This window comes from Stegostoma tigrinum, chromosome 26 (genome assembly GCF_030684315.1).
Source record: "Stegostoma tigrinum isolate sSteTig4 chromosome 26, sSteTig4.hap1, whole genome shotgun sequence".
Taxonomy (NCBI): Eukaryota; Metazoa; Chordata; class Chondrichthyes; order Orectolobiformes; family Stegostomatidae; genus Stegostoma; species Stegostoma tigrinum.
In genome coordinates, this window is record NC_081379.1 from 43,284,172 (window position 1) to 43,572,529 (window position 288,358).

The window sequence follows — 288,358 nt, forward strand, 5'->3', positions numbered from 1 at the left end:
GACAGGTCGGCACAACATCGAGGGCCGAAGGGCCTGTACTGTGCTGTAATGTTCTATGTATATGTGGTTTCTTCCCACAGTCCAAAGATGTGCAGGGGAACTGGATGGCCATGCTAAATTGACCGCAGTGTGCAGGTGAGATGTTATTGGGATAACATCCCATTGATTTCTATACTTCTATAAATTAATGTCCTTTATCTGCCTACACATAGGTATGCAGGCACTGCCTTAAAACTTCCTGCCCAGCTAGGAATTAGGTGTAAGACTTTGTAACTCCTTATCTTCCTACACATCAGTATACAGACACTGCCTTAAGCTTCCTGACTGAATAGAATTAGAGTTAAACTGTCTCAAATAAGGTTAAGTGAGGAACATTTGTAAAGCTGTGAGATTTCTGAAGTATGTAACTTCTGTCTCTGACAAAGGGGCCAGGGCACTAACTTTGTTCAAGCCAGACACATCGGCAACTTGAAATTACATTCTGTCACATTAACAACTTGAAATCGCCTCCTGCCGTTAGCAGTCACTTCACGAATGATCGATACTATATCCTGGTCTTTTATGTTCTTGATGTAATAATTGTTTGGTATCCTGTCTTTGTCTGTTGTAATAATTGTTTCATGTATCATGTCATTGTGAGATGTGAGATTGTTTTATGTATTATGCACTTAGTAAAGTATAAAAAGCGGGGACTGTCCGCTGCTCGGGGAGAATTACTTACAAGACTCTGCACTCTGTGCCAGGTTAAGTACAGTGATTCTCCACAGCTTGTACTTGCTCTGTAATAAAGGATTTGTGTTTTTTCTAAATTGGTCAGTGTCTCGTTATTGCATCAAGTCTGTGAGGGTCTCCGAAAACGAACCTGACACAGGGATGTGCAGGTTTGATGGTTTCAGGTTCCTCCGAGTTCTGAGAAGGGTCACTGGACCTGAAATGTTAACTCTGTTTTTCCTTTCACAGATGCTGCCAGACCTGCTGAGCTTTTCCAGCAACTTTGTTTTTGTGCAGGTTTGTTGTGGTAGCCATGGGAAATACAGGGTTACAGGGATTTGGGGAAGAGGATGCTCTTTGGAGGGTTGGTGTGGACTCAATAGGCCAAATAGCTTGCTTCCACAATGTAGGGAATCTATTCTTATGTGATGTCCTGTTGCACTACATATTTATTTCCTACTAATATACTAAATTATAACATACACTACAGTGTATTAAGTAGGACTATAAAACATGTTACATTTAAAAAAAGACTATTCTCTAGAAGTTATTCCAAAATAATACACGTTCACGCTGTATGAGAACTACTGTATTAAAAAACCTTTACTTGCTATCACACTAACCACAGCCTAAGGAACTTCCCAAAATGTAATCGTTAATTGTCTCTTCCAAGGTGATATAAAGCCCCAAATATTTACAGACTAAAAACATGTAAATTCGGTTCTGCTATAACACATATTCTGGCAACATGAATTGACTATAATGCCACTGACAAATATGGGAATGCTATTTCTAAACGTAAACTTGTGTTAGCTATAACATGATTCCATTGAGATGTTGTGGAGTACGCATCAACATCACTTGATCATTCTGTGGCTTCGTCCTGACCACGAGCAACATTAATGCTGAAGGAGTTTCACGCCAGCATCACATGATCAACAGAACAAACTCAAAACCTCCACACCCATCAAGTCATGTTGATATAGCTTCAAGGTAAGGCATCAAATTTACTTTTATTTCATTGTTAAATATGAATTATACATTTATGCTATCCTTTGGTTAGCCTTTTGCGTGATTTTTGAGTGGTATTTTTTGATGGCCTGCCCCTTACCTTGCTTTTCCCATAGGCCCCATTACTTCTATAGAATTGCACCTATTGCGTTATAGCAGCACTAACTGTACAGTAGCTAGGCTTCCTGATCATATTCCATAGAACTTGCATACCTGTTCTTTGTGCTCAAGGAATGCAGTCTCCAAGTCCTGCCATCCAGCTACTGGAACCAATGTGTACTGTACATGGTCGCACTGAAAAAGGGCCTGGACAGAATAATATAAATACATTGTCAGATACCTTTATTCCAATATCAAGTCTTTCCTCAACATGAGGTCATGGTCATAGACTCCAACTAAAGTTTGAGTTCCTCTGTTGGCTCTCCCCATTATATCTGGGAGAAAACCGGGGGCTCTTATGGCACAATGGTAGTGTTCCTACCTCTAGATCAAGAGGCCAGGTTCAAGTCCTCCCAGAGATTTGTAATAGCATTTCTGAACAGCTCGAGTAGAAAATACAGCAAACTGTATTTTAACCAGCAACTATGAGCCTTCAGCCTTGATAAATGAGTAAAAAATTATATACCTCAAATTCCAAAGCTACCTACATTATTTTGTCCAATTATTGTGGTTTATTTTTATATTTATATACCTCAGTATAAATGTACATGCTGTTCAAATTATACACCCACATAAGATATCAACAATTCATTCAATTTCGAGTCAAAGTCTCCTCAAATACCGTGGCATCCAAATACTCAGTTCAGGTTGTGGGTGAGAAGGCTCTCTACCAATAAATTTTGTTTACAGCAAAGTCGCATTAAAGTGATTTATGTTGTAAATAAAATACGACAGTGATGTGCATAATGTTTCTATTAGTTAGTATGTTTATACATTGCATATGTGGACCTCTTGATCAACCAAAATATTTGAGCCATCAGCACACTCCTGGTCCCATTGGTGTTGAATACTAAAATAGCTTACTGTGTCTATAATAGGGAGAATAGGACAGATTCATGCATGGAAGGAACTGTAAGACATTTTTCACAGCAGGTTCAAAGGACTGAATGGCCTACTCTTGATCCTATTTTCCATGTTCTGTGCCTTTTTTAATCGCCTTTTGGATTTACAGACTGGTTGATATTCTAGCAATTTGGATGGGACCTGTCAAAGTTCATCATGTTCCCCACCTCACTAGACTGAAGTGAATCAAAGGGATTCCACACAAAACAAATTGCCCCTGTATGAAACAGATCAGTCATCAAATCCAGAGGCACCAAGGCAGGTCAATCCAACAGCCACAAGTTCTTCTCAGGAAAAATCATACAGAAAATACTACTTTTGAATAATCCTTTTATATCTACATTATAATCACACTGAATTTCCCACAAGAACGGAAAGTGAAAAAGCTATTCCCTTTACAATTTTAACTACACGATACCAAAAAAATTAAACTGCTTTAATATCGTAATTGCCATGAAAAATTAGTGTATCACAGCCTGAAATTGCACCCAGCACATCATAACATGTTTAGTGATCACTCTCTATCATACAATGTCACTGTGAAGCAGCAAAATTCTTTGGAATTCATGGGAAGCTATCAAAATTAGGCTAATTACTCCGTGAATGACCAAATCAGTGGCTAATTCAAACATCCAATGAAGTTTTACCCTCAGATTCAAACAGAGTACATAGGCCTTTTGTGCTCAATTATTGGAGAATTCAAGAGTTCAAAACCTTTAGTGAAGAGAATAGTGAGCAATTGTTCTCAGGTCACCTTGCTCCAATTTTAATGTCCCAATTCAGGAGTTCTGCCAAATCAGACACAGATAGTAAAGAAATGTAACATTGTAATTATTGTAACAAGGTCAGCTAGCTAGACATCATAAGATATTTGCTTCCTAGTTGGGGCTGTTAATCTGGTCCAATCAAGGAGCCCTGGCTGACAGATAAAAATAAGAGTGTCACAGATTCTGGAAATGCTGGGTGCTGACTCTGATGAGGCTGTGCCAGAGTCAAGGACTTTCCATGTGTAAATAAAGGGTGGCTTGATGAGGCGAAACCGGTCTCTGTGGAGTTATTTCAGACAAAACTATTTCCAATTTTCCTTCAGAATAACAAAGAACGGTACAGCAACAAACATATCATTCTCTGGATAGGTACCAAACAAATGGTCCATGGAAAATTTTTGGCTTGAGATTACTGTGTAAATTCAACCTAGAGATTAGTGATTTTGATAACCAACACCACTCACCTGAAGGATTTTGCAGGCACACAGGGCATCAACATCTGAGGCAACAAGTAATAATACCCTCTGGAAAACAAAACAAAGGCTTGAAGTGATCCTTTCCAAAGGCTGTAGGAATGCCATTTAAACATGACCCAGACTGAATACCAAGAGCTTGCACTTTGTAAACTCACGTTTTGCATCTATATATCTAATAACATCACACAGCGGAACAAAGATGAAGGAAGCAAATGTGAACTTGTTTCTGGTTTTAAACTTAGATTTCCTCCATGCAGTTAATGGAAATTGTTAACATTTAACCTGCAGAGTGACTTTGTTTACACAATAATTGAAAGCATTCTTCAAAATCCATTCATGGGATTTGGGCATTGCTAGCCAGATCAGCATTTATTGCACATCACTGTGCCTATGAGGTCTTTTTTGAACGGCTTCAGTCCATGTGGTACAGGTACACCCACAATGAGTTAGGGAGGGAGTTCCTGAATTTTCACCCAGCAATACAGATGAAGTGGAGATATATTTCCAAATTAGGATGGTGAGTGGCTTGGATTACACCTTACAAGTGGTATCCCCATGTATCTGTTGCTCTGATCCCTCTAGACAGCAGCGGTCAGGGGTTTGGAAGGTGCTATCCAAGAAGTCTAGGTAAATTTGTTCAGAGCATCTTGTAAATGGTATTCATAGCTGTTAGTAGCATTGTGGTGGAGGGTCTGAATATTCTTGGTGGTGTGCCAATCAAACAGGCTGCTTTATCCTTAGTTGTTGTTGCAGCTACACTCAATGAGACAAGTTGGGAGTATTTCATCAAACATCTGACTTGAGTCTTGTAGATGGTTTACAGGCTTTGTGGAGTCGGGAGAAGCGTTGTTCACGGCAAGATGCCTAAACTCTGCCCTGCTTTTGTAGTCACAGTCCAGTTCAGTTGCTGGTCAATGATAACCCTCCAGTTGTTGATGGTTGGGAATTCAGCGACAGTAATATTTTTGACTGTAATGGAGTGATGGTTAGAATCTCTCTTCTTAGAAAACGTCATTGCCTTGCACTTGTATGGCAACACTATTTGTCATTTGTCAGTCCAAACCTGGATATCATCCAGGTATTGCTGCGTTTAGACATGGACTGTTTCAGTACCTGAGGAATCATGGATGCACAATGATCAGTACCAATCATCAACTAACATTGCAGCATGACTGTTACTTGATCAGCTCATGCCCAAGTTCTATCCCTTTCATGCTACGTGCTCTATTTGAACTCACTGACAAACTTTCACCCTCTACTCCACATAACAGTCAGTACAAATTGGTGGTTGACCAACTGAACAGGAGAAAAGTAACACTTGTGACATTAATGGAATGTACAGATCTTTATACAGCTGATGAACCAAGGGAAAAAGTACACCAATAACTGAATATGAAGGACAGCAAAATGTTGCATGGTGACGAAATGTCTGAAAACCAACCTTCCAGCTCAGTGAGCAAACTCACATCCAGAAACGCAACCCGAGCTACAAATCTTCTCAAAACTCACTATGTTGCATTTCACTTATCCAGTATTTCTTCTGCAGAGTCTTTATTACATTTTGTTTATTCTATGTTACTAATACCATTATAGTCATCTAGAATAAGTGTCTACAAGGTTCCAAACAGAAGGCCAAAGAAGTCAAATCCCATGTGGTGATCCTTCCAACAAGTTATTCATTAAAACAGGCACTCAGCCCCTGAAACTTTTTCTGTCATTCAATCAGCTCAAGCAGACTGCGCTGCAAACCCATTTTGGTTTCCTTGTTTATATTATTTCTTCCTATGTTTCATCATTTCCTTCTAGATATTGAATGATGCTGAAGCATCAAGGCACCTTCCATGATACTGCAATCATACAAATGAGGTGGCAATTAAGACAAAGATAATGGTAACTGCAGATGCTGGAGAATCCAAGATAACAAAGTGTGAAGCTGGATGAACACAGCAGGCCAAGCAGCATCTTAGGAGCACAAAAGCTGACGTTTCAGGCCTAGGCCCTTCTCTGATGAAGGGTCTAGGCCCGAAACATCAGCTTTTGTGCTCCTAAGATGCTGCTTGGCCAACTGCCAGTTAAGACAGAGTCCAGTTATTTATTCTCTCTCACACACACACACACACACACACACACACACACAAAGTTGCTGGAAAAGCTCAGCAGGTCTGGCAGCAGCTGTGAAGGAAGGAAAAGAAAAAGTTAACATTTCGGGTCAGTTGACCGTTCCTCAGAATGGCTGAGGGCAGTTAAGAGACAACATTACTGTGGGCCTGGAGTCACATATAGGCCAGACCAGGTAAGGATGGCAATTTCCTTCCCGAAAGGACATTAGTGAAGCAAATGGGATTTTCTGATAATTGACAACAGTTTCACGGACATCGTTAGATTCTTAACTCACAATATTTATTGAATTCAAAATCCACCATCTGCTATGGCAGGATTTGAACCCAGGTCCCCAGAATTCATTCGTAGAATCCCTACAGTGTAGGGACAGGCCAAACGGCCCAGGAAGTCCACACTGACCCATCCCCACTAATCAAGGCATCCCTGGACAGGATGGACAATTCAGCATAGCCAATCCACCTTGCCTGCACTTTGTACTGTCGGAGGTAATTGGAGGAAACCAACGCAGACACGGGGAGAATGTGCAAACTCCACACAGACAGTTGGAATCGAACCTGGGCCCCTGGTGCTGTGAGGCAGCAGTGCTAACCACTGTGATGCCCCTTTTATGTTGTCTAGATCTTTGGGTTAGCAGTCTAGCGATAATACCACTGGGCCATCACTTCCCCTTCAATGCAGAGAAGATTTAAGAGGATATTACTACAAATGGAAAATTTTATCTGTGTAAAGATTGGATAGTCTGTGGTTTATTTCTTTGGAACAGAGGGTTGAGGGGAGATTTAAGTGAGATACGCAAAATTATGAAATACGTTAACGCGATTGATAAGAGCAGTACATTTTCCATACAACAGGAAAATAACCAGGTGCCAAAGATTTGAAGTAATTGACAGGAATAGCGGACATAGAGGGCTCTGGAAATCACATTCATTTCTACCACTACAGTGTGAAAAATTCATAACACACTGCAATAAAATGGTCAAGTCCCTTTCAACAGCAGCTAAACCCACAACTCCTACCACCTAGAATAACAAGGGCAACAAAGATTGCAACACCACCACTTGCAATGTCCTCTCCAATGCACACACATCCTGACCTCAAAATATATTGCTGTTTCTTCACTGTCACTGGGACTTTCCGTAAGTGTAGGAAATGTAGGCCCCTTTAATGATAAGCCAGAACAGCTTCAGAATCGGTTCAGAGTAGATGACGATCATTGGACTTTGCATTTCAAAGCTGGTTTCTTTCGTGTTGGAAAGCTTAGAAGAGCATAAAATATAAAACAAAATTGGGCTTTTGTGCTGCTGCGCTAGCACACTAATTCTGGGCCAGGATGTTCATTTTCAAGTTGCATCTGCTCCAGAGCTGTGGAGTAACATGTCCGTAGAGGATTCTAGATCCCACCACTGGGAGGTGCAGTTGTTTAGTGCGAACAAGCGTAGGTGTTCCACAAAGCGGTCCCCAAGCCACTAAACAACTGCACACCCCAGTCGCGAACCATTTCAACTCCCTCTCCCATTCCTCATATGATATGTCCATCCTGGGCCTCCTGCTGTGCCACAACGATACTACCCGAAGGTTGCAGGAAGAGCACCTCATTTTCCCGCTTGCGAACCCTGCAGACCAATGGAATCAATGTGGACTTCAAAATCTCCCCTCCTCCAACCGCATCCCAAAACCAGCCCAGCTTGTCCCTGCCTCCCTAATCTGTCCAGAGATAATGGGAACTGCAGATGCTGGAGAATTCAAGATAACAAAGTGTGAAGCTGGATGAACACAGAAGGCCAAGCAGCATCTTAGGAGCACAAAAGCTGACATTTCGGGCCGAGACCCTTCATCAGAGAGGGGGATGGGGAGAGGCTTCCGAAATAAACAGGGAGACAGGGGGAGGCGGACCGAAGATAGATAGAGGAGAAGATAGGTGGAGAGGAGAATATAGGTGGGGAGGGGATAGGTCAGTCCAGGGAGGACGGACAGGTCAGGGAGGCGGGATGAGGTTAGTAGGTGGGAAATGGAGGTGCGGCTTGAGGTGGGAGGAGGGGATAGGTGAGAGCGAGTTTTGAGAAGATTTGTTGAGGTTCTGGATGTGAGTTTGCACGCTGAGCTGGAAGGTTAGTTTTCAGACGTTTCATCACCATTCTAGGTAACATCATCAGTGAGCCTCCAACGAAGCGCTGGTGTTATGTCCCACTTTCTATTTATGTGTTTTGGTTTCCTTGGGTTGGTGATGTCATTTCCTGCGTTGGTGATATCATTTCCTGTTCTTTTTCTCAGGGGATGGTAGATTGGCTCCAAATCAATGTGTATGTTAATGGAGTTCCGATTCGAATGCCATGCTTCTAGGAATTCTCGTGCGTGTAAGGATACTAGTGACAGTTTTGTGGCTAGTTGATGTTCATGTATCCTGGTGGCTAGCTTTCTGCCAGTTTGTCCAATGTAGTGTTTGTCACAGTTTGTCATCTGCAAAATACCTTGCAAGAACTGTATCCTTACATACAGATGAGGAAGGACACCACTTTGATTGGGACAACACATCCATCCTTGGACAAGCCAAACAGAGACACGCACGAGAATTCCTAGAAGCATGGCATTCCAACCGGAACTCCATCAACAAACACATTGATTTGGAGCCGATCTACCATCCCCTGAGAAAAAGAACAGGAAATGACATCACCAACCCAAAGAAACCTAAACAGATAAATAGAAAGCGGGACATAACACCAGTGCTTCGTTGGAGGCTCACTGTTGATGTTACCTAGAATGGTGGCGCAACATCTGGGAACAAAGCTTCAAGTCAGTGAACCAGCTTACATCTGGAACAAAATAAAGACCCACTCTCTTGTGGACCGAGAGGAGGAGAGTCCTGTGTTGGAGGTGGAAGGAAGACGTCGGGTTGGCTGTGCACCCTTGCAACTGGTGGATCTCAATGCTGGCTTCGGCCTAATGCTGGTTCAGGGGAGCAGCCAACCTGCAACGATGGCTGCGGCAAGTGCTCGTGCCCCAGGTCAGGGGGTCCGGAACACCATCCGTGTTTCTGTAAAGAAGGTGGATGAAGGTGCACCTGTGGACTGCACCTTCTTCATGAAGAGGGTCCTGTTGGACTGTTTTGGGTTCGCTGCTGCGGACGTTTACTGCCTGCACGATTTCCCCGAGGAGGATTTTACGATGCGACCTTCAGGAGTGCCAAGCTTTGCAAGCGCTTCCTGGAGGTTTTCAAGGAGAAAGGAGGTGAGGGCCCCCTCTCCATATTGACCGCTGTCCTGCTGTTTGTGATGCCAGAGCAGAGGAGCCGTATGGTGACTGTACACATGTACAACCCGCATGTGTCAGCAGTTGATGTCCTGACCTTCCTGGGAAGGAACGTGAAGGTGGAAGGGGACCTAACTGACATCATGGACCCCTTTGGCATCTGGACCAGTAAGAGGCAGGTCAAGGTGACGCTGAGGATGGGCACGGATGGGAATGTCGTACACCCATCGTCCAGCTTCGCGATCGGAGGGAGCAAGGGCTACCTGACCTACGCAGGGCAACCTAAAGTCTGCCATGCCTGTGGTAGGTCAGGTCATGTGGCGGCCGACTGCAAAGCCACCATCTGCAGGAACTGCAGGGAGGAGGGACACCTTGCAAAGGATTGCCCACAAGAGAAAAGCTGCAACCTTTGAGGGGAAGCGGGCCACCTCTATAGGGCATGCCCGCAGCGGGGGACCACCTACGCCCAGGTCGCCGGCAGGGGCAATGCGGGGCCAGCCCCCCTCCGGAGGAGAGGAGGGCACCAGGGCCCTGCAAGGACCCCAAAAATGTGCAGGAGGGCCAGGTCGTGCAGGAGGGCCCAGTCCCACAGGATGGGCCCGAGGCCAGCAACGCGCCCCTGCAGGCTCTGCTCCCCCCCACTCCGACAACACGGAGTCGATGGAGGCGGCGACAGGCGACCCAAGGGAGTGGACGACAGTCCGGAAAGCGAGAACGAAGGTGCGTCGGCGGGCCCAGGAACCGCAACCATCAGGCGGGAAGACGCAGCTATGGGGGGGGCTATAAGAGCTCCTCTGACAAGGGGGATTTGGAGAGGGCTCACCCGAAGCAGAAGTTAAAGATCTCAAGGGAGAAGGAAAGCAGCACCACGCTTCCAGGTGACAGGAGGTGTCCTGAGGCTCCCTCCGACACCCAGTCACGTGCCGCTGGGGCACTGGAGGGCCCCCCGGAACTTCCAGGCGGGAAGGAGGAAACAGCGTGTCCCCAGCCTGACCCAGAGCCGGACTCTCCTGCCTCCGTACCCCCGACGGGGGGATGCCACCCGGAAGGCAGCACGAATGGTTTCCTCAGCCCGGAAAGCATCCAGCAGTTAGCCCGAGCAATGGGCGTGAAGGGACAGATGGAGGGGCTGGACCTTGGACTTGGGGAGCGTACTACGGTCACTGCCCACAATGGGGGTACGAGTTGCGAGCATTAATGTGCGCAGCGTCAAGTCCACCGGAAGACGTGTGTCCACGTTGGCCTACCTGACCACCGTCAGGGCGGACCTCCTGTTTCTGCAGGAGTGCAGGATACCGCACCTCAGCAGGTACAGGAAATGGTCCGGCGCCTGGACCTGTGGGCCTACGAACTGGTCGGGGGGGGGGTAACGACTGTTGCTCCTCGGGCCTGGCTATTCTGCTGCGGGGGCGCGACTTCACCATCTCTCAAGTTCAGGAGGTGGTGGTGGGGGCGCCTCCTAGTGGCTGACGTCACCTACAGGAACGCTCCCCTGAGGCTGATCAACGTGCACGCCCCAGCGGTACGGAGTGAGCCGTTGGCTGTCTGGCAGCGGCTTTGACTCCTGCTGGCCATGTCCAGGCCAGTCATCCTAGGCAGAGACTTCAACTGCATCATCGATGCAGATGGAAGATCCGGCGTGGGGACAGCGGGTGGGGAGAGTCAACTGGACGTCACGTCCAGATTCCTGATGGGCACGGTGAAGGACGCCAAGCTGCTCGACATCTTCAGCGCCCCTGCAGACGGAGTGCAGCGAAGGTACACCTGGTCGCGGCCAGACGGGTCTATTCGCTCAAGGATAGACTTCCTGTTTGAGTCATGGGCGTTCTCGGTCAGGTCCACCGGCGTCGAGCCGGTGTTCTTCTCTGACCACTGCCTCCTGCTGGCCGACTGTCACTTACAGGACGACCGGCCGGCCGCCAAGGGTACGTGGAAGCTCAACACGACTCTGTTGACCCCAGAGAACGTCGAGGACCTTAAGAGGGAGTACGCCGGTTGGAGAACCGTGAAACCCCTCTTTGAGTCTCCGGGCGACTGGTGGGAGACGGTGAAGGAGAACATCAAGAGGTTCTTTGTCCTCAAGGGTATTCAGAAGGCAAGACAGAGGCGGGGAAAGCTGTTATGACTCCAGAAAAGGGTGCAGAACCTGCTCCTTCTGCAGTTGATGGGGGTCGATATCACAGAGGATCTCCGCGAGGTGAGGGGCCAGCAAGCCTCGCTCTTCGCCGCGGAGGCCTCCAGGATAATCTTCCGGTCCAGGGTCCGCTCCATGGACCAGGACGAGACGTGCTCACGTTTCTTCTTTCAGAAGGTGCACAAAGAGAGCTCTGTGCTTAGCTGGCTGAAGGAGGACAACGGCTCGGTAACGTCATCTCGGCCCGACATTTTTAGGACCAGCAGATCCTTCTATGCGGGACTGTACGACACGAAGCCCACGGACAGCACGGCCTCAGAGTCGCTCCTGTCGTCTATCACGGAGGTCTTAGACGATGGCACGAGGGAGTGGCTGGACTGGCCGATATCCGTAGATGAGCTGACCAGAGCCCTCAAGTCCTTGGAGAGGAATAGGACTCCCGGGAGCGATGGCTTACCAGTTGAGCTGTATTCCGATCTGTGGGGCCTGGTAGGCCAGGACCTGCTGGAAGTGTACGATAGTGCGCTTCGGGCAGGGGAAATGTGCAAGTCCATGAGGAAGGGCTTCATCACCCTCATTTACAAGAGGAAGGGGGAGAGGGAAGAAATTAAGAATTGGCGTCCCATTTCACTATTGAACGTGGACTACAAAATCCTGGCCAAGGTCATAGCCAACCGGGTCAGGTCTGTCCTGCAGTCGGTGATTCACCCTGACTAAACCTGTGCTGTGCCGGGCAGGAAGATTGCTGAAAGCCTCGCACTCATCAGGGATACGATCGCCTACATACAGGACAGGAGAGTGGACACCTGCCTCGTCAGCCTGGACCAGGAGAAGGCCTTCGACAGGGACTCTCATGCTTCCATGAGGGACATCCTCTCCAAATTGGGGTTCGGGGAGGGCATCCGCAATTGGATCCGGCTGCTCTACACCAACATCGTTAGCGCAGTCTCAAACAACGGGGGATATCGGACAGTTTGCCTATCAGATCTGGAGTCAGGCAGGGCTGCCCGCTCTCTCCTGCCTTGTTCGTGTGCTGTGTGGAGCCCTTTGCTGCATCCATCAGGAAGGACGTGAGCCTGAAGGGCGTGACTATCCCAGGCAGCGGAGGCCTTCAGGTCAAGACCTCCGTGTACATGGATGATGTCGCCGTCTTCTGCACCGATCATCGGTCGGTGAGTAAACTTTTGGACATCTGCGGCCAGTTTGAACTGGCCTCGGGTGCCAAAGTCAATAGGGGTAAGAGCGAGGTCATGTTCTTCGGGAACTGGGACGACTGCTCCTTCATCCCCTTCACCGTCAGGACAGACTACCTGAAGGTGCTGGGTGTTTGGTTTGGTGGAGCTGAGGCGTGCATTCAGACTTGGGAGGAGCGTATCACCAAAGTGAAGCAGAAGCTAGGCAGGTGGATGCTCCGGTCCCTCTCCATCGTGGGTAAGAACCACGTTGTCAGGTGCGAGGGGCTTTCGGTACCGTTGTATGTGGTGCAGGCCTGGCCTATTCCCTGGACCTGCGCCGCTGCGGTCACCCGGGCCATCTTCCACTTCATTTGGGGGTCGAGGATGGACCGGGTCCGCAGGGACACCATGTACAAAGACCTGGAAAATGGGGGAAAGGACGCTCCGAGTAGTTGGACTGTTCCGTACCACCTGTCCTTCATGGAGAAATTTTTGAAAGGAAACACCTTTGACCACAAGGCCATCAGGCACTGGTCAGCACGTAGTATCCTCGAGACCTTTCGGGAAAAGGAGAGGGTGAATCCCGTCGTGTGGTACCCCACGCAGACTGCCAAAGTCATTTGCCAGAATGCCTCAATCGCCAGAACTTTCAAACAAGCGCAAGGACATTGCTTGGCTGGCGGTGAGAGGGGCTCTGCCAGTGAGATCCTTTATGCATGCCCGCAATCTCTGCGCTACTACACGCTGCCCTCGAGGTGGCTGCGGGGGGGACGAGACTGTCGATCACCTCCTTCTGGAGTGTGCCTATGCGCAGGAGGTCTGGAGGGGGATGCAGTGGTATTTGTCGAGGTTCGTCCCAAGCAGCTCCGTGATGCGGGACTCCGTGCTCTATGGGCTGTTTCCCGGGATGCACACCGAGACCAACATCACCTGCGCCTGGAGGACCATCAATGCGGTGAAAGACGCTCTTTGGTCTGCCCGCAACTTGCTGGTCTGCCAGCTGAAAGAACTGACCCCGACCAAATGTTGCAGACTGGCGCACTCCAAGGTCCAGGACTACGTGCTGAGGGACGCGCTAAAGCTTGAGGCAGCTGCCGCCAAGGCGCGGTGGGGAAAGACCACGGTATGAAACCCCTCATCCAGAATAGAACAAAGGGCCCTATCTGGTAACTGGGCCCAGCTGCTTAATATGGAAAGTCATCTTGGGGCCTGGGATGAGGGTGAGGGAGGAGGTGTGGGGGCAAGTGTAGCACTTCCTACGGTTGCAGGGGAAGGTGCCGGGTGTGGTGGGGTTGGAGGGGAGTGTGGAGCGGACAAGGGAGTCATGGAGAGAGTGGTCTCTCCGGAAGGCAGACAAGGGTGGGGATGGACAAATGTCTTGGGTGGTGGGGGTCGGATTGTGGATGGCGGAAGTGTTGGAAGTTGATGCGTTGTATCCGGAGGTTGGTGGGGTGGTATGTGAGGATGCGGGGGATTCTCTTAGAGCGGTTATTGCGGGGGTGGGATGTGAGGGATGTGTTGCGGGAATGCGGGAGACACGGTCAAGGGCGTTTTGACTTTCCATATTAAGCAGATCTTCAGCCTGCATATCTGCCAATGTAGCACACTGTATCCACTGTACCCGGTGGGCTTCCCCTACATTGGGGAAACCAAGCGGAAGCGGAACACCTACGCTTGGTTCGCAATAAACAACTGCACCTCCCAGTCACAACTGTTTAACTCCCCCTCCCATTACTTAGATGACATGTCCATCATGGGCCTCATGCAGAGCCACAATGATGCCACCCGAAGGTTGCAGGAACAGCAACTTATATTCCGCTTGGGAATCCTGCAGCCCAATCGTATCAATGTGGACTTCACTAGCTTCAAAATCTCCCCCTCCTCCACTGCATGCCAAAACAAGCCCAGTTCGTCCCCGCCTCCCTAACCTGTTCTTCCTCTCACCTATCCCCTCCTCCCACCTCCATTTCCCACCTCCTAACCTCATCCCGCCTTCTTGACTTGTCCATCCTCCCCAGACTGACCTGTCCCCTCCCCACCTATCCTCTCCTCTATCCATCTTCAGTCCGCCTCCCCTTCTCCCCATCCTCCTCTCTGATGAAGGGTCTAGGCCCGAAACGTCAGCTTTTGTGCCCCTGAGATGCTGCTTGGCCTGCTGTGTTCATCCAGCCTCACACTTTGTCAGAGATAATGGGAACTGCAGATGCTGGAGAATTCCAAGAAGGTTACGTGGAACAGTCCCTCTTCCGCACCTACACAGGCCCCAAACCCCACCTCTTCCTCCGGTACATTGATGACTGTATCGGCGCCGCCTCTTGCTCCCCAGAGGAGCTCGAACAGTTCATCCACTTCACCTACACCTTCCACCCCAACCTTCAGTTCACCTGGGCCATCTCCAGCACATCCCTCACCTTCCTGGACCTCTCAGCCTCCATCTCAGGCAACCAGCTTGTAACTGATGTCCATTTCAAGCCCACCGACTCCCACAGCTACCTGGAATACACCTCCTCCCACCCACCCTCCTGCAAAAATTCCATCCCCTATTCCCAATTCCTCCGCCGCATCTGCTCCCACGATAAGACATTCCACTCCCGCACATCCCAGATGTCCAAGTTCTTCAAGGACCGCAACTTTCCCCCCACAGTGATCGAGAACGCCCTTGACCGCGTCTCCCGTATTTCCCGCAACACATCCCTCACACCCCGCCCCCGCCACAACCGCCCCAAGAGGATCCCCCTCGTTCTCACACACCACCCTACCAACCTCCGGATACAACGCATTATCCTCCGACACTTCCGCCATTTACAATCCGACCCCACCACCCAAGACATTTTTCCATCCCCTCCCCTGTCAGCTTTCCGGACAGACCACTCTCTCCGTGACTCCCTTGTTCGCTCCACACTGCCCTCCAACCCCACCACACCCGGCACCTTCCCCTGCAACCGCAGGAAATGCTACACTTGTCCCCACACCTCCTCCCTCACCCCCATCCCAGGCCCCAAGATGACATTCCACATTAAGCAGAGGTTCACCTGCACATCAGTCCACAACAAACAACTGCACCTCCCAGTCGCAAACCATTTCCACTCCCCCTCCCATTCTCTAGATGACATGTCCATCATGGGCCTCTTGCAGTGCCACAATGATGCCACCCGAAGGTTGCAGGAACAGCAACTCATATTCCGCCTGGGAACCCTGCAGCCATATGGTATCAATGTGGACTTCACCAGTTTCAAAATCTCCCCTTCTCCTACTGCATCCCTAAACCAGCCCAGTTCGTCCCCTCCCCCCACTGCACCACACAACCAGCCCAGCTCTTCCCCCCCACCCACTGCATCCCAAAACCAGTCCAACCTGTCTCTGCCTCCCTAACCAGTTCTTCCTCTCACCCATCCCTTCCTCCCACCCCAAGCCGCACCCCCAGCTACCCACTAACCTCATCCCACCTCCTTGACCTGTCCGTCTTCCCTGGACTGACCTATCCCCTCCCTACCTCCCCACCTACACTCTCTCCACCTATCTTCTTTACTCTCCATCTTCGGTCCGCCTCCCCCTCTCTCCCTATTTATTCCAGTTCCCTCTCCCCATCCCCCTCTCTGAAGGGTCTAGGCCCGAAACGTCAGCTTTTGTGCTCCTGAGATGCTGCTTGGCCTGCTGTGTTCATCCAGCCTCACATTTCACACTTTGTCCTTCCTCTTACCTCAAGCCCCACCCTCATCTCCTACTTACCAAGGCCCGAAACGTCAACTTTCCTGCTCCTCTGCTGCTTGGCCTGCTGCGTTCATTCAGCTCTAGCCCTTGTTATCTCAGGGACTATAGCAGATTTTTTTTCACAGGATCGGGTGATAAATGGGGGCCTTACTTCTCAGATCATATAAACAGTCAAAAAAAATCACAAATGAACAAAGGCCTAACAGCAACTATTAACGATAAACGTTTCTTTCTGTCTGCTTACAAAGTGATCTACTTTGAATGTTGCCATTCCTATAATTTAAAAGAAAGAGTTCATGAATTTAAAACGTCCTGGCTCTCTTTTTTCTGGCCCTATTTTTAAGAGTGACAGCTCATCACGATTCATACATATTAAATTTCAAATGCCGCCAGAGCGCTTTATTCAGAAGGACGATGGCCAGAGAAAGAGGTTAATTCCCGGAGGCAGTAATTGCAGGTTCAGGGCATTTTGTTTTTATTCATTCATGATGAGGGCATTGCTGGTTAGGGCAGCATTTATTTCTCATCCAAAGGCTGGTTGAGAGTCAAGCACGTTACTGTGGGTCTGGAGTCCCATGTAGTCACCACACCAGGTAAGAATGGCAGAGACAGTTAAGAACTGCAGACGCTGGAGTCAAATAGAACACATTGTGTGTTCCTCAGCTCCACCCTGTGTTAGAGATAATGGGGACTCCAGATGCTGGAGAATCCAAGATACAAAGTATGAAACTTCACACTTTGTTATCCACACTGTGTTATCTCAGGGAAAAACGGCAGTGTCCTTCCCGAAGAGAATTATAGGGAACCAGATGTTCCCCCACCCCCGCCGATCGGCAGTGGTTTCACGGTCATCTTTAGACTGTTGATTCCAGCTTTCTATTGAATTCAAATTCCGCCATCTGCCGTGGCGGGATTCAAACCCGGAACATTACGCCCGACCCTGGATCGACAGTCCGGCGACAATACCGTAGGCCGTCGCTTCACCAGCCCGAGAATTGAAGCCTCGGCTTGTGTAGCGTCCAGGGGCTGTGCGCCTGCCGCCTCACCTGATTCACAATCACGTCGTAAAATTCCTTCCGGAAATCCGACAGGAACATGGTGCGCTAATACACCCCGGTACCCGTTCTACCTCAGCCTGTAACCGCCGACACCGAACGACAACAACAACCCTCTCCCGGCGTCTGCAAACTCCAAACTTGGCGCCAAACGGCCTGTCGGCCACAACAACTGATTGGTGATTGGATGGAGGCTCAGAATCTCCTCGCTGATTGGATTGTAGCTCAACTTGCCTCACTGATTGGATGGCGGCTGTCTGCAACCGATTGGGCAATGGCGTTTACCCGCCAAACGGAAGCACACCGGTCCCTGATTGGCCAGACGGAACACATGCTGCATGTGGATTGGATGCGAAGCGGGTGTCCACCTTTGATTGGTCGAACCGGTCCGGCCACATCCTACTACTTGATTGAATGGAAAGCGCAAAATTGCAACGGCTTGGACATATTGGAGGGCGCTGTGAGAAAGTTTGGCAGCTTCCATTGGGAAAGAGCTCACAGTTAAGAATCATTCAGAAAACTAATGGAATGTTGGTCTTTATATATGGAGTATAAGGATGCAGAGGTTATGCTGCAATTACAGTAAATCCTAGTTACACCCTACTTTGAGGACTGTCAGTGATCTCAGCACCTTGGGAAAGATATATTAGCCTTGACAAGAATGATACCCGGACTTCAGTGGTTAAGTTATGATTAGAGATTATATAAATTAGGCCTTTTTTCTCTAAAACTATGAAGGGTTATCAATTGGACATCTTCAAGATATTAACAGCAAAAGACAGGCTAGATAAAGATAACACTGTGAAACTGAGGGGTAGGAAAGTTGATGTTTCAGGTCGGGACCTTTCATCAGAAATGGGGGAAGGTAGCTGCGAAATAAATAGAGAGCAAGGGTGGGGCTAGGGAGGGGAGGTGGGATGGTGATAGGTGAGTGCAGGTAGGTAGTGTTGGGGATTGGTCAGTGAGGTGGGAGGAGCACCTACAATCCGACCCCACAAACAAAGATATATTTCCCTCCCCATCCCTACCTGCCTTTTGTCCAGACCGCTCTCTCCATGACTCCCTCATCTGCTCCACACTCCCCATTAGTCCCACCACCCCGGCACCTTTCCCTGCAACTGCAGTAAGTGCTACACCTCCGCCCCCCCCGCCAACTTTCATTCAAGGCACCAAACAAACCTTTCACATCTGACAGAGGTTCACATGCACATCCGTTAATGTGGTCTATTGTATCCACTGCTCCTGATGTGGCCTCTTCTACATTAGTGAGACCAAGCAGAGGCTCAGAGACTGCTTTGTAGATCATCTGCGCTCTGTTCGTAACAAACAACAACACCTTCTGGTCGTGAACCATTTCAATTCCCCCTCCCACTCCCTGGGTCACATGTCCATCCTGGGCCTCCTCCAGTATCACAATGACGCCACCTGGATATGAGCAACACCTCATATTCCACCTTGGGAACCTACAGCCCAATGACCTAAATGTGGACTTTACCAGTTTCAAAATCTCCCAACCCTGGCCTCATCCATTACCAACCCTCCCTCTCATCCCCACCTCCTTGACCAGACACAACCTGTCCATCTTCCCTCTCACCGATCCACTCCTCCCACCACTCCCTATCTGCACTCACCTGTCACCATCCCACCTACCTTTCCCAGCCCCACCCCATCTCTTTATTTATTTCTGAGCTTCCTTCCCCCTCCCCCATTTCTGAAGAAAGATCCTGAACCAAAATGTCAACTTTCCTGCTCCTCTGATGCTGCCTGGCTTGCTGTGTTCCTCCGGCTCCACACTGTGTAATCTCTAGTTAAATTTTTGTTAAGGCACAGGATTAAGGGATATGGACCATAGGCACGTTTGTGGAGGTAGGCCATACAGATTAGCCATTGAATTGTGGAACAGGCTTGAGGGATTGAATGGCCTACTCTTGTACCTATGTTCAAAGTCATAGATGATCTCTCATTAGACTGGTAGTGCAGTATTAGAGTTGTATTAGTTTTGTAAATAAGACAGAAAAAAGGAGAAGAAATAAACACAAAGGTACATGACATAATGGAAGACAAGAGAGAGTAAAGTGACAAAAGATATGGTATTAGGACAAGCAGTACTGCAGCTGTGATAAAATAAAGGACCGTGGACACGAGAAATCTGAGACAAATGCAGTAATTGCTGAAGAAACTCAACAGGTCTGGCAGCATCTTTGAAGTTCCCTGAAGGACCACTGGACTCAATGTTGTCTGTTTTCTCTCCACCCGCAGCAATTTATGCTTTTCTTAAAACTAATTTGTGTCTGGGTGAAGGAGTTAGTATGTCTTGCGTTCTTTTTTCCCTCTTTTTCAGCCTCCAGTACTAGCAAGAATGTGAAAAGAGAACCAAAATGTGTCTCCCCATATTAGTACACAGCCTTTCCATTGGCTTGCCTTCAGCTGTACTTCCTATCCAGACAAAGATTCATGGGAATTTCATCCTCTTATCAATGCCAGCTATACTGCCTACCCAGATAACAACCAACAGGATCACATCTCAAATAAACAGGCCCTTTTACACGGGGTCAAATTGGACTTGAAGCATTAAATCTGTTTGCCCTTTCCTGGATGTTGCCAGATTAGCTGAGATTCTCCAGCACTTCTGTTTTCATTTCAGATTTCTGGCATCTTCAGTATTTTATTTTTATTTAAATTGTTAAATATTCATATTTTGTACTCTGCTGAGCATGGTTCGTCAAGGACAGGAGAAAAATAATGTAAATTGGAGACTGAATACTCAAGATCAAGGTGCACAGGAATCCCAGACAGTCTGCTTCTAGTTAATTACCAAATTTATGACCAAGGTTCTTGAGCAGCTGAATATAACATCAACAAGTTGGGTGCTTTTCTTTATCATTTTGGTTTGATTTATCCAAATTTGACTCTTAATTTGTTTTTTAATGTGTTTAAAATAACTTTGAATAAAACAACACCCTCCTCCCCCTTGTCCTTTGTTGGTGTAATTTCAAAGGAGACATTTACTTGAAACGGGATAAGTCTTACCTAACTAATCAACTATTTAGAAGTTGCTTCAATTGATTAAGTAATTCAGGCAGATTTCATGGCTTGAATCACAGAACCTTAGGATTCTTATTTTAGAAAAATAATATTTAAGGCCTCTTGTGGCACACTGGTATTGCCTCTATTTCTAGACTGACAGCCCCTCGTTTCAAGTCCTGCCTGCTTTTGGAATTACATAATAACATATCTGACCAGATGATCTGAAAAGAAAATCTTACTTTTTACAGCAAACTCTACAATATGATACACTTACGTAAAATGTTTAACAATTGTTGTAGTTGAGGGGAGTGCAGCAGTTAATTGGCACAAGCCATGGCTTCACAATCAACAGTGAGAAAAACAGATAATCTGTTAACAAATAGATATTATCCAGTAGTTGAACTTCCCATTCATCTTCAAACATTGTCTTAGGATCTCTTATATCCACTTGAGATGGAAAAGGAGCCTTGATGTCTTAGGTGAAAGACAGTACATCCAACAACACCATATTCCCTCAGTAGTGCACCAAACTATCTGCCTTGATCACGTGCTCAAGTCTCTTGAGCAGGACTTTAAAAAAGACTTCTGACTGAACCATGGCTGAAAAGTCAATTGTTCAAAAACAATTAAAGCCATCCAAGCCTTCAGTGTTGGAATTTTTTGTCCTAGTCATCAACTGCCTTCAGAGTCTCATACAGATGTACTGTATCAAAAATCCAGCATGGTGACATCTCAAAGATATTTAATATCCTGCCAAGACAACTGGAGTGTTTCTAATAAGTGATTTTTATTGAGGTATTTAAGATTGTGTAGGTTTGTTTTCATTGCTCAGTGACATGGTAAAAGAGAGTACAAAACTTAAAAGGCATTGGCCAGTTAGAAAAACTCCTTTCGCAGCACTTGAAATTCTCTGCCACAGATTTGGGCTGAAGCTGAGTCCATATGTTCTTATAAAAATTTAATTTACAGTTGTTTACAAAAATAATTATTAAGGAGTTCAAAATCTGTAAATTGGCTGGAGAGTAAATTGACACAATCACTGGTGTTCCATGTTACATTCCATATCTTTATTCTAAGTTGGAAGAGTTCAGTTGCAGTATCAGAGAATAATTGTGCAGTCATACAGAAAACAATTGCTGTTGGAAATCTGTTGCCAAGTCATTTTGTGTGTATTGTACCACAATGGGCCTACGATTGGAAACTGAACTCATCCTTATTTGTGTGGCAGGAAGGATTATAAAATCATGCCTTTCTTCATGAGCAATCAGGTTAATGATATACTAGCTAGCATGCAATAAAAATTGGCAGCGTTGTATTTAACACATAGGTATAGATTGTATTAATATATTATCAATTTGCCTTGATTTTAACTTGTTTGATATTCAATCATGAGATGTAAGTGTTACTATTGCCTTAGTTACCCTTGAGGAGATGGTGGTGATCTTCCTTCTTGAACTGCTGTAGTCCATGTTTTGCAAGTAGACTCACAATGTTACAAGGGAGAGAATCCCTGGATTTTTACCCAGTGCCCCCGAAAGAATGGCCATATGTTTCTGAGTCAGAATGGAAGGCTTGGAGTGAATTTGCAGAAATTTGGTGTTCCCATGTGTCTGTTACCCTTGCCCTTCTAGATGGAAATGGTTGTGGGTTTGGAAGGATCATTGGAGAATTTCTTGTGGATCGAACGCTCTGCTGCTATTGAGTTTTGGTGGTGGAGGGAGCGATCTGTTTTGTCCTGGAAACTGTCAAGTTTCTTGGGTGTTGTTGGAGCTGCATCCATTCAGGCAAGTTTGGAGTATTCCATCACATTCTTGACTTGTGCTTTGCAGATGATGTACCAGCTTGGTGAAATTGGGCAGTGAGTTACTCACCATAGTATTTCAAGCGCCTGACCTGTACTCGTACCCACTGAATTTAAGTGGTGAGTCCAATTGAGTTGTGGGTCAATGGTAACTCCCAAAATGTTCATAATGGAGGATTTACTGATGGTAAAAGCATTGAATGTCAAAGGATGTTGGGCAAATTGTCTCTTATTGAAAATAATCCTATCCAGCATTTGTGTGGCATGAACATCACTTGCTACTTTTCAGCCTGGGCCTGGATATTGTCCAGATCTTGTTGAATTATGTTATTTTCTCAACATTAATAAGTTTTAAACATCATTAACATATGACATTTTTCAAAACGTTCCACTTTTCACCATTAAGCGAAAGATTGGCATTTATATAATTGCAAACAAAATGACTTTTGCATTCAATCCCAATTTCCCTGCTTTAGGAAGCATGTTAAAATTGAAAGGTTGCAGAAAAGATTTACATGGATGAGCCTGGGTTGGTGTGTTTGAGTTATAGTGAGAGCCTGAACAGGCTAGGCCTGTTTTCCCTGGGGCGTGGAGGTTGAGGGTTTATAAAATCATGAGGGGTAGGGGAGTCCAAAACAAGAGGGCATAGGTTTAAGGTGAGAGGGAAAATATATAAAATGGACCTGAGGGAAAACTTTTCATGCAGAGGGTGATGCGTGCATGGGATGAGCTGCCAGAGGAAGTGGTGGAGGCTGGTACAATCGCAACATTTAAAAGGCCTCTGGATGGATATAAGAATGGAAAAGGTTTGCAGGGATATGAGCCAATTGCTGGCAAGTGGTACTTGATTAATTGAGGAAAGCTGATCAGCATGGATGAGTTGGGCTGAAGAGTCTGCTTCCTTGCTGTATGACTCTATAAGCTGCTCTGTGCTCTGCAAGCTCCTGATCCAGGTGTAAAAACTAACTGCGAATGCTGTAAATCAGGAATAAAAGCTAGTTGTTGCTAGAAAAACTCAGCAGGTCTGGCAGCATCTGTGAAGGGAAAAAAACAGAGTTAACGTTTCGGGTCCGATAACCCTGTGCAAGGGTTAACTCTGCTTTTACCTTCACAGATGCTGCCAGACCTGCTGAGCTTTTCCAGCAGCCTTGTTCCGGATCCAGGTATCAGAGATAATGGGAACTGCAGATGCTGGAGATTCCAAGATAATAAAATGTGAGGCTGGATGAACACAGCAGGCCAAGCAGCATCTCAGGAGCACAAAAGCTGACGTTTCGGGCCTAGACCCTTCATCAGAGAGGGGGATGGAGGGAGGGAACTGGAATAAATAGGGAGAGAGGGGGAGGCGTACCGAAGATGGAGAGTAAAGAAGATAGGTGGAGAGGGTGTAGGTGGGGAGGTAGGGAGGGGATAGGTTAGTCCAGGGAAGACGGACAGGTCAAGGAGGTGGGATGAGGTTAGTAGGTGGACTGACCTATCCCCCTCCCTACCTCCCCACCTACACCCTCTCCACCTATCTTCTTTACTCTCCATCTTCGGTACGCCTCCCCCTCTCTCCCTATTTATTCCAGTTCCCTCCCTCCATCCCCCTCTCTGATGAAGGGTCTAGGCCCGAAACGTCAGCTTTTGTGCTCCTGAGATGCTGCTTGGCCTGCTGTGTTCATCCAGCCTCACATTTTATTATCTCCGGATCCAGGTATGTTGAGCCTGGTTGCTAAGGCCTATTCTCCCACCCCTTCACCAGTTGCACCAATACGGTGTGTAAATGGACAGAGCTGTCCCGAAACACCCAACCATAGGCAAATAACTAGGCGGAGCTTTGTTCATGCCCGCATTGATTGGTCCGTTAGCTCAAGAATGCTGCCAAGTCCGGGCGCTGATTGGTCCGATACTGGACAGCGCTATTGGCTGCTTCGATGAGGTTGGCGTATTGTTGATTCTGACCAATAGGAGCCCTGTCCTTTGCCCCATTGCTGGTCGGCGGAGCGGCTTCCGGCGGATATGGCGATGTGCGGTCAGTGAGTCTGCAGTCTGCGCTGATCAGCAAGTTGTTAATTTGATAAAGAGCGAACCCGATTGACAACTCAATACAGCGTCGCACCCAGAATAAAGTCAAAGATGGTAAGTTATTTGGAGTGTGCATGGGAGGTACTGTCAGTTCGGGATGTGGAGACGAGACACAATCACGGGCATGGATTCTGGCCTCAGTCATACCCCACAGCCCCTCTCCTGTGTATTTAGTGTTTGGGGTTGAGATGGGGGTAACCGGGAGCTAGCGCAGGTTCTGTGCTCAACCAACATAAATAATTGTCAATAGTTACGGATAGGAAATATGATGTTATAACACATTTCCTAATTTTGATGTTTAATAACCCGAATCCTGAAAGATGGTCGCTGCTTTTAATGGACTGTTTTGTTTTATTATTTGATAGAGCTTGACAATTCCAGCCGAAGCTGTGTAAAATTCAGCTCGAAAGCCCTTCTTCACCAGCCACATACTGGGATAGTCTTGGCTAAGATGTTGACTTGGGGAAATTGAGTAATAAGTGATGAGTCCATCATTGAATACCTTTTCAAAATAGTATAAGATCACTGTAATGCTGAACCACAGTTGTGATAATCTTGCAGGGAAATTGTTTCGCTGGAAAGTAACATCTAACAGATTGTAGTAATTTTAAGTTTACAAATAGTGTTTGGGTACTGTTAATTTGTTTAGATTTTTTGTGAATCTGTCAACAAATTTTAGTTTTTTTTGCTAATATTTTTTGTTGGTTTATACTGAAGGCAGTCTTTTCACCATTAGATGCCAATGCCATGTTTTGAAAATTAGAGCAGTTGTGTTTTTTAAATAGAAATGTAAAATGTGTGAAAAGCTCATTTGATTCGAGCAACACACTTCAATGCATACCATGCATATAAGGCAATGGCTCTAATTGCATTTATCCACTGTAATCCCATATATCTTTACAGGTGATTGTGAGAGCCACTATATAAATGAAATTTAGTAGTTTTGCTGAATTAATTTTTATTTCCAATGATTAGTCAGTCTAATATCTAGAATTCCTCTGTGACACATTAGGGCCCTGATGAAGAACCTGGAGTATTCAGACAAGAAAGGAGGGCAAGGGTAAATGAAACCTTCCAGCTTATTCTTTGACCTCCTTCAGTAAACCCTAGGAGAGATATTAAATATATTCTTTCTGCATTTTGATGTGATACATTTTGATGTTTTTCTTTGTGACATTTCCTCATTTTCTCTCTCTCTCTCTTTTGTTGCAGTTTGCCTTCAATATGTTTGATCAGGCAATTCCACATGCCTTTCGGAATCGTTTCTCAACACAGTACCGATGCTACTCAGTCTCTATGTTTGCAGGCAGCGATCGATCGGATGTAGAGAAAGGAGGCAAAAGTAAGTGGATGGGAAAGTGGTGCGATGGGTGTGATCGAACATGTTTGTTGGTAATCTACTGGAAAATGAATTTGCTTCATGAATGAGCAGGCTGAATAGTGAGTTATAGAGGTGAAAGAGGTTTGATATTCTATTGTCCTGTTGATGAATCTTACTTATGATGCAAGTGCTAGGTATTGATATGAAATATATTTCTAAATGTCTATTTGAAAAGAGATTCAAGAGAACCACAAATTGAGATGATATGGAGTGGTACCAGAATTAAAGGGAAGTTTCTGCGGAAGACTGGTTTGTGAGATAAGTGCAGTGTCGTTCAGTGGGAGCGCTATACCTCTGAGTGGCGTGAACCCAGATCTTCAAAGACCTGAACGTGTAATTTATTCTGATATTTCAGTGCACTTTTGAGAGGCAGCTACACTGTTGAGATGAAATATTAATTTTATGCCCCATTAGCATTTTCTGGGAACTACAAGGAGACAACTACTTTAGGTACATTTAAGTCATCATTGGATAAGCATATGGACGTACATGGAATAGTGTAGGTTAGAGGGGCTTCAGATAGGTATGACAGGTTGGCATAACATCGAGGGCCGAAGGGCCTGTACTGTGCTGTAATGTTCTATGTGCTATGTACAAAGAATCCCAGATTACTGGTTTAAGAATAATTGAGAATTTTCTCCTATATCTCTTCAATCAGTACCCAAGATTACAGTGGATAGTTGTAGTCTGTATGTTAGAAATGCAGAGGTGCTGGAAAAGGTGCATTAAAGATTTAAAAAGATAAAACCAGAACTGAGGTTACAAGAAAGACTGAACAGATTGGAAACGAGTGAAGCCAAAGATGACCCAATAATGGCATATCAAATTATGAATTCTGATAGGATACATAAGAGATAATGTTCTGGTGGAAGCTCAAAACTAGGAGCTTTAAGATAGTCACTAATATATCCAAAATGGAATTCAGAAGAAACTTATTTCCAACTAAATTTTTTCACTGCTGTCTTACAGGCATCTTGATTCAGAGCTTAGGAAAAAAACCCCAGGAATTTCTGGAAAAGCTCAGCAAGTCTGGCAGCATCTGTGGAGGGAAATCAGAGTTGACGTTTCAGGTCAAGTGACTCTTCCTCAGAACTCGGGTCACTGGACCCAAAATGTTAACTCTGCTTTCTCTCCACAAATGCTGCCAGACTTGCTGAGCCTTTCCAGCAATTTCTGTTTTCGTTTCTGTGGAAAGCATGTGCAGTTTATTTTTTTTTTTAAAATCAGATCTTAGGCGTTGGTTTCAGGAGGGAATCGTTTTCTAATGTAAAGCTAATCCCCAGCTGCTTTTTTGACTCCAAACTGTAGTCTCAAACCACACTCTCCTGTTGTCTTCATTCTTGTGTCCAACAAGCTTGTGTGAAGAGCTAATATTCTTTGTTCCTACAGTCAAGTCCCATCTATTTCTGATCTGCTGCCTCAGCTACATGCCTTTGTTCCATTGGCCCAAAGCCACAAATCCAGGAATATTCCCCCCACTCTAGCCCTGAACACTGTCTTATGCTAATTTCTGTCCAAACAGCCTTTGTTTCTTCTCCAAACTCATCCTGTCAAAGCAGGCTACTTCTTGCTCTCTCAACACTGTTCCCACTAAACCATTGACCACCCAACCTTCCATCTGGATCACCACGAAACCAGCATTATTAACGCACCCTCTCTCTCCCTTCACTCTTTCATGTTCTCTCCCTTAAATCTGTCACCAACTCTCCTCCAAAAAAAACTTGCTTATGTCTAGACTTACTGTCCATCTCAGACCTTTCTTTGCTTTTCACAGCCATTGAACTTGTACGTTCCCAAATCTGTCCCCATTTTTCTCAGTTATTTTTAAAATCTCTTCAATTACATTTCTGCCCTTTTCACAGTTCTAAAATCTTGTGCCAAAGTCTCATATGCCTGTGTCTCTCTCAACCTGACAAGGATAAACAACTCCTCCTCCTCCTCCTCTAAGGACTCTTCACTGACATCTAGATGTCTGGGATTGTTCTATGATTCACTTTCTGCTGCAAGCCGTAACCTCTGGTGTCTCCTAAAAAATCTATCCTTCTCCCCTCTTATTTATTAATTAAGGCTTAGCATTAGTTTTCACATGTAAGCTGATGACACCCATCTTTACCTTACTACTACACCTGTCGGCTCCTCTACTATTGCTAAATGTCAGACTGTGTATTCAACATCCAGTGTAGGATGAGCAGGAATGTCTTCAGATGAAATAGTGGAAAAACTTAAGCCATTGCTTTGATCGCTGTTTCAAAATTCATCCCCTAGCTTTCAACTCTATTTTTTTGCTCTTTCTCTCTGGCAGTGCTCTGATACTGATCACAAACGGAAATGATTGTCAAAATATTTGATTTTTGAGGTGGGCTTTCAACATATTTACCCCATCACAAAGACTAATCTGTTCGCTGGTTCCCTTGTTATCTGTCTTCCATAATCCACTCCTGTCTGGTCAAGTTTATCCAAAATGCTGCTGCCTGAATCTTTATTCAAACCAAACCTGTCCACCTATCACCACTGTGCTTGATGGGCCCTGATAATGCATCATCTTCATTTTAAGTTTTTGGTCTTGTTTTCAAACCCCACATTTAGCTCACTGCTTTCTACCTTTGTAATCTTCACAGTACCTTCTGACGTAACTTCACTCATCTACTTCTGGCCTCTTGTGCATTTTTCAGTTCATATCGCTGTTATTAGTGACTGAGCCTTCACTTGCCAAGTCCCTAAGTTCTGGAATTCCCGTCTACCTTTCTTTCCTCCTTTTAAGATGTGCTTTTAAAGCCTGGCTCTTTGCCTGACCATTTAAAAGAAGGCCTTGGGTAGTAGTAGAACAGAGACACCTAGGGGTTCATGTACCTAATTCTTTGAAGTTTGAATCCCATGTAAACAGGGTAGTTAAGAAAGTGTTTAGCATGTGTGCCTTCATTGCTCAGACCTTTGAGTATAGGAGTTGGGACGGCATGTTGAGGTTGTACAGGACAAGGCCCCTTCTGGAGTACTGCATTCATTTCTGGTCGCCCTCTTGTAGGAAGGATATCATTTAAGCTAGAAAGTTAGGAAGAGATTTATCAGACTTGTTGCTGGGAATGGAGGGCCTGAGTTATCATGAGAGGCTGGAAAGGCTGGGATTTTTTTCACTGGAGCATAGAAGATTGAGGGGTGACCTTATAGAGACCTATAAAATCATGAGATGTATAGACAGGGTGAATGGCATGTGTCTTTACCCTAGGGTTGGGGATTTCAAGACTGGGGTATATTTTTTAAGGTGAGAGGGCAAAGATTTTAAAAAATACAAAAGGGGCAATTTTTTAAAAAAATGGAGTGGTTTGGATGTGGAATGAACTTCCAGAGGAAGTGTTAAGTGCAAGTGCAGTTACAGCATTGAAAACACATTTGGACAAGTATATGAAAAAGAAATGTTTGGAGGGATATGGGCCAAGCACAAGCAGGTGGAATTAGTTCAGTTTGGGATTATGGTAGGCATGGACTGGTTGGACTGAAGGGTCTATTTCCGTGCTGTATGACTGACTTTATTTGATCATTTAACCTTCGATCTCTTAATGTTGCTTAATGTCATATCTGTTTTGTAGTATTCTTATTAGGCATGTAGGGATGGTTTATTTTGTTGAAGAGTACTATAACCAGAACTTTGTTTCAAAATTGGATACTGGAATAGTTTGCTTTTTATTATACTTATCTGCATTGCATTCAAATTTTTTTTCTCTCTGCAGTAATAATGCCACCATCTGCTCTGGATCAACTGAGTAAGTACCTGAATCCCTGAGAGCAGTTTTTAACCACTGTTGAACAGCAAATTAATGCAAGCAACAATTTGTAAAAACAATTAGTTCCTTGACATGTGTGTCTTGACAAAGGTCCTGTCAGATTTTTTTGAACAAATCTCTCTCTTGCCCTCAATTCTAAAGCATTCACCACTATCCAAGTTCTTTTTTTTTAAAAGAAATGTATTGCATTCTGATTATGAGCTTCCCTTTGGAAATAAGATTTTTACCTAAGTACTTGACTAGGGTAACAAGTTGAAAATGAAGAATCCAGGAACAAGAATGGAAGTGTGTGGATCTTTCTACACCAAAGCATGTTTGACCTGTGGAGTATGTTGCATGCGAGGTTGTTGTTGACAGTAGAAGTTGGATTGAAGAATAATTGGTATTGGGGTAGTGGGATTTAATGTTTTAGAAAGGGATGGGCCTGCTGAAGTTTTTCTTTGCCAAAAATATTCATGTTCTTAGTCTGCTGTGTTTTATGACTGTACTGGAACTATTTACTGTTTTATTTTCTGTCAGGTCGTCTGAATATTACATACCCAATGCTTTTTAAACTTACAAATAGAAAAACTGACCGAATGACGCATTGTGGTGTCCTGGAATTTGTGGCAGAAGAAGGTATCTGTTACCTGCCTCACTGGGTGAGTGATGGTTGGTGGGGAATGTGACCACAGCACTGTATTTCAAGAAGCAGTGCTGCTTTTTAGAAAAAAAGCCCTGTGAATGCTTTACCAAGCTCATTGATTTTTGGAACTTGAGCTGACGGTAGGAAGCTATATGTTTCACTACCTAGAGACAGGATTCCCTGAAGATAACAGCCGTAATCATGAGGCCAACTAATTGGATTTTCTTTCCTTATTTTTGCAGAGATGTCTTTCAATACTTTTAGAATTTTTTTGGCTTTATTTTCAAGCGTAGATTTCATAATTCCCTATAATGATAAACTGTCTTGAATTTAGTAGAAGTGAATTATCCGATAAAAGCACTGTACATTATTCAGCATAGTCTGAAATTAATGTGACAAATTTTGAATGAAGCAACTTCCAATTAAGTAAACTTCCTTAAACTGAACTGTGTTCAAGACTTTTGCTGAAAGCATAGTTTTTAAACTTGAAGGCCCAGAATGTCAAAAGAAACTTTAGTGCTCTAACCCGCCATTGACTTGCCCTAGAGAACTGACGGAACCAACTGTGTTTACATTTCACTTCTGAATTCCCAACATATCTGTGTAGTTCATCCACAAATTCATCAGTTATACTTGGGTTTAAAATGTTAAACTATGAGGAAAAGTTCCATGATCATGGCTTTTATTTCCTTGCGTAGAGAGAATCTTTTTTAACTGCATCGATAATGATAGATGCTGAAAAAAGCATAACTTAATGACTGAAGGGGCTGAATAGCCTATGCTTGTTCATGTGAACTGAGCTGAGTCTAGCTCTGATACATTTTCTGAGGAAGGGTCACAGAATCTGAAACGTTAACTCTGATTTCTCAGATGCTGCCAGACCTGCTGAACTTTTTCAGCAAATTTCTGTTTTTGTTCCGATACACTTTGTTCTTTCTTTGATAATCAGCACCAACCACACATACATCACCCTCCTCCACCCCGGTAATGATTTAGATGATGGACAAAATGTAAAATTTCTATGTTTGCAGATTATACAAAGCTGGGTGGGAGGGTGAACCGTGAAAGAGATGCAGAAATGCTTAAGTGTGACTTAGACAAGTTGACTGAGTGGGCAAATGCATGGCAGATGAAGTGCAATGTGGATAAATGAGATTATCCACTTTAACTGAAAGGCAGATTATTATCTGAATGGTGATAGATTGGTAAATGGAGAAGTACAACAAGACCTGAGTGTTTTTGTACACCAGTCGCTGAAAATAAGCACGCATGTGCAGAAGGTAAATGCCTTCATAGCGAAATCACTCAAGTACCAGAGAACAATGTCTTGCTACAATTGTGCAGGACCTTGGTGAGACCAGATGGTGTGCAGTTTAGGTCTCCATAATCTGAGAAAATGTGGTCTGGCTATTGAGAGAGTGCAACAAAGGTTACCAGGCGGATGCATGAAGAGAGATTGAATCTGTTGGAACTATATTCACTGTGAGATTATAAGAATGGGCATGGGGAATCTGCATGTGCTGACCCCAGCATAGAGGTCGTCTTCATCTTTGGTGTCCGGGTATTCCAGTAGGCGGTCTTGTTGGGCATAACAGTCTTGGCCTGGCGTGGCTGCCTTTGGCAGAGGCTTCTGGCCTACTGTCGCGCGACCTGGTGTGGTGGTCTTGTCCGGCTGCGCCTTCAAGGGGCATGGAATGCATTGCCGGAGAGGTAGTATAGTCGGCCTCATTAGGGTCATTTAAGCTGCTATTAGATAGGCATGATAGTTCAGGTAGTGGTGGAGGTTAGATAGACCTTAGGTTTAGGGTAAAAGTTCGGCACAACATCATGGGCTGAAGGGCCTGTACTGTGCTGTACGGTTCTATGTTCAGGGTATTCTATCATTCCTAAATCACTTTTCCCGAGCCCAGGATCCATTAACTGAAGTGATGAACTTTGTCTTTATTTTACCTTTTTCATTATTATATGTGACCTCAGTCACTAAAGTAGGTGCTATGGTAGGGTGATCTATTAAACTTTGCACACCTGACATTAATTTTCTATTCTGTTCATTTAAAAAAAAAAATTCTAATGGCTACTCAGGATAAATGCAGGAAGGATGTTCCCAGTCACGGGTGTGTCTGGAACCAGGGGTCACATTCTAAGAATACAGGGCAGTCCGTTTAGGACAGAGATGAGAATAAATTTCTTCATGGTGAGCCTGTGGAATTCACTGTTACTGAAAGCGGTCGAGACCAAATTGTGGCATGTTTTCAAGATAAAATCGTTAGGGCTAAAGGGATCAGAGTATGGGGAGAAAGCCGGAACAGTGTACTGAATTACATGAATTGCTGTGGTCATGTTGAATGGGATAGCAGGCTTGAAGGGCCAAATGGTTTCTTCCTGATCTTATTTTCTTTAATTCTATGTTCTTAATTCCATATCGAGAAGTAAGTACCCGTACTCTGCTTGACATTCCTATTTAGTGATATAGCTAAGATTAACTGAACCAGTTTAGGAGAGTTCACTTGTGCAAATTTTTGTCAGTCTACTTGTAGAGGTCCTCCAAATGTTTTGTCTAATGTTGCAACTTGAATGGATGTACAGTATATGTAAGGATATGGTTGATATATTCCAGTTCAAGACGCAGTATACATTTGTTCATTTATTTGCTTTCATTCTGGTTTATCCTTTTTTTTTATGTATGCCCTAAATAACAAATCTGTCTCTAGATGATGCAGAACCTACTGCTGGAGGAAGGGGGCCTCGTTCAGGTCGAGAGCGTGAACCTCATGGTGGCCACTTACTCCAAATTTCAGCCACAAGCTCCAGATTTCCTGGATATCACAAACCCAAAAGCTGTGTATCCTTCAGTTGCTCAACTGTGATGTGATTACATAGCTCTAATTTAATTGGCTATAGTTTTAAACTGGATTTTGCCTCTCTCAGATCAGTGTGTATTATGACGCACAAAACGGCACAATTATGTTACAAGTTGGATAGGGCTATAGTTCACTTTTGAAGTCTGTCACTTTTTACATGTAGCTGTCTACCTCAATTCTGCTAAATCAGTGTAGTTCAAAGGAAGTATTAATTCTTTACCTTAGAATGGCAGCAAATTATTTCAACATCACAGTACTGGCTGAAGACATGTAACAGAACATGTGATATAACAAGGTGTAGAGCTGGATGAAGAGAGCAGACCAGGCAGCATCAGAGGAGCAGGAAAGCTGACGCTTCGGGTCTGGACCCTTCTTCAGTGTGGTGGGAGGAAAGATACAGGTCAAGGAGGCGGGGATGAGAGGGGGGCTGGTCTCGGGATGAAATCAGGGTAGGGAAGATTTTGAAGCTCATAAGGTGCACATTGAGACCAACGCCTTTCCCACTTCCTACCTACACTCACCTCTGCTAGGTTCATCCCCACCTCCTGCTGAGGAAACTTATTCCCTGAACTGCCCTGAGACATCTTTCAAGGAGAGAAACTAAACCAGCATCTAAAATCAACGCTGGCATCTTTTGAACAGAGATGCTTAATTCTGAACTTAATTTTAAAACAAAACTTGTTTGTCTTGGATCCTTCTGAAATGAAAACCAAACTAATGACCTTGTATGTTTACTCTATCTTAAACCTCACATTATTTAAACCTCTTCCCATTAACAGGCATTTGCAGTCATCAACTCTGTAATGCAAACCGGATAAGGTCACTTCTGGAAGGACTCTCTGATCTTTGTATATTTTTAAAACAAAATCCCTCAGAAATAACCAACACTTATGGTCAACTATTTTGAAATTCAAACTCCAAGCCCTCTTTTGTTGTGCATCTGTTATTTGATTCAGGTGCTTATGTGGTTGTTGTATGCTGGTTTAAAGACTCTTATTCCCCATGTAATAAATCACTTTCTTTTCCCTAGTTCTTATACAAGGTCCCCAAAATAATATCTGTAAATCAAAATGTATGAAAAATACGCCTTTGAGAAATTCTCTCCATATATGTCTAAGTGTTTGGAACCATTTGCTGCACTAAAAGCACATGTAAGCTAGATTCATTTTCTTTTACGAATATTCAGAAGTAAAATAAACACAATAGCAACATTTGTTCCGCTGTGAAATAGCCACTAAATTCCGTGCCAGATTGAATTTTTTTTTTAAAGGGACGAATTCTTCAGCTCAGTATTCACGTTGTTGGCTCACTTGATTTGCCAAAGGGACCATGTAGTTTACTACTTGCAGTAGATAACATTACATTAATTACTTTATTATCCTTAAGTTTACATTTCCAACTATCTCTGATACATGGCATTGCAGATGCTGGAGAATCTGAGATAACGAGGTCTAGAGCTGGATGAACACAGCAGGCCAAGCAGCATCAGCAGAGCAGGAAAGCTGACGTTTCGGGCATGGACCTTTTCTTCAGAATATCAAATTTTCTGAAGAAGGATCTAGGTCTGAAACGTCAGCCTTCCTGCTCCTCTGATCCTGCTTGGCCTGCCGTGTTCATCCAGCTCTACACCTCGTTATCTCATTGCCTGTATCAACTGAGTACAGCATCTGGCTTCTTTGGAGAAATTGGTCATTGGTTTTCCTGGAACTTAATTATGTATTTGTCTAATGCCTATGTTCTGAATGGTTTCTTAACGTTCTCCTGTCAGATTGGAAAATGCCTTAAGGAACTTTGCCTGCTTAACAACTGGTGATGTAATTGCTATCAACTATAATGAGAAGGTGAGTAGTCAGTGTTGTATGGGGAGCACTTGACTGTTTCTGAGCTATGAACATTGCACAGGGGATACATGGGTATAAGTCAAATTTATAACTTGCTTGTACCTTTTTTTTTGTTTTGTTACAACTGTGTGTATATGATGTTTTCCTGGAGATTCACATGGATGTATCTCCTCCTGCTCATGCTTGAAGGTTTTGGCACTTGAAATATAAAGAGTGAATAAAAGCTGTGGAGTGGAATCATAGCATGCTTAATCAGTTTGGAGTGTTAAAAGCTCAATCTTCCTCCTTCCCACTCCCACACCCTTGCCCTCCCTTCTCCCTTCCGACTCTCTCGCCCCTTTCACATCCTCTTTTTCTCTTCCCCGCCCCCGCCCCCGCCAAGCCAGTGACACCTGAAGATTTTCTCCTTTTGCTGCTGTCTGTGTATTGGGATATGTCGTGCATCAATTTCTACAAGCTCAATGTAATATTCTACATGTAGTAAGTCGATGTTACTGCATTGTGTCAATCTGATCTTTATGGGAGAGACTTTTGAAGAATTTGTGTATTTCAGATCTATGAGCTTCGAGTCATGGAAACAAAACCAGATAAAGCGGTTTCCATCATTGAGTGTGATATGAATGTAAGTTTAATAACTTAGCTCCAAGTTTGATTCCTGGTACAAGTAATTGTGAAATTCTAAAATGTGCTCATGAGATGGTGCCTGCCTTATCTGTTAATGTGTTTGCCACTCCACCAAGTGATCTATAAGGTGATTAAATTTGTTGTGAAGAGTTGGAGTGCTCTTGCCCTACTGAAGCACTCAGGTGCAGAATGTCAACTGGTACTGTATTTGACTATTATTGAAGAGATGCTGTACTATTGAAGATGCCAACTTTTAGTTGAGGTTTCATACACTGTCTTGGGTATACAAAAGGTCCTATGGCAAATGTAAGAGCAAGGAAGTTCTCCTTCCAAAATGTCATCTTCAGACATTACCAGTGAAATTGTTCAATTGGTGATTTATCTCTTTGCTATTTGTAGGGCCTCTCAATGTGTTAATTTGGCTGCCAAGTTGGCCTACATCACAACAGTGACCATAACCAATCAGTTACTTTTGATATAAAGTGCCTTGGGATATCCAAGTTGCTACAGAAATACAAGTATTTGCACATTTTTTGCTGTTGAGAGGATAGAATAAACCAAAATTTTGTGAGCCAACATCTGCCGTCAGAGTTAATGTTGTGTTTAGAAGCAATTAAACACACTCAGAATCGTTATGCCACAGAGAAGACCAATTGGCCTAGCATGACTGCACCAACTGTCCTGCAAGCAGTATGATTTGAGACCATTTCCCTGTCTTCGTACTATGTCCATGCATACTGTTTCTATTTCAGTAATCATTTTCTGCCCTCTTGAAGACCTCAATTGTCTCCGCCTCCAACTTTCCACCCACTGCATTCCAGGCCCATACTATTCATATTTTTCCACCTATGTGTTTGTGTCAGACTGTCAGCTTTTGTTTATGAATGAATGTGTGCTTGTGGTTTTAAGAGTACAGTTTAAAGTTGCAAAGCAGTAAATTAGTGATGCATTTTTTTAACCATTCTATAAAGAATAGTTTGTTTCCAATAAATGAAGTATTTTCCTATCAATGTCAAAATCTGGTGTGAATTACTTTTGTCCTGAGTAGAAATCTGTTTGGCAAATGTGAATATTTTGGTAGTTTAATTGGATAGTTATGCATTTGTGACCGCTTATGGAATAGTGGGGCTTGATTATTGGTACACGTTGCCCAACTGAGTTGTAACACATTTAACATATCCATCCCCTTTTGTCTAGTATCTGAGAAGTTATCACTCTTCATCTTTTTTGTTTAATGCATAGGTAGATTTTGATGCTCCATTGGGGTATAAAGAGCCCGAGCGACATTATCAGCCTGAAGACACCTCGGTATGAAATTACTGTAACCAAACATTTGCCATTCTTCACTTTTAGCTGATTGTTCAGAGGATTGCTACAGAAATTGAACACATTGCTATCTGCAGAAACTATTTGTTCATTTTCATTTTCTACACCTCTGATATAATCAGAAAGGCCATAGTGTGTGTTTGTGCATTTTGAGTCCCATTCCAATTTTAAAACAAAATATTCAGACAATATGCAGAGAGCTACTTAATTTGAAAATTGGCACTGGCACACTTCTGGTCACTAGTTACTCCATTGCTGGTTCTCTTACTGAAAGTTAGAAGAATGAATTTCTGGATATCTTAATGGTATCCAAATATGACTTGGAGCTTTTTGCAATTCAGCACCCATGAAGGAAGATCAGTATTTATTAGCTACAGGTTATGTAAACCTGCTTATCCTCGCTCTGTTATTCTGGTTTTCCCAAGGTTCATTTCCAAGCGTATTGTTGACTTGCCTAGTTTGAATTTAACAAAAGCCTGTTAGTTAACTGTTCAATGATGTGTTCACCATTGCAATACTTCTATCAATCAGTGTCTGCTTGCCAATCAATCAGCATCATCTTCTTGTGCATAATGATTATTTGTCCCCTTTATCCTGAGGGGTACAAGACAAAAAGCTTCCACAACATTTTTCAGGGATACTCGAGTGCTATACTACCAAGTTAATTTTATATTAAACAATAACGTTCTAGATTACTTTGCATAAACAGTCACTTTGTGTTTAACTGTACTTACATATGGTGCTAAAGATTGTAATTGCTTTATGACAATATCCAAATTGCTGGTAGGTATGGTCATTTAGCCAATTTTACACTTCTATGGAGCAGGGAGAAATTAAGTCTTTGAGGAAGGACAGATTGGACCATTGTGCAGAATTTCAATCCATGTTTAACCCCATTCCAATCAATTTTAATGTCATTTCATAACCACTGGTCTATATGATTATCTTTGTGTTGCTTCTAGGATATAGAGACTGACCACACTGCCTTTGTTCCAATTGATTTAGGTTTCAGGGTAAGTAGAAAACAAAATATATCCATGTTTTATATTAAAATACCTAGGATTTAATTGTTGTTATAGCTCATTTGTTAAACTGGCTAACTTACCATTTTACAGTCCCTATTCTGTCTGACTCCAGTTTATTCGGTATGTTCTGTTGTAACTTCTTTAACCTGGGTTATGTTGGATATTTGGTATTAGATTGGGGAGGTGGGACCCTTTTAAAACCAAACTTGAAGATTTGTTTCTCAATTCTTGCCTTGAGATTTAGCAAGTATTTTTAACCTTGCCAGGCCCCAAAATGGCAAACACTGTTTAGGAAATAGCTACGAAATATGACAGCTCTTCTCTGCCCCCCCCCCCCCCCATTTAGTGTCTTTTTACAGTGTTTGAAAGTGATAGTACGCCCATGAATCCTTGTTCGAAGCTGATCTGAAACAAATTGTTTTGTGTCTATTTTTAAAGTCAGCATAGTTGAATTTTTGGCTGTAGAATGTGTTTCTCTGTCTGAAATCAATTAAATTATGTTCTAAATATTGCACTTCATAACTAATCTACTCTGTCAGAATTGACTTTCAGATGCACTTAGTATTTCCGCACTTGTTGCAATATCAACTTCAGTAGTTCTTTTATAACCGTTTCTTGCATACTATTAAGATTTGCACCCTGCCTACTTAGATTGTCCGATTTGTCCAGAATCAAACAAAGGCTGTGTCTTGTATATGCCAGAGAAAACTAACCAGGGCATTCTATATTGTTAATAAGTGACCATTTTCGCTTTAAAAAGAAGTACTGCAAAAAAGCTGGATGAATTTAAACTGACCACATACTCCATCATATTTCGCCCAGTATGATGGTTTGACCCCAGTATGAGGTCAGTGCATCACATTGAGTGATGGGTTATTTTTCCTTTCTGGTCCTAAACCCATCACGTGTTTGAAATCAGCTGTGGTGCATGAGTTGAATGCTGCCAGAAAAGTGAATGTAGCTATCCCTGTCTCTCTTTGGCGAAGTATGGCACCATGGAATTCTAGTGAAAATTGGGTCTAAGAGAAATCTTGCGTTCAGTTGTTTATCAACACACCATAAAGGAAAATGGTTGTACTTGTCAGACGATAGTCACCACAGCCCAGGAATGTTGCTGCTGGGTATCTTGGAGTGGATGCTTAGTGCAATCATCTTTACTAATTACCATCCCTACATTAGCAAAGCAGCAAGCTATTGCACCGACAATTCGTGTTCTGCTGAGTACATAACCCTTGTGACTGAAGTAGTGCGTATGACCTTACAACAGAATTGGATAACAATCTCGAAAGAGAGAAAGCCCATTGCTGTCACCCATTCTCCCACCATTGACATTTATAGTTGTGTGGATGCTGAACTACATTAGCTGCATTGATTACAGTGGCTGCTAGAATAGAGTTTTTAGTATGTTTGTAAAACCTAAGTCAGGTGTTAGATGGAATATTTGCCTCTCTAGGATTGATGATATTCCTCTTTAATCATGGGGGTCAATACCCCTACCTAGCATCAACACTATTTTCTTAGGGACTCCTAGGGAATTGCAGGAAATGTTACATTCCCAATGTTTTCCGTATATTTAGAACAAAGTGTAATTTCAACCACACTCAGTATCTAACCATGTTAAAGGACCTTTGGTGGCTCGGTGGTTAGCACTGCTGCTTCACAGCGCCCAGTGACCCGGGTTCAATTCCACCCTTGGGTGACTGTCTGAAGGAAGTTTGCATATTTTCCCTGTATCTATGTGAGGTTCCTCTCATAGTCCAAACATGTCCAGGTGAGGTAGATTCCTATGCTCAATTACCCCCAGCTTCTAGGGATGTAAAGGCTCAGTGAATTAGTCATGGGAAATGCAGGGTTACAGGATGGAGGTGGGGTCTGGGTGGGCTGCCTTTTGGCGGGTTGGTATGACCTCGATGGGCTGAATAGCCTGATTTTGCACTGTAGTAATTCTCTGGTTCCATGAAATGAGTGAGAGTAAAACCACAAATTTTGCAACACTGCATTAGAATAAGCTATAGCTGCCTGTTAAAACAATTCTGCATGTTGCATTCTTTTGTGACAGCTACTGGCCAACAGATTAAACGACATAAATGTCATCTCACCCACATAGAAACAGTAAGCCTGTCTTCAACTTTCTTTTATCCAAGTATTGTACTTTGAATCAACAGTGCACATAGATCAAATTTCATCAGTATTCTCAAAGCTGGTGCATCGTATTGGGATTGAGATCCTATAATTTAGATAATTACGTGTTAAAACAATTTGTTGTATCCTCAAGGCATTTACAGGTGCTGGGAATCGGCTAGATGGGAAGAAGAAAGGAGTCGACCCCAGTCCAGCACAAATCAACCCAGAAGACATTAAAAGGTTAGTGTCAGCTTGTGAATCAAGTTTTCAAAAAGTGTACCTCCTGTGATCATTCACTGTGTGTTGAGCAACATTAGCTGTTCTTGATGACTGTTCTAGAGATTTTGTGCTCTCAGGCTTTGAGTTTTTGTTAATTGTTCATGGGATGTAGATGTCACTGTCAGTGCCAACGTTTATTGCCCAACCCCAACTGCCCTGGAGTTACCAGTGGTTCTAAAGGAATCTAATGATCAGAACCTTATGTATCACTCTCTTGTGTTCAGTCTATCTTTCTATTAACTTAATGGATGGTATCATAGCGGTAATCTATAATCAGAGACCTGGTAAAATGTTGCAGAAGCAAAAGTTCAGATCCTACTATGGCAGCTCTTGGAGAAATTAATTAATAAATCAGTAATAAAATGCTAGTCAAGAATTGGCTTGTAATTTGAGGAAGGGATGTGCTTTAATGACTCATGCTGAGTGGTGGATTGTTATTAAAATTGGTTAACTGATGTTTTGGAGAGGATGTCTGCCATTTATATATGAGCAGGCCTAAAAAAATGTTTGACTCATAACTACCCTCTGAAATGGCGAAACAAGCACCACTATTATTGGTATATGTGCACTATATTGTCTGCAGCAGTTCCAGAAGGCAGCTGACCACCATCATCTCAAAGGTAGTTAGGAATGGGCAGTTATTGCTGTTAATACTCCGATTAATCCTGTTCCAAGAACAAAAATAAAACACTTTTTCTCTTTGAATAGATACTGTGTTGCAGACTACGAGCTTGCAGAAAGACAGTGTTTCTTCTGAGAAAAGGCAGTTAACATGAATGGAATTGTCCTATTCATGCATAGGACCTCTATCACACTCACTGGACTAAAAACATATTTGATATCTTGACCAAATTTGACTGCTCTTATCAAAACATTTCTCTGAAAACTGACACTATAAATGATTTTACAATGACATTATAAATAATTGCCTTGAATGTTATGTAGATATTCAAAAGCCTCACATTGACTTCAAGCAAGACTTCTTATAATGTATCTCTGTGACATTGTTCACTTTTTTAGATCAGATTAAAATAATTCTGACCGACAGTTTAAATCACATTTGGAACAATGTGTATAATTTGTGCATACACCTTCAAAAGAATATTAACAAAACTGAAGGCATGCAGAGTGAGCAGTAAGGATGATTGAAAAGTGTGAACTATTTTTAGGGTGATCTGGAACATGTCAATCTAATTTCATCTCAGGATAAGGAAAATAGAGATGTGATGTAGATCCCCTCCTCTATTACCTCTTGTGTATCACCTAGAGATGAGATTTCAGGTGATTTATTCCCAATATCTGCGTACTGCTAAAGTTTGTAAATTGCAAGTAAAATAATCTATCTGGCTGCTTAATTTTTGCTCTATTTTGTTTCAATATGATCCAAATTTGGAAATGCTTAAAGTTGTGGATAATGATTAGAAAACTAAATCTTACATTTGTGTAACACCTTTCAAACCTCAAAGATCTCCAGCCAATGTGTTACCTTTTAAAGCGTGGTTGCTATTTGTAGTGAATGGCAGTATCCAATATGTGCATGGCAAGGTACCATAACAGAAGTAAATTACCAACTAAACTGCTTTAGTAATACTATTAATTTTATTAATTGTATTTAATTATGTATAGATGGAGGGCATTATTTGGGGATTCGCTCAAGCAGATAGAGAGACATTCAGAGTCTTGTGGTGTACTGGTCGTGTCCCTACCATCTGGATCAGCAAGTATGGTTCAAGTCTCGCCTCCGGATGTGATGGTCACAGAAGTGTCATAATATGCCCAAACAAGTTGATTTTGGATGTTAAACTTGAAAAAGTGCAGAAAAGATTTAGAAGATGTTCCCAGGACTGGAGGGTTTGCGTTAAGAGAGGCTGAATAGCCTGGGGCATTTTTTCCTGGAACATCAGAGTCTGAGGGGTGATCTTAAAAAGGTTCATAAAATCACACAGGGCATGGATAGGATGAGTAGACATGGTCTTTTTCTAAGGGTGGGAAGGCATGGGTTTAAGATGAGAGGAGAAGAGATTTAAAAAGGACCTGAGGGGTAACTTTTTCCACCCAGAGGATGGTGCATGTAATGGAATGAGCTGCCAGAGGAAGTGGTGCAGGTGGGTACAATTACAACATTAAGAGGCATCTGGGTGGGTATGTGAATAGGAAGGATTTAGAGAGATATGGACCAAATGCTGGCAAATAGGAGTAGGTCAGATTGGAATGCCTGATCAGCGTGGACAGGATGGGCTGAAGGATCTGTTTCAATGCTGTTTGACTATATAAAGAGATACTAACTGAGTTATAGTTGGGTTAAGCATTTGCTAGTTTCGTAGCTGATCAGGACACCAGGGAAGCTCTGTTCTTTGTCTACAGCTGTGGATACTTACGTCCACCTGAGAGAAGATAGGACTTTGCTTTAACACCTCACTCCAGAAAGGGGCAACTCCTGGTAGTGCAGCATTTTCTCGATATGGCATTAAGGTATCAATCAAAGTTTCACTCTAGTCTCTGGAATGGGGTTGACCTGTGCCTTGCTGTTAAGTGGAGAGACAGGTGGATGGCCGCTGTTGGGCCAAGGCTGAATTTAGGATCTTGGTCCTTTGAGTTATGGTTTAAACAACGTAAATTTTATCAATCATCTGAAAGTGCTTAAGACCAATACATGTTCAGAGTTTCTGGACTGTGTTAGTTAATGGTAACTGCAGACCAACATTTTATTTTAACCGTTTCATCACAGAGGAATCCCAAACTACGAGTTCAAAATAGGAAAAATCACCTTTATCAGGAACTCACGACCACAGCCTAAGCGAATAGAGGAGGTGAGTGAGTAACACCGGGAGTAAATATATTTTAAATGTTAAATTGAAAGAGGCAGCTAAGGACATATTCACGTGTGGTAAATAATTATAAAATGGGGTTGATTTTAATAGCACATTGGGTGCCAAACTTGCTGCTGTCTGCTAATCTGACGTGACTTCTAATTGATAGTCAAACCAAGCATAGTTTGCAAGGTTTCACTGTTACTGAACAGCTTTGATGTATTAGATATGAAGCTGCACTTCTCCGTTAGGTTTCAGCTCAGTCAATCACGATCAGTTTGTTCTTTCATAAATTTTGTGCTTGAGCTGAGAAATGAGCTTGGGCATTCAGTATTCTAGGGTCCAAAATTATTAAGTCATCACGTCTGGATCAGATGCATTTTGGGATACAAGAGTGGGAAATTGCAAATCCCATGAATCATTGCTTTATCAAATGAAGTTGAACAATCATTTCATAACTAACTACTAGAGTCTATAAAGGCAGAACAGTACATTAGGTTAATTTATAAATGCATTTCCATTGTTATTGTACTCAATGAAAAATCAATCTCCCTACAGAATGGAAAGTGTTGCAGATAAAATTAATTTCATCTTAATATGTTTTAGTACGAAGAACAAGCAACAGCGCAAAATTAAAAATGACATTATAAAGGAGATGCAAGAATAGACTGACCTGGCAGTGTATGTGCGCAAGATGATAGGACAGGTTGAGAAAGCAGTTAATAAGGCATGTAGGATCCGAGACCACATAGAGAACTGTAGAGAACACAAGCAAGGTTATTTTTTGGTTAACCCTCAACTAGAATAGCATCCAATTCTGGCCACAACACATCAGGAACGATCCAAACTTATTGGAGAGGATGAAGTAATGACTTACAGAATGATTCCAGTGATTGAGGGTAAATTAGAGAAGTTGGGACATGTATTGGAGAAGTTTGAAAAAAAGATTTGATAAAGGTTTTCAGAATTTTGGCAAACCAGAGGACACCAATTTAAAGTAGATTGCTAAAATTAGCATTGATGGCATTAAACAAAAAATATTTTGATGTAACAAATGGTTATGGTCTTGAATGTACAGCTTGAAACTATGGTGAAAGTTGATGCCATTGCTTTTGAAAGAATACTGGATAATTACCCTGAAGTGAGAATTTTCCCAGACTCTAGAGAAAAAGGGGAGGAGTAGTACAAGTTGTATTGCTCTTAAAGAGAGCCAACATGGACAAAGTGGACAGAGCAGCCTACTTCTGTGCTGTAACCGTTCTAAAATTTTGCAACATGGTAAGATATGGAAAAAAAGGTTTCTTTCTTTGTGGCTTGCCTGATCTCTTTGACAATTTGTCTTATCAAATTGGTTGGACAACCAGCCATTTCACTTACTTGATATTTTGATCTGTGATCTTTGGTATACTACAATGGGAGTCTGTTGTGATCGGTCATGAATCCAACTCAGTGAATGATATCTGGTTGTAACAAGGAAAAGAGTCTCTGGGAACAAGAGTAGGAACCTCTTCACAATCTTGGTGCTGATTAAGACAGGACCTGAGTTTGGATTCTGCCTTGCTGTACCTTTATTTGATAGTCCTTGGTGTTTACAGTTGTTGCCTGAAATGTACTGTCCTACTAGTCAACATTGCAGTTCCACGCTTTGAACATGGTACTTGAACAAAAACAAATTTGGTGGTTGTATATAGCGGCATTGGCTTGAATGAAAACAGTAGAGAGGAAGGGATAGTGGTGGTTTCATGGTGCAAAAGTTGGAAGTGTAAATATCCAAACATCCCATCGAGTTTAACAACAGGTCTTTTATTTTAAAGAAAAATCTGTTTCCCAGCTGCAAGTGGCTGGTTCATTATTGGACAGGTAGGGCTGTAGCTACAGGCTGTAGCTGGGAATTCACAGAAGTTCTAGGGAGGTATTGATCTGATTATGGGATGATAGGGCATCAGACAAATTCCAGACGTTTGCAAGCTTCTCTTGGCCCAAGAGTCCTGCTATAAAAGGGACAGTAAGTGTAGGTATGGTATTTCATGCCTGCCTTTAGACACTAGGTTTCCCAAGTTTGGGAAAACACTGTCTGCAGGTGCTACAAATAAAAGCAATCTTAAAACAGAAGCAAACTCCTTCAAATATTTTATGGTCCAGCACCCTCTGAGAACACTGGCCACCTGCTCCACTGCCCACTTATTTAAACTGGAAATGGGAAGTTAAAAACAGGCCTTCCTATTTTTTTAAAAATGTAACTAGGGGTTGAGTTTAGAATTAGCCGTGTTTAATGTCTAATGCACCTATCTTGAACTTTAAAAGCACTAAGCTACACACAAAAATGACAGGTTGGTTAAAAACCCCTGCTAACCCCATCAAACCTCTTTCAACATTAACTGTTGTCTTTTGTTAGTCAAGGGAAACTATATTTGCTATTTTATTAAACTGTAAATGACTACCAGATCAAATTAGTATAAAATCTAGTGAACAAAATGACTTCAAATTGTGATAATAAAATGTGAGGCTGGATGAACACAGCAGGCCAAGCAGCATTATCTCTTCAAATTGTGATGTTTCTTTGTATTTGAGCTATTTCATGGAAACAAAATTTAGGTTCTAATGACTGCTTTGAATTTGTTTCCAGTTTCTTCACATTCTGTGAAGAATGTATTTTGTAATTGTTCCATATTTCAGGCAGGTTGACATGGTTATCTTCTCTGTCTTCAACTGATTTGCCATCTGTTTTGGTACAGAATAAAACTCCAGGAGGCTGGAATCCAAGGTAGCCACCAGGAGGCTGGAAGAACACAAGAAGCCAGGCTGCACCTGGAGGAAAGGAGAAGGGTAATACCTGAAACATTGACATCTCCTTTCCTCCAGATGTCGCCTGGCTTGCTGTGTTCTTCCAGCCTACTGTTTGTCTGCCATGTGTTTTGGTTGGAATGTTCACAGATCACACTCCAACATGGCAATATTTCCAGTGCAATGTCTGTTTCATTAGGTTTATAAAATTCTCAGCTCTAACATTGTGTTGGGGAAACACCACTTTGTATGCTCATGGTCTTTTCTCTTGGTACAGGATTCTGGGACCAGCAGGTTTATTGCATTCTCTGGAGAAGGACAGTCTTTACGCAAGAAAGGAAGGAAGCCTTAGAACAACCTGGTGGGAGAATAGTCTTTTCCGTTTGTGGGAGGAACAAAACTTGAGCTGGATAGGACTGGCTGACCTATCTCTTTAAGGAACCCTTTTACATGTCTCAAATGGAATTCTTTACATTGTCTCTTCCACAAAGTGGAGTGAACCTGGTGGTTTTACATGGAAAAAGTGAATTCAACTGAAGTGACGACTGGTTTGAGAATGTTGTTCAACACAGCAGGTCAACTGAAAAACATGCTTAAAAACTATTGGGTGTTTACAATTGTGACTTTTGATCTGTATACACCTCTTTCAGTAAACCACTTTTCTGACAATTTGGGCTTTAATTTGCTTTTATTTCAAGAATGATTCACAGCAAGAAGTTATATTACAAAGCCAAGAGTTCCATGAATCATATGATGTGATTAGTTACTATTTTATTATGGGAATGTGTGATGTAAATCTAAGTCATTGTTCTGTTGATTAGAATTGATTTGCAATCCAATAACTATAGGTTACAGAAGGAACATCTCAGTCTAGTCACAGCATGAAACCCTGAAGAGGAATGGGTAATAAAGATCTGCAAAGATCAGGTAACTCCCAAGAAGAGATGACACACTGAGCTGGCTGATGTGCTAGTTATTGTCTCATTTGATTGAGCTATCGTATTGAAAGGTTTTGAGCATTGATCCAAAGAACAGTTGATAATAGGGAATTTCGAGTTCAAAATGTTGCAATTCTCCTTATTTTTTTAGACCAAACTTCAAAAAATATTCTAATACACCTTTTTGACAAGCTTTTCCTGAAAACTGCCCTGTTGAATGGCACACTGCTAGTGTGGTCCTTCCGAAACAAGTTTAGGACAGGCAAGGGCCCTTACGCTATGCAACCAACCTCACCTCCTGGGGCATCAATACAAAAGCCCCTAGCAATTGTGGTGAGGCACAAACAATACTGCACTTGTACAGTAATATCAGATTCATACAGCACAAAAACAGACCCATAATTCCAAACTCAATTAGTGCCACCTGCTTGTGTTTGGCCCATGTCTCTCCAAATATTTCTTATTCATGTACTCATCTAGATGTCCTTTTAAATACTGTAACTGTTCCTGCATCTACCGCTTCCTCTGCAAGTTCAGTCTACACACAAACGATTGCCACTCATGTCCTTTTTTAAATCTTTCTCCTCTCATAAAAATATACCCCCCCAGTCTTGAAACCACCCAACCTAGGGCAAAGACACCTGCTATTGCCCTTGAGGCTCACTGATGATGTTACCTAGAATGGTGACGAAACATCTGAAAACTAACCTTCCAGCTCAGTGAGCAAACTTACATCCAGAACCTCAACCTGAGCTACAAATCTTCTCAAAACTCGCTAACCCCTTGTGATTTTATAAACCTCTATAAAAATAATCGCTCAACCACCTACACTCCAGTGAGAAACATCCCAGCCTATCCAGCCTCTCCTTTATCACTCAAGCCCCCCATTATGGGCAAAATCCTGGTAAATCTCTTGTGAAACCTCTCCAACTTAATAACCTTCCTATAACAAGGAGACCAGAAGTGGACACAGCACTTAAGAGGCCTCACCAATGTTCTGTATAACCTTAACATAACACAACATAACCTTAACCTAAGTGAGGAGGTGTATACTCTACAGACTGTGACAGTCTTAATCACCTTAAACTTGGCACATGAGGTTGTCACTTAGTTTCGGTGATTTATATTAGTTAAATACATGACATGTCTTTCCTGTCATAATCTTCAATTCCCCATTTGAATTTAATATATACTTGTTTTACAGGTTAATATTTTAATGCAGGAGATGGCAGTCTGTCCACAACTCTATATCATTAAATTGTGAAATGTTAAATATGAAGAAATGATTTCTGAAATTGTTTCTATTTGTGACAACCTTAAGACTATTTGATTTGCTTTCTGGTTTTCTACAAAATATCCCTCTATTGATCTGCTGAATACTCTAATTCATAAAATTGGATGTTTTAAGCAAGTAGAACGTAAGCACCACTGTATGAACTTACCCTGTGTGTCTCTTTCCAGCATTCCTGCTGTAGTTACAACAGGGGAACCTTCAAGCAATTTCCTGCCTCTGGGTTGGTTCCTCAGCTTTTTTTCAAATCTCAATTGTCTGAAATATTGAGCAACCTTAATTTCCATTCTGAACATGCCTTTATTGACTTTTGTATAAAATAAAAACTGGCACACTTAACACAGCTTGACATAATACTCTTGAAGTTTGAATCCAAGACATCTCCCAACAATGAATTTTTCTTTGCGATTGTCACTTAATGTGCAGTGGTGTTACTGTACCAACTATACCATGGAGGGAAACTAAATTGCACCAGTGCGAATATATGAAATACTGCCATTTGTGATAACCCTTCGATGTGCTCCCACTGCCAGGACCAGCATCAACAAACTAGTATTCTATTTGAATATTCGGATATACCCTCCACCTGACAGCGAATGTATAACTGCACAAATTCCAAGACATTGCTATGTTTTTCAATAGCTTTAAATGGACCTATTGAAAATTATATATTTACACACATAAACACCATTTATGCTTTACAGATATCCATATGGCAAAATGCTATGATGTTTTTCAATGTTTAATCAACAAGTAGAGGCATTTTCCTGACGCTTTATTCCATTTCTATGGAAATGCATTTTATTTTATTCATATATCCTATTTTAATAAGACTACAGCTTTCAATTAGTAGTAATCTGAATATTGAGTGTGTATTTTTATTTTTTAAGACTTTTCTTCTTGAATCTTAAAATTTATAGATAAAATAAATTTTATTGCTTTTTAAGATCTTATCAAAATTAGATTAAGTTATAATTGAATTACTAAATTATACCAATAGATCCATTATTGCTGAAGTTTGAGACACCCCCGATAATGCTTATTTAAGATATCTAGCATTGTTCCATTTTAGCGAAGTAATTTAGCAGAATTACTAAGTCTTTTATCTCAAACTTTTGCTTTAGCACAAGTGTCCCAGCAAGCATCTCACTGTCTTCTATAATTAGCTGGTCTCCTTTTTTTTTTTTGCACATGTTTATGTATTGAAGGTCTTGGACAATGTGTTGAGATTAGTCTGGATATTAGTGCCAAAAATGAAGGACGTCAGTTATGTAAAGAAACCAGAGAAGCTCGGATTGTTCTCTTTTGATCTTAAAAGAAAGTTCAGGTGACATTTGATAAAGGTGTTCAAAATGATGAGCTGTTTTTATAGAGCAGATAAGTTGTCTACATTTGCAGGAGGCCCAAAAACCAAAGATAATAGATTTAAGATAATTGGTAAAAGACTCAAAGTGGAAAGGAGTCTTTATGAAGTGAATTATAATGATCAAGCATAGACTACTTGGAAGTAAGAGCAGATACAATACAAACTTTTAAAAGGGAAATTTGTTGTGTATGAAACAAGAAAAAAGTTACACTGCTATGGAGAAGAAGCAGGATAACTAATTGAGTAACTATTGCTGGCACAGGTACAGTAAGCTAAATAGGCTCCTATGCCATGTGATACTGCTAAACTATAAACTTAAGTAGTTTCTTTCTCCAACATCAAAAGCTGTTGTTTCCAAGTACATCTAACTGAGTCAAATTTAATTTTTAAAGTGCCATTTTTTAAATTACTCCCACAAAGAACAGTTTAGTCAAACATGACTTTACTTCCACCAAAATCATGTTGATCCTAATTGTTTTCAGATTTAAGTGGCCAGTTATAATTTTTAATCATTGATTTATAGCATTTTCCATTTAAATATTAGATTGACAAATATGTAGTTACCTGTTTTCTGTTTCCTTCCTCCCATGAATAAAGGTTTTAGATTTGCTCTTTAATTGCACTATTTATGATCCCGTTCATCACTTAACTGATGATTTGAGATAATGCTACTGGTGTGGAAATCGGCCAAGTTGGATTTGTCCTGCATTTTGTGAACAAGGCAAACTGGGCAATTTGCTACATTGTTGGGCAGATCCCAGTGTTGTAGCTGTACTGGAATAGCTTGGCTACGGTCACGGTAAGAGCACAAGTTTTCAATACTACTGCTGAAATGTTGTCAGGATTTGCAGCCTTTGCAGTATCCAGTCCATTTAACTATTGCTTCATTTCATATAATGGAGTGAATATAAATAGCTGAAGACTGCGATCAATTATATTGGCGATCTCTGGTGGAAGGTTGGATGGATCACCTGTGGCTGAAGACTCTCAAACTTTTCCACCTTATTTTTTGCAATGATATCTTGGCTTCCCACATCCATTGAGCATAAGGATATTTGTGGAATCAACACCTCCAGTGATCTGTTTAATTGTCCACCACTATTCATGACTGGATATGGTAGGCCTACAGAGCTTAGATCTGATCTGTTGCTAGTAGAATTATTTAAACCTGTCTATCATTTGCTGCTAATGCTGTTTGGCTTGCACTTAGTCCTGTTTTAGCTTCACCAGGTTTACATCTCACTTTTGAGTATGCCTTTTGCTGCTCCTGGCACACCCTCCTGCACTCTTGATTGAACCAGGGCTGAGGGCAGAGTGGGATATCAATCAGGCTGAGTTTCCAAATATTGTTGGAATACACTTCTGCTTCTGATCGACCACAGTACCTCGTTTTCCCAGACTCTAGTTGCTAGATCTGTTCAAAATCTATCTGTTTAGCTTAGTGAATGTGCTGTGTGGCACAATGTGAGGTATTATCATTGTGAAGGTTGCACTTCATCTCCACAAAGAGATGCGGTGGACACTCCTGATTTTGTCATGAATAGATGCATCTGTAGCTGACAGATTGGTGAGAATGAGGCCACATATGTGTTCCCTCACCTCCCAGCCTAAGAGTTATGTCCTTCAGAAGTTGGTCAGTTGTGTGGATGCCAAGCCACTCTTGGTGATGGATATTGAAGTCCACACAGTTTGTTCTGCGCCATTGCCACTCTGCGCCATTGCCACTCTCACTGCTCTCTCTGCATGGGGTTCAACATGAAATCATTAGCTGACAGGGGGACATTAGATGTAATTACCAGGTTGTTTCCTATCCGTTTGTGACCAGATGCCATGAGGATTCATGGAATCCATAGTCAATGCCATGAGGATTCATGGAACCTATAGTCAATGAGGTCTCTCAGAACCACTCCATCCTGATTGTAAACCTCTGTGCTTCCACCTGTGCTGTTGTTTGGACAAGACATACCCAAGAATGGTGTCATTGGTGTCCGGGACATTGGAAGATGTGATTCAGGGAGTATGGTATGTTGACTGCTGTGGGCTAGTCTGTCAGACAGCGCTCTGTTTTTTTTCACTAGCCCCAAAATGTTGGTAAGGAAAACTTAGCAGGGTTGACAGGCCTGTGTTTGCCAGGCAGAGTCATTTGTGGTGCCTTGGGTGATGTGATATGTGGTATGTTAAGCTTAATTTCTTTTCAGGATTTGTAGCTGTTTGATAAGTGATTAGCTGGTTAGGCCATTTCAGAGGGTAGTTGAGAGCCAACCACACTGCTGTCAGTTTAAAGTCGCATGTTGGCCAGACAGGGTAAAGATCGCAGAGTGCCCCCCCCCCCCCCCCCCCCCCCAGGACATTAGTGAACTGGGTGGGTTTTGTGACAGTGGACACTAAATACCAAGTTATTTGTTTTTCCTTTTGGAATTCAAATTCTGCCATCTGCCATAGTGGGATTCATACCTGCATTACTTGGGAATTTGATTATTTGTCCAAAGACTACCATACATTATCTGATCATAAGTGGAGTGTCCCCTGTCAGCTGATGATTCAGTATTTCATGTTGAACCCCACCTAGAGGGAACACTGAGAGTAGATGGGCTTCAGTGTCCATCACCAAGAGTATCACTACAGCAGCATCACTACAGACTATGTAGGCCAAGTGCTAAAGGACGTAACTCTTATGTTGGCAAAGAAAGCGTGGATTGGTAGTACAGGAAAAGTTACAAAGCAATAGGAGTTAAGACCCAGTCCTTTTTCCACCCCGTTCTTTATTTCCAAACAATCAAGAGTGAAGCTGTTGCACTATAAATATGTCTGCAAATCTTGAGAGGATAGCTGATTTTCCATTGTGTCCTGATGAGAGCTGTTCTGTTCCATCTCAGCTAATCTTGTGAGATTATGATGTGGTTAGCTGCTCTGTGCACGTTTCTTGAAGCTGAATTAGATCATGACTGTTGTGGATCTGCCTCCTGTGAAGCCATACTGTCTGAGTATTTCCTCGGCTCGTTGATGGAACCTTGTTAGAATGACTGAGAAACGCTTTCCCAATGGTACTGAGGGATAAGATGACAACTTCCTACTCCCTGCTGCTAGTTGGATGTCTGTGACGGTCAAAGCTGGAAGGCTAATAGCAGGCTGTCCAGCACTAAAGGAGCTGCAGTTTTCCAGGCAAGGGAATGTGAGGCCACTTCTATCTCGAGCACTCTTGAAAAAAGACCACACGTGCCAGAATGCTGTTGTGGAGAGAAGCCCCTCCACAAAGCTGATTCCAGTGTAGCTGTGGCTTAGAGATGGTGCATTGTGGTATTGGGATTCTCCAAGTGATTCTGGAGAGCTGCCCTATCCCTGGACTGCAGCTGGGTGGTCACTTCCAGGTATTTGTCATGCTCCTAATGCCACGGGTGGCCCAAAGTTCCATTTGGGAAATTCTAGCCTGCTACCAAGCAACGGTTTTGATTATCCATTTTTGAAGTGAAATAACGAGGTACCAGAAGCTGTACCATGTCTGAGCCATCATCCAGGAAAATGGCCAGGGAGTTGGAATGTGGCACGAACCAACCAGCATTGAGTAATTCCACATCTGCCTGTTCTATTCCTGTCCTCTTCAAATCAGTACCAGAGACCTGTCCTGTCTTCTAACATTCTGGTAAATGACTGGTATTGTTGACAGTGAAGTGGGATTGAACCTATGGCCTTTACTCATAGAGATACGGTAGTTTAAACTTGGTTGCAAACTAATTAGGAACTGGAGCTGAACGGTATTCAAATTATTGATGCATAGTCATACAGCATGGAAACAGACCCTTCAATCTAACTCGTCCATGCTGATCAGGTTTCCCAAACTAAACTAGTCCCACTTGCCTGAATTTGGCCCATATCCCTATAAACCTTTCCTATTCATGTACCTGTCTAAATGACTTTTTAAATGTTGCATTTGTACCTGCATCTGCACATTTTGCTCAACATCAGTGTCAGTTATGAAGATGTCATGTCTGACTCAAAATGTCACATCTATTACCCACTGCAAAAGTTTCTCAGACATACTGAATTTCTCGCAGCATTTTCTATTTATATTTCAGATTTCCAGCATCTATTGTATTCTGAACATAGGAACAAAGAACAAGTGTAGGCCACTTGGCACTTTGAGCCTGCTTTGGCATTCAATAAGATCATAACTGATCTAATTTTAACCTCAACTGTATATGCCTGATAATTTTTCACAGCATTGGTAATCAAGAATCTATCTACCTCTGCTTAAATATCTTTAAAGATTCTGCATCCACTCCCTTTTAAGGAAGGGAACTCCAAAGACATTCAACTCCCAGAAAATATGTTTTAAATGGCCATCCCGACCCCCTTATTTTTAAACTATCACCACCTGTTCTAGTTTCTCACACACAAGAAACAACACGCTTTTAACATTCACCCAGTCAAGTCCCTTCAGGATCTTATGTTTTAATTAACTCGCCTGTGACTTTGCAGTATTCTAGAGGATATAGGGCTAAACTGCCTAGCCTTACTTCATAAGGCAATCTGCTTATTTCGGGTATTATTTTTATAAAACTTCCCTGAAGGGTTTACAATGCATTAACATCCTTCTGCAAGTACAGTCACCAGTACTGTACAAAGTACTTCAGAAGCAACTTCACAAATGCCCTGTATAACTGAAGCATAATTTCCCTTGTACGAGGTCACCCAGATCTCTCTGCATGTCAGACCTCTGCAACCTCCCAACATTTAAACAATCTGCTTTTTCATTACTGCTGCCAAAATGAACAATTTCACACTTTTCCCATGGTCATACTCCATTTGCCAGATCTTTGTCCACCTACTTAACCTATCTACGTCCCTTTTTTGTAGGCTTCTTATCTCCTCTTCACAACTCACTTTCCTACCTATCTTTTTGTCATAATCAAATTTAGCTTATGTACCTTTTGATCCCTTCTTCCAAATCATTTCCATAAATTATAAAGAATTGAGGCTCCAGCACAGACTCTTGTGGCATACCATTTGTGACAACATGCCAAACTGCAAAAAAAACCCACTTACTCCCCACACTTTTGCCTGTTAGCCAGCCAATCTTCTCCCCCATTTATTGACTCCCACAGTATTTGCTTTTACTTTCTACAAGAACCTTTGCGGTATCTAATGCAATGTCTTCTGAAGATCCAGATACAATACATCACACTGGTTCCCCTTTTATCCACAGCACAAGTTACTACTCAAAGAACTTTGCTTTTATATCAGTAGCTCATGGTTAACTGTATTGACGTCACTTCCTGTTATTGTTGTTCCAGACTGCAGGACGACTACCCCGTCTTGGATTATGAAGTTCTTAATTCTTAAAGTTGAGTTCTAAATGGCTTCTAACTGATTACTTTGTATCGAATATGTATCCATAGTAACAGGAAAACATTCTATGATGCAACAATCTGTGTTTAAAAAGTGTTCTAAACAGTAATTTGATATTAAGACATTTAAGTCTTGAAATGCTTTTGTAATCAAGTGCTGATGCATTGTAAGCAAAAGAGTACCTGTTTATTTATAAATTATGTCCTGATTGTGACAGACCATTCACATTATGATGGCTTTTTCGTGATAATATCTGTCTACCTTGTGATTCGATATTTATGAATACGAAAATCTGACAACTTAATAATATTTGAATGCACATCTGTGTTGCTGTTGGAGTTTTGAATGAGTACCCTGTGGAATATGGACACAACACAAGATGCTACTGGTGATGTAGCATATAATTCAAAAGACTGGACTGATGTGCTAGGTATGTGCAATTAATGATGCAGTTACTAATAACATAACAGATGTAGAGATTTTGCTTGAGATAAACTGATACAAATAATTCACTGCAGGCAATGGGCTGTTGAAGAAGAAAATTCTAAAATATGGCAATGTTAAACTTGAAAGACCTGGAAAGGGACAGAATGTGAAAATCTGGGTGAAGATAATGCATGAAAATGGAGATGTCATACTGGGCCGCCAAAGGCTGTCATTCACCATAAATGGAACAGATGTCATTAAGGTGGGTGAATGTATATCAATGGTATTCCATCAGCATGCCATTACAAACAGTACGGTATTAGAACTTGCAGCTGTGTACGTTACACACGTGCATGGTAAAACAAACGCTCTGATCAGTGAATACCCAACTATATCTGGTTAGGGTTTATACCACGAGGTAACTTGTATCTGTATAGCTTTAATACTTGGTTGTAAATAGTAGGTTAATTGATTAAACTCAATTGGGCGCCATGGTGGCTCAGTGGTTAGCACTTCTGCCTCCCAGCTCTAGAGACCTGGGTCAATTCTAACCTCTGGCAACTGTATGGAGTTTGCACGTTCTCTCCGTCTGCATGGGTTTCCTCCAAAGTCCAAAGATAAGCAGGTTAGGTGGACTGCACATGGGAAATGCAGGGTTACAGGGATAGGGTAGGGGGGTGTTGGTATAGGTGAGATGCTTTTGGGAGGGGTGGTGTGGACTCAATGGGCTAAATGGCCTGCTTCCACACTGTAGGGATTCTATGAAATTCTTCTTCTGTGGAATGTTTATAAAACTTACAGCATTTTGGCCCATCATTCACATCTCTATAGTTTTAATTTGTATGGAATTTGCAGCCATTTTTCATTATTATGTGAAGGTATGAATTATAGAATAAAGAAACATATGCAATTTAGAGCTATGCGTCTTCCAGCAACTTTTAATTCACATCTGCCCTTAACTCTTCCCCTATGTGACCTTTACAATGCTATAAATATGTACTGCTTTCATAAGGTAGACAGATTATCACCTGAATATTACACTTTGTTATAATTTATTTACCTGTCCATAATTTACATACATGGTTGCAAATTACAATGATAATTCACAGCTGTCTACAACTAATACCTGTGTTAATTCAGACCCATAATAATACAAGATCTGTATTAGATTACTTAGATTGGTATAGAAATTGCACTGTAGCCTAACAGCACTAGGGCCCCGGGTTTGATTCTGCCCTTGGGCGATTGTTTGCATGTATGGACTTTGCATATTCTCCCTGTGTCTGTGTGGGTTTCCTCCCATAGTCACAAGATGTGCAGGTTAGGTGGATTGGCCATGCTAAATTGTCCATGGTGTCCAGGGATGTGTGGGTTAGGTGGATTAGTCATAGGAGATGGAGGGTTACAAGATAGGGGTGTGGGTCTGGATGGGATCCTGTTCAAAAGGTGGTTGATGGCTTGATGGGCCAAATAACCACCGTCTACACTGTAGCGATTCTATCAAGTACACTTGCTTTATCATGTTACTGATGCAAGTTAATAAGCGCAGTGGGAGACTTAATGCCCGGTTATCAAAGCAAGTGCCACCCATTCTTTTTGGGAACCCTAAGGGACTGAAATCTCTAATTAACAGCATGAACGCTGTTGTTGGGGCTCCCAGTTATATAGGGTACTTCTAGTTGCAAGATTGGGCAGAAATCCTGTTCCTTAGGGGGGTGCCAGAAAATCAGATGCAACAGTTCGCCATTCCTATCTGTGGCTGGCAGTTGAAGTTAATTTTTAATCAACTGGTGCATACATATTTTGTAGCCTCCATGGCAGATGGGAAATTATTCCCAAAGCCAGAGGCAATGTCACTGCTACAGAAGGGCCATGACAAAAACAAACTTCTTCAGACGTGGTACGACACACCTCCATGGCAGGTTGGAATTCAACCCGGACCTTTCTGCTGTAGAGGTAGGAGCACTACCACTGCCGATGAACCTCCAAAGGAGTTGTAGCTTGTGCCATGTTGCTGAACCCTTGGGCAGATACACGGCTGCAGCCAGGTTTCTTCATTAATGTGTGAGATGTGGTAAGGGTGGTGTTTTGCTCATTTCTAATTACATATTGATCAGCCCAGGGGCTTGGGCAAGGTCAGTCAGCTGCTCTGGGTATTCAGGGAGGTGGGGGAGGCAGGGTGGGGTCAGAACCTCCTGGGTGCGGTCTATGATCAGCCTAGGGGTCCAGTGTGAAAGTGCAAGGAATCATGGAAATTCAGTTGGGGGCATGGTTCAGTTAAGGGTCTGGTCAGTCAACATGGTAAGGTTATGCCAGAGGGCATGGTGAAGGTATGCGAAGGCTTGGGGTCCCTTGGGTCCCAACATCCACAAAAAAATCCATTATATACCACAGAGTCCTCTTTGTCGCTGAACGATGTGGACATTGGTGAGAAAGATGGACGGTGTGAACCTTCATGGGGTGGAAAACAAAAAGTTCCTTTTTCCAAACCACAGAGATTCTTGCTAGTGAGTTAAAACTAGCCGGTTTGAATGCATTATGATTTTATTATTAATTATCCCTCAGCTGGGCATCTCTGTTATGGGGCTGGGAGGCAACATCTCAGGTTGTAGAGGGGATACCTATTATTGAAGAGGGCAACTCAATATAGAGGAGAGCAGGATAATAGAGCATGGAAGAGATGGAATTCACGAGAAGGGTTTATCAAGTCATATCACCCTGACTTTTATTGGAGGGGTGCATGGGGACAGAACAAGACCATAAATATTTTGGCTTGCTATGCTTGGGGAAGAGGTGACAAAAGAATGGTTAAGGAGACAGGCCATGGGAAAGTAGGGAAGATCAAAGTGGATGGGATTGACATGGAAGGTTTATCGAAAAGGGAAGGTGTCCATTTATAGCTTCACAGTCTGAGCCTGACACATTCGAGTATGACCCTGGTTTCCATCCATCATGCTGAAAATGTGCAATGGAGCTGAAAATAGCTGCCACTTCTCCCATGGTGGGTGGGGTAAGCATCTCGTTCTGTGAGGAAGAGGTCTGCACTTTGATATCCACAAGGTCCTGAAGCCCACAGCTGGGACAGAGGGAGCCTGTTCTCCAGTACCGTCTGTCCCTTGGGGTTTTGGTCAGGTAATCTCGGGGACAATTGTGTCCAGACAGCCCAGACATGCTGAGTGTGTCGTACCCAGAGGCAAGGTGTACCCTCCCCAGCTTGAACTCCCTGAGAGTGGAAGACTGCAGGAAGGGTGAAGGTGGAGGGTCCAGCCAACTCTGGAGCATCCTTAGAGGAGATTTCCAGGCTTGTCAGTGGTTCCTCTTTCTGCTGGGTGCCTCCTGGCACTGCCCTGCCTCCTCATGAGGAAGGGGCATGTAGAGTGAGGTCACTCATCTCCCTGTTGAAACGGCTAGGAGCTCAACTGGACCTGAAACTCTATGGCAGCGCTAACTAGTCCATGGAGACAGACACTCATGTGCCAGAAGCAGCATCGTGCAATCGGCATTGCTTTACCCAGCACTTGTAAACAAAGCTGTTCATATCCACTTGTTTATTTGAATGAAATTGTTCATTGTTGGCATCTTCTGCCTGGAGCTGTGCATGGTCTCCATTTGTCCTCCGAGTGCCAGTGACCAGCTTGTGGAGACATGGCAGAGGTGTGCCCACCAGGAGGTGCTTCAAATTCTGATCAAGCTGAAGCACCCACTGAGGTACCAGTATCTGAGAGCACTGGAGATGCCATTAATACCTGCAGGAGACCAGAAAGAACATGTTGTGAACAAGACATCGATTTTTGGGTACATTGAGAGTACATTCATAGTAATGGGAGAGTAGCACATCAAAGGACAATGATTCTTATTTGGTTGCTGGTATAGGTATGTTTCAGAATCAGTGTGTGTGCAGTCTTTGCCCTCAACCACAATCATGTCTTCACTGGGTGAGAAGGCTAAGGTCTGGCACCCTTCCGCCCATAACTGCCCTGGGCTCTCTTCTAATGGAATGGAACAAAAAGGGGGAACTGATGAGATAAAAGTGGATGGAACAGCTATTCGCACTGGTGCAGATGAGGCAAAGATGCTGAGGTATCCCAAATAAGTGAGTAGGTGGTGCAAAGGCCGTGCAGGGTCATGGTTAGAGTTAGTCTGGGAGAATTATCTGGCTGATACCATGAGGGAAAATGTTGCATGAAATAATGAGCATGATAGACCACAGTGAGAGATAAGTGCAGAGCAAAGTCAGTGGGAGTGAGGCAGCAGCAGAGAGAAGATGGTGGTATTTGCCTTTTTGGAGCAGTGGAGATCATTGACCTTCTTTCTGAATTGTTGCCCATTTCTTCACACTGTTGATACTGCATTGACCTGAGAGGCAACCTCGGACTGGGCTGGCAGAGTCTGGTATCATTGTCTCCTCAGTCAGCTCTAAGGTAACAGGATGGCCCTCCTCTGTACTTCCCCCATCCAGCAGGACATCCAGGATCTTGTCCACAAAGCAAGGCACCATAATACCTCTGTCTGATGTGTGGGAAATGATACTAATTGTGCAAGGCATTTCCAGCCTGGTGCATAACTGCCTATTAAATATGGTGCTGGTTTTGAGAATCCCTGTATGTCCCAGCAATAGCGAATACATATGCCTGCACAGTGTGGGAGAAAACATGGAGCATACGTTGTGAGGCAAATGTGAGGAGGACAGCATGATTTTAAAAAATACTCCTCACGCCTCATGGAGAGAACCCCTCCATGAAATTTATCAAAACTGATGCTTGGCTTGTTCATGATAAAAATCCACAATGTTTTATTCTGAAGGAAATCTATATGGTTTGCATATAATTTAATCATTACCAAATGCTTTCATTGTTGTCTACAGGAACCTGCTCCATCAATTAATCATTCCTCCATGTATTGTTTTTGTAATTTATCACGGGGAAAAAAATGACATTTTAACACTATTGCCCTTTCCTTTCCAAGGCCCTGGAGCTCTGTATACCCCTTATGTACATACATGAAACAGCACTGATTCTCACTGATTCCAAATTCTGTTCTGGACGAGCTTCCAGGTAAGAATTCACATTACTTTTTTTTTTCATTGGATAACAGTTACATACGGCTTCGAGTCTGTATGATGCTGTAGATTCTGGTCAAATCACAAGCAAGAAGGTGAAACAACTTTTCTGGATGTAGCTTGATCCCTGAGATTTAATTTCTTTGTATTTTGTATTACTTTCCACACTTAATTTGAAACAATAGTAGATTTCCTGTAGCATTCTTTGGGTTATACAGCATATTTTCAATGTTAGGTTCCTAAAAATGACGGGTTATTTTCAGATCACCACTTTTGATCGGCAAATCTCAGTATCAGAGCTGCTTTAAACAGCAGAGATCAAAGGATAGTTGTAACCGCTTGTATGTTTCAGGGTCTGCACTGACTTGCTTTGTCTTTTTAATTTGTACCACAATTGAGCACCTAGGTGATACAACCGATCGCAAATGGCATTCCGTTAAGGACCAAAAAGGAGTGTGTTGGTGTGTCTCCCTTTCGTTAATGTGTGTCTCTCTTTTCGTTAACTTTATCTTCAACAGCCTCATGCTCTAAATCCTGTGCTTTCTTTCAGGGTCTTTCTCGTCGAATATGGAGAAGAGCAATCTAAATTATACCCATTTCTTATGTTATTAGGATGAGCTCAAAGCTTTGAATCTGTTTTTGGTCATAGATTCATAGAATGATACAGCAGGGAAACAGACCCTTCAGTCTAACTCATCGGTGCTGACCAAGTTTCCCAAACTAAACTAGTCCCACTTGTCTGCGTTGGCCCATATTCCTCTAAACCTTTCCTTTATGTACCTGTCCAAATGTCTTTTAAATGTAACTGTACCTGCATCTCCTACTTCCTCTGACAGTTTATTCCATGTACAAATCACCCTCTGTGTGGAAAAAGTTGCCCCTCAGGTTCCTTTTCTAAAATCTTTCTCCTCTCAACGTAAAAATATGCACGCTAGTTTTGAACTCCAGGGGAAAGACCTTCGCTATTCACCTTATCTATGCCCCTCCATTTTATAAATCTGTATTGGGTTGTACCTCGATGTATGTTTTTTTAAAAGTGACATGGGCATTGCTGGCTGGACAAACATTTATTGACCATCCCTAGTTTCCCTTGAGAAGGTGTTGATGATCTGCCTTCTCGAACTCCTGCAGTCATGTGCTGTAGGTAGACCCACAATGCAGTTAGGGAATTCCTGGATTTTTAACCCAACAACAGTGAAGGAATGGTGATATATTTCTAAGTCCGGATCATGAGCAGCTTGGAGGGGAACTTGCTAAAGGTGGTGTTCCAGTGGAACTTCTGCTTTTCTTCTAGACGGGGCACATAGAGCTGCACAATAAATTCAGGCGGTGTGAATGATCCTCAGATTACAAGAATAAATTTTGGTAGGGATTTTTCTCCTTCCCAGAAGCAGCAGGGCAAGAAGGGCAAATAATTGGGTTTGGTAGCACTGGACAGAGAACTTACCCCTTCTCACTATCTCTACCTTTGGACTGCAGCACATGGACTGTAGTGGTTCAGGATGGCGGCTCCCCACCACCCTATCAATGGCAGTAGGGACAGGCAATAAATACTGGCTTGGACAGCGACTCCCATGTCCCACGACTGAATGCATTTCAAAAAAATGATCTACGGGCAACATTTCTGAATTCTACCAAGTCCTCAATTAATGACCAGTTAAGAGCCCAAATCTGTGATCAAAGATAATGGGAACTACAGATGCTGGAGAATCCAAGATAACACAAGATAACAAAAAGCTTTTGTGCTCCTAAGATGCTGCTTGGTCTGCTGTGTTCATCCAGCTTCACACTTTGTTATCGAAGGGCCCAAATCTGCCTTCCCAGCAGGTGGGAAAATAGCTGCCTTTCTGACCGGACAAACTGTTGTGGGAAGGCAGTTTGGAGCACCTCCTTCGTTTGCCCTGTTTTGGGGGAGCCACTGAAAACCAGCCCCTGCCCTTGCTTTGACCCCACATACCCCTTTCCCTGCCATTCCAACTCAATTTTGTGAAGCTTCTAGCCAGGCATGTGACAATTCAAAGTGTCTCCCTCAATGGGCAGGCTTTCTTGCTGGTGGGGGAGAGGGGCTCATCTTTTTAAAAACCCTCATCTCTACACTTAGAGTAAAAGGTGGAAGATTCCAGTCATAATGTTTTTTAACATAAAAACATCATTAAGTCTGACAACGGCCATTCAAAATGGAAAGACGATACATAACTGAAATTTGTTTGTGTAACGTCTCAAACTGTGCTATTGCTTATCTCTATTTCCTCTCAATAGTTAGGTGAGAAACTTAACCAGTGTTTTATGCACAGTCTTTTTATAATACAGGTGTTTGGTAGCATACATACATCACTTAGCCTCTCAAACTTGTTGTGGCATTTAATGTGACCACAGCTAATCTGTCATTTCACTTCCCATATACTCACCACATGCTCCACTGCTTCCCCCAACCAGGCCTGTTGTTATCCAAGTCTTAATATACCCCAGAATCAGCTAGTTACTTCAAGTTGAATTCAGGCAATTCTATATTCTTGAATGCAACATTTTAGTATTCTGTTTCATGTGTATCTCCCACATGTTTTGTAGATCTCTAACATTGAAGAATTTAGAAAGATCTGAATGTCATTTGGTCCATTCAGCTCTTTACCAACTGGGTAATATAGAGATCCATGTATGGTTGTGGATGAAAGGAAGAATTTTGTTATGTAGCACCGTTCACGACCTCAGGGTACCACAAAATGTTCTGGCCCTAACCCTGGCCTTTTGTTTTCTCTCAATGGTTTTGCAACTGTCCTGTCTTTTGGATATTTTCCATTATTTTGTTCTGTGCTATAAATCTGAAGGCTTTGTTGAAAACTCTTCTGTGTTTTTGCTCCTGTATGATTTGAGTGGTGGCAGTATTGGCATTTCAATAGCCTAAAGTACAAACACAGTATATGATTCAGCAGCCAAACTAGCAGGTTATTGTCATATCAGGGAAGTCATTTGCAGTTATGTCTTTAATTGTCTTGCAGTGAGGCATCAGAAGTGAAACCAGGATCCAGACTCCTCCTCGAGGTTCACCTCCTGTCAGCCAGTGGAACTCGGCTGGAGGTGAAGCCCATGGCTGAGCAGCTAAGTATGATCAGGCATGAGCGAGAGAAAGGCAATCGCTATTTTCAGACCAAGAATTATAAGCTGGCAATTATTTGCTACACTTGTGCTTTGTCAATTATAGATGCAAATGCTAAAGGTAATGAACCATTTTTCTTAGGATAATTGTTTCCACCTAAAACTCTATTCATCTATATGGTTAGCTGAAACTTTAGAAATTATGTACATTAATGGCATTAGCATTATGGTCTAAGCTGTGAATGCACACAACATAAACACCATCCTCATTGCTTATGTCCTCAGTTCCCACACACCAGAAAATTATTGATTCAGGTCTCCTGCAGAATCCTGAGCGCAGAAATCTAGGTAGAAATCTCTTTGCAGTATGTTGTAAGTGTCTTTAGGATATAAGACAGTCTATGGCACCATATTGAAGCATGAAAATTCTTCCTGGTGACTTGACCAATATTTATACCTCAATCAAAATCAACAAATAAATAAACTGGTCAATATTTATGGAACCTTGTGGCATGCAAACCTAGATGACACAACTTAAATATTACAATAGTGATGTCGTTTGAAAAATGGGTATAAAGCATTTTGTGGTACCCTGAGGTCGTGAATGGTGCAACATAACTGAAAATTCTTCCTTTCATCCACAACCATACATGGATTTCTACATTCAGTCCCCAGTTACTCATATGCACAAATGAGTTGATGTACTGTAGCATCACCAAGGTATGATTATACAATAGGTTACTGTTAACAATAGCCCTATTTCTATATCTGACTTGCTTTTGGGTTCCCCAGACTCAGTGACTCTAATGCTCTTCTTACCTCCTATGCTCAGCCACGCTAAATTCCAATTTGGCCAATGTTTTGCTGCATGTACAACAACTCTACAAGTAGTATCAGCGGTGTCATAGTAATGTCTCTGTCCCTGGAACAGAAGGTTCAGATTCAAATCCCACCTTCCCTGAGTGTGTAATTACTTGTCCACACATTTGATTTGCAATGTTTCTGAAACATCTCAAGGACTATTAACACCATCCTTCCATTATTGGTGTGCCAAGTTCAAAATCCTGAAAATATCCATACCCTTGTTAACCTGTGCGTTCCAATATCTCTCTCCTACCCACAATTGATGTCATAGCATTCAGCCATGTTGATGTTGCTCCTTTGAATTCATTCCCTAAATCTCTTTTCCCATGTATCCCTCTCCCTAAACTCTAGAAATCTCTTTCAATGCAATTTCTTCAAAATAACTTGTCACCCTTCCTTCTCTCTCTCTCTCTTCCTTGCTTTAAATATGTCTTCCAGTGCGTCTGTCTGTCTGTCTGTCTGTCTGTCTTATTATCACAGAGGTGCTTTATAATTGTAAATCATTGTTATTATTGATCTACATTGCCACTTAGAGAGCGATGAAATCCTTCCAAGTTTCTGTAACACAAATCTTGCTTTTAATCTAACAGTACCACAAAGAGTACTGAGAAATTTTTGGAAGGAATATAATGTTTCTGCAATGATGTGATGTAGCACCTTTCTGTGCTACATTGGAAAGTGGGTTGCATTACTTTTCGTAGCCGGCTGACATTTGAAACTTCCAAAGCTTAAGGAAGGAGATGAATAATATGCTTTTAATACCTACACAAAATGAGCTTGTGTTCTCCTTTCTGAAGAAACATCAACTTTCGTGCTCCTCTGATGCTACCCGGCCTGCTGTGCTCCTCCAGATCTACACTGCTTCAGCGGCTCAGTGGATCTTAGCCATGAAGCTGAGGATACCAGTGATGTTAGACTCAGAATTACTGCTCAATAGCAATATCATGTCAAGGTTCTCTTGACATTATTCCTTTTTGGGATTTCAAATGGCATAAAACAATATTCATGATCTCTGTGTCTGTGGCTGCGCTATGGATTCTTCTACATACAATGCATCTTTAAAATAAAGCATATTCAGTTCACAAGAAACTTATCTGAATACGGGGCAATGCAGCTCCCAACGTAGATCAGGTAAATTGAGGGAAATGAAGTACTTCTGGGCAGTTTTGGCCATGTTGTCCATATTGTTTGGAGACAGAAAATTTGTGAAGCCTTTCCTGACCATCCCTGCCCACCTTTCCACAATTGCGTGCAATCGATATTCAGCCTGTCCGTCCCTTCCTATGCAAAAGCTGTTAGAATTGCCACTGGAATCAAAAGAATGGAAATTGCAAAACAACCACATCAAAAAGTTGACAAATAAGATTTCACCATATTTTTATATTTTAATTTAGCAGTCTCTTTTGTAATATACCATCCATGGATTGGTATTTAATTTTATATGAAGCTGTAAAGTTTGTTGAACTTTCAGTAAAATTCTTGCCTTAACAAATGGTCTTCTGCCTGCATAAATGGCATTCAAGTGTTCAGAAAAAGTGGAGCTTAACTCTAGTCCCTTCCCAAACTGGGAAAATGATCACTCATTTCCAAAGGAATTCTCTACTTTTCTCAAAAAAAATTGCTACGGATTGTTGTGTCAACATTTGCTGAGAGATCTTTACGTGAGGGGTGGTGCCAGGGCACACATTAGTTTACAACTAGATTGGTTCACAAAGACTTTATGGAAGATTTTAATGTTTTGTGCATGATTTCTTTCAGAAACACCATTACTAAAGACACTGTACATTGTTGTATCCACCCATTTTTCATTACTTTCACACATCACTTTAAATTCAGCAATGACAACTTCCCTCCCTCACCCCAACCCAAAATTGTCAGAGAGATGAAAACAAAAACAAATTGCTGAGGAACGCTCAGCAGTCTGGCAGCATCTGTGGAGAGAAATCAGAGTTAATATTTCCGGTCCAATGACCCTTCCTCAGAACTATGCCACTTGTACTACTTTAATATTTTAGTTAGAGAAGTTAGGTCTTGTTAGAGAGATATAATGATATCCAAATTATGTAAACTAAATCCACTGACTTCCCAGAAACAGCAGACAAGTTGCATTCCATACCACTTTTATTTAAGCCTTTTACATTTACAGCCTGCTCAACAATAAGGGTATTTCATTTTATACAATATCTGTGTAAGTAAAGTTGTTTATCCCAGCTATTTTACATGGAGTTATAACTGTTAGTGATATCAGTATTTGGTGATTCCCAAACCTGAAGCAAGTAAAACTCTCAAACTCATTGACCTTCCTTCAATCTTGATTTTTAAAGAATCAAAATAATGTTTTGCCTGATCTATTGCACACACTGTTGACTTACATGTCCAACACAGCACAACTAAAATGACTCTGTGACTATAACTACTTTTGTTACTGGACTAAAGTTTTTATAACTGGAACAGTTCCTACTGCCTTGCAGTCTTTTCAATCTTGTCATGCAGCATTTCAAAAACTTTGTTACCCTGTTTAGGGCAATTCATTGCATATTAATATTTAGAATCCCATTTGAAGTATATATTGACCAAACCCCAGGGATTCATGGAATTTATTCTTCTGTTATAGCTCCCAATTTCTGTCCATCATAGCTGTAACAGTGACACTAAACTTGATCTTACATGTTATAATTCTTCTTTCATTTTGATGCTTAGAAGCCATGAGTGGACAATCTGGAATGTGTTTAACTTTTAATTCCTTTTCTTACCCTAATGCTGAATGACTTTGAGTTGTGAAGGCTCCTAGGAATGAATGACTTCCAAGGATTTGTTTTAAGGTTTCTGACATCTGTTTTGAATGCACATTTCTTTCTGAAAATTTAGTTTCAGTTTATGCCATGTGTCCGTCCATGATTGACATCTGAGCGCAATCCAATATAAAGACAGACACTGAATTAGGTGTCTCCAAGTAAATCTTTTTGCAAACTTGCATATTGTCTTTTAAATTCCATAAATCATAAAGTTTAGCTTCACAGAACATCAGTTGGAAATCGTATCCTGCCTGTTCACAATTGGTTTCAGCCATTTATCACCAAAATAACATGAATTATGGTCTTATGTCTGAATGAAATCTTAATTTCCAATATCCACCTTTTTAAGCAACTGGTCTCTGCAACTATTGTTAACAGTTTCCAACTAAAAGACATAGACTGTCCTTGTGTAGAGAGTTTACTAATTCAATACCAATCCAACTCTCTCCCAAAGGCACATGTTCCACATTTTAACTGTATTGGATGAAGTTGTTCAGATATGCTACAACATATCTCCAGGGCAAGGAGGACTTGAATCTGAACCCTTGGCCCACAGGCAGGGACAATACCACTCCATATTATCGCTTGATTTGCCCCCCCTCCACCTTTTACATATTTAGATATAAATTAATTAAGTCATTACCAGTCCTTCCTTAATGACTTGCTATATTAACATCTTGTGCATCAATTCACAATCATTGACACAACTGCAAGCTTTCTTTATCTCTCAAACTTTGTGCCCTTCCAGTGGGATTTCACTTCTAAAGGGGCATTATTTTAGAATTCTTTTTAAGTTTTGTTCAAACTTTGTCAATGTATACCACTATTCCAGGATCATTTCCTTCACTAGCAAATTTCACAGAGGTTTGGTCCTTTTTTTTTCAAATTTCTGTCTGTACCGAGGGTTTCAAACCATTCACATTTAGAAGGGTCTGGGCCCGAAACGTCAGCTTTCCTGCTCCTCTGATGCTGCTTGGCCTGCTGTGTTCATCCAGCTCCACACCTTGTTCTCTCACATTTTGAATAGCTGCTTTTACTGTAGCATAGTCTACAGTGGTGTGATAGCGCTTCTAGGAAGTCACTTGGTAAGAGCATAGTCCAAAACTTTTCAGGGCAATTCAAACTCTCAGCATTTGCTTAAATGACCGAAAGCATGTTCTACCCCCGCTTCAGCAGGTGTTCTTCACTAAATACAAACCCAGAGGAATTTTCACTGTTGGTATCTCTTTTCATCGTCAGTTCAAATTTGCATAAATTTGCTCCATTTCAAGAAATTGCATTGCAATTCTTATTAGATCTACTTGAACTATTTCTTTTGGTTGTTCAAGAGAGACAGAATATTATTGAAAAATTTCTGTTTTTATTTTAGATCCTGGATTTGCGCTAGTCATGCTCTGCTAAAACAATCAAATCAACTTTTCCTCTACTGTTGCTGTGTCCTAAGAGAGTCGAATCATTCTTAACAAATGTTTGATCTTCAGCAATACGCATTGATTTACACAATCAATACAGCAAAATTAAATATGAACATTTGTTTAATTTGAATTCTGGAATGTTACAGTGAACTTGTTTCAAAACTTAATTTGTGACCCAGACAATTCTTAAAGTTTGCTACGATCAAACAGCAAAAGTATGGTCATCATTTAACGACCACAATTGAAAAATCAATAGGCAAGGTTTATATTTTACTTGTGGATTTTGATGGTCAAGTCGGAAGGAATGTGAATTACATTTTGCACAGTGTCCGCAGGCTATAGCCAGCTTTATGCTAAGGCGGTTAATGCACTACTGCAATGATGTCGATATTTGCTACAATGACACACACACACACACACACACAGTAATCGGCTCCTCTCCGGAATAGTTCTCTCCCGTGTACACGCGCGCGCACGAAGATACAACATAAACACACTCACTCTTCTATTACTCTCCATCTTCGGTCCGCCTCCCCCTCTCTCCCTATTTATTCCAGTTCCCTCTCCCCATCCCCCTCTCTGATGAAGGGTCTAGGCCCGAAACGTCAGCTTTTGTGCTCCTGAGATGCTGCTTGGCCTGCTGTGTTCATCCAGCCTCACATTTTATTATCACTCTTCTACTTACTTTTTCTCACGCGCTCTACCACGCGCGCGCACTGTTTCGCGCGCGAGCGCTCGGTGTGGTCCGGAGATTCGCAAAGACGATGGGACATGGACGTCCTGTTCAAGTTAATGTAATTAGTTTTTCAACGTCGGCTTCTGTAATAGGATTTAGTCCTGATAATGATTGCTGACTATGGCCCAACACGCTGCGCTGACAGTCACATTACTGTTTCAGATGTCCTCGACTATGAAGATGAGAAAAGTTTTCTTGATGAGAAAGTGAAATGTTACAGCAATATTGCAGCTTGCCACCTGAACGTTGGAAACTTAGAGGATGCTTTTTCCTACTGCGACATGGTTTTGCAGCATCAGCCTCAGCATTGCAAAGCTTTATTCAGGAAGGGCAAGGTAGGCCTGTTCTTGATATTAAATTAGTTCAACAGATCTGATTAGTTATTGATTAAATATTTCCGTATTGAATTTCTTTTGAAACACTGCTGGCAAAATAATTGTATAAATTATTATTCCAATTGTTTCAGGTGCTTGAACTGCAAGAGAAATATTTCCTCTCTATCAAATTTCTCAGAAAAGCTTCACAAGTGGAGCCTGGAAATCAGGTGCCTGATCTCAGAGATGCTCAAATACTGCATAAAAGTATATGTTTTTTAAGGATTCAGCATCCAGATATTAATTACTGTTCATAGATTTGCTGCTAGTGCTTGTGTTGTCTCTAATCATACTCCGTGCTTCCTTAGCTTGTTCCTGCTTAGTGTACTTTGTGTTGTTGAATATTCTTTTTTATTATGCTTCTTATGAGAGTATTCTCCATAATTTTCTATGTTGTAATGTATATAATGATATTGTGTGGCACTGCTCTCAATTATTTATGAATGTAGTTTGATTTTGTGCCTGATGAAAGCACCTTCAGTCACTGACTCCGGTGAATTCACTATCAACAGCTACTTTAAAACTGGTCTTAGTTCAAATTCTGACTTGCTGACAAGTTTCATTTGGTTTCCAACATTTGCGCTACTAGATATATTTATTTTCTTCCGGTGGTAAAAGGTAGGTTCAATATTTTGTGCATTTAGAACAGCGTCTCATGAATAATCAAGGAACGAGTGAACTATTAACTGGAAACTCTGGTGTAAATGCACAGAATTGGTAACAAAAACAGAAATTATTGTAACCTGGAGCAGCCTAGAAACAGGAATGGGACCTGGGACTAAATACAACACACCTGCTGGGTCTGCTTTTGACACTGGCATGAAAAATACTAAGTGTGCCAAACCACTACATTCCCACCCATTCCATAGTACAGAGGATGGGCAGTGCTGAAATCAGCAACCTGCCTACCAGATATCAGTAAATAAACAACAGTTAGTTGAGCCTGTTAAAGTCCAATTCACTCCAATATTCCCTATTCATCCCATCATGGTTGACATGGCCAGGATTAGGCAGCCTGGTTTATTTTAACAAGATTTTAAATAAGTAGGCAGGAATGGGGTGTTGACTGTCTTTGGTAAGTGCCCTTTGTGCACCAGAGGGAGCCTTCCCAGAAGAGATTACACTTAGCTCTCCAGTTTCTTCTCAAAACCTCCCTGTCCTACTTACTCAAGTTTGGAGATCCATTGGGCTTTTTCCAGCCAGGGCAGCACCCATCATGAAGACTACTGGAGCCACCGGTGAATCAAATTGTCTGATGGTTCCAGAGGGTGGTATTCCTTCCCACTGAGGGACACAAGTCCTGTTACTAACTAACTAACTTAGCCTGTGGTCATAGTGGAATTGATTTTTCCTATGGTGTTTCAGAATGCATCTTGTGGCATGTGACATTGTTTTCGCATAAACTGCATAAGCCAGTTTGCCACTGTGCTCCTTTTCTTCAATGTTAATAAAGAGCTCCACATCTTTCAACAGGAAGCTTTGATCATGATTCCTGTAGAAATATGCTGTGCAGCTTAAATATAACTGTACTCTGGTTGTGCAGGAGTCAGCAGAAGGCAAATCATGCCTCCTTTCTCATGGCAGTAGTTGCCAAATTTTGCAATTTTTAAAAAAAATGCCTAGTGGCAGAATTAGCTACTTTGACAGCCCCTGGTCAAGAGGAAGCATGTTAGGTAAGTATGAGGTAACAGAAGGTGGAATTTGCACCAGGGTGTGTTTGAGGCAGTTTGAGATAGGGGGAATTGGGCCCAACTGTGTTTGGTAGTGGGGTGTGGGTGAGGGGCTGCAAGTGTGTCTTGCAAAAGAGGAGGAAGGGTGTTAACTGTGCTGAGAGAAGGGGGTGTCAAGTTTGGTGGGAAGATAGTGTTAGGTTCCAGAGAGAGAGGTGGGGGGGAGGGCACGGTGGGGATGGTATAAAGTCTGAGGATTTGCTGGGTTCTGTGGGTTGGAGGAGTGGGTGTTGGTCACTAGGATGACAACAGGTGTCAGATTCAGTAGAGAAGGTTGGTGCTTTGGCAATATGGATTGGGTCCAGCAATGTTGGGGCACTGATGCAAGTGTTTGGTAGTTGAGAGGGGTTGTTAATTGTTATCTAGACAGTTAATGACTTCCTTTTTCCAGTTGTGATTACTTCTTGGATCCTGCACTTCAGAGTCCCCATATTTGCTTGTGTTGGTGTTTGAGACATATGGTAGCATCTCTGAAGAAAAAAATCAGAGTTAACTGTTATGAGAAAGGGTCACCAGACCCGAAACGTTAACTGATTTTTTTTCTTCACAGATGCTGCCAGAGCTGACCTTTTCCAGCAGTTTTTGTTCCTGATTTACAGCATCTGCAGTTCTTTCAGTTTTTGATTGAGATGTGTTTGCTTTGTATTCATCTACCATCACTGATCATCGAGGCTGCCAATGGCATTACTTCAGGCCCAAATTAAAACTGTACTGCAGAATCATGGACAATATGCCAGCTCAGGACAGAATTTTAAACAGCACACAATTAGAGAACATATTCACCAAAGCCAGAATCAGAGGACTCAGCCACTACAGGCAAAATCACAGAGAGAACAACATAGCCAGCATGGCAGAGATGTCAGGAATAGAGTCATGGCATACACACTAATCATGAGTAACTTTATAGACACTGCACTCTCACCGAAGGTTAAAGGGAACTTATTTGTTCAACTATTTAGGAATGGTATTAATACGTGTGGGCTTGCCCTTCAGCTTAATGACGGCAATGAGACATTGTATGCTTCCATAATTAGTGGCTGGTTCACTATGCCAGTTTTACACATCAGCAGCTCATGAATAATTAGCCCCTTTTTTTAAACTGAAGCGATCTGAAGAGTAATTAATTGTGCTGGCACCAACTTGCCCAATCTGACCAAGTACTGATCTGTAAAAAACAGAATTCTGTCTCCAGTAAATTCATTGAATTTGATCTTGCATCAGTTATACTTTTATAATTTTCAAATCCTTGTACTAGGAAAATTGCTCCATATCAGCACATTACAATGATAGGAAGCATTGCTAAGCTATATATCACAAAGGGCAGTCTAACACTTTTGATTGCTGTTTGTTCCTGCAGGAAATTGAAAGGGAAATGAAGCTTGTTTTTGACAAATGGGCAGAAAAATCTGAAGGTACCAGCAATGCTAAAACAATGAATACGTGTCCACTGTTCTTGGTAGGTTTAAAGTTACTTTGCTAAATGATGTAAACAATATGGGCTAGTCACATATGTTACTTCTGCCTGTTAATTTTAATATTCTATTCATAACAGGTCAACCTGCCAGCAGAAAACAGCAAAACATAATCTTGGGCAATTTATTTAATAATGTGCTCCTTACATCAACTAAATTTTGCAGCATCCTTGAAGCACCTTTTGTCTGTGTCTGTTTATGTTGTCACTTGCCGGGGAAATTTTCAGGCTGTGGTGGGTGCCAAAATAAATGGACATTATTCCTTGTATATATGAAGAGATTTTCAAAACTATCGGTCAACTTGGCCAATTTATAGTTTATTAAATATTTTTGAAGTATAATCACTGCTATTGTTTAGGACATGCATGCAGCAGAACATTTTTACACAGCAAGGACCAAAACCAGTAACATGATGATAACAAGATCATCCGACCTTGTGATGTTGACAGAGCAACAAAAATATTGTTTGAAGTTGTGCCATGGGATTGTTTAAATCCCCATGGCAAAGTGGACAGAGCCTCAGTTTAATATCCTATGTGAAGGTCAAAGTCTCCAAAAATGCAGTACCCTTTCAGTACTGCACCAGAATACCAGACTGTTTTTTTTTTTGTCTTGAGTCTGGGACTTAAATTCATTACCTTCTGATTTCGAGGTGAAATTTCTAACAACTAAACCACAGCTCATTCCTGTGGCAAATTGTCCAATGTCCCAAATTTAATGTTCTTCTTTTTGCTCAGCACAACAGAATTGAATATTCCAGAGGGTGAAGGGAATTTATTTTCTGACAGTCACTCTCCTTGACTTTCCCTACCCCATCTTCTGAATTTTTGCTTATTTTCTGCCAAAGTTGTAATGAACAATGCAGAGCTTTGCTACAGAAATTCAATCGATAGAAATCACTAGAAAAGGCCTACGTAGAAATGCACGTCTTGAATTATTTATCTAATGTTCTAATTTTCTTGTTAATCAAGAATGATGGAATGTTACAAACTATTTGGCTCTTGTTGCTGTACCATTGTGACCACAGTGATTTTATTCCCCCCACATCAACCTCATTTAATTTCTGCTTGGTCTTCATACCTTTATATTCCTTTTGCAGTAACTATTTAATTTTTCTTGTAGGTCTATGGTATCAACATCAGTCTCCTCTGTGAAAAATAAGGACAAGGCATAGGCCTAAATTTTACTGTATTAATAACAGCAACACTATTAGCACTCTCCAATGTTGTTGGGTACATTGGCAGCACCTTCTGGACTTCAGGGAGAAAGCTAGCTAGAAATGTCAGGATGGGTAGTAAGAGCTGAGAGAGTGAGTATTGGTTTTATAGAAAGAGAGACTGGACAGTGAGTAATGAAAAATAAGGAAACTATAGATAAATGATATTTTCCATTTTACTTCACGTGTTCACTACAGAGGATGTGAGTAACATCCCAGAGGCAGAAATACATCAGGAAATGGAAGGGATGGAGGAACTCAGGAAAATCAAAATCACTAGAGAAGTGTATGTAATAAATTGAAGGACCTGCGCGTTGACACGTGCTTGACATTTGCTCATCTCAGCATCCTAAAAGATGTGAATAGTGAGATAGTAAGACTCCCTTGATTTGGGAAAGAGTGGAGGCAGAAAATGCAACTCCTGCATTCCAAAAGGAAAGAACGCAGGTAGACAGGGTGGTGAAGGAAGAGTTTAGCACACCTGCCTTCTTTGGTCAGTGCACTGCATATAGGAGTTGGGACGTCATGTTGTGGCTGTGCAGGACACTTCTACAATCTATATTCAATTCTGGTCTCCCTGCTAGAGGACAGATGTTGCTAAACTTGAAAGTATGCAGAAAAGATTTACAAGAATGCGACTGTGATTGGAAGATTTGAGCTATAGTGAGATGCTGAATAGGTTGGGTCTTTTTTTCCTGGAGCATTGGAAGCTGAGGGGTGACCTTTTTATAGAGGTTTATGAAATCATGAGAGGTACGGATAGGGTGAGTAGCCAAGGTCTTTTTCCCCAGGGTAGGGGAGTCTAGAAGTAAAGGTTGTAGGATTAAAATGAGAGGGGAAAGATTTAAAAGGGACCTGAGGATAACTTTTTCATGCAGAGGTTAGTGTGTGTATGGAACGAGCTGCCAGAGGAGATGGTGAAGGCAGGTATAGTTGCAATATTTAGAAGTCATCTGGATAGGTACATGAATAGGAAGGGTTTAGAGGAATATGGGCTAAATACTGGCAAATGAGAACTTATTGGTTCAGGATATCTGGATAAGTTGGACCAAAGAGTCTGTTTCCATGTTGTATAACTCTGAATCTATGATTCAATAACTACAAGCCAGTTAGCGTCACATATATCATAAGAAAAATGTTATTATTAAAGAAGGGCAGTTGAATAAGTTCAACATAATCAGGCAGCACCCAATTTTGAGGTTTTGTGACAGAGAAATCGTGAATTACCAACATATTGGAGTTCTTAAGAAAGTAACATGAATAAAGGGGAAATTTGGATTGTACTGTCATAGATTTCCAGCAAGTGCCACATCAAATATTATTGCAGTAAATAAGAGCTGGTGGTGTAGGAGGTGACATATTAGCACAGATAGATTAGTGACTGGCTAACAGGAGGTGGAAAGTAGGAATAAGTGGGTTTTTTTAGTCTGTCAGCATATCATGAGTTATGTACCACAGGGGTCAGTGCTCAGTCCTCAACTCTTTACAATTTATACAAAATAATTTAAACAAAGGGACGGAAGTATGGTTAGCAAATTTACTAATGATACAGAGAAAGTAGGAAAATAAGTTGGGAAGCAGGTACAAGGTTGCAACAGAGGGCTATTGATAGGTTAGATGAGTGAGCATAGATCTGCTAAATGGAGCATAATGTGGGAAAAATGTGAAGTTATCAATTTTGGCAGGAATAACAAAGTATATTATCCAAATCGTGAGAGATTGTAGAAAGATCCTGGGTGTCCTGTTGCATCTATCACAAAAGATTAGTATACAGATACTGCAAGTAATTAGAAAAACTAATAAAATGTTATTCTTTGTTGAGGGGATTTCAATACAAAAGTAGGAAGATTGTGCTTCAGTTTACAGGACACATCTCTCTGGACCATATGGAAATATTGTATTGTATAGTCCATAGTATCGGCCACTTTATTTAGGGAAGAATGTAAATGCATTGGCAGCAGGTCAGAGAAGTTTTACTGGATTAATACCTATTATGTTTTATGGAAAAAGGTCGGATGTGCCAAGCTTGTATTCACTAGAGTTTAGAGCAGTAAAAAGCAGGTCAATTGAAACTTAAGTCTTTGTAGGGTAGATGGAGAGAGACTATTACCTGTTTTAGGAGAACTGGGCACTAAAGATCAAGGTTGCCTTTAAATCCAAGATGAGGTGAAATTGTTTCTCTGAGGGTCATAACTCTTTAGAACTCTCCTCCGAAAAGGAGGTTGAAGCAAAATCCTTGAATATTTTTAATACAGGTGGATCGAGCCTTCTTAAGCAGGTAGGTGAAAAACTATTAGGGATAGGCGGTAATGAAGATTTGAGTTTACAATCAGATCTGCCGTGGTCTTATTGAATGGCAAAGAAGACTCAGTGGCCGAATTGTCTACTCCCGATCCTCATTCATGTGTTCAAATGTACTGCTCATCCACAGAAAACTCTCTTGCAATCTTTGCCAGTTCATTCAGCACTGAAAGCACTGTAATGGTATGATCATAGGCCACTTACCTATTATTTCAATGCAAATATGGACTGAAAAAGTTAGGGCTACTATTCAGGAATTCATGAGTTTCCAATGCATAATAAGTGTAATTTACCATTTTTTTTGCCTTGAACTTTTTTTCTTTAGTAACGTTGAATCTCATCCCCTCAAATTATTTTTGCAAATTTAAAAAACGAAAATCAAATATCTTCTTTGCTTATTCTGTCTACTGATTTTAACTCTGTCCCTTCACCCTATCTGTATGTCTTGGTGTACATAATTTAAATATAATTTACTTTTTCAGCTTTTTATTTATTGATTTGTTCTGCATGTCTGTGAAGATTCTTCTGTCTAACTGTTTGAATAGTGTTGCTGTTGGTTTTCCTTGAAATGGATGGTAGCAGATTAGGGTAAATATTGACAATAGCTGAGCAGCTGTACGCAAGGGGAAAGTTGAAAGCTGTTTCTTCACTGCTGAGAGAAAAGTTTTGGTCATTATTTAATATCTCCCCCATTGTTGCCCTACTATACACTATACACGCGTGCCAGAGTGTCGACGGGAAGGTAAGGTTGTTTTTTATTCTCCAGTACAAAAACCTACCTTGTGCAGCAGAGGCCATTGCTCCATTTTTGCAGCAGCAGTGGGAGCAGTGAGAGCAAGGACCAGGGCACTGTCGGGAAGGTAAGTTAATCCTTTTAAAAACTTACCTCGTGAATAGGCAGAGCGCACATTGAGCAGGAGAGGACACGGGACGGCTGAGTAAGTGAGGTAGTATATTTGGGCTAGAGATAATAGGAACTGCAGATGCTGGAGAATCCGAGATAACAAGGCGTAGAGCTGGACGAACACATCAGGCCAAGCAGCATCATAGGAGAAGGAAGGCTGCTTGGCCTGCTGTGTTCATCCAGCTCTGCACCTTATTATCTCTAATATATTTGGGCAGTTGCTTTATCCGAAACACTACTTAGGTCGTGTCTCCCAACCAGGTGGAGGTCCTGCTCCAACCCAAAAAAAAAGATTCTCAGTGCCAATTTGGTAAGGTTACTAGTTTTTTTTTTCAATAGTCTGTCTGGGAATTCAGAACAGTGGGAATGGATGTTAGGGCCGTTGCATGCTCCTCTTATAGAATGTGGGAGGTAAGGGTCACCACTAGAGTCCCCACTGACTTCATCTGCGGGAAGTGTACCCAACTCCAGCTCCTCGGAAACAGTGTTAGGGAACTGGAGCTGGACGAACTTCGGATCATTTGGAAGGCTGAGGGGGTAATTGAAAGGAGTTACAAGGATGTAGTCACACCTCAGATACAGGAAAAAGGTAGATGGGTTACAGTCAGGAGATGGAAAGAGAACAGCAGACAGTGCAGGGATCCCTGTGGCCATTCCCCACAATAACAAGTATACCATTTTGGATATAGTGGGGGGGGGGAGAATGGCATACCAGGGTAAGCCATGGGGTACAGGGCTCTGCTCATTAGGGAAGGGGGGGAGCATTATTCATTGGGGATTACATAGTTAGGGGGACAGGAGATTCTGTGGGAACGAGAGAGACTTGTTGTTGGTGTGTTGCCTCCAAGGTGCCAGGGTCCATGATGTCTCGGATCGCGTTTTTGGGATCCTTAAGAGGGAAAGGGAGCAACTGCAAATCGTGGTCCACATAGGCATGAATGACATAGGTAGGAAAAGGAATGGGGACGTAAGGCAGAAATTCAAGGAGCTAGGGTAGAAGCTTAGAGCTAGAACAAACAGAGTTGTTATCTCTGGTTTGTTACCCGTGCCATGTGCTAGCGAGGCAAGGAATTGGGAGTGAGAGCAGGCGAACATGTGGCTATAGGGATGGTGCAGGAGGGAGGGATTCAGATACCTGGATAATTGGGGCTCATTCTGGGGTAGGTGGGACCTTCACAAACAGGATGGTCTACACCTGAACCAGAGAGGTACCAATATCCTTGGTTGGGTTGGGGGTGGGGGGGGGGGGGGGGGGGGGGCGCGCGGGCGCGGGCGGTGGTGGTGATGGTGGAAGAATTTGCTAATGTTGTTCGGAAGGATTTAAACTAATTCAGCAGCGGGATGGGAACCTGAATTGTAGCTCCAGTGTACAGGAGGTTGAGCGTAGTGAGGTCATGAATAAGGTTTCAAGGTCACGGGAGTGTACCGGCAGGGAGGAAGGTGGTTTGAAGTGTGTCTACTTCAACGCCAGGAGCATCCGGAATAAGGTGGATGAACTTGCAGCATGGGTTGGTACCTGGGACTTCGATGTTGTGGCCATTTCAGAGACATGGATAGAGCAGGGACAAGAATGGTTGTTGCAGGTTCCAGGGTTTTGATGTTTCAGTAAGATCAGGGAAGGTGGTAAAAGAGGGGGAGGTGTGGCATTGTTAGTCAAGGACAGTATTATAGTGGCAGAAAGGACGTTTGATGAGGACTCGTCTACTGAGGTAGTATGGGCTGAGGTTAGAAACAAAAACGGAGGTCAGCCTGTTGGGAGTTTTCTCTCGGCCTCCAAAAAGTTCCAGAGATGTAGAGGAAAGGATTGCAAGGATGATTCTGGATAGGAGCGAAAGTAACAGGGTAATTGTTATGGGGGCTTTAACTTTCCAACATTGACTGGAAACGCTATAGTTCGAGTACTTTAGATGGGTCAGTTTTTGTCCAATGCGTGCAGGAGGGTTTCCTGACACAGTATGTAGATAGGCCAACAAGAGGTAAGTCCACATTGGATTTGGTACCGGGTAATGAACCAGGCCAGGTGTTAGATTTGGAGGTAGGTGTGCAATTTGGTGATTGTGACCACAATTCGGTTACGTTTACTTCAGCGATGGCAAGGGATAGGTCTATGCCGCAGGGCAACAGTTATAACTGGGGAAAAGGCAATTATGAGGCAATTAGGCAAGATTTAGGATGCACAGGATGGGGAACGAAATTGCAGAGGCTGGGCACAATTGAAATGTAGAGCTTGTTCAAGGAACTGCTAATGCGTGTCCTTGATAAGTATGTGCCTGTCAGGTAGGGAGGAAGTGGTCGAGCGAGGGAACTGTGGTTTACTAAAGAAGTTGAATCTCTTGTCAAGAAGAAGGAGGCTTATGTAAAGATGAGATGTGAAGGCTCAGTTAGGGTGCTTGAGAGTTACAAGTTAGTTACAATGAATATTTTTTGGCAGTATTCACACAGAAAAAAGACAATACTGTCGAGGAGAATACTGTAATACAGGCTATTAGACTAGATGGAATTGAGGTTCACCAGGAGGAGGTGTTAGCAATTATGGAAAGTGTGAAAATAGATAAGTCCCCTGGGCTGGATGGGATTTATCCTAGGATTCTCTGGGAAGCTAGGGAGGAGATTGCAGAGCCTTTGGCTTTGATAGTTATGTTGTCATTGTCCACAGGAATAGTGCCAGAAGACTGGAGGATAGCAAATGTTGTCCCCTTGTTCAAGAAGGGGAGGAGGGACAACCCTGGTAATAATAGACCAGTGAGCTTTACTTCAGTTGTGGGTAATGTGTTGGAGAGTATTACAAGAGATAGGATTTATAATAATCTAGAAAGGAATAATTTGATTAGGGATAGTCAACACGGTTTTGTGAAGGGTAGGTCATGCCTCACAAACATTCTTGAGTTCTTTGAGAAGGTGACCAAACAGGTGGATGAGGGTAAAGCAGTTGATGTGGTGTACTTGGATTTTAGTAAGCGTTTGGTAAGGTTCCCCATGGTAGGCTATTGCAGAAAATACGGAGTCATGGGATTGAGAGTGATTTAGCAGTTTGTTTCAGAAATTGGCTAGCTGTAAGAAGACAGAGGGTGGTGGTTGATAGGAAATGTTCATCCTGGAGTTCAGTTACTAGTGGTGTACCGCAAGGATCTGTTTTGGGGCCACTGCTGTTTGTCATTTTTATAAATGACCTGGATGAGGGCGTAGAAGGATGGGTTAGTAAATTTGCGGATGACACTAAAGTCGGTGGACTTGTGGATAATGCGAAGGATGTTGCAGGTTACAGAGGGACATGGATAAGCTGCAGAGGTGGCAAATGGAGTTTAATGTGTAAGAGCGTGAGATGATTCACTTTGGAAGGAATAACAGGAATACAGAGTACTGGGCTAATGGTAAGATTCTTGGTAGTGTGGATGAGCAGAGAGATCTCGGTGTCCATGTGCATAGATCCCTGGAAGTTGCCACCCAGGTTGATAGGGTTGTTAAGAAGATGTACAGTGTGTTAGGTTTTATTGGTAGAGGGATTGAGTTTTGGATCCATGAGGTCATGGTGCAGCCGTGCTTGGAGTATTGCGTACAGTTCTGTTCACCGTATTATAGGAAGGATGTAGAAGCATTGGAAAGGGTGCAGAGGAGATTTACCAGGATATTGCCTGGTATGGAGGGAAGGTCTTATGAGGAAAGGCTGAGGGTCTTGAGGCTGTTTTGTTAGAGAGAAGAAGGTTAAGAGGCGACTTAATAGAGACATACAAGATGATCAGAGGATTAGATAGGGTGTACAGTGAGAGAGCCTTTTTCTTCAGATGGTGATGGCTAGCACGAGCGGACATAGCTTTAAATTGAGGGGTGATAGATACAGGACAGATGTCAGGGCTAGGTTCTTTACTCAAAGTAGTAAGGGCATGGAATGCTCTGCCTGCAACAGTAGTAGACTCACCAAGTTTAAGGGCATTTAAATGGTCATTGGATAAACATATGGACGTACATGGAATAGTGTCGGTTAGATGGGCTTCAGATTGGTTTCACAGGTCGGAGCAACATTGAGGGCCGAAGGGCCTGTACTGCACTGTAATGTTCTATGTTCTGTGATTCCCTCATCTCATATCTGCTCTAACCCGCAGAGTTATACTATTCTCTTTTTACTGAAATATTTATGGAGCCTTTTGATTGCAATATTTTCATGCTTCCTTCTTACACTACTCTTAGCATTTCTGATCTCCAATTTTGCAGCTTTCTGACAGTCTCCTTATTGGCCTGGGTTTCATTTTCTATTCGCTGTATAGATGCCTCCTTTAGACATCATGTCAGTAGAAGATACAAGTATAGAAAAAAATAAAGTATTTCTACACTAGGGGAGTTTTAATGTAGGTGTTCAAAATTATGAAGTGCCCTGACAGAAGTAAATAAGGAGAAATTGTTTTGTTGCAGGGTGGGACACTGATGAGGGGGACACAGATTTAAGATAATGGACAAAGCAGCCAAAGGGAACTATTATGACCAGATAAGGAGGGAGAAATCAATTATCCTCTTTTTAATATATTTAATCATTGAGACAAATGTTTTTATTTCTTTTTAGTATGCAGGTATTGCACTTAACATCCACGCAGTTTTCTAGAAAATGAAGGAGCTGATTACCAAGATTTTCTTGAGAGGAATTTTAGTATCCACTAATCCTGAATTTTAAAAGAAATGACATCAAATACATATTGACATAAAATAAGTTTTAAAACTGTGTATCTGATTCAGATAGGGAAAATGAAGGTTATGTAGTTAAACAGTTCTTGAGATTTTAAATATTTAACCAGAGACAACAATTGTTTATGGTTAACTTGTATCCTCAGCAGTTGTAGAATCTGTAGATATTCTGGAATTCTTGATGAATGGTTGTTTTCCAAATATTCCTTATCACCAGTCCTGTATTATGAAATGATGGGAGGAAGAGGCAGAGTTCCAAGTCTGTCATAAAATTATCTTGCTATAAATAAAACAAAGAACTGTGGATGCTGAAGATCTGAAGCAGAAACAGAAATTTCTGGTGGAACTCAGCAGGTCTAGCAGCATCAATGGAGAGAAAGCAGAATTAATGTTTACAGTCTAGTAACCAAAAGCGAGGTCCCTGAACTCAAAATGCTAACTTTGCTTTTTCTCCATAGATACTGCCAGATTTGCTGAGTTTCTCCGGCAATTTCTGTTCATCTTCCTTTCTACTCTGCTCGATATTTTAGCAATCATTTTTGAGCAACAGTATGTATTCCAAGTTTAGATTCGTAGTGTTTCTAAGCTATGCAACTGAGAGGGGAGTCTTTTGACTCCTCATTTGTGAAATTAGTATACATGTATGAATTAAATAAGAGAAGCGAATTTCTTCATGCCCTAGTTTCAGGTTTTTTTCTTAATAAAATGATAACGTTGGTGGAGACTGATTTGTTTAGCCAGTGTCTGCTGATACCCAGCATTTCTTACAACTGTGCATGCATGCTAATCTGAAAATGCTGCACCATTACATGAAATTCCAATGATGTAATACACAAAGGAACTGCATATGTGCAAAAAAGAAGCACGCTCTTGAAACGGAGTTTAGCAGGGGAGAGAAGGAAAGTTGGCTGTGAGGACAATGGAGTGGAGGGTGAGTGAGGATGACAAAGTGAGGACAGGAATCCCTCTCTCCCCAACTACTCCTTCCATTCCCCTTTTGTCCTGCCTCGTGCACCTCCCACTCTCAATTGCAATAGGAATTAGGGTAGCGTTAATGCTTAACAGAAGCTACACTAAGACATTTATTTCTTAATGCCATAGGCTGAAGATAGTAAGGTTGATAAAACAAAGAATCATTCAGAAACACAAGAAACACCAGAAGATTACCAAGAGATTTAAAGAGCTGCTGATCCTTTCAGAGGCTGATTTCGGTACGTTGGACTGATTGATTGAACTTTATAAAGCAAATATTGAGCTGATTGTTAGACTGCTCAGAAAGGACAAGTACAATTTAATTAAAAATTTGATCTTGCAGGAGTGTGTGATCTGCAGCTTGAGCTCCAGGTGAGATATTGAGTTATAGTGAGGGGAATGTAACATTCATAAGATGATTTGGTGTCAAATTCTCAAGTCATAATATCCAAAGTTAAAGACCAAAATGAATTGTAATTTCTTTAGGTATGTCCAGAGTTTAATTTTAGGATTCTAGATAACAGTAACATGAATTGATAAGATATTCTGCCAGCAGTGAAAAAAATAGCATTGATTAAAAATCATTTGACCTCTGCTCACCAGAACTCAAGACAATGTTGTACTCTGAAGAGTAATTGCACAAGCTCATCCGTCCAGTTGGTGATTTGTCGAAGGATTTGGGGATATGCCTATGTTGGTTACATTTCAAAAGCACTTCCAATGTTTTGGCTTCAACTGCTTTGTGGCAGAGACTTCCAGAGTTCTCTGGGTGAAGAAATTTCCCCTTATGTCAGCCCTAAATGGCCTACTCTGTATCCTTAAATATGGTCCCAGTTCCAAACTCCCAGCTCATTGAGAATACCATTTTTTGCAATTACCCTCTCTACTCCTGTTAGAATTTCATAGAACTCTCTTCATAGTCAGAACATCTTTCCTCAGATAAGGTGTCCAAAACTGCACCAAACCATCATCTCCAACACCATTCATGACCTCATCACCTCAGGGGACCTCCCACCCACAGCCTCCAACCTCATTGTTCCCCAACCCCGCACGGCCCGTTTCTATCTCCTTCCCAAAATCCACAAACCTGCCTGCCCTGGTCGACCCAAGGTCTCAGCCTGCTCCTGCCCCACCGAACTCATCTCCACCTATCTGGACTCCATTTTCTCCCCTTTGGTCCAGGAACTCCCCACCTATGTCCGTGACACCACCCACGCCCTCCACCTCCTCCAGGACTTCCAATTCCCTGGCCCCCAACACCTCATATTCACCATGGACATCCAGTCCCTGTACACCTGCATTCCGCATGGAGATGGCCTCAAGGCCCTCCGCTTCTTCCTGTCCCGCAGGCCCGACCAGGCCCCCTCCACCGACACTCTCATCCGCCTAGCTGAACTCGTCCTCACACTCAACAACTTCTCTTTTGACTCCTCCCACTTCCTACAGACTAAGGGGGTGGCCATGGGCACCCGCATGGGCCCCAGCTATGCCTGCCTCTTTGTAGGTTACGTGGAACAGTCCCTCTTCCGCACCTACACAGGCCCCAAACCCCACCTCTTCCTCCGGTACATTGATGACTGTATCGGCGCTGCCTCTTGCTCCCCAGAGGAGCTCGAACAGTTCATCCACTTCACCAACACCTTCCACCCCAACCTTCAGTTCACCTGGGCCATCTCCAGCACATCCCTCACCTTCCTGGACCTCTCAGTCTCCATCTCAGGCAACCAGCTTGTAACTGATGTCCATTTCAAGCCCACCGACTCCCACAGCTACCTAGAATACACCTCCTCCCACCCACCCTCCTGCAAAAATTCCATCCCCAATTCCCAATTCCTCCGCCTCCGCCGCATCTGCTCCCACGATAAGACATTCCACTCCCGCACATCCCAGATGTCCAAGTTCTTTAAGGACCGCAACTTTCCCCCCACGGTGATTGAGAACGCCCTTGACCGCGTCTCCCGCATTTCCCGCGACACATCCCTCACATCCCGCCCCCGCCACAACCGCCCCAAGAGGATCCCCCTCGTTCTCACACACCACCCTACCAACCTCCGGATACAACGCATTATCCTCCGACACTTCCGCCATTTACAATCCGACCCCACCACCCAAGACATTTTTCCATCCCCTCCCCTGTCTGCTTTCCGGAGAGACCACTCTCTCCGTGACTCCCTTGTTCGCTCCACACTGCCCTCCAACCCCACCACACCCGGCACCTTCCCCTGCAACCGCAGGAAATGCTACACTTGTCCCCACACCTCCTCGCTCACCCCCATCCCAGGCCCCAAGATGACATTCCACATTAAGCAGAGGTTCACCTGCACATCTGCCAATGTGGTATACTGCATCCACTGTACCCGGTGCGGCCTCCTCTACATTGGGGAAACCAAGCGGAGGCTTGGGGACCGCTTTGCAGAACACCTCCTCTCAGTTCGCAACAAACAACTGCACCTCCCAGTCGCAAACCATTTCCACTCCCCCTCCCATTCTCTTGATGACATATCCATCATGGGCCTCCTGCACTGCCACAATGATGCCACCCGAAGGTTGCAGGAACAGCAACTCATATTCCGCCTGGGAACCCTGCAGCCATATGGTATCAATGTGGACTTCACCAGTTTCAAAATCTCCCCTTCCCCTACTGCATCCCTAAACCAGCCCAGTTCATCCCCTCCCCCCACTGCACCACACAACCAGCCCAGCTCTTCCCCCCCCACCCACTGCATCCCAAAACCAGTCCAACCTGTCTCTGCCTCCCGAACCGGTTCTTCCTCCCACCCATCCCTTCCTCCCACCCCAAGCCGCACCCCCAGCTACCGACTAACCTCATCCCACCTCCTTGACCTGTCCGTCTTCCCTGGACTGACCTATCCCCTCCCTACCTCCCCACCTACACCCTCTCCACCTATCTTCTTTACTCTCCATCTTCGGTCCGCCTCCCCCTCTCTCCCTATTTATTCCAGTTCCCTCCCCCCATCCCCCTCTCTGATGAAGGGTCTAGGCCCGAAACGTCAGCTTTTGTGCTCCTGAGATGCTGCTGGGCCTGCTGTGTTCATCCAGCCTCACATTTTGTTATCATGTAACTATTTCATGCAGTCTCTGATTTATACTGCCTTCCTCCAGACGATTTAGTAACTGTTGCAAATATATGTTCAGCACAAATAAGCTCATATTGTAAGTGCCCAGACAGTAATAGAAATTGTAAAACTGATTAGACATATCGGATTCAAGTCAAGTTTAACTGCTAAATTTAATACTATTTATCTTCTGAGTGTTAAACATGTCTTAAAATTCTCCTGTCTGTACAGCACTGCTAAGCTATATTTAACCTGCCCTGTCTAACCTCTACAAAGGAGTATATAAAACAAATTGATGAAATTTAGTAATATGTTTAATAGTTACTATTTAAAATGAGCACTAGATGGACTATGGCTTATCATGTTGAAGTGTAACTTTGTACCTCTAATACAGGTCATGAACTGTTTTTTTTTTCTTGATTTAAGCATTCTGTAATTTTTTTCTCTCAGATTCCCAGATGTATTCTGATTATACGTTAGGAGATTCATCTACATCCCTTAAAGGTATTATCGTGCCCAGACTGAAAAAAAACTAGAAATTCCTATTAACACCGTGCTTAAAATATTTGTGTGATATGCCTGTCCTCTTCTGTTATTTAATTTTGACTTGTCCAATGCTCCAATTAAAACAATGGACAATGGAACATCTTGCAAAATGTCCAATCTGTCCATTGATATGGCCATTAGCAATATCTAGCCCACAATCCATGAAGAAGTCAACTATTAAGCTGTTATTTAAATCCAGAATCTACAACTGACGTTAGTTGCTAGATGAAACAACATTGTTTCATTGACTTGAATTGAACACCTGCTCATGTGGCTCACACATCTTGCTTCTGCACTCAATATCTCATCAAGACGAAAAAGGAAGAGAGAGGGAGACAAAGAGAGAAGGGGCACAGGCCTGAACAATAAATGTTGTATGCACTAGATTTTTATTTAATGAAGTAGAAATGTACCTGTTCCTGGTTGGAATTTATCTATAGCTGTATGGTTGGTTCAGATAGGTAGAATTCTGAATGTAATTTCTTCACATCTATTAATTGCCATATAATGACATGTCATTTATTCAGTCATTCACAAGTAACTCAGTGCCAGTTGCTTAATCATCTCTTCTGTTTCCTGCAATTTATTAAGTCATCTCTGAACTGTGTCAGGTACCCAGTATTCTCTGTGCAGAATTTAGGCGTACCCACTTAATGGGCTGATGTTTTAAAAAGTATTTTCTTTCAATCCATGCTCATACCAAATTCCTAAGGGTCATTTGGTGTTTGTATGTCCAACCACATTTCTAAACAAAGCTGTGATTTATTTTATACATTAATTAGGTTCACTGATCCTGAAGACAGTGTATGCATTTTTTAGGTTCACTGATCCTGAAGACAGTGTATGCATTTTACATCAAAATAATGCAGTTCCTTTCTGTAAAGAGCATGTTCATGACTGGTGTAAATATTTAAATATACCACTATGTTGAATTTAGTAAACTATATTTGGAATTCTTCTGACAGTGACTTAATGACTGGGAGTTCTCTTCAAAATAAATATCAATGCATTTCAAGGTAACTCTAAACAAGGACAATGTTACTTCTGACCTGCATGCATATGGAAATGCTTCCTCATGTCTCCATGATACATTGCAGCAACTCTCACAGTTCACTTAGATAGTAACCTGTGGCCTCCACAACCAATAAAGCAAGAGCAGAAATGTCATGGAAATGCAGGGTTGAATTTTGCTAGGACTTTGAGAATTCAACAAAGAGTGTTTCTAGAACCTAGCCCTGCTAGCTTAGCTTTGTGGGAGATGCCCAATGAGTAGATTGTCTGTGTTCAGAGTGTCATGAGGGGTTGCAGACAAGCTGCAATGAATGTGTGAGGGTAGCACAAAACCAAGACAGATCTTCTGGTAGCTACAGCAGCAGATACATCTTTGTTGACCAATTAGGTGTTAGTTTAGGGATGGGATAGGAGGGAGGAGAGAGGCAGTGATGGATAGCAATCACAATGTCCTAAGCAAAAAGCAGTTGGCAGTCTCACTGTGAAAGCAATGTGCCACTAATCTAAATGGGGAGAAAAAGAGGGCAACATAAGATAGTGACGGGTCATTAATCCCTCCTGCCTAGCACTATCTTGTGAATCTGTCTATAATTGAGGTGTAGCTAATTTGCAAGCCTTTGCAGGCAGAAAGCATGAGGGTTCAGGTTCAAACTTAAATCATCACATTTGCCTTATTTTAAACTCCAAGGTTCCACAATGCTCTGACTTTCTAAGCAGCAAACAAATTGGAGGTCCAGTATGCCTTTGAGTCTATATAAAAAAATTTCCAATAATATTGATAATTGCCTTAACTAATTGTTTGCCAGGATCACGTGTGTTATAGTCACCTGACTGCCCCTTTCTCCAAGTAATGGAGAAGGAGGTGGCAATACATCAGGGAGATGGCTTGAGCTCTAACAATCACTCCTGGGTTTTATTATTAATAGCAAACAAAAATAAAAATGAAAGGTATTGATGAGTTTGTTGAAAATGATGGTTGGGTTGTTTAAATGCTGTATATTGTATTAAAGTAATTAACACCACAAAATGTGCAGAATAGATTTAAGAGGAACTATGCATCACAGCACACAATCTTGAGTTAACTCTATGCAGGGACTGGATTTTTATGGTAGGTATAGCACAAAATTGCCACACCATTCCCCATCAGCAGCCCAAATTTGGCTAGAGGACAGAGAGGATAGGGAAAGGCTACTCAATGATGTGTGATTATTTCTTTGTTAACTAATAGGCCAACTATTAGCCCACCTCCTGCATGGCTTCCTAAGCCTGAGACATCTCTTGTGTTATGAAGCAGATCATGACCCCCCCCCCCTCTAATAACTAAAACCAAACCACCCAGAGAAGCTCATCTCATAATTTGTTAAAGTGTGAAAAGTGGTATAACCTGCCTTTCATCTCCCAATCTGTTATAAATGGTTGGAACAACTTATTTATCTAACTCTAACAGTGAACAAATTAGCAGAGCTACTCACAAACCAGATAATTCGCCTCTTAACTACTGATTTCCCGAATGTAACAAAATTCTTGTGGTATGCTTTTACAATTGATAGAAGTCCCACTTATATGAACTATATTAATAAAAGAAAACTTAAAATTTCATCTCTCAAAATTACAACTTGGATATGTCTTCCTGAATGTTCAGTGCCTTCTCTGTTGTTCTTCAGTCAGGAATGCCTTTCTCCTTCAAATTCTTGTGTCAGGAATATTAGCTAAGAGTGCCACTGTACCTTTAGTCAGATGATGGTTTTGTGAGAGCCAGTGATTTTCTCTTTAGGGCTGCTGATTGTCAACAGATGGCAGTTGCTATCACACCAATTTTTAAATACTGTCTTTTATACCCTTGATGACCTACCAGTTTAGTTTCTTAGATAGGAATGGTCCTAGGTTGTCAAAACCATCAAATTTTAAATTTAATTTTTTTTAAAAGTCTCTAATTGCCTGGTTTAAATTAATTGGTTGATATTCAAACCAGTTGCCTTAATCACAAAACAAGACTACTGCCTGGGTTGCTAACCAAACAGCCTTTGTTCACAAATGTTTCAATTTCAGAAACTCTGTACTTGCTGCTGCTTGCAGACAGTTTAAAAAAATTTCGAAGCCTAGAAAAAGCACACTGTGCACTCTTCATCCCCTTCATTTTACAAATAAATTCTAATGTCCTGCCTTCCAGTCCACAAGTACTGTACCCAAATTTGCAACACTTGAGATGGTCTTCTAGTGGCAGATCACCTGGACTAGAGCACCACAATTGCTGTTAAGTCTCCCCCTGCACCAGCCACACCCTTGCAGTCACCACAGCCACCTAGCCACACCTGTAATGGTGACTAGACAGCTGTGTTTTTCTTTTATTTCAGTAAATGCTGACATGGCTCCTCAACACAAGTGCCCTTTCTCTCTCTCCATCGCCAACAATGGCCCAGCTGAGACTCCTTTCTCTCTGGAGGGTTTCCTTAGTTGGAAAACAAGTGTACCTGCTAATTGGTCAATCCTGTGCAATTCAACTCCAGGTGAGTTCCTAATTATATGAAGTTCTGATATTCATTGTAGCAAGGATCTTAGGAACATGGGCAGTGCAGAAAGGAAGATAAATAATGCTCAAAAATTCATTATCGAAAGATTAAAAGAGAACAAAAGATGTGCTTATACTAAAGGTAACTAAGACAATTAAGAATTGAGACACCAAGTACTGCATCCTGAAGAACTGTCACTGGGCTTAGTGTTAACTTTGCTTTCTCCCCACAGACCTAGCAATGTTCTGTTTTTGTTTTTGATTTCCAGCATGCACAGTAATTTATTTTGTTATTAAGTACGGGGGGGGGGGGGGGGGACAAGAAATCGGTCTGTTGTTGTTCTAGAAAATCGCTTCAACTTCACACAGCACCAGAGCTTGCAACTGAAATGAGTTATGTGAACTGAGTTAGTGATGTGCATGGTGATCACCAGTGATATCAGCATTATTAGCACATATCCTGTGCAAGAATCTGAGAGCTGGAAGAGTTATTTGCCTGTAAGTGCCAAATGTACTAAAGTGTAAATAAAGGATTTTTAAAGAAATCTACTGGAGTCAGAGACGTTAGTCAATCAGAGGTAGAAGAAAAATTTCCCAATCCAGAATAGGCCACAGATAGCTGAAGAGTTATCCAAATATCATTCCAAATGGAACGAAACTATCTATCAGGACATTCTTTGCAAAAAAAGACTGGGAGGGTTGTTCATTTTGTTTCACGTACAGGACGAAGATCAGGCAATTCTAAGGAGAATGTGATTGATCCTTTCCTGGTCTTGGGGTGGGGAGAAGGTGGAACTGTCATCCATGTGACAAGATCCTTTGGATCGTCACGCAATGTTGTTCCGATTGCGTGGATCTATTTCAAATCCCTCCTGATTTTAGAAGTTACGCAATGCTAGTGACTGACGGACACAGAGGTGCAAAAGCAATAAGTTCCAAACCATTAACTTAAAATGTATGCACTAAAGACGTGCTTAGTCGTTTACCTTTTTTCTGGTACTACTGTATGGAGAAAGACGTCACCAGTAGCGGTCACGAATGATTTTTTAAAAAAAAATCCATGGAGTAGCTGGCACAGCATCATTCCACTAGGCTGCCAAAAGAAAGTTTAATAAGTGTGCTAAGTAACTAGGTATTTGAAGGGCAGTGTACTCCCTTGGAGCCCAATGACGCTTTCTGTGTCAGAGTATCTTGGAAAGTTTCATTGTAACTGCGGCCATTATGCAGATTTGTGCTCGTTTTTTACCCTCAAGCAAATTTATGACGCATGAATTTATAGCAATTCTCAATAATATTGCTACATTATACATTAATCCATCGTTCGTCACGTTTCTAAGTTGCGTTCAGCAAAACATCACTTACTCAATTTAAATCTCTCAATTGCACCACAAAAGCGACAAGAAGATGCAATTTTCCAGCGTCGAAGCCCCCTCTGAGGGGCTATTACACTAACTGTGCAGCCCAATCTGAACCCACTCATCCCAATGTTTCATTTCACCCCCTTGCACTGTATGTTCTGTATGTTTGATTTTTAATCGAATTATTCGCTACGACAAAAAGAACTTCTATATTTGCATTTTGTTGGAAATGTTGAAAGACAATGATAGTTCATTGGTTTCAAAGTTTAATTTTCATCCGTAAGAGTGAGAATATAGAACCTATTTTATGCCTTCCTGGTCTCCACTTATTTGCAACGATTCCAGCTTCTTTCACCCCATTTAATTAAGAGGAGTCGTAGGAACCTTTCAACATAAACCGTCATTCCGAAGACAACAAAATGTGAGGCTGGACGAACACAGCAGGCCAAGCAGCATCCCAGGAGCACAAAAGCTGACGTTTCGGGCCTCGACCCTTCATCAGAGAGGTTCAGAGATAATGGGAACTGCAGATGCTGGAGATTCCAAGACAACAAAATGTGAGGCTGGACGAACACAGCAGGCCAAGCAGCATCCCAGGAGCACAAAAGCTGACGTTTCGGGCCTAGACCCTTCATCAGAGAGCTTTCGTCCAATTCACGACATTTTGTAAACCTCACAAACACCTCAGTGCGCTACCCGCCGAAAAAACGATACAGCGCATGCGTACTTCTCCCGGCCGACACGCGGGCGATGATGTCACGGGGCCGCGAGCTCTGTGACATCAAGCCGGTCTCCGCGGTAACCGGGCCTCATCGGGGCGGCGGGCCGCGGTTTGTGGGTGGATGACCAGGAGCTGGTGAGTAGCCGAGCCTCAGGAGACCGCAACCCTGCACGTAGACAGATGGCATTGGCTGCACTCGGGGTCGGAATATTGACACTCCCCGCGGTGCAGCTTATGGCCACTTTCGATGAATCGGCTGCTTGGACCATGACACATTCCATCAGCTCTCTGCTCATATTCTTGGACGCAGCACTTTGTATCCCCATCGTATAAACAACACCGCCTTCACACATCAGTACTCATGGTTGCTATATGCCATTCGATGATAGCTGCGCTGTGTAGTCGCGCACCATTTACCTGCAAAATGTACATGCCCTTATTTCAGTGATTGTGCATCTTATTCATTCACAAGATGTGGGTGCCACTCGTAACACTATCTTCATTGTCCATCCCTCGTTGCCCTTAAGGTGATGGTGAGTTATTCACACAATGTTCTTGGGTGGGGAGTTTCTTGAATAGATATAGGATTTGGTCCCATCGGGGAATGGCGATATAAGAACATAAGAACTAAGAGCTGGAGTAGGCCATTTGGCCCTTCTATATTTCTAATTTGATATGATATATGATTTTAAGCAAAGCTTGTTTGCTTTCCTTGTTTCCGTGGTACAGGTCACAACTTTGGGATGTGCTGTCAAAACACTTGAAGACAGTATACACTACAGAAAAGGTGGAAGAAGTGAGCATTTAAATTGGAGGAAAGGGTGTCAATAAAGCAGAATCCCTGATGGACTTATTGATTGCTGACCCAGAGCTGCTGTTCAAACTCCATATTTTAATACTGGAATTATCCATTCCTGTCCTATCAACTTTCTGTTATACATAGTGTGCCAGAAATTTTTATCCAAGTTATCACCTCCAGATTAGACTAATCCAATATTTTACAACTTTTCTAGTTCAGAATTTGAAACATTTCCCAAACCCAGCTACTTATGTTTTACCCAACTTTAAGTGTGTCTTCCCTATCACCAACAATCTTTAATACCTCTTCTTTAACTGCCATCACAATAATTTCAAAGATGTGTCCATTTTCTATGTATCATTCTTGCCCTCTCTTCTCCCTGTTACTGCATCCTCCAGGTTTATGTTAAGTTGCCATTGATTCTTGTGACTCTGGCCTTTGAGTTTGCTCTTTCTCCTTCAGCTATACCCACTCAACGCTGTGGTAGTCCTATGTAAATCTTTCCACCTTGCTACTTCTATCAGCTCTTTCAAAAACTTATGCCTGAAAACTCACTATGATCAAATGTTTGTCAAATCAACTGTTTCCTTCAAACACCACCTCTGAATCTTTTCACATATCAAATGTGTCCAATCGTTGCAATCTAAGTGCCTTGTTACATTTTATTTTCTATTAAAGATACAATATAAGTTGTTATTTTTCTACATGTAGCTGCCTTCTCATTAAAATTTTGGAGCAATGCCTTTGGGTAATAAGCTTTATCATTGTTGCAATTACACAATATAACAGGACCACAATTTTTTTTAGATTTGAAGGTAGAGTTATTTGTTCTGAATAGCCTTCTTCAAATATGCTTACCTTTTCTTTATTACTGTGCCTCCAAAATGGCCAAAAAAGATTGAAGCGTAATAATCAGAAATGAATTTTACAATATTCATCAACATTACTACCAATTTAATCCGTGTAATGAAAGACTATATAAAAACTGAAAGAACTGAGGATGCTGGGAATCAGAAACAAAAACAGAAATTGCTGGAATAGCTCAGCAGGTGTGGCAACATCTCTGGAAGGAAATCAGAGTTAACATTTCGGGTTGGCTGTCCAACTGTTCCTTTCTCTCTTTGGTCTCTATCTCTGCCTATTGTTTACATCTTACCTCTCTTCCTACCCTGTTTAATGCATAAAAACCAACATCTTCCTCGTTATCATCAGTTCTGCAGAAGGGACGCTGGACCTGAAACATTAAATCTGATTTCTCTCCACAGATGCCGTCAGACATGCTGAGCTTTTCCAGCAATTTTTGAGGTTTTTTTTGCTATGAAAGACTATATACATTAATTGAGTTTGGATTACTCAAGTAGTCTTTTGTTTCTTACTTCCAGGGTTTGAAGTATAAAGTGAAAGTGCATTTACCAAAAACTAATGACATTGTGTCCAGCAAAGAAAGTGACCATTGTTTGTACCTGACCTACCTGCAGGTGACTGGAATCAGAATTCCTCTTGATCTGACTCCTCCTAGGAAGCTATATTCAACTGGGAAGCTCATAACCACCAACCCTACCATCTATCAATGACTCCTGTGTTTTCAAACCATGATGCAACGCTACTGACTGTAATGTATTCAATTTATGTGTTTTTTTAACTGATGCAAAGGGAATATATATAGTAACATGCTAATTTTCTTTTGGGCTAGCACAGGGGACTGTATGCTCTCCAAAACTTGTGTTTTACAAAGGGAATCTCTCTGATAAGCTGTTTTACTCATCACTATTGTGGAATTGTATAACCTTTGTTTAGTGTTGTGTCCTTTGTGGTAATGAAATTGTGCTACATACTAATAAAATCATATGATAAATTGACTTGGAAACTTTCCCAAAACACTTGCGAGGGTAGGGTTCCTCCGGGTACAGGGGTTTTGAAATCATATTCTCTTCCTTCGTTGGGGTGTTTAAAAATTTTCTACACCAAACATGGAGAAGAAATCCTGCCTAATGCTGCAAAGAACCTGTATAAACCTACAATGTTGAAATGACAGATGCTGAAACACCCCAAAGGATCATCATTATTGTTATTTCAGTTCTTGTTTATTCTTATTGCTTCAATATTTGAAAAATAAACTTTGTATCTCAGTGAATGGCACAATGCATAACTCTTCAGTTATGATCTGACGAGAACAGTATATAGATTGATCATGACCTTCTTTGACTTGTATCTTCTGTTTAGTTGTTAAAGAACAAATTATTCTGCTTTGATCGGACACATTGAGTCTCACATGTACTAAGGCAGACTTCTTTCAAGTTCACCTTTGTCTATTTCAGTACCATTCATGTGTCATCCATTTATCATTTGCAATTGCTGTATTTCATAGTTAACTGCATTAAACTTAATATGCTACAGTTCTGTCCACTTAGGTTATTATCCAAATTATCTTTTATTTTCTGAGATACATTACTTATTCCACTGCCCGTCCTAGTGTATTATTATTTCCAAATTTGCTGAATTTATGAATTTCAGAATTCAAGTCAGTGATATGAATTAGAGGTAGCAGTGGTTTTAACTTGAATTGGGATGCCCGCAATATATATTTTTGCCTGCCATTCTGCCAATTTTTTATACATTTCCAAGATTTACCCTAAAATCTTGTAGCTGTTGATTCACATGCTTTCACATGAAACCTTGTTAAATGTCTTTGCAAATGTTCTTCTGCTTTCACCATGTTGATTTCCTCATTTCTTTAAAATTGACCTGCTTAAAGTTATACATTTGGCACCTAATCTTTGATAATTCTGATCATTGATGATTGCACGGACACTGTTTACTAAGGTTATCGTGATATCCGTTCTTCGCCTGGATGACATATGAGTACAATACAGATGAGCTCTAATCTCATTACTTTCCACTTACTCTGGTCCATGCAATACTATTCTGAAAAGCACTGCTTGAGTTTTCCAATTCATAGTCACACTTTGACAATTTCTGCTTAAATTTTAAGATTATTTTTGAGAATGATTTATAGTGCAACATTAATGAAAGTTCTCATTGAACAAAATTATCATTTTCATCCCAACATTGTCCAAACTGGGATTTTAATGCTGCTGTCAGAAATGTGTGATGTTTGAATTTATTGTTGACCCTTTTGCCCCAAGATATTGATGGGTCTTCTTGAACTACTTTGAGTTTATCATATTGGGAAATATGTTAACTAAGACATCAGGAAATTAGTTAATTCTGCCAGTTTATATCTTACATAGAATAAAGGTATAAGTTATTAAGATTTTAAATAAATTTCCATTATTGATAAAGCAAATACCTAAATTCAAGAGATGGTTCCATTCTGTTCTATATCTCATCCATTTTGATTATGATTAAAAAAAAGGCTACCCACCTAGTCATTATTCCAGGACTTCAATGTAGCCTGATTTCACAAACTTTTATTGTGTAAGAATATCTGTGAGGATCCTCCAGCATCCTACATGCCTATTAGACCATTAAGCCTCGTATTGAACTCTGTTGCAGTATGTACTATAAAGATACAACATACCACTTCTTTTTGTGATGAACACGTGTTTGCAACATATAAGATTTTTTTTCACCTAATTTCTGACACAGGTTTGTCCTTTCTGTGCGCAATAGAACTGCAACAATTAGAGCATTCTGTGACATGGAGCACGAACATATAGCTTGCAATTCAGTGCAATATCTTGAAGGCTGGATTGATGTGCTTGGTATGTACTGTGCATTCAGTTGTGAAGAAGATAATTCAGGTAGATATATCAAAGTATAACAATGAAGTTGTTTCCTTAGGGAATGGCCTGCTGAAGAAAACAACTCTCAAATCCAGCAGTAATCAACCTGACAACCCACAAGCTGGCCAAAATGTCAGTATCTGGATAAGGACAATGCTTGAAAATAGGAAAGATATTGAAGCCCCCAAATATCTTAACTTCATAATAGGTAGTGGTGATGTTTGTCAGGTACGTAAAAGTTAATAAACAAATTAAAATAAACAATGTTCGCTTAAATTCAATTTGTCTTTAATGTGAAGCAGTGCTTATGTGGTTTGAATAAAGTTGCCACATTATATCAAAGAAGTGCCATTAAAAAACAATTTAGTCAATCCTATACAGAGTAGTAGGATGAACAATTTGGCTTTTATTCACTTTGAAGACCAAAGCATTTGCACTGCCAAGGATTAGATTCATACTTATTGCAAGATTGACAAAATGGCCCACAATGATCATGGACATGCTGATTTTTTAAATGTATAAACAAAGTGGTGGTGAAAGTAGCCAGTCTGGTAGCATTTTATAGAAAGAAACAATGTTTTGAATCCAAAGAAGGGTCATATTGGACTTGAAACAAGAACACTATTTTTCTCTTCACAGATTCAGAATCTGGCGCTTTGTTTTTTATTTCCGATCTCCAGCACCCACAGTGCTTTGCTCATACTGAGTTTTTTTTTAATGCTGCTCTCAGATATGTTTGATGTTTACATTTATTGTTGACCCTGTTGCCCCAAGATATTGATAGGCCTTCTTGAACTACTGCAGGTTGATTTTATCATATTACGAAGGTGGTGTTCTGTAGGGAATTTCAAGACTTTTACACCAGTCAGAGCGAGCTTGGGGCTGATCATGCCATGGGCTTGTTGCTTTTGTTCTTCTTTGTTTTTGGCTTGGGACCTTCTGCTGTCACTGTAAGTTGCTGTAGTGCATTCTTTATGTAACACAATGCACTGTGTTGGAAAGTATTGAGTCTTATGGCAAAGCCCCAAACAAGTGACAGCTCTTTCCTGAATAACTTCTGATTTCTGTTGTGTTGTAGCAGCTACATCTATCGATGTGAGTAGTGAATATTACATCAGATTTTTAATTTGAACCTAGTGGATGGAGGAGAGGGTTTGAAAAATCATTAAAGAACACCCAAATTCTCTCCAGCCTTTTTAGTATATTGTAGCAATTACATGTGTAGTAGAGCTTTAGAACAGTGTGATCTCAGAATGATGACTTTGGGAGATTCACTAATGTTGGTGCTGTTGAAGATCAGTGACAGGTAACTAGATTGTTCCTTATGGAAATTATTATTAGCTGAGAATTCAGCTCAAAATATCATTGCTTAGAGTCTGCTAATGGTTGGCTGTCTGGTTTATTATAGGAGGAATTGTAAATGGTGCTGAAAAGTGTAGCATCTTTAGAATATAACCTTATTTCTGGCATATCAGAAAAAGGTCATTTTTCTCTAATGAGCTCCCCTACAATTGCTTGTTTTGAATGTAATGATTTGCTTTTGGCAACCATGACTTGCATCAAGTGGTGCTCAACTAATGGAGAGTTTTCTTCTTGATCCATGTTGACATCAGGTTTTCTATGGTACTTTAATGCCATATTCAGCCAAGTGCTGCTTTGATATTAAGAGCAGCCCCTCTCACTTTTCTGGAATTCAGATCTTCTTTCCATGCCTGGATTAAGACTCTGATGAGGTTTAAAGCCTGTAACTCTGTGAGTAAAGCTTTGTTGAGCAAGTTACTTGTGAGCATGTATTTTTTGGCATTACTGAGAGTTCTATTTCTTCACTAAAGATAGGGATGAAGTAATTGGTCAAATTTAATGCTATGTTTTGTCAATAGAATAAACCTCAGCAGTTTTCCATATTGTGTCTAGTTATCACTGTCATAGCTATATTGAAAAAGCTTGGCATGTGGTCTTCAGCTCTAATACTAGGAAATTGTTGCCCTTTTCAATGTGCTCCATTTCGCCTCAGTGTCATGATAAATTAACTAAATTGGCTGTACACTGACATCTAAGATGGTGAAGGGGCTCAAGTAGATTCATGTACTTGGCACATTTATCATTTTCCACTACAGATTCTGACATCAGATGCAGAGACTTTCTGTGAACATTAATTCCAATTATTTCTAATTAATGATTGCCTCCAATTCACTTGACGTAATACACAGGACAGTGAACGAATTGTAAATCTTCAATAATACTGAGTTCAAAATCATATGTTGATGTACTTATAATATAATGAAGTATTACTTTGTGGCACAAAACGTAGTAGTGCCTCAATGCACAGGACTCAGAATTCCTCAGGATAGAGTCCTAGTTCCAACCATCTTCAGCTTCTTTATCAATGGCCTTCACTCCATCATCAGGTCTGAAGTGAGGATGTTCATTGATGATTGCACAGTGTTTGGCACCATTCGTGACTGCTCAAATACTGAAGCAGTCCATTTTCAAATGCAACAAGATCTGGATCCAACAATATCCAGGCTTGGGCTGACAAATGGCAAGTATCATTCGTGCTGCACAAATGTTAGGCAATGACCTTCTCTAATAAGAAACAATCTAATCACCAGCCCTTGATATTCAGTGATGTTATCATCACTGAATCCCACACTATCAACATCCTGGGATTTACTGTTGACCAGAAACTTAACTGGACTCGCCGAATACTCAGTGTAGACACAAGAGCAAGTTAGAAGCTAGGAGTATTTCACTTCCTGACTCCCCAAAATTCTGTCCAGAATCCGTAAGTTGCAAGTCAGGAGTGTGATAAAAGACTCCCCTGTTGCCAGCTTGAGTGCAACTCCAATAACACTCAAGAAGTTTGATACCATCCAGGGCTAAGCGGCTTGCTTGATTGGCACCACATCCATAAACATCCATTCCCTCAACCCCTGGCTCTCTGGCAGCAATGCATGTTACCTACAAGATGCATTGCAGAAATTCACCAAATATCCTTAGACAGCACCTTCCAAACCCATGACCAAGGACAAGGGCAGCAGATCCATGCAAGCGCCTGTGCCTACAAGTTTCTTTCCAAATCACTCAACATCCCAACTTGGAAATATATCACCATTCCTTCACTGTTGCTGGGTCAGAATCCTGGAATTCTCTCCCTAATGGCATTGTGGGTCAACCTACAGCATGTGGACTGCAGTGAGTCAAGAAATCACCTCACCACTACCTTCTCAAGAGCAACGAGAAATGCCCATGTTCCATGTATGAATTAAAAAAATACTCGAATCTCTGCCTTAGGGGCATCATTTTGCAGCTGTACAAGACATTGATGAGGCCGCTTTTGAAATACTGTGTACAATTCTGATCACCTTGCTGTAGGAAGGATTTTGATAAACTAGAAGGGGTACAGAAAAGATAATAAGGATGTTGTCGTCTTTAGAGGATTTGAGTTGTAAGAAGAGGCTGGATAGGCTGGGATTTTTGCCACTGGAGCATTGGAGACTGAGGGGTGACATTTATAGAGGATTATAATATAAATCACGAAGGGTATAGAAAAAGTGAATACCCAAGATCTTCTAACAAGGGTAAGGGAGTCCAAAATTAGAGGGCATATGTTTATGGTGAGGGGGAAAGATTTAAAAGGGACTTAAGGGGAAATGTTTTTACACACAGGGTGGTGTGTGTATGGAATGAACTGCCAGAGGAAGTGGCAGAGGTGGGTAAAATTGAGCATTTAAAAGGCATCTGGATGGGTATCTGAATAGGAAGTGTTTCGAGGGATATGGGCCAAAAATGGGCAAATTGAGATAGCAACATCTAGAAAAATATCTATATTACAGAGGAGGTGGGCTGGATGTCTTAAAATGTATAAATGTGGATAAATCCCTGGGACCTGATCAGGTGTACCCTAGAACTCTGGGAAGCTAGGGAAGTGATTGCTGGGCCCCTTGCTGAGATATTTGTATCATTGATAGCCACAGGTGACATGCCGGAACACTGGAGGTTGGCTAATGTGATGTCACTATGTAAGAGAAGTGGTAAGGAAAAGCCAGGGAACTACAGACTGGTGAGCCTGACATCAATGGTGGACAAATTGTTGGAGGGAATCCTGAGGGACAGGATTTACATGTATTTGGAAAAGCAAGGTATGGTCAGGGATAGTCAACATGGCTTTGTGCATGGTAAAGTGTGTTTCACTAACATGATTGAGTTTTTTGAAGAAGTAATGAGGATTGATGAGGGCAGAGCAGTGAACGTGATCTATATGGATTTGAGTAAGGCGTTCGACAAGGTTCCTCATAATAGACTGGTTCGCAAGTTTAGGTCACATGGAATGCAGGGAAAACTAGCCATTTAGATACAAAACTGGCTCAAAGGTAGAAGTCAGAGGGTCATGGTGGAGGGTTGCTTTTCAGTCTGAAGGTCTGTGACCAATGGTGTGCCACAAGGGTCAGTGGTGGGTCCACTGCTTTTTGTCATTTATATAAATGATTTGGATATGAACATAGGAGGGATGGTTAGTAAGTTTGCAGATGATACCAAAATTGGAGGCGCAGTGGAAGCGAAGTAGGTTACCTCAGAGTACAATGGGATATTGACCCAATGGGCCAATGGACCGAGGAATGGCAGATGGTGTTTAATTAGATAAATGAGAGGTGCTGCGTTTTGCAAAGGCAAATCAGGACAGGACTTATACTTTTAATGGGAAGGTCCTGTGGAGTGTTGCTGAAAAAGAACCTTTGGAGTGCAGGTTCTAGGATAGTGAAGGAGGCATTTGGTTTGCTTGCCTTTATTTGCCAGTGCATTGCGTATAAGACATTGGTTAGGCCACTTTTGGAATACGGTGTGCAATTCCAGTCACCCTCCTATAGAAAGGATGTTGTGAAACTTGAAAGAGTTCAGAAAAGATTTATAAGGATGTTGTCAGGTTTGGAGGGTTTAAGCTATAGGGAGAAGCTGAACAGGCTGGGGCTATTTTCCCTGGAGTGTCAAAGGCTGAGGGGTGACCTTATAGAGGTTTATATAATTAAGAGGGCATGGATAGGGTAAATAGACAGCGTCTTTTCCCTGGGCAGGGGAGTCAAAATCTAGAGGGCAAAAGTTTAAGGTGAGAGGGGAAAGATTTAAAAGGGATCTAAGGAGCAACCTTTTCACAGAGGGTGGTGTGTGTAAGAAATGAGCTGCCAGAGGCAGTGGTGGAGGCAGGTAGAATTACAACATTTAAAAGGCATCCAGATGGGTATATGAATAGGAAATGTTTAGAGGGATATGGGCCAAATGCTGGCAGATGGGCTTAGATTAATTTAAGACATCTGTTCTACATGGATGAGTTGGACCTAAGGGTCTGTTTCTGTGCTGTACATCTCTATGATTCTAAAAGGACTATTTCAATTTAGATACCTAGTTGGCACGGGTGGGTCGGACCTAAGGGTCCGTTTCTGTGTGTATGACTCTATGACTCTTTCAAAAAGAAGGTCAGTATGATGACATTAGATTATTATCTGGATAAAAATAGCACGCAATGGAATGGAGAAAATATAGGAGGTACTAGGCACTAGGTAATAATGCTCGTTTGAAGAGACTGTGTAGGTAGGCTGGGCCAAATGATCCGCTGTGCTGTCACAGTTTTGTGATTCTGTGAATGATCAATTTCACTTCATGCTGTTCAGTAGGATTTGAGATTGAACCACACTTAATTTCTTTGTAAAACCTTTCTCTCTCCAAGGCACTTGAGATCTGCGTTCCTTTGATGAAGCTAGAAGAAACTATTTTAATCCTTGTTGATGTGAGATTTTGTTCCCCAAATGAAGAATGGTAAGGTTGGATGCATCATTGTTTAACAGTGAACAGTATTCATGCCGTAGTTGTAGTCGAACATAAACTTGCCATCAGTTGATATTAATATGATCATGATATGAGTATAAATAATGTGATTGACAGAGTAAACTTCCTAGAAACCTGCCCCAGCTCTGATGAAACAACGACAATTTTCGAGCCTCCTCGGTCTCATTTGTATCAAACCAGAGAGCTATACGGGACCAAACAGCTCCTAAACTGCTTATCAGATAGTCAGTGTCTGTTGTTAGAGAAAGAATGACAGGCAGTGAGTTAGTGTAGTAGGGCAGTTCTTCATTCTGGACAACTGTTTTGCTTGTTGTTGGTGAGGGTTCGTACATTGTGAGATTGAGTTTGAAACTGTTCGGCCTTCATCAATTTAACCAAGGCTTTTGACTCAGTCATTGAGGATGTTCTACGGAAGACCCTGTCAAAAACCAGCTGTCCAGTGAAATTCCTCAACATCCTCTGTCTCCTCCACAACAAGACGTCGGCGAACATCTTCACCTATGGTAACATGACCACCTCCTTTGAGGTCAAGGTAGGGATCAAGCAGGAATGTGTCATTGCCCCCATCTTTTTCTCATCTCCATCACTATTAATCTACATCTTGTCAAGAACAAGCTTCCCAGTGATGTGGTCACTGTCTATAGAATGGACAGAAAACTTTTCAACCTCCAATCAGTTGAAACCGACAAAGAAAATAACATGGTCGCTGCTTTGGGAACTTCATTATGCAGATGGCATGCCTGCTCTGCTCTGGTGGTAGAGAAGCTTCAAACCTCGCTTAATGCCTTTGTGGAAACATACCACTTCAACGTCAAGCAGACCCAAATCCTTTACAAACCCAGCCCTGGACAAGTTCCAGACTACCCCTCCATTAGGATCAATGGAGAAATCCTGCATGGACAGGGAACATTTCCATTAGCTGCGAATATATCTCTTTTCCAAGACTGATATCAGTATGGAGATCCAATATGTGAGTGCTGCCTTCATGTTCCTAAAAATGAGAGTCTTTGACAGCCGTGATATCCATGCTGATATCAAGATCCATCTGTATTAAGCAGTCATCCCGCTGGCTCTTCTAAATGACACCAAAACCTGGGACTGCATATTGACGCCATGTCAAGACCCTTGAGAAGTACCATTCATGTTGTTCGAAATGGATCCTTCGCAGCAGCTGGGATAACAAGCATACTAACAACAACTCTTTGAAGTGGCTAATAATACCAGCATTGAGGCCGTGATCATCTGAAATCAACTCCACCAGGTTGGCCATGTGCTTAGGATGCCAGAGTTCTGAGTGCCAAAGCAAATCTGGAGGACAAAGGAAGCATCTTAAAGACTCTCTGAAGGCTGCCATCAAGAAATGCAACATAGATGTCACTGCATGTCTTCTTTAGAAGGATCCGACTTGAAGGGACAAAATTCTTCAGGAACACTTACCAGCAAGAGCAAGATAGAAAAATAACTGGAGGAAGAAATACCAATGATCTCAAGGCCAATGACCACTTCCAGTTGTCGAGAACATCTGCCAATTGTGTGGTTAGAGATCTGGCTCTAGGATTGGACTCATCAGCTGTGCAGACACATTGAACTCAACTCCATATACATTCCACTATGGAGGAAACCCGGAAGTGAGGCAGTCCATCGCAACAGATCCCAGAGTTTAAAAACCAGGCGGGAAATCACACTGCTTCATCAGAAGCTGCACTGAGGATGTTACTAAGCATGGTAACAAAATGTCTGCAGAACAACAAACCAGCTTGGCCAGCCAACCAACCTCAACACCCACAACCCGAGCTACAGATCTACTCCAAAACCTTTTTAAACTTTGTATTTCATTTAGACAGGCATGCTTGTTTTCACAGCTCAGATCTTTGCGTATATGAGTTGTACAAGGTGTTGTTGAGTCTTCTTCTGGAATATTGTGTCCAGTTCTGATCGTCCTGTTATAAGAAGGATATTATTAAGTCAGAGAGGGTTCAGAGATTGACCAGGTTGTTGCTGAGAATGGAGGGTTTGAGTTATAAGGAGAGGCAGGATAGGTTGGGACTTCTTTCACTAGAGCTTAGGGGGTGGCGGGTGACCATGTAGAGGTTTATAAAATCATGTTTGGTATAGATAAGGTGAATGGCAGGTGTTTCTTCCCTAGGATGGGGAATTTCAAGACGAGGCAACATATTTTAAGGGGAGACGGGAAAGATTTGAAAGGTTTTTTTTTACACAGGGTGGTTTGTAAATGGAATGAACTTCCAGAGGAAGTGGTGGATGTGTGGGTACAGTTACAATGTTTAAAGACATTTGGTTAAGTACATGAATAAGGAATGTTTGCACGGATATGGGCCAGGAGCAGGCAGGACTAGTTTATTTTGGATTATGGTCAGCATGAACTGGTTGGATTAAAGGGTCTGTTATCATGCTGTATGACTCTATGATTATAACTTCTACTGCAGGAGGAGGAATTAATTAACTGCGTAGGGAAATGAACGCTGACATCTGTTCAATTATGTACTGCATGAGAAACAGCGAATGAATGTTCTTATGTAATAAAGTGAAGACCTTTAAAGTGTACTAATTTCAAATAATGTAGGATTGATCAGTTATGTGATAAAATGTAAGCTATATAACCTGTTATCTCTATACAACAAAGATCATTTATATTAATAGTATTCAATAAATGACTATCTCTGGCTATTGTTAAGTCTTATCAGAGCTGGGAGTTTGGCAACTCTTCCATTTTCTACTGGGAGAAAATAAATTAGGAACTAAATCTCTCCTGCATCTATAGAGCTAGTGAACAGGCTGCAATTTTGAATGAATCAGGCATTTCTACCTGTGTCTCTCTCATAAGCCAATGCATATTTAACTTTATTCACTACATTTATCCATGGAAATTGCTTAGACACATTTTCATTGCCCAGAGTGTAGTCATTTTTATTTTGCAAATATTTGACTACTGTACTACAAATTGAATGTCATCACCATTGTCTGATAAACCACAGTCTTTGTACGTTGGTTATTAAACTTAATTTAGCTATAACTTCTACTGCAGGATCAGCAATTGTATGGTGATCGCTGCACGTCAACATTTTCAATCATAATGATCTATAAGGTTAATTTACTGTCTAGGTAATTCTTTGTTGTTCTGTGAAATTTGTGAGAATGTTTCCTATTGCAGCCCACATAATTTGTTGGATTATACCTAGGTCGCTGTCCAAACAGTAACACAGGGCAATGATAATATTCTCAGTGACATCAAAATTTATGATTTGAAAATGACCAACAAGAACAACAGTATTCGTTCATGTTACCTGATTTATTTCTGCTTTGTTAATGTATTGATTATTGAATGCAATGAATTATTTTAAATTGTGTTAGTTTTTTTGATTTATTTGATATCGTCATAGAGTCATACAGCATAGAAACAGACCCTTCAGTCCAACTCATTCACACTAACCAGACATGCTAATTTGATCTAGGCTCATTTGCCAATATTTGGCCCATATCCCTCTAAAATTCTTCCTGTTTGTATACCCATCCAGATGCCTTTTAAATGTCGTAATTGTGCCTGCCTCCAGCCTTTTCTCCGGCATCTTTTTCCATACGTACACCCTTCTGCATGAAAAAGTTATCTAGGTACAGTGAAAAGTGTATGTTGCCACAATCCTTGTTACACTCTACTGTGCCTTTGCCACAGGAATGTTGCAAATTGCATGCTGATAAGAGAAAAAGTCAAATTTGTTTTTAATAGCTGTAAGGATAAATTGTTGGTGACTTGTTGCTCTAATAAATGCAGAGAACTTCACCCATATTCAGCAAATAAGGGAAGGAAAAATTACTTGACTTTTTCATTTGAGAAGCTTGATGTCATATTCCATCTTTTTAGTACTAACGTCCAATAGCCTCCATGTCATTGGAAGAGCTTGTGCCTTCCTTTCAGAACACAAGCTGACACAGACAGGGAACGAGTGCAGTTTACTGGTAAAAAGATGGTTACCATATCAGACAGTAAATCAAAGGACATTTTGGCAGAGATTGTCAGAAAAACTTTAATGATGACTGATGACTCAGAACTTCAGTACTGTTCTAGGGTGGAAGGGAGGCATCAAGAAGTAGTAATGATAATTGGGGCAAGTATTTCTTTTGAATACTGGATAAAGTTGTTGGAAACACAAAAATGTTACAACAATTACATCTCTGGACAGAAAGTTAGATGCTGTAATGGCAATATTTCACTTGAGACTGAAAATGTATTTAAGTAACCACCTGGTAAACTTATTTTCAGCATTTTTTTGTTTTTTGATTGAGAATTTTTCAAACCATGTGTTCAGAGTTTGGTCTAGTTGCCCTGTTCATTCATTGGGTTTGCTTAGTATATGAAATTTTGGGTGGGGAGCATTTCAATGTGTGAAAAGCCAGAAGTATAGGTTTCCTGTCCAATTTTTAAGGTTGGGGGAATAAATGTCTTTAAACTCTTTCTGAACACGCCACCTTCCCTGAACCTGCTGATTTATAGGCTAGAGGGTGAAAATTGTAAAGCAGAAATCCTTCACTCGAGCTGTCCTAAGAACAGGGGATCCCAGTGGTGGGCACAGAGGAGAAATCATGGGGTAATTGTGGGATTTTATGAGGGAAGGGTAAAATCAGATGGCAATAGGCAAGGGAGTTCAGATGTTGTCCAGACAATCCATTCATGGTTTGGGAGTGGACAGATAGTTCTAGAAGGTAAGAATATCTCCGTGGGTTACCTCTTGCAGCAGAAGAAAATACCTTTGTTCTTCCTGACCACGTAACAGTGCTGTAAAGACAATTAGTTTGTTGATTCAAGCTTTCTTGACCTGGAGGGCAACTTTTTCACAAAGTGGGTGGTATGTATGTGGAATGAGCTGCCAGACGAAGTGATAGGTGCAGGTACAGTTACAACATTTAAATGACATTTAGACAATACACGAATATAAAAGGCTTAGAGGGATGTGGGCCAAACACAGGCAAATGGGTCTAGTTCGGTTTAGAAAACCCAGTAAGCTTGGACAATTTGGGCCAAAGCGTCTGTATGACTCTGAATTTTTGACCTGCTGGGTTTCCTGAAGCTTGGGAAACCTAGAAAGCATGAGTTAAAAATAGGATCACTATTAACATAAGACATGAAACCTTATAACATTTAAATGAAACACCTCCTGAGAGCAGATTAATCATTACCTGTCCCTCCCCGACCTCTGTATAAAACCAGAAGTAGATATGATTGGGGATGTTGAATTGCTGATTCAGATTTTTTTTAAAATTGGGATTGAATCAGAGGTTACAATTATCAATTTTTGGGATTAAAATTTGGCCCAGTAGGGATTTCCTGTGGCATATACCAATGCATAAATCTCTGTGCTGGATCAGAACACTGCTTGGTCTTGTATGAATTCTGCTTGATTTTGTAATTGTAGAGATGGCTTTTAAGAATAGAAAATTTGTGGCAGAACAAGGCCATTTAATCCACTATGCTGGGCTACATTCTTTACGAAGACTCTTAGATTCATATGATCAGCATTTTACTCTGTATGATTGATATAGTCCTAGTCCCACAGATTGACTCTTCAGAATTTGCGTGGTTCGTGGGACAAACGAAAGAGAAAATCAGCCCAAGGAATGGTAGATCCACTATACTGGTGTAACTTAGCATCTTCATCTTAAATAGACTGTGGAGGGACCTCCTGGAACTGAATGTTAAGAAAACCTTGAATAGAATAGAAATTTATTGTCACATGTACTTTTACATGAAAAATACAGTGAAAAGTTTTATAAGTCGCCCCAACACGGCACCTACATCAATGAGAGAAGTCATACATCATAATAAATTGAGTTGTAGGACTACATTTGATGGTTCTTTCAATGAAACGTCGCGTTTCTTTTTGACTGAGGGTTACAAGTCTTTTAAATTTCCTTTCTCAAAAGGCAGCAGATGCAGAATCTTTAAATATTTTTAAGACTGATAGATTCTTGATTATGAAGGGGGGTGAAAAATTTTTGGGGGTATGCAAGAATGTACAGTTAAAGTTAAAATCAGCCATGATCTTATTAAGTGACAGAGCAGACTTTGGGGCCCAAGTGGCCTGCACTTGTTCCTTGATAGTATGCCACAACGCGATGGGCTGAATGGCTGTCTCCTGTGAGCAAAGATTGTATGTTTCTATTCTAGAGATGCTTGCATTGAGTGTCTACATTGCAACCCATGTCATTACTGCAGAAGTATGTCAGATTTTATATAGAGGGAGATTATCAGAAAATCAAGTCCTGCCAATGCAGAAAATCCAAAATTGATTTAAATCAAAAATAATATTGCTTATCATCTTTTTTGTTCTCATCTCAGTGTTAGTTATCTTGGTATCCTGATTCCTGCTTTTCATTTTGATGCTGGTCTCCTGGCTACAACAAATGTTGGTGACATAATTGGGACAACAATATATTTAGTATGGCAGAGTGTAAGAGGCTGACAAAACTTTCAATAAAATGACTTCATATGCAAATTATAGGTCATACATTTTTAAAATGTTGGAAGAGAAATTTGTTTGTCTGTGCAGACTTAATGCCAGTTCCCCAGGGCAAGGCTTCTACCTACTTGATCAGCACATCTTTTTATTGTGGAAGCTGGTGACCTGTACGCACGCAGTCTTCATCCATGCAAAAATTAAAGTTAGCATGTGCAAACAAATTTCTTCTCTAGCTCCACAAATCAATTAAACTTAATTTATAAAGAACTGCTCCCAATTAAAAACATTGCACTTTTGCATACTCTCAGCCAGCCACCAGGATCTCGACTTCTTCTTGAAGTGCAACTCCTGTCAATCAGTGGCACTCGTATAAAGGATCGAACAGAGGAAGAGCAGTTGGAATTAATCAATAGAGAGAGGGAAAAGGGCAATGACCATTTCCAAAAGAAGGACTATCAACTGGCACTCTTCACCTATACTTGTGCGTTGAAGATTATAGAGTCAAGTTCCGAAGGTAGTGAGGCACAGTCAACATCATTTCAATTCATACGTGAGATTGAAACCCCAAAACATTTTCTGTTATCATCTGTTATTGTTAGAGCTGATAACTCAGTAATTTCAATGGTTAACTTTTGCTTTTTGAATGACTTTTTACTCATGACAGTTTGGGGGAGAGCAGGTGTGTACCATAGTGGGGAGGCAAGCTGGTCACATTATCCATTGACAGTTTAAGTTAAGTGTATAGGCCATTGGACATATCCTGTGTGGATTAGATTCTTGGTTGTGACATAGATTCATTACAATTGAGAGGAGGGTCCTTGTGGGTTGGTGTGGAGGCAATTAAGTCAAACTGGAAAATCCTTCTTAGGCCAAGATATTGTCCGGTGGGAGGTTTCCCTGTTGGTTGGGCTGGGTAAGTTTGTTATAATAAGAGATGGTTACCTGTTGGGTTGCTACAAAGTATGCATCAAATCCCATTTGTGTGAACCTTACCCCTCCCTTTCTGTTCTTCTAGTTCAGTATCAGATAAAAAGCTTATTGTCCAACTGCCCCATTTTCCTCCGTTGGAGTTACCAATTTGGCGTTCCTATACTTTCCCCAAGTGGTTTCAATGCTGCCCGTTTGGTTCTTGACATAGAGGGAATGCAATTGAAGCAGAGTGTCAAGAGGATTGTAAAAAATTGGAAATGAATCTACTGGGTATATTGATACTCCATTTTGAAGAGTACAGAACAAGTTGTTGGACCAGTTATACTAAGATAACAAAGTGTTGGGCTGGATGAACACAGCAGGCCAAGCAGCATCTCAGGAGCTTTTGTGCTCCTGAGATGCTGCTTGGCCTGCTGTATTTATCCAGCCCAACATTTTGTTATCTTGGATTCTCCAGCATCTGCAGTTCCCGTTATCACTGAACCAGTTATACTGTTTTTTTTTCCTTCTGTGATAAAGAAGCTTATTTTAACCATAGATGGCTATTATAAATAGATGAATATTGGCCAGAAAATGGATTTAAAAAGCTTACCACAGTTTTTTGATGCTAGTACTCTAGCCACCACCAATTTGACAGGAGCTTTACTTTGGACAGTTGGATTATTTGTGGGAGTGGCAGAACTGCTTCTCCTCTTCCAGGGAGGGATGTGAATCAGAGTTAAATGAAGAATGAGCATAAACCAGGGTTTGTGGACATATACCAACATGGAATTTCTAAGAATGGTACTCATTATAATTTTTTTTAAGGTGAGATAAGACGTGAACAAAAGGATATGCTACTTGATGAGAAAGTGAAATGTTATAGCAATATGGCAGCTTGTCATTTAAAGACAGGAAACTTAAAGGAGACAATCTCTTGCTGTGATATTGTCCTGCAGCATCGGCCTCATCACTGCAAGGCATTATTCAGGAAGGGGAAGGTATGTCCGTTATTCAGTAGCTGCTAATTTATTTGCAATGCTCCATGAATTTAGAATGCCAAGGGTGTGATCTGGGATTGAGTGTGTTGCATTATCAGTCCCAAGCCATAAATATTTGAATAGATTCACTCAGTGCCTGGCCTTATGTTGTTTTTGGAGGAAATAACTTTTCATGTTTACTTTGAATGTTCTCATTTGCTTAAGGGAGCTACTTTTAAATTTTTGGTTGCACCACGGAACTATGCTCTTGATTTATAGCTTCCACCACCCCCCCCAACCCGTGCAGAGGATGGCGGGAAAATTCACACACCTTCTCTGGACAATGTAGCCATCCAGGTGTCGGAAGTGGTTCATGAAGGTGGACATTGCACCCTATTGTGTGCCCTATTCTATGGTCATACTTGGGTGTCCATTAATAGACAGCATGCAAATTCACTGGCATAACAGAAGCCTTCAGGGATTAGTGGGCTCCTCAGGGGTGAGGTGCATTATCACCCTAGTACAATAATTATGCTTTGATTTAGTTTTGCTAAGTTTCTGTTGACCTTGTTTTATTTTGTAATGATGATCCACTAAGTACTGTCTAAACTGTTACTGTTCATTCAAGAAGAGTAAATGCAGTGAACTGCAATTAACAGTTTGCTTGCAACTGTTTCAGGTGTTAGCAATGCAGCAAATATATCCCCTTTCTATTGTCTTCCTAAAGAAAGCCTTAGCTGTTCAGCCAGAGCACCCGGTGAGTGATCTTTATATTCTTTGCAATGCTGTCTCTAATTTCATTTCTGGTACCAAGGCCTGTATGTGGCAGCAAGTGCTGAAGCCAGAAATCAATGCATCGGTATTCCAATTGTCATGTGCAGAACCTCAGAGCAGTTGCATGAAAAACTGTTTACAGATAGTGCATTGGATAAGGAAACAGGAGACAATTTGACAATCTCCCTTTATCACATACTGGCGCTAGTCATTGAATATTTCACCATAAGAATCCTGTGATTGACTTTGACCAAAAGCTTAGCTCGACAGTTTGTAAATAATGTGGCTGCAAGAGAATGTCAGCGGTTGGGTATACTGTGGCAAGTTATCTCCCGATTCTGATTTCCTCAATACTTAAGATACAGGTTTGGCTTCTGGTGCAGTACTCTCCATTTAGTTGGATGAGTGTATCTCCAGCAACACGCAAGAAGCTCAACACCATCAAGGTCAAAACAGCCTGTTTCGCAGCCAGTCAGCACCTTTAAACTTGCACTGGATTTTCTGAGTCCCTTGGGGATGGCCTGGGAAAGGGGAGGCATTTTAAAGTGGTGGAGGAAGATGTCATAAGGATAGCTTGAAATCTTTCTGCCACTGTGCGAATGTTGTTGGATCGGCCAAGTGATAGTAGTTAATTGAACCACTTAATTGGCTAGGTAAGGGTCATTGCACTTCTCGGTAAGGAGGTCCACCCAGCTGACATTTGGTTAGACCACCAGTAACCCTAGCAGCCTTCTGGTGGGAGTCCTCCATTGTGAATATTCTGTGGCCCATGAAGAAGCCTCCAGTGGCAATGGCTGACTCCATTCCTAAATCTCAGCATCTTTCAACAGGGCCTCCGTGCCAAACCTGAGCTCCCACCAATGTTGCCTCGCCCTTCGCAAGGGTGCGGCAGCATTGAGGCCCCCTCCTTCTCGATCTGTGGCCTGAGGGATGGTGATGTTGAAGCTGTAGAACTGCCAGTCCTGTAACTGGGCCAGCAGTGCTTGGAGACAGGCCTCTGTCCTTAAATATCACTCAAGGTCTGGAACTGGGGATGCATCTCAATTTACTTCCAATGGCAAGAAGTAAGGCCTGTCTGCAAAATATGCTTGCAAATATGTATCAGCTATAAGATGCATTGCAGCAACTCATGGTGTTATTGATGGCACCTTCAAAAACTATGACTTCTCCAGGTTGAAGAGAAGGGCAGTAGGTATCTAGGAACTCTGCCACCTTCAAGTTCTTTGGCAAGTCACAATCAATTTTGATGTGGAACTATTTTGCTGTTCTTTCATTGTTGCTGGTTCAGAATCGTAGAACTCCTACTTCAGAGCGCTTTGTGGTGGGGGGAGGGGGAATAGTGTGGAAAATACTGTATATATAATGGTTCAAGAAGATGGCTCACCACCACCACCTTCTCAAGGGCAGTTAGATCTATGCAATAAATGCTGGCCTGGCTAGACAATCCCACATATCACGTAATTTTAAAAACAACACTTTGAACTTGTTGTTATGTACTATTGTGTGCAATTAAACCCCAGGACATGGAATAAGGTTGGATTAATTTCAAGTGAGGATAGTTTTTTTAATTCATTTGTGGGATGTGGGCATCGCTAGCTGGCTAGCAATTCTTGCCCATCCCTGGTTGTGTGAAAAGGTGGTATGGAGCTGTCTTCTTGACATACAGTTGTGCATAGCTTGTGCCAATGATGGTTTAGGAAATGTGAACAGCATTTTCTTATCCCATGCTCTGTCTTGTTCTTAAATGACCAAAACTACGTCACAGGAATTCACTGTGACATGTCTGAGAGTGTATTTTTAGGATGTAAAATACTTGAAACATATAGAACAATGCTACAAGGCAGACTTGCTTGCTGAGCCAGTGTGTTTGATTGCAGACGTTTTGTCACCGCGCTAGGTAACATCATCAGTGCGCCTCCGATGAAGCATTGGTGTTCCATCCCACTTGTTATTTATATGCTTTGGCTTGCGGGGTGGTAGGGATGGAACACCAATGCTTCAACGGAGGCGCATTGACTATGTTACCTAGGAGGGTGACAAAACATCAGCAACCAAACACAATTGGCTTGGCAAGCAGGTCTGCAACCTTATCCACAACTCAAGGCACAAATCTTCTCAAAAACTTTAAATGCCACTCCTTGTTCTTATAAGCATTGTGTCACTGTTTACATTTCTAGGAAATTAAAGATGAAATTAAAACTATTATTAGCACATGGAAAAAGCAGAGAATATCTGGTATTACTGAGAAATTTGCACGTAGCAGCTCAAAACGACCAGTCAACAGGCAGATATCATTTCAGGTAAGCTTGAAATTACACACTGACTGGATCAGATGGGAACCAGTTGGATGGACATATTTCCCAATCGACATCAGTCTTTTCCTATCAGTGCCTCACATGCTACTTGCAATTTAGATTTTTAGTGCCTGAATTCTCTGACTTCAAATCCAATGACATTGAGGGAAACAATAATTGTACTAGTAGCCACAGGAGCATATGATTTAACAGAATACAACATTTCACTAGAAGACCGTTCAAATTTCTAGGACTTGTGTTTAAATGTAGTGTCACATGAATAAAGTTCCCTCAGTTGAGCGGATGGTGTTTGAGACCAAATGAATTTTGAAAGTGTTAGCTGAATAAGGTAAGTCAATCATTCTTCCCTGTCATTTTTTTGTGATCATACAAGAGTATGCTGATGAATTTCAGGAAAGACTTGACCAGTACAATACATCATAGGGATTAGAAAGATATATGCTGATAAGGTGAGATGAAATCGAGTGGGAAGAGATTTAGAATCATGGAAATGACAGTACATTTACGACACAGAAAGAGGTCACTTGGTTCATCGTTACTGTGCCAGCCAAGAAACAAGCCACTCAGTGTAATTCCGCTTTACAGCATTTTGTCTGTAACTCTACAGGTTTTGCCACTTGAGTCATTTATCCAGACACCTTATGAGGGGAGAGGATTTCTGTCTCTATGACTCATTCAAACAATGAATTTCAGACCCAAACCATCATCCGAGTGAAAATTAAGTTCCTCATTTCTCTTATAATCTTTGTATCAATCCCTTTAAATCTAGGCAACATGGTGCCTTAGTGATTAGCACTGCTGCGTCACAGTGCTAGGGACCTGGGTCCATTTCAGCCTCGGGTGACTGTGTGGAGTTTGCATGTTCTGTCTGTGTCTGCATGGGTTTCCTCCGGATACTCGGGTGCCTTCCCACTGTCCAAAGATGTGCAGGTTAGGTGGATTGGCCAGGATGTATAGGCTAGATAGATTACCCATGGGAAACTGCAGGGCTACAGGGATTGGGCAGGGGTTCAGGTCTGGGTGAGTTATTCTTTGGAGAGTTGGTATGGGTTACATGGGCCAAAAAGCCTGCTTCCACACTAGAAGGATTGTATGATTCTATGTCACGAGTCAGTGACCAGTATGCTAATGCATTTCTCATTCACTCCTTCAGGCCCTTTTCAATTTTGTACATTTCAATCAAATCTCTCCTCAGCCTCCTTTATCCAAGAACAGCCCCAGCCCATCCAGTTTTTCCTGAATGATGCATTTTTCCTGTCCAAGACTTATTGATGTAAACATCCTCTGTATCCTGTCGAGTCCGTTTACATCCTTTCTGTAAAGAAATGACTGGAACTGAACACAATGCTCAAGTTATGGCACAATTAATGATTTATATAATTGCATCACAATCTTCCTCATCTTATATTTTAAACTTTCAGCTAACAAAGGAATCCATATGCCATTTTAGCCACCTTGTTGACCTGTCCTGTTGCATTTGGAGATCTGTGGACATCTGCTCTTGCTTGCTATATACCTCTCCGTATTCTCTAATTAATGGTATTCCTTTGTCTTAGTGACTTCCCTAAATGCATCATCCTTTGCACTTCTCTGAATTGAATTCCATTCACCAGTTGTCTTCCATTCGACTAGTCCATTGATATTGTTCTGTAGACTACAGCTACCTTCCTCTCTATCAATCAAGAGAGGTTTGCAAATTTCTTCTTCATTTCTCCTACATTTATCATTAATACATTTGACACAAAGCAGGGAATTAGTACTGCAGTTTGAAAGCAGGTTTTGCAGAGCCTGGCAGGAAAAGCAGTCGCTAAAGGTTGCTTTCATAGAGGGTTAGGCATAATCAAGGATGTGTCCCCTCAAAAGGGAGACGTGGTTAATCAAATCCAGTGTTCCCTGGATAACAAAGGAGATAGAAAATAAGTTTAAAAAATGAAGAGAGAGTGCCCCTGAACACCCCACTGGAAACTGCCTTTCAGTTCTAAGCACACCCGTCAAAAATTACCCTTTGTTTTCTGCCACTGAACCAATTCTGTGTCCACTCTTTGTTGCACTCCCCTGGTCCCATGGGCTTTTATTTTTAACGCGTCTGCAATGCAGAACTTGTCAAAAGCCTTGTTAAAATCCATAAAGACTACATCAATCGTCCTGTGTTCGTTAATCCTCCTAGTGTTTCCTCAAAAAACACAATCAAGTTACATGCTAGAGCATTGTAATGAGTGGCTTTGATTACACTTGATAGTTGGGGTGGTGGTAGAGGAAGGGGCAGTAAAGATCAAGCATTTCTAGGTTATGTTCAGGAGACTTTCCTTTCGTAGTGTGTCCAGTCCAACAAGAAAGTAGTCCTGGATCTTGTTTGATCAAGTGACAGAAGGGGAACTTACAGGGGACTGTGCATCATAATTTTAGGATGAGAGTTAAAATAACATTGGTTAGTCTAGAGTAAGAATAATCTTTTGATGGTATGCAGACTTCAGTGGGGCAAGAATAGTTCTGGGCCACAGACTGGAATCAAAGTTTGACAGGAAAAACAGTATCTGAACAATGGGTTCCTTAAAAGAGGAGCTAGTTTACGCACAGTGAAAAATGCATTCCTTCAAAAAGCAGAGGTAGGGCAATCAAATCTAGAGCTCCCTGGATGACATAGGAGATAGAAATTAAGTCAAGAAGAAAAAAAGAGTATTTATGACAGGAATCACATTGTAATTTATTGAGAACTTAACCAAATATGGGAAATCCAGAACTGAGGTGAAGAAGCAAAAAGGGATTATAAAAAAAGGCAGCTAACATAAAAGGAAATCCCAAAGTATTCTGTAAGCATATCAGTTGTAAAAGGAGGTAAATCTGATTATGAATGGGACTTGGACATATAGGCAAGAGGCATGACAAAGATTTTAAATTAATACTTTACATCTGTCTTTACCTATGAATCAAATGCTGCCAGACCATGGTGACAGAGAAGGAGACTCAGGCATGAAAAGTGTTCAAAATTAATGAGGTGGTATTGGATAAACTGTCTGTAATTAAAGTTGATAAGGCATAGAAACTGTATGAGATGCATCCAAGAATATTGAAGGAAGTGAGAGTGGAAATTGCAGAAGCACTGGCAATTATCTTTCAATCTTGCATTGATTTAGGGTCGGTGCCAGAGGATTGAAGAATTACAAACATTATGCACTTACTCAAAAAATGGTGTAAAGATCAGACTAGTCAGTTTAACTTCAATGGTGGTAAAAATGTTACTGCCACTTGTGGATCAGTGGTTAGCACTGCTGCATCGCAGGACCAGGGATCTGGGTTCGATTCCAGCCTCAGGCAACTGTTTGTGTGGAGTTTGCACATTCTCCCAGTGTCTGCGTGACTTTGCTCCCAAAGTCCAAGGATGTGCAGGTTAGGTGGATTGAGCATGATTAATTGCCTATAGTTTTCAGGGATGTGCAGGCTGGATGGATTAACTGTGGGGAAATGTGAGTTTAGGGAGATAGGGTAGGGGTTGGAACGTCTGGGTGGAATATTCTTCACAGGGTTGGTGTGGACTTGATGGGCCAAATGGCCTGTTTGCACACTGTAGTGGTTCTGTGATGATCCTCTTGCTTCCAACTCTCTCTGTGCTGTTTCTACATCCAGCATATTTGCCTAAATGAATCACTCCAAACTCGGCTATATTTACTAAACTGGTGATATGTGAATGGAGTCATTGTATCTTCTGAGCTCATTATTATTGTTGCACAGTTATTAATATTCATGTTCTAATTCTATTGATTTTTCTTTTCACAGAATATAAATTGGAAGTGGACAATAGGAATTTCTGCTGTTGCACTGGGTAGCATAATTCTATATAAATGGAGATGAATCGTACTGAGAATGCAGACCACGTTTCAGATTAAAATAAGAATTTGCTTCAGATATTGCTGGAGTTGAGATACCTATAAACAGTTGATGAAAGATAATTTTCAAATCTGTGTCAAAATGATTTTGGCTCTGCTAATCAAACTGAACTGATATGCTTAAACATATGTATTTACTAATATATTAAACTGTTTGGTATCATTTTTTCTTGAGTATGTAAAGAGAAAAGATTGGTGAAAATGAATGTCATTCTCTTACAGTTGGAAATGGGGAATTTACAATGGGGAACAATAAAATGGCAAATGAACTAAATTCATACTTTGCTTCTGGCTTCACAAAGGAGTATATGAATACCATACCAGAAATGAGGGGGAATGTAGGGAGATGGAGAAACTAAAGCAAATCTATTTTAGTAGAGAAATTATTCTAGGGAAATTGATAGAGTTGAAGACCAATAAATTCTCAGGGTCTAATAATCTATATCCTAGATTACTTGAGGAAATGGCCCTAGAAATAGTTTATGCATTGCTGGTTATCTTTCAGGATTCTTCAGACTCTGGAATAGTTCCTACAGACTGGAGGGTAACTAACGTAACCCCACTACTTAAAAAGGAAGGCAGGCAGAGAGAAAATTGAGTTATTGACCAGTGAGTCTGACATAAGTAGAGAAGATTAAGCAGGATAGAAACCAAAAGAACTGCAGATGCTGTAAATCAGGAAAAAAAACAAAGTTGCTGGAAAAGCTCAGCAGGTCTGGCAGCATCCGTGAAGGAGAAAATAGACTTAACGTTTTGGGTCCGGTGACACTTCTTCAGATCTTGTTCTGAGAGTGTTCTGAGGAAGGGTCACCAGACCCGAAATGTTAACTCTGTTTTCTCCTTCACAGATGCTACCAGACCTGCTGAGCTTTTCCAGCAACTTTACTTTTGTTCAAGATTAAGCTAAGTCCATTGTCAAGCATTTTAAAACACTTAGAAAACAGTAGTAGAATTTGAAACAGCATGGATTTATGAAAGAGAAATCATGCTTGACAAATCTACTGGAATTCTTTGAGGATGTAATGGATAGAGTTGATCAGGGGAGCCAGTAAATGTGGCATATTTGGACTTTCAAAAGGCTTTTGACAAAGTCCCATGAAATTCACTGTATTTGTTTAATTATTTAGGCGAGAGAATTGAGTGTAATTTCTCAAAATTTGCAGATGATACAAAGCTGTGTGGAAGGGTGAGCTGTGAGGAGGATGCAGCAATGTTGCAGTGTGATCTGGGTAGGCTGAGTGAGTGGGCAAATGCATGGCAGATGTAGTTTAATGTTGGTAAGTGTGAGATTATCCACTTTGGTTGCATGAATAGGAAAGCAGCTTATTATTTGGCTGTAAATTGAGAGAGAGAAAATTTCAACAAGGATAAATTTATTCTTTCAAAGGGTCGTTAGCCTTGGAATTCTTATATCTGTGAGTGTTGGAGTCTGGATCATTGTTATTTGCAAGACTGAGTGAGAAAGATTTTTGATCTAATACGAAGTTTTGGATCATGGACGGAAGGCAGGAAATTGGAGTTTATGCTAAAGTTAGCTTAATGAAGCTCTTATTAAATACTGGAGCAAGCTTGAGGTGGCTGAATGGCCTCAGCTTTTGATATTTCAACGCAGCCAGACAGTACATTTCACTTTTTGAAGATATGCACCCCAATGTTCATAGGTCTCTCACCCAACTCAGCATCAGATCATCAGTTTATTACTATTTTCAATCAACCCAAATCAACTTTATTAAATCTCTGACTTTATATCTAGTTTTATATTCCTCCTTGTGATGTCTCCAGTCAGGTTGCTGCGCCTTCAAAGCATTAGCTTGTCCCAACATAACCAATAGTAACCAAACATAGTATTCCACCTGTACATTAATTTTTATATTTTGGCTGCTACTCCCAGACCCAAGATCATTACTCCTATTTGTTCTTACTCTCCTTTTGTTCTTTACCTCTCCTGTCATCATGCCTCCCTCTTCTTCATCTTCAATTCCCTGCAATCTCAAACATCAATTCTTCAGTAACTACTCTCCTACATTCCTGCTTCAAACTTGGTATCAAATACTCTTAAATAAGCTTACTCTTGTTGTTTATGCACCAAACTCTGAGTGATTATTATGACTTTGTGCCATTCTTCTGCCTCTTCCCTGTAACCCTGCACTTTTAAATAAGCCTCTTTAATGCTTCAAACACTTCCAGGCATTTTCTGTCATGTCTGTGTTTGTCTTGAGCTATTATGGATGTGTTCTCTCAGTCAAATTCATGTCCTTCTTTGTACTGAGACCAGTGAGAATTAGTCATGTCTCTTGGTGGCTAGTTGGTGTCCATGTATCCTTATTGCCAGTTTTCTTCTGGTTTGGCTTATTTAATGTTTCTCTCAGTCCTTATTTTATATACTATGTTGGATTTGTTGGTTTTGGGTATAGGATCCTTTACATCTGTCAGTAGCTGTCATAGGGTGGCTGTTGGTTTGTGGGCTACTCTGACACCTAGGAGTCTGAGTAGTCTTATGGTCATCTCTGATATGTCCCTGATGTGTGGTAGGGTGACTAGTGTGTCTGGCCGTGTTGTGTCTTCTTCTTGTGGTCTGTTGCAGATGTAACAGCAGTTTGTGCTTTTGGGTATCCATTCCTTTTAAAAACTCTGTATAAGTGTTCTTGTTCAGCTTTGCATAGTTCCAGGTTGCTGCAGTGTGTTGTGGCCCATTTGAATAATGTCCTGATGCAGCTCCATTTATGGGTGTTGGGTGGCTGCTGGTGTTATTGAGTTTAAGGTTCTTGTGAAGATTTGTAGCTTGGGTTGTGGATGAGTTTGTTGGCTTACTCGCTGAGCTGGATGGTTATCATACAGACCTTTTGTCACCATGCTAGGTACCCATCATCAGTGCAGACTCTGATGAAGTGAAATTGTTCTACTCTGCTTAGTATTTGTGTAATCTGGTCTGTTAAGTTGGGTTGTGTCATTTCCAGTTCTGCTCTGCATGGGTTTGTACATGAGGTCTAATTCAACATGTTTGTTGATTGCACTACAGGTTGAAAACTAGGCCTGTACAAATTCCACACTTGTCTGTGGTTGGCTTGAGCTGGTATGGTCACATTGTCCCAGTTAAATTAATGGCCTCCATTGTCTGAGTGCACTTTGGTGGGGAAAGTTCATCGTGTTGTTTTGCTGCAACTGGTGTTCGTGTATCCTGATGGCTGGTTTCCTTCTGGTCTGGCTGATGTAATGTTTGTTGCAGTCATTGCGAGGTATTTTGTAAACTACCTTGGTCCTGCATGTCATGGGTACAGTGTCTTTAGTCCTTGAGTGTTTGTCGTAGTGTGGCAATGAGTTTGTGTGCTCCCATGATTCCTAGTGGTCGTAGGAGTCTTGTCGTCAGTTCTGATATGTTCTTGAAGTAAGATAGCATGGCCAGTGTCTTGGGGAAGACTCTGTCCTCTTGGCATTGTCTATCCAGTAGGCACCTGCACATGAAGTTGTTGGGATATCTGTTGTTCGCAAAAACCTTGTATAGTTGCTAATTCTGGCATGAGTTGTGGTCCTTTTGAATAGTGTCCTAATACAGCTTTGTTTGTGGACATTGAGGTGATTGCTGTGGAAATTGTGAATTGGTCAATGTGAGTTGCCTTCCTCTCTTTTTTATGTGGTTTGGAACTCCCCATTGGTCATTTGTTCTACCCCTCTTCTCTCGTAAATTTGATCCCAGTGACAACATTGTTGATGAGATGGTGTGTCTCTTCTAATTTGGTGCATTTAATGATGACAAACATGTATCGGATCCACAGTTTTGGCTGTATGAGGAGGAGGGTAGTGTGTTCCAGTCTTTGCATGACTGCCTCTGCGGTAAGTCCTGAGGTGGGTGACCCCATCGGTCTGCCATTGATTTGTTTGTATATTTGGCAGTTAAAGATGAAGTATGTGGGGAGGCATAGGTTCAGTGGTCTGAGTTTGTTGTCCTTGCTGATGGAGCTGTTTGGAGTTGGTGTAATTAAGTATCTGGTCCGTATGGTCCTCTATGTACACCGGTCTGGAGTTCCCCATTGTTCTTGCGTTCCACCATTATATCTAGGAAGGGTAGTTAGTTATTGTTCTCTTCTTTTGTGAAATTTAATCCAGTGAGGATGTTGTTTGTATGTTGGTGGGCTGCTTCTTGTGCATTTGATAATCCCAAACGTGTCATCTACATAATTGGACCTAGAGTTTGGGTTGCATAGTGGGAAAGCGCTGTCATTTCTAATCTTTGCATTACTGTTTCTGCTATCAGTCCTGATATCAGAGATCCCTTTGTTGTTCTGCTGATTTGTTTGAATATACAATCGTTGAAGTTGCAGTGGTTATGAGGCACAGATCCAGCGATTTTAGGGTACTGTCGTGGTTGATGCGGTTGGTGTCACAGGGCACCTGCCTTCCTGAATTCGACTTGCAGTGTGGCAATTGTCTCTTTGGCTAGATCAATTGTTTATAAAGCTTCTCAAAAAAAACTTTGAAAAACTGGTTACGTCCTGGCTAGATAACTTCCAGTCAAGTTTCTACCACATTACCAAATTGTTACATCAACCTGGCTCTGAGTCAAAGTGTACAGCTGGATGAACATAGCAGGCCAAGCAACATCTGAGGAGCACGAAAGCTGATGTTTCAGGCCTGGACCCTTCATTAGAAAAGGGGGAGGGGGACAGGGTTCTGAAATAAATAGGGAGAGAGGGGGAGGAGGATCGAAGATGGATAGAGGAGGAGAGGTGGAGAGGAGACAGACAAGTTAAAGAGGCGGGGATGGAGCCAGTCGAGGTGAGTGTAGGTGGGGAGGTATGGTGGAGTTAGGTCAGTCCGGGGAGGACGGACAGGACAAGGAGGCGGGATGAGGTTAGTAGGAAGGAAATGGAGGTGCAGCTTGAGGTGGGGAAAGATAAGAGGAAGAACAGGTTAGGGAGGCGGGGACGAGCTGCGCTGGTTTTGGGATGCAGCAGGGGGAGGGGAGATTATTGTGGCACTAATCAGTTCCTCCCGCATCCCTAACCTGTTCTTCCTCTCACCTATCTGCTCCTCCCACCTCAAGCCACACCTCCATTTCCTTCCTACTCACCTCATCCCGCCCCCTTGACCTGTCCGTCCTCCCCGCACTGACCTATCCCCTCCCTACCTATATTCCTCTCCACCTAGCTTCTCCACTATCCATCGTCGGTCCGCATCCCCCTTTCTCCCTATGTATTTCAGAATCCTCTCCCCCTCCCGCTTTTCTGATGAAGGGTCTAGGCCCGAAACGTCAGTTTTTATGCTCCTGAGATGCTGCTTGGCCTGCTGTGTTCATCCAGCTCCACACTTTATTATCCCGGATTCTCCAGCATCTGCAGTTCCCATTATCACTGAGCTTTTCTATCAACTTGTGTTTTTGCTCCCGATTCACAGCATCCGTAGTTCTTTAGTTTTCGAAACATCTCATCTTCCAAAACTATCCGCAATCTTAGAAATAGTTGACCTCAATATGTTTCTTTAATGTCTAATTGCACTTTCTAACGTTTCGCCGCATCGACTTGAATGGACTAGTTGACGGCTCTCGCTGGAACGGTGACGTCTCCAAAGAGAAAGCCCCGGCCCGCTAGTACACTGATTGGCTGGCTCGTCTTGTGAATATTAATATACGACGGTACGCCTGAGTCTGAATGCTCCATCTGGGGGTGGGGTTGTGTTTCACGCCTGATCGTTTATTGGTCAAACATCCATGCATGGGGTCGTTCTGGGAACGATTATTGGTCGGTCGCTGTCAGCTTGAAAGCGGAAGGATGGCGGATGGGGAGCTGTGGAGAGTGAGTAAGGGCCTTGACTGGGATAAGGTTCCTGGGAGCACTTTTCGCCATAGTTTTACATACTGTTATTATGGGAAAGTAGGTGGACATCCAGTGCAAAGATTAAAATGACTTGGTTTCTCTAATGGATCTGTGTAAACGCTCATTGCTCTCTGAAGTCAGGACTCCGCTCATTCAGACACAGTACTGCTCAGCTATATTTTACTGTGGGGAGTTTAATTCGGGTTCTTGGCGCAGCAATGACCTTTACTTAATAGTTTATGGGGTGGTCTGTAAAAGTGCCCCGGCCATCTAAACTGCCTACCTTGTCCTTGCAGCCTCCTCGAGTGTGCGACGATTATCGGAGTGAGTGGAAACACTGCCGGAGTCTGAGAAATCTCTTTCATCACTATTACACATTCGGAAAGTTCCCCTCGTGTAAACAGTGGAAGAAAGATTACAACAGTTGCATGGAATGGGAACGTTTTAAGTCTATCGAAGCTAAGGTAAAATTTGTGAAAATATTATACAAGCAATATAACTGGATTTGGCCAAATACCATCCTGGTAACGTTCAGAACCACGCACACTTACGAACATACCTATTTTGCTTATTCTGTCACATTGCTGTATTCTTCTGAAGGCAGAATTCTGCTCGGTGTACAAGCAGCTACCAGCCATCCAACTGAAGTAATAATTTTAAATGCATAAACTCTCATCAATGAGTGTTTCTCTGGAGGGCCTCACACCATTTTTTCAACCTTGACCTGTGACGCTTAAATGCCAATCGCTAGTATGAGGATTAAAACTGGTATTGGGCACCTTGGTCCCAACTTTAGAAAGACAGTTCCAGCTACCCAAACTTTAGTTACACAATAACTATTTAATGCTGATTAATAAAATATTCAACAAATGAAGAGTCATACTGGACTCGCATGTTATTCTTTGTCTCTTCACAGATGCTGCCAGACATGTGCTGAGTTTCCACTACTCTTTTAAAACTTCAGATTTCCAAAAGTATTTTGCTTTTATTTGAATTAACAAGTAATCTATATAACATCCTCACTATAATAAAACGTACCAAGGTGTTTCACAGCGTTGTACGACAGAGCCATATGGTAATATTACGTGTTGACCAAAAGCCTGGTTAAAGAGGCATGTTCAAGGAGTGCCTTAAATGAGGACAACATGTTAAAGACAATGCCATGGGGTTATTAAAATTGGAAATGTGCATTTTGAATTAGATGATCAATATGAATGTTGTGAAACAAGAGGAGACTTAGAGGGGCCACGGGAGGATTTGTAAACCATGAGAATTTTGAAATTTAAGATATTTCAGTGGGAATCGGTTATAGGTCAGTAAGCATTGGAAGGTAAATTAAATTTATGAGTTTAATGCAGGCTTAGCAGCATTTTGGATGATCAAGCTTACAGAAGGTAGTATGTGGGATGCGATCCCGAGAGTTCATTGAAAAATACTAGACCGAAAAGTGTAAATATGGGTTTCAGCAACAGGCAAGCTGTTGTGGAAGTGGAAATAGGTGATCTTGGTTAATGCTGGCAGAGGAAGGTGATGGCCTAGTACTAATATTGCTAGACTGTTCATCCACAGACCCAGACCTGGGTTCAAATCCTGCCATGGCAGTTGGTGGAATTTGAAATCAATAAAATATCTGGAATTAACAATCTAATGATGACTATGAATCCATTGTTGATTGTTGGAAAAACCCATCTGGTTCACTAATGTCATTTAGGGAAGGAAACTGCCATCCTTACCTGGTCTGGCCTACACATGACTTCAGATCCACAGCAATGTGGTTGACTGTGAATGCCTTCTGGGCAATTAGGGATGGGCAATAAATGCGTAACCAGTGACACCATCACTGTCAATGAATAAATCTTTTTTACTTAAAGCTAAAACTTGTGTCGAAAGTAGCTACTAATGTGGATCTAACTGCAAGTTTATTTTAAATTTACAGATAGCTTTATGTGAGAGTGAGAAGAAGAGGTTAGCAGAACAAAAGATACACTTTCCAATCTGGGTGATGAGGAAAAATCCACCAGCTGAATGGCATCTACCCCTAAGTGACAAAAAAGAGGAATAGCTGGAGTTGATCACATCTGGAGTCACAAATCGCCAGTCATGCAATACAGCTTTTGTGAGCATGTCAGCTCCATTCTGCAGTGCAACCTATATAACTGGTTTTAGGGGAACCCAGATGGAAGCAGGTTTGAGTCTTGAGAACACTAAATAACCTGGATTCACTTTGATAGGAACTAGATGAGGGTGGCAATCAGAATGTTATACAACTCTCTCAATGATTATGCTGCAGTAAAGATGTTTTCAATAAATAAACTGCCAGCATGTAAATTTCATTAACTTCAGGCTCTTGTGAATGCTTATTTTATCTCTGTGAGATGCTTAGAGAGGGTGTTCTAGAGTGACTTATGTAAGAAATTAAGATCTAATTTGAGTTGGGCACCAGTCCAGATTTCACTTTTTTAAAAAAAAAAGTGGTGGAGATAACCTGAACTAACATGAGGTAGTGTTATTGCATCAACAGGGAGCAATTTAAACAGAGGAAGCTTTTTAAGCTCATGCACAAATTGTAAACTATCGTAGGTATGAGGGAAGAAATTATCATTACCATACTTTCCTTATTGTGTTCATTCTGATACGAACATTATTTTTTTCATTCACGGAATTATGGGAGGCACTGTTAGGCCAGCAGTTATTGTCCAGACAGTCAATCCCTCACTGTGGAAGTGGAATCAAAGTAGGCCCTAAGTGGGTATTAGTGAATCCGGTCTTTTTAATGACAATTGACAGTAGTTACATAGTTCAAACTCACAAAGCTAGACCATTAGACTGAGGCCTGGATTATTACTCCAATAACATTACAACATCACTGCCTTCCCAGATTTACCAGACACCTACTTTACTTTATAAATAAAGTAGATAAAGGAAAAAAAAAATCAAAATATAAATATACAAATAAAGTTATGAATATTTGTTTAGAAAACACAGCTCTGGTGGTCTGTCCAAATATTATTTTGCAATTGTTTGATTTTTGACTGTCTGACAAAGATCTGAATAGAATTCTGATTAAGGTAAATACGTTGGCCAACATCATCCCTTAATATAGTTCATTCTTTTCCATAACTATTCAAACAATATTTCCAACATCTCACTCTAAAGTCACACTTTCATCATTGTTTAAAAAATTGATACTTTAATCTGCAGAAGATTCTCTCTAACAGTCCTACCTTAAAATCATTTTATTTTCCAATATGACTTCAACAGCATAATTATAGGAACTGCGACTTTTCATTTAATAGGGTGTCCAGTCTATCATACCATTTTTAGATCCTGATGACTTTGCAGAAGGGAGAAATACTGGGTGCACCAGAAAATTTGTATTGTGACTAGTATCAACATAACACAGGCAATGAAAAACATCACATTTCTACAAGTGAACCTTACACCATTTGTACAATTAATTTCACTCTGAAGGACTTAATCTTTTTACTTTACTGACTACTGTCACTTAGCTACATTGGTAATGCTATAACCACAATTTGTAACCTGCACATAGTTACAGGCAGCAGAAATATTTCCATGTAATAGCAAGGACTACTGTCACATTAAAAGTTACAAACCTAATCTTACAACCCTAATCTTAAATCCTTTCTAGAAACTTGTAACCTGTTTAAAAATTAACACAGCAGCAGTGAGTTTGACATTCGCATGGCACTATTCACTTTATTTATGAGAAAATCAGTTTGAAATGACAAACCATAAGCAAGCATCTAATGTGTGTCATTGTGTGTAGACTTTTGTGATATCTCTGTATTTTCCATCAGGCGCTTGGTAGTTAGCAATAGGAGGAGTAAAACTGCATCCTTGCAACTCCAATGGAAACAGTCCTCGGTCCCGTTTAATGGCAGCCTGGTACAACTCTTCTGATTCAAGCTGCAGTTCCTGCAGGGCCTGCTGTTGTGCCTTAATCATGCACTGAATCATTTCAGCTTCTTTTTCATATTCTTTCTGCTTATAACGTGACCACTCTTTCATCAGAAGTGCTCGCCTCTCGCTCTCTTCCATTGGCAGCTTGGGAGGATCGCGGACTCTGTAGGCAGCACATTAAAAACAAAACTTTATTTGGGCTCTACGTATGCTAAATTCTTATGAACATAGTATTTACATTGCATTGATTTAGGTCAAACTGCAATCTCAACATCTGCACTAATGAAGATATTTATGAGAAATAACATTCAAAGTACTGCAGATATTTAATTAGTTGAAAGTGAAATGATTATTGTGACCAAAATTGCAAACATTTCGTGCACAGCAAGGTTCCTGAAACAGTGTGATGAATGACCTGCCTGTGTACTGTTGATATTGATTAAGGATGGACACCAGAACTCACTAATCAATTTCTTCATTCAAGGAAGATATCAAGCTTTGCATTGATAAAGTATTTTTCACAAACCTCAATGTCCTAAAACTATTTACAACTCATTAAATACTTTTTAAAGGCAATCACCATTTTTGTGTATGAATACAACAAGTCAACTTCCACAGAAAGATAATCTGTTTAAATAATATTAATCAAGAATAAATAGTAACCAGTATTTCAGAATGAATTCCATTGTTTTTCAACAAATAGAAGTGTGTAGTTGTGCCTTCCTTAAAATACATGTCCAAAAACAGACTGGTCATTGGTCTAACTAGAATCTTGTGTATAATATGGTCATTGTATTTGGTTACAATGGATACTGCATTTTCACCTAATGAATGGGCTGGCTGATTGAGAGTTTCAAGTTTTCTTCTTGTTGTGCCTTGGGATATTTTACACGCGAGCAGACCAGAGTTTTAGTTTTAACAGATTATCTGAAGGACAGTATATGAATGGAATGCAGCTCTACCGCTGTCTCTCTGAGCTCAAAGTTAGGAATAAAGACATACACAAACCCTGAGTATTTACAGATTGAGGGACTGGATAAACTTATCAGTTACCTGTGCCAAACACTATAGTCATCTGATCCCTGAATTCACTTTTCTGTCTTTCACCTGCACTTACTGCCTCTAACCATCTCATCACAATACAATAACCTCTCTTGATTTGATTTTCCCTTTTTACATTTTGACCTTGGACCCATTATTCCTCTCTCCTTAGTTCAGGTGTTGGAGTCACTGGCCTCTTCTAGCTGGAGGAAGACAGGCAATGCTGATGCCACAAACAAATACACTTTCAAGTGGTGGTGGTTCAGGTCTGAGAATGAACTCCTTCAGCCACATAGCAAAACCAATTCAAATACTGAAACAATTGTTCAGAATGAGTATTTGCAACTAATTAAAAGAATCAAAAAAATCTCCAACCAGCACTAAAACAATTTAACCTAGTGTTGCGATTATCCATGAAATGTGTGCTATGTGTAGCAACAAGACTTCATATATAATTATGGATGAAAAGTGAAATTGTATCAAGTATAAATGTCAGGTATTTATATTGATTTTGCAGGATATTCATTAGTACAGTGATTGGTTTTGTGTGTCAGATACTTCATAGTGAAAAAGCCCCTTCTAGAACCTGCAGTGTGAAGCCAAATGGCTGGAATAAATAGATGCTTAAGTTCTGGATGTGAGTTTGCTCGCTGAGCTGGAAGGTTAGTTTTCAGACGTTTCGTCACCATTCTAGGTAACATCATCAGTGAGCCTCCGATGACGCGCTGGTGTTATGTCCCGCTTTCTATTTATCTGTTTAGGTTTCCTTGGGTTGGTTCCCTAGAAGCATGGCATTCCAACCGGAACTCCATCAACAAACACATTGGCTCCAAATCAATCTACCATCCCCTGAGAAAAAGAACAGGAAATGACATCACCAACACACAGAAACCTAAACAGATAAATAGAAGGCGGGACATAACACCAGCGCTTCGTGGGAGGCTCACTGATGATGTTACCTAGAATGGTGACGAAACGTCTGAAAACTAACCTTCCAGCACAGCGAGCAAACTCACATCCAGAACCTCAACCTGAGCTATAAATCTCCTCAAAACTCGCTAGATGCTTAAGTGTTAAGCATTTGTGAAGACTTCAACAAGGTGGCTCACTATTACCTTTGATGGCAATTACGGATGAACAATAAATGTTGCCATAGCAAGTAATGCCCATATCTCAGGAGGGAATTTAAAAATGTGGTCTTTCCTCGAGACAAGCTTCATGTCTTAGCGTAGGCATATGTGCTATTTCAAATGTTTAGCAGTTAAACTCTTTATAATTCTGAACCCATGACACAAACAGAAGAAAGACACAACCACAAAGGCATCTAATTTCCTGCCAAAACCAGACTATTCAGAGAAGGTCATTTTGCTTTTGGGAACCATGAAATCTTTTAGATTTCTGTCAGACAACACAAACCTTGATTCATCGAGTAACTTAGTTGGAGTGATGAAATCTTCAATTGGGATCAGCTCTGGAGGAACACGTTCTAATTTTTTTAGTCTTTTGCGCAGACGGTCTCTCGCTGCCTGTTCTCTCTTGGGATCTATTTTCTTCTTTTTCCTGGGTTCAGCTCTGCAAAACAAGTTCTTACAACATTGAGGCAATAACATTGGCTACAGCTTTCCCTCCTGAGCATCGCTCCATGACACAACACCCTTTGATGAAATGATTTCAGGATGAGCTTCAATGGAAGAAATAATTTTCTTTCCATATCAATGTTTTGTTTTTCTGACACCCCTTCTGTTCCCAAGCCAAATGCATTGGTTTATTTCAGATAGCCTATATGTTCTGCTTTCTGACGTCTGCAAATGAATGAAATTGCCACAAAGTCATTGGCAGCAGCCTGGTTTATATTTGCTAACTTATTTCTAAAGATGAATAGTCTCCACTTTTCTCTTTCAACATGGGCCATGAGGCTTACATAAATTGATGTGCATCATTTTATATTTCCAGTGACCTCAGTATTTTGTTTTATCACACAGCAATATTATAAGTTAATAAGATCATCAGAAAGAAGGGCAGAATTAGACCGTTTGACCCGTCGAGTCTGCTCCACCATTCAATCATGGCTGATATGCTCCTTGCCTCCGTTTTCATGCCTTCTCCCCATTACCAATTAAAAATCTCTCTAATTCCTCCTAATATTAATTATTTCAGTTAGTCTCTATAATCTATGTGCAAAGTATACTTTTTTATACAAGTTTATCCTTTCAAACACTAACATGATATACTGAAGGTGGTGATTTCAAACTTAGCAAATTGAAACTCATGTTCTGATACTTTTTCACTGAACGTTTTGTTTTCACAACTTCAAACTGGGACTCATGAGGTGATGGAGGTCTTTAGCAACAGGTTAATTTTGTTGAATCCCATTCTGGAACCTCACTGACCTGGCAGTCCCCACCCACAACAATACCATTGCCTACAAACCTGGGATCAACCCTTGGTTGACTGAAGAGTGCACAAGGGTATGCCAGGAATGCTATCAAACATGTCTGAAAATAAGGAAATAACCTGGTGAAGCTACAACTCAGGACTACTCATATGCCAAACAGCAAAAATCAAACAACAGACAAAGATAAGTGATGCCACAAGAACCAGTTCAGATCTAAATTCTGCAATCCTGCTACATCCAGCTATAAATGATAGTGGACAATTAAAATAACTCACTGGAGGAGGAGGAGGCGTAGAGTCACAAATATACCCATCCTCCATAATGGGAAGCCTTAGCACATATGTGCAAAAGACAAGACCCCAATATTCGCAACAATCTTCAGCCAGAAGTGCCAAGCAGATGATTCATCTCAGCCTCCTTCAGAGGTCACCAGCAACACAGATACCAGTTGTCAGGCATTTCAATTAATTCCATGAAGTATCAAGAAATTGTTGAAGGTACTGAATACTGCAAAGGCTATGGGGCCTGACAACATTCCAGCAAATAGTATTGGAAACACATGCTTTGGAATTAAATGTAACTCAGGTCATGTTGTTCCAGTACAGATATGACACAGATACTGAAACTACATGGTGGAAAATTGTCTAACTCTGCCCTGTTGTCAATAAGCAAGATGAACCAACCTGAATAGCTACTGCTCCATCAGTCTACAGTCAATCATCAGCAAAGTGATGGAAGGGATGTTTGGCAGTGCAAACAAGTTGCATTTGCTCAGCAGTGATCTGCTCACTGACATTTAATTTGGATTCTGCCAGGACCACTGAGCTCCAGACCATATTACAGTCCAGGTCCAAATGTAGACTGAAGATTAAAACTCCAGAGGTGAGGTGAAAGTGTCTGTCCTTGATTTCAAAGCAGCATTTAACCCAATGTTGTACCAAAGAGCACTAGCAAAACCACAGTCAATGGGAATCTGGGAAAACCGTTCACTACTTAAGAGTCATACTCAGCCCAAAGGAAGATGATTATGTTTGTGGAGGTCAATCATTTCAAGCCCAGGACATCACTACAGGAGTTCCTCAGGCTCTAGACAGTTTCTAAACAACGTGTTCAGAGATGTTGACTCAGTATGGAGCTGATGAAACACAGCAGGTCAGGCATCATCAGAGGAAGAGGAAAGTTGATGTTTCAGGTCAGGACCCCGACTCGAAATGTCAACTTTCCTGCTCCTCCGATGCTGCCTGACCTGCTGTGTTCCTCCAGCTCCACACTGTGTTGATTCTGACTCCAGCATCCGCAGTTCTTGCTATCTCTGATGTTCAGCGATGTTACTATTTACCTCTGGAGCAGTTGGTATTTGAACCCTGGTCTCCTGGCTCTGAGGTACCACTATCACTGCATCACAAGGGCCGCTACCTACGTCAGGGCCTTAAGTTCTAGACTCATCCATCTTAAGCTGCTTTATCAATTGTCCCTCCATCACAGAGGTCAGAAGGTGGGATGTTCTGTGTCGACTGCACAATGTTCAGCGCCAACTGCATTTTTCAAGCCAACCCAGGCAGAAAGGCTGCAGCTTGTCTTAAGATTTACTGTACCTCATTGGTAAGGATGCTCTGAGTCCCAAGAGGGAAATCTGCCAGTGACTGTCTCGAACAGAAGCATGCCACACTGCACGAGGACTGGAAAACAATGAAAGATAATGTTCTAGATTTCAGTTATGATATCCACACATATGACTGTTGTTGCTTCAAGTAGTTATTATCTCCTCCTAGCAGCTAGATCTAACTGAGACAATACGAATGGAGGAAACGAAAAACTGACTCAGAGGAACCCCGGAGTAAAATGCGACTGCCTCAAGGAACTGTATCTCAACAACACAGTTCTGTCAGTCAACATACAAATACAGATGACACCGGGCTGTCCCCATTTTCTGCCAACAATGTCAACTCCACATTCATCAATGTACTGTTAGATTACTTACCTGAATAAGGTAGAACATTTCTCTAAAAGCAGCAAAGGTTTTTCAGCCTTAGTCAAAAACCCAGCTTCCTGGTCCCAGTATCATCTCTCTCTAGCTGAACCTTGCAGACTCCTGGTTTATAAGGAGCGAAGATTCAAACTTTATTCTTTGCCAAAAATTATATATCCTCCTCTGCATCATTTGTCCAGCTCAGCTTTTGTTTAACTTCTTGGAGATGAAACATTCCCTCTTACTTTAGTTGCTTTAAGGCTCAGCTCCCATGTTTTGCTCCAAATCCATCTCTTTTGTTCCACTTTATACATTCATCTCCTTCTCATTCACTGACTTTAATATTTCTGTTCTCCTTTCAACAGTGTCCAGTTGAAAGATGAGGTGCTTTTCTTGAAGAGTAAGCCTCATTGGAACAGTGCATTATGTCAAGGACAGAAATGAGAGCAAAGTTGTGTAATTAAAATGACAAGCCACCAGAAATTCTAGGTCAGACAAAATGGTCACTCAGCTTGTTAACTAAGTGAAGCTGGATGAACACAGCAGGCCCAGCAGCATCTCAGGAGCACAAAAGCTGATGTAATGAAGGGTCCAGGTCTGAAACGTCAGCTTTTGTGCTCCTGAGATGCTGCTTGGCCTGCTGTGTTCATCCAGCTTCACACTTTTGTTATCTTGGATTCTCCAGCATCTGCAGTTCCCATTATCTCTGGTCACTCAGCTTGTATTTGCTCTCACAAATTCACATAACCCTTGCTCAGGATCTTGTTTATTGTTGTTGTATGGGATGTAGGAGCCACTGGCAAGGTCTGTATTTGTAACTTATGCCTTGTTGCCCTTGATCTAATTGATTCTCAAGGTCATTTCAGAGGGCAGTTAAGAGTCACATTGCTGTGGGTCTGGAATCACATGCAAGCCAGAGCAGGTAAGAATGGAAGACTTCTTTTCCTGAACAACCATGAACATTTGTTTGGTCACCATAAGATCGGATTTATATCAAATTCAAATTTCACCATCTACCATGGCAGAATTGAACCCTTGTTCCCAGAACATTAACCTGGAGTTAGGGCTTACTAGCCGATGGACAATATTAGCAGACTATGGCAGTGAAAAACAAAGAAGTGACGGCCTAGTGGCATTATCACTGGACTATTAATTCATTGACCTAGATAACGTTCTGGGGATCTGGGTTCAAATCCTACTATGGCTGATGGTGAAGTTTGCAAGATCTGGTATTAAGACAGTAACGATGACCAAGGAAACCACTGAAGATTGTCAGGGTGAAAAATTTGGTTCACTAATGTCCTTTAGAGAAGGAAACTGCTATCCTTACCTGGTCTGGCCTACATGTGACTCCAGACCCATCCCTCTGGAACGGGCAATAATTGCCAGTCCAGCCAGAGAAGTCCACATCCCATGAACAAATGAAAAAAAAATTACACTTACATAATAACTATAACACTGCCCTCAAGACCGTTTTCTCCGTCTGATGAAAGGTCACAGAACTGTAAGGTTAACTGTTACTCTCTCCACAGATGCTGCCTAAACTGCTGTACATTTCCAGTATATTTCTGCTTTGATTTCAGATTCCCAGCAGTGACAGTGTCCAATTTCCTGGTTATCTGGTTGCTGTTGTGAGGTCAACGTGGACCACAGACACTAAATTTCTTCAGTTGATACTTTTCAATTATAGCATCGCTGAGGACTCCGAGATTGTGGTGGGTGCTGTATAAATGTAACTTCTTTCATTTACTTTGAGGCCCTTTGCCTACACATGGACTTTGACACTGGAGGCTGGTAAAACGGCCTCACAATCCTCCCAGGGAGAGATCACTTCATTGACCCATGGTCTCTCCCATCCCAAACCCAGTACGTACTTACATCAGGCCGAGAACCGACCGCATTCCCCACGACATATTTTCCGTGCGGCGCCAGCACCTCCTCCAGTCACTCCCTCCACCTTTCACCAATCCTCTCTCTCCCCAACTCCCTGCCTCCGTCTTCCACTCACACCCGATCCGCTTTCAGCGTCGCACCAACACCAGCGTCTCATGCCCACGGATATATATTCCGACTGGAGCGCAACATGCACTCTGAATGTTCCGAGTACACCCAAGGACCTAAGCAAACACTGGGTTTTTTGTAAAATTGAACCTCTGTCCTAAGTTCTTAATGCCAAGTAAATTAAGGTTGCACACAATGCTTTTCTGTTTGGCGAAGCGATGGTGCAGCGGTGAAGTTATTGGACAAGTAATTCAAAACCCCAGGCCAATATCTGGATATGGAAATAGGAACTGCTGGAGAAACTCAGCAAATCTGGCAGCATCTGGGGAGAGAAAGCACGAGGTAACATTTGGGACCCAAGCTACAGTTGCACTATTTTGTTTGTACTGTAATGTTATGAGGACATGGGTTTGAATGCCACCATGGCGAATGACGAAATTTGAACTCAATAACAGTATAAAATGAAAAGGTAGTCTAAAAATCCCACTGGATTTACTACTGTCATTTAGGGAATCTGTCATCTTTATACCATGAAGTCTCACGTTGAATTTGGGTAAGGAAACATCCTGATTTCCCTATCTGTTGAATCATTATTTCTTCAGGTTGAACAACACTTGTATTATGGGTTAGGGAACTTCAACATTGATCACAAAGAGTTGCACCACCACAAACTGAGCTGGCGTAGTCCTAAAGGACATAAGTGCTAGACAGGGTCTGCTTGAGGTAGTGATGGAAATGACCACACAGTTCTGTCAGTATACTGAGTGTACCTTCTATTGTGGCAGTTACTACAGCACTCATTGGGGCAGATTTTGAATAGAGCGAAATTGGGTAACCATGAGATGCTGTAGGGCATCAACAGCAGAAGTATATCCAATCCGCAATCTGTATAACCTCATGGCCCAGCATGTTCTACGAAGACCATCAAACTGGGACAGCAGTCCTGGTTTAATAAAGACTGCAGGAAGCCATGCCAGGAACAACATCAGGTATGCCTAAAAATGAAATGTCAACCTGATAAACCCACATCGTAGGACTACTTGTCTGCCAAGTAGTGGAAGCAGCATGCAACAGACTGGACAACCCCACTGGAGTTTTGCCAGATCCGGTTGTGACTGGCGTTGAATAATTAAACAACTAATAGGAACTGCAAAAGTTCTACAAATATCCTGATCCAAAATGATGGGGGAGCCCGGCACAGCCAGAAGTCCTGAGTGAATGATGCATCTTGGTCCTCTTCCGAGGTCAACAGAATCACAGGGACCAGTCTTCAACCAATTTCATTCATTAATGTGATATTGAGAAATGGCAGAGACACTGGATGCTGCAAAAGCTTTTGCCCCGACAGTATTCCAACAGTAACAAATTGAATAGTAGTGAAGAACTCTGCTCCGGAACAAGTTGTGCCTCTACCTATAATTACCCAGCTTCTAATAGTTACAATATTGGCACTTACCTAATGATGTTGTAAATTGGCCAGGTATGTGCTGTGCACAAAAAGCAGGACAAATCCAACTCAGCCAATTAATGCCTTGTAGCCTACTCTTAGACATCAACAAAGTGATGACAGTGATTGTTAACAGTGGTATCAAGCAACGCTTGCAAAGGAAAAGCCTGCTCAGTGAAGCTAAGGTTGGGTTCTAGCAGGGCTACTTGGCTCTTGACCTCATGGTGGCCCTGTCGAAACTTGGAAAAAAATTGCTGAACTCCAGAGGCTGGGCAAAATTTATTGCACTTAACATCAGGGCAACATTTGATTGAATTTGGTATCAAAGAGCACAAGCAAAGCTGCAGTCAGTGGGAATTGGGGAAAATTTTCTGCTGATTTGAGTCGTAGCTGGCATAAAGATTGTGACTGTTGGAGGTCAATTATCTCAGCTCCAGGATGTGTACTTATTAAGCTTGATGTCCGATAGGGTGGAGTAAAAGTGTTGGTTGATGGCGTGGATCCTGTGCAGAATGAAAAACAGAGGAGGTCTTTTGCAGTTCTGGGAGAGAGAGGCTCTGAGCTGGGGTAAGGTTGACTGTAGTGAGAGAAGATGCCGGCAAAAGGCTGCGAGCATGGAGCTGAGGACAGCAAAGAGACACCACCTCCTGATCCCCTGATGTCCATCCTGGGCCACCTCCAGAGCCACAATGACATCACATGCAAACTGAAAGGGAAAGACCTCATTTTCCACCTCAGGAGCCCACAGCCCAATGGCCTGAACATGGAATTCACCAGTTTTAAAATATTCCACCCCGGCCTCACCCCATGTCCAAAGCTCCCTGTCATCCCCACCTCCTTGACCTGACACAACCTGTCCATCTTCTTCCCAACCTATCCGCCCCACCCTGCCCACCGACCAATCCCCACTACACCCACCTGCATCCACCTATCACCACCTCAGTAACCATCCACAAGACTCAGCCCCTTCCGTCTATTATTTACCAGCTGTTTTCTCTCTCCCGATTTCTGAAGAAATGTCCCAACCCGAATGTCATCTTTCCTACTCCTCTGCTGCTGCCTGACCTGCTGTGTTCCTCCAGCTCCAAACGGTGTTTATCCCTGCTGTTTGTTGCCTGTCTGCTAACTCGTTTTCTATCTAGCTCAGTACGCTTCCTCCATTCCTATGCGCTTTAATTTTATACACTAAAGTCTTATGTGGGACTTCTGTTGAAAGCCTTCTGAAGGTCTGAATAAACCATGCTCACCTCTTCATGGTTGCCCTCTACTAGTTACATCCTCAAATAAATCTAGTAGATTTGTCAAGCACAGTCTCCCTTTTCGAAGTCCATGCTGACGCTGTCCAATTCTGCCAATGTTTTTCAAATGCTCGGCTATGAATTAATTTTGTAATGGACTCTAGCATTTTCTCTACTATCAATGTCAGGCTGACTGATGTATAATTCCTGGTTTCCTCTCTACCTCCCTTTTTAAATATGGAGTGGGGGAGGGTGGGATACATTGTCTATCCTCCAATCTGTAGGAACTATTCCAGAGTCCGTAGAATCTTGTAAGATGACCACCAGTACGTCCACTATTTCAAGGACCACTTCCTTAAATATGCAGCGGTATGGGCCGTCTGGGGGGCTTGTTTTTGAAACTTCTTACTTATGAAATTTTATAAATGATCATTGTTTTGTATTCAGAGATAGTAGGAACTGCTGTGCTGGAGAATCTGAATGACAAAGTGTAGAGCTGGATGAACACAGCAGGCCAAGCAGCATCAGAGGAGCAGGAAAGCTGACAAGGGTCAAGACCCGAAATGTCAGCTTTCCTGCTCCTCTAATGCTGAGATAACGAGGCGTAGAGCTGGATGAACACAGCACAATGACTGCACAATGTTCAGCACCATTTGCGACACCACAGGTACTGAAGTTGTTCATATCCATATACAGCAAGACCTGGGCAACATCCAGTCTTCGGTTCATAAGATTCATCCACTTATATTTATAGCACACAAATGCAGTGCAATGACCATTTCCAACATGATAGAATCTAACCATGAAACAAAAAAAAATCAAAAGAACTGTGGGTGCTGGAAATCAGAAACAAAAATAGAAATTGCTGGAAAATTTCAGCAGTTCTGGCAATATCTGTGGAGAGAAAGCAGACTTAATGTTTCAGATCCAGTGACTCTTCTCCATAACTGATTATAGCTCTGAAAATGTTGGTATCTATGCTGAAAATGGAATGGGGTGGCCGGGGGGGGGGGGGGGGGGGGGGGGGGGGGTCAGGGAGAAGTAAACAATAGGTGGAGACGGAGCCCAGAGAAAGAGAACAACAGCTGGGCAGACAAATGAATGGATAAAGGTCAGCCTTGAGGAATGAGTAGCTGCTAATGGGGACCATTAGTAGCTGACAATGGGATGGTTGTGGTAGCAGTCCACTTCAGGACAAGTCATTGTACATGGGGGTTGGGCAAAAGTGATGGCAGAAGATGCTCAGGCCCTAAAACTTTTAAACTCGATATTGAGTCCTGAAGACTGCAGGGTCCTCAAGGGGAAAATGAGGTGCTGTTCTTCCACATCATGGGTTATTTTAGTGGTCATCCATATTTCAGTTGAAATCTACTCTTCCTAGTGAACATAAAAGATCTCAATAGGACATTATTTTCAAGAACAGCAGGGAAACTATTCCTGCTGCTTCAGCCAATATTTAACTCTCAAACACAACCATTAAAAAAATTATATTGCTGTCTGTGATAATGGAAACTGCAGATGCTGGAGAATCCAACCTGCCCTCTCTGTTGAAGGGTCTAGGCCCGAAACATCAGCTTTTGTGCTCCTGAGATGCTGCTTGGCCTGCTGTGTTCATCCAGCTTCACACTTTGTTATATTGCTGTCTGTAGCAGTTTACTGTCTGTACAGTTTCTACATTATTCCTGTATTGCAATAGTGACCACCATTGTTGATTCCTCAGATACTGAAGCAGTGTAACAAGATTTGGACAATATCCAGCTTAGGCTGACAGGTGGCAAGTAACATTCTCTACTGTCAACATCCTGGGGGTTGCCATTGACCAGAAGCTTAACTGGACTCGCCCATATAAACACAGAAGCTGCAACAGAGGCAAGTAGCTCAACTCCTGGATTGCCAAAGCCTGTCCACCATCTAGAAGGCACAGGTCACGAGTGTGATGGAATATTAGGTTAGATTCCCTACAGTGCGGAAACAGGCCCTTCAGCCCAACAAGTCCACACAGCCCCTTGCAGCATCCCACCCAGACCCACTCCCCCTATAATCCACACACCCCTGAACACTACGGGCAATTTAGCATGGCCAATCCACCTAGCCCGCACATCTTTGGACTGAATATGCCCCACTTGTATGGATGGGTGCAGCCCCAACAACACCCAAGAGGCTTGACATCATCCAGATGAAAGCAACCCACTCGACTGGTGCCTCATTCACAAACATTCAGTATCTAACAATGACAAGTCGAAATACAGAAGGGACACAGAGGGCTTGGTGACATGTTGCAACAAAAACAATCTCTCAACATCGGTTAAACTAAACAACTGATCATCGACTTCATAAAGAAAGGACCGTACGCCCCCATCTACATCAACGGAACTGACGTTGAGAAAATGAAGAGCATCAAGTTCCTCAGAGTAACGTTAACTGATGACCTGACCTGGATTTCCCATATAAAAGCGACAGTCACAAAGGCACAACAGCGCCTCTTCTTCCTCAGGCGGCTCAGGAAATTTGGCATGTCCATAAGTTCCCTCACCAACCTCTACAGTGGCATGTCCATAAGTTCCCTCACCAACCTCTACAGTGGCATGTCCATAAGTTCCCTCACCAACCTCTACAGTAGCATGTCCATAAGTTCCCTCACCAACCTCTACAGTGGCATGTCCATAAGTTCCCTCACCAACCTCTACAGATGCACTATTGAAAGCACACTGTCAGGGTTCATAAAGGCCTGGTATGGTAACTGCTCTGCCTAGAACTGTATAAAACTGCAGAAGGAGGTGTGCTCAGCCCAGACCATCACGGAAGCCAACCTGCCATCTACGGACTGTGTTTACACGGCTCGCTGCCGTGGAGAGGTGGCCCACATCACCCTGGTAATGACCTCCTACAATCGCTTCTGTCAAGCAGAAGTTACAGAAGCCTCAACACACGCTTAAGCAGGTTCAAGAAAGCTTGTTTTCAGCTGTTATCTGATTATTAAATGGACTGTCACTTCAAATAATGTAAGCTGCATGCTTCCAAGTCTTTTTGATCTGTACATCCTTTGCTTACTGTGATCTGCCTGTACTGCTCGTAAACAAAACTTTTCACTGTATTTTGGTACATATGACAATCAGTTAATCTACTGCTGACATTTAGTAACAGAACTGTGTACTATCTACAAGATGGATTGCAGAAATTCACCAGAGATCTTTAGACAACACCTTCCAAACCCATGGCCACATCCATCCAGAAGGACAAGGGCAGCAGACAGATAAGAACACCGCTACCTCTCAGACACCCACCAACCTGACTTAGAAGAATTGCTGTTCGTTCACTGTCACTGGGGCAAAATCCTGCAATTTCCTCCCTGATGACCTTGTGTATGTACCTACAGTATTTGGACCGCAGTTTTTCAAGAAGGCAGCTTGCCAATAGCTTCTCAAGTGCAACTAGGCATTGGCAACAAATGCTGGTCCATGTCCTATGAATAAAAAAATGTATATAGTTAGCTGGAATGTTCTTTGGAAGATCTGGTGGGTCATGAAAGACACGATATAAATGTAGGTCTTTTAATAAATTAATTAAACCTGCAAACAAATACAATAATTTGGTGTAGAAGATGAGAGTGCTACGTCATTTGTTCTGGAATATTGTGTGCATATTGTTTTTCTACCGATTTGTTGTATATTTTTGCTTTTGTGTGACAATTAAAACACAATCATGGAAAAGATCTTAAGTACCGGAAATGACAATAAATTCATCCTTTGTTTTCATGCTACCCTTCCCGTTATCACACCTCTAAATTGCTTTTCTCTCCAGAAATGGAATTGTAATTTGCTTCTTAATCCCATCATCTAATAAATTGAATTTTTTTATCATAGCGAATAATTGACCCAGGCTAATTTGTCAGTTCTGTATACAATAATCTAGAAAACTAAGTGACCTCAAAGTTTAACTTCCCTCCAAACAAATCAAGTACAATTTCATTAGAATTTTAACTGATTTGAGCATAAATCAAGGGTGATACTTGAATGCAGTAGTGAGGGTGTGTTGCACTGTAGCAGGAGGTTTTTCTTTAAATGATGGGATGTTTGTTTAAACTATGCCCATCTTATAAATTGAGCATAAAGCATCTTAGGCCACAAAGAGAAAATCAAACCCTGGTTCCTCCCTGACAAATTATCTTATTTTGTTACGACTTGAGAGATTTTGCTGCACTTTAATTGGTTGATACATGTCCTATTAATTCCAGTAATTATATTTAAAATACTTGATTGGCTGTAAGTACTTTGGGACTCTTGAGCTGTTGAAAAAGTCATAAAATCGTCGGATGAATGCAATGTAGTAAACCATTTTGGTTGCTCCACACTGCAAATGTGTAGTTGGTCATTTTGGAAGAGAGAGCAAAAGAGCAGAGTATTAGTTCAATGGAGAAAAACTGCAGAAAATGACTGGGGTGTACTTGTGCATGAAACTCAGAAAGCTAGCACACAGGTGGAGCAGGTAATCAGGAAGGCTACTGGAAAGTTGGCCCTATTTCAAGGGGTTTGGAAAATAAGATTAAGGAAGTCTTATTGCAACTGTACAAGCTGCTGGAGTACTGTGAGCAGCCTTAGTTCCCTTATTTAAAAGATATATATTATTTTACAGACGGTTCACTAAGAAGATCCTTCTATCGAGGGATTGTCTAAAGAACAAAGGTTAGACAGGTTGGGACTCTATTCATTGGATTTTAGACAAATAAGTGGTGATCTTATTAAAAGACATAGAATTCTTAAAGGACTTGACAGGCTAAATGCTGGGAGAATGTTTCTCCTCAAGGGACAGTCTAGGATCAGAGGTCAAAGTCTCAGAATTAAGTGATGCCAATTTAAGATTGAAATGAAGAAGAACTTCTCTGAGTGTTCTACGTCTTTGGAATTCATTGTTACAGGCAGCTGTGAGGCGTATAAATTTCTTGATGAGTAGGGGAGTCGAGGGTTATGGGGAAAGTGCAGGCAAATGAACATGAGGAATGGTGGATCAGTCATGATCCTATTGAATCGTGGACCACACTATAGGTGCTGAATGTCCTACTCCTGTTGTTGTTTCTTATGGTCTTCTGCAAAAGTAACTTAGTTTGTCTCCAAACACTTTTCCTGCAATATCTTTCCTTCATACGTTATTACAATCTATCATTTGCAAGGCACGATCGAATCTACTTTCAGATAGTGAGTTCTGGACCATAGCCACTTGTATTGTGGAGCATTGCTCCAAATGTAGACTAGTTGGTTCTTTTGCCAGTGACGTTTAATTTGCGATTGCTGGCTGTCAGCCTTTCTGCTAGTAGAACAGTTTCTCCTGAATTAGTCTCAAGGTTTTGAGCTCATCTGCCAAATCTTCTTTCTCATTCCTCTTCTGGGGATGTAGAGAACAACATGTCCAATCTATCCACTTGACTGAATTCCTTCATTCCCTGAAATCATACAAGTGCCTCTTTCCATAAATGGAAACCTTAGGGAGTAACTGGATTTCACTTCCGTGTAGTGACTGGGACAGCATTCTCTCCACCAGGGAGCTGAAGGATTTGCCAGTTGCTGAACATACAAGTCACAGGCAAAAGGAATGGGGATTTAGGTTTGTTGGGTCATCAAACACCCTTCATTTATCCCACATCTACAACATACATAAATAAATGAATCAGTTAGATTGCTCAGCGTCCAGGTGCAGGGCTGCAGATGTTTCTGAAAGTCAGAATTCCTGGTCTAAGAGCACTGACCGAATGGATCACCTTCTGGAGGGAGCAGTGGGGTCTTCATCTCGCACAGGAACGTTTATTCTGACCTTGACTTTTCCTCGGAGCGTTGCGGCCGCGGTTCGCGGCTTTCCGGGGAGCGCTGAGCGCGTTGCTCCCTTCCGGCGGGAGCGGAGTGAGAGACCGGGGCCGCCCCGGGACGGTGACACCAGGACTGAGTGAGGTGCAGCTCGAGTCCCAGGCGTCAGGGCCCAGCATGAAGCTGCTGAAACCCGCTTGGGTCCATCACAATGGTGAGCGGGGAAGATCTCGCCTTGCAATGGGAGGCAGGAAGCTGGGGAGGGCTAAGGTGACTGCATCTGTCAGACACATACAAACAGAATGGGGGTTAATGGCAGGGACTAAAGCCTGCTCTGACTCTCAGATGAGTGGGATCGAAGCTGGGTCCTTGCATGGAGAGCTGGAGATCCAGGAGACCCAACAGCCTTGAATGAGTGATAGAAATCCAAGAGAGAATGGAGTAGGATTACCAAGTTACAGAGTTCTGCCTAAACATCTAAGTAGACATCTGTACCTAACCCTGTGCCCGCCGCGGTTGGGGTCAAGGTTCAGTCATGCACCGTGTGTGTATTGGAGGACCAAATGTGAAGTTGGATACCGGAACTGAACCAGTCACCATGGAGACTTGTGCTTGGGATAATTAACTACAACAATCTTAAAATAAGAAATAGGATTAGAAATAGGTCGTGCAGTTCCTGGAACCCGCATTTCCATTCAAAACTTATAACTGATCAGCAAACCCACTTTTCTACCCACTGTTCATTACCTTAGCATTCAAAATCCGTTGATCTTGACCTTGAATATGCTCAACCATTAAGCAGCTATAGCATTTTGAAAGAGACTTGCAGTCCATTGAATGAACAACTTCTGATCTCAGCCTGACAGTCTCCTTGATCTGATATTTTCTCCTAGTTCTAGACTCTCCAACTCTGACAAATAGTTTCTCAACATCTATCCTGTGGCTTTCAAAGGATCTTTTCTCTTTCAGTGAGATGACCTTTGATTCTTCAGAGATTAGAAACTCATTCTATTCATTCTCTTATTAGAACAGCCCTCTTGCCTCAAGAGTTATCTCTTGAGCTTCTGTTTTATCCCTTCTAAGGCAAGTGTCGTTACCCTCAAAATTGGTAGTCAAAACTGCACAGTACCATAAGACCTGGGAACAGAAGTAGGCCATTTGGTCCATTGAGTTTGCTTTGCCCTGAGATCATGACTGATTGACTGCACTTCCCTGCCTCTTCCCCCATAACTCCCTATAACCTTTGATTCCCTTTTTCTGGTTGAAAATCTATCTAGTCCTTGAATAACATATGTAATGACCCAGCCTCTACATCTCTCTGTGATAAGGAATTACACAGATTCACTACTGTAGGGGTTGTATCACTAAAGCTTTGTACAGCTGCAGTTGGACATGACTGTCATATTTACCCCTTTTCAGTCATGACCTACGAACTACTTGTCTTTTCAGTTGCTTGCTGAAACTACCCACAGCACATATTAACCTTCTCTGTTTCTTGTACAATGACTTCCAAATTCCTCTGAACACCTACCTTTAGTACATTCGCAGCATTTAAAAGATATTGCTTTTCTTCGCAACAAAACAAGGTGCATGTCTCATTTTCCTCATATTTACATTCTATATAAATTCCTTTGTGTAATCTTTGTGTCTTTATCCTATGTTTTTGTCTAGCTTTCTTCAGTTTTTCATGTGTGGAATATGAACATTTGTGTCAAAGACAGCAACCATATTCCACCCCAAATTGCCCTTTGAACCACAAGCTTGAAACACTTTAGTCCATATTGTTTAGGTACACCCAAAGCATTGTTAGGAAGGGAGTTCCAGGTTTTGACCCTCTGACTGTGAAGGAATTATGATATATCTCAAAGTTAGGATAGAATTTCGTTTGGTGGGACCCTTGGTGTTCCCATGAGCCTGCAGCTCTTGTCCTTCTATATCGCGGATGTAGCAGGTTTGTAAGTGTTGTGGAAAGTGGCTTGGCAAGTTGCTTTTGTGCACCTTCTAGGTGGTACACACTGCTGCCATTGTTCTCTCCTTCCGTAAATGACACACATTTTGTCTGTTGGTTGGAGTCTCTGTCAAGCGGGCTACTTTGCCCTGGAAGATTTTGAGCTACTTGCATGTTGTTGGAGCCACACTCATCCAAGCAGGTGTAGAGTATTTTCTATCTCTGAGCCTTTTAGTTCGAGCACAGGCTTTGGGAAGTCAGGAGTTGAATTGCCCACAATTTGACAATGCCACCTTGAATGTTAGGTTTTGCTGCATGTGATCATGTATCTGCAGCGTAATGAATGATACCAAATGCGATGTGGTCATCAGTAAACACCCTCACATCTGAATTGTGGTGAAGGAAGGTCATTATTGAAGGAACTTAAGATAGCTGGGTGTAGGACACTGCCGGAGAAACTGTACTGATGCCTTGGGACTAAAATTGCTGGCTTCCAACAACTACAACTATCTTCCCATGACTCCCTCGATTCCCATTGACTTCAATTTTGCTACAACACCTTGATGTTATACTCACCTCAATTCTTGAATTAAACTTTGACCAAGTCTGTAATAAGAGGTTACTGAGTGGCTCCAGCAGGCCACAGACTGCGTGTCAGGGAGCAGTTGGTGGCTGAATAATTGTCGTTTGAGAGACTGGTTGATGACACTTTCCATCAGTTTGGTGATGGACGTGTAATTAGCTTGATTGGATTTATCTTGCTTTTTGTGGAGAGAATCTTTTCCAAATTGTCAGGTAGATGCCAGTGTTGCACTGGAACAGCTTGATCTGTGGGTGATAGTATTTCTAAAGCTTTTCTGGGATTTGTCAGGGCTGATAGCTATTGTAGTATCCAGTGCCTTCAGCCTAGCTATCACTTGGAGTGAATCGAATAAACTGAAGACTAACATCTGTGATGCTGGAGATCTCAGAAGGGGCTGATATTGATTGCCAATCTGTGTGTTGGCCTCTTCCATCATTGAGAATGTGGATGTACGTGAAAACATTTTCTCCAGTTATTTGTTTAATTGCTCACCATCTTCTGGAAACTGGACTGTAGAACTTTGACCTATTGGTCAAGGGATTGCTTAGCTCTAAGCATCGCCTCCAGCTTCTGTCAGTAATACAGATACATCATAGTTAGTCCCTTATTCTAAGTCATTTATGTAGCTTGTAAGAAAACAAGTCCCAGCACTGATTCTTATAGTACCACACTTCATAAAGCCTATAAGCTGAAAATCGCACGTTTATAACTTCAATGTTTGAGTGAAGATTTGTAGGTCAGGTGCTGGTTGCAGATGTTGGTGCATTCGCCAAGCTGGGAGGTTTGATAGTAGACATTTACGTTCCCTTACTAGTTGACATCCTCAGTGCTGTGGATCCTTCTGTGAGGCTGTGTTGTCTTGTGCCGGTTTGAATTTATATAGTCTGGTTTTTGCAGACTCTGGTAGGTGCCGGTTCCAGCTGTGCAATGTAATGATCATCATATTGGATAAATGTCAAGCCTCCAAGAATTCGCTGGCTGTCCTCTGTTTGGCTTGTTCTATGATAATAGTGTCGCCCCAGTTGAAAGTGTGGTTTTTCCTCGTCTGTGTGTATTGAAGCGAAGGGCATCTGGTTGCATCATTTAGTTGCTAGTTGGTGTTTGCAGATCAGGTTGCTAGTTGCCTGCCTGTTTGTCCCAAGTGGTGTTTTGTGCAGTCTCTGTATGGTATCTTGAAACCATGCAGAGACTGCACAAGACAACTAGCAGCCCGCATCTGCAAACACCAACTAGCAACTAAACGACACAACCAGACGCCCTTGGCTTCAATACACACAGACGAGAAAAACCACGCTTTCAACTGGAGCGACACTATTATCATAGAACAAGACAAACAGAGGACAGCCAGCGAATTCTTGGAGGCTTGACATTTATCCACGGACTTCACCAACAAACACATTGAATTAGACCCAATATATTGGCCATTACGGTGCACAGCCAGAACTGGCATACCGGAAGCAGCAAAATCCAGACCAGATAAATTTGAACCGACACAAGACAACAGTGCTTCACACAAGGCTCCACAGCACTGAGGATGTCACCTCGTAAGGGGATGAAATGTCAGCTATCAAATCTCCCAGCTCAGCGGATGCACCAACATCTATATACATAACTTCCAACCCCTGACACCTTGTGTTGTGCAACAACTTTTTGTGTGGCATTATACTGAGTGCCTGTGAAAGATACAAATATGTTATAACTGCTAGATCCCATTTACTTTCCCTGCTAGTCACATCCTCAAAAATGTAGATTGGCCAAACGTGATTTCCTTTTCTCAAAGTTCTTGAGGTTGACACAGTGAGCATATGCACCAAGAGAAGTGAAGGGATTGAAATGAAACACAGCAAATGAACCGTGAATTTAAGATGCTTTCTCTTACCGACTTACTTTTTTGTTAAACTTGCATGGTTTCATTTTGCTCTGTGGACTCACTCTTGTCAGTTAGTAAGATTCTTAATTTAACAAAGAAACACTTTCGTCCTTATGTTTAACATTGACATTTTCATTGGACCACCCTGGTATCCCATTTGTATTCAGTCGGAGTACTTGGAACTTTTACAAAAATATGATAGAAGTATTAACAAATATCTTATTCAAGTTCTTTTAGATTTTTATAAAGATCTTGAAACAAAACAATCTCTGACCAAGTATTTGGACTTCTAACCTAATGTCGTCTCCTTTACCTCTATATCTGTTGTCATAATGTTCCTGTGAAGTGTTTTGGATGGTTGCACTCTGCTTGATTGCAAATTTATCCAAATGTTCCTAAAGTATTCCAGTCTCTCTGCTTTTAAATCTTGCCATGCTATTTTCATATTTTTGATACTTGTGTAGTGGTCAAAGCAGAAAGATCTTAAACTTTTGAGATATACGAAGCAGTTTGTATGGCTTTAATTTTTTAAAAACATGAAATGCATTCTACTTATAAATTTGCTTGTCTATTTTCAATTAAATTCTTTAATTTTATTGGCCTATTAATTTGATTGCAGCAGAAGGAAGATAAATATAGTTTTTTTGGGGCCAAAAAAACCTCTCCTATCTGTAGGCTTTAAAAACAGAGGAAGACCAAGAAAGTTCTGGTTCGACATTGTTAAGAGCGAGTTATTGATAAGGATACAGATGGTTGAAGCAGCTGAGAACTGACCACAGTGGAGTGAATTCATGTGGTCCTGTTGTTGCTGGTAGTACTTCACATCTGTTGGGAATAGTTTAAATCATGTAGTTACGTTTTACCCGGTCAATGTAAATCCTAAGTATATTATGAGAGAAGTATGAGAGACTATTTTAAAAAAAAGTCATCATTATCATAATGGGATTTGAGAGATTGGTGGAAGCAGATTCAGTTGTGGCTTGTAAAAGGGAATTTAATAAGCACCTGAAGAGGGAATTTGCGAGGCTATGGGGAAGAAATGTAGAATTGGAACTAGTTGATTGCCCTTGTAGCATGTCAGAGTGGGTATGATGGACCAAATCTTCCTATGCTATAATCATTCCATGCTGCACTAGGGAGTTGAGTTTCCAGTTAACTTATCAACTGAATAGATCTGACAGACTATCAGGTGCAGTGACATTTTGCAGCATAAAATAACTGTGCAGACAAACATTTGTGTAGGATTACCCTGATTGGAGGATTGCAGCGAATAAACAGGGAGGGCGGGGAGTAGGCGGACCGAAGATGATCAGGACATGGTCGAGCAGTTTCAAGGCTGGAGAGATTACAAGAGAGTTGCAGTGGGAGAGAGCTCCCCAGAGGTTGGTCCGGAGGGGGGAGGGTAACTTCTTCCAGGGATGCCTAACCTGAAGAAGTTACCCTCCCTCCGGACCAACTAAGGGGAGCTCTCTCCCGCTGCAACTCTCTTGTAATCTCTTCGGCCTTGAAACTGCTTGATCATGTCCTGTTCCATCTTCAGTCCGCCTCCCCCTCTCTCCCTATTTATTTCAGAACCCTCTCCCCATCCCCCTCTCTGATGAAGGGTCTCGACCCGAAACGTCAGATTTTGTGCTCCTAAGATGCTGCTTGGCCTGCTGTGTTCATCCAGCTTCACACTTTGTTACCTCTTATAATCAATTATGATATCTCTAGACTGCAGATTGATGTAGTTCGCTCAATACTGATGTTAAATTGACCCTCCTAGAGTTAACTGCTTTTTCTCTCTCACCTTCTTAAATAATGGAATGATATTATCAATTTTCTGGTTTAATAGCACAATTCTCAATTCAAGAGAGTGTTGATTATAACTGATGCTTCTGCAATTTCTTTCACCGCTTTAAGCACACACCATCAGGTTTCTATAATTAATTTATTCTGTGTCCATAATGTTTTCCTTTAGCCTTTTTAAAGGCTAATATTTCAGTGCAAACTCCTCCTTATTTAGTAAATCTGTCATTTCCTTGTTACCTACCATTTAGTACCTTTAGCGTTAATTCTTCTTCCAAAACCTGTGCTGTGAGTAGACTAGTTTGAATTGTATAGCAAATGAAGTACTATTAGATGCAGGTCTGTTACTGTGGAAGGCATTAATGGAAGTGCTGTGAATGGAAAGGCCAATCTCTCAAGCAAATTGAACATTGAAGCTTGTTGGTAAAAGTGGTTTTTTCCTTTTTTTGGTATAAATTCATGAAAAAAATGATGTGATATAATCTGCCTCCTCTCAAACTGAACTCAGGTTATATCCATTAATGTGTCCATATCTCCTTTAGCCAATCTCTTGCCTTTATAATCTATTTTTTACCATTATCTTTTATATTTTTTGCTAGTGTTTGCTTTTGTTTTAGCTCTTAATATTTTCTTTGCATCGCTGTGTGGTTTTCAAGATTTTTCAAAGTCTGCATTGTAATTGATTTTTATGTTAGTTATTCCATTTTGCTTTATCCTGCATCTTTCTCTGTATGTTGACAATGACTACTTGGCTGTACAAGTACCACCTTTCATCTTTGTGGATTTGATACTGCAACAAACACTCTTCAAATACCTTAGAGATTTTGTTTTAGGCTTGCCTGATTGCACCTCATTTTTCAAAGAAGATCTTACACTATCCTGAGCCCTTTTGTGTGACTTTTTTTCCTTATTCTCAAGTTGTGTGAGAAATTTGATTGTCCTGTTTACGCGTTGCTACCTTACTTTAAAACTTTAATTCTGACTTTTTAAAGGAAAACCAAAAGAACTGCAGATGCTGCAAATCAGAAACAGAAACAGAAACTGCTGGAAAAGCTGAGCACTTTTTAATTCTGACTTATTCATCCATCTTGCATCTAGAGACCATTATGTGATGTAGTTTGGCAATAGATTTGAGAAGGAGGAAGATTAGGCTGCACTATTTATTTAATCCATTCGTACCAAAAGCAATATCAAAAGTTACACCTATATCAGCGTGCTTCAATGTCTGACTTGTTTCTTGTAAGACATGCTGCTTTTTATTTAGTTGGTGCTAACTTAATTGCCTGCAAAGCTAACAGATCTCTACCTACCCAGATTTCTCCCTAGAGCTAAAATCAGTCAAACTGTTCTCTGCAGGTTTGGAAAAAAAAGAGCAGAACTGTAGTGTCGGGAGCTTTCATATTTTAGATGTATGATGAAGGAAAGTTTTTGACGTACCCAGAATAACACTACCTAAATCTTAGAAATTGAATATTGTATTTTCAGTTGGCTGTTCATTCATTCTGGGCCATTGTCTTGAATTTATTTGAAGTGACAGATTTTGATGAGAATAAAAATAAGTTCTGTCTTCTGTAAATGAATGCATAAAAGGAAAATTTTGGCTAGAAAACTTTATTTGTTTGGATGTGAGCTGGCTGCTGGAGGCAGTAATCTAAACCACTCAGTGGGTTCCTAGCATTTTCTGTTTTATCTTCAGATTTCCTGTGTTAACAGCTTTTCTTTGTGTGGTGCAGCTGAGGTTTTCTTGGTTAACCAAACTACGTCGGGCAAGAGGGTGGAATTGATATGGATCGTTTGAATGGTTCAATAATGTATTAGAGAAAGGTCGCATTCAGAAATGTTTTTGTACTGAATTCAACTAGGATCTAGTAAACTATCTTTTTTCACACTGGATATTAAAGGGGGACTGAAACTTGGTATTACAAGTGACTTTGAGACTGCAAAATATTGACCATCATGTCACTAGTAATAAAGCAAAAGTTTATGCATTGAATGCACCAAACTTCAGAGTGGTTAATTTGAAGCCAAACATTAGAAAGGTAAAAAATAATGGGACGTAAAGAAAAATGGAATTCATTTGAAATTGTGCAATTGTGGATGCAAATTACGTTGAAATGGAAGTAGACTGCTAAAACTGAAATCTCAGGAAATATGCTGGTGGACTAAAATCAAAACTGAACTTTACATTGAAGTACTCAAAAGAATCCAGCTGAATCAATATTATGTAAATGGTGAAAATTGCCTAACTAAGAAATTGCTGGAGAAATCAGTAATTTTTCTACAGGGCATTTGTTTTTGGAAGATTGTGTCTGGTGATTGTAATGGAGAAAGTGCATATGACGTACAAATGAGGAAACATAGAAAGCAGGAGTAGGCCATTTGGCCCTTTGAGCCGATTCCGCCATTCATTATGATGATGGCTGATGATCCAACTCCGTACCTAGTTTCCACTTTCTCCTCACATCCTATGGCCCGGTAGACCTAAGAACTGTATCCATCTTCTCCTTGAAGCACTCTCTGTCTTGATCTCAACGGTGGCAGAGAATTCCACAGGCTCACCATCCTCTGGTTGAAGAAATTTCTCCTTATCTTTGTCATAACCATTACCTTTAGAATATGACCCCTGGTTCTGGACTTCCCAGTCATTGAGATTATCTTCCTGCATCTTCCCTGTCTAATTTTGTTAGATTTTTAAAGGTTTTCTGTGCATCAGTCCCGCCATCGTGGGGATCAGCCCGGTGAACCTTCTCTACATGCTTTCAATAGCAGTACATCCTTCCTCCGATAAGGAGACTGAAACTGCTCACAGTACTCCAGGTCTCGTTTGCCAGTGCCCTTTTCAGTTGCAGTAAGACATCCTGGCTCCTGTACTTGAACCCTGTCACTATGAAGGTCAACATGCCATTTACCTCCTTTACATCTTCTGCTCCTGGCGAGCTGGGGAACGAGGATGCCTGGATCTTGTTGCATCTGCCCCTTTCCCAATCTATTGTCATAACAAGAATATTATCTTCCATTTCATTTTGAATTAGGAGTCAGGTTTGTGCCCGAAAGAATGAGTATTTTTGAAATAAAAATAATTGTTTTATTCCAGGTAAGCCGATATTTTCTGTGGACATTCATCCTGATGGAACCAAGTTTGCAACAGGTGGACAAGGTAAGAGGCAGGCTATAAACTGATTACTGGTTAGGTTGAGTTAGCAAGATCTAGAAATCCTCAGTGCAATGGATGCTGCTCCCCCTTTTCGTAATCTGTCTTGCCACCTCAAGAAGCTTTCTTTTAATATTCATTCATGCGATAAAGGCATCACTGGCTAGGCCAGCATTCATTGCCCATCCCTAATTGCAAAGAGGACAGTACAGAGTCAGCTACATTGCTATGGGTCTGGAGTCAAAAGTAGGCCAAACCAGGTAAGGATGATAGTTTCCATCCCTAAAGTGCATTAGTTTTTACTGACAACTGGCAATTAATTCATGGTCATCATAAGGTTCTTAATTCCAGACTTTTATTGAATTCCATTCAGGTTCCACCATCTGCCATGGCAGGATTTAAACAGGGTACCCAGAACATTAATTGGGTTTCTGGATTAACAGTCCAATGATAATACCACTAGGCTGTTCTCTGCCCTTAACTGCACTCTAATGGTTGTCCAATGAGTATGTTAACTTGGACAGCAGGATGTGTTATTCTACTTGGCCCTTTGTGTCATGGGTTGCAAGCTATGGATTCACTGATCCTTCATTTGCAAAATAGTAGCCTTTGCTATATTCAATAGACCCCTTGCTCTGGGAATTTGTATTAATAAGGTGGGCTATTTCAGCATTAGTTCTCACTGAGGGCAGTATTTCTCTGCCTGGAAAGATCAAATCTTGCAGCGTCACTCAGTGTGTTGGCTCAGATAGCTTCACGTTCAATCCAATGTCAATTTGATTAATTGTAAATGTTTTTCTTTGGAGATGTACAGGGCAGAAATTACCCCACCACCTTGCTACCCTCTCCTAAATAAAACGGATATATAACTTGTTATGAGAGTTACAATATTAAACAAATCTATGAGCGAGTTTTGAGAAGATTTGTAGCTCAGGTTGAGTTTCTGGATGTGAGTTTGCTCGCTGAGCTGGAAGGTTAGTTTTCAGACGTTTTGTCACCATTCTAGGTAACATCATCAGTGAGCCTCCGATGAAGCGCTGGTGTTATGTCCCGCTTTCTATTAGAGGAAATCTTCAAGACCATCAATAATACCCTTTACTGGCACAACATTCACAAAAGAGGAGGAAAGCAACAACAAACTGCCATTCCTAGATGTCACAGTAGAGCGAACAGTCAATGGGGAACTTCAAACCAGCGTCTACAGGAAAACAACACATACGAACCAAATACTGAACTACAGGAGCAACCATCCCAACACCCACAAACAAAGCTGCATTAGAACATTATTTCAGCGAGCCACCATACACTGCAGCACAGAGGAACTACAAACAGCAGAAGAAAATCACCTATACAGCGTATTCAAAAAGAATGGGTGCCCTATGAACACAGTCCGCCGATTTCTCAGCAACAAACCCAAACAAACAGACAAACGTGCCCAGAAACCATAACCACTCTCCCCTATATCAAAGACATTTCGGAAATGACTGCCAGACTACTCAGACCTCTTGGCATCACGGTAGCCCACAAACCCACCAAAACGCTAAAACAGCAGCTAATGAACTTAAAAGACCCTATACAGACAACAAGCAAAATGAACGTCATCTACAAAATACCTTGCAAGAACTGTGACAAACACTACATTGGACAAACAGTCAGAAAGCTAGCCACCAGGATACATGAACATCAACTAGCCACAAAACGACATGACCCACTATCACTAGTATCCTTACATACAGATGAGGAAGGACACCACTTTGAATGGGACAACACATCCATCCTAGGACAAGCCAAACAGAGACACGCACGAGAATTCCTAGAAGCATGGCATTCCAACCGGAACTCCATCAACAAACACATTGATTTGGAGCCGATCTACCATCCCCTGAGGAAAAGAACAGGAAATGACATCACCAACCCAAAGAAACCTAAACAGATAAAAAGAAAGCGGGACATAACACCAGCGCTTCATCAGAGGCTCACTGATGTTACCTAGAATAGTGACGAAATGTCTGAAAACTAACCTTCCAGCTCAGCGAGCAAACTCACATCCAGAAACAAATCTACATTTGAAAGCAAGTAAAATTGCTTATTGTTTAATTTCTATCTACAGGAGAAGATTCAGGCAAGGTTGTCATATGGAACATGCCACCAGTTGTTCGAGAGGAGGATGAAAAGAATGAAGCTATCCCCAAAATGCTTTGCCAAATGGATAACCACTTGGGTATTTGCGATTCCTTTCAAAAGATTTATTGATACAATATACATGTATATAATTATATATGACACACACACACACACACACACGCACGTACACGTACCCACATGTACATACAAACATACACACACATACAAACGTGTACACACACATATACAAACATACACACACACATACACACACACATACAAACATACACATACACACACATTATATATAATACACACACATACATATACACACACACACACAGACACATATATATATATATATATATATACACACACACACAGATGTATACACATACACACATGTATAGACACACACACACACACACACAGATGTATACACATACACACACACACACACACACACAAGCTTCAATGTGTCACTCAGGAACGTAATATTGCAATATGTCAGTCGTCTTTCATATTGTTTAGGTGTCATCCTCAGAAATTATTCTGTTTGTAGGATCCTGTAAAGTTCTGGTTTGCTGTGTTATGCATAAAGGCAATCTTTGTTAACTATAGAGTTTAAGTGTATTCCTTGTTAATCATTTATGTCACTGCCTTTTTAAGGATTGGAGCGTAGTCAGCTCATACACCCAGAGTTATTCAAAGGGTGGATTGCCTACAATTTCCATTTATTTTCTTTCAATGTTGGCACCTTGTTAGCTCAACAAAATTATTCGATACTATTAACCCTCCTTCCCCACAGCCATTGCCTTAAAAACATGGGAGCTGACTTTTCTCTGAGGCTGTTCTTTTTCCTCAGCCAGTTATTTTTACATGGAAAGACCAAAGATAATAAATAGATTCTGTGACATCTTCAGTTTATGACATCTCATTGAACTTTTAACTCAGTTGAGATGACACATTTAATGTTATTCATTGATTATGAATTTTTTAGATTTTTAAAATTTCCCTCACCTTCTAAAGAGAAAATGAGTTTGCATTGAAATATTGTCATCTATGTGCTGACCAAATGGTCGAGTGCCTGTGACTTGTGTGAGTTTTGAGCATTTGTAGTAGTAGGATAGTTGACTGTTGGGCCAGGTCAGCCTGTCCTCACCTCCTTACACTCACGCAGTTGCAGCTTATGATCCTGTATAATAATTGGCAATAAACATTTTCGCCCATTTTCTCTTCTAGCTTGGATGTAAAGGCTCATTGGAAGATCTGTTCCACCACAAATAATTCAACACACACTTGCAATTGAATGTTGCTATTCTTAGTCTACATAGCAGAGCTACTTGTTGTAAACTGCTGCTCATTCCTTTTTTTCATTTATTAGGAAGTTCATTTTGAGTTCTCAGTAATCTTTCATGTATTCAGAACATTGTGAGTGTTTGTCTCTGGTTTCTTGCAGCCTGTGTGAATTGTGTGCGCTGGTCTAACAATGGATTGTATCTGGCATCGGGTGGAGATGACAAGTTGATCATGCTGTGGAAGAGAGCAGCGTAAGTACATTGCACTGTCTGGTGACTCTAAGCTGGTTGAGCATATACACCCTCTCAGTGGCTTTCTTGGTTCAACTTAAAACTAAAACGTATGCAGTCATAATTTCCAGGAATGAAGCAATGCAGTTGCTGGTTTGCACAGAAAACCAATTGATCCAAGTTACATTATTGTGCGGTACAGCAGAGGGTGATTTACTGGATTCGCTTTGTGGTTAAATGCTTTAACAGGCATGTGCAGTACATCCACATTCCACCGTTGATGATAGTCAACACCTCAAATATTGGCAATACATAAGCAATTCAAAGTTGTCATGTACTGTGAAAAAAGAGAAGACAACTGTTATGCTGTAGTAAATTTATGTTCCACACAGAGACCAATAATTTTTAAAATAGATGAATTTCCGATTTGATAAACTGAAAGACGAGACTTAATATTTTAAGATTTTTATTGTAACAACAAACTAAAATTAATATAAATCAAACATTGCTTAGCATTGTATTTTTGTATTTTGCATTAATTAACTAACACAATTGAGATGTGCTTTACAACTCTGTTTACCTTGCACGACACTTCTTACAGATGGCTGACATTACTATGGGCTAACTTCTCACTGCTACATTAGATTTGCAAGTTCTAATATTCATTGAAATTCATTCCACTTACAGTCTCCTGGATAATACTTAAGGCTGTTGTGAGACTTGCCCTTGGTGACTTGTTCCCAAAATCTCCAATGTTCTTGTCTGTTCTGATCCCTCCCTTTTGAATATAAATTATCTACCTATTTATCTATCGCTCACGCTCACACTTGCCCTTGGTCTTGGTCGCTCTCTTTCGCTTTCACTCGGTCTCTCTCGCTCTTGCTGTAGCTGTCTTTTGCTCTTGATCTCCCCCAGATCTCTCAAAGGAACCATACCCTTACTATGATATACTGTGTGCTTGGTTTCTGTTTGAGTTCAACACACAGGAATTTTTTGAGTTGGGGTGATTCTAAAAATTCTAATTTTTCTGATGTTAAATGAGACAGTTTTAAAACATAACCACCTGGTTCCTAACAAAATACAATAAATAATCTGTGCTTGTTTGATAGCCTGCAGCTTCATTGTTGGTGTCTAATTATAATGGGATATATGGTAATTGTGTGATAACTTTTTAAAGGTATATTGGACCAAGCAATGTCTTTGGTTCCAGCAGCAAGCTAGCTAATGTGGAACAATGGAGATGCGTATCTATCCTCAGAAGTCATACAGGAGGTAGGAGTTGAAGGTTCTGTTCTATCCATTCTCATGAAAGGGGGCAGTGAAAGAGAGTCATTTGTTTTCAAACAGCTTTTCCATAATGTAATGAAGTGTGATTGGGCTTCCCTATTTGGTGAACTTGTTAAGCAAGTATTGTGTAAGCTGGAAAGCCCTCTACATTGGCTTTCAATCTAAGTTAGAAGATATACTCAATGGTATAGGCTATGTGTTTGGACTTTGACCTTCTTTCTCTTCGAGTAGCTATCCAAGTACATGCGGTGAGAATGGTGGCAAGCTTTAACAAGACCATCTTAAAAAGAAAGCTTACAACATTGCCCTGGAACAGCTACCTTTTAAACTAATATCTAATTCCTTAAATAAAAGTAAAAAAATTGCAGGTGAGAGAAATCTGAAATAAATAGCTGGAGAAACTCAGCAGATATGAAGAGAGAAACAGTTGATGTTTCAGGTTCATTGACATTTTTTGAACACACTGAATAGTCATTGGACTCAAAAATTGAATTCAGTTTCTCTCTCCACAGATGCTCTCCACCTGATGAATTTCCCCTACATTTTTCTGCAGTTTATGGCATTTTTAAAATTTAATTTCTGAAACTCTAGTTGCAATGCCTTCACTCTGCTCTTCCCTATAATATTGGTTCCAGCGTTAAGTGTGACTTTGGGGTCCCTTGTTCCTTGTCCTCTTTTCGGCATTAGCTCCAGCCCTTCCGTTTTGATTTGGCTCTTGGGGCTTTGCCAGTCACAAGAAGAATTTTGTGCATTTCAAATGATTGATGTGTAACATATTTGGAACTCCATTTGCTTGGATTTCCCATTCTACCTAGGCCGTGCTTTGTTGTCTTTTGTGATTTCCGGTGCCTGTTTTGCCATCCATGTCTGCAGTGCAAACATTCGGCATTGAGGGTCGATGGAAACACTTTTTAAATCCCTAGGCCTTTCCTGGACAGCTTTATCTAAGTCCACCTTCATCTCCCCATCATTGTCAAATGGTGGCCATCTACAGCACCTCAGCTTTTCCATTCCTGTCAAAGTTTAGCATGGCCCCCTCATATAACTAGAAAAAATACGCAGAGCTTCATTCTACATCTTGGTCATTTGATTTTAGATGCACATCTTGCAGAAGACTTTGTCCCTAGCGTGACATCCCTCAGCTTGTTTGCTCAGTAATAAAATCCTCAAATGTATGAACTCTTTTAAGATTGTAATAACACTTCTTTTTTGTCACTGGCATTTATTGCCCATTCATAATTACGCTTGAGAAAATAATGATGAGTTGCATTTTGAATTGTTGCAATACATATGAAATAGATCCACTCACAGTGCTGTTTTGGAGGGAGTTTCAGGATTTTAACCCAGTGGCAGTGAAGGAACAGTAATACAGTTCCAAATCAGGATACTGTGTGACTTGGAAAGGACCTTGCAGGCAGTGATGATTATTAGTCTGCTGCTGTTGTTCTAGTGAGTGTCAGATGTCCCACATTTGGCAGGTGGTGTGTGCAAGTGCCCTAGTGAGGTTGCAGCGGTGCATCTCATAGAGGTTCACAGTGCTACCACAGTGCACTGGTGACAAATGAGGTACCAATCAGGCAGGCTTCTTTGTGTTGGATGGTGGTGAGCTTTGAGTGCTGTTGCAGCTGCACTCATCCAAGCAAGTGGAGAGAATTCCATCACACTCCTGAGTTGTGCTTTGCAGATGCTGGACGAGCTTCAGAAGGTGAGTTACATGACACAGGATTCCTGAGGTCCGGTCTACTCCTCTAGCCACAGTATTTGTATGGCTCGTCCAGTTCAGGTTTCTGGACAGTGGTAAAGGCTAGGACGTTAATTGTATGGATTTAATTAATAATGCTGTTGAATGCACAGAGGAGATGATTAGATTCTCCGCTTTAAAGAGTCATTTGTATGACTGAAGTTTCCTTTCTTAGCTTTGCGTTAGACTGTGGTGCAGGATACTGATGATGATTCTGTCTGTGTTTTAGATGTGATGGACCTTGCTTGGTCACCCCATGATGCATGGCTCTCCTCCTGCAGTATAGACAACACTGTTGTTATCTGGAATGCTCTGAAGTTCCCAGGTAAGGTTGGAAATTGTTTTTAAATTAATGAACAAGTTCTAAAAGGACAGTTTTAAAACTGGTATGAATAGGTATCTGTCAAAAAGCAGCGTTAAAAGTTCAGTTTTAACACAGATATCCTTTGTCTCAAACCCATGCAGGATTTATTTCCTGTGATTTTATTATAATCATAAAGTACTATTGGTCATATATTATGAATGCAGCGCAGACTCCCATGCATTGGAAAAGTTATTAGCTTCAAAGACAATTGTACCTTTCAACTTTCTCTCCTTTTAGAAATCATTGCAACATTACGGGGTCACTCCGGCTTGGTGAAGGGCCTCACCTGGGATCCTGTTGGGAAATACATTGCATCCCAAGCTGACGACCGGAGCTTAAAAGTATGGAGGACCATGGATTGGCAGTTGGAGACAAATATCACTAAACCATTCGACGAAGTACGTGCTTTCAGCAATTGCCTGATATCCTCCTCTTCTTGGATGTTGATTTTTAGCCTGATTATGAAATTTTCCTGCAGCAAACTATTATGCAGGCCTCTGGACTGTCATTATACAACATTTTATTCTGCTGTTTATTTTCCTCCCATGCTGTCTCAGTTGCATCAGAGATGGGGACAATTGGTAGATGCCATGTGGTTTTTTATTTGGTGTCTTGAGACTCTGTTTTACATTGCACTTCTGAATAGATGGCAGGTGCTTGCAGCTGAAACTGATAGTAATCTTATTTCTGCATTAGACCACAGCATGCTCGCTCATTGCGTGCTCTGATCGGTGATTTTTAAAGAACACTCTAAAATGGGTTTGAATTTTAAAAACAATTCTTCTGGATCGAGTGGCACCTAATGCTCCTGGTAGCTCTTAAAAATCGAACCTTTGCAGTTCTTTCTCATGATTGTCTCCTACTTCGCAAATTTGCCTCAACAGCTTGGCTGCCTAGCAGGCCTCCGGATTCTGTTTGGCTCTATTTACAGACATACTCAAAATGCAGAAAACTTGTAGCAGTTTGAATACTACTTGCAACCGTGTACTTTGCTTATGCCTCAGATAAATTACAGAAATATTACAGTGTAGAAGAAGGCTATTTAGCTCACCACGTCGGCACCTGCTCTCCAAATGAGCATCGTGATTTTGTATCACTTTCCTGTCTTGTTTCTATTTAAATAATTATCTGATGCCCCATGAGTGTCTCAATTGAACCTGCGTCCACTGATTTTTCCAGGCTGGGCATTCCAGAGTTGAACAATTTATTGTGTGAAAAAGCTTTATCCCACATCACATTTGCTACTTTTGTAGATTACTTTATATCCGTGTCTTCATGTTCTTGATCTTTTAAAAAATGAACAGTTTCTCCGTACTTAGTGTTTTCAGTCCCCTAATAAATTTGAAAGACTCAATCAGATCTTCTCTTATCGTCTTCTCTCCAATCTATCTTCATATCTAAAGTTTCTCATCCTTGGAACCATTCTTATACATCTCTGTTGCATTCTATCCAATGTGCCATTCGCCTGTCCTGCCATCTTCAATGCACTATGCACATATGCATCTAGGGCCCCCTCTTCTTTAGAATTGCATCCCTTCCTTTTGTGCTTTTAGAGTCAGAGTCAATAGGTTTTACAGCATGGAAACAGGCACTTTGGTCCAACTTGGCCATGTAGCCCAGTTTTTACAATTAATCTGGTCTCATTTGCCTGCATTTGGTCCATATCCGTGAAAACCTATCCCATCCATGTAGCTGTCCAAATATTTCTTAAATGACTAAATTGTACCAGCCTCCTCCATATCTTTGGCAGCCTGTTACTGACACTTACCACCTCTGTGTGTAAAAGTTACCCCTCTGGACCATTTTATATCTTTCCTCACACACCTTAAACCTATGCTTTCTAGTTTTAGATTCCCCTTCCATGGGGAAAAGCTATTGACTATTTACCTGATCTATGCTCTCATGACTTTATAAACTTCTATAAGGCCATCCCTCAGTCTCCTAACTCCAAGGAAAAAAAGCCCAGCCGATCTAGCTTCTCATTACAACTCAAAGCTTCCAATCCAGGTAGCATCCTAGTAAAGAGATGATGGGAACTGCAGATGCTGGAGAATCCAAGATAACAAAGTGTGGAGCTGGATGAACACAGCAAGCCAAGCAGCATCTCAGGAGCACAAAAGCTGGTATTTCGTGCCTAGACCCTTCATCAGGAAAGGGGGCTGGGGAGAGGGTTCTGAAATAAATAGCGAGAGAGGGGGAGGCGGACCGAAGATGGATAGAGGAGAAGATAGGTGGAAAGGAGAGTATAGTTGGGGACGTAGGTAGGGGATAGGTCAGTCCGGGGAGGACGGACAGGTCAAGGAGGCGGGATAAGGTTAGTAGGTGGGAAATGGAGGTGCGGCTTGAGGTGGGAGGAGGTGATAGGTGAGAGGAAGAACAGGTTAGGGAGGCCAGGGATGACCTGGGCCGCCATCCACAATCCGACCCCACCACCAAAGACATTTTTCCATCCCCACCCTTGTCTGCCTTCTGGAGAGACCACTCTCTCCGTGACTCCCTTGTCCGCTCCACACTCCCTTCCAAACCCACTACAACCAGCACCTTCCCCTGCAACTGCAGGAAATGCTACATTTGCCCCCACGCCACCTCCCTCACCCCCATCCCAGGCCCCAAGATGACTTTCCATATTAAGCGGATGTTCACCTGCACATCTGCCAATGTAGTATACTGTATCCACTGTACCCGGTGTGACTTCCTCTACTTTGGGGAAACCAAGCGGAGGCTTGGGGACCGCTTTGCAGAACACCTCTGCTTGGTTCGCAATAAATAACTGCACCTCTCAGTCGTGAACCATTTTAACTCCCCCTCCCATTCCTTAGACGACATGTCCGTCCTGGGCCTCCTGTAGTGCCACAATGATGCCACCGGGAGGTTGCAGGAACAGCAACTCATATTTCACTTGGGAACCCTGCAGCCCGATGGTATCAATGTGAACTTCACAAGCTTCAAAATCTCCCCTCCCCCCACTGCATACCAAAACCAGCCCAGTTCGTCCCCTCCCCCCACTGCATCCCAAAACCAGCCCAGCCTGTCTCTGCTTCCCTAACCTGTTCTTCCTCTCGCCTATCCCCTCCTCCCACCTCAAGCTGCACCTCCATTTCCCACCTACTAACCTCATCCTGCCTCCTTGACCTGTCAGTCCTCGCCGGACTGACCTATCCCCTCCTCACCTATACTCTCCTCTCCACCTATCTTCTCCTCTATCCATCTTCAGTCTGCCTCCCTCTCTCTCTCTATTTATTTCAGAACCCTCTCCCTGTTCCCCCTTTTCTGATGAAGGGCCTAGGCCTGAAACATCAGCTTTTGTGCTCCTGAGATGCTGCTTGGCCTGCTGTGTTCATCCAGCTCCACACTTTGTTATCGACCATCCTAGTAAACCTTCCCTGCACTCTTTGTAGTTTAATAATATGCTTTCAATAGTAGGATGACCGGAACTACATAAGTATTCAAAATGTGGCCTTACCAATGTAGTGTACAGCTGCAACGAGACATTCCAACTCCTTTATCTCAATTCTTTGAAAGATGAATGCAAGCAACTTTCCTCCTAAAATGCACCACCTTTCTTTTTTGTATTGAATTGCATCAGTCCTCTATCTACCAATTCCTCCATGTAGTCTGTGTCCTTTTGAGGTTCAACACTGTCTTCGCAATTACAATGCTTCCAAGTTTCATATATTGTGAGAACTTTGAAGTTATCCCTTGCACACCAGTAACTAAAACAATAACATATATCAAGAAAAAACAAGGCCTCCAATACTGTACCCAGCTTAAAATAAAATCCATTAATGATTACTCTCTGTTTTTTATCACTGTCATTTTTATTTCCAAGTTGCTACTGTCCCATTTATTCCATGAGTGAAACCTTTCTTAAAAGTACGTTGAGTGGCACTGTATCGAATGCAGTCTGGAAGTCCGTGTACACGACGTCAACAGCATCTCCTTCATTGACCTTTCTATTACCTCTTCAGCAATTTATTTTCCCCTTTAGAAATCCGTGCTGACTTTTTCTGATCAACTACTGTTTCCATGTGATGATTAATTCCGAACCTTTAAAAAAAAATGGTTCTAGACACTTTTCTGCCACGAAAGCTAAACTGACTCATTAGAAATTGATGGGCTTATCCTTAAAACCAATTGTTGATCAAGGACTAATGTTTTCAATTCTCCAGTCCTATGAAAGTTTAAGGCCAGTACTCCTGCAATTTCCACTCTTACATCCTTCAATACGCTTGGATGCATCTCGCCAAGTCTTGGAACCTTGTCACCTTTGAGTAACAATGGTCTATCTAATACATAATCCTGATCAATTTTGAACCTTTATAGTGATAGTTTTCTCCTCTGTCACCGTGGCCTCATAGCATCTACCTCTATGGTAAAGACCAATGTAAAATATTCAATGTTTTAGTGAAGATCTGTGTCTACAAACAGATCTGTGTCAAGACTGTTTAAGACCATAAGACATAGGAGTGGAAGCAAGGCCATTTGGCCCATCAAATTCACTCCGCCATTTAAATCATGGCAGATGAGCATTTCAACTCCACTTCCCTGCACTCTCCCCGTAGCCCTTGATTCCTTGTGAGATCAAATTTTGCATCAGAATCAAATGCAAACAAATTTTGATCAACTTGTTGCACTAATTACTAAGCTTTAAGATAATGCCATTGAAATAGAAAACTTGTTATAAATATGTAAGTGTACATTCTTCTAAATGCAAAGTCAAAGAGGAACACCTATACAAAGTCTTTGCAAACTATGGGTATCCTAACAGCTTCATCTGCTGATGCATGGCAAGCAAACAACACCAAGAATACACTGTATGCCCCAACACACTGGCCTTTCTACCTGATATTAGAAACATTTTCGAACTGACCATAAAACTTGGTCCCTAACCGGCACTACTCCTTTCACCGTTCATTTACTATTTATATGCCGATGGAAGGTTTTGGGATTTCCCTTTATGTTGGCTGCCAGTCTTTCTCACATTTCCTCTCTGCTTCTCTAATTCTCTGCTGTTGCCTGATTCATTTCATTTTCAATTATCTCTTGGAATAATGATAGCACACAACCAATAGCTACACTTCGCCAGCTATTCGCAAAGACCAAAGACCCATACTTACAACGAGCAGGACAAATGTGATATATAAAATACCGTGCAGCAACTGCAAGAAGCAATACATAGGACAGATAGGCAGGAAACTGGCCACCAGGATACAGGAACACCAACTCGCAGCAAAATGGCATGATCAACTCTTCCTCATTTCTATTCACTCCAACAAAGAAGGACTTTAGCTTAGCTGGGATAACATAATAACAAGCAAAACAAAGTCAAGCATGAGAATTCCCAGAAGCCTGGTTTTCATCCATTGACGACATAAACAAACATGTTGAAATAGACCCCATCTACATATCACTATGGAGCAAAACTGGAAGCAGAACTACCCACCATGGCAGGCCAGACTATATAAATTCATAACAGAAAAGAATGACATCGCTTCAATGGAGGCTAGATAGCACTGAATATGTTACCTAGAAGGGGGACGAAATGTTTGCTTGAAAACCAGTCATCTCGGTGAACCAATCAACAACTCCAGCCAAATCTTCATTTAATACCTTAGCCACGTTCCATCCCATTTTGGTCCCTAACGGGCACTACTCCTTTCACCATTCATTTACTATTTATATGCCGATGGAAGGTTTTGGGATTTCCCTTTATGTTGGCTGCCAGTCTTTCTCACATTTCCTCTCTGCTTCTCTAATATGATTTTTCTCCTCCCCATTGACACTTCAGTGTTCCTCTTGGTTTCCAGGTGTATTTTCTACTTGACTGTCATAAGCACATTTTTACTTCTTTAACTTAATTCTGTCTCCAGTGTCATCCAGGGAGGTCTGAATTTATTTGTTAAACCTTCCTTTTTGAGGCAGTATACCTTAACTGGAAATAACCTATCTCCTCTTTGAAATTAACCTGTTGCTTGGTTACAGTAATTCCTGCCAACCTTTCTTTTAGTCTGTTGGCCCAGCTTTGTGCTTAGCCCATCATAGTCTGCTGTCTACCAGTTAATTTTTTTTTTACTTTAGATTGACCATTGTCATTCTCCACTGTCATCCTAAACCTTATAACATTGATCTCTCTCCTAAGTATTCTCTGCTGTTGCCTGATTCATTTCATTTTCAAGAACCAGGTCCAACCGTGCGTACTTTCTTGTTGGAGTACACACATACAGCAGTAGGAGATTCTCCTGAACACAATCTAGGAACATTTCCCCCCTTGCTGCTCTTTACATTCCCAGTACTCTAGTCTGAATTTTGGTAGTTAAAGTCCTCATTTGACTACTGTAATTATATATTGTAGTGTTGGCATTTCTCTGTAATATCCCTGCAGATTTGCTTCTCTACATTCTTCCCAGTGGTTGATGATCTATAAACTACACTGAGCAATGCAATTGCACTTATTTTGTTCCTTAGCTCTAGGCAAATTGACTTTGTGAATTTGCATTTGGAAATCTGTTGGTCAAATATTAAACCAGTTGATGCTGACTTGTGAGCATTACAGAAGGATAACCTGTGTGCTAGTTTTTCAGCAAAGTTAGATTTACAGTAAGAGTTATGATTGCTGTATTATTGCCTGGGCAATTTGATGTAAAATGTCTTGTTAGCATAGTTTGTCTGACCAGGAAGAATTACTGTCCATATTGTTGCTGCATCATATTACAGTGTGCAGGCACAACGCACGTACTACGCTTAAGTTGGTCCCCGGATGGCCATTACCTTGTATCTGCTCACGCAATGAACAACTCTGGCCCCACTGCACAGATCATTGAGCGAGATGGATGGAAAACAAACATGGACTTTGTTGGTCATCGGAAGGCAGTGACTGTAGTAGTAAGTATTTTTCTGATTTTTTTTTAATCCTGCAGTAAATTGTTTAGAAGAGTATAATTTATCAGACTTTGTTGTGTAAAACTGTGTGTCTTGGTTTGCAGGGAAGAAGAAAGTAATTTGAAGTACAACTATTTTGGACCAGAATTTACTGACACAAACATTGGGAGGCTAGTGATACTCAATTGTTTATGTGCAAATTGCACAATGACTTGAGACAAGCAGCGGTGTGGCTAAACATGACAATCTGTAACAAAGCCAGAAATCGCTGGAAACGCTCAGCAGATCTGGCAGCATTGGTGGAACAAAATCAGAGTTAATGTACTGGGTCGAGTGACCCTTCCTCTGTTCTGAGCTGCCTGGCTTTTCCAGCATTTCTGTTTTTGTTTCTGATTTCCAACATCTGCAATTCTTTCGGTTTTTCAGGAAATCTGTACAAGTTGCTTTGTCGTTAACTTCTCTTGCTGTTTGAGGCATGGTTTGATGTGAATCTCCTGTATTTGGATGGCAAGCATAGATTATAATTGCTATTGAGTAAATTGCTATTTTGTAAAGGGTGGCATCCTGTTCTGTAAAGTTCTAAAAGATATTTACTTTCTTTTTCTTGCATTGTGAGAGAGAGAGAGAGAGAGAGAGAGCAAGAGAAAAGATAATCAATCTTCCAATTTCATGGAATCGTAGATTGTGTTTTCTGATCAGATTCTTAGATGGTTCATGAACGTTCAATCTAATTGATTGAAGAGATGCACAATTACTTGCCAGTGCACTCAGATCCCTCATGCCCTGTGGGGGTACTGTATTTCTGTGATCTCCCATATTCAGCCATTTGTCCTGCAAAGCCTTTTGGAACTTCAGTTAGCAGGGACAAATTAAAAAGGAAAAGGAGTGGATGTCATTTGTTCCCTGGCTCCTCCAGATCCCTAGCCCAATGTGGAATCAATGTGAGATGAAAACGGGAGACATGTGTTTTGTAAGTGTTTAGTTTTACGATTTGCTTTGTATCTCTCTGTCAAAAACTGAACTAGGGAATTTGGACTTGTTATTTTGATCCTGTAAATTTACTTCTAATTTATTAGATATTCCCTCGATTCCCTAGAATTGATGGTTCTGGATGTGAGTTTGCTCGCTGAGCTGGAAGGTTAGTTTTCAGACATTTCGTCACTATTCTAGGTAACATCATCAGTGAACCTCTGCTGAAGCGCTGGTGTTATGTCCCGCTTTCTATTTATCTGTTTAGGTTTCTGTGTGTTGGTGATGTCATTTCCTGTTCTTTTTCTCAGAGGGTGGTAAATTGGCTCCAAATCAATGTGTTTGTTGATGGAGTTCCGGTTGGAATGCCATGCTTCGAGGAATTCTCGTGCGTGTCTCTGTTTGGCTTGTCCTAGGATGGATGTGTTGTCCCAATCAAAGTGGTGTCCTTCCTTATCTGTATGTCAGGATACTAGTGATAGTGGGTCATGTCGTTTTGTGGCTAGTTGATGTTCATGTATCCTGGTGGCTAGCTTTCTGCCTGTTTGTCCAATATAGTGTTTGTCACAGTTCTTGCAAGGTATTTTGTAGATGACGTTCGTTTTGCTTGTTGTCTGTATAGGATCTTTTAAATTCATTAGCTGCTGTTTTAGTGTGTTGGTGGGTTTGTGGGCTACCCTGATGCCAAGAGGTCCGAATAGTCTGGCAGTCATTTCCGAAATGTCTTTGATATAGCGGAGAGTGGTTATGGTTTCTGGGCCCGTTTGTCTGTTTGTTTGGGTTTGTTGCTGAGAAATCGGCGGACTGTGTTCATTGGGTACCCGTTCTTTTTGAATACGCTGTATAGGTGATTTTCCTCTGCTCTGCGTAGTTCCTCTGTGCTGCAGTGTGTGGTGGCTCGTTGGAATAATGTTCTAATGCAGCTTTGTTTGTGGGTGTTGGGATGGTTGCTCCTGTAGTTCAGTAAACTCCTTTGAGCAAACTCACATCCAGAACCTCAACCTGAGCTACAAATCTTCTCAAAACTCGCTAATTGATGGTTCGTTCTAGGACAGTAGCTCTCAAAGTGTAGTTTATGCAAGTATTGACACCTTCCTGGAGATTCCTGTCTTAAGGTGATGTCAACTGCAGAATGGAAATTAATAGTCATTCCAAAAAAAGTGTATCTTTTGATATCGTGATTGAAATAATCAATAAAGGAATAAACTCATTGACAGAAACTTTGAGAAATCTTGTACCCTCAAAAACCCTTGGGTTTTAGGACCCCAGTTTGTAGTCCTATGTACTTCAATATGGTTGTGGGGGTTAATTTCCTTTAAAAGCTACTCTTCAAGTGCTGGCCTGGATAGTGAATGTCCTTGCTATTGTAAATGATTTCATTGTCATCATGATGTTGATAGAATCTAAGCTAAATGATGATGCTGCTTTGCTCCTCATTTCTCTGCTACAATGCACCATGTGCTGTGCCTCAGCGGTCTTGGTAGTAATGAGTGGTCTGGCCCATCTCACCAAATCATAGTCTCATCTCTCCTCCTCTTAATCTTTCTCTTTGTTCTACCTCACTTTGTTATACCCTTCTGACCCATGCTTTTAAAATATTCATTCTCTGTTGCTCCCCAAATCCCATCCCAAATTCCATTTTCTGAAAAAGGGTCTCGGCCCGAAACGTCAGCCTTCCTGCTCCTCTGATGCTGCTTGGCCTGCTGTCTTCATCCAGCTCTACACCTTGTATACCCCCAACACTAGTTACCTAGCTCACCTTTTCTCCCTCAATCTTTAATTCAAATGCCTTATCATTTTTGGTAATTTCAATGTCCATTTCACCTTCCCTTTCTGCTCTGAATTCACTGTCCCCTTTCAATATCTCACCGCAACCTCTATTTTATTTATAGCAATCACTCTACCATGTGTCTCTGTTCTTTCTAACCCCATTTCTCAGTCATAGATTAGATAGTGAGGGCTACAGACTGTCCATGTTTTCCTGTACCACTTTAAAATCCTAACTGTTGGCCTTTTGTTCTAATAGAATTTCCTCACCCTATATTCAATGTTCAGTCACTCTTGTTAAATTGTATGCCAGCCAAGGAGTGAGCCTGAGACCTTGGCTCAGCATCTTAGGATTCATTTACTTGCTAATGGTTGGTGCGGATCTGTTTGACTTCGATCTAGTAATAATTACCCTAATTTTCATGGAAAGGTAACGTCCTTTATTGTAGAATCATTACAGAATAGATGGAAGTTCTTCAGTCTTTACTGTTTTAACTGCATGTTTGATACAGTGGTGATGTTTGGTTCCTCACAACTGTCTTTTGTCTGTATTACATTAAGTTTCTCGATGAGGAACAATGAGGCAGTGTAATTTAACCAGTATGTGTAAACTTTCAAATGGTGTTTGGCAAAGCCTTGTTAACAAAATTAAAACCCATGGGATTAAAAGTTCAATGTTTGGTTGCACAATTGTCTATGAGCCTGGAAAGGGAGCACTGATAAAGTATTGTAAATCAAACTAGAGATAATGATACAGTAGTGTCTTTAATTGGGCCAAAGGACCTGTTCCTGTGCTGTATTGTTCCAAGTAGTCAAAATTGGACCAGCTCCTCCTCCTTGGTATATATTAATAACATAAACTTAGACTACAGGGCATAATTTCAAAGTTTGTCAATGAATCAAAATTTGGCAACTCGATAACAACAGACTAGAAGTAGACATGAATGGGTGAAATGGTAGACACATAGCAGGTGAAATTTAATGCAATGATATTAATGTAACTGAGTTTGGCAGGAAGAACTAGGAGGTGTAATATAAATGAATAAATGCAACTAAAGAAGAAACCTTTGAGGGTAGAAAGCCAAGGGGAGAAGACCGTTGATAATGCAAATGGAGCTTTGGTTTTAGAATGCAAAAGCAAAAATGTTATGGGGAAAATTTTTAAGACTCTGGCTGAGCTCCAACTGGACAGTTCTGAATTTGGGGCACCACGTTTTGGGAAGCTTTTCACAGTTTTAGGGAGGTTGAACGGAATGATACTTAGAGCCATTTCCCTTCATTTTTATTGAAGTTGTGCAGACATTTTAAATATTTAATGTATGGCTGCATATACATGTTTATGGAAAGAAGCTGATTAGTGCTTGGCCTGAATGGGAAATTTTGAAGATGAATGTAACAGGACTGAAAGATATCAGGGAGATAGTAGGAACTGCAGATGCTGGAGAATCTGAGGTAATAAGGTGTAGATCTGGATGAACACAGCAGACTGAGCAGGAAAGTGACACATTAAACAACAAACAGCATTTTGACTATTCTGTAACTTATCAAAAATAATGAGTGGAATGACTAATCACTTATTAACTATGGGCTGCCTGTAACTAAGTAGGGAGATGGTGATCTGGGAATAAATTTCGCCAATTCAACTTTTAATTGTTACAATATGTTCTTTAAGTTGTAATAGAATTTAAACTAACAAATGTGTTTGGTAGTAGTTTCTTGTGTTGTCAGCATAATATGTAAAACACTGATGGGAGATCATTAAGCTCTACAGATTTTACTCTGCCCAAGCTTCCCTGCTTGTTTTTAATTGTGCTACGGAAAGGATTATCAGCAGCGCTTATAATTCACTCACATAGATGTAACAGTGGTGAAAGGTACATGCAGCTGAGCTGCTTGTGTATCTTTGAATGTTGCTGAGCAATGTTCCTTTTCACCTGACCTCTTAAGATAATGTGAGGAATTTGCAGCTCCCTTTTACTTTGAATATTGAGATGTGTCTTGTTGATGTGACTCTAAGAGTTTTCCTCCTTTATTCCCATTTTCAGAAATTTAATCCCAAAATTTTCAAGAAGAAGCCACGCAATGGGAGTTCCAATAAGCCAAGCTGTCCTTATTGTTGTTGTGCAGTTGGGAGCAAGGACCGGTCTCTCTCTGTTTGGGTAAGTTCTAAGTACGGTATTTCTTGAATGACATTTCAAGACCAATGAAATATATTTGTTTTGCATTGCAGTTTTCTCCATTTGATATCACGTCACAACTGTTTATGCAAGTTAGGTATTCAGAGGCTGGAAAATTCATGGTCCATCTTCTACAGAGTTGTAGCATTCATTAAAACAGAAGGAGACAGTTTAACCCTCTGAATTCATGCTGGCTTTCTGCAGGGCATTCCAGTCAGCCATATTCCCCTTCTCCGTCCCTGTGGCCCCCCCAAGGTTAATTCCTTCAAGTGCCTATCCAAATTCATCTTGAAGTAATCGATTACCATATTTTTATCATTCTATTAGGCGTGTTCCAGGTTATCACCACTTGCTACATGAAAAAGAGAACTACTCCCAGTACCCTCAGTATTTTTTGCTGAAATCCTTAAACCCCTGTCATCCAGGGATTCTGTCATTAACAGAACAAAACAGCTTTCCTTTGTCGTCTTTGATGCTATCCAGCTTCCACTTAATGTCACCACTCTTCCTTTTGCAATAGCTCTTTTTTCTAAGTCTTCTTGACTAATATTTGGGCCTACAGAATCTGAACTTCTCTCCAATTAGGTTTTAGCCTGCACCTACCCTGTGAATTATGTGTAGTGGCTTATGATTCCAACCCTTCAAGTTGAATCAGATTGTTTGCACCCTTGCTGTTATATTTGATCTTGAGCTATTGGAATGACAGCCATTTTTCAGTTCCGTAATATGCCCGCTATCCACCATGCCTGAGCCCACCTGCGGCTGAAAATGCTCGTACTTGCCCTTGTTACTTCCAGTCCAGATGAGGCCAGTGCTATTCTGTTTGGTGTTTCATTCTCCACTCTTCATAATCCTCAACTTTGCTGATTTCTTAACCACTATGAAGGATCCCTCTTCTCTATACTCACTGACTTATCGTTACACGTGCTTTCCTAGTGCTGCATCTTCAAACCTCTTGGAGCACTGATCTTCTTTGTAACCTTCTTTAACTCTATGAAGTTTCAAGAACTATGTGCTTCTCCAACTTGATCCCCCTGACTTGCTTCATCCTTCTACTGTAATGGAAGATTGTCTTCAGCCATCTAGGCTCTGTCTAAAGTTGGAACTTAATCCTTGGATCTTGTTAGCTGTTTACCTACTCACTCCTTCTTCTTTAAGATCCTACTTAAAATGCTTCTCTTTGAGCAAGTTTTTACTCATTTTCCTAATAATTCCTCCTATCAGTTTTTTGTTTCTGATTACAGTCCTGTGAAGTTCCCTAGGATTTTTTGATAATACATTTCTATAATTGTGCTCATTTAATTAGCCTTAACATTTCCTAGTAGTTTCCTGTTCCTCTGAGTCATAACCTTTTTTACAGCAAATCGAGTGAACTAGCAGCTATTAATATTAACCAATGTCAGCTGATTTAACTTTAGGAAAGAACTGTATCAAGCTAATTTCAGTTTAAGTGCTCGAGAGAGATACAATGCCAGTTACAAGCTTCAGTTGTGTGCAGTTCTGGTTTTCTTACATAAGGAAGGATATACTTGCCTTAGAGGGAGTGCTACAGAAGTTCACCAGATTAATCCCTGGGATGACAGACTTGTTTTATGTGGAAGGATTGAGAAAGCTGGGTCCGTACTGTAACGAGTCTCAAAGGTTGAGAGGTGGTCTCATTGAAGTTTATATAATTTTTTAGAGGACCTAATTGGGTGGAGGTAGATACTTCCCCTGGCTGGTGACTCCAGAACCAGAGGAAATAGACTTAAATAGCCTATCCCTTAAACTCAGATTGAGATAGGGAAAAATTTCTTCACTCAGAAGGAATTCTCTACCCTAGAGGGCTCTTGAAGCTGTGCATATTGAAGACAGATATCTGGAGACTCATGACCTCGACATATGGCAATAATGCAGGAAAGTGGTCATGATCTAATCAAATGGTGGGGCAGACTTGTTAGGCACAGTTGAGTGCCATTTAGCCTGTATTTCTAGTTAAAGTTTATTTATATGGAACTTGCAATGTACAGGAATTATGACTAAACAACTGTTAATGTATAAGATCTTAATGTAGGAAAATGGCACAATTTGTTTCACCGGGCAAGTTTTCCTTTTTTGTTCAAATAAATTGCAAACTATAAATATAATTTTCAGTGCGAGTGGTATCTTATTTTGTGATACAGTTTCATTTACTCATAACCCCTCTTTTTTACTTTCTTCATGATTGCTAACAGCCAGCCACTGTCAATTTCCACCTTGCTCTGCAACAACCCTTTCCAATTTATTATCCCTTTGGCTTTCCATTGGCAAGTTCTTAATTCTGCAAATGAATTTGCTATTAGTTGGATAAACCCTGTTATCTTAAGTAGCATGCATGTGGAGTTTTATGAAATGTCTTCTGAAGATTTGAAAGTAAATTCCACTGAATAACAGTAATTAATGATCTCCTCAAATATTTCAGGTCAATGACTTGTCAGACATATATATGCTCCTCCTAGTTAACCTTTATTGCATCAGTACTGAATTATAGCATCCTTTCAAATCCTCTTGAATGTTTTGCCATCACTAATTTTAATTAATTTTCTCTAATTGCATTGCAGTTAACCTTTTAAGTTTTTTTTACTGTTCAACTGATTATTCCTCTTTCATAAAGCTTCCAGCAATGGGAATTGTTGCTTTCATCATATAAAGGCTTAAGCATTTCTGGTTAGACAGCAGCTAGTTGTTTTTCTTGTGGTGTGCCACCCTGTAATTTTCAATGTTTTTTGTAATTCAAAAGAACGTCTGGCAGTCAGCCAGAAGCTTGAAGCCTTGTCGTTTTGATTTAATGGTTTCTTTTTGTTTTCACAGCTGACCTGCCTGAAGCGCCCACTAGTGGTAATTCATGAATTATTCGACAAGTCAATCATGGATATCTCCTGGTAAGGGCTGTGTCACATTAATCTGCAGTTTGGTTGCACTACATAGTATTTATTACACAGAACAAAATGAATAATATTATAATTACATTAGAGATTTTATCTCACTGAAATAAAGCCAGCATTAACATGGAAAATTGTATTGCCCATAATTTGAAGTTGTATTTCAGAAAAAGATCATTCTTTTCCTTGTGCAATGTAGATTAAATTTGCTTTGTGTAAGAAAAAAATGTGTGAAGGACAGTGATCAGGATGTTTCAGGATCCATGTGGCATAAACTAGAAACTGGTTCTGCATCTGCCTTCTCAATGGTTTAATTTCATAGTTTGCAAATTTGCAGTGACTTCCAATCTTAGCTTTTTTCTGAAGGAATTTGATCTGGAATGAAATTATGGCAGAAAAGAGAGTTGCATATATAGTATGTAGCACCCTTCACAAACTCAAACCTCAATACATTTAATCAAGTACTTCAAAATATGCTGACAGTTGTAACATCGACAGCCAATTTGCTCAACAAATGTGATTGTAAAATGATTATTTGGTCACAGAGTAGATTGGGTAGATGGCTGGGGATTTCTCCTTTACTGCTCTTCAAAAATAATGTCAAGGGATCTTTTATCACCCCCAGCCAGGATCTTGCTGTAAGGGCTCATCTGAAAGATAACACCTCCCAATGGTGCAGCACTTCAGTGTTTGCCTTGAGAGTGAGCTTGATTTTTGATTTGTGTAATGAGGCAGACTTGATTTGGGAGCTTAAGGGGAAGGAACGCTTAGAGGACAGTGACCATAACATGATAGAATTTACCCTTCAGTTTGAGAAAAAGAGAAGCTTAAATCCAATGTAATGGTATTACAGTTGAATAAAGGTAACCACAGAGGTATGAGGGAGGAACTGGGCAGATTTGATTGGATCCTAGCAGAGAAGATGGTGGAGTAGGGACAGCAGGAGTTTCTGGGGTAATTTGGGAGGCAAAGCAGACATTTTGATCCAAGGAAGAAGAAACATAGTGACGGGAGGACAAAGCAACCGTAGCTGACAAGGGAAATCAGGGACAGCATAAAAACAAAAGAAAAAGCGTACAGTGTGGTGAACATTAGTGGGAAGCTAGAGGATTGAGAAGCCTTTTAAAAACCAGCAAGAACAACTGAAAAAAAAATCAATAAGGGGGAGATAATGAAATATGATGGTAAGCTAGTTAGTAATACAATAAGAATAGCAAGAAATGTTTTTTAGATATACAAAAGGTAAAAGAGAGGTGAGTGAACATTGGACCACTGGAAAACGAGGCTGGAGAAGTAGCATGGGGGAACAAAGAAATAGTGGGGAAGCCAAATAGAATACAGTGGAAGATAGCAGTAGTATACTAGAGCATCAAGAGCTGGGGCAGAGCTGAGAGTAGTGGCCATCACTGAGGAGAAGGTGTTGGGAAAGCTGAAAGGTCTGAAGCTGATAAATCATCCTGACCAGATGGACTGTACCCCAGACTTCTGAAGGAGAGAGCTGAGGAGATTGTGGAGGTGTTGTTGGTGATCTTTCAGGAATCACTGGAGCCAGGGTTCATCCCAGAGGACTGGAAAATGGCTAATGTAACACCCCTGTTTAAGAAGAGAGGGTGGCAGAAGACAATAATTATAGATTGGTTAGCCTGACCTTAGTCGTTGGTAAGATCTTAAAGTCGATTATTAAGGATGGGCAATGTACTGGCATGGATAGAAGATTGGCTGATTGGCAGAAGACAGAGCATGGTGGCAAATGGGGCTTTTTCAGAATGGCAGCTGGTGACTAGTGGAGTTGCACAGGAGTTACTGTTGGGACCACAACTATTCACATTATCCATTAACATGTGCATGAAGGAACGGAGGGCATTGTTGCTAAGTTTACAGGTGACACAAAGGTAGTTGGAGGGGCAGGCAGTGTTGAGGAAGCAGAAGCTAGAAGGACAGAGTCAGGCTAGGAGAGTGGGAAAAGAAGTGACTGACACAATACAATGGGGCAAGTGAGAGGTTATGCACTTTGTTAGGAAGAATAGAGGCATAGGCTTCAGAAATCTGAAGTGCAAATGGGCTGAGGATTCCTAGTTCAGGATTCTCTTAAGGTTCACATACAGGTTCTGTTGGCAATTAGAAAGGACAGTGCAATGTTAGCATTCATTTCAAGAGGGCTAGAATACAATATCAGAGATGTGTTGTTGAGACTGTATAAGGCTCATTTGGAATATTATTAGCAGTTTTGGGCCCCTATATATGGAATGATGTGCTGGCATTGGAGGGGATCCAGAGGAGGTATACAAAAATGATTTCATGGATGAAAGGCTTGTCATACAAGGAGCAGTTGAGGAGTGTGTACTAAATGGAGTTCAGAAGAATGAAGGAGAAATCGCATTGAAACTTGGATAAAGTGAATTTGGAGAGATGTTTCCAGTAGTAGGAGTGACTAGGACCTGAATGCATAGCCTCAGAGTGAAGGGATGTCCGTTTAGAGTTAAGATGAGGAAGAATTTCTTCAGCGAAAGGATGGTAACTCCGTGGAACTCATTGCTGCAGAAGGCTGTGGAAGCCGAGTCATTGAGTGTAAGTAAGACAGTTATTGATAGAATCATAGAATCCCTACAGTGTGGAAACAGGCCATTCAGCCCAACAAATCCACACCGCCCCTCCGAAGAGCATCCCACCCAGACCCACTCCCTTATGCCTGCATTTCCCATGTTTAGTCCACCTAACCTAAACGTCCTTGGGCACTATGAGCAATTTAGCTTGGCCAATACACCTACCCTGCACATCTTTGGACTGTGGGAGGAAACCAGAGTACTTGGAGGAAAGCTACACAGACATAGGAAGAATGTACAGACACCACACAGACAGTCGCCCAAGGGTGGAATCAAACCCAAGTCCCTGGTGCTGTGAGGCAGCATTGGTAACCACTGAGCCACCGTGGTGCCAAGGAGCTCAAGTATTGCAGGCAGGAGGGTAAGGTTGAAAAGCATATATTAGCCATGATTGAATAGGAGAACAAACTCAATGGGTTGAATGACCTAATTCTGCTCCGAAGTCTAATGATTTTGTGGGTCACTTGGAAGGGGAATTTGAACTGACAATCTTTTGACTCGAAGGTGACACTGTTCCTTACTGAGCCACAACAAGGCGCAATTGGAGTGCCACAGGCGCTGTTGCTGCTGTATCCTAGCTGGAAAGGGACACCATAGGAAGGATAATAGCGTTGTTTACAAAACATCCTCTTCAAGGAAGACAGCACATTTGTTAGATAGAGGGAAGATCCAGCCAGGTGATTAATTTGGAGTGTCAGCTGTTTGCATGCATGCTGCATGGGGACTGCCTATGCTGAAATCAATCTCCAGTCGCAATATCTTACTACTGTCTGCAATGCGGCGTACACTTACCCTCACCTTACCCCTTTATTTTGTGGTCCAGGTATTTCTCCAGTTGATGCTGACCCTATCTCTCTTTGATATACTCCATTCCAATCTTTGTGCAGTAGTGTCACGGTTATGTTACTGGACAAGTGTTCTGGATGTCTGGTTAAAAACCAAGTGAAAGCAAGTTAAATCCCACCATGGCAATTTGACACTATGCATTCAATTTACAAACATCTGGAAATGCACATAAGTGGTGTCTGTAAAAATGATCAGATAACTGTTGGATTGTCTAACTATAATGTGGCTGAGTGACATCAAACACCCATAATCACAAATAAATACACGCTCATTACCCTAACTCTCTTTCTCTTTCTAGTCACTTAATTTACTCACAATTTACTTTTAGTTCCTTGAGCTTCAACATTTAACTAATAGCCTTTTTATGAGGGACTTTATCACATGGTTTCTGGAAGCACATATAAGTAAAAGCCATAGACATTCGTAACCAAAAACAGAAATTGCTGGAAAAGTTCAGCAAGTCTGGCAGCATCTGTGAGGAAAAATTAGAGTTAACATTTCGGGCCCCATGATCTTCCTTAGGACTGGATTTTATCCATAGACATTGCTTTGCCTACTACATTTGTCACCTCTGCCAAGAATTCAAGCAGACTTGATAAATCTAATCTGCTGTTTACAAAAACTTTTCTCACTCTCTCTGATAGTTGATATATTTGCAATGTTCAGTCTCCCTGCCCCTAGTCATAGGCTCTTGCAATTTTCTGATGACAAATGTTAGGTCAACTAGTGTACAATATTCCAATCTTTATTAGTGGCACCCGTATCAAGTGAACATTGGAAGATTATGCTAGGGCATCTGCAATATTCTCATTTAAAAAAAAAACTCCTTGGGATGGACACTATCTGGTCCTGGAGACTCATCACTTTTACTGCCATTAGTTTCTCTATCTTGCCTGTATTAATTTTGAGAAGTCGGAGTCCCAGTCCCTGTTCGTAATTCAATTACAATTTCTTTGGACAGCTTGGCAAGTTGACCGCCTCTTCAAGAATAAATACCAATTTAAAGTAATTATTGAGTACATCTACCATTTCCTTACATTCATTGCAACATTACCTGCTTTTAAGAGGCTCCACATTCTGGATGTGAGTTTCCTTGCTGAGCTGAAAGGTTCATTTTCAGACTGTCACTTTTTTTTTAATTTGAAAAAAAATATACTTTAAGATGTACAAAAAATAAAACATTTATACACCAACCCAGTCATGCAAGCTGCTCCGGGTTACCCGGGGGTACGTACACCAACTAAAGGTAAAAAAAAAACAAAGAAGTAAAAAAACAAAGCAAAGAAAATACCCCGGCAGTCGTCACCCCGCACAGTCCCAGTTGGCCCCCTGACCAGTTGGGGGAAGGTGCCAGCTGGGCCCAGTTACCAGATAGGGCCCTTCTTTCTATTCTGGACGAGGGGGTTCATACGGTGGTCTTTCCCCACCGCGCTTGGCGGCGGCTACCCCAAGCTTTAGCACGTCCCTCAGCACGTAGTCCTGGACCTTGGAGTCCACCAGTCTGCAACATTCGGTCGGGGTCAGTTCTTTCAGCTGGCAGACCAGCAAGTTGCGGGCAGACCAAAGAGCATCTTTCACCGCATTAATGGTCCTCCAGGCGCAGTTGATGTTGGTCTCGGTATGCGTCCCGGGAAACAGCCTGTAGAGCACGGAGTCCCACGTCACGGAGCTGCTCGGGACGACCCTTGACAAATACGACTGCATCCCCCTCCAGACCTCCTGTGCATAGGCACACTCCAGAAGGAGGTGATCGACAGTCTCGTCCCCCCCAGCAGCCGCCTCGAGGGCAGTGTGCGGTGGCGCAGAGATTCTGGGCATGCATAAGAGATCTCACTGGCAGAGCCCCTCTCACTGCCAGCCAAGCAATGTCCTTGTGCTTGTTTGAAAGTTCTGGCGATGAGGCATTCTGCCAAATGACTTTGGCAGTCTGCGTGGGGAACCACACGACGGGATCCACCCTCTCCTTTTCCCAAAGGGTCTCGAGGATACTACGTGCTGACCGCTGCCTGATGGCCTTGTGGTCAAAGGTGTTTCCCTTCAAAAATTTCTCCACGAAGGACAGGTGGTACGGGACGGTCCAACTACTCGGAGCGTTCCGCGGCAACGAGGCCAGGCCCATCCTTTGCAACACCGGGGACAGGTAGAACCTCAGTAAGTAGTGACACTTGGTGTTTGCATACTGAGGATCTACACACAGCTTGATGCAGCCGCACACAAAGGTAGCCATCAGGGCGAGGGTGGCGTTCGGTACGCCCTTTCCTCCATTTTCCAGGTCTTTGTACATGGTGTCCCTGCGGACCCGGTCCATCCTCGACCCCCAAATGAAGTGGAAGATGGCCCAGGTGACCGCAGTGGCGCAGGTCCAGGGAATAGGCCAGGCCTGCGCCACATAGAACAGTACTGAAAGCCCCTCGCACCTGACAACGAGGTTCTTACCCGCGATGGAGAGGGACCGGAGCGTCCACCTGCCCAGCTTCTGCTTAAATTTGGAGATACGCTCCTCCCAAGTCTTAGTGCATGCCCCAGCTCCACCAAACCAAACACCCAGCACCTTCAGGTAGTCTGTCCTGACGGTGAAGGGGATGAAGGAGCGGTCGTCCCAGTTCCCGAAGAACATGACCTCGCTCTTACCCCTATTGACTTTGGCACCCGAGGCCAGTTCAAACTGGCCGCAGATGTCCAACAGCCTACTCACCGACCGACGATCGGTGCAGAAGACGGCGACATCATCCATGTACAGGGAGGTCTTGACCTGAAGGCCTCCGCTGCCTGGGATAGTCACGCCCTTCAGGCTCACGTCCTTCCTGATGGAGGCGGCGAAGGGCTCCACACAGCACACGAACAAGGCAGGAGAGAGCGGGCAGCCCTGCCTGACTCCAGATCTAAGAGGAAAACTGTCTGATTCCCACCCGTTGATCGAGACTGCGCTAACGATGTTGGCGTAGAGCAGCCGGATCCAATTGCGGATGCCCTCCCCGAACCCCAATTTGGAGAGGACGTCCCTCATGTAAGCATGAGAGACCCTGTCGAAGGCCTTCTCCTGGTCCAGGCTGACGAGGCAGGTGTCCACCCGCCTGTCCTGTACGTAGGCGATCGTATCCCTGATGAGCGCGAGGCTCTCAGCGATCTTCCTGCCCGGCACAGCACAGGTTTGGTCAGGGTGAATCACCGACTCCAGGACAGACCTGACCCGGTTGGCAATGACCTTGGCCAGGATTTTGTAGTCCACGTTCAAAAGTGAAATGGGACGCCAATTCTTAATTTCTTCCCTCTCCCCCTTCCTCTTGTAAATGAGGGTGATGATGCCCTTCCTCATGGACTTGCACATTTCCCCTGCCCGAAGTGCACTATCGTACACCTCCAGCAGGTCCTGGCCGACCAGGCCCCACAGAGCAGAATACAGCTCGACTGGTAAGCCATCGCTTCCGGGAGTCCTATTCCTCTGCAAGGACATGAGGGCTCTGGTCAGCTCGTCCAGGGATATCGGCCGGTCCAGCCACTCCCTCGTGCCGTCGTCTAAGACCTCCGTGATAGACGACAGGAACGACTCGCAGGCCGTGCTGTCCGTGGGCTTCGTGTCGTACAGTCCGGCATAGAAGGATCTGCTGATCCTCAAAACGTCGGGCCGAGACGACGTCACCGAGCCGTCGTCCTCCTTCAGCCGGCTAAGCACAGAGCTCTCTTTGTGCACCTTCTGAAAGAAGAAACGCGAGCACGTCTCGTCCTGCTCCACAGAGCGGACCCTGGACCGGAAGATTATCCTGGAGGCCTCCGCGGCGAAGAGCGAGGCTTGCTGGCCCCTCACCTCGCGGAGGTCCTCCGTGACATCGACCCCCATCAACTGCAGAAGGAGCAGGTTCTGCACCCTTTTCTGGAGTCGCGACAGCTTTCCCCGCCTCTCTCTTGCCTTCTGAACACCCTTGAGGACAAAGAACCTCTTGATGTTCTCCTTCACCGTCTCCCACCAGTCGCCTGGAGACTCAAAGAGGGGTTTCACGGTTCTCCAACCGGTGTACTCCCTCTTAAGCTCCTCGACATTCTCTGGGGTCAACAGAGTCGTGTTGAGCTTCCACGTCCCCTTGCCGGCCGGCTGGTCGTCCTGTAAGTGACAGTCGGCCAACAGGAGGCAGTGGTCAGAGAAGAACACCGGCTCGACACCAGTGGATCTGACCGAGAACGTCCGTGACACAAACAGGAAGTCTATCCTTGAGCGGATAGACCCGTCTGGCCGCGACCAGGTGTACCTCTGCTTCGCTCCGTCTGCAGGGGTGCTGAAGACGTCGAGCAGCTTGGCGTCCTTCACCGTGCCCATCAGGAATCTGGACGTGACGTCCAGTTGACTCCCCCCACCCGCTGTCCCCACGCCGGATCTTCCATCTGCATCAATGATGCAGTTGAAGTCTCCGCCTAGGATGACCGGCCTGGACGTAGCCAGCAGGGGTGGAAGCCGCTGCAGGACGTCCAACCGCTCACTCCGTACCACTGGGGCGTACACGTTGATCAGCCTCAGGGGAGCGTTCCTGTAGGTGATGTCAGCCACTAGGAGGCGCCCCCCCACCACCTCCTGAACTTGAGAGATGGTGAAGTTGTGCCCCCGCAGCAGAATAGCCAGGCCTGAGGAGCGACAGTCGTTACCCCCCGACCAGATCGAAGGCCCACAGGTCCAGGCGCCGGACCATTTCCCGTACCTGCCGAGGTGCGGTATCCCGCACTCCTGCAGAAACAGGAGGTCCGCCTTGATGGTGGTCAGGTAGGCCAACGTGGACACACATCTCGCGGTTGACTTGACGCTGCGCACATTAATGCTCGCAATTCGTACCCCCATTGTGGGCAGTGACCGCAGTACCCTCCCCAAGTCCAAGGTCCAGCCCCTCCATCTGTCCCTTCATGCCCATTGCCCGGGCTAACTGCTGGACGCTCTCTGGGCTCAGGAAACCGTCTGTGCTGCCTTCCGGGTGGCATCCCCCCGTCAGGGGTGCGGAGGCAGGAGGGTCCGGCTCCGGATCAGGCTGGGGACGTGCTGTTTCCTCCTTCCCGCCTGGAAGTTCCGGGGGGCCCTCCAGTGCTCCAGCGGCACTTGACTGGGTGTCGGAGTGAGCCTCAGGACGCCTCCCGTCACCTGGAAGTGGGGTGCTGCTTTCCTTCCCCCTCGAGACCTTTAACTTCTGCTTCGGGTGGGCCCTCTCCGAATCCTCCTCGTCAGAGGAGCTCTTATAGCCCCCCTGTAGCTGTCTCTTCCCTCCTGATTGTTGCGGTTCCTGGGCCCGTCGACGCACCTTCCTCCTCGCTTTCCGGACTGTAGTCCACTCCCCTGGGTCGCCTGTCGCCGCCTCCATTGGCTCCGGGTTGTCGGGGGGGATTGGAGCCTGCAGAGGTGCTTTGCTGGTCTCGGGCCCATCCTGCAGGGCTGGGCCCTCCTGCACGGCCTGGCCCTCCTGCACATTAGTGGGGTCCTTGCTGGGCCCTGGTGCCTTCCTCTCCTCCGGGGGGGCTGGCCCCGCATTTCCCCTGCCGGCGACCTGGGCGTAGGTGGTACCCCGCCGCGGGCATGCCCTATAGAAGTGGCCCGCTTCCCCGCAAAGGTTGCAGCTTCTCTCTCGTGGGCAATCCTTTGCAAGGTGTCCCTCCTCCCTGCAGTTCCTGCAGATGGTGACTTTGCAGTCGGCCGCCATGTGACCTGACCTACCACAGGCATGGCAGACTTTAGGTTGCCCTGCGTAGGTCAGGTAGCCCCTGCTCCCGCCGATCGCGAAGCTGGACGGTGGGTGTGCGACATTCCCGTCTGCGCCCATCCTCAGCGTCACCTTGACCTGCCTCTTACTCGTCCAGATGCCAAAGGGGTCCACCATGTCAGTTAGGTCCCCTTCCACCTTCACATACCTTCCGAGGAAGGTCAGGACATCAACTGCTGGCACATGCGGGTTGTACATGTGTACAGTCACCATACGGCTCCTCTGCACTGGCATCACAAACAGTGGGACAGCGGTCAATACAGAGAGGGGGCCCTCACCTCCTTTCTCCTTGAAAACCTCCAGGAAGCGCTCGCAAAGCTTGGCACTCCGGAAGGTCACATCGTAAAAACCTCCTCCGGGGAAATCCTGCAGGCAGTAAATGTCCGCAGCAGCAAACCCACAACAGTCCAACAGGACCTTCTTCACGAAGAAGGTGCGGTCCACAGGTGCACCTTCATCCACCTTCTTTACAGAAACACGGATGGTGTTCCGGACCCCCTGACCTGGGGCACGAGCACTTGCCGCAGCCATCGTTGCAGGTTGGCTGCTCCCCTGAACTAGCGTTAGGCCAAAGCCAGCATTAAGATCCACTGGTCGCAAGGGTGCACAGCCAACCCGACATCCTCCTTTCACCTCCAAGACAGCACTCTCGTCCTCTCAGTCCACAAGAGAGTGGGTCTTTATTGTGTTCGAGATGTAAGCTGGTTCACTGAGCTGTTAGGTTTGTCCCCAGATGTTTCGTCACCATTCTAGGTAACATCAACAGTGAGCCTCCGACGAAGCGCTGGTATTATGTCCCACTTTCTATTTATCTGTTTAGGTTTCCTTGGGTTGGTGATGTCATTTCCTGTGTTGGTGATGACATCACCAACGCAGGAAATGACATCATGAACCCAAGGGAACCTAAACAGATAAGTAGAAAGCGGGACATAACACCAGCGCTTCATGGGAGGCTCACTGATGATGTTACCTAGAATGGTGACGAAACGTCTGAAAACAAACCTTCCAGCTCAGCGAGCAAACTCACATCCAGATCCTCAACCTGAGCTACAAATCTTCTCAAAACTCGCTAGGCTCCACATAGTTTCTGACCACTTTTTGTTCCTAACATGATTGTAAAAGCATTTATATTCATCTTGTTATCCCTTCCAAGTTTCTTGTAATAGTTCCTTGTTGCAGCTCTTAATATTTTCTTTGTCACACTTTACTGTTCTTTGTATCTATATGATTCACCAATATGAGTTTTGTTTTGTATGCATAACCTTTCAGTTTTACATTGCCTTTTACCTCATTAGATGCCCAAGTTTTAACTTTTTTGGCTTTTCTCTTTAACAGATTTACCCAATTTTCTGTGGGTTGTCTCTGTCTTATCCCACTGATCCCAACCTAATCAAAATCTAGAATTTCAATGACTTCTTCCTTTCAAACTTTGCTGAACTTAACTCTATGATCGTTCATAGATAAATATTTACATATCATTAGTCTGGAAACTAAATTGTTCATTACAAAATTTAATATTGAATTCCCCTTTGGTTCCAAGACACGTTGTTACAAAAAATTTACTCTATACACACCCTTGAAATTTGTTACATTTTGACTTTTCTCATCTGTTTATCTCAATCTAAAGGATTGTTAAAATTCCCCATTACAGCCACTTGTCTTTTCTCCATGCATGTCTAATCTCAGCAACAAGTTACCACTAGACAGCTCATATCAAGAGACCTACACACAACTCCCAGAGCAGTCAAAGCGTTGTGTATTTCTTAGTTCTACCACTAATTGAGGTCATTTGTACAACAGATGGCAAATGGAGTGAAAAGTGAGGACTGTGAGGATGTTAAATATACGTTTGTTTTTGTGGTCCCTGCACCAGGACTTTGACAGGGTTGGGATTGCTAGTGTGCTCCATGGATGGGACGGTGGCGTTCCTGGATTTCTCACAGGAAGAGCTGGGCGATCCGCTAACTGAGGAGGAGAAGGTAATGCAGAATTGTGCATGGCTTACTGGTTCCCATAGAACTGCACAGAATGATATACCTAGAATTACAGAAGCAGTGAACATATTGCATCAATTTACGTCAATTACATGCACATTCCGAGATTGCTTATAGAATTGGTCTGCTAACAGCACAGGAGAATAATGCTTCTCGCCAAGTGCGTGGTGTAGCATCAGTTTCTAGGGCTTGAATCTTCCAGGTACAAGGGGTTTCTCATTGGATGATGTGCTCATAAAGTGAAATGCAGAAGAGAAAAATGATGTGAGCTATTAATCCCATCCTTCTGCTCAATTGTGTACACTGCAACTGAATGAAACATCCAACTTATTCCTCCTTTGGAGAGAGATATGCACAGGTCAAACCTCTGAGAAGAAATAATGGTGAAATTTCTCCAAAAATTAATTGCATGCCAACTGCTAAGATGCACTGAATTGTTTGACGTGAAGGTTGCACTGGAAGTCCAAAGGGATTAGGTCGTGTCAGATATTGAGACATGGGGCTCCAGGGATGCAGTGCTCCATTTTGGTGTGACAGTCCTTCCTTGAAGGTAAGAAGCACGATGTTTTCCACCAATGTATGTGGTACTTCACAGGGATTCTCAACATTCAGGAGAATTTGCATTGCATTAAGTATCATGCTCAACCGTGTTCTGAGGAAGAGTTAGAAATAAGTCTGTGTAGGAGTACACTTAATCAGCTCCATGGGCATTGTACAAATGAGAAATCTGTGTCATTGCAGTCACTAATCAATGCCACTTAAATTTGCTTTTTTTTAAGCATTAAAATGCATGGTGTGTTCTGAATAACATTGGGCCTTGATCCAAGTTAACTGTCTCTATACCTTCTACACTTAATTATTATAAATCATTTTAAAATCCATATTTGATGACACATTTTGTGGAAATGTGGACGTTAATAACAAAAAATTCATTCAAATGCAATGTGTAGATTTTCTATCCTCTGTATGGGTGGCCTAAGTTATACTTAACGATTTTGTTAACTGCATTTTCATTTCACTACAAAACAGACCCATCAAAATCAATCGTCTTATCGTTTCACGTGTCCTTGTATGCTGTTCTCTCACTTTTCATTTGCATTTGAGTTCAGTCTGTACACAGGAAGCTACAGTGTGGCTTTCAAGTGTTGTTTGGTTTTGATTAGTTTTTATCCAAGGGGTAGAATGAATTAAACTGCAAAGTTTAGCTGTTATTTAGGCATTCTTGCTACAAGAGTCTTGAAACATTTCGTGTAGTGTAGAAATCTCTTAATGCATGCAAATAATGCATTACTATGTGACATGTTGTAGAGAGCGTTCTCAGTACGAATAGAGGCAAATCTGGTTATGACAGCATTAAACATTTCCTTTAATAGCAAGGGTCAATACAGTGTAGAGTTGGAGGAACACACCAGATCAGGCTGCATCGGAGGAGTTGGAGAGTTGACGTTTTGGGCCTTGACACTGCCTGACCTGCTGGGTTCCTCCGAGCTCCACACTGTATGGACTGATTCCAACATCTACAGTTCTGGCTATCTCCTTTGAGGACAACATCTTCACCTGGTTTTACTGTGAAAAGTTTCAACTATTCATTGATTTTACCTTTGTCTTGCAGAACATGATTCATCAGAAGACCTACGGTAAAAGCCTAGCAATCACAACTGAGCAGCAACTATCCACTACCATCATTGAAAATCCAGAGATGCTGAAGTACCAACAGCAACAGAAGGAATTACAGGAACAGAAAAATGCTGTAGGTTCCAGGGAACTGATGCCTCCCAAAGTGGCAAATATGTTAAACGGAGAGAGCCTAGAGGATATTCGAAAGGTAATGGATTAGGTTTTAAGCAAAACACAAAGTAATGCTGTTAGATCAAGAGATGAATAAAGCAGCATTGTAGAATAGAAAATAACCTTCGTGAGCCTATAACTGGATTATTCAGGGCATTTCTGGATTTCAGAATTTTCTGGACTTTAGAATAATGTTAGAAATGTATAAAATGGATACAAATTTGGTCCTGGGGAATTAAAAATGCAGAATTAAAACCTAGGGTTAAGGCACAAGAGTGAGCACTTTCAAATACCATTTGTCTGTAGAAGCAGAAGCAGACTATTGCTTCGAATATATTAGGGAAACTAAATGCAAGTAACATACCTCTTACTGGTCATGTGCTTGTGATTATAATACAGGTTTCTTCCAATGGGCTTTTGTGTTAATAACTTAGTTTGAGTAAATTTAAATTTGTAGGTGTGCTTTTATTTTAAAACTTGATTAAATTTGTAGTACAGATATTTACAATATGTAACACAAAGCAGTTCAGTTCCATTTGCCATAATTTGCTATTCCTCCCTGATATGGAACTGAACATGATAAGCCTCAGTGAATGTACCCACTTCTCACCTTATGAAAGAAGGAAGATCTTTGATGAAATAGCTGAAAGTTAGCTGAAGATTGGACCTTGGACACTGCCTGGAAAAATTTCTGCAGTGCTGCCTTGAGGTTCAGATGATTGACCACTAACTGTCAGAGCCATCTTCTTTTGTACTAGGTATGACACTAGCTCGAGGACAGCTTTCCTGATTATTCCATTGACTTCAATTTTACTAGGGCTGTTTGCTACTCTGTGTGATTCAAATGCTGTCTTTGTATGAAGGAATCTGTTCTCACCATACCTCTTGATCTCTGGTCCTTTGTCTGTGTTTGGACCATGACTGTAAGGAGGTTGGAGCTAACTGGTCTTGGCAGGATGCAACTGTGCATTAATAAGTGAATTATTAGTGAGTAGATGCCTCTTGGTTGCACTTTCAATAATGTCTTCCATTACTTCTATGATTGAGCGATAATGATGATGGAGTGTTAATTTATTGGTTAGATTTGTCCTGCATTTTTTTTGGGAACTGAGGATACCTGTACACTTTGTAAAATCAATTCCGGTGTTGTAGCCATAATAAAACAGTTTGGCTCGGGGCAAAGGTGCTTCTGAAGAACAAATTGTCACCGTCACAGCTGGGATGTCTTCATTGTGCAGAGCATTTGTTGTGCTCCGTATGCTTGGCTGTTTCTTGATCTCACTTTTTCTAAATAGTATTGAACATGGTGGAGTACCGAGTCATCAGCTGAAGGCAGGCACTTGGAGGCTTCTTTGCTAATGTTTTCCCTAATGCCATGAGAATTTTTGTGGTTTAAAGTCATTTAGAGTATGGTGCCACAGACTCTGGTGTATCTTTCCTGCCAGTTGGAGGGGTTTTCAATTCTGTCTGAAAGGTATCATTCTGAGACTGTGACTCTGTTATATTGGTGTTTAACTAATCTTCGGGACAGCTCTCCAAATTTTGGCTCAAGTGAGGGAGACCTTGCATGGTTGACTTGGCTAAATATCCCTCTGTTGTGCTTATCTGATTTTATTCTTCTTTATTATAGTGATTTGGTACAAACAAGCAAATCTTTAGGCTAATTCAGAGTCAAGCATGTTTCTATGTGTTTGGAATCACATATAGGTCAAATCAAGTAACGTCAACAGCTTTGTTTTCCAAAAGGATATTGGTAAACTTGATTTCTTTTCATGAAAATTAATAATTTAATGGCCATATTACTGTTAATAGACCTTTTTCCTATATTTATTTGGCATTTAACTGGAGTTAAATTCCTCAGCACCCACATTACACCCTAACACAAAACTCCAGTATCAGGGTACTTCAAAAGTAGTTCTTTGATTGTAAATTGCTTTGGGATGCCTTTATTCACAATGAAAATGAAAGCTCCGTTGTTTATTTCCTCCTAGCTGATTTGTACTTGGCTTTGATCCATGATATTTAAATGAAACCTGCTATTACTTTACCTCTCCTGATTATCCTGTGGCAACCATCAAATGCTGACCATGATGTTTAATTTCTATTACTGAAAACTATGGACAGGACACTAGCGTATCACCCATAATGCATTTTTAATAATTCAAGTTCAGTCGCGTAATGTAAAATTTAACAACTGTTATGATCCCAGCTGATGTTATTACCGGATAAGTCATTCCACACAGAAACCTGGCTTGACAGATAGTATTTTGATCTGTTACAGTTTTATTAACAAAAGAAATGAACATAAAATAGAACAAACCAAACCATTTACTTATAATACAAATGCAAAGATTTTTAAACACACAAGAAATGTATAACCCTACTAATCCCAAAAGTCTCCTTTATAAATTGAGAAGAAACAGAACCACTTTTGTTTAGTACCCAAAACATCTCTTGTACAATACTTTCACCAGAGTCCCTATGCCACTAGATTTAAGCCACTTCAGCTATGAAAGTGGAAATACAGATAGCTCAAGCAATAAGCTATTGCTTACCTGATTGAACGTACTCCTCTTTAAATAACCTCTTCAGGGTTTTATCCCAACACTTGGTTTGGGACTAAGACTAACCTTTCACTCTGAGGCACTCTAGGCCACAGTATATTCTTTCCTTCTCAGATCTACGTAGCCATCTGATTTTGAGGACTTTACAGTGCTGGTCAAACTTCAAAGTCAATAAATGAAACAGAAGATCTCCCTCACTAAGCTATGGCTGTTTCCCTTGAACTTGAAAAAAATAACTAGCTCCAGAATCTTCTAACAAACTATGAGGTCCCAACCTTGCTGGGCTGTACAACATTCTGCAGTCATCAAAAGTCCATTAGTATTGCACAAAACCTATTCACCCTAAAGCCAAGCCTCAAAAATTGTTTTAAAAGAAATCTCCATGGCTACAGAAAGTTAATAATTAACTTCAGAGACATACAAAAGCCACCAGTTATGAAGTCAAAATCCAAAAACCCGAACTTGCAATAAATGATTTATAAAACCATGCCACGGTTTACATCAAACTGAAAAAAATCCAAAGAACTGTTGATGCTGGAAATCAGAAACAAAATAATTGCTGACAAAGTTCGTGCTTGGCAGCATCTGTGGATCCGTTCTGAAGAAGGATCACTGGACCTGAAGCCTTAACTCTGCTTTCTGTCCACGATTGCTACCACACCTGCTGGGTTTTCCGAGCAGTTTCTGTTTTAATAACAGTTTACAGCATTTATCCTATAGGGATGATCTGACCTCAGTAGTTGGAGTAGATGATGAACTGTTAGGCAGAAGATCACTGCTCAAAGTAAAACTCATGTAAAATCATACACTATATAATCAATGGAGTTGCCTGCTTGATTCTGAAGCAAAGATTTCATTGGACTGTGAGAAAATGGTCTCATGCTAACCTCTCAGAATTTATGTGAGGTTTCGTATTTAACTAATTGTTTCTTAAAATAAGTGAAAATATCACTTAAAGATAAGGAGAGATGCTGTTCTCTCTGTCGCCCAATTTTATGCCTCAGACCCTTGCACAACCATAGAAGAGCTCTGGAATGATGTGCTTCCATCCAACAAACCAGACATGGTTAACACCTTTGGACAAAGTCCCTAATTTGTGCCAAATGTAGGTCAGTTTTACATAGTGGGTTCCAAACCACTGGGAAAATAAATTTGAAACCACTCAAGCTGATTTTATGGCTGGATTTGGCCTAGGTCATGGAACTTTAAGACCAATGTCCTAACGTCCCAACTATAGTCCTGATCATAACTCATATTTATTATTGCACGAGGTACCATCAATACCTCATTATGAGATGCCAAACCTATTTGCCGCAGTAACTTTCAAACAAAATATTTCATATATTAGCTCAGGAAACCCTATTGAACAAGTTATTTAAATTCTAATATATTGAAGTGATGAATGTTGTTTCCTAGCATGAAATTCATAGTTTGTCCCAAATTAACTTGTGTGTTTCAACATTCAAAGTTATGCCTTTGAAATATGCTTTTTGTTTTCTCCCCAACAGTTCAGTTTATAACCCTTTACCAGCATTTGTGGTTTTCATTCCTTTGAAGACCTGCGCTACCCTCTCTAAAGCAAATACGCATAAGCAAACTTTCCTGTCTAATATTTGTAAGAATTGTTGCTGATTGAAATGAGCTACACTCAAGCATACAGTGAACAACTGAAGTGCCGGTGCTCTGGGGTTGACTTTTTCTTTTAGTTTTGGCTCAGCTTTCCTTGAAACCATCACCATGGGAAGTGCACCGTCAGAGGAATTCTGGTTTTCTGCACAAGGCATAATTACTGTCTTAGTAGGCTCACAACATTCTATCTTAGAGGTCTATAGCGCAGTTACAAAGAGTCAAGGCTTAGGAACCCATGTGTAGGCTGAGGGCCACTGCTGAAGTTTAGTCATTTAAAACTATACATTTTGTCAGCACAAGCACAGGTAAGCTTCTGTTTGTTTGTTCACCTGGAGCCACAATTGGGAAATATTGGTTTACCAATGGACGTCACCTAGGATTGAACTGGAAGAATTCTAACCTTTCAGCAAACAGTACTTCTCCTGGTCTCATCAAAGTATCAATGTGATAATCAGCAACACTATGGACTGTTCATAATCTATGGCCAGTGGACTGCAAAGCTCAGCTAATTGGTTACTGAAAACTGATTTAGGCCCAGCCTTTCTTGATTGTTTTGTAACACACCTGACCTGGAAGAGAAAACAAAACAGAAAGTGTGGCATCTGTGATGAGAGAAACAGAGTGAATGCTTAGCATCCACTGATTTTTTTTTCCACAGATGCTGTCAGATCTGCCTAGTTTCTGCCTAGCTTCTGTTTTTATATTAGGCCTTCAGCACCACCACCTTGCTTTTATTTGACATGGTTGGTAGTCTGTTTCCTTGCACAATATCTTGAAAGGCAAATAATGTTGTTCTCTTCTGAGCATACACATACATGAGCAGGAAAAGACCAGTTAGACAAAGAAGGCTGCCCAAAATTCATGATGTCTGGAGTATCATGGTTAGACCACCCCACAGGCTACTCTATCCTGATCCAGCAGCTATAAAAACTTGGTGGGAGATGCAAACCGCAAAATTCTTGAAAATTTTCTTTGGATTTCCTTAAGCAATTGAATCCAGTCCAAAAGTTCATTGACCCTGTCTACATTATCTGTTAATGTGTTTATCAGCCATATGTTGCAATCTCTGGCAATGCCAGTCTTTTTTCCCTTTCGGTTACTTCTCTTTGTCTCTCTTGCCTGTAATTTACTTGATTATTGGGATGACAGTAAAGTGAGTTTGCCAGGTCTAGGCCCGAAACGTCAGCTTTTGTGCTCCTGAGATGCTGCTTGGCCTGCTGTGTTCATCCAGCCTCACATTTTATTATCATTGATAGTTGTTTAGTTGTGAATTGTTTCGGAACATCCATATAATTTCAAATTCTAGACATCCTTCCCTATTAGGCTGCCAATTGTTTAACTGCTTTCTCGTCATAATTCAAACAGTACCTGCATCGCGAACATAAAGTTGTGTGACATTATAAAGCTGGTGCATCAACCTATACTTCAGACGAACGGATGTTAGTTCGACTTGCAAATTAGTTGCCCCAAATGGTGTTCCAGATTGTTTGGTGTATTTCTCCTCAGGGTGACAGTCTACTAATCACTGGAGCAACGAGTAGTTGGCTGACATCAAGGCAACATTATTAGCAGTGGTGATGGAGATGACATCTTTTGGAATCCTCATGTCTACTGGGTGCCCTCAGCAACATTGCTCCTCCCCTTCATCCAGCACCTCCAAGCTGAATTGTGTGTAGGAACCCATTAGCCCTTCACCCAGCTTGTATAAAAGACAGTCAAAACCAGTGAAAGGTGAGTTTCTAAGATAATAAAGTGTGAAGCTGGATGAACACAGCAGGCCAAGCAGCATCTCAGGAGCACAAAAGCTGATGTTTCGGGCCTAGACCCTTCATCAGAGAGGGGGATGGGGTGAGGGTTCTGGAACAAATAGGGAGAGAGGGGGAGGCGGACCGAAGATGGAGAGAAAAGAAGATAGGTGGAGAGGAGAGTATAGGTGGGGAGGTAGGGAGGGGATAGGTCAGTCCAGGGAAGACGGACAGGTCAAGGAGGTGGGATGAGGTTAGTAGGTAGGAGATGGAGGTGCGGCTTGGGGTGGGAGGAAGGGAGAGGTGAGAAGAAGAACAGGTTAGGGAGGCAGAGACAGGCTGGGCTGGTTTTGGGATGCAGTGGGGGGAGGGGAAGAGCTGGGCTGGTTGTGTGATGCAGTGGGGGGAGAGAACGAACTGGGCTGGTTTTGGGATGTGGCAGGGGGGAAAGGGGAGATTTTGAAGCTGGTGAAGTCCACATTGATTCTATTGGGCTGCAGGGTTCCCAAACGGAGTTCCTGCAACCTTCCGGTGGCATCATTGTGGCACTGCAGGAGGCCCATAATGGACATGTCATCTAAAGAATGGGAGGGGGAATTGAAATGTTTCACGACTGGGAGGTGCAGTTCAATCCGACCCCACCACGCAAGACATTTTTCCATCCCCACCCTTGTCTGCTTTCCGGAGAGACCACTCTCGCTGTGACTCCCTTGTTCGCTCCACACTGCCCTCCAACCCCACCACACCCGGCACCTTCCCTTGCAACCGCAGGAAATGCTACACTTGCCCCCACACCTCCTCCCTCACCCACATCCCAGGCCTCAAGATGACTTTCCATATTAAGTAGAGGTTCACCTGCACATCTGCCAATGTGAAGTATACTGTATCTATTGTACCCGGTGTGGCTTCCTCTACATTGGGGAAACCAAGTGGAGGCTTGGGGACCGCTTTGCAGGACACCTCCGCTCGGTTCGCAATAAACAACTGCACCTCCCAGTCGCGAACCATTAAAAACAAAGGATCATCCCATGGCGACAACAAATTTTATTTGTTCCTGGTAGTCATTAATGAGAGTAGTTACTTTCCATATTGGAGCTACATTCAAAACAAAGCAAGGGCCTATTTTAGGACAGAGTTAAAACAAAATGAATCCACTAACATCTCTTCTAGAGTATATGATCGGTTAGTTTCGGGTTTCTAAGATAATAAAGTACTCCCATTTCAACTCCCCCTCCCATTCTTTAGATGACAGGTCCATCATGGGCCTCCTGCAGTGCCACAATGATGCCACCGGAAGGTTGCAGGAACAGCAACTCATATTCCGCTTGGGAACCCTGCAGCCCAATGGAATCAATGTGGACTTCACCAGCTTCAAAATCTCTCCTTCCCCCACCGCATCCCAAAACCAGCCCAGTTCGTTCCCTCCCCCCACTGCATCACACAACCAGCCCAGCCTGTCTCTGCCTCCTCTCATCCATCCCTTCCTCCCACCACAAGCCGCACCTCCATTTCCTACCTACTAACCTCATCCCACCTCCTTGACTTGTCCGTCTTCCCTGGACTGACCTATCCCTTCCCTACCTCCCCACCTATACTCTCCTCTCCACCTATCATCTTTTCTCTCCATCTTTGGTCCACCTCCCCCTCTCTCCCTATTTATTCCAGAACCCTCACCCCATCCCCCTCTCTGATGAAGGGTCTAGGCCCGAAACATCAGCTTTTGTGCTCCTGAGATGCTGCTTGGCCTGCTGTGTTCATCCAGCTTCACACTTTATTATCTTGGATTCTCCAGCAACTGCAGTTCCCATTATCAAAGGTGAGTTTCTATCGGGCTGCTAATTATTCACTTACTCATGTTCTCCAAGATGTGAAAAACAAAAAGCCCGCTTGTTTCCTATCCTATAAATAATTATTGCTAAACCGATCATATACTCTAGAAGAGATGTTAGTGGATTCATTTTGTTTTAACTCTGTCCTAAAATAGGCCCTTGCTTTGTTTTGAATGTAGCTCCAATATGGAAAGTAACTACTCTCATTAATGACTACCAGGAACAAATAAAATTTGTTGTCACCATGGGATGATCCTTTGTTTTTAAACCATGTTGTATGTTGGTAGGATACTTTGTACAGTTGCAGAGCCTAATTGATCAGAATATTACACGAGATACAGTCATTAACAGGTTGTCCAGTTGAACAAGAACTTTCCTAACGGACAGATTGTTGTTTATTATTTGATGCCTGATTTACCACTCTGCCACAAAAGGATATGTTGTCCTGGTCACTGCTATGAAGCTGACTGGTGTAATATGATGCACCTTGTTTCCAGGGGGTGTTGTGTTTCAAACATATCTTGAAAGGTGTGGCGAAGGCTGCCCATCACTAGAATTTTTATGTCTGACAGTTATTTGTTTTTCTGCGTGGTATTTTACTCATCACTTTAGCATTCAGTTTTGACAGATTCTCGAAAGTGCAGTGTTTTCCAGTGATCTGTGAGACTAAAAGAGCAATTTGAATAAACTGAGAAGTTTAAGAAAGCTAACTGAGAGCTTTGGCCCCTTAAAGTGGAAGGAACCGTTTACTGCATAATGACTTCTGAATTTTCTTTCTTCTTCTTCCTTCCTTTGTAGAATTTATTGAAGAAGCAGATTGAAACTAGGACAGCTGACGGTCGGAGAAGAATCACTCCCTTTTGCATAGCTCAGTTAGATACTGGGTAAGAGGTCATTTCAATCCCGTTTGAAATGTGTGCTGCAGATGTTAACTCATAAAGAATCCCTTCAAGAAAGTATGATTCTAAGATGCATTTATGTCGTGCTAAATGCATAAGAGAGTAAAAGGCAGTGACTTGAGTCTGTCTTTTACAGTTGATTTTTCAGAGAACAGCATCCCAAGGGCTTGATGTCATTTCAACCCCTGTCAATTAATTACAGATAGTAACTTTGGTGTCGCTTTAATGTGTATTATGGCCAACCCAATTTTATAAACCATCCCTTGCTTGTGCAAGCAGTGAGCATGTCATTGTTAAGATTGCTGTGATATGGAGAGAATCTTGTGTTGCACCAACTTTGTTACACCGTACGTACAAGTACTAATATTTTTAACTATATGGTGGGGCCAGAGTATTTTGCATTTGCTTTGTCTCAGTGATTCGGCGCTGTGACACAGTGTCACTGGCAACAGAAAGTGTTCTACCTCGGACTCTGCTTAACTTGATTTGATTTTCCAGCAACCCTCGAGTGTAAGATAGCAGCTATAGTACGATTTATAATCAATAGGTGTTGCATGCCTGCATTAAGGTCAGTTATGGCTGAGTAGGTTCTTTTGATTACTGGAGAAGCAGTTTCTGGTTACGAAAAGAGGGGAAATATGAGGTGATTGCTGCTGGCAGTGACCTAACTGTACTTACGGTGAGCTGCAATGTTCTGAACTTGGTGAGCATTTTCCTAAGAGAATGAGAAGTAGGAGCAGGGGAATTGTACCTGGTTCCCTCCAGCCCGGTCTGCCACTTAATGCGGTCCAGACCAGCAATGGGAAATACGTGCAACAAAAATGTGTCCTGCTAAGTAACAGCAACCTAAACACTAATGAAACATCATAAATGAATAAAGACGCCAGGAGAAAATGAGGGTAAGAAAGGGTCTTTGTACTGAGTACATTCGTCGGACATGTACATCTCTCACATGTTTTCTCTCTCTCTCTCTTGCTGTCTTGTTTTCTCACTTTCTCTTCTTTCTTGCTCCCTGCCCTCTTTCTTTGCTCCCTCCCTCCAACACACACAAATGCACACGCACAAACTGTCTCTGTTTGTGTCTTTTGCTCACAGACTCGCTCCCTCATTCATTTACCCTAGGCCTTTGAGACTTGAACATTTTTGCAGTGTGCACTTTGTGGTGCACTTTCATTCTGCCCTGGACAGGTAGCCGGCCAAGTATGGACTGTTGGTGCCACTGCAGTTTCCTGTGGCATTGCCAGCCTGCAAAATCATCTTATGCTTGACGCCGATGGGCAAACAGCTATGTGGACAGAATCAGAGAGAGAATATTTCCTGTGGAAACTGAAGGGAAGTCAGTATGCTAAACATTATGTCCTGCATGTCACATCACTAGCTATTTCTGTCTATATTTGCTGATAGGCTCAGCCTATCAGCAACAAAAAGCAGGGAGAAAACTGCCTGTAACTTGCAAAGCAACTCCACAGCCTTCTGCTTCCTTACCTGTTGATCCTTGTATCTTGGACAAGGCCTCGCTGATTGGATAGGATCCTTGGCAGGCCACATTCTGGCCCTCAGTCAACCCCTTTGACCAGTCTGTTATAGACTAATGAATGAGGTCAGAGAATGCAAAGTTAGCACAAGTAGCAGAACGATGGAAGACCGAATGCAGAGAACAGGGTTAATTGTTAGCTATTCAATGGCAGAAGTTGGGAAATGGGATCTTCCGAGGCTCAGTGCTAAGACTGCTGTTGTCCACAATTTATATTAAAGATTCAGACTTTAGAATCAAAAGCACAATTTGTACCGCTGGGTGTTGCAGGGTGATCGTCACTGCTGAGGACACCGAAACAAATGACAGGAAAACATTACTAAACTTGGCCAAATGACCACATCAATAGTTGAGTATTTTAGTGTTGACAATTGTATTGTATTTTTGTAGGAAGAATTAGCAAGCCATAACTTGCTTTGAAATTAGAAATGTTGAGCAGCAAATGTGGCGGGGTTGGGTGAGTAAAATTTGAAGAGCTTGGTACTTCCTGATGTGACCCTGAATTGTTTAACTTCAATTTAAAATTTAGAATTCAGTTTGGATTATTTTTAGTGAATGACCAGGTTAATGAGGGCTTCTAAATTCTCCCAAACTATTTCTCTGTTAATTGGAATTATATTGTGTTCCGTGCTTCCAACTTCAGTCTGCACTAATGTATCTATTTAGCATCAGTTCTGATTTGCGTTCTAGGATGGTTTTCCTCATGATTATCTGGAACAAAAATGCCCCGGTTTGATTACAGTTTAGTGGGAAAGTTAGAAGAATAGTTACAGCGTAGAATTTGGCCCTTCAGCTCTGTGCTGGCTCTTCAAAAGCCAGCCATCTAGTGGCAATTGATGTATGAGGAGAGATCAAGTAGTTTGGGATTGTTTTTGCTGGAGTTCAGACAAATGAGGGGGAAACCTCATAGAGACATATAAAATTCTAACAGGACTGGACAGGGTAGGTGCAGGGAGGATGTTCCTGATGGTGGGTCTGTCCAGAACCAGGGGTCGGAGTATGAGGATTCAGTGTAGACAATTTAGGACAGCGATGGGGAGAAATATCTTCACCCGAAGAGTGTGGTGAGCCTGTGGAATTCATTACCACAGGAAGTAGTTGATGCCAGAACATTGAATGTATACAAGAGGCAACTAGATATAGCACTTGGGACGAATGGAATCAAAGGTTATGGGGAGAAAGCAGGATTAGAGCAATGAGTTGGACGATTAGCCATGTTCGTGAAGAATGGTAGGTCAGGCTCGAAGGGCCGAATGGTCTTCTCCTGCCACTATCTTCTATGTTTCTATTGTTCCTGATCACATAATAATCCAGTGCCCTTTTAAATGCTTTGACTGAACCTGCCCTCCCTCCACAACCACCCCCCCACATACACTCACGTGTCCCCACACACACACCCAGATCATAAGCACTTACTGTATGAAAAATGGTTTGCCTACTATTGCCATATTGTCGTCTTGTTGTTTATGTAAATGTGTGCCTCTGATTCTTGATCCTGAGTTCAGTGGGAACTGTTTCTTCCTCAGCCTTCTCCAAGGATGAACAGTCCCATCATCTTCGGTTCGTCTACATAACTGTGGTTCCTCATCCCTAAAGCCATTCTCTTGAATATTTTCTACATCCGCTGTAATGCCTTCACAACTTTTCTACTGAGCAGTGCCCAGAACGAGACATACCACACCAATTGAAGCAGGAGTTTAACTTTCTTGCTTTTGTACTCCATGTCCCAATTAATAATGCCTGCGATAGGTTAGCATGCTCTGTAATTTATTAACCACATTTCTCAACCCATCCTGAAACCTTCACTGATTTATGCACATGTACACCCAGATCCCTTCAGCCCCACATTCTCTTCAGTATCATATCCTTTATTTTACATTGTCTCTCTTCTGTCTATTTCCGTCCAAAATGAATCACTTCACATTTCTGCTTAAAATTTCATCTGCCGTATGTTTGCCCAACCTGTCGGTGTTTGTTCGAAATTCTGTAGTTTACATCCTCATAGTTCACAAGTCTCCCAAGTGTCGTGTCAGCTGCTAATCTTGACATTGTATCTTGTAGGCTAAGGCCTAGGCCACATATATATCAGGAAGAGTAGAGACCCAACACCAACGCTTGGGAACTGCACTATAAACGTTCTTCAAAGCCACAAAACAACTATTAATCAGTATTCTGTTTCCTGATTTAAAAAAAAACAAAAGAGCTGTGGATGCTGCAAATCAGGAACAAAAACAGAAATTACTGGAAAAGCTCAGCAGGTCTGGCAGCATCTGTGAAGAGAAAATCAAAGTTAACATTCGGGTCCAGTAACCCTTCCTCACAACTTCAGAACAGTTCAGAGGAGGGGTCACTGGACCCAAAATGTTAACTCTGATTTTTGTTTTCTTCACAGGTGCTGCCAGACCTGCTGAGTTTTTCCAGCAACTTCTATTATTGTTCTGCTTCCTGTTATCAGTGAATTTTGTGTCTGTGTTAATCTTGTCTCTTTATTCAAAGGGCTTTAACTTCCTGTGCAACTACATCAAACGTTCATTGGAAATCCATGTACATCACATCAACCCTCTCCATTACCTTAATAAGAACCTCAAACAAGCTAGTTAAATATAATCTGTCCTTAACAAGTCGGCGGTGGCTTTTCTTAATTAACCTGCATTTGTCAAAGTGATCCATTATTTTCTTCTGAGTTATTTTTCCTCGAAGTTTCCCCATCAGTGAGGTTAAATTAACTTATTGGGCTAATTGTTATGCCTTTTTTTTGTTCGAGGGTGGAACATTTGCAATACTCCAGTCCTCATTACCACCCCTGAGTCATATAGCATGGAAACAGATCCTTCGGTCCAACTAGACCAAGCTGATCATGTTTCCAAACTAAGGTAGTCCCACCTGGCCTGTATTTGGCCCATAGTTTTATGAAGATGAGAAAATTATGGCTAGTGCCTCCTCAATTTCCATTTTCACTTCCATCAGTATCTTTGAATGCTGCAGCATCTTCCTTCCTTGATGAAGAGAGATGCAAAATATACAGTTAATCTTCCACTGCCTCCCTGCATTAATGGTGTTTTGTGCCTTAATTGGTTCACTTCTTCTAATTATACAAATCAAAAAAACTTTTAGATTCCCTTTTCTATTAGCTGCCAGTCTTCTGTTATGCTATCCCGTTGCTTCCTTATTTCCTATTTCATTTTCTCTCTGAACTTTCTATACTTAGCTTGATTTTCAGTTATATTTTCCACATGACGTTTGCAAGATTTCAATGTGGAGGAAGTATTACTGACTGATATAGTGAGAGATGTTTACTCCAGTCATTGGGACATAATACACCATGGATTTGTTGATGCAAGAACAAAACGGTAACTTAGAGAGTGGTGGAGTGTCTGGAACAATTGCAGGAGTTTAAATAGGAGCTATACTTATCTTCAGCTACTGTAATGTCTGTGACTATATTGTAAGTTGGGTTACTAATTGGATGCTATTCTCCATTGGAACTCCTTTGTAATAGTGCCCTAACATTCCTCTGGCTTCAATAATACATGTGAATTTTATGCAATCAAGTGAGATTTGAAGCCAACTATCTTTTGCAAAAACATTTTTCTCCTTGAGTTAGTTGGTGAACATTCAACTCTGGGTCAGGGAACTGTGGGTTCAAGTCCCGCAGTGAAAAAATGTGAAGAAGTGATGCACTGACAAAATAACTTCCCCTCTGGCTGAAATATTAAATTGTGACCTTTTGCTGCTTCCTGTGGTTGTTAAAGATCCCATGATAATACTTGAATGAGAACAGAGAGTCCTGAAAATCTATCCAACATTCCTGTCAGACTCTACTGGAAGATCATTCAATACTCATTCCATCAAATTGCTGTTTGTGGAGTGCAGCTAGTCAATGGCTGAAATGGTTCCATACTTTTAAACTGGCTTGTTGCATTATGCTTTAAGATATTTCCTAATGCTGATGTATAGGCAGGTGAAAATATACAAGTGATGAGCTACTTACAGATTATATGATGGCATTTTCACTACTGTTTAATTGCCTCTAGTCACTTCTTTGTAAAATAAAATATGCTGTGCAGTTTTGTGTGAATGACTCTGACTGGAGTTAGTACTGAGAGGAATTTGAAGCAGCAGATTGTGACAGAGGGGGTTTAGGGGTGGAATTGTAATGAGGCTGAAGGTATTAGGTGCAAACATTCGCAGATGAGATGAAAGAAGAATGTTTTTAAAAGCTTCTAGGGAAAAGCCATTATATTAAACATAAACAGTCGTATCGTTTGCTGGATTTCTGCTTCATCATATTCTTCAAATCAGTCTCTCTCCAGAAAGAAAAACACGTGTCTTTTGATTGAATACTTGTGTTGCTGTTGTATTTCTTACGTTTAGCCACGTAATAATTGTTAGCAGGGACTCTACAATCCTATCTGCAACACTTACTTTAATAGTTGCAGCAAAAAATTCTACTTATGAAATATTTATGCCTGCGCCATGCAGACTCTCAGCGACTCTTGATTCCTCTTTGCCACTCTTGTGCAGTGCAATTCTAAAACTTTCAGGCCAACGCTACTACTGGTCGAGCGATTTGTAAGGTCACCAAGTATCCTCAAAAGTGTTGTGGTCATGTGCTATATGTCTAGCGCTACGGAGCGTAGACCAGAACTCTAGAATGGGTGATTCAAGACCATGCGAAAGATGGCATGATGGCCCAGTGGTTAGCACAGCTGCCTCACAGCACCAGAGACCTGGATTCGATTCCACCCTTGGGCAACTGTCTGTGTGGAGTTCGCACGTTCTCCCCATGTCTGTGTGAGTTTCTGCTGGGCGCTCCGGTTTCTTCCCACAGTCTAAGGATTGGCCATGCTCAATTGTGCATAGTGTCCGGGGATGTGCAGCCGAGGTGGGTTAGCTGTGGGAAATGGCAAGGTTACAGGGGCCTGGTGGGATGCTGTTTGGAGGGTCATTGAGGGCTTGCTGGGCAGAATGGCCTGCCTCCACACTACAGGGATTCAATTATTCTATGAATTGAAGGCTCCAGTACTTGGCATCTGCAAATAAACTTTGAGTTGTAGGTTCTAGCTTATAATAGAAATAATCTTCTCAATGATTGAACTCCACAATGTGATTGCTGTTAAGGTAATTGTTTTAGTACAGTATTTAACTACCGAAGAATCATTGTTTAAGTAAATATCAATGCCATGATAACACTTGTCTCATGAGTTGCCTTCTATTTTGTTCTGTTTTAGGGATTTTTCGACTGCTTTTTTTAACAGTGTACCCATCACGGGATCACTTCCAGGCTCAGTGCTGTCGTCACACATCAACCAGCCACAGCCCTCCTCAGATTCTAATGCTGCCAAGTCTGTCTCCAGCAAGCTAACTCAGGACCCTGTACCAGCCGCTGCAAAATCAGCTGAGGAGACCCCCAACAAAGATGGGTAAGGCACACAATACTGACTACAACTGGATTGTATCAGTGGTATACAAGCTCTGTTTATGCACTGAGTAGAGCTAGTGAACTGGAGCTTTAGAGATGGAGGGCGTCATGTTAGCCCAAACCGATTACAGCTCAAGAAAAAGCAAATGAAGTTCCATGTGTAGCAAATTTGTGCATAGAATGTACGGTAAGAAGTATCAAGAACCAAAACACGACTCTTCCTGTTGCCCCCTCCCCCACTTGGAAGGGCAGAATGTGATCTACAACAGGTGCCATCAGGCTATGGTGGTTATATTAGAACAACATTGCCATCTAATGGCAAACAACCAGCAAATAATGACTGATCAGAGATGAAATAATTGAAGCAAACCAAAATACTGTGAATACTGAAATAGAAATAGTAAATTCTGTCAATGTTTTGGCAGCATTTGTGGAGAAAGAAACAGTTATCATTTTAGATTGAGACCTTTCAGCAGAAACGTTCCACTTAAAGGCAGGTGAAAGTTTATCTGGTGCCTTTATTTGGGACCTTGGTTTGAAATCGGCCCATTTGAATGGATTGGAAGACTTGCCCATTGACTTTAAAAGTTCACATCATAAACGAATCACAGCGCAAGACCAACCTTGAATTTGTTTCCAATATTATGATGTTGCCCTTTATTAGATGTCCAGTGGGATCTGATCACATCACATTGGAGCAGTAAGGGAGGCAGCTTTTCTGGTGTAGGAACAGTTTAAAAAGATCTTTACTCTTTAGCATTTATGAGCTGGGAATGTTTAGTCCTGTCATTGGTAATTGTTTAGTAATAATACTGAAAACAAAAGAAACAATAAATGGAAATGAAAGCAGCTGTGATTTTCAAGCCCTGACATAGAGGGGTTTACCAAGTTTGTTTCACTTCTGATGAAGAGACACCAGGCACAAAGCATGAGATGGTTTTCCTCCCACAGATGCTGCCCGACCTGCTGAGTTTCTCCGGTGTTTTCTGTTTTTGTTTCACTATGTTGCTGCTTAAAATCTTCTGCTCAAAAACTGCACTGTTCCAAACAAAATACCAAACAAGTTATGATGTCTTCTTCCTGAGGCTTTAACCTTATTCTGGTCCAGATCTTTTTTGGTAAAACTTTACTTCAGTACTTTTTCTCAGTGTTAAGTAACAAAATATTCTTGTCAGAATGCACTGGAATTGTAACAGCTTCAGTGCACAGTCATGTGTCTTGCCTGGTCTTGAATTCTTTACAGATTTTGGCTCTCAGTAGTTCCCATTTATGCAATACTGGAATAACAAAAGATTGATCCAAAATGGTTTACTAAGAATGAATAAATTAAGCAGTTGTGCGTATCTGTTAGCTGCACTAAATATTCTGACGCTCCCTAGAATGTTTTTCAATTTATCCGACTGATTTTTGTGGTCATTGCAGACCACGAGATTCAATGCAATATCTCTGTGCTGTCTGTGAAATTATTTTTTGTTCCCCTCCCCCACTCAAAAGGACAGTAATCCAAACAGGTGCCATTAGGCTGTGATGGCTATAATAGAGCAATATTGCCATCTAATGGCAAATGATCAACACTACAACAATAAAGTGCAACTGATCAGAGGAGAGATGATTATGCAAAGCAACCCAGCAATTACAGACCAGTAAGTCTCACGTCTGTCATCTGCAAGGTGTTAGAAAGGATTCTGAGGGATAGGATTTATGACCATCTGGAAGAGCATGGCTTGATCAAATGCAGTCAACACGGCTTTGTGAGGGGCAGGTCATGCCTCACAAACCTTATCGAGTTCTTTGAGGATGTGACTAGAAAAGTTGATGAGGGTCGAGCTGTGGATGTGTATATGGACTTCAGTAAGGCATTTGATAAAGTTCCCCGTGGTAGGCTCATTCAGAAGGTCAGGAGGAATGGGATACAGGGGAACTTAGCTGTCTGGATACAGAATTGGCTGGCCAACAGAAGACAGCGAGTGGTAGTAGAAGGAAAATATTCTGCTTGGAAGTCAGTGGTGAGTGGGGTTCCACAGGGCTCTGTCCTTGGGCCTCTACTGTTTGTAATTTTTATAAATGACTTGGATGAGGGAATTGAAGGATGGGTCAGCAAGTTTGCAGACAACACAAAGGTTGGAGGTGTCGTTAACAGTGTAGAGGGCTGTTGTAGGCTGCAGCGGGACATTGACAGGATGCAGAGATGGGCTGAGAGGTGGCAGATGGAGTTCAACCTGGATAAATGCGAGGTGATGCATTTTGGAAGGTCGAATTTGAAAGCTGAGTACAGGATTAAGGATAGGATTCTTGGCAGCGTGGAGGAACAGAGGGATCTTGGTGTGCAGATACATAGATCCCTTAAAATGGCCACCCAAGTGGACAGGGTTGTTAAGAAAGCATATGGTGTTTTGGCTTTCATTAACAGGGGGATTGAGTTTAAGAGTCGTGAGATCTTGTTGCAGCTCTATAAAACTTTGGTTAGACCGCACTTGGAATACTGCGTCCAGTTCTGGGCGCCCTATTATAGGAAAGATGTGGATGCTTTGGAGAGGGTTCAGAGGAGGTTTACCAGGATGCTGCCTGGACTGGAGGGCTTATCTTATGAAGAGAGGTTGACTGAGCTCGGTCTCTTTTCATTGGAGAAAAGGAGGAGGAGAGGGGACCTAATTGAGGTATACAAGATAATGAGAGGCATAGATAGAGTCGATAGCCAGAGACTATTTCCCAGGGCAGAAATGGCTAGCACGAGGGGTCATAGTTTTAAGCTGGTTGGTGGAAAGTATAGAGGGGATGTCAGAGGCAGGTTCTTTACGCAGAGAGTTGTGAGAGCATGGAATGCGTTGCCAGCAGCAGTTGTGGAAGCAAGGTCATTGGGGTCATTTAAGAGACTGCTGGACATGCATATGGTCACAGAAATTTGAGGGTGCATCCATGAGGATCAATGGTCGGCACAACATTGTGGGCTGAAGGGCCTGTTCTGTGCTGTACTGTTCTATGTTCTATGTTCTATTGGAGAAAAGGAGGAGGAGAGGGGACCTAATTGAGGTATACAAGATAATGAGAGGCATAGATAGAGTTGATAGCCAGAGACTATTTCCCAGGGCAGAAAAGGCTAACACAAGGGGTCATAGTTTTAAGCTGGTTGGTGGAAAGTATAGAGGGGATGTCAGAGGCGGGTTCTTTACACAGAGAGTTGTGAGAGCATGGAATGCGTTGCCAGCAGTAGTTGTGGAAGCAAGGTCATTGGGGTCATTTAAGAGACTGCTGGACATGCATATGGGTCACAGAAATTTGAGGGTGCATACATGAGGATCAATGGTCGGCACAACATTGTGGGCTGAAGGGCCTGTTCTGTGCCGTACTGTTCTATGTTCTATGTTCTAACACACTCTGCTGAAATAGCAGTAGCAAATACTAGAAAAGTTCAGGCAGGTTTGGCAGCATCTATGGAGAGAGAAACATTTAACGTTTCAGGTCGAGAGCTTGCAGCAGAAACATTCCGCTCAAAGGGAGGTAAAAGCATATCTGTTGCCATTGTCTGGCACCTGAGTTTGAAAACAGTCCAGATTGAAGAAATGGAAAAAATCAAAGATGTAGACCTGACAGAGTGCTGCAATGCTTGGAATATCACCTTTCAAATGAAGTGTTGAACCAAGACCCGAATCTACCTGAAAAAGGACCACACAGAGTCAAAAAACTACGTAGTTTCTCTCCACAGATGCTGTCGTACTTCCTGATTTTCTCCAGCAATTTCTGATTTTGTGTGTTTTCCCCGTATGTCTGCAATGGTGCATTTAAAAGATCCCATAGTATTATTTGAAAGAGCAGGGAAATCCTGCAAAACATTACACAAGTAGGTAATCAGATCCTTGTGACCTTAATATTTATGGTCTTATTGTGTCTGCAATGACCACAAAAATCAGTTGGATAAATTGGAAAGCATTCTAGAAAGTGTCAGAATATTTAGTGTAGCCAGCAGACACGGTCATAACATGGGAGTTTACGGCACAAAAACTGTCGGCTGCATTTTTCTTATCTCAGAACAATGTCTACAATTCAAGAAGCACTTCATTGACTAAAATGATTTAAGATAGCCAGTGCATGTGAAAAGAGCTATATAAATACAAGTCTCTTTTACAGAGTCCATTCAAATTATGGAAGTTTACTGTAGTGCTTTGTGATTTGTTTCTCAATACCAACCTTAATCTGACCCAGATCTTTGGTGAAACATTATTTTAGAGGTTTAGTAAAAACAGAAAGTGTTGGAGAAATTCACAGAATTTACATCGCTAATCCATTTCAGTGTCTAGTTAAGGGGAACTCCTTAATATCTATCCTGCTGAACTCCAGTAGAAATGTCCTGAACTGAGATAATTGGCATCCAGCAATCAATATCATCTTCCTTTTTGTCAGCTACGACTCCAACCAGCAAGGAATTTTCTCCTTGATTCCCATTGACTTGGGGTTTGCGGCACAGTGGCTCAGTGGTTAGCCCTGCAGCCTCACAGTGCCAGGGACCCAGGTTTGATTCCTCACTGGGGCAACTGTCAGTGTGGAGTTTGCATATTCTCCCTGTGTCTGCGTGGGTTTCCTCCGGGTGCTCTGGTTTCCTCTCACAGTCTAAAGGTGTTCAGATTAGATGGATTGGCCATGCTAAATGGGTGTGTAAATTAGGTGGATTAGACATGGGAATGGCTGAGTTACAGGGAAAACGTAGGGTAATGGGTCTGGATGGGATGCTTTTCGGAGGGGCAGAGTGGACTTGTTGGACCGAATGGCCTGTTTCCACACTGTAGGAATTCTTTGTCTATGTCTGTGACTTCTTGATGCCACTTGGTCAAATGCGGCCTTGATATCAAAGTCAATTATTCTGACCTTGCCTTGGAATTCAACTCTTTTGTCCTTGTTTGAACCAAAGCTGTAATGATGTTAGGAGCCTTTGCAGGGGGGCCCAAGCTGACTGTCAGTGAGCAGCTAGCTGGACCGTAGAAAGTAATTCTGATTTGTTTTTCTCCCTGTGGATACTACTGGATCTGCTGAGTTTCTCCAGCATGTTGTTTTTATTTCAGACTTCCAGTAACTGTAGTACTTTGCTACTACTTTAGTATTTTATTTTCTTAGTTGAGGAATAAGATGCATTGTTTTTAATCAGTGGCAGCACCGCTGAGTTCCTATGTTTCATGTCATTGACTTTTTAAATATATTTGGCATCTTCGAAAGATAAGAACGTGCACTGGTAGGAAGGGATACAGTGAACGATCAAAGTAAGCAGTCAGCCATTATTGTAGGCTGCACGTTTTAAAAATCATTGATGTGATGCCAGTATTTATTGCGCATTCCAAATTTCCCAGAGAGCAATTCAGAGCCAACCACGTTGCTGTTGGTTGGGAGTCACATCGGACTGTACTGGACCAGATTGTTTTAATGACGAATGACTACGAGATCACCATTCCACCTGTTTTTTTTAATCCCAGATTTTTATTGAGTTCAAATTTTACCAGCTATCATGGTGGGATTTGGACTTTTCTTGAAGAAAAGATTATTAATTCACAGGATGTGGGCCTCAGTGGCTGGACCAGCATTTATTGCCCATCCCTGATTGTCCTTAAGAACGTGTTGATGAGCCCAGGGTTCAGGATTACATGTTCAGTAACATTATCACTACCCACCACATCCCGGATGTCTAACATTACGCATTCTATTCGGCATCGATAAAACAGTATTGATCCAAGGAGCTTTTTGATGACCGGGTCTCACTCTGCTCTGTGACGTTCTTTTGTATAGTAAACTATAACTATGTCCATTCTGTGCGTATACTGTTTATCAGTATTTTCATACTATAATCGGCTGCACTTGCTTGACATGCAAGATTTAACCCAACAATTCCTGAATGCTTTTGTAACTGAAAACAAAGCCTTCATTTCGGTACCAAATACACATTTTGAACACACTTAATTGTCTAAATCTGAGTTACACCAGGTGGCAGTCTAATCCATTGTTTATATTTAAGTTCAGCTAATTTCTCTCTTTTCTTATACCTTTATGCTTTTCAAAACTTACGCAGGTTATTTTGTTGCTTTCATATTATTTCCATGTAGTTATTTAAATTGCATAGTTGGATCATGCTTTTGTTTAATACATTTCAGCCATGGCTTAACTGGCAATACAAAAGGCAAGATATTTTGTGATGTCTGAAGGAAAACGTCTGATTGTAATAGTTAATTGTAATTGACATTAAATTAGAGCACAAATTCCCTCTGAAATTGGGTCATCATAATCTTTGCTAGAAACCCTTTAACTATCTCCTCATCAAGGATGTTGAGAGCCAAAGGCGATAGCTAAAATCATTGAATCCCTTCCGTACCGACCCTCCAAAAAGCATTCCTCCCAGGCCCAACCCTCTACCCCTATCCCTGTAGCCCTGCATTTCCCATGGCAAAGCAACATAGTCTGCATAGTCTGGTCACTATTGGGCAAGTTAGCTTGGCCAATCCACCCAACCTGCACATCTTTGGAGAGTGGGAGCAGCCAGAGGAAGCCCACGCAGACATGGGGAGACCGTGCAAAGTGCACACTGACAGTTGCCCGGGGTAGAATCGAACTCGGATCCGTGGCACTGTGAAACAGCAGTGATAACCATTGAGCCACTGTGTTGCCCAAATTAATTGAAAATATTTTCAAAAAAAATTAAATACATCTCCAAAGAACCCTTCTCAAACTTTGCCTGTCCCAATATGTTTTACCTCCAGTTATGTACTTTTGACATGGAATTGCTGTTTTTATTATGTCACAAATATTGCAACAGACTGGACTTGGAAAGATCCCACTTACAGCGTTGAAGTGTGTTATCATTGCTAAAAGCAAGTGATCATTAAGGGATTATAAAGAACTGCTATGCTTTTGTATTTGTTGGCATAATGGTATGGACTTCCACCTGAGAGGGAAGAAGGTGTAGCACCTCGCATGACCCTTCTGACATTGCAACACTTCCTGTATACTGCCCTGAAGTGATAGCTTGGATTACGTACCCAAGTCTGTCAAGCTTCTGATTTGTTTTAGAGAGCTACCATGGATGCTAAGCATGTTCTGTGCCTCATTGTGTATTGGAAGGCCGTAGGATCTTGCAATGTTGCAGCTGGAGAATGGCAGCAATAATATATGTTTTCTAATGTCTGAGGAGCCACTGGAACACCATGTTTCATCATTGTAGGTTAGTCATAGTGGGATATGAGATAAATGATAAATTTAAAATACTGTTTCGAATTAAGTAGTAACAAAAGTTTGAAGTGCAGGAGAATACATTTAAGCTGAATGTCAGAAGTGCTTTGTACAAGTAGAATTTAATATAACTTTAACTTGATGCATCTATATTCATAGTGCCTTTCCTATAGTAACCTATCCTAAGGTGATATTAAAGAAGTTGCTGGTAATGGAGACAAGCCCAAATTTGTACAGAAGTTTGTCTGCAGTGTCTTTATAGATTGGTGAGTGAGGATGAGCCAATTTTTTAAATTTCAAAATATACTTTATTAACCAAAAATATTTTCATAAATACTCATAATCAGAAATGCAGTTCAGTTTTGTTCAGTAGCATATCAAGGAAACAAACAAACATTAGAGTTTGACTCAAACCAAGCAAACCAAAGACCTCTCTTACATGTAGAATGCTGTGTTTACATGCAATTGAGGCATGGGGAGTGTCCGATAACTGAGTAGACCTCCCATTTAGCAGGAAGATCTCAGACAGTGGCCTTTCCCCACTGTGTCCTGGTCGCAGCTGCCCTGAGCTTTAGTGTATCCCTCAGCGCATAGTCCTAGACTGTGAAATTTGCAGATGTGCCAAATACCCTTGCTAATCTCTACCAGTGTTTTATGAGTTGACCTTGGTATTCCTGGGCCAGGAGCAAGACGGTCAAGTCCTGATTAATTTGTAGTGACACCAACTGGGATTTATAATCAAACAACTTACGAACACTAGCTATCTGCATCTGGATTTGATGGGTACTCATTTGGGTGAGGAAATATGTAGTTGTCTCAACATATTTTAAACCTCTTTAGGATAAGGGATCTGGAATGAAAGGTAAACAACAGTAAACCTTAAATAGTTATTCAATGTAAAATTATGTAAAGTAGTCATGCAAAACTTGCATTATTGTTTTAAAAAAGTTGCCACATTGTAAATGCGTTTTAGTAATTCCTTTCACTTCAAGCACTTGATGCTAGTGGTATTTATTATATTCCAATATAATCCATGTTCACTGTTAGATTGTAGGATGGAATGGCGTCTGTACATGGCAAATAATCCTGTAAATGGTTAATGGGATCTGGATATTATTGGGTTGTAATAGAGGTGGGAGTGGCATCTGTATGGTACAGTCTTGTCTTTGTTTCTCAGGCCTACAATTACGAGTACATCCACTGCCATACCTACAAGCACGCAACTACTGACCTCACCTTCACGGATTGAACCAATGAAAGCTCTAGATTCAAGGTTCACGGAAAGATCCAAAGCGACTCCTGGAACAGCTCCCATCTCTTCTGCTGCCAGACAGAGTGACTTGGAAAGGTATGGCCAAGGCAAAATGAATGTGTACTGCATGGGCCCAGTTCAATTAGCGAAGGGAGGAATGAGAATGTATTTATTTCTGAAAAATAGGTACAATAGGGCTGTGTAGTTGTGACTTAACACAACTTCATTACATGGACAAATATATCTGTATGCAATGGCCCATAGCTTCCATTATCTGGATCAGGGTGCAAAATAATTTTGTTTTCTTTGTGAGTACTCTTTGAGATTTTTTTTGATGTTATTTTTCAGTTTTGGGGCTATGTTTTTATTCCTGCGAACTGTTTTATTGTGTACCGCAGATATGTAGCTCTATTGCCTTTGAGATTTGTATTAGTATAGGAAGTATTTGGATCTGTAGGAGCAGAACTAGAAGAATGGATTAATATCCTCAGTAGTTATTAATCATCCAATTAACTTAAAGCCACAACACACAAAGAAAGTGTTGACTTTTCTAGGCACTATGGTATTTAAATTAGCATAAGACAACAGGCATAAATCAGCAGCAAGCTTTTTGATTCAAAATAATCCATACAGAATTCAACACAAAAAAAACTCCTTTCGATAATGTATATCTTCACAAAGCTAGAATGCTTTAACCATGTACTGCACTGTTGTCATCTCTGACTTAAATTTAACTGTGTTCATTACAACAGCACCCACTGTAGATTTGCCCCATGCAGTAGCTCCTGATATAAGAAGCCAAAAGCTAGAGAATCCACATTCATTTGCAGATAATTAATTACTTCAATGATTATACGTTTTTCAGCTCCTAGTTAGCTGAATGTACCTTTTGTTGACAGTTTGAAACTGATGTCTTCTTCACAGTCTCCCTTTTCCTCAATCAGCCATATCCCCTCAACCCTTGCTACCACCATCTTTTCTCTCTCCAGTCCTGGACCTGTTGCAAAAAAGCAACCTTTGGCCACCATCACCCACCGTCACCATTGTAGTTTTGGCAAAAGAGGCTAACACATGGCCTCCAGCCTCTGACAGATGTCTCTTGTCAGCATTTGGCGTCCCACTACCCCTCTAATCAAAGCTTCACTGCTGTATTTGTTGCTGTTAGACTCTCTGGTGTAGTGACCTGTCATCAGCAAACACGAGAGAGAAACAGCCTGTGATTGGATGAGATGCTTCACATTATTCACTTCCATGCATTTATCTGGTCACCCCGATAAGTGGATGTTCCTGGGCGCGTTGTGGATTTTTGAGCATGGATTTGTCCACCATACTCTTGTATTTTGAACCCTGATCCAGATTATTAGAGATTGGATTTGAGTTAAAAATGTATGTCACAAACCTCTGGAAATCCAAAATGTGCACAGGATGTGGAAATTGCCAAGGAGGTTTATTCTACCATTGGGCTGGTTTCTGATGCCTGGGACACTCTGAGAGTTTGTGGCGCTGAGCTCTGTGGCTTCATTTCAAATTACATTTTCCTTCATTGCATCTATCCAGCACCAGATTAATATAATGCGGACAATTTCAGTTTGAGTCGTAGCTGATTTGAAGAGGATGGACATATGATGGAGTTCTCTGTGAAGCTGATGTTGTTTCACAGGGTTCACTGCTGTGGAGTGGATATGAGTACTGCTTTTAAAATTTGTGAAATAATGAGATAAAGCTACTGTGATTTCCTGTTTGTAGGAGTAAAGAACAGGTACTCTGTAAAGACTTGAAGCTTAGAGAGGTTCAGGAGAGCAGCAGTGACAGTGAAGAGAAGATTCCAGCTTCCAAAATCTCATCACTGTCGAAACGTAAGAACGACACTGAGGGAGAAGTTGTGGAAAAGAAAAAGAAGGGTCGACCAAGGAAAGAAACAAAGCACACGCCAGTGACCACAGCAACTCAGGTACGGGTCTGATCATCTCCTGCAAAAAAGGCTCAGTAATTCTTCACTCTGTGGGAAAATCTCCCTTCTCTCTGGCTGGCTGTCTAACCCTTAAACCAAGTTTAGTCCAAGATCTTTGTTGAGCTAACTGATCTTAGCCAAGGTGCCAGTGGAGATGCTAAATTTGTCCTCAATGTTTCTTGATGAGGAAATGGAAAATCTGTGTTGTTGTTGATATTTTGTATTCAACTTGTTCAGAAATGTTACTGCATTCCACTGCAGCAGGTGTGATATAGAACATAGAACAATACAGCACAGGGACATGCCCTTTGGACTTGCATTTTCATGCCAACTATGTTGCCATTCTAAACTAATCCCATCTCCCTGTACATGGTCTGTATCCCTCTATTCCCTGCCTGTTTGTGTGTCTATCTCAAGGCCTCTTAAACATTGCTCTTGTATCTGTTTTGACCGCCTCCCCTGGTAGTGTGTTCACTTGAACCTGGGCTTCCTGGCTTAAGCGTTAGGGATACTACTACTGTATCACAAGAGCCCTCCCTTCCCTGGTTATAATCTCTCCTGAATGGCATCTGTGTTGGTCAGAGGAAGGGGTTAAGGATTGATCTTGTGCAGCCCCAAGACCAAATATCTTACCTACAGTAACAATCTCTGTTTATTGTTGTAGAATGGCTACTTCAGCACAAGCCTTTTGATATTAAGGAACAATGTCCCAATGCAATCTTTGGACCTTGCCACCATCAGGACATAGTCTATATCATCTGTCTGTTATGCTAAGCAAGTTGTCTTAACACTCATTTGGGCACCACTACAGATTCTTTTTTTGCCAGGATTTGCTCCCTAAGTCTTTAACCCTCCTGAGGTATCGCTAAGCCGGTGATAATATTTGTCATGGTTAGCATTTGTTTTCTTGATTTGTGTGGTAGGATGTTCAGAGGGATTGAATGTACATTTTTCTGTCTGAGTTTGACTCAAGAGTGCAGTCCCGGCAAATGCTTCCTGCGCTCCAAATGTAAGTGTGTTAATTGTGTCAGTCCAATTCTTAAGCAGAGGTTGCTTGAAGAAACTCAGTGGATCTGGCAGCATCAGTTGAAAGAAAACAGAATTAATGTTTTGAGTCCTGTGATCCTTCCTCAGAACATCACTACAGATGCTACCACTTCTGCTGAGTTTCTCCAGCAGTTTTTGTTTGTGTTTGTCCTGGATGTCCTCTAGCCCCAGTTCTTTGTTTTATTTCAGTCCAGTTCTCATTGGGTCTACATCAAAAGCACAGTCTGACATATTTTGACACACAGAAACCAATTGTAACTTTTTGCAGCTTATATTGATATGTTTGGACAATTCAAAGAGAGGTTTACTCTGCACTGGACACACCTGACTTGAGAATACCTAGGAGAAACAAACTGATCCATTCTACAAGCCATAGCATCCTTACAGTGTGGAAGTAGGCCATTTGGCCTGTTGAGTCCAAATTGATCCTCCAAAGAGCATCCCACCTAGGCCCAACCCCCTACCCTAGCCCTGCATTTCTGGTGGCTAATCCACCGAGCCTTCACATCCCTGGACACTATGGACAACGTAGCATGGTCAATGCATCTGACCTCCAAATCTTTGGATAATGGAAGGAAACTGGACCACCCAGAGGAAACTCACACAGACATGGGGAGAATGTGCAGACTCCACACGGAGAGTCGCCTGAGGGTAGCATTGAACCTGGACACTTGGCGCTATGAGGCTCACCACTGTGCCATTCTCAATTAAGTCTATTAAGGCAAAAATTAATTTACGTCCCACTATTTACCAGCAAGTGGAGAATGTTAATTTAGATAATTTGAACAATGCTTTCATTTCAGGCTATCCCGTCAATAGAAAAGGAGGTGTCGCGTGTCTCAGCTCCCCTCGTTGTATTTAAACTCCCAACGCCGGCACCAAAGAAAGCCTTTAACATACAGGTAAGAAATAGTATTAGCAGCAGCAGTTCATCGTCAGCTTTCAGAATTTCCCTGACCCAGGTCAGCACAGCATTTCAGAACAAGGTCACCAAATGAAATGGCAACGTCAAGGCTGAACTACAGATAGTGCTATGCGTGCCATCGTCATGGAGCTAACACTGTGTTGTCCAAACACACCTTACTTGGGAAAAACCTCTGCCAGCAGTTAGACTCAACTCTCTCTTCCCTTATCAGTCAAGTCTGAATTCGAGCATGTATCCTGGTGGTGAAAGGATGATGTCTCTTTCATTACTCTGTAGATTGTGCATTTATTGATAAGGAAGTTATATAAAGATGTAAGACAATTTGCAATAGGAGAGCAGTATCACATCATACTTGTATTCCTCCATGTGAAATGGGTTCTGTAATTATATAAGTTAAATCGGGATGAGATGTTCAGTTGAAATCATAATTAAAAATGTAAGTAAATGATCTGAGAGAAATTGTGTGGAGTAAGCAGTCTAACTCCACAATGATGCCACCCGAAGGTTGCAGGAACAGCAACTCATATTCCGCCTGGGAACTCTGCAGCCATATGGTATCAATGTGGACTTCACCAGTTTCAAAATCTCACCTTCCCCTACTGCATCCCTAAACCAGCCCAGTTCGTCCCCTCCCCCCACTGCACCACACAACCAGCCCAGCTCTTCCCCCCCACCCACTGCATCCCAAAACCAGTCCAACCTGTCTCTGCCTCCCTAACCTGTTCTTCCTCTCACCCATCCCTTCCTCCCACCCCAAGCCGCACCCCCATCTACCTACTAACCTCATCCCACCTCCTTGACCTGTCCGTCTTCCCTGGACTGACCTATCCCCTCCCTACCTCCCCACCTACACTCTCTCCACCTATCTTCTTTACTCTCCATCTTCGGTCCGCCTCCCCCTCTGTCCCTATTTATTCCAGAACCCTCACCCCATCCCCCTCTCTGATGAAGGGTCTAGGCCCGAAACGTCAGCTTTTGTGCTCCTGAGATGCTGCTTGGCCTGCTGTGTTCATCCAGCCTCACATTTTATTATCTTGGAATTCTCCAGCATCTGCAGTTCCCATTATCTCTAACTCCTTTTCCCTGCTTGATTTCAGGTAAGCACTGACCCAGCTATGTACATAGAAGTGGAAAATGAAGTTCCATCGGTAACAGGGTGGAAATTAAGCCGGTTAAAGTGCATGAGAGAAGGGAAACAGTGGGATACACTACTAACCAGTCGAATCCTCACTGCTGCAGGAAGCTGGTGAGTATAAAGCCTGACAGTAATTGTGAGAGTTGATTTATAGAACCGGTGGGTTTTGAATACTGGAAGTCTCCGACTCTAATACTGATTTTGTTATTCATCTAGTCCATTCACTATTAAACTTCTTGATCATGGCTGGGAGAGTAGTTGTTGATTTAGTGGTTGTGCTTAAAATAGTTAAGTATTTAGACTTGTTACTGATACATGTCGGATCTTTATGAATGCTGTTAAGAGTTGCAGTGTAGTAGGCTGTCTATGCACTTCTATATGATGTAACCAAGTATGTGAGTTGCTCTTTCACCTTGTCAGTCTGGGTTACTTCCATGAAGCTGCCATTATAATATAACGTTGCTGTAATAGTATGGGGTTTACAGTATTAAGACTATGGGTGACTAGCATGAACATTAATGAGGACAATAACAAAATTCAGATTTCATTTTGTGAGGGTATTTTGAAAACAAGATCGCTGACTCCATGTGACTAATGCTAGAACTTCTCAATGCATTTAAGAAGGATGTGTTGAGAGGGCAGAAGTGCTGAATTCTTTCTTGATCATTACTTTCTGGCCCCCAACAAGAAAGAATCTAGCCCAACTCTAGCATGATGTGTTGCAGGCTGATAACTTCCTAACTTGTGACAGTGGTTTTCCACCAGGCAACTTCCCAGTCCCTCCATGTTTAGGTAATTGTTCCCAGAGAGGTGTGCAGGTTTTCTCTCCTCATTCCTTGGCAGGTTTTGTGACTAGGGGTCTGGGAAAGAGAATTAACTTTAAACCCTGTCACCTAAAGTCAGCTGTTGGAACAGTTATTTTGTATTTAGACGCATGGGTTCCTTTCTCACTTACCCCCTGCTATATGAAGCACGGGTTTCAATTTGAGACGCTTTATTTAAATAGAGCTGAGTGTCACATCAGGAGCCAAAGAGTGGACGGGTTGAACTTCACAGCTTAGCCACTGCAACTCAAGTCGAGAAATTATTTATTGGCACTTGCAAGGCAAGGTGGCAAAAGTTCATTCAAGGAAGAAAAATGTAGCTGTTTTGATTTAGAACAAAAACCATTTAAAATTAGAGCCTCTACTTTGACTCCTTTACCAGACAATTTCACACTGGGGCTGAATGGACATGTTCTCTGTTTTATGATTCTGTGATAAATGGTCAAACTTATATCTAACTACATACTGGCCATGAAGCTCACAAGATTGAATTTCAAAGAGAAAACCTGATTTACTGTGGGAAGTTTCTTAGGGGTCCAGAATAATTTAAGAGAACTTTATTCAATAGGTGGAATGTTCCAGAAAACCTTATGGTCAGCCTGCAGCGATCCATTAAAATGTGTTTAAATCTACGGGTTAAGTGCATGTTTCAAATTGACCATTTCTAGGATAGTTCATAAATACGACTGTTGTATTATCTTCAAGATTGCGTCTTCCTACAGATTGCTTTCTCTTCTTTCACCTGTGATGCTTTGCGTTATGACCAAAGAAATATAACAGTTATTTTCTAGAACTCAGGCCTGAACGATAGATATAAACAGGCATAGCACACTCACCTGTGCAAATCAAATGAAGCAAAAACACTTGACTCGCCCAAATACAGTGGCTACAAGAGCAGGTTAAAGAAGTAACTCACCACCTGACTCTCATCCTGTCTACCACCTACAAGATGTGTCAGGAGTGTGACAAGTACAGCTCCAACACCACTCAAACTTGACTCCGTCTGGGACAAAGCAACCCTCTTGATTGGCATCACATCCACAAACATCCACTCCTTCCACCACCAGCAGTCAGCAGTAGCAGCAGTGTGTACTACCTACAAGATGCACTGCGCAAATTCATCAGCATCTTCTGAATCCATGGCCACTTTTATCTAGAAGCACAAGGGTCGCTGATACACCACTTCCTAAAAATTCCCCTCCAAGTCACTTACAATTGTGACTTCAAAGTATATCGCTGTTCCTTCACTGTTGCTGGGTCAAAATCCTGGAATTCTCTACTAAATGGCATTGTGGCTGTACCCACAGCACATGGACTATAGTGGCCTAAGAAGGCAGCTCATCACCACCTTCTCAAGGGCAAATAAGGACAGGCAATGAATGCTGGTTTTGCCGAGCAACTCCCCCATCCCGCAAGTGAATTCAATTAAATTTACAAGAGGGAAAATAGAATGCTGCTGTGAATGTCACTTCTGGAGCATATCTGTACAATAGGTTTTGAGCCATAGATAATACTTTAATTAAAATGCAACACTGCGAATGCTAGAAAGGTGAAACAAATGCAGGGAATACAAGAGAAAATCAACAGGTCTGGCAGCCTGTGTGGAGACAGAAGCAAGTTTTTCATTCTGAAGAAGGCATACCAGGCTTGAAATGTTAACTCTGTTTCTCTCTCCACAGATGCACTCAGACTTGCTGAGTTTCTTGAATATTTCCCTGTGTTCGATAATGCACTTGTAATGATATCAAAGACCTTTCAATAGAAAGCCACAAAAATCAACAAAATTCAAGTCCTGGCATTAGTCGAATATGATGTGACCTACAATTCATCTACATTTTACAGACTGTTGGAGCTAGTGAAAATGCCAGTCCCTAAGTGTGTTTTTTGGTAACAAACAAACTGGCATACTGATGTCAACATTGTTGGGTGCAGGTGGCTCCTCTATTCAGAGACCTAACCTCACCTTGATTTGAAGTCACTTAATCAGATACGGTTTGCCTTTATCAAATCTATGCTGGCTTACCCTTTTGAATGGCTGCTTCTCAAAGAGAGAATTGATGTTGCCTTGGACAATTTCCCTAATGCTGATGTTAGACTGACCTGCAATTGCCAGGTTTGTCCCTCTCCAGTCTCTATTGAGCAGTGTGTAAAATTTGCAATCCCCTTGCTGTTTGCACACCACCAACCCCCCCCAAGCCTTATCCTCTGACGCCACTCCTTTAACCAAGGAGGGTTGAAAGACTGTGATCAGTTTTGGCCCTGCTTCTGTTATCTTACGTGAGTTTCCTTCAGTGACATAAGAGGCAGCCTAATTAGAATATGCTTTGTTAAGCTCTAATGATGCCTATATTTTTAGGACTGCCTTTCTATCCATTTTGATTCTTTTCAATATTTGCCTCCTACTGTGAAATTAACTTCATTATCTTCTTTGAAGAAGGCAGATATAAAGTAATTAATTAATCCGTCAGTCGTGCCCTCTGTTTGTACAGGATGATTCCTGTTTTCATTGCTAATCAGCTCTACTTTATCTTCTATTTTTGGTTTGGCATATTAGTTATAAACTGTACTATGAAAAATTGATTTTTTTGTTTCCTTTGCTTATGAAAGTGAGGTGAAGCTGGTCCACTTTTGCAACCCTGTGTCAGCAAAGAAAGCTGAATTCTGAAACTGATCCAGCTCTCTGATGAAGGGTCTAGGCCCGAAACGTCAGCTTTTGTGCTCCTGAGATGCTGCTGGGCCTGCTGTGTTCATCCAGCCTCACATTTTATTATCCAGGCATGGGGGATGTTTATGGGACAAAAGAGGGAATGATTTACTCTGCACCTGACCTTTCCTATTCAAATTCGGGGGCATTCCCTATTCTCCACAATGCCTGTAGATCAGTTTCAAAACTGAGCACTGTGTCCTTTTTTGCAGCAGCCCACACACCAGCTATTGCTTTCTCTCCCAGATTTGAAATTGTTGTTGAATTCTGGGAAACTTTGGAGTTGGGTAGAGATCTTTAAATTTTTTTTGTCCCAAAGTTGACTTGAGGCTGTAGCCCTGAGATAGAGTGCTTTGATTCAACCACCCAGCTCCCATCCAGGCAATATTACCAACACATTGTGATGCTGATATGGATTATTGTGGTCAGAGGTAATGTGAACTGCAGATGCTGGAGAACCCAAGATAACAAAGCGTGAAGCTGGATGAACTCAGCAGGCCAAGCAGCATCTCAGGAGCACATCATGTCAGCTTTTGTGCCCCTGAGATGCTGCTTGGCCTGCTGTGTTCATCCAGCTTCACACTTTGTTATCTTGGATTATTGTCGTCTTGGAAATTCTGAAGGATGGAGAAATTCCTATCTTAAACAAAATCCACCCTTTTGCTATCAGGCTGTGGTTTCTCCCCATCAGTAGGATTTCTCCACAACCCCCTGTTGATGAGGTGTGGTTTCTCTATTACCCCCAACTCCTGCTCCAATTCTGATGCTATTAAGCCTAATTAATGCAGAGTTTCAGTAAAACTCATTCTGATCCATTTTATTCCTTTGTAGTGACCTTGTAAGTGTAGCATGTGAGGAGCGGACAGTCTCTGTGTTTTCAGCAAGTGGGCGACGGCTGCTCCCTGCCATCCTTCTACAGTCGCCCATCTCTACACTGCATTGTGCGAGCCACTTTGTGATGGCTCTGTTGGCTACTGCTACACTTTCTGTCTGGTAAGTGCTTAAAAGTAGCACCCAAAATGCCCATCCAAATTGCTCACAGAATAGGAGCGTGAGGATGAATGTTGTGCAGAAACAACCAACTGACCTTTGCATGTGTGTGTGTTTCTGTTTCTTTCCTTCTCTTTCTCTCTTTTTCTCTCTCTCTCTCTCTCTCTCTCTCTTTCCCCCCCCCCGCCCCCTTCTTGGGGTAGGCAAACATTGATGATGATACAATGAATACGATGTAATTGAGATAAATTCTCAGGAAAGGTTTAAAAAGCACCTCAATTTCTAATGGCAATATTTAAATGAAAAATATTGTTGAGATATGTGGATTTCCCATTAAAATTAAATGGGCAAGAATTCGAACTGTGATGAAACTAAAAATGATTCTGCCACCACAGGTCTCTTAATATGCAAAATATGATAAATGTATGGAGTAATCTACTGGGCAGGGGATTGTAAAAAGAAAATTAGTTACTCCAGTTGAGGCCAGCAATAGCCTTGTTCTGGCTAAGATTAGCAATTTAATGTGATTTAGAAGCTAGGATCTTCTGGACAATCCAGACTCATGCTGCATTTGGTGCTCATTCTTCCGTTTGGCACATAACTGTGTCTCATGATGATGAAAACTGACATTCAACATGAAACTAACTAACATAATCATTTGAGATTAAAACCTGTATGCGTTGAATTTATTGTTCTAAACAATCTAGATACATGGAAGTTTAGCGGCACAGAGGTGAGCTTCTGATCGCATTTAAGCTAATATGGCTTTCTAAGCTTATTGCACTGATGAAGGAACATCTCATATCTGGTGTTGCCCTGAAGCTCAGTAACTAGAGTTATTGGTGCCCACTGGGGCTGCACCTTGCTGATGTTACACAGGCCACAATTTTCAACACAAAAGATAGAAACATTGAAAGTAGGTTAGGGCATTTGGTCCATGGAGCCCGTTGTAGCATTCAACATGATTATGGCTGATCCTCTATCCTAACACCATATACCTGCTCTCTCCATATATCCCTTGACACCTTTAGCCTACAGAAATCTATCAGTTCCTTTCATAAATATATTCAGTGACTTAGCACCCATAGTTTTCTGTGATAGAGAATTCCACAAGTTCACCATCTTCTGAGTGAAGAAATTGGTCCTCATCTCAATCTGAAATGACCTGTGATAGAGTTAAGGTGTATCCTGAGACTGTGAGCCTTTATTTTGGGCCCCCTGACCACAAGAATCATCATCGTTCATTCAGTCCATCTAGCCCTGACAAAAGTTTACATATTTCTATGAGACACCGTCTCATTTTTCAAAATCCAGGTGAATACAGGCCCCATTAACTTAAACTCTCCTCCTATGGCAAACCTGCCAACCCAGGAATCAGTTGGATTAATCTTTGCTGCATTCTCTCTTTGCCAAGTATATCTTCTCTTAGGTAAGGAGACCAAAACTGAACACACTACTCTCACCAAGGCCCTGTAGAGCTGCAGTAAGCCTTCCATGCTTCTATATGCAAATCCTCGTGCAATGTAGGCCATTTACCTTCCTAATCTTTTGCTGTACCTGCATATTAGTTTTCACTGACCAGTATACAATGACGGTCAGATGCCTTTGGACATCTGCGTTTACCAATCTGTTACCATTTAACTAATACTTTGCCTTGCTGTTTTTTTTTCACTGAGGTGGATAATTTCACATTATCCTCATTATACAGCATTTTCCAAGCATTTTCCTATGCAGTCAACTTGTCTGAAGCCTCTTTACACCCTCCTCACCATTTACAATCCCACCCAAGTTTTGTGTTATCAACAAACATTGAAATATTACATTTGAACCCCTCATCCAAATTATTGATTACATATTATGATTGTGAGGGCCCAAGCACTAATTCCTTTGGTACCTGACTCGACATTGCCTTCCACTCTGAAGATGACCCATTTATTCTGACTCTCCGTTTCTTGTCTGTCAACCAATTCTCAATCCATGCTCTCATACTACCAACAATTCCATATGCTTTGATTTTGCATAATAACTTTTTAAATGGTAGTTCATAACAACTTCCCTCATCTATTCTGCTTGTTATGTTCTCAGAAAACTCTATTGTCAAACATGCTTTCTTTTACACAATTGCATGTTGGCTTTGTATAATTTCAGCTCTATTTTCTAAGTGTTGCTATTACAATTTTGTAATAGACTCCAGCATCTTTCCTACTGTGCAAGCTAGGCTAGGTAGTCTGTAAATGCTGATTTTTTTTTCCTCTCCTTTTTTAAATAAAGGGATTAATTTGTCACCTTTAATCTATTGGGACTGTTTCAGAATCTTCAATTGAATTTTGTTTTATTGTTTTTCCAGGGATGCAAAGAAGCAGACTGTTTTGGTGAAAGACGAGTCTCTAATCACTATATTATCAGGTACTTCAGCTTTGATTTCTATTTATTCATACTTCGTATTCCTTACTATAAAAGCAGATATGACACTTCTTCTGAGAGACAGTTACTGGACTTAAAGCGTTAACTCTATTTCTTTTAGACCTACTGAGTTTCTACAGCATTTTTGTTTTAATTCAGTTTCCCAGCATCTGCAGGTCTTTGTTTTATGAATGACGTAAGTGATGGAGCTTTAAGTAGAAACTCCTCCCATTTTTCTTCCTCAACCATCTTCTGTTTCCCTTCAATGACTTAATATTCTGAAACCTTTCTCTTGTATTCGATCAAATGTGGCATATATTCTCACAGTCAGATTGGCCTGTTTCAGTATTCTGTTTCAACCTGAAACCTGGTTTGCTTGAGCATTGTGCTGAATTCGGATTTGTGGACTCAGAAACTTGCTGGTTGGCTGCAATACATATCCACTGTGGGGCAGAGTTCAGGAAAAGGGATCTAACCTCTAGCTCAGCCTCCTGGGCAGTATGTTGGTGCCCTGTATTTATAAAGCCTTTCCAGCTAATATTGTAAAGTTGCAGCTTTACGATGACACAGGGGTCAACTACTCAATCCATCAGTCCCACTCCTCTGTTTTCTTAACCACAGCTGCTGTTCCCCTTTTTTGTTTTAGAAACTCGAATTTCTTTTCCATTTCTCTACGTCATGTAAAATAGAAGGATGTTACATGATATACTGGTTTCAGAGATAGAAGGAACTGCAGATGCTGGAGAATCTGAGATAACAAAGTGTAGAGCTGGATGAACACAGCAGGTCAAGCAGCATCAGAGGAGCAGGAAAGCTGATGTTTCAGGCCCAGACCCTTCTTCAAAAAATTTCTTCAGCCATTTCTGAAGAAGGGTCTAGGCCCAAAACATCAGCCTTCCTGCTCCTCTGATGCTGCTTGGCCTGCTGTGTTCATCCAGCTCTACATCTTGTTATCTTACATGATATACTGATGGGACTCATTTCTGTACTTTTTTTCTTTTACAGTTGGATGGCAGTTTCCATGAATAGTCATGAACAACAGATATTATAATGTATATTCATCAAGTGCCTTTAACATAAAGCCTTTCCTATAGTCCTTCACAGTAAAGGACATGGACACTGAGCCAGAAAGGAGACCAATTAGGAGTGACCAAAATCTTGGTTGAAGGATGGGTTTTAATGGACAAAAAAGATGATGCTGAGAGGCTTATGGAGGGAACTTTAGAAAATATGCAGCTAAAGACAATACAGCAAAAAAGTGATGTGCATCGGAAGCACATTTGATATGGAAAATGTGACTAAAGTGGTTTCTGAGCTGGAGACTAGATAAGACCATAGGAAAAAACTTCAAGACCAAGACTAGGATTTTAAACTTAATGTGTGGGGAGTTAGAGGAGCTTGGTTGGCACTGCAATGATGGGCAAGTGGGACTCAACTTGGAAAGGTCAAATAAAAGCAAAGTATTGCAAATGCTGGAAATCTGAAGTAAAAACAGACGATACTGGAGAAACTCAACAGGTCTGCCTGCATCTGCAGAGAGAGAAACAGGGTTAAGGTTTTGAGTTTAATGATTCTTCAAAATATATCTTATGTACCGGAATTTAGGTCAAGTTAGAGTTAATGGGTAAGATTATTGAAGTAATCACTTGTTGAGAAGTGTACTCTTTAATGATTAATGGCAAAAAAAATTGCCGTGGTAGGTTAAACGCGGACAGCGTATAGAGGTGAAAGTGAATGGGAAAGTATGGGATCTGAAACAGTTCAGGAATAAAACGTCTTTCATTATTCATACAGTGTAAAAGTTAGCATTCGCAATTTCTTTTCATCAGCCACCTTTCCTGAGGGCTTTTGTCTCTGGCTTATTTTTCAACTTAGTGAGAAGGGAGTCTTCATGCTGACTAAAAGACAGAAATTTCTATATTGGCAATAGTAGGCATCTTTGCCCCCATAAATATCTCAATTGATTCTCTTTCTATGGAATGGATTAGACGAGGGTCGTCCCTTTAGTTCTTTGTCCTTAACCATAGATAGTGTCATACATGTGAACTTAGGACTGGCGAGTGTTCACTGGGCTATTTGTTAATTACACCTGGTTTGTAATGACCCCCGACAGGCTGTTTTGTTGGGTTAAAATAGAACAATTGTGCCTTTTTCTGCCATTGCAGTCTCGGTTCTTTTTTGTATTTTCCTGTGCATTTCCTGTGCATCTGTTTCTGAGCAATCAAATTGAACTTGAGCAAAGCAAACACTGCTTTTTACACTCTCCTCCAGTTCACCACCTCGTTTCCTTTTCCCCAGCAACCCACCCACCAGTACTATCCACCATGTCACAGGTGACTAGCAGGCATGTGAATTGCTGGCGTTTACATTCAGGTTTTCAGCCTAGGCCTTCTGGTTCTCCATCAGTCCATTTAACTTCATGTTCCCAAAGTTTTCTAGCCTGGCATTTTTGCATGCAGATCTAACTGGGGCATCCTAACAACCCAACTCCAGATTAAGAAGAGCAGAAACACTCCAAATTAAAACAAATCTGGCAAAGTAGCAGGTTTCCACCAAATCCTGACCAAGATTTATATCTGAATCAGCAGCGCTAAAACAAATTAGCTGGTGAATACCTAATTGCTGTATCTGAGGGACCTTTCTGTATACAAGCTGAGTCCCCTGTTTCCTACATAACAACAGCACCTACACATCTTACCAAGCAAAGTGCTAATGTTTGGAGCAGTTAGTAACTCTGTACAATGAAATACAAGACTTAAATTTTCACAGGAGGAGAGCAGCTCCGCACAAACATTCTCACCAAGTCATTGGGGTTCCTTATGCAGTTAACAGGAGTACATCTGAGGACCTTTGATCACCTGGCCTGACAGCTTTTAATATTTGCAGTAGTCTTGAAGAGTAGTCTTGCAGCATTGTTTCCATGTCTTCAGTAATGCATGCACAGTTTGAAACTGAGTCCCTGAATTGTCCTGAACCTGTTTAGCCAGGCCCATTTTCACTGTGGGTGAACCAGTTGGTGAGTTCCCAAGTTTCCCAGTCCTTGATGATTGGGAATAAGTCCAGGGATTCATGAATTCGGTTGTCTGTGTTTTGTTGCATTAGTACCTTGGGACAAAATGTGTTATGGAAAATATTATAAGGTGCAAGATATTACAAGGTGTAAGATATTAGTTCTGAAAAGATTTTCTTTTGCAAGTGATGAATGATGTATTTGGCATTTTCAGTCAAAATCCCAATCCTCCTTTGGGTAACTATGACTCAATATGTCCCTGCCAAATTACATGACAAGATTAGAGAAACTACAGTCACTCACTCTGTGTTCTCCTTTGTCAGCCATGGCTCAATTGGTCCCAGCTCTGAGTCAGGAGTTTGTTGTGTTTCACTTGCTCTACATGACTTGAGCACAAAAATCTAGGCTAACGTTGCATGTCAGAGGTGCTGGCTTTTGGGTATTAAACCAGGGCCCTCCTGTGCCACCTTAGACGGATATAAAAGATCCAAACACATCACATCAAAGAAGAGCAGAGAGCTTATCAGTGATAATGATCAATTTCTGATGATTACTTTGTTGTTTGTGCAACTCGCAAACTGGCTTTGCCACATTACAGTAACAATTGCATTTAAAGTATTTAATTGACTATGACGTGCTTTCAGACATCCTGAGGTCTTGAAGAAGCTAGACAAAATGCACGTCTTCCATTTTCCCGACCTTCCATCTTAATTCACCATGTGGAGCAAATTTCCTGAGCAAGATCCACCAGCCGACATTGGATCAAGGAATGGGAGACCGTCAACCGGACTGTATGTGAAGGACTAATCTCCTTTAAATCATCAAATGAGAAAACTGCCAGTTGCCTCTGATGATTGGCAGTTGTTAAAAAAACAAATTTCTAAAAATTTGTTCTCCATTGCTGGCTGGAGAACTTTGACAGATAAAAATAAGTTGCAGGCAGAGCAATCTGTAGTTGGCAGTGAATATCAAATATAAGGTAATTGCTGACAGAATTAGGGAGGAGATGCATTTATTTTAGCACTGCAATTAACAGCATCTGGAATGCTGTGCTTGATAGTGTGGTTGAAGTAGGTTCGTATTAATATTCAAAAGAGAATTGGAAAATATACTGAGAAACAAAGTAATGAGATGAAATGAAACAATCTCTGTTCCTAGTGCAAAGCGAGTTACCGTGATCCATGTGCACATATGCAGTTGCACCTATGACATAAGGCCAAAATAATGTTAAATTTTGAACTAGTTGTAAGATCTGGAAAGAACAGTAATGATTATAATCAATCTGTAAATTTTTGAGCAGCAGAGTCTAGTTTCAATGAAAAGACTTAATTGTCAGTCAACATTGCACTGCACCTGTACAGAGACCAGACCATTTAACAGTCAGTAGAAGTGCCAATCTGCAAAGACATTTACAGTCTATCACTGGGTTTTCCAGAATGTTGCTAATTTAGAATTTAGTGTACAAAATTGTTGTGATCTGTCTATTTGTTTCTGGTTGGAATGTATTTTACTGCAATCACACTGCTGTTTCTGTCTCATTCACTCAAGCACAGCGCTCTCTCTCTCTCTCTCTCTCTCTCTCTCTGCACTTATGGACTGCAATGTTCCATCTAGTGGTGTCATTATACCCATATATAGTCTGTGGAAAGATGGCTTAGTGCCTTCAAAGAACTCTCATAGTCAAAATGGGATGAGTATTCAATCTTATGTTGCAAAATTTGGTAATGCCTAGGACTGCTTCAATGTCACAGTGCATTGCCGATTACAGTTTCACTTGCAACTTAGATTTTGCTGCCACAGACTTCTCCATGAAACAAAACTGGTTTCAGTGATTGGTGATAATGGAAACTGCAGATGCTGGAGAATCCAAGATAACAAAGTGTGGAGCTGGATGAACACAGCAGGCCAAGCAGCATCTCAGGAGCACAAAAGCTGACGTTTCGGGCCTAGACCCTTCATCAGAGAGCTGTCTGATGAAGGGTCTAGGCCCGAAACGTCAGCTTTTGTGCTCCTGAGATGCTGCTTGGCCTGCTGTGTTCATCCAGCTCCAAACTTTGTTATCTTGGTTTCAGTGATTCATCATTTTCTCGACTGGAATGGGAATCGCTGCCAAAGTCAGCACTGGCTATTAAAGTAAGAAGCATATTGTAGCTCATATGCTGTGGTGGAGAACCAACGTGAGCCAATGTGTAAATTTGAATTGTTACGTGCAATCGGGAGCTTTGGTTAAGTATGCAAGGAATAATCTGGAATCTACGTGAAGGTGTCACATTCATGATGTTCTACTCCTAAATTGTGGAATTCGTGAGACAGAGTGGTGTATTATAAAATACATTGGATTTGGTAAGGAAGACTGCTATACCACAGAATGCACAATAAACGCAGACAAGAGTGTTACAAAATTTACTATACTCTCAGGCCAGCACTAAAAGTGCTGTATTGTAGAATATACAGTAATCCTTAACATAAGATGCTGTCCATCAGGACTTTAAGTATTACTGACTGCACTGTGACCCCTGACCACATATTCGAGGATGTGACTCAGTTTACTGTACGGTATAATCATCTTGTATGTTGAGCAAACTCCACTGGTATTGTTCCTTGATTTTTGGCATCTATATTTTGTGAAGATTGTGGCTGAGCTTTGATATTTTCTGACCTTTTGTCTGCAGATAACGATACCACTATAACACAATCGCTGCTTACACACCATGGTGTCCCCGTGGTCACTCTGTCCAATGGCAAGTCGTACTGCTTCAACACTTCCCTATGCACGTGGTAAGGAGTAATGATTTGATTGGTTTAAAAGTGAATCTTGATGTTCTGGTGATCAAACTTTGCATTTTCTTTTAATTTGACAGACAAATATTGCTTCTGGTTCAAGCGGGGAGGATTCTGCATGGGTGGGAGATGTGGGTATTATAAGAGACATTTCGATAGACAGTCAATAAATGTACAGCAGAGTCCAGTCATTATTAGTAATCTGGATCTCATCATTCGTCTTCTACACAGAAACAGTGCACTGTGCATGCTGAGCACTCACTATAACGTACAAATATATGGATTTGGGGCAGGAGTGGGTCACAGAATCATAGATTTATACAACATGGAAATGGCCCGTTTGGTTCAATATATCCATGCTGACCAGATATCCTCAACCTAACCCTTCCTATTCATGTACCCATCTAGATGTCTTTGAAATGATGTAATTGTACCAGCCTCTGCCACTTCCTCTGGCACCTTCATGTTCCGTACATGCACTGTCTTCTGCGTGAAAAAGTTGCCCCTCAAGTCCCTTTTAAATCTTGTCCCTCTCACTTTAAACCTGTGCCCTCAAATTCCAGACTTCCTTACCCTGGGAAAAAGACCTTGGCTATTCACCCTAATCTATACCCCTCATCGTTTTATAAACGTTTATAATGTGACCCCTCAGCCTCTGACACTGCCAGAAAAAAAGTTCAGCCTATTTAGCCTCTCTCTATAGCTCAAACTCTCCAATCCCAGCAATGTCTTGGTAAATCTTTTCTGAACTCTTTCAAGTTTAAAAACAATATAACTATAACAGGGAGACCCTCGAAGATCATGGCTGATCTGTTTGTATTTTGAATTTCATATTCCCATTTACCCCTGGTAGATTCTTGGGAAGCCAGGGAATCTAAGACAATCTACTCCTTCCTTAATAATAATAATCCTCAATCTGTTTCTGAGGCAGAATTCCAAACTTGCACAACCTTCTGAAAAAGAACATCTCTCCTTATCTCTGCTTAAAAGAGTAATCCCTAATTATGATGTTCTATGGTGAATGTATTAATACTTCAGTGAATAGGGACAAGTTATAGTGTGGCAACCTAGTTATGGTGTTGGAATCGCTACACTTTCTGACGTCCATCTGAGAGTCTGCAGTATAGAAAGAGGTTCTTTAGCTTGAGATGCCTGCATTCATTCTTTGAAGGATCTACCCAATTAGGCCTGCATATCTCAGCAAATATTTTTCCTTTCCAAGTAATTATCCAATTCCCTGTTGATCACTGATTTGGATTCAGGTCTTAATGCAGATCAGTGCAACACGGCTGTTCTCAGAGCCATTGGCGCTTTGAAAGTTGATTGGTGATTGTACCCATGACCATTTTGTTAGTAGGAAGATGCCCTCCTTGGTAACAAACCGCTTACAGCCCAATCGTTTTGAGTCAGAGCTTTGTGATACAGTTTTTAACCAGCCCATGTGTAACTGCTATGAGAAGGCAGCCCAATTACCCATGTAGTATCAGAATGGTCAGAACATGTCGTTTTTGTTTAAGAGGGCTGTTAAGTACTTCCAGCATCGTTTTGTTCTTTTGTTTTATTTGCTTTTTGGGGGATTTTTAAAAGCATTTTTTAAATGCAATTAATAATTTTAAATTGAATTTTGTAATGAAAGAATCTAAGCAGATCTCAAAATAGCTGACTGAAACCACTGATAATGGGAACTGCAGATGCTGGAGAATCCAAGATAATAAAATGTGAGGCTGGATGAACACAGCAGGCCAAGCAGCATCTCAGGAGCACAAAAGCTGACGTTTCAGGTCTAGGCCCGAAACGTCAGCGTTTGACTGAAACCACTGATCTGATTTGAATAACTGGGGAAGTGTAACTAAACTGTACTTGCAAATAGACCAAACACAGCAGTCAAACAACATAAATAGCACATGGGAGTATTTATTTGAATCAGATTTAAATGCCTTGAGTGTCTGGGATTTTCCCTTACTAAAAACAATCTATTTTGCGGCCAGCAAACTGGTTCTGTTTGTAGAGATAACAGACTGGCCTTTCTGTGTAACACATTGGATCCTCACAGGGGAATGACTAGTGTATCTGTTGAAACGTACAGACACAAATATACACCATAGCTGCTTCCAAAGCGTCCTTTATTAAACAGTATCGAAGTAGTGTATACAAATGAGTTAAAGTTTTTCTGTATGGTACATGCTTGATGTTTAGTATTGTTTTTATTCCCGGTAGCTGAAAATGGTTAATATTGAAAAGTGTAGCATTGGATTGGTTTCTTACTGTGACCTGTGTCATCAGTGGGAAACTTGAGTGTAATTTTCCCAGGTTTTGTTACAGCTTGTTAAAATACAGAATAGAATGAATGTATTAAATCAGATAACAGTAAATACCGCCTGGTAGCTGCTTTAAAATGTTTGCCACTTTGAATTTGCAAATCCTTCCAGTGCATGTGTGCTTTCCTCCCCAAGAGAATTGTTAATGTTGCTAGATCAGATCATGGCCAAACGTGAAAAGGGTGAACAGAAAGACCAGTTAAATCAGAGTGTAGTGCTTTGGCTACAATAATAATCATGAAACTCTAGTTAACATTTTGGGTCCGGTGACCCTTCCTCAGAACTCTAGGCATTTTGTGCTAAATTGGCATGAGGTGCAGAGTATCATTGAGTGTTTGGCCACATTCGATAAGTGTAAATGCAACTCAGCTCAACTCAGCTACAGTCAGGAATAAGAGTCAGCAAGAAGACAGAGTAAGTGTTCATTATTCCTTCTGGGGGAAAAAGGTATCACTATGGTGTACAGATGGAAGAGTAGATCCCTTATCTATTTGTGTGACTCAAGCTAATGGCCTTTTTTCTAGGTTACGTTTCACAACCTTTGTGAATCTGTAATGATCTGACACCAAAGCAGGCATGATACAGATAGTCCAACTTGTGTTATTCACCTTCAGGCCTCTTGTTTCATTTGCATTGTTTTATTTTTCAGGAATTTGATCTCGGATAAACAGGACTCACTGGTTCAGTGTGCCGATTATCGCAGTTGTTTAACTTCTCAGGAGGCCATGTTGTGCTCAGGTCCATTGGCTACGGTGCAAGGCTGTGGGATCAAGTAAGTGCCAACATTGCTGATCTGTCCATCATTGCATTAAAGAGACAACTGGCATAATGTTATTGGAACTCAGTTGTTAATTTTTCCGAAGTTGCTGATTAGAAACATTGGTCCAAAATATTTTCTGGAGAAGTGGTCATATTGATTCCCTATTAACTTCTGCATGAATTCCAGTTTGATCCAAATGGCTGTGCACTTGTGTAAACAATTTCTAAAGCAGCAAAGTTACTATCAACTTCCTGAAGTGACCTTCCACCTCAGTATGTTTGCAAAGTGATACAGAGGAATAGCCATTGGTGGTGCTGTGACTTTGTGTTCTTTCACTGTAAGTCAAATGATGTATCAAGGCCTGTTCTTGCTGATTATTGTGGGAATACCAGTGGATGTTCTTCCTTGAACAGAACATAGCTACCCCTCTTCCCCAAGGATGGAAGGCAGACCTTGAAGGATGGGAAGAAGATTCTGGAGGTTTGCCTTTGAGAAATGTGCACCTTCACTTTCCAACAAGCGGCCTGAGCGGATTTCTTGACTTGCAAACGCCCCCCTTGATCTCCTTCCATCAGCTTTAAATTTGAGGCAGGTGGGACCACAGCCATTATATGCCCATTTACTGGCTTCACCTGTACCCTATAGAAGTACAAAACAGCCAGGGCAGGCTGGGGGTCAATGGGAGGCCCACCTAGGAAATTATACAGATTATCCCACCAGTAAACATCTCCTGTGGAAAATAAAATTCTGGACCCTGTGAGTTTTTTTATGTGAAAGGATAACAGCAACAATGTCTACAGCCCACTTTGTGCCCAGGATGTGATTTCATTGCTGTTGAGCTGTAAAGTCAATCTGTGTATTTTCTAGTGCTGGACGCCAGGCTGCCAGACTCTCCTCGATGCCTCATGTTTTACAGCGAGGGACAACACTGGCTTATCTGGAAAATCAGCTTGCAGCTGCAATGACGCTAAAATCTAGCCAGGAATACCGTCACTGGCTTCTCATCTACACCCGCTATTTAGTAAATGAAGGTAGCCTTGCTTCTCAAGACCTTTGCTTGAGATTGATTGATTTTTACTCAAGTACTGTGCTAACAATTGTGTCTTATTGCAGGATTTGAGCCTCGCTTAAGGGAGTTGTGTAAAGATTTGTTGGGCCCTGTTCATAGCTCTTCCAGTAGTCAGTGGGAGTCAACTGTCCTGGTAAGCACTAAATCATTTAACACATCAGGCAGAGATCTTTGTTGTGTGATAGCAGTATTAAAGCACTGGTGTATAGTGCAGTTATCTACATACATAGTCAGAACGTGGCCAGTACTTTTCAAGCAATACGGTTCTGTTTAGATCTGTGTAATTTCAGAAATGCTGCAGTTTGTTATTTTCAGTTTTATTTTGTTTTGCTCAGTAAGCAATTGAACTATTCAGAACAGTATACTTTGGAACAAGACCAGGAAACTCCCATGTGAAGGCAACTGATCTCAGCCAGCTTGTGTTATGGGTTGACAAGTCAGCTCTACCACCTTTTGGCCAGAAATGAAGGAAATCGGAGAGTCCCTGCATCTGATGGTTACTCTTTGAGAAAAGATTGTTGGCGCTGAGAACAAAGCTGTGGCATTCACATGCTCAAAACCCCCTGTGAAGGCTCAAACTTGAATTACCACTTAGGAGTTAGAGGTGTTAGTTTAACCATGTTCTGGCTAGATATCTTCAGCTGACAATATGTTTTGTGTGGAGGCAGAAAAGAGGGAATGTAACAGTCCAACTTTAACCAGGGGCATGACTGGGGCATGTTCTGCCCCAGTCTCTCTGATGAAGGGTCTAGGCCCGAAACGTCAGCTTTTGTGCTCCTGAGATGCTGCTTGGCCTGCTGTGTTCATCCAGCCTCACATTTTATTATATTAGCATGACTGGGGCATGTCACTTGCTTTTCTTCCCACATTCAACTTCATCTTCCTTCGAGGGAATATAAGGAAACATTTTTGCATGAAAAATTAGGTGTTAAATAATTTGTTCTATTTATTTTAATTTCAGCAAAATTTGCCGACTCCACACTGTGTAGCCATTGTATAAGAGGGAAGAGGCAGGTCTAGGACTGAAACACTTAACATTACGAGTTGGGAATTGCAAGCTGCAGTTTGCCCTGTGACTGTGTCTGGCAACACCTGCCTTCTTAAGGAGGGTCCTGACCCGAAACGTCAAGCTTTCCTGTTCCCCTGATGCTGCTTGGCCTGCTGTGTTCATCCAGCTTCACACTGTGTTATCTCAGATTCTCCAGCATCGTCAGTTCCTACTACCTCAGTAAAAGTAAAGAGGTCCTTTTCTAAATGACAGGCACAGGGTTCAGTGTTTGGCTCCCAGCTATTCACAATATATGTATTATTGACCAAGGTTTTGGAGTAGAATTGTAACTTGAGTTGTGGCTGTTGAGGTTGGTTGGCTCGCTGAGCTGGTTTGATGTTATTGATTTAGATGAGGAAACTGTCATACTTCCAAGTTTGCAGGAGACACAAAACGAGGTGGGAGTGTATGCTGTGAGGATTGCAAAGACACTTCAGTGTGCTTTGGACAAATTAAGTCAATGGAAAAGTACATGACAGATGCAGTATATTGTGGATAAATGAGAGATTATCCACTTTGGTAGCAAAACCTAGACAGGTACCAAAAACTAGGCAGGCCAACCGAATGGTGATTGATTGGGAAAGGGAGTGGTGCAATGAGATCTGGTAATTTTTGTACACCAGTCATTGAAAGTGACCATGCTGGTGAAGAGGGCCAAAGGTATGATGGCCTTTTATACCAAGAGGATTTGTACAGGAGCAGGAATATTTTGCTGATACTGTCAAGGGCTTAGGTAAGACCATGTGGAGTAACATGTGCAGTTTTGTCTCGTTATCTGAGGAAAGATGCTCTGACTATGTAGAAAGTGCAGCAATGGTTTACTGGCCTGATTCATCGGGTTGTGAGACTGACTATGAGGAGGGATTGGATTGGTTGGGACTCTATCCAATTGAGTTTAGAATAACGAGGAGGGAGTCTCATAGAAACCTACGAGATTCTAACAGGATTAGTCAGGGTGCAAGAAAGATGTTCACGATGCCCAAAACCAAGGGTAACAGTCTAAGGATAAGAGGTAGGCCTTTTAAGATAAGGAGAAATTTCATCAACAAGAAGTCAACTAGCAGAAGCCAATTGAGGCCAAAACATTGAATGTTTTCAAGAAGGAATTCAATATAGTTCTTAGGGCTAAAGGATGAAAGGTTATGGGGAGAAAGTGGGAACAGGGTATTGGATGATCAGGCATGATCATATTGAGTGGCATGGATGGCTTGAAGGGTCAAATGCCCTGTTCCTGCTCCTACATTCGATGTTTCTGTGTTTTTCTAGCAGTTTTTGTTTTATACATGTGGGTAAGAGATTGTGTGCTACAGTCTGTACTTGTAACTGTGTGAGATTGATTTCTGTGGTATGCAAACTCATATCCTTTAGTGCTAGACTTCCCAATCAGTGATGTAAGAATTAGAGCTGTTGCAGTTTCTGAGCATTTATCTGAAAGGTCTTTTCGTTCCAAATGCAGGGACTGCGGAAAAGAGAGCTGCTAAAGGAAATGCTTCCTGTGATTGGACAGAATCTCCGATTCCAGAGACTCTTCACGGAGTACCAGGACCAGCTGGACCTTCTGAAAGACAAGTAGCATTACCCCGTAGTTTTTTTTCTTTGAGGATCAGACTGTGCTAGTTCTCGGGGAGATTTGCTGTGGTCAGCTGGTGACCCCGTTTGGGAGAGATGGACTTGTGAGGATTTGGGGTTCGACCTGGGAGAGCCGCCTACGTTTAGTTCCACCAAGCTGGCCTACCTCAGGTCGCGACGTTATCGCGGAAACGGCGTTGCTGGTCTGAATGCATCACTTCGCAACTAGAGACCGTGCAGTGCACGTGTACACAGTTGATCTGCGGCGGTACTGCAGGACATGGGTGACCGGGCGGCCAGTGCTCCAACCCAGTGTTTGGTTGGAGGTGACCAAGATTGATGACTCTACCCAACTTGTACACTGGCCTCCTTACTTACCAGATAGAGTGACTTCGCACCCTGTGCCCACAATAAGCTACCAAGTCAAATGCTGTATGACACTCAGCAATTTACTGGTTGTTCCTTTCCATAGAGAGGAAAGGGCAACGTAGATGTGAAAGCCATCAGGCTTCAAGTCTCCTCAGTTAGAGGATGAGCTGCTGAGTTCAGACTTTTCACCGTGTAGTTTTCAGTTTGCCTGATGTACTAAGTTACACATTTGTTTACTGTCAGTCGTTGTTAAAAGTGTGAATGCGAGAAAAAGAAATTCTAATGAGTGACCATGAATATGGCAAAGTTGTACAGAAACCTAATCCGCCCTTTGGTACCTTTTAACTTTATACAGGCAATTTTTTTGTTCTTTTTTATAAAATAAAGATAGAATATTGTATCTCTGTTTTCCCCTGTTGGAATTACAACATTCCATACGAGGCAACCCATGTAGAAGTATGTCTACTTATGTGTTAACCAAGCCCTGGTGTAGGCAAAGAATACAGATTGTTCTTGCTGAACTGAACAGTGATTAATATGATGATAAATGCTGCAACACTGAAGTCACAGTGAAACTATCTGAATTTTGTATGAAAGTCAAGTTGATCAAGGCTGTGTCTACAGTTGAGCAGCCTGCAGCCCCATCTTGAAACCACGAGAGCCTCAAGGTTTCACGTTTGACTTTTCAATACCCTGAACGTCTAATTGAACGTCAGCAGCTGTGATCTGAGTATTGCAATGGAGCAACAGCACCCTCTTTCCTGACTCTTAAAAGCATAACTCCGAAGTTTCAACCCTGAACTACAGACCATTTACTGCAACACAAACACCTCTGTCCTTCCTCTTGTTGACGACCATCCTTCTGCTATCCTGAATTCTCAACACCTTGTGGTATGACAACTTCCTGGAATGTTTGATCCAGGAAACACATCCTTCCCAAAGCTCCAGCTGCCCCTCAAGCTCAGAGTTTAGTAGTAATAGACATTCTCTACACACACGAGCCCCCAAGGCACATGAAATATCTTGATTTCCAATGTGATGCACTAACTACCAGCAGTAGGTCTTATCTACTCATTACAGCCTTAAAAGAAACTTGATTTTTCTTACAATCTAGTTGTACCTTTTTTAAGCTTAATTTTAATTAATGTTTCTTGATGTGTTGTGTGCTACTGCTTACGTTATTAATTTACTTGCCATGATTTCTGATTTTAGTTTTTTGGCTCCTAGTTTGAGATAATGAGAAATATTTACCAAATAATCACTTGTTTCCCTGTCATGTTACACCTTGAGTTTTGTTTTAATCCAACTGCCTGATACAATTTGCTTCGAATTGATTTACACATTGTCAAACTCCTTCACCACTGCCCCCTGTGTAACAATCAGCTCTTGCTCCTACCTCTGCCTTGTTTTGCTTTTTCTTGCCCTGCTCTCACTCAGCTCTCCCTGTTCGCTGCTGGTCTTGTGCTTGTTCTGACACCGTTGTTAACTTCCCACTGAGCTCACACTGCTGGAGTAAATTGAAAAACAACCCAGAATGGACTTGAGCGTTATTTGCTTTCTGTTTGCAGAGTTACCTGCGCTGTGTACAATCTTGTACGGGAATATTTTTAAGCTGGGCAGCATCACAGTATATGAGGCTGAATTATCTGGATAGCTCTCTGTTGGTACTGCTGGGGTCTAATCAGGGAGACTATGAAAGAGCAATACTGGAGACAATGGGGTATTGCTCGTGACCATACTTGGGTGGGTGGATTGGTGGGTTTGCATATTTAGTTCACCGTCATTTCTCCCACGATGGGTAAAGCACTAGCAAAGAAACGGACATGAGCAACAGTAGACCCAGGCTGTCTCCTGGGGGTTGCCCTATAAATAAGGCCCATTAAGGACATAGGATGGACTGGTAAACCCTTTTATGAGAGGCCTAATCCTCCTGAGATTTTTGAATTAAAGTTAGGAGAGTTAGCAGTTGATAACTTGATCTCTCTAATGTCTATTATTGCAATGTGAAATTAACTGGATAACATTTTTTTGTTGAATAAGCTCCTAATATTCCTTGGTGGTGCCAGCAAGGTTCGGCCTCCTGGGCCCATCTGCTCCAGGCCTGCTTCCTGCTTTTTCTCCTTACCGTTTTTGTTCTCTTGCTTTATTTATCCTCCTTCTTCATCTTCTGGTCAGGGGAGGGGCGGTAGGTGACATCACGGGGGGAGTAGCCAGAGTGGGCGGTGGCCTGGAATGGCAGGATGTCATTGGTTAGCTGGCTTGGGACTCATGGAGGCAGCGAAGATGAACCTTCTTTCAGCTTTACCTTTTTATTCTTTTCATTGACGTATTCGAATGTTGTGGGATTGTGATGACAGTTGAAGCTTTTTACTGTATTTTACCATGTTATTCGTTGTAGAGTACAAGTGGTGATGAATCAAATCATTAAATTGTGACGTAAATAATATTGATCCTGACAGAAATGCCATGGATTTTTGAAAGGGTCTTCCTTTCCAACATTGTGTGAAATAGCACTAGCAATCTGTATCTGTGGTTATAGAAGGGTTAATTGGAGCAGGCTTGGGGGCCTGAAAAGCCTCCTGTTTCTGTGGCACTAAGTTGCTCGAGCTCCATGTAAATTGCATTCAAATTCATGTTTCCAAAGTGACATGCCCGGTTGTATTTTTCTTAATTCGTTCTGGGATGTGAGCTTCACAAGATCAGCATTTATTGCACATCCCTAATTAGTAAGCCACCGTCTTGAACTGCTGCAGTTACACTTCAAGAGAATGTTCCAGGATTTTGAAGCAGCAACAGTGAAGGAACAGCGATGTAGTTCCAAATCAGATTGGTATGTGACTTGGTAGAAAATTTGAAGGTGGTGATTGTCTCATGTCGACTGCCGTTGTCCTTCGAAGGCATGAATTCAGAAGATATTGTCAAAGGAGCCTTGGTTAGGTACTGCAGTCCTTCTTGTAGATGGTACACATTGCAGCTATGATGTGCCACTATTGGAGGCCATCAGTGTTTAAAGTGATGGATGGGGTGTCAATCAAAGGAACTACTTTGCTTCAGATTGCCAGTGAGTTTCTTGAGTGTTGTTGGAATTACACTCATCCCTGGCAACTGGAGAATATTCCATTTGTCTCCTGCTTTGTGATTTTTAGATATTGATAGCGGTATTTGGAGGTGATTTACTTACAGAAGAACATAGAACATTACAGCGCAGGGATGATTTGCTCTTGCTCTTGCTCTTGCAGTCAGTGGGTCTTGAAGTTTATCACTCATGGTAACTCCTTGGATGGTGATAGTAGAACAATTCTGAGCCAATGTCACCGAAGGAATGGTGATATATTTCCAACTTGGGATGGTGACTGGCTTGGAGGGGAACTTGCAGTTGGTGGTGTTCTCATATGTCTGCTGTCCTTGTCCTTCTAGATGGGGAGGCAATGGCCTAGTGGTGTTATCGCTGGACTATTAATCCAGAGACCCAGATAACATTCAGGAGACCTGAGTTTGAATCCTGCCTCGGCAGATGGTGGAGTTTGAATCCGATAAATATTTGGAATTAACAGTCTAATGGTGGCCATGAATCCATTGTCAATTGTTGGAAAAATCCATTTGGTTCACCAGTGTTCCTTAGGGACGAAAACTGCCATCCTTACCTAGTTTGGCCTGCATGTGACTCCAGACCCACAGCAATGTGGTTGACTCTTAACTGCCCTCTGGGCAGCTGGAGATGGGCAACAAATGCTGCCTGGCCAGTGATGCCCTCATCCTGTGAATGAATAAAGAAAAAAGGAATCAGCAATGGTTGTCAATTGAATGTCAAAGAGAGCTGGATGAATTCTCTCTTGTTGGAGTTAGTCATTGCTTGGTGCATGTGTGACACAAATGTAATTTGACATTTATCAACATAAGCCCGAGTGCTGCCCAGATCTTGCTACTAGGGGCTTTGGTTCCTTCATATTCTGAAGTGACCAGTCTTGAAGACTGCAGTGGTCAGTGAACATCCCCACTTATGACCTTATGTTGTTTTAAAAAATCAGTTGTGGGGTGGGGGTGTCACTGGCATTTATTGTGTGTCCCTAGTTGCCCTGAGAAGGTTCTGTTGAGTTCCCTTTTGAATTGCACTCCATATGCTGTAGATAGATCCACAATGCTGTTAGGGAAGAAATTCCAAGATTTTGAGCCAATGGCGCTGAAGGAATGGTGATACATTTCCAAGTTGGGATGGTGACTGGCTTGGAGGGGAACTTGCAGTTGGTGGTATTCTCATATGTCTGCTGTCCTTGTCCTTCTAGATGGAAGTGGTTATGGGTTTGGAAGGTGCTGTCTAAAGGTCTGTGGTGAACTTCTGCAATGCAGTGCTGCTGCTGAGTGTTGGTGGTGGAAAGAATAGATGTAGCCATCAAGTGGGCTGCTTTGGTTTGGATAGCATCATGATTCTTGAGTGTTGTTGGAGCTACACTCACTCAGGCATGTGGAGGGTATTCCATCACACTCCTGCCTTGTGCTTTGTTGATGGTGGACAGGCTTTGGGGATTCAGGAGGGTAGTTACTGTCTGCAGTATTCCTAACCTCTGTCCTGCTGCTGTAGCCTCTATTTATGTGGTGAATCCAGTTGAGTTTCTGGTCAATGGTAACCCCCAGCATGTTGATAGTGTGGGATTCAGTGATGATGAGACCATTGAATGTCAAAAGCAGTGGTTAGATTTTCTCTTATTGGAGATTACAATTGCCAGAGGGAAGGTTACTGATAAAGCAAGTAGAGATGCATGGGCCTGGGATATAATAATGAGAAATCTTTGTAGGCTGAAATAACTGATCTCAAGCAACCATTTTCCTTTCTCTGAGGTAAGCTTCCAACCAGTGAAGAGTTGACCCAGGTGCCTTTGACTTCATGTTTGCTAGATATCACTATTTCTATGCTCAGTCAAATGCTTCCTTGATTTGCAAGGCAGCCAGTCTTATATCACCTCTTGAATTTAGCACCCATTGGCCATATTGCAATCAAAGCTTTGATGAGATCTAGAGAGTAGTGACCCTGGCATTCGTACTGACCATCAGTGTTACACTTGATAGCACTGTCAGTGACATTTCTCATCACTTTGCAGAGAACTTCTATGGGCTACATAAGCAAAGTTGTTGCCATAGTCCCAGAGGACCGTAGGGGGCTGCTCTCTCATTAGAGAGAGACCAGTGGTGGTGATTTAACCCAAGGGTCACCACACATCAGGGAAGGGATGAAGTTGAGAAGGTGGGACCTCAGTCAGTAAGTGAAAATAAGCTCAATTTCTCTCACTGGGGAATTGTTTATTTTACAGTTTGTTTCTGGCCATTATTTGTAGATTTCCAAAAGTGGAGCTGAAAGCTGGTGGTGGAGCACTTTGACACTCTGCCCACCAGAGGGCAGCAATAGCCAACCTATCATTGCAAGACTGCACCTATCTGGTGTGGCAGTGATGTCAATTTCAGTTCCTCGACAGTCAATTCAAGAGCAAATTTCAGCTTTTATTTTACAGTACATTAAACCTCTGACTGTGTACTAACTTATCTCTGAGAGAAGGGAAGGCTGTCATTCACAGAGATTTTCAAACACTGGAAACCAGAAGGGTCTAGGCCCGAAACGTCAGCCTTCCTGCTCCTCTGTTGCTGCTTGGCCTGCTGTGTTCACCCAGCTGTACACCTTGTTATCTCATAGTCAAGGTTAGATGCAGATGAAAGTTCCCTTGTAATTTCAATCTCCCTACCCTTTTGCTAACCAAGTTTTCCTCCTGACACCATTTCCAAAACTGCCTTCCCCCAAACCATGCTGAGATTCCACTTGCCTTGTTCATTTTTATCTCAACCTTAAGGAGTCACTTCCACACTTGAACTTCACATTAAAAAGAAACAATGTTTTACAACTGCAACCATTGAAATGGAGATGGCCTTTTTGATAAGCATCAAGTTGGAAATTACTAAGTTGAAAACACCAAATGCTGGAAATCCCAACAGGTCAAACAGCATCTATGGAGAACGAGTCGTCTAGACTTGAAATGTTAGCTTAAGTCTCTTCATGGATACTGCCTGACCAGCGGTGTTCTCCAGCATTTGCTGTTTTGGGTACAGATTCCAGCATCTGCAGTAATTTGTTTCTACATTGAAGTTACTAAGTTGTTAGGGAAACTGTCTTGTTAAAAGATTCACTCAGATCGTCTTATTATTCACCTGCAACTTGGCACCATCCTGTTTTATCAAGCCTCCAGTTTCCAGCCAGTAATATCTTCATGTGTCACCCTACATTATTCTTTCCTGTCAGATGATGTTGCAGTGAAGTTCCACAGCATGTTTTACTACATTAGAAAGGTGTTGGGTAAGGTCAAGTTTTATTGAAATGCTGGTATTTCCACAGAATGCATTGTGCCTTCTAGTCTTTGTCAAAAATATTATTATAAACACATAAAAGGTGGAGATCTCACCAGCTCTCTTGAAGTTTAGAATGATTCATTATTTGTCTGATCAGTTAAACATCCATATTAAGTCTTCAAAGAATGGGGCATCTTATTACTTATGTTATCTTCCATTTCTCTTGATTTGTTACTAGCACAAAGCAGGAAGAATTCTACAGGTTCCATTTCTTGTGTTTTGCAAATGACAGTTGTGTTTACAGGAACCTGGTGAGGAAAAAGTGCAAAGATTTTGCTGCTTTCTCTTTTTAAACAGACCAGTCAACATATCTTGGTGCATTCCCATCTTATCATATTTTATTTTGACATTTTATTTCTACGATTGTGTTTGACCATATTAAAGCATTTTAAAGGCTGATTGTATTTTTGCTTAATAAAAAAATTGGGGGGGGGAAATGTTTGTAAAAAGACACATATACGTTTAAAGGAAACCTTTTTTAAAAAGAGCTTGGCCTGTAAGTTTAATAAAATGGAAGCACCCAAACTCTTTAAAGATTTTTTTAAAAATCAGTTCTCAATTTCCATTTCAACCCAGCGTTTGAAACACCACATAATAAGTTTTGGATCGGAGACTATCAATGCAATATGTAATCAACTTTTAATCTAAAAGTTAAGAATGGCTTTGTTGAACAAAAAGTAAAAGGCAAACAGACTTCTAAGTTTTAAAGTCTTTTTCTGGAATTGGATAGACTTTGTATTGGCACCCCAATATAAATCTTTATATGAGTTTCTGTTTTACAAATGTCTAATCAATTGTAGTCTGTTTTGTTTTGCATTGTTGGTTACCAGAAAAATCAGGCTATTGACTATATCATCTCATTGCGAACCATACAGGCTACAAACACTGTTGAATTTACCACAGAAATCCTTTGAAGTAAATTGGTTTTGAAAATTTCATTCTGAGATTCATGCGTTTAGTTCTGGTGATGTCAGCAGCAAATTGCACATCACATTTAATCAAGAAATACACTTATCCTGTCATGAATGTGACATTTTCTCATTCAATTTGTGGATCATGGGGATAGTTATGATTTTTTTTTAAATTTCAGATTCAGAAAACTATTTTTGCCACTGTAACTTGCTTAACCTGTACATATTCGTCTATCTTTGTTTATGGTATCTTTCCCCTGAGGTTTCAGGAGAACATAATGAGTTTTAATTATGTTCTTCAGGGAATTATGGTCTGTGATAAAACCTTGATTGTTCAAATTGCTCACAAATACATTATGCTGAGGAACAACACAAGATTTATGTTGGGAAATTTGATATTCTGATGGATTGTACAGGCTGAAAACTTGGGGTAAAATGTGTTAAGGACTGAACTCTGTCCATCTTCAATATGTGCTCATCAATATTATCAACCTGTCTCCATTCCCTGATATGGTTCCTACATTCTAAAATTTAAAAAAGAAAAACTATCCATTCTCTGGAATTATCACTCCAACTTCAGTCATCTTTTCTGAAATCTTGGATATGTTGTTGACTGAGAGAACTGCATTCTCTCGCATCTCAGTTTTGTTAGCTAAGCTATATGCATGGGGAGGTGTGTTAAAGTCCCTTGTAAAGTCTCAGTTGGGCTCCAAACTGCATTTTGGACATGATGTGGAGGTGCCCGTGTTGGACCGGGGTGGATAAAGCCAGATCTATTTGATATCACAAGCTTTCAGAGTACTGCAAAAGCTATTGATTTAAAATCAATCTATTGGACTATAACCTGATGTCCTATTTTGGATTTAACCAGGATGCATGACTCAATAGTGTACTAAATATTTTTAAAAAGCATTTTGTGAAATGTTTGTTGAACAATTATTAACAAAAAGAAAGGAAGATAGTTATCTTAGAAAGGTGTTTTTTTTAAATAAGGGAAGAAGGATATCACCAGATGGTTCCCTAGATTATTAGAGTTCTCCTTGGTATGTACATTACCAAATCTATGAATAACATTGCACCAGTGCGGACCCTCCAGTCAATCACTCCATCAATTTCTTTGCAGTCCTCAATGATAGACCAGTCCACTCCATGGAGAGCAATTAGTTTCTGTGCCCTTTTAAGTCCAATTTCTGGCTCCATTTTCACCTTCTAAGGCCTCCATCCATGTGGTTCAACATGTGAGTCTAACAAACAAGATCACACACTACTGACTTGGACATTGATCGGCATTTATTCATTGTCATTGAGTCAAAATCCTGGAACTTCCTACATAATAAAACTGTGAGAGTACCTTTCATGCATAGCCTTTAGCAGGCAAAATGGGCAACCCATCATCACATTCTCGAAGACATTTCAGGATAAGCAATGTATGCTTGCCTTACCCCAGCACATAGACCACCTGAATGAATAAATAAAGAAATGAAGATCCGGGCTGAGAAGTTCAAGCTGACTTCCATTCTTTGTCTTATCGCACTAAGACAATGCCCTGTATGAATGAACCACAACATTTTCATCTTCAATTCTTCTCAATAAAGGATAGCATTCCCTTTGTTGTCTTAATGACTTGCTATACCTGCATACTAAATTTTTGTGACTCACGCATCAGCATATTTAATCTCTGTGCCTCTGAATTCTGTAGTTTGTCCTTTAAATAATAATCTGGGTATTTATTACTTCACATTTTCCCAGATTTCATGCTGTCTGCTGCATCTTTTCCCACTTCGTCATCTTAGTGATCAGTTTGAATCCTTATTATGTCATCTTCACAATGTACTTTCCTACCTGGCTTTGTATCATCTGCAAATTTTGCCATTTCTCTTGCAGAAAACATGCAAATTATGGAAAATTGCCACTGATGGTTCTACAAGTTCAGGAGCTACCACTTTAAAGATGCCAGGGTGAAGTCCATTAAGGTCAACAGCATGACATATTCCAATGAGGAAGAAGGATCGTAGGAGGGCGATATCCAACCACAATTAACCAGGAAAGTTAAGGATAGCATCAGATTGAACGAAAACAAAACCTACATTTTGGCAAATGTTAACGATAAGGCAGGGGAGTGGGAAAGTTTTAAAAAGAGGGAGAAAATAAACTTTGAGGCTAAACTGCAAGCCTCACAGCACAATCAATGATATTCTTGCACTGCAACAACAAAACTGGTAATTGCTGGAAAAACACTCAACAAGTCTGGCAGCACGCATGGAGAGAAAACAGAGCTGACATTTCCTGTCTAGTGACCCTTCTTTGTTAAAGGATTGAGAGTAAGCCAGGAAAAATAAACAAAAATGAAAATAATGATGGTGAACAAAAAAAAATGACAGAAATATTTTATTGGAGAAAGGAGCAGAACATCTTTAAGTTGGGCACACCTGGAAGAGAAGTGACAGTGAATTAAACACTAAAACGAAAAGCTAATGCTGGGTTACACTTCCTACGATGCTGTTTCTTTACCTTCAGGTGTGGTCACGGTGTCTCCACATCCATTTTTTTAAAAAAATCATTCAAGAGCTGTTGGCTTCATTAGGCCAGTATTTCTTTCCCTTCTCTCACTGTCCTTGAAAAATTTGTGATGAGCTACCCACTTGAATAGCTGCATACATTTGGCACAGCTCAAAGTTTAGTGAAGGAGTTCCAGGATTTTGACCCGGCCGCGCGAAGGAACGGCAATACTCTGTTCAGTTGGCTGGATGGCTGGTTTGCAGTGCAACAAGATACCAATAGTTTGGGTTCAATTCCCCTACAGCTGAAGGACTATCCATCTCAACCTTGCCCCTGGCTAAGGCTTGGTCTCAGCCAAACCCCACCACCAGTCTCTCTAATGTGAGAGCAGGAGCGAAATTCCGCAAGTACTCTTGGTAGATTTAAGGAATTTTAATCAGTCTGTTCAGACATATTGCCACACACCTTCTTGTTATGTAGAATTTGAACACGGACTGCCTAGTCCAGAGGTAGGGACACAACCGCACCACAAGACCCCGTTTTCGAAAGAGCATTTTTTATTTGTTTGTCGGCTGTGAACATGGCTGACTGGCCATTTTATTGCTTGTCCCTAGTTACCCTGATTTCATTGCCATTTGAATGCATGCGATTGACTTTCCCAATCTTTGAAACCTATTTTCAATGTTTAGCAATTTATTGACTGAACGATGAATTTATAGGCGTGCACTCTTCCTATTATCTACTCAGAACAGTCGTCCTGTGCACTGTCCCAAACAGATTCTCGGTGGTGGAGTCAATCTGCAACCCCAAATCAGAGTTTGCCTAATCCTCCGATTGTAGCTGTCTGATAGTTAAATATCCAGTTTTCGTCAGTGATTCACTTCTGGAGTTTCGAGTTGAGTGTCTGCTCACAGTTTGGGGGCTATGGTGCAGAATATACTGACGGGCAATCTCAGATTTTGGCTGGTACTAGGAGACAGCTGTGTGTCCCAGGTCGACCCCAGTCGATGTCAACACACACAGCAAAAACAAAGTTGCTGGAGAAGCTCGGTGGATCTGATAGCATCCGTGAAGAAAGCAAGGGTTGATGTTTCGGGTCTGGCGACCCTCCCTTAGAACACAGTCGATGTCAAGTTTATTTCAATACTTTTTCCCAGGGCTAGGGGTTTGTTCAGGAGAATAGTCACTTTTGAGCCTGTACACGAAGGAAGATGTTGAAAGCTTCAGACACACAAAACAAAACGTCACTCACAGCAAATCATCTAGGTACAAAACATTGCAGAAAGATTTACCTGACATTAAAAATATCAGCACGCTGCCAACGTGAAATCACTCAGACATTGTGAAGGTTGAGACGAGAACCAAAAGATTAATTCAGGCTGCTGCATAAAACGGACAATTATCCAATCCCTCCTGTCATTTTTTTTATTCACCGTAATAAGCAGTACGGTGTGTCTGTACCTTACAAACCCTTCCTACGATGACAGAACTCAATTGGACAATCTGAACTAATACGAAATCTGCTCTAACAAGAAAGTTACCTATCTTCCAGAAGTAACAGTGTTAGAGCATCAACAGTTCTGAACTTCCAGAAATTACCAACACAGATTAGCCAACATGATAACAACCATTTTTGCAGGTCGGCTTCAGTAATATGAATTGTTAGGTTCCTGATACACGTATAAATTCGTAATCTAACGGGTGCAAATTCCACTTTTAAGAGATCAAATCTCATTTTTTGGTCAACAGAATGCAAATGAGAAAAAAAACACTACTTTAAAAAGGACATAAAATACAAGGAATGTTTGCAGCTTTGGATAAATAAGTGATGTTGACTGCTCCAGATAAAACAATATTACTTCTGGTACACTGTGTCCAGATAAACATGTTAGTGTGATCAGGATAAATCTACCTAGAGACAGACTTTTGATTGGCTTTCCAACAGATATCGTATTGTGGATTCAGGAGAGCTTAGTGTAGTAGCAAGCTCGGATTGGTCGCAGTTCAGCACAGAGCCTATGACGGAGAATGCGAACCAAGCAGGTCCGAAACCTCGGAAGCTTGCTTCACCATCTTTCCATCATTAAAATCTCTTGCACTATAAAACTCGCACTCACCACTGAAAGAGCAGGGATAAACTACATGCCGAGTTTCTTAAAGAAATTATCCTAAAACTCAAAGGGATAAGAAAAAGCCCAAATCCAACCAAGCAACCAGTTAACTAGAAACTGGTCATCGTTGAATAGAGACCTTCAATGTATCAGGGAGGAATGGAACAGGATGGTGTAACCAACTCATCTAGATTTGTGAATTTTGACTGATGTTACCCAATTGTATTCTACTGAGTATCGTTCACCCCTTCATGACATTTGTGTCTTGACTGTTTTCCTTTGTGTGTCAATGTGTGGAAATTATGAAAGGAGTAAAGTTTAAGCTACATAAAATTGAAATCTTGTTCTTTTACTATTCCCATTAAAGTTATATTCTTATAATAAATAGAGTAATTTTTATTGCTACTGAAGAAACTTGGAGTGGTTTCCTCTTATCGTAGGTAGCAGTCAATCAGAGTTGGGACTTCTGGTCGTATCATTAAATAGTCACATTTATGGCGATATTAGGGAATATTGTGCCTTGAATGTGCAGTGCACTATCCCAGTGGATCACGACACAATTAACTAAGGCCTGCCAATGTTACCATTTGTGGAGCTGTATAAAATGAGATCATTATTTGTTTTTTTTACGGTTTCAGGTACTATTAAGAATGTTATGGGACTTGGTGAAGGGAGGAGAGGCATGCTCCACACCCACAGTGAAGCACTTTGTCCCATTCTGCTGATCCAGCTCAGTTATGGTGGCGGGAAGTAAAACACATTGGATTTGCCAACTTTATTGACAGCAATGATTCAATTCACACTTACAAAGTAGCCATGGATTGCATGCTGTAAATTTGAATTAATATTCTATGTAAAGAGAATCCTGAGGCATTTTATATGTATTTTGGAACGAGAGGATAGCTCGGGAAAAGGTAAGTCAAGGACAAAGAAAGAAATTTACGTCTGAGCCGGAGGATGTCCTTAATGATTACCTCATATCAGTATTCCTTAAGAAGAAGGACATGGATGATAATAAGATTCAGGAGGGCTACATTGATATTCTAGTGTATCATGAAATTAAAAAAGAAGTGTTGGGCATCTTGAAAAACATTAAGGTAAACAAGTCCCCAGGGCCTGTTGGGATCTATCACAGGATACTGAGGGAAGCATTTGAAGAGATTGCTGGGGCCTTTACAGAGGTCTTTGTATTCCCCTTTAGTCACAGTTGAAGCACCAGAAAACTGGAGAATAACCAATGTTGTTCCTTTATTTAAGAAGGGATCAGGGAAAGTCCAGGAAATTATATACTGGTGAACCTTACGTCAGTGTAAGGGAAATTATCGGGCAAGATTCTTAGGAGTAGTCTTTACACACAAAGAAACCTGTTCAACTATATTGAATGATTGACTCTTAACTGTCCTCTGGGCAATCAAAAGTGGGCAATAAATGCTATCTACACAGTGACACCCTCATCCTGTGATAAAGGGATAAAAAAAAAACAACAGGTTGATTAGAATGACTATACATGTGGCCAATTATATGAATTTATTATACACCAGTCAGTACTGATGTACACCCCTACCCCCATCTTGAAATATAACAGCCTTAACATTGAAACTTGGTGTCGTGTGATTTTTGACCTTGGAAAAGAATGGACTTATTATGAATAGTCAGTATGGTTTTGTGCACAGGACATCTGGTCTCACAAAATTGATTGAGTTATTTCAGTAAGATGACTGACACAAGATGATTGATAAGGCAAGTAGATACTGTCTGCATGGACTTTAGTAAAGCATTTGACAAGATCCCTCATGATAGTCTGTCCAGAAGACTAAGTCACATGGGATCCACTGTGAGTTGGTAAGTTGGATACAACATTGGCTTGGTCATAGAAGAAATAGGTCGATGTGGAGGGGTGTTTTTTTTTCTGATTGGAAGTCTGTGACTCAGCGGTGTTCTGCAAGGATCAGTGCTGGGACCTTTATAACAGGAGTACATGATAGCCTCATGATATTATCACTAGACTATTAATCCAGAAACCCAACAAATTTTCTGGTGACTCGGGTTTGAATCTCACCATGGCAGTGGTGGTATTTGAATTGAGTAATTAAAAAAAAGTCTGGAATTAAAAATCTACTGACCACCATGAAATCATTGCTGATTGTCAGAAAAAAACCCATCTAGTTCATGAATGTCCTTCAGGAAAGGAAAACTGCCACCCTCACCTGATCTGGTCTACATGTGACTCCAGATCCACAGCAATGTGGCTGACTCTCAACTGCCCTCTGAAATGGCCTAGCTAGCCACTCAGTTGTACCAATCACTACAAGGTTGCAAAGAAATTAAACCTGATAGACTAACTGGCATTGACCCACGCACTGGAAAAGAAAACGGCAGAAACAGCCCTGTCAAAAGAATGTAATGTCCTCCTCACTAACATCTGGGAGCTAGTGCCAAAACTGGGAGGGCTGACTCACAGACTAGTCATTTGTGACCTCATCCTTACCAATCTGCCAGCTGCAGTTGCATCCATCCATGACAGTATCAGTAAGACTGACCATTGCACAGTCCTTTTGGAGATGAAGTCCCACCTTCATATTGAGAATAATTTCCATCATGTTGTGTGGCACTATCACTGTGCTTTGGGACAGACTTTGCACTGATCTAGCAACTCAACACTGGGCATCCATGAGGAGAATTGTAGCAGAATTGTACTCCAGCACAATCTGCAACCTAATGGCACAGCATAGTCCTCCCTTGACCATGACCATCAAACCAAGGGATCAACCCTGGTTCAATGAAGAGTGCAGGAGGACGTGCCAGGAGCAGCACCAGGCATACCTGAAGATGAAGTATCAACCTGGTGAAGACACCAAACAGGGATAATTGCATGCCAAACAGCAAAAACAGCAAGTGATAGACAGAGCTATGCAATGACACAACCAATGGATCCCATCTAAGCTCTGCAGTCCTGCCACATCCAGTTGTGAATGGTGGTGGACAATTAAACAACTCACTAGAGAAGGAGGCTCCACAAATTTCCCCATCCTCAATGATGGAAAAGCCCAGAACATCAGTGCAAAAGACAATGCTGAAGCATTCACAGCAATCTTCAGCTACTAGAAGTGCTGAGTGGATAATCCATCTTGGCCTCCTCCAACAACTCACAGCACCACAGCTACTAGTCTTCAGCTAATTTGATTCACTGCATGTGATATCAAGAAATGGTTGGAGACACTGGATACTGCAAAGGCTACAGTCCCTGATAATATTCTGGGAATAGTACTGAATACTTGTGCTGTAGAACTTGCTGCTCCCTTAGCCAAGCTATTCCAATACTCTTATCTTTTTGGCAATGTGCAAAACTGCCCAAGTATATCCTGTACATAAAAAGCAGGATAAATCCAACCCAGCTAATTACCACCCCAACAGTCTACTCTCAATCATCAGTAAAGTGATGGAAGGCATCATCAACGGTGCTATCAAGTAGCACCTGCTCAGCAATAACCTGCTCAGTGATGTGCAGAATGTGTTCTGCCAGGGCCACTCAGCTCCTGATCTCATTACATCCTTGGTTAATACATGCGCAAGAGAACTGAATTCCAGAAGTGAGGTGAGAGTGACAGTCTTTGACATCAAGGCTGCATTCAACCAAATGTGGCATCTTGGAACCCTAAGAAAACTGGAATCAATGGGACAAACACTCCAGCGGTTGCACTCATACCTTCACACATAGACAGATGGTCGTGACTGTGGGAGGTCAATCATCTCAGTTCCAGCTCATCTCTGCAGGAGTTTGTCAGAATTGTGTCCTCGGCCCAACTATCTTCAGCTGCTTCATCAATGACCTTCCCTCCATCATAAGGTCAGAAATGAGGATGTTCACCGATGACTGCACAATGTTCAGCATCATTTGTGACTCCTCAGATACTGAAGCAGTCCATGGTCACATGCAACAAGATCTGGAAAATATCCAGGCATTGGCTGACAAGTGGCAAATGACATTCATGCAACATAAATGCCACGCTATGACTATCACCAATAAGAGACAATCTAACCACCACCCCTTGATATTCAACGGTGTTACCATGACTGAATTCTCCACTATCACCATCATGATTATCATTGACCAGAAACTCAACTGGCCTCACCACATAAACACCACAAGAGCAGGTTGCAAGCTAGGAATATTGCTGTGAGTAACTCGCTTCCTGACTTCTCAAAGCCTGTCCACCATCTACAAGGCACAAGTCAGGAGTGTGATGGAATACTCCCCACTTGCCTGGATGAGTGCAGCTCCAACAACAGTCAAGAAGCTCCACACCATCCAGGACAAAGCAGCCACTTGATTGGCACTATATCCACAAACATTCACTCCGTCCACCACCGATGTTCAGTAGCAGCAGTGTGTACTATCTAGAGGAAGCACTGCAGAAATTCACCAAAGATCCTCATACAGCACCCTCCAAACCCATAAACACTTCTTTCTAGAAGGACATGGGTAGCAGACATATAGAATTACCAACACCTCCAAGTTCCCCTCCAAGCCACTCACCATTCTGACTTGGAAATATGTTACTGTTCCTTCACTGTCGCTGGGTCAAAGTCCTGGAATTCCCTTCCTAATGACATTGTGAGTCAATATACAGCTGGTAGACTGCAGCAGTTCAAGGATGCAGCTCACTACCACCTTATCAAGGGCGACTATGCATGGGCAAGAAATGTTGGCCACATTTCACAAATGAATAGAAGAACTATATATGTAACATGTCTCTCCTCCGTTCACCAAGACCCATCACTTTCTTAATAGTAATAGCCGCGGGTGACACGAAAATTAGTGGAGTTGTGGATAGTGAGCACAATTGTCAAAGGATATCTCAGAATCCCTGACACTCCTGTTTATATCTGTCAGCCAGGATTTACTGATTGGACCAGGTTCACAGCCGCAATATGGGAATTTATATTCTACGAGGTCCACCTAGCTAATTTGGTTCGTTACTACGGGATTAGTTTAGAGTGGCATGATGATCGACACTAAAATGATGGGCTGAACGGCCTGTTCCTGGGCTGCACTGTTCTATGTTCTGCACGCGCTGAAGCAGAGCCCAGCGAAAATAAATCATTTCGTTAGTTTGCACTTGACATTACAAAGTTCTTTAGAAGTGTCTAACAAATTTAGCACAATAGTTTAGATGATGATTTGACCGCACTGACAATCTGAACTCGCTATCCACAATGCATGCCTCAAATGGCTTGATCGAATTTCCAAAGAAAGACGCGCTCGCCTCTGTGCAAGTTATCAGGAGTCAACGGGATTTATACCCGTCTTTTAAGACTGGGTTTATTCATTTGCGTACGTAAGAACTAACTGGCATTTAAATGCTGTAGAGATTGAAAGCGACAGTATATAAAATCCGGTGAAATATAAACTCTTCAACCTGTGCTCCAGAGCCAAATTTGACTCCAAATAGCCCACGGATATACTAACTGTTGTCCAGCAAATGCAGCACAGTTGGCTGGAATCATTCAGGCATTCACGAAACCAGTTCTCATTCTCCTTTTGTCACTCCCTCTCGAAAGTTCACATCATTCCCTAACATTTTGTCCATTTATCCAAAACCTTATTTTTCGGAAGATATCCGATACTAGTAAGTCAATGCTTCTGGGAACCACCTCCGGCTTAATCTTTATTGGAAGTGGCTTTTGTTGTTGAGCATGTATCCCATTGACCCAGGCCAATTTCGTTAAGAGCAATGTTCTAGATTCAACATTTCCACGTTATCTTGTACATCGGACTAAAGGCACCTGTCGGATGTGTAATTTCAATACAGAAACACCACTCATTTCACTCAGAGATCATGGGAACTGCAGATGCTGGAGAATCCAAGCTAACAAAGTGTGGGGCTGCTTGGCCCGCTGTGTTCTTCCGGCCCCACACTGTGTTCACTCATTTCACTCAGCCTTCTCTCCGCCCTCTGGCTTCTCAATCTGACGTAGCGCGAACTGACGTCGCTCGACAAGGCGTCATCGGAATAACGGGCCTCGCAAATCTAAGTCTCGGCGCTGATGCCAATGCCGTCGCGTCCTGATGATGCGGACGTGCGTTTTGCGCACGCGCAGATTTATTTAGTTTCATCTTCAGAATTTGAGCGACTAGCAATCCTTTGGACCGGCAGTTCAGTACTTCCGTTCATCTGGACTAATTCTTCCAATTTGCCTCTGAAGCACCAATTACTTTCTGTCTCTTAATTTCATAAAATACACGAAATTTATATTTACTGCGTAGAGCCTTGAGTTGAGAACAGGTGGAACCTTATCAAATTCTGTTTTCTTTTTCAGGGAGGCAGTGGTCTACTGGTGGTAACACTAGACTATTAATCCAGAAATCCAGGTAATGCTCTGAGAAAAAGGATTGTTGATTGTTGTGAAAACCCATCTGATTCACCAACGTGCTTACAAAAGATGTCCGCTGTTATTCCGTGGTTTAGCCTACAGGTAATTCTAGACCCACTGGGCCACAAGGGATGGTCAGTAAATGCCAGCCTAGCCAACAATGCCTACATCCCAAGAAAAAATAAGATTAAAATTTCATTATATAACCTGGAGGAGTTTGCTGAGAGTAGCCAACAGTCCTGGTACACAAGACCTCAACACTATAATCAGTGGTATGTCCATTATCGATAGCTACTTTGTACTCTTAGATGGAGTTAATTAATTTGCAAGGGGTGGGATGACATTATATGACTTATATGAATGCAGTGAAAAGTTTACAAAGTCACCATGCACAGTGCCATCTTAAGTACAAAGGTACCTGAGTACATGATCTTAGGAATAAAAGGTTCAGCACTACAGCCCTTCAAGCTGATTTCACCAGGGTTCATCACCAAATTGCACTGGGTATTGCCATCAGATTGCACCAGGTCTCACCTGCAGATCATGCCAGGACAATACCTCCAGATCACGCCAGGATTGACAGAAGAGACATGTCTGTCGGGGAGCAATGCATTGTAATTGCTATGAATAGTAATTGACTTCCAAAAAACACCATCCTGTACTGTTCAAAACACCTTCAAAATTTCATTTGCTTGTTGTAGCTGTAGAAGTCTTATGTGTTATTATGAATTATTTATCCTTACTTAATGCCCAGTTAGCCACCTCTGAAGCATAGCCCACTCTATTGCTCAAAATTCCATGATTTGGATTACACTACAGACAAATGTATTTGTGAATGGAACCAGCAAAATTCTTAATGAACAGTGTCCCTGGTCTCAAAAATGTCATCCATCAATCTCTTTCCCAATCACGCAAAATATGTTAGTGTTTCTTTGCCTCGGGAATAGGAGAGCTGGGGAGCAGGTTTCTGACTTGAACTGCATATCATCAGGAGAGATCCAGCCTTCTTGATGCCAAAGAAGCAGGAAGGATTTGCTCATCAACATAAGTTATCATTCTTGTGGTCTCCTGAACTAGTTTTAAATACCTTAATAAGGCAAGGAAGAATTGCTAATTGATTCATACTTGTTGGGGGATGTTACCAGCTAGTTCACTTCAGTCTCCTGGAGATTACCTTATCAGGAAAGGCTACAGACGCTAGGCCTATATCCTCTGGAATTTAACAAAATCACAGGTAAGTTAACTGAAGCATATAAGATCCTAAGGGGACTTGACCAGGTAGATGTGGAATGGATGTTTCCTCTTGGGGGAACATCTAGAATCGGGATCGTAGTTTACAACTAAAGAGTTGCCTTTTAAGGTAGAGATAAGGAAGATCATTCTGTCAGGGAGTTGTGAGTCTTCGAAATTTCCTTCCTCAAAATGTATAGATGCCAAATCTTTAAACCTTTTAACTATTGAGGTGGATAGAATCTTGATTATAATGAGCCAGACTTGATAAAAGACCTTAAAATAAGGGAACACTTAGGAGGTAGCGATCATAATATGGTAGAGTAGTCTGCAGTTTGAAAGAGAGAAGGCAAAATCAGATGTAACGGTGTTACAGTTAAATAAAGGTAATTACAGGGGCATGAGAGAGGAATTGACGAAAATTGATTGGAAGCAGAGCCTGGCGGAGAAGATAGTAGAGCAACAGTGGCAGGAGTTTCTGGGTGTAATTGAGGACACAGTACAGAGGTTCATCCCTAAGAAAAGAAAGATTATCTGAGGTGGGATTAGACAGCCATGGCTGACAAAGGAAGTCAGGAAATATAGCAAAGAAAAAGAGACAGCCTATAAAGTGGCCAACAGCACTGGGAAATGAGAAGATCGGAAAGGCTACAAAAACAAACAGAGGATAACAAAGAGAGCAATAAGGAAGGAGAGGATCAAATATGAAGGTAGGCTAGCTAGTAACATTAGAAATGATAGTAAAAGCTTCTTTCAATACATAAGAAACAAACGAGAGGCAAAAGTAGACATTGGGCTGCTCCAAATTGATGCTGGAATGCTAGTGGTGGGAGATAAGGAAATAGCTGAAGAACTTAATAAGTACTTTGAATCAGTCTTCACAGTGGAAGACATGAGTAGTATGCCAACAATTAGGGAGAGTCAGGGGGCAGAGTTGAGTATGGTAGGCATTACAAAACAGAAAGTGCTAGAAAAGCTAAAAGGTCTGAAAATTGATAAATCTCCTGGCCCCGATGGGCTACATCCTAGAGTTCTGAGGAAGGTGGCTGAGGAAATAACGGAGGCTTTGGTTGTGATCTTTCAAAAGTAACTGGAGTCAGGGAGAGTTCCAGATGATTGGAAAATTGCTGATGTAACCCCCTTATTTAAGAGAGGATCAAGGCAAAAGATGGAAAATTATAGGCTGATTAGCCTAACCTCGGTAGTTAGTAAAATTCTAGAATCCATTGTCAAGGATGACATTTCTAAATTCCTGGAAGTGCAGGGTCAGATTAGAACAAGTCAGCATGGATTTAGTAAGGGGAGGTTGTGCCTGACAAACCTGTTAGAATTCTTTGAAGAGGTAACAAGTATGTTAGACCAGGGAAACCCAGTAGATGTTATCTATCTAGACTTCCAAAAGGCCTTTGATACGGTGCCTAACGGGAGGCTGCTGAGTAAGGTGAGGGCCCATGGAGTTCAAGGTGAGCTCTGCCTTGGATTGAGGATTGGCTGTCTGATAGAAGGCAGAGAGTTGGGATGAAAGGCTCTTTTTCGGAATGGCAACTGGTGATGAGTGGTGTCCCGCAGGGTTCAGTGTTGGGGCCGCAGCTGTTCACTTTATATATTAATGATCTGGATGAAGAGACTGGGGGCATTCTGGTGAAGTTTGCTGATGATACGAAGATAGGTGGACAAGCAGGTAGTACTGAGGAGGTGGGGAAGCTGCAGAAAGATTTAGACAGTTTAGGAGAGTGGTCCAGGAAATGGCTGATGAAATTCAATGTGAGCAAATGTGAGGTTTTGCACTTTGGAAAAAAGAATACAGGCATGAACTATTTTCTACACGGTGAGAAAATTTGTAAAGCAGAAGTACAAAGGGATCTGGGAGTGTTGGTCCAGGATTCTCTAAAAGTTAACTTGCAGGTAGAGTCCTTGATTAAGAAAGCAAATGTAATGTTGTTGTTTATCTCAAGAGCGTTGGAATATAAAAGCAGTGATATGCTTCTGAGACTTTATAAAGCCCTAGTTAGGCCCCATTTAGAATACTGTGTCCAATTTTGGGCCCCACACCTCAGGAAGGACATACTAGCCCTGGAGCATGTCCAGCAGAGATTCACATGGGTGATTCCTGGAATGGTAGGTTTAACGTGTGATGAACGGCTAAGGATCCTGAGATTGTACTCTTTAGAGTTTAGAAGGTTGAGGGGCGATCTAATAGAAACTTACAAGATAATGTATGGCTTAGAAGGGGTGGACACTAGGAAGTTGTTTCCATTAGGTGGGGAGACTAGGACCCGTTGGCACAGCCTTAAAATTAGAGGGGGTAAATTTAAAACAGAAATGAGACAACATTTCTTCAGCCAGACAGTGGTGGGCTTGTGGAATTCATTGCCACGGAATGCAGTGGAGGCCGGGACGTTAGATGCCTTCAATGCAGAGATTGACAAATTCTTGATCTCACAAGGAATTGAGGGCCACGGGGAGAGTGCAGGGAAGTGGAGTTGAAATACCCATCAGCCATGATCTAAATGGTGGAGTGGACTTGATGGGCTGAATGGCCTTACTTCCACTCCTATGTCTTATGGTCTTATGGACTAAATGATTATGCGGGTGTGCAAGAATGCAGTGTTGAGGTTAAAAGTCCAGATCAGCCATGATATTATTGAATGACAGGGCAGATTGGAAGGGAAGAGAGGTCTACTCTTGTTCCCTGCTTGAATGTTTCTTGATTGTGTAGCTTTGGCTGTATAGGAAGTGTTTATATCATGATTCTTAAGACAGCATGACTAAGACTGGTCAGTTGGACCAATTTTACACTTATGTATGTTTTTATTCTTCCTGCATGGCATGAGGAGCTGTATCTGCAAACACATCAAATTTTGATTTGAATCAGCTTTATTGTCACATGTACTCAAATAAGTGCATGTTTACAGTCGCTGCAGTACAGTGCTATCTTAGATACAAAGGTACCTAGGTTCAGACACTTAAGATCAATTTCTTAGGAAACAAAAAAAATTACAAAAGTAATGAAATAGTCTAGCATTCCTATTATGGTCATAGGAATAAATTAGAAAAGTAAAGAAGAAACAAGTAAAGACCTAGTCCATGCAGCATCTAGCCTCAAGGAAGACTTCCATCACCTTGTCATTCCTTGATATATATTGTATATATCCATGGGTTGAGATAGATTTTCCACAGATAAACAAAATGTATGATTGTGACTCATCAGTCCATGTTACAGTGCTTGAGACATATCAGCTCATCCAATTTCTCAGAGCCCAACATCACACAACTGAATAAGTCTGTGATGTCCTGAATTGCACAGCTGCTGATGAGACTTGTGGTGGGTGGTGATAAAGCCATCATCAGACAGTATCTTTTGTGAACTGATCCTCAATACTATTGATATTGGTTACGTGTCTGTCCATGGCTGTAATAGTCATAATGGCCTGTCCCCAATTGCCTTGGAGTCTCAGTCTCACCTCTGGTTGCATAGTAGGATAGGAAATATAATCAGAGTGATATAAGCAGGTGATTTTGCAGGTGACTTTGAAAATTTTGCAGAGAGAGATTAGGCTGAGGATTCAATGATAATTTCAAAGGATGATGGAGCCAAATTTGTTTTCTTTTAGGAGAGAGTTGATGATAATCAATTTAAAGGGAGGTGACCGAGTATCCCTAGTGATGGAAAAAAAAGCTTTAATTGTTTAAGTTCACATAGAAAGTGGCCAAGGAAGTTACAAAAGCCGACTTACTGAGGAAGAAAGAAAAGAGTGTAATGTACAGAATGAGGTGCAGTTGACAATTGTGATACCAATCTATCAAATTTATAACATCAGACTCTCTACTTGGCAAACAGTGAAAGCAGCATAATCTATAGGGAGCTGAGAGATTCCACAATCAATGAATCAGTTCAAAACGTTGCTTCATTGTCAAATTCAGTCATGAAAAATGGTGGGGGGGTGGGGGGTGTAGTTAAGGAACAAAAAGGAAGAGGAGATTATGTGAACATCCCAATAAGTGAATGATTTCAGAGCTCAAAACTGCACCAGAATGGACAAAACAGAAACATTTTAAGCCAGAACTGTGAACACAAGGTGAGGTATTTAGCAGTGGAGTGAGAGTGAATTGTCACGAAATAAGGCAGAAATTGACTAAATGTAATTCAAGGTAGACCTTAAATACCTTCGGATCGGTGGAAAACTCGTCAACATTTTTAGTCAAATGTAGCACAAACATGAATGGGCTGTGGTTGTAAAGACTAATGACTTTGCCCTACTTCTTTGCTTCACATGCTAACCTCATCCATCTCCAACTGCTTCATTATGACATTTCCCGCTATCAGAAAGTCAGAAATTGGGCTATTGTCTGCTGACTTCTCAGCTCCATTCAGAATTCATCAGATAAATATGCCTATATTAGCTTTGATTTATTATTGTCACATGTACCAATTGCAATGAAAAGTATTGTTTTGTGTGCTATCCAGACAGATCATTATCTTACATAAGTACCTCAGAGTACCAGAACAGAATGAAGAATGTTGTGTTACAGCTACAGAGGAAGTGCAGAGAAAGATTAACTCTAATATATGGGAGTACGTTAATAAGCCTGATAACAGGAAGGAATAAGCTATTCTTGAATCTGTTGATACATGTTTTCAAACTTGTATATCTTTCATCCAATGGAAGAAGGTGGAAGAGAATGTAACTGGGATGGGAGGGGTCTTTGATTATGTTGGCTACTTTTTCAAGGCAGCGGGAAGTATAAGTGGATGCACTGGAAGGAATGCTAGTTTTTGTGATGGACTAGACTATGTTCACAACTGTCTGGCGACTCTACATCTGGCAAGATACAGCCTAGTTACTTACCTTGGCATTTAATGATTTTGCAATCACCATTCTATTCTCAAGGACTGACCCATTGTCTATTGAAGTGAGGCAGACACTAGGTTTCCTGCAGGAGGCTGGTAAGCTCTCCCAACGCCTTGATATAATTTACAAACCAAATGTCAAAAATGTGATGGAACACTCTTGCCTTCCTTTACTGTAGCTGTACCAATGATTAAGATGTTCAGCATCACCTAGGAAAGAAAAATAATCCACTTATTCAACACTTGAACAACCATGCTCAGCGTGGACTCATTTAATTTCTTTATTTTTCGCAGTATATACTGTCTGGAGTGCAACAAGGTATCATTTATACAATTTTCAAACACATGAACTCAATCATTTAGAAGGACAGAGGCTGCAAATATATGGGGATATCATAATCTCCAGATACTTTTGCAATTACACACCATCCTGACTTGGGCACTTTCAGCTGTTCCTTCACCATCATTGCATCAAGTCTTTGGAACTCCCTAAAGTGCAGGGCATTGGGAGACTTTAAATGATATTTAGTGCACATTGAATGAATTGGATTAAGTGGAAAGGTGCATTACCATCTTCTCATGGGAAACTCTAGAGAATGGCAATAAATGCCTGCCTTGCCTGTGATACATATTGTTGTAGAGAGAAATATCAAGTAGGAGTCTTGAGTTCTGAATTCACCAGTAAAAGTGACCATTATTCAGACCTCTTCTACAACTCATGTAAAAGGAACCTGAGATGGCTCCAAATCTGGATTTCATGTGGGGCCCAATTGCCCCTTTAATTGCAGCTGAGATCAGAGGAGAGACCAATGACACTCCGAGTTCCCCAGCCTAGGTGCGCATTTTTATTCCTTTCATGTTACAATACTTACAGGCAATATTGATGTCATTGTTAGATATATCCCCCAATCCAATAAACACACAATCAATGATGGACAACTCTATGTACAGCCTTAGGCCCTCCAACTAACTCATAATGTTTACCAGACACCTCCATTATCTTTCTTTGGGATCTTACAATGCTTCTGGCAGTCATACTTTTGCCAGTTATTTGTCAGCAGCAATACATAGAACATAGAACGTAGAATAATACAGCGCAGAACAGGCCTTTCAGCCCTCCATGTTGTGCTGACCTGTGAACTAATCTAAGCCCCTCCCCTACACTATCCCATCATTATCCATATGCTTATCCAAGGACTGTTTAAATGTGGCTGAGTTAACTACATTGGCAGGCAGAGTGTTCCACGCCCTTATCACTCCCTGAGTAAAGAACCTGCCTCTGACATCTGTCTTAAATCTATCACCCCTCAATTGGTAGCTATGCCCCCTTGAACAAGCTGAAGTCATAATCCTCGGAAAAAAAGACTCTCACTGTCCACCCTATATAATCCTCTGATCATCTTGTATGTCTCTATTAAATCCCCTCTTAGCCTCCTTCTCTCCAATGAGAAGAGACCCAAGTCCCTCAGCCTTTTTTCATAGGGTCTGCACTCCAGACCAGGCAACATCCTGGTAAATCTCCTCTGCACCTTTTCCAATGCTTCCACATCCTTCCTGTAATGGGGTGACCAGAACTGCACGCAATATTCCAAATGATGCCGCACTAGTGTTTTGTACAGTTGCATCACAGCTCCAGAACTCAATCCCTCTACCAATAAAACCTAATACACTGTAAGCCTTCTTAACAGCACTATCAACCTGGATGGCAACTTTCAGGGATCTATGTACATGGTCACCAACATCCCTCTGCACATCCACAATACCAAGAATCTTTCCATTGACCTGGTATTCTGCCTTCCTATTATTCCTTCCAAAGTGAATCACCTCACATTTATCCGTATTAAACTCCATTTGCCACCTTTTGGCCCAATTCTGCAGTTTACCCAAGTCTCCCTGCAACCTGCAACATTCTTCCACACTGTCCACCACTCCACCGACATTAGTGTCATCTGCAAACTTGCTAACCCTTCCACTATGCCTGTGTCCAAGTCATTTATAAAAATGACAAACAGCAGTGGTCCCAAAACAGATCCTTGAGGCACACCACTAGTGACCTGACTCCAGGCTGAATATTTTCCATCAACCACGACTCGTTGCCTTCTTACAGAAAGCCAGTTTCTAATCCAAACTGCTAAATCTACCGCCCTCAATCCCGTGCCTCTGTATTTTCTCCAACAGCTTACCATGTGGAACCTTATCAACGGCTTTACTGAAATTCATGTACACCACGTCAACTTCCCTTCCCTCATCCACATGCCTGGTCACCTTCTCAAAAAACTCAATGAGGTTTGTGAGACACGACCTGCCCTTGACGAATCCATGCTGACTATCTCCAATCAAATTGTTGCTTGCTAGATGATTATAAATCCTATCTCTTATAATCCTTTCCAAAACTTTTCCTACCACAGACGTAAGGCTCACAGGTCTATAATTACCTGGGTCATCCCTACTGCCCTTCCTGAACAAGGGCAGAACATTTGCAATCCTCCAGTTCTCTGGTACTAAACCTGTAGACAATGGGGACTCAGAGATCAAGGCCAAAGGCTCCGCCACCTCCTCCCTAGCTTCCCAGACAATACTTGGAAAAACCCCATCTGGCCCAGGGTATTTATCTACCTTCACACCTTCTAGAATTGATAACACCTCCTACTTACTAACCTTAATCCTTTCAATTCTAGTAGCCTGTAACTCAGTCATCCCCTCTACAATATTCTCCTGTTCCTCAGTGAAAGCAGATGAGAAATAATCATTTAGCACCTCTCCAATCTCCACAGGGTCCACACACAACTTCCCACTTCTGTCTTTGACTGGCCCTATTCCTACCCTAGTCATCCTTTTATTCCTCACATACCTATAGAAAGCTTTAGGGTTCTTCTTTATTCTACCTGCCAATGTCTGCTTATGTCCCCTCCTTGCTCTTCTTAACTGTCTCTTTAAATCCTTCCTAGCTAATCTGTAACTCTCCAATGCCTCATCTGAACCATCTCGTCTCGTTGTCACATAAGCCTCCCTCTTCTGCTTAACAAGACATACAATTTCTTTAGTAAACCACAGTTGCCTTACCTCATTGCTTCCTCCCTGCCTGACAGGGACATACCTATCAAGGACACGCAACATCTGTTCCTTAAACCAGCTCCACATTTCGATTGTCCCCATCCCCTGCATTTTGCTAACCTATTCTATGCCTCCTAAGTCTTGGCTAATGCATTATAATTGCCCTTCCTCCATCTATAACTCTTGCCCTGTGGCATGTTCCTATCCCTTTCCATTGCTAAAGTAAACATAACCGAATTATGGTTACTCTCTCCAAAGTGCTCACCTACCACTAAATCAAACACCTGGCCTGGTTCATTACCAAGTACCAGAACCAGTGTGGCCTCCCCTCTTGTCGGCCATTCGACATACTGAGTCAGGAAACCCTCCCACACACATTGGACGAAAACTGATCCACCTGATATACTAGAGTTATAGCATTTACAGTCAATGTTAGGGAAGTTAAAGTCTCCCATAATGACCACCCTGTTCCTTTCACTCCTGGCCAGAATAGTTTTGCCAATCCTCTCCTCCATATCCCTGGAACTTTGTGGAGGTCCATAAAAAGCTCCCAGCAGTGTGGCCTCTCCTCTCCTGTTTCTGACCTCAGCCCATACCACCTCAGTAGACGAGTCCTCATCAAAAGTTCTTTCAGCCACCGTTACACTGTCCTTGACTAACAAAGCCACACCCCCCCCCCCTCTTTAACCACCTTCCCTGACCTTAATGAAAGATCTAAACCCTGGAACCTGCAACATCCATTCCTGACCCTGCTCTATCCGTGCCTCCAAAATGGCCACAATATCAAAGACCCAGGTACCTATCCATGCTGCAAGCTCACCTACCTTATTCCGGATACTCCTGGCATTAAAGTAGATACACTTCAATCCAACTTGCTGTCTGCCAGCACACTCCTATGACAGTGAGGTCCTGTCCATGTCCTCCCTACGCTCACCCTTCTGTGTACCAGGACTACACCTCAGTTTCCCATCCCCCTGCTGAGCTAGTTTAAATCCACCCGAATAGCACTAAAAAATTTCCCACCCAGGATATTAGTGCCTCTCTGGTTCAAGTAGAGACTATCCTGTTTGTAGAGGTCCCACCTTCCCCAGAATGGCCCCAATTGTCCATGTACCTGAAGCCCTCCCTCCTGCACCATCCCTGCAGCCATGTGTTCAGCTGAAACCTCTCCCTGTTCTTTGCTTCACTAGCATGTAGCACGGGTAACAAACCAGAGATAACCACTCTGTTTGTTCTAGCTCTCAGCTTCCACCCTAGCTCCCTGAAATCCTGCCTGACATCCCTATCCCTCTTTCTACCTATGTCGTTGGTGCCTATGTGGACCACGACTTGGGGCTGGACACCCTCTCCCTTCAGGACCCCAAAGACATGATCTGAGACATCATGGATCCTGGCACCTGGGAGGCAACACACCAATCGTGAATCTCTTTCATTCCCGGCAAACCTTCTATCAGTCCCTCTAACTATTGAGTCCCCAATGACTAACACTCTCTTCCTATCCCCCCTTCCCTTCTGTGCAAGAGGGACAGACTCTGTGCCAGAGACCTGCACCCAAGTGCATGCTCCTGGTAAGTTGTCCTCCCTAACAGCATCCAAAATGGTATACTTGTTTTTCAGGGGAACGACCACAGAGGATGCCTGCCTTCTAACAGTTACCCAGCTTTCTTCATGCTTAGGAGTAACTACTTCCCTGTAACTCTTGTCTATCACTGACTCTGCCTCCCGAATGATCCAAAGTTTATCCAGCTCCCACTCCAGTTCCCTAACGCAGTCTTGGAGAAGCAAGAGTTGGGTGCATATTATTTGCCAATAACCTTAAATACTTGCTTATCACTAAGAACTCTTTCAAATTCTGTAATAATAACTTTAGTATGACAGATTACCAAGGCTGTTACTCTCTACCAATTGTTTTTAAGTCTTCAAAATCAATTCTAATGTAAAGTTACTGCAATTCTGTGACACAGCTGACAATTGATGACAATCTCTCTTTCACTTCAGCCTGAAAGATAGAACAAACAATCCCTCTGACTTGCAGCTGCATTTTACGACCCCTACTATTTGCATGCTGTAACTAAAGTTTCATTTCTAAATTAATATTTACTGTTTCTACTCTAAACATTTTCCATTACTAATTTTCTTAATATAGAACATCTATTTGAATTCCAATGATAAGGGTGAAATGCAATCACATTGCAATTTTATAAGTCTTTGAACAAAACTTGTCTAGATTCCATAAATAACTAGGGTACATAACCATTCTATATTTTGTCATCTGCCTTTGCCACGTTTCCCTTGATATCTGGGTGTAAAAATTTGTTCAAATTATTTACATCTGCACGTAAACTTCAACTGTTTATCCCTCCCCATTCGTGATCTTTTTTTGCAACGTTCTTCTGCCTTCTTCCCGTGCAATTGGTCTTTTAGATGTCATGTTTTCACCATTTATAACATTATCTTCCATAATAATGCAATGGGCCTCTTTATTGCCTACAGATATTTGTTTAGGGAATGAAACTAACCTTTTTACATTAATTTGTTGTTTGTCTTCCTAATTCTATAATTATCTAAAAATTCAGAATACTGTAAGATCTGGGTTTTCTTTCTGCATTTTACTAAATAACAAATTTAGGACTATGGCCAAACTAAGTATTTCAAAAATACCCCGCATTAAAGTGCTTATATGCTTAGAACTGCCTGTTTGCAAAAACCTGATTAAATTCCCTAACATTCCCTCCCATGGAAAGTCTTATCCAATATCTCTAAATGGAGATTACAAGCCTGGCTGTGAACATCTGCTATGTGTAGCTGCCAATCCCAGTTGGCCAACTTGTCAACTTTACTCGTGGGCTGCTACAAATGTATCCACAGAATGGAAATTAATGTGCTCTTAAACAGGCCCAGGCAGTGTTATTTCCCCAAAAGAATTACATGGAAAAATTTAATTAACAAGATTAATACATAATTAACAAGATTTAATTCTCTTTTTCATTTGTGGATGTGTTTGTGTGGTCGATGATAACCACCCCCACCACTGCCCACCGTGCACACAGAGTGCTAATGATGGGGCATCCAGTGATGGTAATGCTATTCGCCATGAAGGGAAGATTGTGAGGTTCTTTATTGGAGATAGATGTTCCCTGGGACTTTTCTTGTATGAATGTTACATATCAATTATCAGTTCCAACCTGTAAGATGCCCAGGGCCTGTTGGATGCCAACACAGATTACTTCAATGTGTGAGAGATTATGAATAGTAGGAAACACTGTAATTATTAACATATATTCCCACTTCAGACTTTCATTTAGAGGCAGGGTAATTAACAAAGTATAATTACGTCTAGGACACCTACTTGAGGAGCCCCTGCAGCTACACCCTGGCACTGAGATAGTAGGGCACCAACAACCACAACCTTTGTGCAATGTATGGCTCCAAAAATTGAAGAACTTCTATTTGACTTCCATTTACTTCAATTTTGTTAAGACTCCTGGATGTCATACTCAATCAAATGCTGTCTCAATGTCACCTCTCTCCTCTCACCATACCTCTAGAAGTCAATTTTTTTTTGCTATGTCTGAATCAAGGCTTCAATGAAGGCTTCTGGTACATGGACTGATCAGAACCCAATCAGTGAGCAAGTAATTGTTGTCGATGGTACAGTCAAGGACACTTTCTGTTAGTCTGATTGAGTGTAGGCTGACAGGACAGTATTTGATTGACTAGACTTTTCACCCACTTGTGAACTGCATGTAATGTAACAATCTTCTGCATTGTTGGGTGTTGCAGCTCTCTTGGAACAGCTTGGCTATGTGTATACCTATCCCTGGGACAAAGGTCTTCAGTCTTACAGCCGGTTAATATCAAACCCCATAGCCTTTGGAGATAATGGGAATGGGATAGCCTTTGTTCTATTCAGTGACTCCAGCCACATCACAGTCATGCCGTGAAGGCTAAAGCCTCTGATTCTAGAGACCTTAGGAGGAGGACAGCGCTGTTTATCTCATCAGCATCTCTGGATGAAGATGGTTGCAATGCTTCGGCCTTGTTTTTCATTGAAGATGAGACAGTTTTGCAGCATCTTTCTCCAGTCAGTTGTTCAAGTGTCCACTATCATTCATAATTGAATGTGGCAGGGCTGAACATCTCTAACCTAATGTATTGATCATGTGATTCCTTAGTTCTGTTTATAGCATTCTTCTTTTGCTACTTACCATGCACGTGGCAAACAATCATCGAATCCCTACAGTGTGGAAACAGGCCTTCGGCCCAACAAGTCTACACTGAACCTCAGAGCATCCCACCCAGACCCATCCCCCTATAGCCCACCTAATCTACACTTCCCTGAACACTACAGGCAATTTAACATGGCTAATCCATCTAACCTGAACACCTTTGGACTGTGGGAGGAAACCAGAGCACCCAGAGGAAACCCATGCAGACATAGGGAGAATGTGCAAACTCCACACAGTCGGCCGAGGCCAGAATCAAACCAGGGTCCCTGGTGCTGTGAGGCAGCAGTGCTAACCACTGTGCCACCGTGCCGCCCTAAATGAAACCTTCTTTCCTTCTTCCCCGCAGAAGTCTGATATCTACAACACAAGTGTTGTATCTTCACCAACTTGGCAACTAATTTCAAAATTCTTAGTACTGCTCCTGGCATGGTCTCATCATTGAGCCCTGGTGATTTTACTGACCTTGTAGTTATGGTAGAGTGAGATGTTTGCAGTGCAATGAGGTGATGGATTTGTGTTGAATGTAATTCCTGCTGCCAAATCACCCACAATGCATCTAGGTTGCCATATTTTGTGTTGCTAGATCCGTTCTTAATTTATCTCATCATCACTGTGGTAGTTTTGCACAACCAGGTGGAACATACTCTCAACTTGAAGATAAGTTTTCATTTCCAGAAGAGCTGTGAAGTTATCACTTCTATTATCATAAGCAGGTTCGCCCAGCATAAATGGATTGATGAACTAGATTTTCCTTCTTGGTGGTTTTCTCTCCAACTGTCATTGGCCCAGTCTGACAGATAAATTCTACAGGACTGAGCCAGCTCAGTCTGCAGTAGTGGATGGGAACCACTCTTCATAATGAACTTTGGAATCCCACACGACAACTCTCAGAGCCTTTGCTAAATTCAGTACTTCTTCCAAGTGGTATTTAACACACAGGAATATTGATTCCTCAACTGATGAAGGAGGTGAATGAATAAAAGCAGGGGATATCATTCCTTTTGTTTCATAACTGGAACGTTTTCCTTATATTATCCTACATGAATAAATGATTCAGCTTGACTAAGTAAAATGACTTCCACCTTCCTTCCTGCCTTTCACTTCTTGTGTTAGTTGAAACCTTTCCACGAAAGTTTTGCTGAAATATTTTATTATTGTCTGTCTCTGTGTTAAATAAATCTTATTTTAGCAGTCACAAAGAAAATATCCAATAATTGTTATTGAGCACCTAGGACCAGAGTTTTGCCAGCCCAGTAGACATAAAAGAATGTATTAAAAGAATCAACAGATCTAGGTAGACGAATCATTTACTGTGTATGATATTTCGGGATTCACAAAGCGAAATATCAGTAGATTAATTACAGCTCCCCTTATTTATAATAAAACTCACGACTACAATTTGATTTAGAAATCGAACGTATTTTGTGGAAAACGACTGAAAAAGAAACTTGAAACGTACAAATCATATTGATTACTTGTCCGAATCATGACAAATTAATGGTGATGGCATCCTACTGTTGACGAAAAGATAATGATAAATACAGTGTATTCTGCTGCTGGACAGTTCACATTGAAAGGTCTACTATTCTCTCATTACTGCATCTAGAGGTTAGAATGGATTCAAGCTATGTCAGTTTCTTTTGGTTAACTGTGATTGTGGATGTATTTTCAGCTGCTGATGTTTTTGTTTAAATAAAATAACTGAAAATTTATTTTTTTGTTAGGACGCAAGACAAATGCCGCAGAAGTCTAAATCAGCTGATTCACAGGAAGTCACGAATATTTAGATTAGATTCCCGACAGTGTGGAAAAGGCCCCTCGGCCCAACAAGTCCGCACCCCTTGAAGCATCCCACACAAACCCATCCCCCTCTAACCCACGCACCCCTGAACACTACAGGCAATTTAGCATGGCCGATCCACCCTAACCTGCACATCTTTGGACTGTGGGAGGAAACCCACGCAGACAACGTGCAAACTCCGCATAGACAGTCGCCCGAGGCTGGAATTGAACGCGGGTCCCAGGCGCTGTGAGGCGGCAGTGCTAACGACTGAGCCACCGCGCCGCTCCACCTGCTGCGTTAAACGTAAATTTCAGGTATTTCCTTTAACTGCGCAATTCTTCGGAGGTTCAGGCATTTTTGACGCGACTGTTTAAATAATTGCAGTAAAGACGTGAGCAGGGGTACTGAAGAGTCCTTAAAGGATTAAAAGAGCACGACAGCATATTGCCTCTTTTGACTTTCAGGCAGGTTGATCGGAATCGGGTTGATCGCTTTAACGATGAATCCGCCCGGAAGGTCAAGGAACTTGTGTCACGCAGTCCGCAACTGAGGGAATCAAAGTGAGCCGTTTTGTTAGGAAGCCTTTGGTTTTGGACAATCCTATTAGGAATTAGCCGTGAGAGGGTTTGCACATTTTCCTATTTCAAGTATTTATCTTACCCTTTCGGAACTCCGTATCGCATTTGTGTCCAGCACCTTTTCAGGCAAGGCGTGCAATGTTATGAAAAATAAATGTTGCATCGAGGTATTTGTTTCCATCGTCACAATTCTTTCACGCACAGCATCTAATCAGTCTCCCCTGTCATCGGGAACAGTTTATTCCTATTTCCTGTCTAAGGCAGCTTCTTCGCTTTCTACAGCCGGATCAAAGCACCCTTCAACAATCTCTGCTCGGAGAATACCAATGTCCGACATTCTCATCGCTCCACGGTACCGAAGTCTTTCATGTCTGATATCACTCAAGTGAATGAGCGTCCTGTGCATCTTCACCGAGGCCTTGACATTCTTCTCTAAGTGTGGTGACCTAGGATTAACCACGATATTTTAGCCAGGTCGTGCTAAGCCTTTTATAGACCTTTTGCTCGGCTTCCTTGCTTTCGCAAACACTGCTGATAATAAAGCTATGGATATGATACGTATTTTTAACAGCTTGTTCAACTAGTCCCGTCAACTATAGCTGTTCTTGTACCGTGGTGGTAGGTAGTGTCTCTACCTATGAGCTAGGAGACCCAAGTTCAAGTCTCCCCTGCTCCAGAAGTGTATAATAACTTTGCTGAGCAAATTGATCTGAGAAATCAACAATTGCCTTCCAATGTTTAAATCACGCTCTCCCATTCCTCCTACACCAACGAATCGTTTGACACCTCTCTGCGTTGTGTAGATATTTTTCCTAATCAACCTGTTCAGACATGGTTTGACACAGAACAAGGATAGATGGGAATTGACCCCAGCCTTACTAGTGCAAACGTAGGGGCTGTACCCTTGCACCATAAGAATCCCCATTCCTGCATTAAGTATAAACTGTACTAATTTCTCTATCCTGACGCAAGCATTGTAATTTCAATTCGGGCAAAGTCACAAATCTCCAAATAATGTACTGTCAAAACGTTTAATTATTCAAACCAAATAATTTGATGTTTTTATTGAATAAAGTAGTAAATATGGTATAAATTACCTTGAAAATTCACGTGAAACTAATCTTCCCTAGATGCCATTAATATTTTCAAACTCCATAAAAATACTTCATTTTAACGGTAATGTATCTGAACATAATTTCATCTTGTATTCTGTCAGGATGTGGTTGAATTTCTAAGTATTGGTTTCAAAGTTTAATACGAAGGTTGTCTTGGCGTATTGTACAGCTAGGACAACATTGCCTTCAGTAGAAGTTTCCCCCAAACCTTCTGTGTTAAAGGAAAGATCAACTGATCGTGATTTATGTTGAAAAAACTGACTTCGTCGTACTGTTTAGGCAACTGTTTGAAACGTCAGGACGATATTGCGTTTTTGCTCAATCCAATGTCTCCTGACTCTTTGCAAATCCTATAACTTGGATCAATGGTCGATTGGAGTTTGAACGCCAACCCATATTTGCATAATGGAGAGCCACATGACAATCTGCCCTCTTTCTGAACATTGACAAAATAAAGCGACCTTGGTAAGCGTTAAAGCCTTTTGCCTGCAAACCTGCCGGACTCTCTGAATTCAGGATGTCCCAATGGGTGTGTGTCATCTCAACTCTGCTCATCGCCACAGTCTGAAAGTTCTCAAGATGTCATTGTAGATAAGATTTTGTTACATAGAGAAACATCATGTCAATCAGATGAATGCCATATTCTAATATTGCTGTATCTGTTACAGGTTCAAACGCGCAGATTACATTAACAACCGAAATCGCCATCCATCGCACCAAGGGAGATTAAGTTATAGCGTGTCAGGTGGAAATTTGGGAAACGCTGATATAAGATGGCACCAGCAGAAACCCGAGTCTACTCTTCGATTCGTACTCTACCATTGTCTTAACCGTGATAGCAAAGGCCCCGGGATCCCTGATCATTTCTCTGGCAGGAGTCAATCGTCAACAAACGCCGCGAATTTGACTATCAGCGGAGTTTAACTGGAGGACAACGCCGATTATTATTGTGGCAGAGCAACGCTATTTACTTCGGCGGAGGGACCAAACTGACAGTTCCGAGTTAGTAACATTTGCTTCATTCACTCTGAACAACAGATTTTGCTTTTCCTTTATCCAACGTATAGTCAGAAATATTACTAATTGCTTCATGCATGTTACAATATCAGGTACGCCAAATAATTTGGTGCTGTGGACTGTAACCAACTTTTTATACAAAGGCCTATTAAATATAGGACGCAAAATATAAAGAAAGAATAGGATAACAACAGATCTCTGCTCTCTGATGAAGGGTCTAGGCCTGAAACGTCAACTTTTGTGCTCCTGAGATGCTGCTTGGCCTGCTGTGTTCATCCAGCTTCACACTTTATTATCCCGGATTCTCCAGCATCTGCAGTTCCCATTATCACATAAAGAAAGAACAGGTTTTATTCTCTGATTAGCAATAGTGAACAATGATTCAATGGGTGTAATTAGCATAATTTGAAAAATAACCTGGAAGTACTTCGCTCAATAATAACAAAAAAAGTGCGGATGCCGGAACCAGGAACACAAACAGAAGTTGCTGGAGAATTCAGCAGGAGGGAAAGTAGAGTTAATGTTTAGGGTCCAGTGTGTCTTCTTTAGAACTCATGTTTGTGCAAAAGGAGAGATAGAAACACATAGAGAGAAATGGAAAAACAGAGACCCAGAGCGATAGATAAAAAAAGGGTAAACATGGACACCTCTCTTAATTCCTGATGCATTTGAGAGATATTAATATGAGATCGAGTGCAGTGATCACTAAGAGCTTCTTTAATATTCAAAGTAGTACCAAAGAATTCAGGTCAAGCATTCGGGAATACAAAAGCAGAAATTGCTAGAGAAACTCACCGGGTGTGGCAACATCTCTGGAAAGAGAAAGCAGTGTCAATGTTTCTAGTCCAGTAGCCCTTCTTCAGAAAACCAACTCTTATTTTTCTAGCTGCCACATCAGCTGTATTTCCTGCTTACGTTTCAGATCTCCAGCGACGGTAGTTATTTGTTTTAGTCGAGAATACATGGTCTTCTGATTGTTTCTAGGAGAAAACCTTCCTCTGCGTGCCTCGTGTAACGAATTATTTGACCTGGATTGATTCTGGATTAATTTGCACATGGCTCATTTGCTCCTGACTTCAACGTCATCAACTGCCTTTCGTAAAAATAAAATGAGATTTAAAAGTGGACGATAATCGTTCTTTAATAGGGTGTGTAAAATATCTAAAGGCGCTAAATTTGAGGAAGAATGTCAAGATCAATACTTATCCTACAACCAAGATCTGAAGGGTCTAGGCCCGAAACGTCAGCTTTCCTGCTCCTCTGATGCTGCTTGGCCTGCTGTGTTCATCCAGCTCCACACCTTGTTATGCATCTGCAGCTCCTATTATCTCGGATGCAACTTATAGGAATTTGACTTGCCAGAATTGGTCGCCAAGCGCCTTAAGCTACTATAATTTTAAAAGCACCCAATCTGCCCAGAGGCAATTCTCGGAGGCCATGAGAGGCGATATATAAATGTAAGCAATAAATGACGAGCAACAAACACATTTTCTTCCTTAAATCTGGCCAAAGCGAAATGGACATTCTATTCCTTTGGGTGTGTCATGTCAATAGAGACGTGATGCAGTTAAACAGAATCAAAATGCATTTCCAACTATTTTAAATAATAATACGTCCGAACCATAGTAGGTGCACTGAAACGGTAGTGCCGCGTATTTTCCCTCCTTGTCGTTAATATTGTCATATTATTCAAGCTAAAGGCCGTTTTACTGCTCTGTTTATATGTTTCGTCCTCGAGCTCTTTTGCAAAGGCATGTGAGTCAATGCTTGCAGGTAAACTTCAGAATTGAAACGCTGGTTTGCTATTGTTAATCGCCATTCTTTCCTTCTGTAGGCATATTTCTTAACTCTATATAATGAAATGTGTGATTGTGAAGGAAGGAGTTTCACTGTGGTCTATGAAGAATATCTGTTTTAGTTTTGTCTGATAGATGTTGACGTGCTTAGTAGCAGGCTCGAAGGGTCGAATGGCCCATCCCTGCTCCTATCTATATGTTACTATGCTGTCAAATCGATAGTAAAGTGTGACCACTGCTGAAACCTGAGCCAACAACATGGATTAATATTGACCCAAATCTTACCAAGACCATCCTAATCAACATTGTGGCTTTAATAGTCAGACAGAAGCTGGCAATGTTGTGATGAGTAAGTCAGCCTCTCACTTCCAAAACCCTTATCTACCATCTGAAAGGCACAGGTCAAGAATATGACGGAACACTCTCTAGTTGCCTGGATGGGTGCAGCTCCAACAACGCTCAATAAGCTTGGCACCATCCAGGACAAAGCAGCCCCGTGTTACCTTAAAAGTTGTGTCCAACAGTGGTAGCATGAACCCTTTTTCTTTTCACGGCACCGTCCGAACCCATGTTCTCTACCACCGACCTCCCACAAGGGCAGTGGATACATTGTAGCTCCAACACCTGCAAATTCCCCTCCACTGTTCTGACTTGTAACGATACCGCTGCTCCTTCATCGTTCCTGGTTCAAATGCATGCAGCTCCATTTTAACAGCGCTGCGGAGCGCTGCACAACACGTGGACAGCCGTGAGTCAAGAACATTGAGAGACGAGCAACAAGCACAGCGTCAGTAACGCTCACATCCTGCAAAAGAATCGAAAGAAGCCAAGCGTCTGGCAAATCGATCCATGAACTGCGATTAAACCCATTCATCCTCGCCAAGATTGAGGGCAACGTGAGGAAAGACCTTATATTTATGTAGCGCCTTCTCCCGGCCTCGGAGAGTTGTCTCGTGGCAGCATTTGGCAGCAAAGTTGGGCGCAGCAAGATCCTACGCATTATCCCGTTATTACGACCAATATTTTATTGACATCGGTTGAGTGATAATTGTTCTCGACGCTCGTTTTCGAAATATGGCCATTGCGCTTTTTTGTGTGTGTTGAAGGCTGCATTTAATCCTCTCAAGTACTTTCTACCCCAGCACTTGGAGTGGGACTTCAGCGCTCACTACCTGATTCAGAGCTGTTAAAGCTACTGTCCGGTAAGGAGCTTCATTATACCTGCGTGTGATGTGTGTGGTACGAATGCGCTGATTTTTAAAAAAATAATGATCACAATCCGGTTCATTACAGCCCGGGAAGCGACTCGCCCTTCGGTATCACTTCTTGCGCTATCGCCCGATCAGATCTCCGCAGAAAGCCAGGCGACCCTGGTGTATTTGGTGAATAATTTCTTCCCCGGCTCGTTGGAGGCTTCATGGACTGTGTAAGGCCAGACCACGGACGGTGGTGTCCAGACAACTCGGTTGGTGCGGGACACCGACGAGGCCTACAGCGTGAGCAGTTACCTGACCCTGACCCTGACGGCCTCCCAGTGGAACACACATAAAGTCTACACCTGCGGCGTTAGACATGAGTCTCTTGGATCTCAGCTCAAGCAAAGTATCAATAGATCAGGCTGCGAGTGAAAGCGCAGGATGAGACCACTTGCTGCAAGCTGTTATCCACAGCATTTACGCGCTAAGGCGGGTTTAGTTATTCGCGTCCGGCCCATGGTAGTGATTTATATATATTCACATTATGGAAGGAACGTCTACCCAAGTAAATGCGACATGGAAGCATTTGTTTAATAAATGATGCTGTTCATTTATGAGATGCATTATCTTTTGTAAGTGCGCATCTGTGGATAGCAATTGAATTTAATACAGATGTTTTTTTTAAATAGTTATGTGAATGTCTTGCCCTATTGAATCTTATGTTTCGCATCATTCCACTTTCCCGACTGTCTACCTTAGCAACCTCTCCACCCCAACACCTTTAACTCCCCAAAACATCAAAAATCTAACAATATACAGACCCCATTGCATTTCTGTAATTAGTTTGCACAAGTAGAAATATGGAATATTTTAAAAATCCTAGCCCTTGTTATTAAACACAATGACGTTTAAGGTCACTTTTGTTTAAAAAAATAACTTAAGAAACGTGCTTGCATTTTACACTTTTCGCTTCAGTCCAAAGTGATATATCACAGCATTTACAAACTCTGCACAGAAAGTTCATACAATAGAGCGCACTTAACACACATATATTTTCGTGATTTGCTGCTTTAAACCATTTTACCCACCAAAATGAAAATAACTACTTGGGGCTACATTTTCCTAGGTGCATTAGTAGAAATTTTCACTTTACGTTAATTCGGAGGTGGGATTGGCCCAAAGAGCGGAGAGCCGAAATATTTCCGATTTTTTGACGTCTGTAAGGAAAGGAAGGAGTAACTTGTATTTGTAAAAGTATCAGCAGATTAGCTGTCTGCCTATGGCTTGTATTGAAATGACTGCCATTTCTCAGAAATTGGACAATGGCTCGAAAAGACCTTGCCCCTGAAATGGCTCCCTAATTTGAGCTTGAATTTCCTGTCTTTCCTGCGTGGAATACACCGATGTTGACAGGAATGCGGTTTTTCATTTGTGCATTATGCCCGATACTACGATGACACCAAAATTCCAAGGGGAATGCATACGCACGGCTTGGAGAAAATAATTCGTCGTATTTCCAGACAGCGGCTGAAAATGCTTCTGCCTGCATTTCATGCTACCTTTCAGGTTCAACAGTGTAGGGTCAAGCTTTTGTCGCAATTGACAATAATTTCCGCATTATCCACTGCGCTCGACACTATCAATATTGTATCCCATTGAAAGGAGTGCCTCATCGGAAATTCACAGTAAGTTTCAGGCGCGCCTGGTCAAAGTGGCATAATTTTGCGGGAGGGGGCAAGTACGAAACGGAAAAACTGTGGCGGGATACAGATTCAAAGTTTAAGGGATATGCTCCTGATACCGTGGCCGCCAGCGATAGGGTGAAGGAAGTGTGGGATGCACAAAAGCCCTGATTTGAAGAGCACAGAACACGCCCTATAATTTCTACCGACTTCGTAAAATTGTACTTGCACCTTCATACTTGCACAGAAGTATAAGAATATAGGTACGATTTGACGTAGGCTATACAGCGCCTCCAGGGTGCTGCACCCCAAATAATAAGATCATACCTGATCTTTATCATCGAATCAACTTTTCTACCTGATTCCCATGTCCCTTGATTTTCCTAATTTCCTAAAAAAAATCCAACGGTTTCAGCTGCAAAGACTCAACGCACGGCTGCCTGTTGGGATAAAGAATTCCAAGCAGTCCAAACTGTGTGAATTAATTTCTCCTTATTACCCTTCGATTTTCAGAATCCTTTCTTCAAACCGTAAGTATTTGGGAGAAACAATGTTGCGGCCCCCGCTCTGTAATGACACCTCTAAGAAGGCTTTACATTTCAACAACTTTGTCTCTCATTTCCATAAAGTTCAAGAAGTGTAGATCCATTAGACTCAGTCTCTCCCCATAAAAAATAGCTCTTCATCCAAGAAATCAGTCCAGGTGGATGTTTTTAATCCCTGCCATGTCAACTGAACATTAGGCAGGAATATTAAAACTGTAATTTGCACTCCAGATATGTTCTCACCGAAGCATTAAATAATTGTAGAAAATTTCTTTGTTCCTATACTGCAACTCTGTGTTTGTGCTTTATACAGGTTCAGAATAACTTATGTGCTTTTGCAATCTATGCCTGGTTTTTGGTCCTGGATCCTGAATGTCTTGATAACCTGTTTTCCAACCAGTCTACCAGATTTAATGCTTTGTGTACACTCACGGATTCTTCTGCTCCCTTTGAGATGTTATTGGGATAACATCCGATTGATTTCTATATTCTCTGTAAATTAATGCTTTTTATCTGCTTACACAGAGGTATACAGACACTGCCTTATAACTAAGAACCAAAAGAACTGCGGATGCAGGAAAGCAGGAACCAAAACAAAATTGCTGGAAAAGCTCAGCAGGTCTGGCAGCATCTTTGGAGGAGAAAACGGAGTTAACTTTTCGGGTCCGGTGACCCTTCCCCAGAACACTGCCTTATGCCACTGCCTTATAACTTTCTGCCTGATTAGAATTAGGTGTAAAACTTTGTGAATCATTATCTTCCTACACCTAGGTAGAAAGACACTGCCTTAAGCTTCCAGCCTGAATAGAATTAGGTGTAAAACTTTGTAAGTCTTCATCTTCCTGCACAGGGGTATGTGGAAACTGTCTCAAATAAGATTAGGTGGACAGCGTTTGTAAAGGTGTGAGACTTCTGAGATCCTGCAAATAATGTAACTTCTGTTTCTGCTAAAGGGGTCGGGGAACTGACTTTTGTTCAAGCCAGACACTTTGCCGGCTGGAAATTACATTCTGTCACTTCAGCAATTTGAAATCGCCTCCTGCCGTTTGCAGCCACTTCACGAACAATCAATACTGTAATCCTGCTCTCTTTCTGTTTTTGATGTAGTGATTGTTTGTGTGTCATGTCCTTGTCCAATGTAGTGATTGTTTCATGTAACATGCCATTGTGAGGTGTAAAATTGCTTCATGTATTATGCACTCGATAAGGTATAAAAAGCAGGGACTGTCCGCTGCTCGGGGAGAATCGCTTACGAGACTCTGCGCTCTGTGCCGGGTTGACTACAGTGATCCTCCACAGCTTGCACTTGCTTTGTAATAAAGGATTTGTGTTTTTCTAAACAGGCCAGTGTCTTGTCATTGCATCAATCCGTGAGGGTCTCCGAAAACGAACCTGACACCGTGTCCCTTTTAGAATTGTATCTTATATAGAGCACTGCCTCTGTTCATTTCTCTTACAAAATATGTCACCATGCATTTGTCTACATTAATTTTAATCCATCTTACGTCTGTCCATTCTACCCCTGTCTATCTCCTTTTGTAGTCGGCTACTCCCATCAGTTTACATTACGCTCAACTTTTGTTTCTAAAGTAATGAAACTATAGCCTGCAAACCTATTTTAGTTGACAAATCAAGAGGCGCAGCAGTTCCAATACTGACAACTGAGGAACGCCATCACCCACCTTGCTTCAGACGGAACAAGAACCGTTCAGCATCATTCTCCACTTCTGCCAGTCAGGCAACTCCGTATCCACCCATAACGTATCTCCTGTTGTACCATAGGTTTTAATTTGTTGATACACCCACTGCATGGAACTTTAGCAAATGTGTTTTTGAAATCTATATATAGTACAATAACCATATTACACTCACGAACCCGCTGAACTGGATTATGTCTGCCCATTGCCAATAGCCTGCATTCACAAAGATTGGAAAATGGTGTGGTAAGGTGTTAGGAGAAGTACCCAGTATCTTCTAGCTGCCCAAGGCATTTTCCAACAGAAGTGAAGTTGGAAAATGGCCATTCGAGCCATTTGATTGACTTGGCTGCAGGATCATTTTGCATGCATTATATGAGTTTGTGGATACAAGTGGAAATCACCCAGAGAAATGTGGTGAAGTGGATCCTTGTATTTTCCAGGAGCGGGGTCCTCCTTCATGGATGACCTGGCCCTCAAAGTCACCTCATCCCCACATTCAAATGAAATATCTACTGCTACGCTAGTATTCATCTTTGATTTCAAATTGTCTCATCCTCATCCCTTTCCCATTGACAATTCTGTTCAATACATATCTGGAATTAAGAGTGTAATGATGACCGTGAATCCATTGTTGATTGTTGGAAAAACCCATCTGGTTCACTAATGTCCTTTAGGGAAAGAAACTGCCATCTTTATCTGCTCTGGCCTACATGTGACTCCAGACCCACAACAATATGGTTGACTCTTAACTTAGGGATGACCAATAAATGCTGGCCCAGCCAGCGATACCCTGCATCCCATGAATGAATGGGAAAATAAAACTTGTCAGTCATTTCTTTTAACTCTGGCTTATTCCTTGGTCATTTTCACACCTGGCCTAAATGATTTATTTGCTGTTCCCTAAGTACTTCTAGATGGATGTCCTTTGATCCACTTCACCAATCTCATTCCCAGATATATTATTGGTTTGGAACCATCTTGACCTAGAAAAATACCCTAAAATGTGCATCAGAAATTGTTTCCCCTTCCTGTCCTATCCGTTACGGCCATCCACCATATAGGATTATTTTAAAAATTGCATGATAACTGCTCAATAGTTTTGTGCCTGCCATTAGTTTACTCACAATTTTGTTTCTCTATATCCTATGCACTTGTTTGTAGGGCGTAGGGGACGCACTTGATACAGTAAAGGTACCTAGTAGCATAATGTTACCTCTATAGTTCTTTAACTCTAACCAGATAGATTCTGTCCTTGAGTGTACTGGGATGCTTTATTTGTCCAGCAGACTGATAGTTTCCTTAATCAATGCCATCTCCCCTACTACATGCCCCTTCAACATCTTTCCTGAACACTTTGAATCTAGGAATATTTAGTAATCAACGTTACACTACTTCCAACTGGGTATCTGTTAGAATTGCAGAACATTAAATTATTCAAAATATTCCATGGGTTCACATACATCAATTATAAATCTCTAATAGACATTACTATATTTACTCTTAGCCTAACTCCACCTAATGACTTAATATTTCTTCCTCAACTTCTTTCTGTCTTTCCCAAACCTATATGTACTCGATTTTCCATTGTAATATTAACTTCTCATTCATACCCCTCTGTGTAGTTAGCTTTAACTCTCCCCAGTAGCAAACCACCTCTGAAGAACAACGGCTTTTTAAGATATCCAGCCCCTTGAGGTACAATATCCACCAAAATTAACACAAGTTGCTCAAAAGTCTAAAGCCCTTCCTCTGAATTTATGTTTCCAACCATGTATTCATCTGCTTTATCCTTCTCTTCCTACATTCACTAACGTATGACATTGGGAAATTAATACATTCGTCTGCTTGATATACCTCTTCCTAGCTCACCAAAATCTGCTTGCATGACCTACTTCATCTTTCTACTTTGTGTTTTGCTTGGTTCTGGAATAGACCAGGACTGTGGACTGTCTATCTGTCCCAAACCCCTTCAGTGCACTCTGCAGATGCTCAATGCTCTCATTAACCTCGCAACCAGAAAACATTGGGATCCCTATCACTTTGCTTTTCCAATTTTACTACCATTTCTAGGCCTTTCATAACACCATGGAGTTTTCTCTAGTTTCACTTATTCCAAAAATGATTGGTCATGATTACAAATGAATACTATCTGGAGAGGGAGATGCACTCAGGGAAATCTCATACACCCTGCTTTGTCCTGCAACTCTGTCTAGTGATCAACATTTACCTCTCTTTGCGCACATCCTTGTGCTGTCCATATACAGAAGTGCTCCATTAATCGAATATGCAGTCTTGCAGATGCTTTGCAATGTCACTACTTTTTAAATCTATGACACATGATTAATGTGGCTGGCAAGGCCAACAACTTTTGCTCATCACTAATTACGACTAATAAGGTAATGGTGAAAGAAGTTCTTGAATTACTGCTGTCCATCTGGCAGAGAGACACTTGCAAAGCTGTTAAGGAGCCAACAACAGTGACGGAACAGCAATATGTCCCAACTCAGGATGGCGTATGAATTGTAGAAAAACTTGAGTGTAATGGTGTTCCCATGCATCCACTGCCCACGCGCCTGGTAAAGTTTGAGATATGAAATTTGGTGCCATTGCGGATTTGAAATTTACTGCCGAAGCAGATATGTCATTTTGCTGCAGTGTACCATGAATATATTATACACTGCTACCACTGTGCATCAGTGGTGGAGGGACTAAATATTTAGGAGGGCAGGTGAAGTGCTAATCAATAGGGTTGCTTTGTCTTTGATTATGTTGAGTTTCCTGAGTGTAACTTGAGCAGCACTCATTCTGCTGTGTGGGTCTATTCCATCACACTTCAAACTTCAGCCTTACAGATGGTGGCAAACTTTGATCAATGAGGAGGTGAACATTTGATCTGCAGTTGTTATGACAATATTTACATGGTAAGCCCAGTTAAGCTTCTGCTCAATTGCAACACCTAATGGGTTGATAGTGGGGAATACAAGAATGGATATAATGCTTAACATTAAGGGGAAATGATTGGATTCTCTCCTATTGGTGATGGTCACTGGTGGAAATTACTTTGGGAAAATGTTATTTACTGCTTATCTATAGAAGCTTCAATATTGTCCAGAACTTGCTACACATGGTCAAGGGCCGGTTCACTATCTTCCCAGGACTAAATATCGCACTTGGTGATGTAATTGCTACTTTGCTAGCATAGTTTAGTAACCCAGAGACGAAAATTAATACTCAGGGGACAAGGATTAAAATCCTACATCCGGTGAAATTTAAATTTAATTAGTAATACTGGAATTAAAAATTAGTGTTGGAAATAGTTGCATGAAGGAAGCAAAACATCTTAAAAACTTATCTAGTTCACAAATTATGTTTAGGGGAGAAGATCTATTGCCCTTATTGGTCATTCCTACAGGCAATTCCAGAACCGGAGCAATGAGATTAACTTTAACTGCCCTCTGAAATATGGCGAAAAGCCAATCATTTGTGATCGGGTTACGAGGATCTATTGCACAGCAAACTGCTACACAAAAATTGAAAAGTAATAAAACTGAATAGACTACACAGCATTTGGCAAGGCATCCAAAACAAAATGACATACAATCCACAACAACTCTGCAATGTCAGCCTTATAACCACTAGAGGAATTACTATATAAGTGTAAGATGTGCTTTAAAGACTGGTCCAGCAAAAGTACCACGCACCATTATTATTACTCCTGGGCCTGTCCTGTCCCAGCAGTAGGACGTATTGATAGGTATGGTGGCACAGAGGTATACATTCGAGAAGGAGATACTCCGGGTGTTCTAACACATTGACTGTGAACCTCATGAAGACGCATACCATCAGATCAAACATGGACAACAAATTTCCAGCTGACTACAGTGCACCATACTCCCTTGGCTGTGGAATCAGTACGCTTACATGTTGAACAGCACTCGGAAAGAAGCAGCGAAGGTAGCAAGGCCACAGAATGTTTTCTGGCTGGCTGATTTCAAAATCCTTCAAGTGGCTTCGTAGAACCACTATTGACGAAGCTGGCCGAGTGCCAGCCTGAATCTGCGGCATATGGAAAGGAAGGTAACAGGAAGGAAAATCTACCTCACTGTGCTCTCACCAATCTACGTATCACTGATACATTTGTTCATGAAACAGCTGGTAGGAGTGATCGGCAGATGGCCATTGTGGAGACAATATCATATTTATACACTGAGAATGTAGAGTAACGTGTTGCGTTCAGTACGCTAAACTGGATGAAAAAAAGTCACTTTAAATCAGAATTTTAATGGAGAGTGCTGCGGAAATTGCATCGAAGTGTGATGAGAAAAGTAATTACAGATCTGAGGGCTTTGATAACGGAAGGGTTGGCTGCCGTTAGTGGAAGAAAGTGCAGGTAGAAAAGACGTTTATTGAGCTTTCTGTACAACAGAATTTGAGATTCACGTTGCTAATGTCAGCACATCCTGAAATGCCCTTGGTAACCGATGGGGGGGCTGCTCACTGTTTCCATTTGCTCTCATATATTTATACATTCACGGTACGGACAAACCTGTTGGCTTTTCACTTTTGATTTTTGTTGAAGTTATTAATGGCTGCTTATGTGATCGGTGAAAATTTAATTTCTCGATATGCTGGTATAAAAATTTGCCTAAATAATGAATAACTGCCGACCTGAATTTTGCAGCCAGCGGGAGAAGTATTTGCCATTCACGTGCTTACAGCAGCACGCAGAGAACCTTTGCACGTATTTGGCTGTGCGCCCGATACAGCACGTGGAGCCTATGAGGATCTATGATACGTTTTGAGCAGGAAAGGACATAATATCTCTTCGTTCAATCAAAGTGCCGAGTCCCTACCGAGATACGGGATGGAATTGTATCAACATTTTTTTTAGTGAAAGGGGAGACCTTCTGAGTGTAATGGGTCTTCGAAATTAATCCTGTGGAGTTAACCCAATTAAGAAGCCACCTGCAGGATCGGAGGCCATCTAAGAGTTGGATGAAAGGTCCAAAGCTTAAATGAGTGTGATGTACTTAACGGAGGGAGATGTGGTTTAAAGATAACAAGTCTCCCATTTAAGACATAATTGTCCACAAAGAGTGTTATAAGCTATGTAATTAAATATTTCGAGGTAGAGGTAAACAGATTCTTGACTAACAAAGGAGTTAATGGTTATCTGAGAAAGGTGGGAACGTGAACTTGGGACCATAGTCAGATCAGCCATGATCTACTGAAAAATAGATTTGGCTAGAGGGCTTGACTGGTCTATCCCAGATTCTAATTTGTATGGTAATGTGACATTATTGAAAACTTCTGTGATGATTTATTTCTACACAGCTAGAAAAGATTATAAAGACCCTGCAGCCATATGGTATCAATGTGGACTTCACCAGTTTCAAAATCTCCCCTTCCCCTACTGCATCCCTAAACCAGCCCAATTCGTCCCCTCCCCCCACTGCACCACACAACCAGCCCAGCTCTTCCCCCCCACCCACTGCATCCCAAAACCAGTCCAACCTGTCTCTGCCTCCCTAACCGGTTCTTCCTCTCACCCATCCCTTCCTCCCACCCCAAGCCGCACCCCCAGCTACCTACTAACCTCATCCCACCTCCTTGACCTGTCCGTCTTCCCTGGACCGACCTATCCCCTCCCTACCTCCCCACCTACACTCTCTCCACCTATCTTCTTTACTCTCCATCTTCGGTCCGCCTCCCCCTCTCTCCCTATTTATTCCAGTTCCCTCTCCCCATCCCCCTCTCTGATGAAGGGTCTAGGCCCGAAACGTCAGCTTTTGTGCTCCTGAGATGCTGCTTGGCCTGCTGTGTTCATCCAGCCTCACATTTTATTATCTTGGAATTCTCCAGCATCTGCAGTTCCCATTATCTCTTAGAAAAGATTATGTTCTGCTTTTGTGGTGCTGGCTGGTGTTGCAGGGTTGGAAATTTTCTTCACTGTCATGTAAATAGCTTTGTTGCACTGTATTGGAGCAGGTTGATTCGAGGCCAGCTAGATCTGGAGAACATTCCTTAAGCATAACAATCAAGTATCTTTAGCTGTTTCTTAATATTATATAAGTACAGCAAGCAATCAGGACAGCAAATTGAATTTTGACCTTTATTACAAAGAGATTCAAGTACAGGTTCAAAGAAGATTTGTTACACTTTAGAGGGTTACAGCAAGACCACATCTGGATTATTGCATGCAGTTTAGCCTTCTCATTTACAAAGCTATGTACTTGCATTGAAAGCAGTACCGCCAAGATTCACTAGATTGGTTCCTGTGAAGAGTTAATTATCCTATAATAAAATGCTGAGCAAATTGGGTCTGTTTTCTCTGAAATTTTAATGAGAAATGCACAAGATTCTGAAGGGCAATTATAGGGATGATGTTGCAAAATTGTTTCCAACGATGTTGGAGTCTAAAACATGGGACCAATCATTTAGGACTGAGATGAAGTTAAATTACTTAACTCAAAGAGCTGTAATATCTCTGTAGCAAAGAGATTTGGCTGTAATTTTTTGCAAAAGCCTCCGTGTTGTATCTTTCGCTAACTTCTTGGGTTGTACCGTCCATAAGAATGCTATTAAATGGCCACTACCATTCACGACTGTACAGAACATGACTGGGTCTGATCTCTGGTTCGAGATCCCTGAGCTTTTTCTTAGCATCGTGTGCCTGGTGTTTCGATGTTTGTGGCTGCAGAAGGTCCAACCTAATTTTTATTCATGCCTGGTGGTGCACTCCTGCACTTCTTATTGAACGAGGGGCGGACGAGGTAATGCTAATGTGAAGGATATGGCAGGTCAATTGGTTTACAGGCTATGGTGGATTGTAATTCTGCTGCTACCGGCGAGCTGCTGGAAATGAGGCAATTGATATCTTACCTATAAATGTGTTCTCGGTGACATCTACGTCTGGAATAACAAATGACGGACAAACAAAACACCGCGTAAATTTGGTAAACAACTTTTAACGTGGTGTACCGTACTTGGCTCTCAGATCTCGCTTTTAACGGTGAAACTCTATTTTTGAAATAGAAATATTTACGCCATGAATGTTTAAGAAATGCGTCTAATGATCTGAACAGGTGACATGGAAGTAAATAGCGAGGTGTTGCGCATATACTTTTGTGATTGCTATAGGTCTTCCCGCCTTAAGAGTGAATCCAGTAGTGAAGATGTCTGAGTATCACAATTTGTAAGCACGAAAATCAAATGGAAAAACGTGCAGCCAGAGAGTAAAGAAAATTGTGTTTTTTTGTCGTTTATAAAGTACTACAGAAAAAATGAAGAGGCTCCAGCGCAATATATTTCCCTCTTCAATTATTCATCGTTTTCTTTTTAAAATTACTTCTACTCCCACCGTGCAAATGTACAGACTGCCACATTGCGCTCTGCATAATCAGTCCGATCTGCAAGATTTTGTTAAAAGATTTTCCGGCCTCATCTCGTCTCCGCTTCTTTTGACTTTTTTTTAAAAGGATCTATCTATTTAGAGATGTTATTACATAATTTTGGAGCAGGTGCGACTTGAACCTGGGTTATTTGGCTCAGAGGTAGGATCAGTACCACCGTTCTAACTGCCTTAAATCTGTTTATCTTGTCTAATTATCCGTCTGCCGATGGAAAAGGTTTCCTCTCATTTACTTTGTTGGAACCGTTCATGATCGTGAACATTTCTGTCATGTGTTCTCTTTAATTGTTTTTGTTCTTGGAGGGTATAATCCCAGTTGCTTAAAACGTCTTTACCTAAACAAAATGTTTTATTCAGGGCACCATTCCAGCAAATGTCCTCTGAGCCGTCTCCAGTGATAACGTGCAGTGTCCATTCTTGTCTACGATATTCTGCCTAGGGCCGAACCCCTTCGGTGGGCAATGGATTAGTTGTCTTGCATTTGTTCTTTTCATTCCCCATGATCATGCCAAAGATTTACGATGTCTTTTTTTTAACAGCTTGCTGAACTATCCCTTCACTTTCGAAAAATTATGCACGTACATCTTCAGATTTTTCTGTTCCTGATCGGCCTCTAAACTTATGATCGTTGGCCTATATTGCGTCTCCTCATTTTTCCTTCGCAAAGGAATCACTTCACAATCCTCCTGTGTTAGAATTAAGCTGTTGTGTATCTGTAATTGCCAATTCCCCATCATTATGCGAATTAGCTTATTTCCACACAACTTCAAATTTCACGAAATATAGCAAACTCGAAGGTAGAGAAGTGTTTTATACCATTAAAAGCAATTGAGTGTAAAACTGTTTATTGATTCCTGCTGCAGTACGTGTTGAAGGAAACAGTTATTTTAAGAAATGATATCGATTGGGTTAGATTTTCTCAAGTAACTGCACCTGGTAAAGACGATTCAAATCAACGGTGGTGTGCTTTACGCCTTTGGATTGTTCATGAAAATATTGTAATTGTAATTTTTCACGAATATAGTTGAATTCAATGGATAGGGCTGAATGTGTAAAAAAAATTGCCTATACATTGGAATAAAATAAAGAACTGCGGATACTGGCAATCTGAAGCAAATGGTCACTGGACTCGAAATATTAACTCTGCTATCTTCATAGATACTACCAGCTATACTGAGTTTTTCCAGCAATTTCTGCAGAACTGTTTTCCAGCATCCGTAATTATTTGTTTTTTTTCTATCTAAAGGATTACTGGAGTCGAAACATTAAGTCTGCTTTCTCTTTCCTTGGATACAGCCAGATCTGCTGAGTTTCTCCAGCAATTTCTGCTTATAGCTTTCAGAGCAGACGGGAACAACGATCAAATTCTCTTTCTAATGCTTAGGATGCCGTGTAGAAAAGGAAAGATATATTTCAGTGTATTCATTAAAACAATAATTTCTTGACACAGTGTACAAAATGCACAAGTTTCAAAAAGGTATCGCACTAATTAACGCATCCTACGAG

The 288,358-nt window shown here is 41.8% G+C and overlaps 7 protein-coding genes and 1 pseudogene across 17 annotated transcripts in view; 6 read left to right on the top strand and 2 right to left on the bottom strand.

The window, feature by feature from the left end:
* The window catches only part of cdc45 (CDC45 cell division cycle 45 homolog (S. cerevisiae)), a 205,106-nt gene extending 187,496 nt beyond the window's left edge, over positions 1-17,610 (bottom strand). For both annotated transcript variants that reach the window (XM_048556226.2, XM_048556225.2), the window contains exons 1-3: positions 17,461-17,610; positions 4,016-4,075; positions 1,936-2,028 (exon numbers count right to left, since the gene is read on the bottom strand). In XM_048556226.2, coding sequence (XP_048412183.1) covers positions 1,936-2,028; positions 4,016-4,075; positions 17,461-17,511 — 204 coding nt within the window. In that variant the 5' untranslated portion in view covers positions 17,512-17,610. The remainder of the gene's footprint in view (positions 1-1,935; positions 2,029-4,015; positions 4,076-17,460) is intronic.
* Positions 17,611-24,271: 6,661 nt separating this feature from the next.
* Positions 24,272-46,492, top strand: ufd1l (ubiquitin recognition factor in ER associated degradation 1). Its single transcript, XM_048556382.1, has 12 exons — positions 24,272-24,418; positions 25,577-25,706; positions 29,471-29,503; positions 30,044-30,165; positions 32,861-32,991; positions 34,779-34,851; positions 35,405-35,473; positions 36,718-36,783; positions 37,764-37,814; positions 40,102-40,190; positions 42,958-43,039; positions 46,101-46,492. Exons 1-12 carry the CDS (start codon positions 24,416-24,418, stop codon positions 46,173-46,175), a joined length of 924 nt encoding a protein of 307 aa, XP_048412339.1. The 5' UTR covers positions 24,272-24,415; the 3' UTR covers positions 46,176-46,492.
* A 22,527-nt stretch (positions 46,493-69,019) lies between these two features.
* LOC125464199 (peptidyl-prolyl cis-trans isomerase FKBP8-like) lies at positions 69,020-87,333 on the top strand. Of its 4 annotated transcripts, XM_059654848.1 has the most exons (6): positions 69,189-69,210; positions 69,315-69,487; positions 69,619-69,696; positions 72,614-72,712; positions 82,925-83,034; positions 86,323-87,333. In XM_059654848.1, exons 2-5 carry the CDS (start codon positions 69,434-69,436, stop codon positions 83,000-83,002), a joined length of 309 nt encoding a protein of 102 aa, XP_059510831.1. In that variant the 5' UTR covers positions 69,189-69,210; positions 69,315-69,433; the 3' UTR covers positions 83,003-83,034; positions 86,323-87,333. The 4 variants fall into 4 exon arrangements, with proteins under 4 accessions (XP_059510828.1, XP_059510829.1, XP_059510830.1 ...); XM_059654845.1 differs by having other exon boundaries at positions 69,020-69,487; XM_059654846.1 differs by lacking the exon at positions 86,323-87,333 and adding an exon at positions 83,399-83,450 and having other exon boundaries at positions 69,020-69,487.
* A 4,677-nt stretch (positions 87,334-92,010) lies between these two features.
* On the top strand, positions 92,011-118,413 carry LOC125463937 (peptidyl-prolyl cis-trans isomerase FKBP8-like). 4 transcript variants are annotated; one of them, XM_048555743.1, is made up of 9 exons: positions 94,314-94,428; positions 96,450-96,541; positions 96,621-96,790; positions 102,285-102,373; positions 109,185-109,390; positions 110,614-110,786; positions 111,445-111,522; positions 113,717-113,839; positions 117,629-118,413. In XM_048555743.1, the coding sequence occupies exons 2-9, from the start codon at positions 96,478-96,480 to the stop codon at positions 117,701-117,703; spliced, it is 978 nt and encodes a 325-aa protein (XP_048411700.1). In that variant the 5' UTR covers positions 94,314-94,428; positions 96,450-96,477; the 3' UTR covers positions 117,704-118,413. The 4 variants fall into 4 exon arrangements, with proteins under 4 accessions (XP_048411702.1, XP_048411700.1, XP_048411701.1 ...); XM_048555742.1 differs by having other exon boundaries at positions 94,319-94,428; positions 96,426-96,541; XM_048555745.1 differs by lacking the exons at positions 96,450-96,541; positions 96,621-96,790 and adding an exon at positions 92,011-92,152 and having other exon boundaries at positions 94,295-94,428.
* Positions 118,414-123,401: 4,988 nt separating this feature from the next.
* Positions 123,402-125,885, top strand: c26h22orf39 (chromosome 26 C22orf39 homolog). The gene is made up of 3 exons (XM_048556479.2): positions 123,402-123,527; positions 123,845-124,012; positions 125,485-125,885. The coding sequence occupies exons 1-3, from the start codon at positions 123,447-123,449 to the stop codon at positions 125,608-125,610; spliced, it is 375 nt and encodes a 124-aa protein (XP_048412436.1). The 5' UTR covers positions 123,402-123,446; the 3' UTR covers positions 125,611-125,885.
* A 1,356-nt stretch (positions 125,886-127,241) lies between these two features.
* mrpl40 (mitochondrial ribosomal protein L40) lies at positions 127,242-134,923 on the bottom strand. 3 transcript variants are annotated; one of them, XM_048556474.2, is made up of 4 exons: positions 134,756-134,921; positions 132,504-132,587; positions 129,930-130,085; positions 127,242-127,635 (listed from the first exon to the last, which is right to left on the bottom strand). In XM_048556474.2, the coding sequence occupies exons 1-4, from the start codon at positions 134,788-134,790 to the stop codon at positions 127,326-127,328; spliced, it is 585 nt and encodes a 194-aa protein (XP_048412431.1). In that variant the 5' UTR covers positions 134,791-134,921; the 3' UTR covers positions 127,242-127,325. The 3 variants fall into 3 exon arrangements, with proteins under 3 accessions (XP_048412431.1, XP_048412433.1, XP_048412432.1); XM_048556476.2 differs by having other exon boundaries at positions 134,752-134,906; XM_048556475.2 differs by lacking the exon at positions 132,504-132,587 and having other exon boundaries at positions 134,756-134,923.
* Positions 134,924-143,434: 8,511 nt separating this feature from the next.
* On the top strand, positions 143,435-236,778 carry LOC125464036 (protein HIRA). Of its 2 annotated transcripts, XM_048556014.1 has the most exons (25): positions 143,435-143,572; positions 152,642-152,704; positions 154,809-154,919; positions 156,282-156,372; positions 157,529-157,623; positions 159,609-159,704; positions 159,981-160,141; positions 166,458-166,625; positions 171,404-171,517; positions 174,365-174,435; positions 185,490-185,595; positions 187,223-187,435; positions 195,964-196,049; positions 202,830-203,021; positions 211,401-211,571; positions 213,222-213,426; positions 215,277-215,375; positions 216,496-216,644; positions 220,893-221,054; positions 223,399-223,457; positions 229,137-229,242; positions 232,213-232,335; positions 233,191-233,354; positions 233,437-233,525; positions 235,897-236,778. In XM_048556014.1, exons 1-25 carry the CDS (start codon positions 143,536-143,538, stop codon positions 236,011-236,013), a joined length of 3,048 nt encoding a protein of 1,015 aa, XP_048411971.1. In that variant the 5' UTR covers positions 143,435-143,535; the 3' UTR covers positions 236,014-236,778. The 2 variants fall into 2 exon arrangements, with proteins under 2 accessions (XP_048411971.1, XP_059511121.1); XM_059655138.1 differs by lacking the exons at positions 143,435-143,572; positions 152,642-152,704; positions 154,809-154,919; positions 157,529-157,623 and having other exon boundaries at positions 156,336-156,372.
* A 17,955-nt stretch (positions 236,779-254,733) lies between these two features.
* LOC125464322 (immunoglobulin lambda-1 light chain-like) lies at positions 254,734-275,946 on the top strand (annotated as a pseudogene).
* The last annotated feature ends 12,412 nt before the right edge of the window (positions 275,947-288,358 follow it).

What these genes read in the sequence shown, in the direction of transcription:
- c26h22orf39 (XM_048556479.2), top strand. Translation starts at nt 123,447, where the DNA reads ATGGGGTCGTTCTGGGAACGATTATTGGTCGGTCGCTGTCAGCTTGAA. An exon ending in CGGATGGGGAGCTGTGGAGA is followed by an intron (nt 123,528 to 123,844) that starts GTGAGTAAGGGC and finishes TTGTCCTTGCAG; the next exon opens with CCTCCTCGAGTGTGCGACGA. An exon ending in TTAAGTCTATCGAAGCTAAG is followed by an intron (nt 124,013 to 125,484) that starts GTAAAATTTGTG and finishes TTAAATTTACAG; the next exon opens with ATAGCTTTATGTGAGAGTGA.
- ufd1l (XM_048556382.1), top strand. An exon ending in ATCTGCTCTGGATCAACTGA is followed by an intron (nt 29,504 to 30,043) that starts GTAAGTACCTGA and finishes ATTTTCTGTCAG; the next exon opens with GTCGTCTGAATATTACATAC. An exon ending in CAATTGATTTAGGTTTCAGG is followed by an intron (nt 37,815 to 40,101) that starts GTAAGTAGAAAA and finishes TGTATCCTCAAG; the next exon opens with GCATTTACAGGTGCTGGGAA.
- LOC125464036 (XM_048556014.1), top strand. Translation starts at nt 143,536, where the DNA reads ATGAAGCTGCTGAAACCCGCTTGGGTCCATCACAATG. An exon ending in GCCTAGAGGATATTCGAAAG is followed by an intron (nt 187,436 to 195,963) that starts GTAATGGATTAG and finishes CTTCCTTTGTAG; the next exon opens with AATTTATTGAAGAAGCAGAT. An exon ending in AGTGGGAGTCAACTGTCCTG is followed by an intron (nt 233,526 to 235,896) that starts GTAAGCACTAAA and finishes TTCCAAATGCAG; the next exon opens with GGACTGCGGAAAAGAGAGCT.
- LOC125463937 (XM_048555743.1), top strand. Translation starts at nt 96,478, where the DNA reads ATGGAGCACGAACATATAGCTTGCAATTCAGTGCAATATCTTGAAGGC. An exon ending in TGTTCCCCAAATGAAGAATG is followed by an intron (nt 102,374 to 109,184) that starts GTAAGGTTGGAT and finishes GCATACTCTCAG; the next exon opens with CCAGCCACCAGGATCTCGAC. An exon ending in TATAGAGTCAAGTTCCGAAG is followed by an intron (nt 109,391 to 110,613) that starts GTAGTGAGGCAC and finishes ATTTTTTTTAAG; the next exon opens with GTGAGATAAGACGTGAACAA.
- mrpl40 (XM_048556474.2), bottom strand. Translation starts at nt 134,790, where the DNA reads ATGTCGTGGGGAATGCGGTCGGTTCTCGGCCTGAT. An exon ending in AGAGCATCCTTACCAATGAG is followed by an intron (nt 130,086 to 132,503) that starts GTACAGTAAATC and finishes CTTGTTTTGCAG; the next exon opens with AGCTGAACCCAGGAAAAAGA. An exon ending in AAGTTACTCGATGAATCAAG is followed by an intron (nt 127,636 to 129,929) that starts GTTTGTGTTGTC and finishes TGCTGCCTACAG; the next exon opens with AGTCCGCGATCCTCCCAAGC.
- LOC125464199 (XM_059654845.1), top strand. Translation starts at nt 69,260, where the DNA reads ATGATTGCTGACTATGGCCCAACACGCTGCGCTGACAGTCACATTACT. An exon ending in AAGTGGAGCCTGGAAATCAG is followed by an intron (nt 69,697 to 72,613) that starts GTGCCTGATCTC and finishes TTGTTCCTGCAG; the next exon opens with GAAATTGAAAGGGAAATGAA. An exon ending in ATACGTGTCCACTGTTCTTG is followed by an intron (nt 72,713 to 82,924) that starts GTAGGTTTAAAG and finishes TTAATGCCATAG; the next exon opens with GCTGAAGATAGTAAGGTTGA.